We start from the raw sequence: 233,557 nt of genomic DNA on the forward strand, positions 1-233,557 counted from the left end.
AGTTGTGATGTTGGCTTGTTACTGTTCTTTCAATGTGCAAATGGTAACAGTGTGCTTAAAACTTTTTTGTGATTCCAATAAAAGCTTTTATTTTATTAAGAAAGTTTATTGCCATCACTGCTTCCCATCTTATAATGTGAATGTTGAATAATAAAGATAAACACATGCTAAAGCATAAATGGGAAGTTACACTCAAACCCAATTTCTCAATACATGACCGTCATTGCATTGTGTGTTGTGACAGTTCTGCACTTACTGTAAACATTGCTGTACATACTAAAACATACTATTCTCCCTTTTCCATTGGTTCATGCAGGTCTGTAATGTGGGAGCATAGAGCACCTACTGAGAGTGTAATTTAACCTTCTTCTGCCTGGCAGTCTGAGATCAGGATATGGTTTCATAAAGCAAGGCAAAAGGTGGTATGTGGGGTCCTTCAGGATAACATAGGGACAGTAATTCTATTTATGGCAATGTCATTTGGTGGGAATAGTGTCCTAGCTTGTCCATGAATGTAGACTCTGCATCAGCGGACAACCCTGGCATCATGAACATTTTCAGTGCAGTCCATGTTGGCATCCATAAATCAACCTTTATGGTCCACAAGGGCCTGCATAACAATGGAGTAGTATCCTTTGAGGTTTATGTACTCATGCCCCTTAAGACGGGCAAACTATCCTATTATTGGCCCCCACACAGTTTGGAAACCCCATTCTCTCAAAACCAGCAATTACTTCAGGGGTATTTTTTATGTTCACTACCTTGCAGTAAACCACATGCCTGATTGCCTCAGAAACCTCTGCCACCACTTTCCCCCAGTCAGTGTGGATGCTCAAGCCCTGGGCTTGCAAACCCAGTGTCCGCAGACCCAAGTTCCACTAACCCTTGGTCTTGCATTGCAGTGTAGACCTATTCTAAGACTTCAGCTGAATTCTCAGATAAGCCGCAGGGTTGCCTTTGGAGAATACTTGACAGTTGCTTTATTTCTTAATATTTTTGCTAGAATCCCCTAGGACAAGCGTCCAGGGCATAGAGGATTCCTAATTCATATCTTCAAAGTTCTGCCTCTGTAATATGTTCATACCAAGTGAAGATTCCCCATAACCAAGAGGCTGCAATTATCAGATTAAAGGCGCATATAAATTCTTATGCCAGAAATTAGTGCTGACAGTTTTAAAGGGGGGATGTTTGAATATCATAGATTTACATAACTGATAGACTAAAATTGAGCAATGAGAGTATTACTCTATCTCTATAGAAGTGTATACGTCATCCTGATATTAGTAATAATCAAACCAGACTACTGCAGTGGGCAATACTTCTACTCAGAAGCTGTCCTAGCTGTGTAAGCAAATAATTGTGCTTATATCTTTGCTCTGTGTACATTTCATGTTAATGAAATCTTAAAGCTCGTATTTGGCCTGGGGATCAGCTATCAGTGAAAATCTTTCCCTCTACCGCTATATGACCAGCTCAGCAGAGATGCTCTTGCTATTGGTTCACAGAGCAAAATTCTCCAGTGCTAATGGTAGGGATTTGTCAGTCGAGGAACCTTGCCTTTGGAATATACTTATTTTTACAATTTTCAAGAGCACAAGTTTCAGGCTACAGTTCAAGATATATTTATTTGGTTTAGCAGTTGTATTTTTACTTTAATTTTATATAATTAATTTTTAGGTAAGTGCCTTATTTTTATAGAAATAAGATGTATCTAAAATTTTGTGGCCCTCTTAGATCCATATTCATTCCCCCTTAAATGACCAGATTCAGCCTTAGGGTAACACCAAGGATGAATTTGGCCTAACATGCTCATCTACTTGTGAGCACAGTCCTGGGTCAAATGGAAAACTCAACCTCCATAGGCAGCAACGTCACTGCCTAAACCAACCGTGAACCTTTCTTAGGCAAACAAGTAGAAATTGTGTTACATTTGACTTGGCTGGAAGTAACTTTGCCTGTTTAATACAATTGACATTTTAAATGAGGAACCCATCAGGAATCTCTTGTTTTCAGAATCTACATATAACACAGTGTCAATGACAGAGTCAGGAGTGGTCTGGACTCTGTCAGCCAGTGCAGTCAATCTAGGGGCCATGGGACCTGGTTTTGTTGGGTATTTCTAATGGGAGGTATGTATGAGTTCTGCAGCATAGATGTTTTCTCCTGGCTTGCACAATCACTCTTCCAGTCCATAGCCCTCCCAATCCACCAGATAATAGTTTGCCAAACTCACTTGGAGTCTAGGATTTCCCAGACCTCATACTTCTCTTGACCCTGGAGATGGTGGTGGAGCAGAGTGGCTGGGAAAGGAATTCTCCACATAAGGTTTGAGAAGGGACACCTGGAAAACCAGATGGCAAAGTGACTTAAAGAATTCCAGTAACTGGAGTGTAAATGCTACAGGGTCAATTTGTTTTGTGATCTTAAATGGGCCTAGCTACTGGCAGTCAAATTTGTCTGAGGGACGGGTGGAATTTAGGTGGCTGGAGGACAATCCAACCTTATCTCCTATAGACATGGTCATTGTGGCTTGGCATTTTCAGTCCGCATGATGTTTGCCTGCCTGCTTGGAGAATTCCAGGTGTTCGGTAAGCTCTCAGTGGACCCGGTGAAGGTGTGGTCGAATGAAGTTGAGGGTGGAAACAACTGTTTGTGTAGAATGGGCTGTATTGGGTAGATGTGGGGCTGAAGTTGTACAGAAACTCTGTTTAAGGCAGTAGGATGACCAAGTTATCTTGATGATAACTGAGAAAGCAACAGAGAGGTATTGCTCAAGGACCTGGTTCTGTCATTCGGTTTGCCTGTTGATCTGTGGGTGATAGGTCAAGGAGATAAGCAGTTCCATTCCTAAGAGTTTGCAGAGTTTGCACCAAAAATGGGAAGTGAACTGCAAACCTCGATCTAAGACTATTCTGGTCAGCAGCCCATGGAACCCAAGAACATGGTCTAGAAAAAGGTGAGCCATTTTCTGGGCAGTTGGGGGGAGTGAACAGAAATAAAATGTGCCATCTTAGTGAGGAGAAGGGTGGTGCAGCCCTGGGAGTGGGGTAGTTCTACAATGGAGTCCAAGAATACCAAGGACCAGGGTTGAAATGGTGTACTCAAAGGCTGGAGAAGACTGAGTGGTTTGACACAGGCACACTCATCAAAACTGAACCTTGGATACAAGAAATTCTGTAACACTAGGTCTTGGGTTTTGAAGCAGCCAAAGGAACCAGCAATTGGTGTATCATAATGTATCTTTAACACCTCAAATATGGGCTGGCTGGCTGGAATATAAAGGATGCCTTCCATGATAAAGCAGACCATCCTTTAAATGAAAACCTGAGCTGGGCAAAAAGTTAGGCGCATCTAGGGTGTAACAGATCTTAGCAGCTTGGAGGTCATGGAGAAGCAGGGACAGGATAAGGGACATCCGCTCCCTATTTGTTGTCCCTTGAATAAAATTTGATAGTAGCCAAGGGAGCGGTGTCTGACTCAGCATATTCATCATTGTGGCACAGGGAAGCTGCCTTTCCATTCCATGATCTATGCTGGTAGGTAATAACAAAATTGAATCTGGCAAGGAAAAGTGACCGGCAGAACTGTCGCTAGTTAAGGTTACGAGCAGTTGGAAGATAGTCCAGATTGTTGTGATCAGTGAGAACCTAGACTGGGAACCAAGCTCCCTCTAAGATATCTCCAGTCTTCAAATGCCACCTTTTATTACAAGTAACTTCTTGTCCCAGATATCATAGTTCTTCTCAGCATGGGTTATTTTTCATAAATAAAAGGCACAAGGATTTAGTTTATTACAAGAGCTAGTATGTTGTGATAGAAATACTCTGTCAGACTTCAAAGCATCTGCCTTGATGATGAAGGGCTTGGGGGGATCCAAATGCACAAAAAGAGGAGCGGAGTTAAAGATCTCTTTAGAAGATCAAACATTAATCTGCCTCTGGTGGCCAGATGAAGGGGACTCCCTTTCAAAGGAGCGCAGTTTTCGGGGCAACTAGGTGAGAGAATTTTTTGATAAAACATCTGTAGAAATTGGCAAGCCCAAGATGCCATTGAATGCCTGTCATGTCCTTTGGGGCATTCCACTGGGAGATGGCAGATAGAGCCATTGTTAGCCCTTCAGGGGAAACAATATACCTGTGGAACTTGATTGTGTCTTTATCAAACTCTCATTTCTCCATTTTGGTGTAAAGATGGTTTTAGTGGCATCTGTTGAGAACATGGCATATGTGTTGCTCATGTAGTTCCTGGTTTTTGGGGGAAAAACAAGAATAGTCCAAATAAGTGGCCACAAACTGGTTCAATATGTCCTGGAAGATATCACTGATGAAATGCTGGAATGTTGCCAGAGCATTACATAACTCTAAAGGCATAACTAAATTCTTAAAATGTCCATATCGGATGCAGACTGCAGTCTTCCATTCATCATCTTCCATGATTCAGACCAGGCTGTAGGCCCCACAAAGATCTAACTTTGTAAAAATCTTGGTCGAATGGAATCTCTCAAAGATCTTGTTAATAAGTGGCAGGGGGTAATGGTTTTGGACTGTCACTTTGCTCAGAGCTTAATAGTCAACACGAGGATATAAGGAGCCACTTTCTTTGCCACAAAGAATATTGGACCCCTGCCAGGGGTGGAGAGGTGAATAAACACCTTCTCCAGTTTCTCGCAGAAGTAATCTCAGAGCACCTGGAGTTAGGGTTCTGAGAGAAAATATATGTGGCTAAAGGGGAACTCAGCTCTAGGTTGCAGGTCAATTTGCAGATCATAACTGTGAAGGGGTGGCAAAGTATCAGCCCTCTTTTTATCAAAAACATTGGCCATAATCCCAATATTTCACTGTGATTCTGAAGCGATCAAGGGGGTTGCAGGGATGGTGATAGTCATCTTTAATGTACCTTCTTTGGTCACTAAACCTCAGATAGGTAGTGAAGATTCACAAGGGGTTTCTGGTTCTGGCTCATTTTGAAAGGCAAAGTTGACAGCAGTCTGCACGTGAAGCATACCGTGCCTGTCCCTCAGTGGATACACGACTCATGATTGTTTGAGCTAGGGAATGAAGAGGATGAAAGGGGAGAGAGGTGCATGGATCAGACCAAACTGTAGAATGTCCCAGTGACGCTGGAGTGTCATAAGCACTACAGGTGCCTTTTGTTGAGTAACTGGGCCACAGGAGAGGAGGGGGTACATCAATAGACTCCAGAAAACTGGCAGTGCTCTATCTCTGAGTTGGAATGTTGTGAACTTGGGCAAAGTGTGTTTCTCTAGATAAAGCTAAAGATCGTAAAGTATGCAAAATGCATCCAGAGAATACCCATTAAATGATCTCTGCTAGGCTTTATTAATGAATTCCTCATATCATTAAAATGAAAAATTACTTGTTTTACAAGGCAGTAAAAAAAATGCAAAGGGCCTTTTACATCCAGTCTAATTTTCTTTTTGTAACTGACGGCTTCTGTGGAATATGCATATGCAAATTAGAAAAATAAGCACGGAAAAATATTCATTATCTTCTGCTTCAGTTTGTCAGGAGACAGAGCTATTAGGTGAAGCGAAGGAATAATAAGAAGGAGCAAAATTCACCTTTTTTCAGGGAATGGGGTTCCAAGCAATGCAGCAAATCACAATGCTGAATGTGACCTCCAAATGTTTTTTAAAAAACAGAATATCTTATTTTTTTTCTTTCTCTGTGAAGGGTAAAGAAGGCCTGCAAAGTGGGCTTTGGGAAGGAAACAAATCCTTATTTTGTTATTTACTTTAACAGTTGTCATGAATTTCAAATCTGGCCTTCCTTGGTTTTCTTGGAGGGTTTCTTGCAAGTGTGTCATGAGTTTCCCTCATCTTAATGGAAAGAGCAGGAGGCATTGAATCTTTAGCATCTTTCAGCCTAGACAGAACCTGAATTTCTAATGTAAAAAACAAGGAGAAAAAACACTTCTTGTTTTTAGAAAATTATCTTTAAGGCTCTTTTTTATACATCGTAAAAAGACAGTAACCCATTTTTCCCTTCCCTTTTCATTTTTAAAAAAAAAATCATAAACAGAACTAATGAGGGATACAGTTCCACCTGGGGAATGAATTGATATTTGATATTAATGTGCTTGCTGGAGAAGTTTATACTTCGTGGACAGTACACTGAGATTATTGATAATATTGTACAATGTTCACTTCAGAAGAAGGATAAGCTACAGAGCAGTAATATACACATATTAGTGGCTAGCACATTCAATACTCTCAATTTAAGATTGCAGCCTCTCTGGGTATGTATTTCCTTACTTTCTTTTAGCCTTTTTTGCTTTTCTTACGGGGGACTTGCTAAGACTGTCCCCCAAACATGAAGTGTGATAAATGAAGGGGGAGGGTGTAGCTTTCTTTTATGGACACCCAGCCAACCAGTAGCTATAAAATCCCATGAAGTAGCTGTTCTCTAATTTCTCTACCTGTAAAGGGTTACAGAGTAGCAGCCGTGTTAGACTGTATCCGCAAAAAGAACAGGAGTACTTGTGGCACCTTAGAGACTAACACATTTATTTGCGCATAAGCTTTCATGGGCTTCAGCCCACTTCATCAGATGCATAGAATGGAACATATAGTAAGAAGATATATATACATAAAGAGAACATGAAATGGTGGAAGTTGCCATACCAACTCTAAGAGGCTAATTAATTAAGATGAGTATTATCAGCAGGAGAAAAAAAAACTTTTGTAATGATAATCAAGATGGCCCATTCCAGACAGTTGACAAGAAGGTGTGAGGATAGTTAACATGGGGGAAATAGATTCAATTTGTGTAATGACCCAGCCACTCAGAGTCTCTATTCAAGCCCAAGTTAATGGCATCTAGTTTGAAAATTAATTCTAGTTCAGCAGTTTCTTGTTGGCGTCTGTGTTTGAAGCTGAAGCCCATGAAAGCTTATGCTGAAATAAAATTGTTAGTCTCTAAGGTGCCACAAGTACTCCTGTTCTTTTTGTAAAGGATTAAAAAGTCTCACTGCTATGCATAGGTAAAAGGAAGTGAGTGGGCACCTGGCCAAAAGAGCCAATGGGAAGGCTAGAACTTTTAAAAATTGAACGAAGACTCCCCTTTGGTCGGTCTGTCTGTCTATTCTCCCGGGGAGAGGCAGACAGAGCAACAGCTATGCTGTAAGAAGCTTGGGGCTGGGTATGAAAAACCATCAGTATCATACCTGAAACTACTCATTTGAAACCCAGATATGTAAGTAGCTCAGGAAATGTCTAGGAAGACGCAATTAGGTTTATCTCTTTTTATTTCTTTATGGCTTGTGGGCTCCTCTGTGCTAACTCTAGGTGCTTTTGTTTTGCTTGTAACCTTTAAATTGGACCTCAAGAAAGCTATTCTTCGTGCTTAATTCTTATAGTTGCTCTTTTAAAACCTAGCAATAGCCTGAGTTCCCAGATGTATTTTCTTTTTTTAATTAATAAAATTTACCTTTTTAAGAACAGAATGCGATTTTTGTGTTTTAAGACGTTTGTGCACTTTGTTTAATTAGCAGGTGGCAACAGCTGATTTCTTTTTTTTCTCAGCTCTTCCCTGGAGGGGGGATGAAAGGGCTTCAGGGTACCCCAAAGGAAGGAATTCCCAAGTGCGCCTTCCTGGGCTCTCAAAGGGGTTCTGCACTTGTGTGGTGGCAGCATCTACCAATCCAAGGTCAGAGAAAAGCCGTAACCTTGGGAGTTTAATACAAGCCTGGAGTGGCCAGTATTAATATTTAGAATCCTTGTGGGCCCCCACCTTCTGCACTCAAATCCTTGATGTGAAGCATTTAAAAATGTTTCTTAAAGGGAAAGATTATTAAGAATCAGATATACATCTCCTGTTTTGTCTGTTTTTTGTGATCATGATTCTCACATTAAATGTCCTTAAATTAACAAAAAAACAACATTCTTCAAATGAAGAGACACGGAAATAGCAACCATTGACAGATATTCATAAAATACTGGTTTACAGGAACTTGACTCAGTAAAACTCATGGATTATATGCCTTAGTTGTCTCACCAATAGCAATATTCTCCCTCTCCCTGCCACCCCCAAATTTCAGTTCTCTTAAAGAAGAACCAAGAAAGAGTTAACTTAAAGAGGGTTAAAAGCCCTACAGAGATGGGACCAGTTATGAGCATTATACAGACAGACTTAGGATTCTTTAAAGTAGCTTTTGCTTATGTATTTATTACAGGCAAAAATGATAAATCTCTTTACAATCCCACCTGTTTACTACTAGAGGACAGATGCACATCCTAGGGGAAAAGAAAGCCCCATCTGTACAGCTGGCTGTTGCCTGAGCAATGACGCATCAACACAGGAGAGGTGGATGTGAATCACAATGTGAGGACAAACAAAAGCATCCATCAGGATGAGGTTACTGAGCTGCCAGTCATCATCAATCAGGCTTTTCAGGGTGCTGCCTGAATTAACACACATTAACATACAGGTAAACGGCTATAAAAGAAACAGGCTAAACAAAAGTTATCTGAGTTTGCTTTGACTGGCTAGGAAAGAAAAGACTGACATTTTAAAATCTTTAGCAAAGAAGGCATCTTAGAATATATTTACATGACGTTTAAATCACTGCTGTGCTGAAGATGGTGTGATGCTGGGTTCTGAGTTTCTCCCCCCTTCTGCCATTGTTGAAGGGGTAGAGGGAATCTGCCAGTGAATTGTTCCCTCTCACTTTTCTGCCAGGGAAGACAAGACAGGTCTGTAAATTGCAGATCTTACATGAAGCTTTTGGCCCTCAAAAGAACAGCCCTGCAAGTGTCCACTTTCTCTGCTTGCTTTGTCTCTTATCATGGCGTCCTTTATGCTCCACCAATGAAGCCTGCCTTGCAAACCCCCTCCCCTCTGCTTTTTTCCACAAATGTGTCTGCGTTTTCTTCCATGCTATCCCTTATGCATGGAACACTCTCTCCAAAACAACCTATACGGCCACTCCCCTTTCCTCTTTTAATTTCTCCCTCAGGTACTGCTAATGTTACAATGCCTACAAGAAATCAGCTAATCAATTATTGTTAGTTTGTGTGACAGTCTAGAGTAGCTGGTTTTATTATAGACCATGCAGGTAGTGATGCCTATATCAACACTTTGTCTTGAATATTTACCAGCCTGGACATAAGGTCTGGTCATCCACTCTGATGATGATTGATGATGATGATGATGTTGATGTCAAATGCATATTTTACACCTAAATCCAGAAGAATTATTTAAAACCAGCTCTGTGTGAAGATCAGAGATCTAATTGTTGTCCTAGGTGCTAGTTTGTACTCGGGGAATTTTTGTTTTTCACCACAACAGAGGGATTTAGCAGCCCTTCATCACTGTGAATCCATGGCTGATGAGATAAAAACTAGAAGCTTGTCAAAAAGAATTTTCTACCCACTGAATCATAAGGATGGATGCCTGTGCTCTTGTCTGACCACTGGTGCATACACTGCTGACTGGCTTTTCATCTGTAGAGCATATTGCTTTTATGCTTCTTTAGTTATGAAAGGAACGAGGTTGCTTGTTAATGATTTATGTTTTTATAACACCTTTTGTCCAGAAGGCTCCCAAGGCACCTTACAAATTTATTCCTGTACAATATAATATGAGACGCATTGTTCGTCACTTTGGCACAGATGTGGATTGTGGGAATAAAGAAGCACAAGGAATCTTCTGTCATGCTTGTCCCCCCACTGCATATGGGGCTAGAGATAGCTAGTCCATGTGATTTTCCCAAGTGCAAGGATTGCTCCTACCTACTGCTTCTAAGGGTTCAAGTTCCCTCAGAGGTGGTGGAAAGGAGGAGCCCCAAACTTCCTCCTCCCCCCCCACCTCTTTGAAGCTTTGAAAATCACAGCCAAAAGGCCTAATTCTGTCACCTTTACTTGCATTGAGTGAAATCCTACTGCACATGTAACCTCATTGACTTCAGTGGGGCTACTTAGAGTAAGAGTCTACTCAGTTTGAAAAAGAATATTGAGAATGATTATTTGCCTAGCTGTGCGTTGCCGGAAGATATTAGAAATGGCAATGGTATATATCTGTGAAATGTAAATGCTGAAAGAACCCTGAAACTATCAGCACCAGAATTTTTTTATTTAGCTTTAAATGGAAAAAATTAACGTTAGCTCTTGTTAAGGAATTTTACCTCATAGACTTTAAGGTCAGAAGGGACCATTATGATCATCTGGTCTGACCCCCTGCATGATGCAGGCCGCAAGACCCTTCCCTGGACTCTGCCGTTGAAGTCCCCAATCCTGTGTTTTAGTGACTTCAATCGGCTGAGACCCTCCTGCTAGTGATCCCTGCCCCATGCTGCGGAGGAAGGCGAAAAACCTCCAGAGGCTCAGCCAATCTACCCTGGAGGAAAATTCCTTCCCGACCCCAAATATGGCGATCAGTAATACCCCGAGCATATAGGCAAGAGTCTCTAGCCTGACCCTTGTTGGCCATTATGCTATTCATGTACCATTGCTTGGTCTTCCTTGGCTACTATGTTTACCATTAAACCATTCCCTCCATAAACTTATCCAACTTAATCTTAAAACCAGACAGGTCCGTCGCCCCCACCGTTTCCCTCGGAAGGCCGTTCCAATATTTCACCCCTCTGACGGTCAGAAACCTTCGTCCTATCCTGTGTTAAGGGGATCCTGCAAAAGCTGATGACCTGTCAACTAAAGCAGTGTAAGGACTTCAGTCACCTACTTTGTTTTAGGTGTTCAGGGTACAATCAGCAGGAACAACAGAAAATCATAACACACAGGTCTTGGCAGGTAGGTAAATTCATGGTATTAATATTTAGCACTTCTCGTCTTCAAAGTACTTTACAAACATTAATTATTAAGACAAGACATTTCTAATCTTCTGTAAGGAATACAAATAAAAATAGAACCCCTTTAGAAGGAGCTAAGTATTCAGTCTCAATTATAAGAACAGGAGTACTTGTGGCACCTTAGAGACTAACAAATTTAGTCTCTAAGGTGCCACAAGTACTCCTGTTCTTCTTTTTGCGGATACAGACTAACACGGCTGTTACTCTGAAACTAGTCTCAATTATGCAGATGAAGAAACTAAGGCAAAGAAGCTAAGGACGTGCAAATAGTGAAGTGGTTCTCAGTTCACATTTGCTAGATGCTATGCAATTACTCCTGCATCAAAGTGAAATGCAAATGTGGGGAAAGTGGTCCTACACTCACTCTTTAGATGAGACTTCTAGCCCCACCTCTGTTGAAAACAACTTGGCAGTTGGACATTGTAATGGATATATGCAATCATTTGAAGAAGAAAGAACAGTTAATCACCTTCTAGTAACTGTTGATCTTTGATGTATGTTGCATGCAGGGGTGCTGGAACAATTTGTATAGTGGCAATGCTGAGAGCCATTGAACCAAACTGTAAACCCTGTATATGATGGAAACCACTTCAAGCCAGGGGGTGAGACAGTACCCCCAGCACCACTAGTTCAAACATCTATGGTTGCATGTATTTATTACTCAACCCACCCTCCTTTCCCAATGAATTAGTCTAGATTACGGGAATATGGAACTGAGGGATGGGCGGGGCAGCTCCACACTTTATACCCTGATCTTGGAGCATGAGAGAAGTCAGGGCACGTGCCTGGTTGCCCGTACACGTATTGCTAGGGAAAGCTCTCTGGCACTGGTGCATGAGACATACACACATCTACAGTGTAATGGACATACAGAGCACATCTCAAAGAATAGCTGTTATGAGAAGATGAGTAACCATATTTCCTCTCTCTGAGACGAAATGAAAGAGGTAAGAGGGAAGTGAAGGGTAAGATAGTACAGAAGATTAACAAAGTTGCATGGATCAACGGGATGGCTTCATCCTGAAACAATAAGATTATACAAGTGTAAATAAGAACATTTATTTGACCTGCAGAATCTTTATTACTGATGATTCATGAGAAGAAAAGAACTCAGCTTGACTCTTCAGGCTGTTTATTCCAGATTCCAAGCTGTCTATGCTTTTTTTGGGTAGAAAAGAGGTAAGACCGTGACATATAAACATTTCACATAAATTTGAGTTTCACCTTTGGAGACTAATCTTTTGGTTTCATAGTCATAAGGCACTGAAAATGGTGTATGTGGGTTTTTGTGTGTGTGTCACCATGTTCCAAAATATGGTGGTGTAACTAATAGTCTATCTTAATGTCTGCATGGGCTAATTAATTTTTTTTAATTCCTAATTTGATTAGAACATAGTATATGTAATTGCAAGACTTAAAAAATAAGAATGGCCGTATTGGGTTAGATCAATGGTCCAGCTAGTGGCCAGCCAGTACCAGATGCTTCAGAGGGAATGAACAGAACAGGGCAATTTATCGAGTAATCCAGTCCCAGTTTCTGGCAATCAGAGGTGTAAGGAAATCCAGTGCATGGGGTTGCCCTGACCATCTTGGCTAATAGCCATTGATCGATCTATCCTCCAGCTGATGTGCTGGTGGGAAATGACATAATGACAAAGCTGTTAACATTGTGACCTGTAGCAAGAGGGAATATCCTGAGTTCCCCAAGGTAAGCTCTGAGGAGAAAGACAGCTGAGACGGGAGCTATCCATTGTCATCCAGTCCCAGCTTCTGGCAGTTGGAGGTTTGAGGACACCCAGAGCATGGGGTTGCATCCATAGGTGCCAACTTTTTCTGGCGCTGGTGGGTGCTCACGCCCCCCCCCCCCCGCATCTGGCCCAGCCCTGACACCACCCTGGCCCCACCCCCATGCCAACCCCTTCCCCAAATTCCCCGCCCCCTCCCTGCCCCTATTGGATCCCTTCCACAAATTCCTGCCCTGCCCCAGCCCCGCTTCTTCCCCCAGCACGCCGCGGTCCACCTCCTCCCCCTTCCTCCCTGCCCTGCAAAACAGCTGTTTTGCGGTGCAAGTGCTGGGGAGGAGAAGCAGGATGCGGCGGCGCGCTCGCAGAGGAGGCAGAGGTGAGCTGGAGGGAGGGGGCAAGGCGGGGAGCTGCCGGTGGGTGCTCGGCACCCACCAATTTTTCTCCGTGGATGCTCCAGCCCCGGAGCACCCACAAAGTTGGTGCCTATGGTTGCATCCCTCACCATCTTTACTATAGTTTCAACCAATTTTCCTTCTACTGAAGTTAGGCTCATCAGCTTGTAATTTCCAGGATCGCCTCTGGAATCTTTTTTAAAAATCGACATCACATAGCTCTCTGCCAGACATCTGGTGCAGAGGCTGATTTAAGTAACAGGTCACATACCACGGTTAGTACTTCTGCAATTTCATATGTAAGCACATTCAGAACTCTTGGCTGAATACCATCTGGTTCTGGTGTTTTATTTCTGTTTAATTTATCAGTTTGTTCCCAAAAAAACCCTCTGACACCTCAGTCTGGAACAGTTCCTCAGATTTCTCCTGATGTGGTAAGCAGAGGTGATTTAAAAAAAAAAATAGTATCTTGTCACCTGCTCCCTGTCTGGCATAGGGGTTTGCTGCAGGAGGAAGTATTCCAGAGTGGCCTGTGTCATTGCAGGTTACATAAAGCAGGTGATGTTGGTAGAGGAGATCTAGTGATAGGTTCAAATGCTGTGTGTGTGTAATTGTTAATCAGGAGAAGGAACTCTCAGTGGTTTGAGCATTGGCCTCTAAACCGCGGGTTGTGAGTTCAATCCTTGAGGGGGGCCATCCGGGGCAAAAATCTGTCTGGGGATTGGTCCTGCTTTGAGCAGGGGGTTGGACTAGATGATATCCTGAGGTCCCTTCCAACCCTGATATTCTAACTCAAAGGGGGTATGGGGGTCATGAGATCCAAGAAGGGTCCCCACTCCCATAATCAGCATTTCTGAAAATCATCCCTGTAAACTTGTGCTATTACATTTCCAAACACACAAACATTATTGCTAGGGCCCTACCAAATTCAGTCCGTTTTGGTCAATTTTATGGTCACAGGATTTTAAAAGTAGTAAATGTCATGATTTCAGCAATTTAAATCTGAAATTTCACAGCGTTCTAATTGTAGGGGTCTTGATCCAAAAAGGAGTTGTGGGGAGTCGGCAGGTTATTGTGCGGGGGGTTGTGGTATTGCTACCCTTATTTCTGTGCTGCTGCTGCTGGCAGTGGCGCTTCCTTCAGAGCTGGGCAGCTGGTGAGCAGCAGCTGCTGGCTGGGAGCAGTAGCGTAGCTAGTGGGGTGCAGGGGAAGCAGCTGCTTCCCCTCATCACATTTTTCAAAAGCAGCGCCTGAGCAGAGCCGGCCATGGCTAAAAGGGCCCCGCAGCTGTCCACCCCTCCCCTAGCTCACTTCCCCTTCTCCCCTCCCCTGCTCCTCCCCGCCCCCTGCTCCTCCCCCTCCCCTGCTTCCCGCAAAACAGATGTTCGCAGGAAGTCTGAAAACAAGCAGGGGCAGGCTGGCAGCAGCAGGTAAGCTGGGGCGGGAGGGGGAGGGACACGAGGAGGAGGGCTCCAGGGAGGCGCGGTGTGGCTCCCTCTGGCCCCAGCCGAGTGGCTCCCTCCGGCCCCAGCCAACCCCAGTGGCTCCGGCCCGGCTCGGCTCGGGCCCCAGTGGCTTTGGCCCGGTCCCAGCCCTGGCCGAGCGGCACCAGCCAAGCACCCCCGGCCCAGCGGCTCGGGCCCCAGGGTGGCGGCCTCGGTTCCCAGAACGGGGACGGAGCTGGAGCCGTGCGGCTCTCCCCCCACCTCCACCATGAGGAGCCCTCCGGCCTCCCCGAAGGCTGTGCCTGCTGCTCCGCTGTGGGGAGCCACCAGCCCCAGCTAGCCGTCACCGCCAGCCCGCTCTGCCTGAGCCCCTGCTGGGGAGGAGGGACGGCGAGCCCAGCACTTTCTCCCAGCCCAGGAGGAGACGAGCTGGAAGGAAGCTCCCCGTCTGAGCCACGGGGACAGACTCCGTTCCCTGTGGGGAGCCAGCTCCTATGTCGCACTGTTCTTATAGAAGGTTATGCTAAATTACCTAATATTGGTACTAAAATTAGTATCAAAAAGATTTTATTAAAACCAGTAAAAACTTTAATTTTATAATCTAAATATTGAGATTTGCATATCCATACAACAAATATATATATAAATAATATATAAAAATAAAAAATCTATTGTATATTATAATGCATGTCTAAAACCTGTGTTGTTTTACCAGGATATTTCTGTGAAAGTTAGTGCTATTTTGTCTATGTTCTCACAGGAAAACCAGAGAGGATACATAATTTTTTTTCACCATGAATCAGGAAAATTTATCCTCCTTTTTATACAAATAAAGGACAAAATGTTTGATTAATTTTGTTAGGGAAATACAAAGTTTATCCAGACTATATATAAAATATATTTACAAATATTTATTCAGATTTAATTTTCACTACAAAACAATGAATTGTTGGGATTTTTCTTTTGCCATACTATAAAAATACATTGTATTATGCATATGATATGTAATTTATTAGTCTCTATAAGCATTTTTACATAGCATACTACCTATAATAATGTATTGTCTTGCGCACTCCAAACACGCTCCAGAAAATCCCAGTCTTCTTTCTAGGCAGACATCTCTCTTTGCATTTGCTTCTCTATCCTGTCTCCCCTAGGATCACTAATTAATCTTAAGTAAACGCCTCAGACACACAGAGTGACTACAAGCTATATGCATGAAAGAGAGAGAAGTTACCAGAAAAAAGTCTGGCATTGAGAAAGTGAGGAAAAACTAGCCTATGTTCAAGAAAATATAATGAATATTATAGGCTTTAATATTTTTTTTATATGCACATAGTTTGAAATAACTTGCTCACCAAGTACTCAGAAGATATACATATATATCAAAATATTCTTTCACTTCTCTCAAAACCCTCTATTTATCCTTTCATCAGCACTCTCTAATATTTACTGTGAAGGTTCCCGAAACTGATGGAGGGAAGCCAACACAAATTTATCCTCCTTAAGATCCACTCGACCCATGTCCATAAGATGATCACCTGCAAACTCAATCATGTGAAGCATGGATAGTGCATGAAGCGAAAAGCGGCGTGGGCACTAATATACACAACTGTACATATGTGCAGATTGAAAGAACACACTAACATACGAGTATGCGTTTGGCAGGATTGCTTCACGACAGTGCCGTTTCTGACCTCACATTTTTCCTGATTTTATCGGCAGTGAGATTTATTTATTTTTTAATTTAATTTAATTTTTTTATTTAAATAAGTTATGAAGGCACGGTCAGAATTTTACCAGTAGCAGCTGGCCAACAAAACATTGCCTTAGGAGACAGATAGCAGACTTACTCATAGAAATACTAATTTTACAAGTGCAATTATCACTTTTTTTTCTCAGCCCTGGCCTCCCACCTGTCAATAATGAACAATTAGTGAAGGATAAGCATAGGGTAGGGGTATTTGTGTAGCCAGATGTGTATATTTGTCATATTTGAACAAAAACATCTATATGTAGAGAGAATCTTCTTTTTCCCATATCTCCTTTTTCAACCGATTTTGATAACATTTGAAATTGAGTCAGTTTTTTCTTTTTTAGAGGCTTCTCATATTGTGAGGCCCTAAACTGTAGCTTAGTTATTTTATACCTTAATCCGGCACAGAGTCAAGGAGAATTTTGCCATTTACTTGAGTGGGAACAGGATTGGGCCCTAAATGAGCAGGAACATGCCAAGAACTATACAACTGTTTGAGACATTTTAGTGAGGCCATATGTTCCTCTAATGAGATAATTGAACCTGTTGGCTTTTAAGAACTGTGGCTACTATAAATTATATCTGCTAACAAAGATAATCCATGTTATTTAAACTGTGTGCTATATGATATGATGGGAGTTTAAGATCTGGTAGCTTAATGTTTAAAATTGGCAGCTTTCTGAATATGAGAGAGAGCATTTTTTCTTAAAAACGACAGCAACAAAACCCAGCATTGCTTTTCATTGAAATGGCTAGGCCTTTAACACTGGCTTGCTCCCCAAACCAACCCCTGTCAGAAGCACTCTGAATTTCACCGCCAACAAACCAGTTCTGAATGTTCAAACTGATGAATGCTTTGAAAAAAGGACACACTGATTCATGGCTATTAGGTTTTCCTTCTTGATATCTTATTGATATTCATTTCTGTATACCTTTCATAGACTTTCAATTGTAACTAGTGACAACTATGAATAAAACACATACATAAAAACAACTGAAAATATCCATGTAAAGAAAAAAATCGACATAAATTTATCTTTTCATCCTGAAGCGGTTTCTGTGGTTTTGTATGGATTTTTTAAAAATAAGATTATAGCATTTTTATTGATTCTATGAAAAATAATTTTAAAACTAGATGAGGTGATTGTCGCACCTTTTTACATCACTTGTAAGTGTTCATTACAGCACTGTTGGTGACATTATTCACTGCATTACGTAACTCTCTGGTGGCTTGGTAGGTTATATCATACAATGTGAGCCCATGGGACTTTTTTGCCCGAGTAATATGCTACTTGCAGTTTTCATATCCAATGGAAATGTATTTTAAATAAAATCTACACTTAGCTGGAGTTCTTAGCAGACACAGAAAAATGATTAGAAACTGTGACACATTAATAACGGCACACTACAGCTTTTCAATCTCCAGAAATGCAAGGTTTTTCTCCTGATGTTGTAGAGCAAGATTATGAAATTAAAATATGCACACTTTCTGAGGTGAATGTTATAGGGTTTTAAACTCTTTTATAATAAATAAGCTGTAATAGTATTCCTGATAGAGATATTCAGAAACTACAGTGAGCTCATGGATGGATACACATGGATGTCCTTAAAAGCTGGGACTCCATGTTCCGTTGGAAAAAAGGATTGGAGACCCCTTAAATATTTTGAGTCGCCTTATAGAAAAGGAGAGAAATTGTAGTAATATCTATTATAGCTGTTCTGTCTCTTATTCCAATTTCCACATTTTCTTCAGAAGGTTCTACCTCTGATGTGATATAAAATTCTCCATTTATGTTGGAACTGTTAGCTACAGTTGAAGCTAGAGATGTGTTTTCTTCCAGGTTACTGGTTGCAGTGTAAATTAGTGTATATAGAGACAGCAGAGAAAGTGGTAAACATGCCTAACAAAATTCAGAACAATGATATTTTCATGTGTGATTTCGGAAGCCAAATTTCTGGCCATGATAACACTATTTCTGCCTTGCTTAGAGAGAGTATAATATTTCATTGGCCAGAGAGAACATAATATCTCCATAAAGTATGTGTTTTGGAACCTAAGGGGCGTGTGGAAAATCAAAGGATTCTTGGAGCACCTGAGAGAACTGAATATAATATATTGTTCAATTAAACAAATAAACAGAAAAGCTAGCTATATGACTCCAGCTCAAGGCCTCTCTCAGCTTGCTTTCTGCAAGAAATTTCTAGAAGCCAATATTACTACTACTCCTAATCCAGTATGACTCCGCTGTGAAACTTAAAATCAAGTTCCCCTCAATTAAAGGGCAGATTGCCAGAGAATTAACCTACATACTTTTAGCACTTTTGATCCGCGGATGTCAAAATTCTTTCCTAATATTTCTGGGAGGAATGAGTTGTCTGTTTATATGGAAAGCATTACTATAAATGATTCAGAATGAGACCTTCCCCTTGTTCATATTACAAAACTATAATGAGACACACTCACTCTATCCTTTCAATCTGAGCCACAATCAACACCCTAATGCTTTCTCCACTGAGTCATCAGTATTATCTGTGTTTGAGGGAAGCATATACATCTTACTGAGTCAATGCCATCCTCTCCATGGAGAGAAAGTGTTTGATGAATAATGTTTGTAGCATCCACTCTCGGGATGCAAGTCATTTTCGCTTGTCCTGAAGTTTTTACCCTAGCTCAGGCATTCTGCAAAGAAGAACACTGGAATATTTTCCCAAGAAAACAGAATGTGTCAGTTGTTTCCCCTGAAAAGTAATCAGGTTTCACCTTTCTATTAAACATCTATTAATAAAATGTGAAGTATTTTGCAAACTATAAATGTTTGCTGGTTTGCTGTGTTTACCTACCTCCCTGTCTCATGTTGCATGTCTGAGTGACAACCCTGTGGAGTATGTACAAGAACAATTGTCCTTGAGAAGTTTGAAAATAGAGTACTAGATCAATTTACCTGCTTGTAACTCTAGTACTAAGAGGGCTATATTTAGGGAGCTGCTTTTATAACAGGCTTCTTTTGCTGCAAAACTTTGTACTAGTGTAGTTCTGGAGGCAGGATGCAAAGAAGCATATCTGTACTCATATGTTTAATTTGTTTGAACTGTAAAAAGCGCCACTATATAGCGTCTTTCTCCACTTCTCTCACCCCAATACAAACATGATAAATTCACACAGCTTTTCCTTTCCTGAATTTCATTCCAATTAGGTTTTTTTATGCATTCTGGGTGTCTTCCCAGTTGCTTCTGGGTGTTAATTATTATGTGGGATGTGATAATTGCTCCGAAGTGTATACAGAATATGCATCTGCTTATTTTTTTCTGCTGGAACTGTACATTGTAATGCTGCATTGAATCTCAGGGCTGCTTTGGAAGAGCGAATTTAGGATGGTATCCTGAAAGAAATTTCCAAGGACCTCTTCCTTCCCAGAAATCTGTGGGAGTAATAGTGGCAGCAGAACACTTCTTATCTGGGGAGGAAGCTGAGAGCTACTAGATGTGGGAAGAGTATTTGTTCCATCACATTTCTGGATGTGTTCCCAGTGCTGGTATACAGTGATTAATCTAAGTGTTTCTCTTCCTCACAGCTCTGACAGTGCAGGCTTGTGCTATGCTCCAGGGGTCTGTTTCTTTGGCTTTTCCTTCTGTTTTTTATGTTTTGTTAGGCACAAGCTCAGTGAAAAGTCACACCATTGTATATGCGCCTCAGAACCTTAAGGGGGTAGAAGGAAACATGATACTATATAGTAACAGCCACCAATAGGCTAGCTATTCCCAGAGGGATGCAGTCAAAGTAATTGAACTGTGGTCTCTCAGTTACAGCAGGTTCTTTATTGCCAATGCACTGAACCCTTGACATCTGCTCTGCCAGGACAAGTAAAATAACTGAAGTAAAGGAGGGAAATGTGTTAAATGAACTAGGGAGCAGTCCCACTGAGGGAGATATGGGTTTGACTTCCCCTGCTTGCCATTTAGCACTGCCATTTCAGCAGGACAGGGAGTGCTGTAGAGATTGCATGCTTGTTATGACTTATGGTCTCTCATACGGTTTACAGATATCAACTAACATACAGAACTGTGACTAGAATTCACAGCTTTTAGCTCTAAAAGCACAGGCCTCATCTTTGTGAGCTACCAGAGCAACTCCACTGTCTTATCTTGGGGAAGGTATTGTGGTCTGACAGCCTTCAGCTGGACTGAATGTGTGTGATAAACATAATCTCAACGCAGTTTGATTCTCCTTGCTGGGATAGCTCGGTAGTTTGAGTATTGGCCTAGTAAACCCAGGGTTGTGAGTTCAGTCCTTAAGGGGGATCTGGGACAAATATCAGGAGAGAATTTGCTTAGAGTGCACAGTCTTATGTTTTTGCAGAGGGCAATTTTCTCAGGGTATGTCTACACTGGCAGAGTTACAGCACCGGCAGTTCCAGCGCTGCTCAGAGAGCGCTGAAGGGAAACTGCTGTGGTGTGTTCACACTGCCAGCTGCCTGTGCAATAGCATGTTCACACTTGCTGCACTTACAGCAGTATTCGGAGTGGTGCACTTTGGGCAGCTATCCCACAGAGCATCTCTTTCTCTTCTGCCACTAAGAGTTGTGGGAAGGTGGAGGGGGTTGTGGGGCATCCTGGGTCCAGTCCCAATGCCCCGTGATGCATTGCTTTGCATCTCAGGAATTTCTGTGCTTCTGTCCGCATTTGGCGCCATCTTTCAAGGGTTTGTGTACTGCGCGCCCTGCCTCTTCAGTCTGCAGGAATGAATCCCGAACTGCTGACCAGTATGCTGCTTGCTCTGACTAACACTTTGAGTTAGTCAGTGGAGTTGCAGTGGAATTATTCCTTAAACTACAAAGGCAAGAGGAGTGCAACATTGATCTCGCCATGCGTAGTAGCTATGACACGAGATTGCCTGTGGCATTCAGGGAGGTGCTGACCACAGTTGAACGCCACTTTTGGGCTCAGGAAACAAGCACTAAGTGGTAGGATCACATCGTGATGCGTGTCTGGGATGATGAGCAGTGGCTGCAGAACTTTCGGAGGAGGAAAGCCATATTCATGGGACTGTGTGATGAGCTCACCCCAGCCCTGCAGCGCAAGGACACGAGAATGAGAGCTGCCCTACTACTGGAGAAGTGTTTGGCGATTGCACTGTGGAAGCTGACTACTGCAGACTGCTACCAATCAGTCGCTAACCAGTTCGGAGTGGGAAAGTTGACTGTTGGACTCCTGTTGACGGAAGTGTGCAGGGCCATTAATCGCATTCTGCTCCAAAAGTCCGTGACTCTGCGCAACGTGCGTGATATTGTGGATGGCTTTGCACAAATGGGCTTCCCTAACTGTGGAGGGGCGATAGATGGCATGCACATTCCAATTCTGGTGCCAGACCACCTAGCCACAGAGTACATTAATCACAAGGGGTATTTCTCAATGGTTCTCCAGGCGCTTGTGGATCACCGTGGGTGTTTCACAGACATTAACACAGGCTGGTCTGGAAAGGTGCATGACATGCATCTTTCAGAACACTGGCCTGTTCAGACTTTCTTCCCGGACCAGAAGAGCACCGTAGGGGACGTCAAAATGCCCATTGTGATCCTGGGAGACCCCGCCTACCCCTTAATGCTGTGGCTTATGAAGCCATACACTGGGCAACTTAGCAGCAAAGAGCGGTTCAACAACAGGCTGAGCAAGTGCAGAATGACTATTGAGTGTGCTTTTGGCCGTTTAAAGTCCTGCTGGCACTGCCTATATGGGATACTGGGACCAGGCTAATGACAATATTCCAATTCTTATAGGTGCGTGCTGTATGCTCCATAATATTTGTGACGGGAAGGGGGAGCTTCACTCAGGGCTGGACCACTGAGGCTCAGCGCCTGGAGGCTGAGTTTGAATAGCCAGAGACCAGGGTTATTAGAGGGGCGCAGCACAGGGCTATAAGGATCAGGGATGCCTTGAGGCATCAATTTGAAGCTGAAAGCCACTAATTTGTTGCTGCGCTTGGGGGTGCAGTGCTTGTAATGCTAGGAGGTGGTTGTGATTGGTGCAGACTATGCAATATGAAGGTTTAAGAAAATTGTCTGTTGCTTTGCAGGGCTCTATTTGCTTTCAGTTAATGGAATAAAGATTGCTTTCAAACTAACACAATTCTTTTATTAAAAAACAACAACTAGAGGAGAGAGTCAAACAAAAAAACACATCAGCACTGAGGGGATGCGGGAAGGGAAGGGAAGGTCCCAGGAGGAGGTGGGATCCCGGGACGGTTAAAGATTTGTGTATGTCCAGGGATCATATCCAACATTTTCCTTTGGAGTACAGTTCAGCGGGTATTGTACTTCAGCAGGGCCAAACTGCAGAGGGGCAGGTGTTGACTGCAGTGGGTACTGGGAGTCCGCAAAGCTGGACTGTGACGGGGCAGGAGTGGAATGCAGCAGGTACAGACTGGAGCCAGGAGGTTGATAAGGGTGTGTTGGCAATGTCTGGGGGGTGCATGGGAAAGAGTTTTGTGACAGTGGCTGCAGGGGAGGGTGGACGTGGAACTGCTCGATTTGAAGAGCTAGTATCCCCTGGAGCATGTCTGTTTGGCGCTCCATAATGTTTAAGAGCCGTTCCGTGGCTTCTTTCTGGTGTACCGCGGTCGTCTTTTGGTCCCTCTTCTCACTGTCCTGCCACTTCTTCAATTCCTATTTTTCGGCAGCAGAGTGCATCATGACCTCACACAGAAAGTCCTCTTTAGTTCTTCATGGACGCTTTCTAATTCTGTGCAGCCGTTCAGCTACCGATTTTAAAAAAAAGAGGGAGGCTGGGCTCCCAAGGTCGTCTCTGTGAAGTTTAAACACATTTTACAGAAGCAGTATTATTTGCAACACAGACAACACTGATTCAGTGCTTTAAAACACAGCCAGTACTCTCACACCTGTCGCTAACTGGCTGAACCCAGGCAAGCACACATGAGCAACAAGACACCCAAAATGGTGAGTAGTCGCAGGGGCAGGGTAAATCACTCTTCCCGGACCCTGCTGTACACTGGGCATATGGCTCTTGGGAGAGCCAGCACTGGGGGGGGGGCGATAATCATTCCTGTCCCCACACTTTCCACAGGATGTGATCATTATGGAAGATCTCTCGCTGCTGAGGGTGAGCAGGGAATCAAGGGAGAGCTTTCTCCAAGACTGCAGCTTCTGCCCTGGCTCTTATGTGGCTCGCCTTATGTGAGGCAATGGTCCCCCCGCTTCCCCTGTGACAGCAGAGTGGCACAGGAAAGTTACTGTTAATGGGGCAAGAAACAAAGCAGCTCTGCCAAAGAACCTGCAACAGCGGGTTGCCCAGTATCTCCATGAGAGTTTCCTGGAGAGCTCTGAGGCAGATTCCCATGAAGTGAGGAAACAATTAGCCGTCTGTTTTGCCGCTCAGACTAGGCATGTGGTGGTACACGCATCATACAGACACAAGCCTGCTTTCTGCAACCCTCCTGCACCCAACGACTCACTTCAGTGAGTCCCAAAATCAAATCCACTTACCAAGGGCCTCCTCTCCTGTTTGCGCTTCACCAAGATCCGACAGCTCTGACTGGCTAGTGTCTTCCAGGATAAAAAAGAGCTCCTGGCTGCATGCATCTCTGACCTCTGAGTCATCCTCTGCCTCTGGGTCCTCTCCCCCTCCACATCCTTGTCCACAATTTCCTTCTCCTGGTTCAGTCCACTCTCAACTGGCATGTGAGCCACCGAAGTATCCAGAGTAGTCTTCGCAGTGGAGGTGAGGTTGCAAGCAGTGGCGTAGCCAGGTTCTAAGTGTAGGGGGAGCAAACATAAAAAAGGCGCGCCCCCGCCTTAGCTGCTCCTCTGGCCATGCCCCCTTGGTTCCTCCCGTTTCCCCCCCCCCCCAGGATTAACCCGGGAGCCCAGCTCAAGACTCCTGCGGGCTTCCCGGGGGTGCAGATACCCCCATCCCCCCCGCGGTCCCGGGAGAGTCTCTTCTGCCCAGCTTGCTCTGCAGGTGTCCCCCACCGAGCTGCGCTACCCGGCCCCACCCATGGGGTCCCATCCCCCCCACCCCAGGCTCCTGCGCCATGCCAGAGCCCCCCGTCCAGACAGTGCAGCCTGCGCCCCTGCCCTGCGGGCCCAGGCCTGGCCCCGGCTCCCGGACCACCGCCGCTCACCTTCCGTCATGTGCCGCCACCTGTCCCCAGCCGATCCCGGCCCCGTGCCGCAGATGGATCCTAGCTCCGGCTCGTGAGTCGCTTGCCGAGCCTTGCTCCATGGCATTGCTGGGCTGGGTCAGGCTGGGCCCTGACTGTCCCGTCATTGTCCGGGGTAACCGCCACCCCGGATCCACAAGCTTGCCCCGCTCCACACGGGGCTCGCCAGCCAAGTGGCCTTAAAGGCGCAGAGGCCCTTTCGCCTCCCCCCCACCCGCCGCAATGGGATGCGGGGGCTGCAGAATATTTCACTGGGCCACGAGCCGCTGCTGGGAGATGCTGCTGCCACCTTAGCAAGGGGCGGGGAGCGCTTGGCCGCTGAGCCCTGAGCCGCCGCAGGAGGTGGCTGCAGTGATGTTGGGGCCGCGCTGAGCGTGGGGCGTGATGGCCGAGGAGCTGGCCCCCTCGCTTCTCCGGCCGTGCCTGCTGCCCCCCCCCCATGGCTCCTCTGGCTCTGCTGCCCTCAGCGCCGGCCCGGTAGGCACCGCTTTTGGAAAATGTGCTGAGGGGAAGCAGCTGCTTCCCCTGCACCCCACTAGCTACGCTACTGGTTGCAACCGAGTATCGCGTCCAGCTTTTTGTAGAACTGGCAGCTCATGGGCGCAGCACCAAAGCGGCGGTTTGCCTCCCATGCTTTGTGGTAGGCATTCCGTAGCTCCTTCACTTTGACCCTGCAGTGTGTCCCGGTCATGTCCCCTTTCAGTTATGCATCGTGAAATCTGTCTGTAGGTATCCTAATTCTTACAGCTGGAGCGCAGCTGGGACTGGACAGCCTCCTCTCACCAAATGCCAATGAGGTCCAGCAGCCTGGCATTGCTCCAAGGGGGAGATTGTCTTGTGTGTGAAGCAGGTATGGCCATCTGGAAAGATGCGCTGAGACCACTGCACATATCACCAAGCAAACAGGAAGGGGACTTTTAAAATTCCAAAGCAATTTATGGTGTGGGGATGACGGTTGGTCACCTGAGGGCAGGGCAGTAGAGTTCAAACTGATGACCAGAGAGGCAAGAACAGGTATTGTGGGACACCTCCGGGAGGCCAATTGCAGCGCTGTAATCGACCAGGGTGTCTACACTGGCACCACGGTGCAGTACCCCCGGTGCAGAAAACTGTATACCTCTCATCGGTGTGGGGTTTTTTTGTTTGTTTTACAGCGTTGCAACTGCACAATTTCTGCACACTAAGTGGCTTGGCAGTGTGTACGTCTCGGGAGTTAAAACGCAGAAAGCTGCTTTACAGGTAGAAACTTGCCAGTATAGACAGGGCCTTAGGGATAGTATATTAAATTAGTGTGAAATTCTGACAGGTTTGGGTCAGCCCTTCATCCTTCAAAGGTCACCAATGGGTGAGGATTTCAGATGAAATCTAAAAAATAGATGAGATCCTACCTGTTCTACATGGATAGATAGTAAGAACCAAATTTTCAAAGCAACCTCAACCTGTCTTCCAATTGCAGGAAACAAACAGAAAATGGTCAAATCACTGCATGTGCTATTTTTGAACACTATTGCTTATGCCCAGAGAAAATTTACATATATGAAGCCCAATTTCTGTTTCACTTGCACACACAAATGGGATTTTTCACATTTAAAGTTTACCATTTGGATGCATAAGTGCCGGTGCTCCAAAAATTCTGCACTGAAAGTGCACACACATACAGACTGTTTTTTTTAAAAATTGGCCCTAAAGTTCCCATGATTTTTCATATTGTGATGCATTCTCCATGAGCCTATCCTTGAAGACCACTTGAAAGCTGTGGGTGGTGCAGAATGCAACTGCATGCCTGCAACCTATAGCTGCAGAAAATATGACTGCAGTTTCTGACAAGTGGGCAGGCTTTCTGTTGGCTTCCAGATGCATTTCCTAGGGTTGACATTGAGCTAAAAGTCTTGTGTGTGTGTGTGTCCTGACTATCTGAGAGACCACCTCACCCCCATTAGCTATAGCAGCAGAGTACTTGAGCTAACAGTCCCACAGTTAAACGTCTGCAAGCTGGTGGCATGGTGTTCTCTGTAGATTAGATTGCCTTCAACTATTCATTTATCCCCACTTTATCCAGCAGAGCGTGATTCTGATGATATGTAGGGCACATTGTTTGTTCTTAACTCTTCTATTTCTGCTTGTTGCCTCAGGATGATGAGGGTGATTGGATGGACTGGTGTATAGCAGACCCTACCCGATAGCTGCTATAATGTGGGTATAAGTTACAGTTTCTGTGGAAAACCTATATTTGAATTTTCTAGAATTTTATGTGATTAAATTGTGAAGCAAAACATTGTCTTAAGAGGGGGTTTTCACCCCTTCACATAACACAAGAACCAGGGATCACTCGATGATATAAATAAGCAGCAGGTTTAAAACAAACATAAAGAAGCACTTTTTACACAACACACAGTCAACCCATGGAACTCGTTGCCAGGGGTATTCTGAAGGCCAAAGGTATAACTGGGCTCAAAAAAGCCAAGATGGTCAGGGACAAACCACCATTCTTTGGGTGTCCATAAACCTCTGACTGCCACAAGCTGGCACTGGATGACAGGGGATGGATCACTCAAAATTACCCTGTTCATTCTCTCTGAAGCATCTGGCACTGTTGGAAGACAGGTTACTGAGCTGGGTGGACCATTTTTCTGATTCAGTATGGACATCCTTGTGTTCTTAAATCTTGTTTCTTTTTAAGAAGACCAGAAGGGAATGGCACAGCATGCATTTATTTGAATTTGCAAATTTTTACAATGTAAAATTGGTAAATGAATCTTTTTGCTCAAACAGTAAATAACTCATTAAATGCGCTTAGATGCGTCTGTGTAATTTTTTCCCTCGGATTTTACTTGTTAGTTTTCTTCTGTTTAGCACTTTCCTACTTATTCATCCATTTTATTAAGTACTTTGAATAGAGCTGGTTGAAACATTTTTGACACAGATGGCTTTTTGACTAAATAGAAATTTTCACAAGTATATGTTTGGTTTTCATTTCAATTTTTTCTTGTTTAGGTTGTCAAAAACTGGAGAAGCTTTTGGTTTCAGGTTTTTATTTTTTTTTCAGTGAACCCCCCTAAAATTCCATGAAATATTACAACAAAAGCAAAAATATATATCTTGAACTTTTTAAAGCAAATAACATACATTTTTGACCAACTTGTGTTTTGAAGAAAGCACTTGCTTTTAGTAAAGCTATGATGAAAAATCTAATTTTAAAAATTTAATTTTTTTATCTTGAGAAATTTGGGGCCAACTACTGCCATCATTACTCTGACAAAACTCCCATTGAAACCAGTGAAATGTTTTTCTTAAATGAGTATGGATTTAGAACTGCAGGATTTGGTTCTTTTGAAGGAAAAGTAAGAAAGTATTGCTGTTTTGCCAGTCAGTGAGGGGAGAAAAGAGACTATTTTGTATGACAGTCTGCCTCAAATGAAAGTAAGAAGTTCATACAAATCTCCCTTGTGTAATATTTTTCTAGCCAAGAGATGTGACAGACAGGAAGTATTCTATTCATAAAGCACCTGCTTCATATGGGAAGATGTAAAATATCCTAAGGGTATTCCAGTAAAAATTGAAGTAAAGATCTCTCTTTCTCTTTTTCTCTCAATAGTTGGGAAGAACATCACTGGCAATGCACCTTACTTTCTGATATTTGTTACTAAAGAAAGCTCCCAGTTCCAGAAGAGACTCTAATAGGAGTATATAACAACAATACTCGGCTTAAGAAAGGTAAGGAAATAATTGGTCTCTAGGTTTTGAAGTAATACTGTAAGGAATATCTTGGTTTTAACAGTTCAAGATGTTGGGTGGAGAGGGAGATGTGAGAGAAAGTAGATAACTGATAAGAAAAGGATGTGTCTTAGATATAATGCCTTGAGTTGTAAACATATAAAACAAGAAACTCTAACTTCATGCTCAAGGTAGAAAAGCGTCCAAATGTGTGTGTTACTGTACTTCCAACCACCACTATGTATAGAATCAGACATTTTACTTTCTTCTCAGCCAAAAGGGTCAACATGGGCTATCCAAAGGTTCAGGAATGTCTCAGGTCTCCTGTGCAACTGTTTTGCTGAGATAGACATTTTTCATGTTTGCAGAATGTGTCACCATTGGCAAATTATTGACAAGAAGTGATCCATCCTTTTAAAATCTAAAGTACTGATCTGCACTTCATTTCTTAATGGAGGATTTTAAATTGTCTAGTGGCACATAAAATATTCTTAACTCTCCTGTCCCAATGCCATCAGCACCTACAAGAAGAAGTTGGAAACAGATAAAACTTATTATAAATGTTTCTAATTAAGGTGGAATGACAATAACAGAGGATAAATACTTTGCACACCTCATTTCATATACTTTCCAGTATGGACAGATCATATGAATTGTACATGGTCCTTTTTAATATCTCTATAGTGTATATTTGGCTAAGCTTGCAAAGACTTCACACTCATCTTGATGTCATTTCTATGTTAGTCTGTGTACCTGTATGTAATGCGATAACTTTTGAATGACGCATTAAATCAATTCCAAAATTTCAAGTAATATTCTAGGCATTAATGGCGAGAACCCCATTGATTTGGGGGGAAATTGAAAAACTAAAAGGAGGAAAAATGGGGACCCATGTAACCCTGCCATCTGTTTAGCACAGCTAACAGCTTCAATCACTTCTACAATTGTGTATCGTTCAAACCACTGGCTGATGGCACTTAGGTGAGCGGCAGACACCACCAATCTGATTGACTTAATGTACCCTCTCTCCACACATGCACATCATATGTTATTTGAAAGCTCACGTCTACTTTAAGATTGAGGTATTATGTGGAACAGTCATGTGGTGCCATTCCTATATAAAGGGGAATAAACAATGACACCATCAACATGTTAAAGTGACCACTTTGAAGGATCTGCATTCATTTTTGTTAGTTTAATGACTCCATGTATTATTTCAGGACATAAAATTGGATTATTTTTTGATCCTCAAAGGATCCCAACAACAATCTAAAAGGTAAAACAAAATCTAATAATAAATGTGTATATGTATCATTGAAATGCAATAGCGTTGGTGACACTTCTAGTCCACATCATTATCAGCTTGTTCATCATTATGATCTCTGTCAAAAGTGTATGGTTTACCACAGTCTTCATTGCCTTGGCATGCACACAGTTCTTTGCAGGGAAGCTTGTTCTGACTACGGACACAGTTGACTGTGCAGCAACCTGTACCAGTACAGGCACAAATAAGGTCCTGTAGAAGCTCAGGTGCCATTGGGTCCTTGAAGAATATGAGTAGTAGTTCATTGTCCACTTTTTTCCATTCTTGTTGCAATGGTGATCCAATACTTTGTCTGTCTATGTGTGAAGCCATCCAAATTTTAAAAACAAAACAAAAAAACAGGAGTACTTGTGGCACCTTAGAGCTAACAAATTTATTTGAGCATAAGCTTTTGTGGGCTTCATTGGATGCATAGAATGGAACATATAATAAGAGTGTGTATATATATACATACAGAGAAGATGCCATACCAGCTCTAAGAGGCTAATTAATTAAGATGGTCAATTACAGACAGTTGACAAGAGGTGTAAGGATAGTTACCATAAGGAAATAGATTCAAGTAGTGTAATGACTCAGCCACTCCCAGTCTCTATTCAAGCCAGAGGTAATCGTATCTAATTTGCAAATCAATTCAAGCTCAGCAGTTTCTCGTTGGAGTCTTTTTTTTGAAGTCTTTCTATTGCAAAATTGCTACCTTCAGGTCTGTTACTGAGTGGCCAGAGAGGTTGAAGTGTTCTCCTACTGGTCTTTGTATGCCAAGATGTTCTTTTGACCTGCTCTTCAAAGCTATCTTCACATGGTGGGAGTTTGGCCAGTGACTGTCCTTTTGGATGGCTAGATTGAGGCACAAGGAATTCAGGTCTCTGGGCCTATTCTGTTTCTCTTTGATCATACAGCATTGCCACCAACTTCCTTGCTACAGAAATTGTAGATTACTTTTTGATGGTGAGTCGGTTTTGGATGTGATCTAGGTTTTTCAAATTCTGCATACTGCATAAGAGACTCTGATTGCCTGGGGAGCGTAAGTGACTTTTCTTTCCAGTGCTTCAGTGATATTTCTTGTGATGCTGGACTGTCTGCAGACTTTTCTTGATATAGCACTCTAGCCATTGAATGGAAGGTATTCTTTCTATCAGCAGTCTCTGTGCGGATGTCTGTATTATCATCATCTTTATGGATGAGATTTCTACCAGCATGCAGTGGCACAATTCCATTTGGAATGAACATACTTCCCTGGAATATTTCTACTTCAATTTTGCAGCACTAATGATGAACCACCTCAGCTCATCATAATTCATGCAGAATCCATGAAAGTGTAATATTTCAATTACATTGAGAATTCATGGTGTAGCTGTGCAGCAAGTCTTCTATGGAGTTGTGTTATAATTTTGGTGTTACATGATATACACTTCACATTTGAGAGGCACCTTCTTTGAACATCTTCTGAAGGATGCTGCTCACTGCAGGCTGAATTATATGGCTTTTTTATTTATCAACCAAAGGACAAACTTCTGCACCACTTGGGGCACAAAAGTAGCTGACCTCTGTAAACAATCACTTGGCTTTGGATGATATTCTGAGGTTTTCATTTTGGCTATTTCAGACCAAAGCACTGAGGTGGGCACTATAAAAAGAACACTTGTTCATTGGCAAGTTGTTCATCAGGCTCCTTTGCCAGAAGAACATCCACAAAACATTTGGATGATGCAAGTTTCTGCATTACATTACTAGCAGATTGAATAGCATCAGCTAATGTTATTGTTGTTTCACTACATAGGACAATGGTAAATTTGCCTTGTCCATGCTGTGCATAGAATGAAATTGCAGAACCATAGTATTTTTTCTAATCTTGCCTGTAATTTTACTACTGGAATAGCTTGCAGTTTCTACAGCTGAGGGAAGTAGGGCTTTATATCTTTGTAGCTGCATAGACAGGAGAAGAGCCGCCTTGTTGTACACAAGATCATTGTCTATCTCTTCAATCAGCTGATAAAATGCAATGTCTTATGTTGCCCATATTGCTGCAGTGTAGGTAGCTGGTTTTGCTTTAAGATTCGTTTTACTCACATAGGAAGAAAGGCATGTTGAGTGATAAACTACATCCTTAGTAATCAAGTCTTCTGCAGATATTCTGCACACTATGTCATCATCTCCTCTTTGATGTGCTCTCTCAAATGTTTCTGTTTTATGAGGGAACGGCGAACCGCGGCCACTGGGAGCTGCGGGCGGCCGTGCAAATGTAAACAAACTGTCTGGTGGCCCACGAGTGGATTACCCTGATGGACCGCAAGTTGCCCACCACTGGACTAGATGCTACACTGTATGTACAAAAGCTTGCAGATGGAGAACATTACATTAGGAATTCACATTAATTTATATCTACCCACTATACAGTACAAATTATGGGCACGTATTCTCAACCTGCAGCATGAGACTGATCGGGTCAGGAAATTTCAACTAAAAATATAGAAAACTATTATAATCACTTGTGAGATACTTTGACAATTCAGAATATATTATGTGAAAATGTTTCATGTAATATTTTGCAAAATATTGATATTTGCCGTTTTTGACATGTGCTAAACAGGTTCATCGTTTCTGAAAAGAAAATACTTGCCTATGCCAAACCAATAATGCTTTTAAAATACGTTGTTGTTTGCTAGCTTTTATGAATAAATATCATATTAAGGAGTGAAAATTAACTTTACCACATGATTAGGACTACAGTTTGTGTTTCTGGAACTGCAAAAAATGACACTTTCTCATTCTGGGTACCATTGTTTCACCTCACCTGTAGGCTTACAGCACCACTTGAAAGCTCCACATCATACCTCACCTAAATGTACATAAAATAAGCATTCAAATGATATGTGATGTGGGTGTGGCCACTTTTGGAGAATGGCCACATGCCAATTAACACCGTCCAGCCAAACAATGTCCCTGCTCATCCTCCCAATAGAGTTTAACATGTTGACATCCTGAATAACTTGTCTCCTAGACAAATAATAATGATGGGGGAAGGGGAATGGGGTTGTGCACAGACTCTGGCACGGGGTAGAGAATGGGGGACCCAAGTATGGAGGAAGCGAATAATGGGAGGCACACAGAATGGGGTGTGGGGGAAGACTGGGGAAACCTGGTATGGGGATGGGAAGCATGCGGAGCCTCTCCTGTGGAGGTAAGGGAATACTGGAGGGCATGGGGGAAGTGGGAATGTGAACATACAGAGCTGCTGGCGGCATTGGGGGGAAATGGGTGACCCTCAGATGGGAGGAGAAGGGAATAGTAGGCACACAAAACCCCTGGCAGGAGGAAGTTTGGATGGAGTCCTTAAAATAGAGGGGAATGAGAAGGTGGCATGTAGGGAGGTTGTGGGGTGGAATGGAGGAATGCAAAGAGCTGCTGGTGCAGTGTTCTTAGCCTACAGAAGCAATGAAGTATGTGACTCCCCAGTATAAACGTATAATAGTACATCTGTATAAATTTAGGTCCAGTTTTTTACTTAATGGAGGGATTTAACCTCTTTGTTTTGTATGAAGAATATAGTGTGTCTTCCTACATTTATTACACATAATCTGGGGATTAAAGATGAATTTTCAGCTAATTCTGTTAGTTAATTTATGGGGGTGGCATTAATTTTAAAAAAAGGTAAGTAATGTTTGCTGCCTGATCTTATTTTAACTCTTTTGCTAACAAATGACTAGTTTGTTACCATTCAGTTTCCACATAGTTAAAACTCATTGCCAACATTCCTCAAAAGTACATTTAAATAAATTATGCTGTTATCAAGCAAAGTTTATAATCTTCCCCCCAATTTTTCCTGTTATAAGGTCATATCATTTCCCTCCATAAAACTTAATGCAGAGCACACTTAACCTGTGCATCTAAATTGCTGAGGTTGTAATTAAGGTTTAGTGTTATTCTGTGAGGGAGATTAATGTGTTCTGTGTAGTGTTTTCTTATTAGTGGAAGGCAGAAGGAAGTTCCTTGTGAAGATGTGGAGTCTGTCTCCATCAGTGGAAAGATGCTGTATGAAAGCTAGGGTATAAGAGGCGTCCCCTAACTTTGTGTTTCCATGCTTTTTAGGAGTTGTGTAAGGGTAATATTCCCCTTAGCCAATTTTTATTCCTTTTTAAATGAAGCTTTTGTTTATACATAAACAATATGGTAGTTTGCAAGTGGCACATATTTTACTGTACTCTAGCCTATATAATACCACACAATTAAAATAAAATACTTATATGAAAGAGGCCACTTTCATATTAGTTTGTGTAGAACACTGTATCTCATAAGTACTATATGTAAAACATACACTACTTGTTCCGGATTTGCATATATGTTTAATAGGTTTTTGTTCCATCAGTTAATAAGAGTTTTCTAATACAAAATGTGCCCCATAGTCTTTCCATAAAAAATTCTGTGACAAGAACACACTGCTTTATACTGTAGAAAATAAGAGGCAGAAATGTAATACTGAATAATTTATACATTTTTGAATCTCCACATCGTTGTTAATGCTCTTTTTTATTTGTATATTCAAATGCATCCTCTTATTTTATTTATTGTATTATGTTTCTGTTGTCTTTGATGTAGTTGTAAATTAATTCTTTATTTTAGTATGAATTTTTTTGATGGTTTATTTAGCTCTAGTTCCATCTCCTCTCCTTTATTTATACATATGTTTTCTTGATTCTCAGTCTACTATTTCATTTTCTTTCTCAGTGTAACAGCTGATGACTTCAGGCTTGTTTTTGCTTCTAGCACCTGTCCTGGTGTTCCAAAAGCTTAAAATTTCCTTTTAGGCATTCTTTCTGCTCTTCCATTCCTTGAGCAGGTGGGGGAATAGAAAAGCCTTCATTTTCTTCAACTCTAACATTTACTATCCCCAACATTATTTATTGCGTCACCCTGCCTTTTTAGTTTGTGTTATCCTATCTCTAACCACTATAACCCACTCTTCTCTCCCAGAGCCAGGGATAGAATTCAGGGTTCTTGATCACCAGTATTATACAGCTGATTAATAAATAGCTGTGTAACCCACTATGAAAATGCATGTCAAATCTTCCACCAGTGAGTGGTCTATGCAGGGGCTAACAATTATTCTGCATAGGCTGCAGAGAAGGGCAGTGGGGTTGGGGGACCATCCAGTCCACAGCCTGACCACTTTTTGACTGGGCCAAACCTGAATGGTGCTGCAACCCTGTGTGCCAGGTCACAAAACAACTTGCTCAGATTTGGAGAGGATGGATGAGATGCCCATGGGGTGGAGGGTGGGAAGGGAAGGGTGTCAGGCTGCTGATAGGGGAGGGGCACCTGAGATGGGAAGAGGGGGGTCAGTGAAGGGAAATCTGTGCCCCCCACTTTAATGGCATCCTGCAGCCCTTGTTCTGGTAGCTAAACAGAGAGTAGCTAAGTTAGAGATCTGAAGGTGAAGGGGTTCAAAACCCTGCTTCTGATCTATGTGGGAGGATGCTATAGTTGCATGCAAGTCACACAGTGCAAAGATTATTTTAAAACACATTTGTATTTAAAAACTATGATAGTCTGTAAATTATGGTTTGAATCACCAAAATTCACATTTTACATTTAGCTCATTTGTTACACGGTTTGCATGAGGAACCCACTGGTCGGTGTGGTGTATGTGTTGCAGTGCCTGCTTCCGGCCCCTCCACAAACGCAGTCAGAGACCATCTGAAGCGCAGCACCTGTGTCCTTTTATTGTTTGTGTCACTTCCCACCAACTACTATTTACAAGTATTTACAGAGACCAACACTCCTGGAGACTACTAGCTTCCCAGCCAGCAGGGATCTAGAGCCCACACTCCTCCCTTTCCTGTCTCCCCCTGCTTCCTGTCTCTTAGCCAGCTTTATAGGGCAGGCTGGCTACCCAGGCCTGCAGGTGGATCCACTCTGGTAATTAGGGCGTGGCCCCTCAGCCAGCCCAACTAATACGCTTCTTCCTCTGGAACAGGGCTAACAGGGGCCTGGCTTGTTTCTCCTAGCCAGCACCCTGTTACAGTATGTTGTATATCTCCTGCTGTGCCCAATCCACAAAGGATTTGAGCCTGTGATAGCTCTCATCTTGAGAAGTGGCTTTTTAGCACAAGCTGTAAAGGGTCATGCTTTTATCTCTAGGGATCATAAATTCAATCCCTGGTATTTGCCAAGTTGTTGACTGTCACACTTGCAGTGTAGCAAGTTGGCATGTTTGACGATGAGAGGAATGCTTCATGGTGGCCCTAAAGGGGAGAGAAATAGGCAGATCTGCTGGTGTAATGTAGGAGAAAACAGCCTACAGCTCCCTCTGGCTGTATCAAATTTCCAGAGATCTATGAGGCTACAAAATGTTTGAGAAGTGAGTGATGACAAAGCCTCCTTCACCGAAGTTCCCTCTAGCTGACAGGTTATATTGTCACTGCTAAACATGGAGGGCTGCTCTTGCTGAACTTACTTTCAGTAATTTCTAAATAGGGATAAAATATCATGAACAAAGAAATTACCAACACTGTCAGAGCCTCTCTCATAGAATCATAGAATATCAGGGTTGGAAGGGACCTCATCTAGTCCAACCCCCTACTCAAAGCAGGACCAATCCCCAACTAAATCATCCCACCAGGGCTTTGTCAAGCCTGACCTTAAAAACTTCTAAGGAAGGAGATTCCAGCACCTCCCTAGGTAACCCATTCCAGTGCTTCACCACCCTCCTAGTGAAATTTTTTTTCTAATATCCAACCTAAACCTCCTCCACTGCAACTTGAGATCATTACTCCTTGTTCTGTCATCTGCTACCACTGAGAACAGTCTAAATCCATCCTCTTTAGAACCCCCATTCAAGTAGTTGAAAACAGTTATCAAACCCCCCCCCCCTTCTTCTCTTCTACAGATTAAATAATCCCAGTTCCCTTAGCCTCTCCTCATAAGTCATGTGCTCCAGCCCCCTAATCATTTTTGTTGCCCTCCGCTGGACTCTTTCCAATTTTTCCACATCCTTCTTGTAGTGTGGGGCCCAAAACTGGACACAGTATTCCAGATGAGGCCTCACCAATGTCGAATAGAGGGCAATGATCACGTCCCTCGATCTGCTGGCAATGCCCCTACTTATACAGCCCAAAATGCCATTAGTCCTCTTGGCAACAAGAGCACACTGTTAACTCATATCCAGCTTCTTGTCCACTGTAACTCCTAGGTCCTTTTCTGAAGAACTGCTGCCTAGCCACTCGGTCTGTAGCAGTGCATGGGATTCTTCCATCCTAAGTGCAGGACTCTGCATTTGTCCTTGTTGAACCTCATCAGATTTCTTTTGGCACAATCCTCTAATTTGTCTAGGTCCCTCTGTATCCTATCCCTACTCTCCAGCATATCTACCACTCCTCCCAGTTGAGTGTCATCTGCAAACTTGCTGGGAGTGCAATCCACGCCATCCTCCAGATCATTAATGAAGATATTGAACAAAACTGGCCCCAGGATCAACCCTGAGGCACTCTGCTTGATACCGGCTACCAACTAGACATGGAGCCATTGATGACTACCCATTGAGCCCGATGATCTAGCCAGCTTTCTATCCACCTTACAGTCCATTCATCCAGCCTATACTTCTTTAACTTGCCAGCAAGAATTCTGTGGGAGACCATATCAAAAGCTTTGCTAAAGTCAAGGAATAACCTGCCCACTGCTTTCCTCTCATCCACAGAGCTAGTTATCTCATCATAGAAGGCAATTAGGTTAGTCAGTCATGACTTGCCCTTGGTGAATCCATGCTGACTGTTCCTGATCACTTTCATCTCCTCTAAGTGCTTCAAAATTGATTCCTTGAGGACCTGCTCCATGATTTTTCCAGGGACTGAGATGAGACTGACTGGCCTGTAGTTTCCCGGATCCTCCTTATTCCCTTTTTTAAAGATGGGCACTACATTAGCCTTTTTCCAGTCATCTGCGACCTCCCCCGATCGCTGTGAGTTTTCAAAGATAATGGCCAATGGCTCTGCAATCACATCACATCTTCAAGAGTTCTAACACAGGAGCAACTTCAGCAGACAGTTTCTCCCTCTGATTCCTAAACAGTGTAGCTCCTCTTCTCCATGGCTTTAGGGAGCTAACCACTGAGGTACACAAGATATGTAAAAAAAACACTCGGAATTTAGCACAAAAACTACATTTAGTGGCAGTTAAAATTGTGTCAGGAATAGAGCTGTATGAATAACTGATCTTTTGGTTTGGTGGCTAACCTGAAAAATTGGGGGGGAAATCATTTTGGTTGAACAAAAGTGTGGGGTTTTATTTTGTTTTTCAGAGTTTTTATCTTAATTTTTTTTAATATAATTGAAGTAAAATTCAAAATGAAAAGTCATTTTGAATTGAAAAGTTGAAATGCTTCATTTAGAAAATGTCATAATGAAACATTTTGACTTTTTAAGTTTTTTTCAACTGAAACAATTTGATAAATTTGACATAAATTCACAAAATGTTTCAGTCAAACTGAATCTGCATTTTTTCAGTGAAAAAAAGTTTTATCTGAAAAATTCCACCCAGGCATCCAAAACCTGGAAAAAAAATCGGAAGTGGTAGTTAAGGAAAGAGTCTCTTCTCTATAGTTAATTTACTGTGGGAATTTTAGACATTTTAATATAACAGCTTCTAATCAGACAAAAGCCAATTTTGGAACATACCTTTTCTGCCATTTTAATAAGAGGAACTGTTGTATCTGATTTTTTTTAACATCGCTTTTGATAGTATTTCTTGGTTCTAATCAGGCCTTCATTTCTTTTACATTCTATCCTGTTAATAATTAGAACTAAACATTTTGTTCCTACTTTAATGCCATAGTACCAAGCACAGTGCCCATGCTCACTAGAAGCAGTGAGCGGGAAGCCCCTTGCCACAGTATCTGGTATCCTCTCTTAATCCTTTATTTCACTGGCTTTTGTGCCCACTTTATTCCTGGTGTAACTATATTGTAGTTTCATTGGAGTTACACTAGGGATAAGTTTGGCACATTATCTCTTGTGCTGGGCCCAAGTTGCTAAGTCTGGCTCTGGATCTTAGTTTTCCTCAATATGTGAGGCTGTTCACAGATGGTCCGTTATAGACAGAGGCTGTAGTCACAATGTTCAGATTGGATCTGAATTCCAATATTCAGGGGTCTTCTGATGCTGTTGATCCAGTTTGGGTTCATCTCTCTAGTATGTCCTTTTGATTTCGCCTCAGTGTTGAATTCTGATGTATAACCAGCATGAAATACAGTAGGCAAGAGGAATCCCAAGATAAGAGGCGATTATACATCTACATACTCCAGGGGTAGGGCCAGTGAGAGACTCCCCTTTTTAGCCCAACTGGTAGTGTTGCTGTCTACACCTCAGACCCATCTCTAGTCTATAAAGTTCAGATTTGGATCTTAACTGTACTCAGGAGTTTTGGGTTCGGGGTTTTGGTTCGTGCCATCTCTGCCCTACATCATGAGTCCTGGGGTTTGCCTCTGCTAAGGAGGTGGGTATGTTTGCACACACCAAATCCTGCTGTAAATGTTGTAGTGGCAGTGCATTAATTGGCTAAATGTTCTTAGAGGCCCCAGTTCAGGAGAACATCCCTATTCAGGAAAGCACAGAAGCATATGCTGAACTTTAACCACATAGATAAGAGTGTTCCTGAATCAGGTACTAAGTGACTGGCAAGATATCAACAGATGCAACTTTTCTGGGAATTCTAGAAGAAAAAGAACCAATATTTAGATTGGACCTCATGATATAACACTATTCTCTGTGGTGACCTCCCTCTCTGCAGCTTTTCATCTTGTGTCTGTATTGGTAATGCATTTCTGTTTATCTCTGCAAGTAGTCACAGGACACTGTGGGGTACATTTCAAAGCAGTGCAGAGGGCATTATACAAGTCTCATGAATCTACTTCAGTATCAAAGGGGTAGCCGTGTTAGTCTGGATCTGTAAAAGCAGCAAAGAGTCCTGTGGCACCTTATAGACTAACAGACGTATTGGAGCATGAGCTTTCGTGGGTGAATATCCACTTCACACACGAAAGCTCATGCTCCAATATGTCTGTTAGTCTATAAGGTGCCACAGGACTCTTTGCTGCTTTTATAAATCTACTTGGTAACCATATGTAAAATGCCTTCTCTGTCTCTATTTCACAAACCTTCTAAAACCATATATTCTGTGAAGCCTTTTTTTTTTTTTTTTTTCTTCCTTGAATGACCATGTTCAGCTCTTCATTGTACTGTATTGCTTTTACCATTAGGCTACAAGTTCTTAGGGATAAGAATCTGTTAATTGCTGAGCAGGTCACTTACTGTACAGTGCTAGCCTATGTATGCTTATGTTGCTATAGTAATTAGAAACCTTTATAAAATTATGCTGCAGTATTCTACGGTAATGATGCAAAACAGTATTTCTTACAGTAGTGTTATTACAGTGCTGAAGGCCATAATTGTACAATACTGCAACATTTTTAAAATAAAGCCTGAGAGAGTTAAACTCTAGGACATTGCTTCCAAAATGAACCTCAGAAATATTGCTACATTTTCAAACATGTATTTTATACACTGCACCTGCAGACTATATGCACACACTTGCAGCAAATAAAAGTACATGGAACACACACATGTGCAAAAATTATAGTTACATGCAAATGGTTCACTCCGTTCATTTTCCATGTGCCTATTTTGTAGGTGCAACTTAAAGCACGTATACTATGTTTGAAAATTTGGCCCATAATGTCTTGTATATCTCTACCTAATATTCACTGCTGTCTATAGTTACCTTGAAGTTCTGTGATTCTCTGTATTTACAATAGAGAGACAAGGTGGGTGAGGTAATATCTTTTATTGGACCAACTTCTGTTGGTGAGAGAGACAGGCTTTCAAGCTTATGCAGAGCTCTTCTTCAGGTCAGCGTAAAGCTCTGTGTAAGAGTGAAAGTTTTTCTCTCTCGCTAACAAAAGTCGGTCCAATAAAAGATATTGCCTCACCCATCTTGTCTCTCTAATATCCTGAGACCAACATGGCTACAACATCCCACTGCATACAACAATGTACCTATAATGGGCAGAGATGTCTCCAAATCTGTATCCTGGCTAGTAGCAAGAGCTGAATTTTCCCTTCAGAGTGACAACCGGTTAATTTTGTTTCCCATAATCAGGTCTTGAAAAGGTGTACTTTGTGTTAATGCAGTATCCAGTAGAAATAATATCTTATAGTATTGCCTTATCTGTGCCCGTACTGTGTATATGTATCATCGTGTCAAGCAACGCACCCCCACCATATCATCCTTCTCTCCCCTTTCCTCCACCCTGAAAAAAGAGAGGAAAAAGTATTTCTAGGAGATTGAGATTTAGTTTGATAGCAGGTACACAGCATACAAGCAGTTCTCTCTACAATAGCTTTTCAAGACCTTTTAAACTGTTATCTGAATTTGAACCTATGTTTACAAAAGATAAACCCCATAATTATATAATGAATATCCTGCTGGCTCTGGAAGGTATAGTCTACTGGTATGAATAGCATTCTTAATATAGGCAACAAAATGTCTCTTCCTCTAGTGAACCTGTAACATTAGTTCTTTATCACCTGGTGGAACTTAAAATCTGAAAAACATACAGTCTTCTGTAAGTGAAAGCTCCGGGAACAACTGAACTTCCAAAGAGACGTATTCACACTGTAGTTTGGTTAATAAACTAGACTCTGAAATTAAATCCAAACACATTCAATACCATACAGCCTTCTCATTACAGGGCTCCATAATTTGATGGAGGTATAATTTACTGGAGTGCAGTTGGTCATAGCTTATTAAATGCAATTATAATTCTTATATTTTACTGAAGATTTAATAGTCAAACTGGATAATGCATTTTATTGCATATTTTAGCATATGTATCTAAATAATGTTAAAACATAAGAAATTTCATTGTAAAGAGGACAGAGAAAAAATGAGTGGAGCTGAGTTATGCATTCCTGTCTTCCTAAATTCATTGGTTATGTAAATCTGCTGTGTTGTACTTTTTGTTTCAGTAACATTTGACAAAGCCATGGCTACAGATGAAAGGGACACTAAACAGAATGTTCAGGCTGAGGTACTGGGTACTGATGCTTCAGGTACTGTAAAAACTAAATTGGTGCTTTTGATTGCAACTTAAAGAGGCAGAATCCATTTTCTTTTTCATTTTGTTTATGTATGAAGCTTCTTTCTTCCTCATGAACTGGGCAAAAGAAATGTAAAGCTGCCTATATAATCTGTGCACTTGCTGTGACTGAGAGATTCTAGTGGTGACCAGTCTTCCAGGTTTTATCACAGACTGGTCTCCTGACATTTTCCATTTTAAATAAAAGTGATATATCATAGTTTGGGCTAGCAAATACTTAGTGATTGTAAACCGCTGTTTTGAAAAAAAAACAGCTCTTTCTTATTTTTAATGGGCCAAATCCTATAGCCCTTTCTCAGGCAAAACTCATGGGACTTTTCTCTGCGTAAAGACTAGGTAATGACAGCAAGCATTTGCTCCAATATTTCTTTCCTTTCTTATAAAGTTGCAGTTATATCTTATTATTATTTCACATGGGCTTCTATGTTGAGCTTATATAATATTCAGCTCAGATTTAGCCTCACATGAATCAAAGAATTCTAGAAATTAGAGATGGAGAGGCAGTACTGTATTAGATTATCTTGTTACCCTTATTTCAATGCGGGTTTGTTCCATTTAGTATATTCCTGTGTAACACACTGTTTGTGGCACCCAGAACTGTCAGCCACTGTGTTACCCCTCTATGTTAGCAACAGTGAGAGCTCTGTTGCTGCTAAACCATGTGTCAGCTCTCTGACACACCATCCTGATCTGCCTTGCCAGCAAACTCTTCAAGACTCTGACAGTCTAAACCTTGCCTTGCTCATAACAATCAGTGAACCCCAGTTCCCCAGAGCATCCGCCGGTGTTGTCCAGTCCCTCTCACTGTACACTCACAGAAATTATTGAGTTTGCTGCCTCCAAAAAGATGGAGCACATATCAGCCAGTTAGGCTAGCTGAAGAGTCGCTCTAATACATAGCACTCAAGATGCTTTGTAATAAAACAAGAATAAATTTATTCATAAAGATCAGAGATTTAAGTGATACTGAGCAAGAGAAAAAAGAGACAGGTCTGGTTACAAACAAACCAAAATAAAACACGTTTTCTATTAAAGCTTAATCTTAGCAAGTTACATTCTTTGCCTAAGCAGTTTTCTTACTCATATCAAGTTACCAGCATCTCCAGCCCACTAGGCCAGGGGAACCAACATTCACAGAATACTGTTCACATGGTTCCCTAAGTGATGGATCCCTAAAATGCCTTTTTGTTCCCCTTATATTATCCAAAGTCCATTTTCTCTGCCTCAAGAGCCAGGAAAGATTCCTAGGGTGCAGACTCTGTCCCCCGGTGTGCTCAATAAACTGCCACTTGATTGTTTGTTTATCATATATGTAAATGTGCTTTCATTGCCCTCTGCCAATAATCAAGCTGGTCAGACAGGTAAATACACATTCCTTTTATCTAGGGCAGGCTGGGTTTATGCACTGCTTCCCAAACACATTTTAAGAACATATTTCCTGCAGGCATATATAACTCTTTGTACACTAGCCATACATACTTCTCACAGTGATGATTTTTTTTTTTCAGGGCCAGCGTGTCACCAGTTTACATATGATACCTTACATGACACCTTTTAGATCCATATTATGACAACAGTATGTTGGGGGTAATGAGTATCAGGCTTGATCTGAGTTACAGTATGCTGGGCCCTCTGCCAGTTGGCATTGTGGGGGGCTCCCAGGGACACATCCTGACAGCTTTGTCAAGATGAACTTTCCCTTCTTCGCATAGAAATCTGTTCTACTGTTCTAACACATTTGTTGGGAAACTCTTCCCCATATTATAAGTCTAAATTTTTTCTTGGCATAATTTCACTCCACTATACCTAGTTATGTGCTCCTGGGCAGCTGTAAACTATTCCTCTTCAATCTTGGTGTTTGCATGTTTCAAATACTGTACTTGTATCCCTTCTTAATTACCATTTGGCCAAGCTACACACATTTTCATTCTTCATGTCTGTCTGTCTAATATAGTTATATGGCCCTGTTACCTTAGTATATGAGCAGCTGTGTTTCTTCACAAGGCACTTCATCAAACCTCTTAATACATTTTTGCCCTTTATCTAGTTTATTAACAGATGTAACACATGCTTCCTAAATATTATTTACACTAAATTGTACAAGGTGTTATATCTTGAATTATTAACTAGACAATGTAGTTACCAAATTCTTAACTGTTAGAAAGCATGTTTAGCATCACAGATGTGCATCAAATGCTCGGTTGCAGAAAAATGATCCCCCATTACGAGAGATGGGCTTGAACCTATATTTCAAATGCTAATCTAGGATTGGATCAGAGTTTGCAATTTGTGCCACTCTCTGTGATGAGCCAAACTGGATCACTATGGACTTTGGGAATGTTTGAAATCAGATCCAAATGTCCAACATCCACATTTGGAAAAGTTTAGAATTTGATTCAGCCAAACATAGAGTTAAACAGTTTGGGTATGGCGCTGCTCAGGCCTATCTCTACTAATCACAAAGATTAATTTCATTTCTGACTGTCATGAGCTGCCCCTTTCTGGATGCACACCTTGTTCAAAACTTGTGTGTTTGTGTTGCTAGTACACTCCCTTTTACCCCTCTAAGGATACATCTGTGCTTTGAGCTGGAGATGTAATTTCCAGCTCAGGTAGAACTAGGCACCGACTTCTCCTCTGCCCGGTGGGTACTCGACCCCCCCTCACCCCTGCCCCACCCCTTCTCACCCCTGCACTGCCCTCACCCCACCCCCTTTCTGCCCATCCCCTTCCCGCCCCCACTCCACCCCCTTCCACCAAGTCCTCGCCCCTGCCCTGCCTCTTCTCCGCCTCCTCTCCTGAGCGCGCCGCATCCCCACTGCTCCCCCTCCCTCCCGGAAAGTCCTAAGCACAGCCAAACAGCTGTTAGGCAGTGGGCGGGAAGTGCTGGGAGGCAGCGGGAGGAGCGGAGCCGCGGCACGCTCGGGGGGGGGAGGGAGAAGGTGAGGAGGGGGGAGCTTGGCTGCCGGTGGGTGCAGAGCACCCACAAATTTTTCCCTGTGGATGCTCCAGCCCTGGAGCACCCATGGAGTTGGCGCCTTCTGCGAGTAGATATATGCGTGCTAGCTTTGACAGAGTTTGTGCGCTAAAAATAGAAGCGTAGCGATGGCAGCATGAGTATCAGGATGGAATAGCTGCCCGAATAAGTACAGGAGCTCCCCGACTTATGCAAGCGTTCCGTTCCGGAACGCCTTGCATAAGTCGAGTTTTGCGTAAGTCGGGAATGTATCTCCGACAATTACATGCCAAAAAAAAAAAAGGTGCTTACGGAACTTTTTCCGTATGTCTGGATTTCTGTAAATTGGGTTTGCGCCACCTGGGGAGTGTCTGTACCTGAGATTCCAGGCAGGATTGTACTTGGGGAGTCTAGCCCATCCCACCACTCATGCCATGGCAGCTTCACTTCTATATTTAGTGTGCCAGCTCGATCAAAGCTAGTGTGCCTGCTGAAGCTGGAAATTATGCCTCCAGCTTGAAGTGTAGGCATAGCTTAAGCTTCCTTTCAGGACAAACCTGTGAATACTAGGCAATCTTGGCTGCTTTTCCTAACTCTATTTCAGCTTCAGATAGGTATTTTGGAAAAATCATGTTGCCTTCATAATGCCTGTATGAGGCTGGTAACCAACGATATGGTAAAGGGTGGGTGAAATTTGCACAAATGAAAGAGAAACCAGATTTATAAATGAAAAACATAAAACATTTTCTAAACCTGCAGATAGTTCTAATCTGTATAACCGCACTAATGCTGTGTACAAGCTGCAGATAACTCCTTTTTGCAACTTTTGAAGGGTAGTATTTTTCATTGGTTTGGCTTCCATAGACATTACTAGTCCCATGCAGACTTGCACCTTTGAAACTCTCAGGCCCCTCAATTTTCTCTTCTTGCTTCCTTGTGTTCTCTTTCCTTCCCTTTCTGTTCTGCTCTCAGTCAGCTCTTCATCCTTCATCAGTTCTCTTTAAACTTACTTAACGTTTTACTTTTTTTGTTCTTAGCTCCCAGCATTTTTTCTCCTCCATCATCTGAATGCTCCTCCCAATTAGAGCCATTGCCATAAGGCTGTAGCACTGAATTGCAGCCCTCTTTTGCATGTCTTAGTCATTCAGTCGGGAGCTAACGTTGTTTCTGCACCTTGCTAAATAGAGAAGAGGCTACAGATACATGGAAGGCCAGAGGATTGGAAGAGCAAATCTGCCTGATGACAGGAAGCACTTTATATGCTTTCAGCACTGCAACACAATAAATGCCAAGAAACAAGTTATCCGCTGTCCCAAAAGATGTATACGAACCAGGATAAAACCATGGAACTTTCCAAGACCCAGGGGCTATGTACTAAAATAGGGGTGTCTGGTCTTTATACTTGGGGAAATATGGAAGGTCACCCTTGCTGTAGTTTCTCTTAACTTTTGTTTGGCTACCGAGCCAGTGGAAGGCTAGAAGGAAACAATTAACTCTGGTATTTTTATTCACCAAAGAATTAGAAATGGTTCTGTCTCTTTAAAATTGCGAACAGTGTGGTATTTTGTGCTGTGATTATTACTGCCATGTATGATTATTACTGCCATGAAATTGTTCAAGTGAAGAGAATAACTTCATGGTATACTGAGATGTGACGTGGCCTTATCCTACTCAATTCCTTTGTCTTTCCGCAGGGCTGTCTCAGCTTTGCACTTTCAATGCTGGCAATGGTTAGATTTCTATTACTTTGATTTAAAAAATTTAGAATTGAAAAAAGTGTTAAAGTCATGGCAATGTAAGTTGGTGAATAGAACCTATCTGGTGGAAATTTATCTGATCAGATCTGAGATGAGCAGTAATGGACTAGGGTGTCTGTGGTTTAATGAGATAAGAAAGGATAGGTGCCCCGGTCGTCTTTGTGTAAAGTGCCCATAATAAGAAGTCGATTGGTGGTGAATTACAAGAATGATCATTAAAAGAAGAGACTGTTCTCTCCACTGGCAAGCTTAGGGGCACACCTTCAAAGATCACTTCGTGTGTGTCTCTCTTTGTCTGTGTGAATTTAATTTGTTTGAAAGGTGTTGGACTGACAGCCCTGGCAAACGAAGACTTCTGTTTACCCTCAGAACAGGTATAGCACAGACAGCAGCAGTGTAAGTTTTTCCACTTTTCCTTACCCACAACCCTAATCCTTGGGAGGAACAAATCTGGAGGTGAGAGAAAGTGCAGTTTATTCTCTATGCCCATTCAGTTCTGAGCCTCTCTGCTGATGTGCCAAGGAGAATGTCATTTAGTTCCATGTATGACTATCATTTTTGTGATGTGGACACCTACCCACTAGGAACTGGACCAAGACCACCAAATTCATTTCACATAAGTGACTGAACAGGCATAGGATGGTGTAACTCCTGGTCACTACCAATAAGCGCTGGATTCAAACCAGTGTCCTAGAAGTGGATGTCTTTATATCCCATTGCTAATCCCTTATACAATCCCTTGGATCACCCATTTTCTTACATTTACCTGATTAGTTTGCTATGTGTACCCATCTCAACTGGTAAATATTAAATTATAAAGGAGAGGAGAGACAGAATTATGCTGTTTGAGGAAGTGTGAATCCTTTTGTGTTGCCTCATTGCCATTCCCTTATGCCACACCCTGTTTAATTAACATGTCCTGTCTTTTGCATCAGTAGTACCTGACCTGACACTTCCTGGCTTCTAATGGAGTAATTTAGACTGGTCTACAGCAGCTCTGTTTTTGATTTGGTTTGTTTTACTGACTTAAATATTTTCACTGACTGTATATAGGTTGTGGCCTCTATCTGAATTGGTGAGCTGTTTGCTTTTTTTGTTAAACAGGCAAGTTTGCTGACCAGTCATGTTTCCTGAGTTCAAGGTTTAATGATCATGTCAAATCAAATTGCATTAGCAGCGTTCAGTGCCTTACACCTAAGGTAATGCACATTGAAAAGAAAAAAACCTCATGTGGTCTGTTTTGTTATGATGAAGCAAAAATTAAAGATCTATGTCTAGAATTAGCTAGAATTATATCTCACTCTTAATGGTCCCAGTGGCTTCACCTCACCTTGTATCCAAAATAAGACAAGATGAAAATGTGAGGTAAGCCATGCTGTCAAGAGAGCACAAATTTCAGGATGTCATCAATATTATTAATACAGCTAATGGAGCTTCTCAAGGGTGAATTTATTGTTACATTAGGGAACTTCTCACTGCTGCTTCCTCTGAAACCAGGCCTGAATGATTTATTAAATGCATTCCTGATTTTTAGAAACTTATCTCAGGGTTTCCCAACTAAGGCTCCAGTGCACATGCTTAACTTTATTACCATTAGCAGTCCCACCAAAAGCCCACCCTGAATACATTTTTGCCCTGAAACCTTGAAGATCCCCAGGGCTCTCATGGTTCTGCAGGGGTCTCCACATCTACATTGACCTCTAGCAGTGTCCTTTGTCCAGTTCCTGGCAGCATGTTCCATTGGCAACAGTCTACTCATGGCCGCCCACTGGGTGTGAGGCGGAGACATGCACAAGCTGCGGCTGCGGAGGACGCATAGAGCTCTGTCTGGATTAATTTTTCCAGGAAATCTCTGCAGGGCTGGGGAGGTGGATGTCTTCTTTCCATTTTAGCCTCCCTAGTCCTGACGCTAAACTGCACAGTCTCCATCTGCTTCCTTTAGCATTGACCACAGACCCATAAACTACCCTCTGAAGATAGGGAAACAGTGTTGTGAGAGTGGTTAAATCTAACCATGTAATTGCATGGGAAGGGAAAAATCTGTGTGGTGCATTTCCTCTGCACATGGATCTAGTGGTTGGCATGGGCTGGTGTGATCCATATCCAGTATCCTTCCAGACCATGTTCAGGGACTGTTTCAGGAGAGTTCAGTAATACGTTTTTTTGTAGCTCTGAATATTTCAGGTAAAATGTCAATGTGGCTTAGCCAGTAGAGCTTTGGCAGCTGTTCAAGCTATAGATATTGTGTATATAAGATATAATGTGTATGCACTACCCATACACACATACAATTCCTCTTCAAATTCTTACAAAAATAGTTCTGTTTTTATCTACAAACTTAATAGCAGTCAGGTTTTGATATCAGTCAGTTCCCACTTACATGGGCAGCGGGTATCGCAGGCCAGGAGAGGCTGCGCCTCTCCAAATAGCCAGGCATGGCCCTGCCCATGCTCTTCCCCGAGGCCCCCTCCTGCTTCCCGCTGCTTGCCCCATGGCCCCAGCCCAAGCAGGCTGCTCCTCTTCCCCTAAGCGGGCTGGGGCTAGGATGGGCTGGCCTGCGGCCTGGGAGTTGGGGCGGCTGGGGGCTCTGGGACCGTACCACCCGGTGCTCCGGGGCTGGGGGCCTGGGGTGTGGGGCACCCCATGACTGGGGTGGGGTGCGGCTTGAGAGACTGCTTCTCTCCTTGTGCAATTTTGCCACAGTTGTCAGTGTAGGCACTCGAGCTGGTGGTAGTGTTCTCTGTGATGGGTTCACGGTTCTGTGTAAATTCCTTGTGGTCTGAAATAGTCTTGGTTTTCTGACTGTTAGGGCATGCTGCAAGGCACATCTATTTGTGGTGCAGGGTACTATGGAGGGACGGTTTTGATGGGGGTTGGACCTGCATGGAAAAAGGAGTTTGTACTGTAAGGGTTCAGGTTCTGTTGATGAGGAAAAAGCTGCTGTTTAAAATTATTTGTGTTCTGCTCATGTAATTTGTCAGAGACACTTGGGGAGTTGGATAGTCGCTTTTTAAATTAGAAATAAAAGTAAACTCAGACCAGACTAGTCCCCTTATGTCATAAGAATCTATCCGTTTCACTAACAGAATGAGTCTTACAAGAAACATACTGATTATAAAACTTACCCCTTTGATAAATATACTGTAAAACTCTTGGTAATGCCCTGAGAGGCAGAGGGTGGGGGGGAGCAAATAGGTATGTTATTCCAAGTTCTCCTTTTACCTGTTCCTCCTCCTCTCCTATCACCTCCATCTCATTTGTCTGTCCATCTGTATTTTGGGATATAACTGTCCTTATGTTTGTGTGGTATTGAGGTACCTGAGCAGTGATTGGGATTCTGAGACGCTGCCATAATAATAGTTTGGTTATTTGAACTGTGTTAACTTGGCCAGAGAGAGAAATTGTGATCCAAGAAATGAGAGCTTGTTTTGAATGTGCCATGGGTTTAATGAAGGTGCTTTTAAGAAACATTTGTTTATCCCTTTCAAGAACCACCTTCACTGGTACGCAGGAGCCAGGATCTCTGTCACCCTAACCAGAAGATAGCCATTAGCTATTTGGGTTTCTTATAAATCCATTCTCATCAGGATATATATGACACCAAAAATTCCAAGTGCAGAGTTGTGAACAATTTTGCCACTAACCAAAATGTGTTCTGGGCAGAGAGATCAACTATAGGATCTAAAGTCTTTGAGGTCAAGATTTTCAAAAATGTGTGCCTAAGTCTAGGCTTGAAAATCTATATTTGAAAATCTAAATAAGTGGATTTAAAAGGCTAACTTTAGTCACCAATTTTTAAAAGAATCTTTTCCAAAACTTCTAAGACATCAGTTTATGAATCACAGTATAACAAGAAATGGAGAAAGAATTTAATTCAGGATTGTCTAGCACAAGGCTACTATGCTCCGCACTTTGAAAACCTGGCCACTTATTTAGGTGCTAAATATGGACCTAGGAGCCTAACTTTTGACTACTATTTTTTAAAGTCTTGCCCTCAAAGACTGGAGGTCATAGATGTTTGAAACTTCTGTAAAGTAGTAGCCAGTGGAGTAATACATTAAGGGCCCAATACAAAGCCTATGGAAGTAAATGGAAGGAGTTCCACTGATTTCAGTGAGCTTTTGCTGGTGACCAAAATGTGGGACTAGAACTGATTAGTAAAGCCTTCTTTCGATATTTGAGCTTTTCTCACTTCCAGAGAGGAAATCTCATTATTTTCACTTCCTCTGTGAAGATGGTGTGGTCTTGCTAAGGCCTGGTCTACACTAGAAAATTAGGTTGGTTTAACTACGTTGGTCAGAGGTGTGAAAAATTCACACCCCTCAGCAGCGTTGTTAAACCAACCTAAGTCCCCGTGTAGTCAGCACTAGGTCAACGAAAGAATTCTTCTGTCAACCTAGCTATCACCTCTCAGCGAGGTAAAGGTAGTGTCTAAACTGAAGTGCTACAGCGGCACTGCTGCAGCGGCACGCTGTGCCACTGTAGCGTTTTAAGTGTAGACATGCCCTAACTCACTTCTCATCTCCATTTCGTACCACGTAAGCCTTTCTCAAAGTATTAGTACCTAACTACAGTGTTTCTCACTAAGCTTAGGGAGTGGATTGCATGGTGATGACTTGATGTATAACAGTTTCTATAGATGTTGGAAATGTTAATTGTAAAATAATTTAATTTTTAATCTGTTGCCTTTTAAAATGACTCTTTTATATAGCAGTTGTTATATTTTCAAAGTACCATGCCAGCTGTTTACTTTGTTTACTTCTATAAAAAGGTAAGTTGTCATTTTTCAATTTTATAGAGGGGGAAACTGGGAGCAGAGAGGTTGAGCAACTTACCTCATTTCATATAGCAAGTGAGAGGCAAGTAAAGGGTTTGAATTTAGGAGTTCTTGGCTCCTAATCCCATTATTGGTTCACTAAATCACACTGATTTACCAGCTAAGAATTACCTTTTGCATTTTCTTTTAGAGGCTCCTTTACTTTATGAGGACTTTAGTGCAGTTGAGGGAGTGTTAAATAAAAGCTAAATATAGGAGTGCATGCACAACTTGATCCATAGGTCTGCATCCACAAAGTTTCCTTTCACTTTACGATATGTTCTTAAGAGCTCTCTAAAAACTAAAAACATGTTTTCTTGGTGATTTCATGCTTCTGTTATTTCCTCCTCAGAGAAGATCAAGTCTGGAGGTTTTCTGACTACATCTGAAATTGTAGGGATGATCAATTTGTTTAAGAAACCTTGTAAGTACACAAACTGGTTTTGTGGATTCTGAAGCATACAATGTTCTGTAAGTCAAACGTGCGTTGTTAATTTTTTGTGGTTTAGCTGTGAGTACTCCCAGTAAATGGCTGATTGAAGGCATAGTGTGCTGTGCTTCATGTTTGTAAATTTGAGCTGCTGCTAATTTATGTGTTGCTTTCCTTCATTTTCATCGGGTCTTTAATAAAAAAAGAAAAGTGTGTGTGTGTATGAACTAGAGTCAAATCCAAATGCAAGAGTAATAGAGGGCATGTTCTTCCATTATTCTATTTGCATTTTTGTAGGCAACTAGCATCAGGGGGAGCTATCTTCACCTTGATGGGAGATCTTAATCCTCATTATTTCTGTTTCATAGCTGCAATCTATACCTGTCTATAATCTATATTTTTCTGTTGTCTTTTGAATTGGCTCTTTTGACCTATGAAGGTACAGAATTCATGTATTTGCGGGCTAGAAGATAACTTTGGTGAGGAATGTGAAAGTAAGTGTGTGTGTGTGTGTGTGTGTGTGTGTGTGTGTGTATTTCGGATCATCCTGGTTATTTTTCAGCATCAGCAAAGATTATTTTTAAAAGCTTTCCTCTGAAATTAAATTGCTACTGGATTTTTCTGTATTGTCAAATGGTACCATCTCCTAACTGCGCTTGATATTCAATGATAAAAATGGAATGATACTAACTATAGTTTTTATCTGCTACATGGGATTTGCAGGGATTATTTGACAAATGTAATATTAACTTGATTTATATGAACTGAAGAGGCACCAATGGTATTAGATTTGTGTCTGTGTAATTATTAGGCATTATATGATTCACTAATGCTGCGTTAAATGTGTTATCTTTTTTCCTAATATTTTTTTCTGACCAAACTGCTGTTTAAATGAACAAGATTTGTTTTCAATAAAAGCCAATGGATAATGTTTTTATATTATAAAGGACACGGCATAACATTTCAGGCTTTCCTGATGTACGTGAACAATGATTCACAAGCAAGTAAAACAATAGCACTCTGTTTTCATTAGATTAGATGAAGCTTCACCTGAGCCTGCATGCTTGAAAATCCACCAGAGGGAAAAAGAATTTTTATTTAACTCACATTTTACCATATGGAATAATGAAGTAAATCCCACTGTAACTAGCTGTCAGGTCAAACCTTTCATCAGGGAAATAAAGAACAAATGAGTGAGTGCATTGAGAGCTTGAGCACTGAACATGTTATATAACCAGGTCTAATTATACATTCAAAGGATAGCAGAAAGAGAGAGAGACAGACATACAACATTAGGAGGGAAATCATTTAGGAAGAAGACACAAATGATTTGACATCTGAATTATTTGAAATACCTGGCCAGCTCTGTATTGTAATATATTAATAGATCATATGCTCATTTGATTAGCAATTCACTGAGAAAAACAGAACAGACTTATTCACAAAGGAAAAACTTCTTTATACTATATGTGTGGGAGTACAGTATGTTCGTTCAGTACAAAGGAAAGGATTTACTCATGTCAAATTTTCAGACTTGTTTAGGTTTCCTCTTGTTCCGTAGTCAAGACAACTTTGCCATTAGCATTGTTGGGAAGGAAACTGCCTTCCTTTTGTTGTGTGACTTTACATTACAGTGTTAGCTATTACTAGTTATGGGACGTATTGAGATTTCCTCTGAGACCTCTTTCCACTTGGATTCCCAAGAACTCAGCTCAGACCTAACCTTCAAATTCCAGATCCAAGCTTTCTCAGACTTAGGAATGTTTGAATCCAGGGTTTGGTTTGTGATTACGCACTTGCTACAAACTTACCACTGAAATAATGATTGTCTTATCTTATATCACACGTTTGGCATAGATTATTGGATCACATCTCCTATAAAAACTGCCAGATACCTGGCAGCCAGCCATGAGCCACATTCCAGGATAGATTAATTATCCTGAGAGTCACCATCTCTTTTTCTGATATAGGAAATGTATATCCTGAGGTACCTCCTACTTTAATAGAGAGAGAGACATAAATTGGGTTTGCATCCCTCATCTGACCCATACACTTTGAGTCCTGTGAGTGGTATAAGGGTAGAAGTTCTTGTGGAAAGGTAGATAGAACTACCACATAGAGCAATCTTCTGTTGTTGAAATATAACCCAGGTAACTGGCATGAAGCATCCTTTGAATGCCTCAGGCTTGCGTCTCTTTCATTAGTCCAGAATGGGTGTTGGTGTTAGAACCTGACTGTTACCATTCCCCAGACCTTCCTTGATCCAGTGTCTGGTCGCTCCAGACCTTCCCATCTTGCATCTATTTAGCACACATAGAATATATATATGAAATAGCACTTGAGTTGACCATAACACCAAATAAATGATAAATGGATGATAAAATGAACCAATTGGCTACAGTTTTGAACTGCTGTATGTGATACTGCCACTTGCTAACCAAGTTCTTACGCAAATAACATGCTGACCATGACTTGTCCTTGTCTACACTTTAAGGTCATGGTCATCATTGCATTGGCAAACGTGATTGTTTAAAATGGTGTTTAAAAACCTATTGAATTCCCAAGTGCGGATGGTCACAAGGGACATGAGCAGTCTCGGTCCCTAAACTCGGAGTAGCACAGAGACTGCTCCCTTTTGTCACCACTATAGCTGCACATCCTTCCAAAGAGAGTGGGAAGAGATGGATGGAGGTGGGAGCTGTGCCTCTTCCTTCAGCTTTGCAACAGCCCACACATCAGGCCAGGCACACCCAAGGGATCAGACTGCACACCAAGGAGCTTCTGGGGTGTTTGTGCCTCTTTTTAAGGCAAAATTCCTTACACACACACACCCTCCCCCCCACACACACACATCTAGTGTGATTCAAAAGGGGGAGGAAGTTTGGTTTAAATCAAAAGTGAGGAAAGCCCCTTGTAGTGAGAAACATTAGAGATGATGCTTCTCTCCCACCCGGTGCTGCAGACCAGCAACTGAAGATGACTGCCATCATTTATTCTTTCATATAATCACAGAGCCTGTTTTTAAAGAAAAAGAGGGAGGGGTGAGGGAAGCAAGAGCTTAACTTACATTACAGATAAATATTCCATTACCTTACTCATACCGTAACCATCTTTGCACTGTTACCTCAGATAACTGACACTGCAGACATTTTCTCACAGTATCAGGACTAATGCAGTTATGCAGAGCATCAAGGGGTCTTCCCCAAAATGCAGTAGGAAATCTGATGAGCTCTGGCATAGTAATCTGATGTTAATAACTGGGAAAACAAGAGCATTGAAATGATCATTCTCTTTGGAAATAATTTTCTTTAAAGTAAAATGTTAATTTCCCCCCTCTACAAGTCATGATTGAGATGAATGCCTACAATGCAAGGTGACTACAGCTGTTGTTTTGATGTTCAAACTTGACAAATCTTTCCGAAGTGGTGGTGTGAGGAAGACCTCCTCCGTATCAAACAGCTGCAAACTGGATTTGCTGCTTGATGTACCTCAGCTTTAAAATGCACGAAAAAGAGAGGTGTGTTCATCTGTCCAGAGTAGCCAGTCACACAGCTGAGAAGGATTCCTTTGCTATTGTTCATTTCTTTTTAGTAGCTTGTTCATTTCCACCCATCTCACTTTTTGTATTGAACGTCAATTTTTAGCATTTGCATGCAGTGTTGTTGTAACCCACATACCTCCTGGATGTGGTGTTCTGTCCCATCTAGTGGCACCAAGACCACATAGAGAGAGTAAAATTAATCTGCTCTACAGCTTTAGCTAACAGCCAGTTGGCTCTTAGCTCATGAAGTTGAGGCTCATGCACTAAGCTCCAGAGGTCCCCAGTTCAATCCCGCCTGCTGATGACCGGTGTCTGTTGGCGTTACAAGTGGGGGCTCGTATCCACAATTTTATTGTACTAGTTTCATTCAATCCAAAAAATATTGAAACAAAATCTGATATCCAATTATAACCCTGTTGAAACACAAACCAGTGTTCTCATTGGTTGACTAGTGTTTCTCTTGTAGGAACTGATCCTATCATATGCTGAACATCTCCTGCGAGGTACTGAATCCCCTCAACTCTCATTGAAGTCCATTGGAGTTGAGGGCACTGGGCACCTCATACTATCATGTCCATAGAGAGTCAGGATAGAGGCTGCTGGTGTAATCACCTGGGAACACCAGGAGTAATGATGGTGTCTGTCCTAGGAAGCAAAGAGCCTAGCAATGTAGAACTCGTAATTTGCACCTCCAGTTGTCTGTCTAATGTCCATATCTAAGATACATGTTACTGTGGTGTCTTAGAACCTGTAGTGCATTAATTTCCCTTGACAATAGATACATTTAACTGTCCCTACTGATCATTATAGGACCTGCATGGAAAATTGTATCCTTTTATTAGTGTACTGAGTCCTTCCTACATCCTCTCTTAAGCTATCATGATTTCTGTGTTATACAATTGTAGGTTCACAAAAACATAGGGCTGGAAGGGACCTAGTGAGGTCATCAAGTCCAGTCCCCTATGCTGAGGCAAGTAAACCTAGATCATCCCTGACAGGTGTTTGTCCAGCCTGTTCTTAAAATCCTCCAATGAGATGGGGATTCTACAACCTCCCTTGGAAGCCTATTCCAGAATTTAACTAGCATTATATTTAGAAAGTTTTTTCTAATACTAACCTAGATCTCCATTGCTGCAGATTTAGCCCATGACATCTTGTCCTACCTTCAGTGGACATGGAGAATAATTCATCACTATCCTCTTTATAACAGTGCTTAACACATTTGAAGACTGTTATATCAAATAAAATAAATTACAATGAATGTTGGTGATGCTGAAGAGAAAGCACTGGCTGTCTCCTTTGGCATTCAGATGTAATTGGGTCCAACTTTTATTCCTAAATGTAAGGCATTTTACTAGTGTAATGGTATTAACGATTTGTAACCCACACAACAAAGAAACTCTGCATAATTAGCATGATTTATCACAATGGCAAACTTTGCCTAGAACTAAGCTGGCATGGAAATGGAACAGTGTCCCGTTCTGCTCCCGCCTCCCAAAAATTGTCTGGTTGTAGTAGCTCAGGGATAAGGACATTTTGCTCCTTAGTTAAAGGCCCTTTCATTATTCATTTACTTTATGTACTTTTCTAAAGTTTATGCTTTTATGTTCATGAGCTTCATTTTTATGGCTACTGCTCTTTTCTCTTGAAAGTTATAAATAGCCCCCCCGCTATAAAGTAGAACAGACAAAACTGGAATGAAGATTTCATCATTCTGAAACATCTACAACTTGTTTTTTCATTTTGCCAGCACAGATCTTGTAAAGGGGCCTTTTTTGATACCTTATATTTATTTTTCTAGTAGATGTACAGCTTTCTCTTTTGACATTAAAATATCAATTTTATGTTTTTTATTTTTATAGACTATTAAAAAGATACTTAACGCTATACAGAAAAATATGAGAACAAAGTACTTTTGTATATTTCATGCAGCAGAAGTCAGTGGTTTTGCAAAGATCAAACTAACAGATATCCAAAAGAACTTTTTTTAGATGTAAATGTGAAAAGACTAAGCCCAGGAAATATGCTTTTAAAAATTTAATCTGATCTGAACTCTGACTTCAAGTAATGAATATTTATTGTGTGCTATATACTGTTTTACTACTGCTGAATAAAGCCAATTATAATCACAAAAAAATGTTCAATTGCCTTCAAGTGGCAAGCACTCCATGGAAATTTATATAAATCATATATTGCTTTCAGTTTGTCATCTCAAATCTTTGATTCATTTCTTTGTTAATAAATATGTGGGTGTATAATACTACAAATTGTCATGATAATAAAATGTAGAGAATGAAAGACAACACTGAGCCAACTTTTGAGCACTTTTTTCTAAAGTGGACTTGGTACTTATGAAAATAGAGATTTACTGCCTTAAAAACTGTAATCCTTTGTCCACAGCATAGACAGTTACAGTGCAAGCTTCACCACACCATACCATGCCTCAGTGCTGACTTAGAGCAGTGGTTCCCAAACTTTAACAGCCTGCGAATCCCTTTCACTAAATTGTGAAATCTCGTGAACCCCCTCCTAAACATGAATATTTTCAGGGATTTAAGTTTAAATTTCCTCAGAGTGATGGATGCCCCAACTGCCGGCCTCGCTCTTCCTGGGGCTCAAGCTGGGGTTCGGGCTGCCGGCTCCCCTGCTGATGGGGGCAGGGCTCGGGCTGCTAGCCCTGCGTGGGGAGCACTGGGATCCGGGCTGCCGGCTCCCCTGCTGACGAGGGCAGGGCTCGGGCTGCCAGCCCCAACTGCCCTGCCCCACTCTCCCTGGGGTTCAAGCTGCCAGCCCCGTGCAGAGCTCTGGGGTTTGGGCTGCCGGCTCCCCCACTGACCGCCGGGACTCGGGCTGCCAGCCCCAATTGCCCGGCCCCGCTCTCCCTGGGGCTCAGGGTGTCTGCCCTGCAACCAGGTCCCATCTGCTGTCTCCAATGCCTGGGGTCCTCTGTCCGCCATTAGTGAAATTTTTCTAGTGAATCCCCTGTAACATTCTGCGAACCCCCAGGGGTTTGCGAACCCCTGTTTGGGAGCCACTAACCTAGAGGAAAGGCAGGCTGGTGTAGTGGGCTAAGCATGGATATGGGAGCCCAGAGCTCCTGTGTTCTGATAACCTCGGTCTCAGTGTCCCCATCCTTAAAATGGGGGTATTTACTCATCTCACAGGGACATGTCATGTGAAGATCAAGCAATCAGTTAATATTTGTAAAGTGCTTTGAATATAGAAGAGTAACACATAAGTAGGGTGGTGAAGCGCTGGAATGGGTTACCTAGGGAGATGGTGGAATCTCCATCCTTAGAGGTTTTTAAGGCCCGGCTTGACAAAGCCCTTGCTGGGATGATTTAGTTAGTGTTGGTGCTGCTTTGAGCAGGGGATTGGACTAGATGACCTCCTGAAGTCTCTCCCAACCCTAATATTCTATGATTCTAAGTATTTTACTGATTAATTCTGTCTCCATGGTCCATTCAATTCTTGGCCTTTCTGCTCAAGTTGCCAATCAGGATGCCAGTTTTCCAATTCTACTACAGCTCTTTTGTGATTTGAGCCCAAAGAACCGTATTGAGACCACAAATTCATTTTTAAAAGTCCACTCCTTACTTGACAAGAGTCCACATCACAATTGGCACAACTTTGGCAATTTCAGAACTGTGGCCATCCTGTGACATCCAGTGAGGTGGGCATGCTAGGTCAGGGTTTGCAATAAATTTTCAGAGTAATGTAAGGTAACCTCCCACTGTTACTGCACATGTTGAACCTATTCTGTGAGTAGAGACCTTTATGCATTAAAGGTGTCAGTCTCATCACTTTCACAAGCACTAAATCTAAAACTAAATGTAACCACTCTGTGAAATCTAGTGAAATCAATTACCAGTTATGTCAACTGGTTAGTTTTTCTGATGTAAGAAATATTTAGTAATAGCACCAGACTCTTACCTGAGTGCATGTTACTATCAGGCCAAAAGAATGCATAATGCATTAAAATCAACATACATTTGAAATTAACCTCATTACATGCTTCAATCATTGTCTCAACCTTATTTGGAGAAATCTTTCCCTGTTGGCAATCTGAAGGAATACTCAGAATAACAATTATTCAGTACAGTAGAACTGTTGTTTGCCAGCAGCATCCGGAAACAGAAAGGACCTTGGGACACACCTTGGAAATTTGGAAATTAATATATTGAATACTAGAGTATTATTTTATTTTTAGACTTGAACTACAAAGCCAAACGTTACTTTTTGTCTCCTCTCCTGCTTCTGTGTGTGGTATAAAGTAGAGCCATGCTGCCAAGGAGTGAAGACAGAGCCATAGGGGCAAGACTGCCACAGAAGCACAGGGTAGGTCTAGGCTACCACTTAAGTCGATTTAACTTGTCACTCGGGGGTGTGAAAAAGACACCCCTCCCCCCGAGTGACACAAGTTACAGTGACCTAAGTGCTGTCCACTCAGGCGCTAGGCATAGAGTGTCTTCACCAGATGCTTCTGCAAGGGGAGGTGTGGTGAAGGGGACTGTTTCTGTGTCACAGCATATCTTTGGTATCCCTGCAGATCTGATGGATCCTTAGGGTTTGTGGGCCAGACTCTTAATTTCATATGCAGGGAGCAAACCATGCTCCTTCAGCAGAAGAATTGGGTGGAACCTCAGGGTTTACGGCAGTATATGCTTGTATGACTGTCGGGGGATAATCAGGCCTTGTATTATTAAATGTGTGTGATCAAGTGCAGTTAAAAATAGTTAAAATAAATATTGGGGGAAACTATCTAGTACGCTTTCATTAATTGTTAATTTAAATTGGCATTGATTTTTGTCCCTAAATCTGTGCACAGAAGGTATGTCTACACTGTAGTTAGACACCTGCGGCTGGCTTGTGCCAGTTGACTCGGGCTTGCAGGGCTTGGGCTGTGGGGCTGTTCAGTAGTGGTGTAGATGTTCAGTAGTGGTCTAGATGAATGAATGCTAGTTCGGGTATGTCTACATGTGCTGCAATCACACCTCCCAGTTAGAGTATAGAATATCCATGCATCCCTGGTGATCTGCCAGGTTTGGGAGTGGCCCCACTGTTCCTTTCTGTAGGGTGGACAAACCTCACCTGTCCAACAAAAGGAGCGGGACCTGTACAATGGAATCCTCAGCTATTGCTTCTCCCAGACCTCCCAAGGGTTTTACCACTGCAGGGGCATCCAGGCATTTGCTGTTATTATTTAGATAGCCGTGTTGCATAGAATGTGACTGGTGCTTTCCAAATGCTGAGGATGACACAGTCTCTGCCCCCAAAAGTGTATGATCTATATACTTTACTACTCAGAGCTCCTTTGCATAACTTTCTGATCTTAACCTCCATTTTATCAATGCAAGGAAATAACAGCCAGTCAGCACATTCTACTTGTTTTACTTAGGCTTTGCAGAATTCAATTTTTTAAATAATTTTGACAGATAATATATTTATTTTTAAGCATTTTCCCTTTTTTATTGATTTAAATTTTCACAATTGTAGGAAATTATGGGGGGGAGTGTCAGACAATGTGGGGATCAGGCAATAATTATTTAATGACAATAGGTGCTGAGATTCAAAATGTTAAGGCTATATAAGAGTTAAACACAAACAGTCAACATCACATGTCAAAACAGACAATGTAAATATCCTTAAATCAAACTCCTATAAGTTCTTAAGCATCATTTTGCTTACTTTGCCTATTTGTAAATTTTGATGATCATCAGTGGAAATATTTTTGTCAGTTTGTGTGTGTACAGTGAAATCCATGTTTATCAACATTTACCAATAAAAACCTAATCCTTCCAATTCTAGTTTTACTATACATGCAGAGTCTGAATTCAGATTCCCATCCATCCCCCAGGTTAGGGTAATTTGGAATCTGGAATTTTGTTTAGGTCATTGCAAAATAGAAGACTGTTGTGAGCTGGGGGTGCGTGGTTTGAGTCAGAACCACTTTACAACGTAGAATCGTAGAACTGGAAGGGACCTAGAAAGGTCCTCTAGTCCATTCCCCTGCAGTCATGGCAGGACATGCCATGAGAAGATTAGACGTATAGTATTTCCCAGCCTCATATTGTTCAGGCAGCAAGCAACGGTGCAATTGGTAATTTGCTTGGAACCTGAGTCTTCATGTTCTGTTTCCTCACATCAGACTAACTTTCACAACTATGAAAAACAGCATACAACTGTGAACTCAACATATTTATCTTGTCTGTGTCTGGCATTTTGTATGTGCTACAGTGCTGTGTATGTGGTAATGCTGGCTGCATTGTTCTCATTTGGTATTTCTGCTTCATAGAACAAGTAGTGTAAGAGTGACTTAATGGATGCTAAGTAAACCAAATCAAAAGGAGTGCTGATGGGGGCAAAAAAATACTATCCATCTGTAATGACCTTCAAGTAGGAAACATCTTATAAAGAGAATCTTACTCTTTTTACTCCATCTGACCTCCTTTTCGCCTGCTAGTAAAAATGTCATGTCAATGCATCTGTGTTATGGGGGTGAGATTCATGTATTTGCGCCTGCCCCACGAAAACATATCTAAATGCATTCCCTGTGATGAAAATCTCCAGCTAGGTTTTTCTGATCCTTGCCAGTCACAGTGAATCAAAATATATTTTATCTACTGCTTTGCTTCATTAATAAGGTCCTGTCGTTCTGAGTAATGACACTCTGCTATGGAAGTGCTTCATAAATTGCCAGTTTTAGTGATTCCAGCTGCTTTATGTCACAGTATGTAATTACTGATCCCATTTTGGGTTATGCAGTAAGAGAAGAAAAACTGTATCTAGATGCTCACCATGTCAAAAATCCATCTAGAATTTAATTAAATAATAGAAACCTTATGTGACATTCATAAAAGAACATTTCTTCTTTGTCAGAAAGTCTTAGGGCTGGTCCACACTAACCCCCCAGTTCGAACTAAGATACGCAACTTCAGCTACGTGAATAACGTAGCTGAAGTCGAAGTATCTTAGTTCGAACTACAAGGTACTTACCGCGGGTCCACATGCGGCAGGCAGGCTCCCCCGTTGACTCCACATACACCTCTCGCGGAGCAGGAGTACCGATGTCGACGGTGAGCACTTCCGGGATCGATTTATCGCGTCTAGACAAGACACGATAAATCCATCCCAGAAGATCGATTGCTTACCGCCGAACCCGGAGGTAAGTATAGATGTACCCTTAGCAATGTGTTTGCTCCTTTGTGTATCACCTTGCACAAGGAGAGAAAAATGAAACAATTGGCACTATCCAATCTCAAGTTTTTAAAATGGAAATCTTGATTGTGCGTCTTCTGAATTGACTATAGGAACAGAAAATGTGCAAAACTGTGCTGTGAGATAATTTTATTGGCCTGAATTTTGGTTGGCCTCATTACTTGTAACTGCTGAAACCATGTCTGTGATCCCATGTAACTCATGGTAATCAAGACCTATGTTTTCAAAAGTGACTTGTGATATTTGGGGTGATTTCTTGAGACAGCTTAAGAGGACCTGAGTTTCAGAAAGAGCTGAACATTCAGTCTCTGAATGTTGGGCCTCTTTTAAGGTGTTTTGAATTGGGCACCCAAAACTTGAGCCACTCAAAATCACTAGTTTGTTTTTGAAGATTTACAAATGTTTGTAACTCCCAAACCATATATTTTGTTTGTTACATTGTACTGAAAAATGTTTTTAGAAATAAGATAACATTCAATGTGCAAGAAAATCGTGTTTATTTAAAAAAAAACCTGAGGGAGTAAACACCACATGGTGTATATATTAATGGTAAAACTCTTTACTTTATGAAAAGCATGATTGGGCACAGTTCCTCTTTTTGCTAGCATAAGCCTCAGATTTTACTGGAGCTACAGTTATACTTGGGCATATCATGTTAATGTGAACATGGTATTTTTTGTTTTGTGCTTGGTCAAATCAGGTTACAAATATCTGGACATTGGTGGTTGGACTGTTACACCTTTTAGGCTGTTAGTTCCAGATAGCTTTAATTAGCTATATGATAGTGGTTAGAGCAGGAGAGCAGGCAATCCGCTTTAGCCAAAATTTTCTGGATTCCACTAACATTATGCATTTCCAGTTTTGAATGCTCAATTTGAGACACACGGGGCCAGAATTTCACAGATGCTGAATTATTTTGAAGAGCTAGCCCCACAGGTCACAGTGAAAATCTTGTGCCTAGAGCCTGATCTTCAAGACATGCTAAGCACACGTAACTCCATTTGAGTTCAGTGGCAATGCTGGGTGCTTAGTGCCTCTTAAACCCAGCCTTCAGTGTCTCAGGTTGGATGATAAAAATAAGTAAACACTTCAGAATATTTTGGCCTTTACCTCTCTGTTGCTCAGTTTATCCATGTGTCAAATGGAGATGGTGATACTTATAGTACATGGGCCTGCTACTGCTCCTATTGAAGTCAGTGGCATAGAATCAGGCTCTAAGACTGTAAATACTGATTCTGGCTTTATGCTGCAACACAAAGATTCTCAATGTCAATTCCTATTGCAAAGTCTCAAGTGTTAATATTCTTGTTCAGTCAGAGATCAGTTTCTGTTGCTGTTCTTCACAAAATTCATTTGCCCTAGAGAAAGTATTGAATTCCACTGATAACATTTCAGATAAAATCTTCCATGCTTAGCTATGTGAAGGGTCTTGTTGATAGTTGGGCCCAGCCTCTTCTTTTTTTATTGTATTTAATATAGCTTCATGCATGTAGTTAGATGCTAGCATTACAGTTAATAGCAGGGGGAACCTAGCAGCAGATTGAACTGAGTGAAGAATGTAGTCAGAAAAGAAATAGCCATCTCTGATGTGAGACCAGACTTAGACCAAAAAAGTTATGCATATGACTTCAAGGCAAGCTAGTGTCTGTTTCTGCTTTCCATCTATACTGTTGGTTTTGTTTCCTTTGATATTGAGGGGCTATGAGGATCTCCTTCACAGGACTAATTACTTGTATAGGTCTTCAGTTAAAAGGTCATATCAATGCAGAGTATTGTTAAATTGACAGAAATAGACCAATGAACATCTTGAATTTATTGCCTGTGCTATTGCCAATCTATTCCATTCCAGCAGCATGCCCTACTGGGGTGAGGAATGTGTTGTGATTTGTCATTTCACACAAATCCAGCATCATAATACAGTTGGGGGTGTTTGGGTATGTTTCTTCATTTACATTTATAAAATGTCTCCTCAAAACTTGAGACGTGCAAACCTTGTAAAAATACATAAAAAATATCTAAGTTGAGCCAATACTACATTAAAAGTCCTTCTAATTCAATGTCTTGCCCTCACCATTCCCTCAGAAATAACCAAGGGAAATAGATTAGCCTAGTCACACACTCTGAAAGTCAACACACTCAGATTCTACTGGTCCGGTGGAGGGCAGGAGAGAAATGAATACCAGAGTTTAGGGTTTTTGACTGAGAGCCTCCTGGCTATAGCCTCCTCCTGCTTAAATCTGGGACTATTAGCTTGAGTACCCCACCTGATTCAACTGCAGCTGGAAAACATTAGGAGAGTAGTAGTTTCTAAGGCAACAGGATATATATTATAAAGGGCTTTGTGATTGGTTAAAACCAGCATGGAACACAGGTGTATGCAGCATGCTGCCTGCAAGAGACTCCATCATGTAAACAGGCAGCTGTGTTTTGTACCACCTAAAGATTCTGAGTAGTTTTCAGGTGAATCCCTACAGAGCACATCAAAGTAATCCACTCTGGGAATGAAATAGGCATGGCTAACTAAAAGAAAAGACCAGTCTCCAGGGCTGGCTCTAACTTTTTGGCCACTCCAAGCAAAAAAAAAAAAAAAGTGCCGCCCTCCATAGCGCAGCCATAACACACACCCTCAGCACCACGACGCCACCCCCCTACTGCGCCACCGAACACCCCTGCCAAACCCCCCAACCCCCCGCGGAGCGCCGCCGAACCACACCCCCCCACAAAGCGCCGCCGAACCCCCCAGCCCCCCGCGGAACGCCGCACCACTGAACCCCTCAGCCCTCCGTGGAGCACCGCTGAACGCGGTGCTGCCGAACCCCCCCACCGAGTGCTGCCGAACACACACACACACACACACACACACACACGCGCAGCCGAACACCCCCCAACCCCCAGCGGAGTGCAGCGCTGCGGAACCCCCCTGCTGAGCGCCGCACTGCCGAACCCCCCGCCGCCCCACACACTTCCCGCCGAGCCACCAAACACCTCCAAGCTGCACTGCCGAACACCCGCCCCCCACTGCAGAGCCCCCCGCCACTGCCAAATCCCGCCCCCCAGTCCCCCCGCGCACCCAGCCGCCGAAACAAAAACAACCCACCCCACCCCCAGCGCCGCCCGATTGAACCCCCTGAAAAAAACGCTTAGCGCCCCCCGCCACCCCAAGATTGGCCGCCCCTTACCAGGTGCCGCCCAAAGCATGTGCTTGGTCGGCTGGTGCCGGGAGCCGGCCCTGCCAGTCTCCTAGCCAATATCCCACCAGGATTAAAAATACACCTCTACCCTGATATAACATGAATTAGGATATAACGTGGTAAAGCAGTGCTCTGGGGAGGCGGGGCTGCGCACTCTGGTGAATCAAAGCAAGTTCGATATAACGTGGTTTCACCTATAATACAGTAAGATTTTTTGCCTCCCGAGGACAGTGTTCTATCGGGGTAGAGGTGTATAACTACAAAGGCAAAATTTAAAATAGAGGGAAAGAAACATTATAGAGTTGGAGGAAGAAGAGAGATTATTTTCAGATACGATTTGAAAATGGCTGGAGAGCTAAAGAACTAGAGTGGGTTGGAAAATGGGGGGGGGGAGGGCATCCAGGGGGAAATATGGATTTTTTTTTTTAAGCAAAAATATTTAAACTGAATTTTTCAACCAAAATCTGAAGAATTTTGATTCAGAAATGCTGCCTAGATGCCTCCTGGGAGTTAGTTGTACTTTGGGTTCATCGTGCCCCCATTCTCCTCCATGGGCCAGGCTTCCTGGCTGGACTACATCTTCCCATGATGCACGATGGTCTCCTCTCTTATTGAGCCACTACAGTCCATGATGGGAGCCCATTTCAGCCCACAGAGGAGAAAGGGGGCATGAGAAACCTAAACTACTAGTCCCACGTGGAACTGTAATGACATTTCCAAATTGAATTTTTTTTGGTATTTTGGGCGTTTGGTTATTTGATCGAAAGGTAAACATTTCCCACAGGAAGCAAACACTTTTTACCAAAAATTTCATTTTGTCAAAAACTTAATTTTCTATTGAAAAACAATTTTGACAGAAAAATTTTGATTGGCCCTGAAACTGCAGGTGCCATATGCAAACAATGGTCCTGATAAAATGTTACCACCAGTATAAATTAAGGAATCTGATTTGATAGCATTTATACTACCCTGAACAGGTGGAAATAATTACACAGAGCCCAGTGTATACTGGTGGTTAAGGCACTGGACAGGAGATCTGGGTTCTAGTCTTGGCTCTGCCACTGACCTGTTGTATGACCTTGGGCAAGTCACTTCACCTCTCTAAGTCTCTTTCCCCTCCAACCTGTATTCTATCTTGTCTATTTAGCCTGTAAATTCTTCAGGGTAGGGACTGTCTCTTACTATGGATTATAAGTTTTTGTGGTCCTGTTTTAACTCAAGTTAGCTGATTGCAAACTAATTCAAGTTAACTAAAACAATTGTAAATGTTGTCTACACACTTATCATAGGTTTGTCTGAAGACTCAGCCTAAGGTAAACCAAAACTGCTTGTGCTCTGGAACAAATGTTTGTTAATCAATTACCTGGAGTTAAAACAGGACCACAAACTCAAGTTTAGACAAACCTTATATGATTGTGCAGCACCTAGCACAATGGAACCCCAGTCTCGGTGCCTCTAGGAACTGCCATAATACAAATAAAAATAAGTGTAAATGACTACATGTATGGCAAGGCTGTGCGAATGTTTTCACTGAGAGGAGAATATTCAGCAAAGCCTTGTGCAGGTCAGAAGATAGTTAGTGCATATAAATAAAACTACTATATTTAAAAGGGTCCTTGAAGACCAGCTTTAGCTGATCAGCCTTGACGCAGTAAAATACCATTTTTTTTATATATATATGATGGATGAATGCTTCATTGGTGAGTGGAAAGCTATAGCAATCTTTCCCTCTCTAAAAGCATCCAAACAGCAGTAAGTGCTTTAAGAGCACAAAGTAATCACAAACAACTTTTATTTTTATCCTTCTGTTCTACAGTGCCTGTAGTTACAACTCAGAATCTCTCAATAGCATCCACTGTACTTCATGAAGCCTGTAAACAAATGTTCTTGTATCTGTCTGTGTCTACACAGCCAAAAAAAGACCTGCAGCAGCGAGTTTCAGAGCCTGGGTCAATCGACTTGTGCTGCAGGGATAACAATAGCATTGGATTTGAGCTGGAGCCTGGGCTCTAAAACCCAGTTGAAGCATGGGCTCTAGCCCAAGCCCAAATGTCTACAGTGCCATTAGCCCCATGAGCCTGAGTCAGTTGACCCAGGCTCTGAGACTTGCTGACATTTTTTGCAGTGTAGACATACTTTTGGACTACTTTTAGCTGCTGTCACTATACTCACAACATTCCTAGGTGTTTAACCCCTTGAGGACTGGCCATTTTCCATGGGTTTGGATGAGCACTATGCTGTGGGGGAGGGAAGATTCCTGGCTGTGGTAACATGGGACAGTTTTGGACTCTTGGAAGGATGCAATGCTGACCTGCCGCTCCCCTTATGGGAATCCCCATTATCTCTGGTCCAAGCTCCCAGTTTGACCTGTCCCCTCCATCCTTAACTATTTCTTGAACCCTTCTTTGGCCAGGAAGTGGAAGGGGGTGGCACGGCAAGGAAGACACAGCATGGAGCTGGCAACCTGATGGATTAGGGAGGCAGAGCCACCCTCTAAATGGAGGGGAGTCAGGGGAATGTGAGTTTTTCTGACCACTTAGTTAAGGGGGTGCTTATTGCACTTCTCTTTGGAAGTTATAGGATGGAGAATAGAGAGGTGGGTGGAAAGGATTTCATTTATAGGTGGAGGAAGAAGGAGGGAGTGAGGTGGGTGCCTTCTGGGTGGGAGGGAGAACAGAGGAGAGGGACTGGAGAAGTGCTTACTTGGGTCCAGTCAATGCCGGATTAAGGTATAAACTAACTGTAAGGGCTTCACAATATGAGGGGCTTCTACAAAAGAAAAAACTGACTCCATTTCAAATTTTATCAAAATTGGTTGATAAAGGAGATATGGGAAAAAGAAGACAGACCTAAATATAGACATTTTTGTTCAAATATGACAAAAATATACACATCTGTCTACACAAATACCCTTCCCCTTCAGTAATTGTTCATTATTGACAGGCAGGAGGCCTGGGCTGAGGAAAAAGAATGATAATTGCACTTGTAAAATTAATATTTCTATGAGTAAGCCTGCTATCAGTCTCCTAAGGCAGCATTTTGTTGGCCAGCTGCTACTGGTAAAATTCTGGCCGTGCCTTCATAACTTATTTAAATAAATAAATCAATCTCACTGCCGATAAAATCGGGAAAAATGTGAGGTCGGAGACGGCAGTGTCACGAAGCAATCCTGCCAAGCTCATACTCATATGTCAGTGTGTTCTTTCTTCTTTTGATCTGTACACACATACAATTGTGTATTTTAGTGTGCACACTGTTTTCTGCTTCATGTGCTAACCATGCTTCACATGATTGAGTTTGCAGGTGATCATCTTATGGACTTGGGTCGAGTGGATCTTGAGGAGGATAAATTTGTGTTGGCTTCCCTCCATCAGTTTCGGGAACCTTCACAGTAAATATTAGAGAGTGCTGATGAAAGGATAAATAGAGGGTTTTGAGAGAAGTGAAGGAAGATATATATATATCAAAATATTCTAAGTACTTGGTGAGCAAGTTATTTCAAACTATGTGCATATATGATTTATAGGCTATTAAAGCCTATAATATTCATTATATTTGCTTGAACATAGGCTAGTTTTTCTCACTTTCTCAATGCCTGTCTAGAGATTACAAGACTCTTTTCTGGTAAATTCTTTCTCTCTCTTTCACGCATATAGCTTGTTGTTACTCTGTGTGTCCGAGATGTTTACTTCAGATTAATTAGTGGCCCTAGGGGAGACAGGATAGAGAAGCGAATGTGAAGAGAGATGTCTGCCTAGAAAGAAGACTGGGATTTTCTGCTCAGCAGTTTTGGAGCACACAAGATATTTTACTATAGGTAGTATGCTATGTAAAAATTCTTATAGAGACTTATAAATCACATATCATGTGCATAATACATTGTATTTTTATAGTATGGCAAAAGAAAAATCCCAACAATTCATTGTTTCATTGTGAAAATTAAATCTGAATAAACATTTATAAATATATTTTATATATAGTCTGGATAAACTTTGTATTTCCCTAACAAAATTAATCAAACATTTTTTCCTTTATTCATATGAAAAGAAGGATAATTTTCGTTATTCATGGTGTAAAAAAATTATGTATCCTCTCTTGTTTTTCTGTGAGAACATAGACAAAATAGCACGAATTTTCACAGAAATATCCTGGTAAAATAACACAGGTTTTCGGGGTGGGTGTGTGTGTGTGTGTGTGTGTGTGTGTGTGTGTGAGAGAGAGATATATGCCGGAAATCTTTGTTTGTTTACATAATATGTTGTTGTTTAGCTATACAAATCTCAATATTTATAATATAACATTAAAGTTTTTACTGGTTTCAATAAACCTTTTTGCTACTAATTTTAGTACCAATATTAGGTAATTCAGTATAACCTTCTATAAAAACAAAACAAATCAACTTATGTTCTTTTCCAATAAGAACGGCCATACTGGGTCAGACCAAAGGTCCATCTAGCCCAGTATCCTGTCTACCGACAGTGGCCAATACCAGGTGCCCCAGAAGGCGTCAACCTAACAGGTAATGATCAAGTGATCTCTCTCCTGCCATCCATCTCCATCCTCTGACAAACAGAGGCTAGGGACACCATTCCTTACCCATTGTGGCTAACGGGCATTAATGGACTTAACCTCCATGAATTTATCCAGTTCTCTTTTAAATGCTGTTATAGTCTTAGCCTTCACAACCTCCTCAGGCAAGGAGTTCTACAAGTTGACTGTGCGCTGTGTGAAGAAGAATTTCCTTTTATTTGTTTTAAACCTGCTGCCCATTAATTTCATTTGGTGGCCCCTAGTTCTTGTATATAATATAACCCACATACAATATTCTGATGGTTTGCTTATTACCAGGATGTAATTCATATCAATATAACTAATAACCCACAAGCTTAAAGCTCACCTATCTGCATCCTATATCCTCTATTGTCATTTTATATCCTCTAAGAACCTCAGTACTTATTCAGACAAGGAATTCCACAATTTAGATGCCCCAACAGAGAAGAGAAATTTCCTGAGAACTCTTCTAGTAAATTGTATTATTTACTGTAATTTTGTTTGATTTTGTATTTTTTATATTGTTTACTTCTACTTTACTTACATACACAATTAGTTCAAAGAATTTGTCTAAAATTTATTTCTGTCATGATGTCATAATTACAGAGGACTGCTGAAAATGAAGATTATTCTATTTTTGCAACTTTGCCTTTGTCTGTATGCGAACATAAAGCTTTAGTGTTTACATATTCAATGTCCTTTCTGTGAAATTAATACATTCATTTTTTTTAATGGTATGGGGCCTCTTTCACTTGGCATAGGGCCTCAGAATGTCATAATCCGGACCTGGCTCCAGTCCCTCAGTAAATATAGCTAAGGTTGACTATATCTTCCCTGAGCATTCTAAGGGTTAAAACACATTCTGACTCAGAGTAACAGGTCCACATGCAAACAAGTTTTACTTTCTTAATAACTTCCTGCTTCTGTAAACAGAAGTGTTGAAATAGCATCTCATTTGATCCTGATAGTAAAGGACTTTACATAGTATTTGAACTCTGATACCTTTAACAGAAGTCTTAAGTTTATTATACTGATTCATATATTTTATCCTAACAAGTGACTATATCAGCCATATGTGGAGTACCAGGCAGGAAATAAAAATCACATAGGTAGGGCCCTACCAAATTCACGGCCATGAAAAGCACGTCATGGACTGTCAAATCTGGTCATGTGTCTTCCCCCTTTCTCCCCTCTTCCCTCCTCCCCTCCCCCCACCATGAATTCTGGTGCTTTGTATGCTTTTACCCTATACTATACAGATTTCACAGGGGAGATCAAATTGGGCATCCTGACCCAAAAAGGAGTTGCGGGGGAGGGGGGTCACAATGTTATTTTAGGGGGGTAGTTGTATTGCCACCCTTCCTTCTGCACTGCCTTCAGAGCTGGGCGGCGAGAGAGCAGTAGCTGTTAGCCAGGCACCCAACTCCGAAGGTGGCGCCCCGCCATCAGCAGCGCAGAAGTAAGGGTGGGAATACCATATCATGCCACTCTTACTTCTGCACTACTGACTTCAGAGCTGGGCGGTCAGAGAGTGGCAGCTGCTGACTGAGGGCCCAGCTCTGCAGGCAGCAGCGCAGAAGTAAGCGTGGCAATACCATACCATGACATCCTTACTTCTGTGCTGCTGCTGGTGGTGGCACTGCCTTCAGAGCTGGGCTCCCGGCTAGCAGCTGCCCAGCTCTGAAGGCAGCACCACCGCCTGCAGCAGTGCAGAAGTAAGGGTAGCAGTACCACAACCCCCCCTACAATAAACTTGTGACCACCCCCCACAACTTCTTTTTGAGTCAGGCCCCCTACAGTTACAACACTGACATTATAGATTTAAATAGCTGAAATCATGAAATTTACAATTTTTAAAATCCTATGACTGTGAAATTGACCAAAATGGATGGGGAATTTGGTAGGGCCCTACACATAGGGCAATGTCATCTGTGGAGACATCTGTTTCCTTGCAAGTAGTGTAGAATCTACAAGAGATAGATTTGTCTTGACTGTGTTATTGACACTTAAGTCAATATCACCAGTTCGTATCAATCCCATGTGAAAACCAAAAATGATTTATTTTCTCTCAACACCTCTGGACCTACATAAGCTCTTTCATTTGAACGTTTCTCAGTTTCATCATAGAGGTTAGACATGTAAAAGACCATTTATATAACCTAGTTAAGCTCCTTGCCAATAGAGAATTGTTCCCTATACTTGTCAGCATTTTGTCCAGTCTAGTTTTAAATTTCTCAAACTGAGGTCTGAACTTGCTGTCTAGAAGTTATTCATGATTTCTGATCTAAATGTTCCATTTTTTAATTTCATCTCATTTTTCTTGTACTAACTTCAATAATTCCTCACTCTCCTTGGTATTTACATCTTCTTCTGCATTTGGACTGTTTCCCTCCCCACATTCCCCTAGTTCTTGTTTAGCCAATATATGGAGAAGCTAGGTGAGTTGAGGGTCATGAGAGAAGTAGGCCAGAAAGTGGATCCACTGTGATGTCTGATGAATGAAAAGAGGCACAAGAGCTCCAGTCTGTTTAAACCCTAGGAGATTCAGCAGAACAAACCTCCACTCCACTCTACTTCTTTGCCCGTCCATGTCACCCCCATCCTTCCCCACAGAGAGCACTGTTCCCCTACCGTATTCAGCTTGTAAGTGTTGACATGTATCCACATTTAGATCTATCAACAATAATCAGCAAAGTTTGGGATATTCAGGGGAGGGCATGTTGAGGAGGCGGCCAAGGTGGATTATGGAGGCAGTCCAGGTTGTGAATGGAGGAAACTTGGGGAAAGGTCTGGGCCCTATGGGGGAAGATTGTGGGAGAAGGGAGGACAGCTCTTCAGAGGACCAGGAAGGGAAACAAGTCAATGGGGGCACATGGGTTTCTGCAGGAGGTGCATGTAGAGGGTAATACATATCAGTGTTACTAGTTAGTAATATAGACAGCTATCAATATTGATACATACTATTTTTAAAAAGTGGAAATTCTCACACAAAAATTCATTAATTTAGAGCTGAGGTTGCTAGACTTTATCACCAATGCAAGTTAAAAAACAAACAAAAAGGCAAGGAAATAAGCATTTAAGTTCTTCAACATTCCATCTCTGTTCCACTGTTTGCTTCCATTTTACATTTGCTTCGCTCCACTCCGCCACCGGCAGCCCAAATTTCTTAATCTTCATCCTAAACATCAAATTGCTACCTTGATTCTGACACTACATGTAGTACAGCAGTGTCATGTACAAGCAGATTTCAATTCAGTAATTTCCACATAAAAGTTCATACCACATTTATTGTGACCTCTAATCCTGATCACCCATTCATAGACGTGTTCCTAAACATTAGAGAAAAACATGTATTGCAGCCACCATTTGTAATTGGATACTGTAGTTCTCTTACACCAATATGTAACTGAGTACATTTTTATGAAAGCCACACCAGCTCTATGTACGTAATCATCCACCCACATGATCAATAAACATAATCTAGTTAGGGCTGCTGCCTCCAGGTCAAGGCCTAACTCCAAAGGCTAAGAAGTCGGGTACTGGACTAGGAGTCAGAAGACCTATATTCTGTTCCCTTCTCTGCCACTGACCACTTGTGTGATCTTGGGAAAGTCACTTTATCTCTCAGTACCTCTGTTTCCCCTCCCATCCACTGTCTGTTCTATTTAGACTAAGCTCTTTGGGGAAGAGCCTGTCTCTCATGTTTTTGTACAGTACCTGACCCAATGGACTTCAATCTTGGAGTCTTTAGTCATTACTGAAGCATAAATAATCATAAATGTTGGTGGACAGTGTAAAGAAGCTTGCGTTGCTGCTGCCTGTGATCTGTCTATTTTGTCAATAGAGCTGCAGTTTTAGGGGTTGCCTGTCGAGTATATTTTGTGAGTATTAAATTCACTGACAAGGAACAAAGATAGTTTAACCTCCAAGGACAATGTCAGAAGTCACTTTATGCCCCTGTCTAGCTAATATCTTGTACTGTACCAATGTATAAAAGGTAAATGAACAGAGTACAAAATTTAAAATGGAATATAATGCTGCTTCTGAGAGTCTGTATACCTACTGTATGAATGCAGCTGTTAATGGGCAAGCTACCACAATTTGGACAGTGAATGGACAATTGATGAGTGTTGTGTGATCTTCACAAACTAGCACCTACCTAGCTGAATATCAGGGTTGAAATCCTGGCCCTATTGAAGTCAATGGGAGTTTTACCACTGACTTCAAATGGTTCAGGATTTCATTCTATCTATGCTTTCAACAGTCCCCTTTTGACTAATGTAATTCCTTCTCATAGTTTCTCTGTATCCCTTCTCTTTAATCACAACCTGCAGTGTCTGTCACCTTCGTTTGCTTCCTGCCTATTTTGAATCCTATTCTGTGTTATTCTGTATAGATTCTTATACCACCTTAATCACCATGGTAACTGAGGGCCTGCCATTGATGGATTATGGGATGTGACTAACATCTGTCACGTGACATTTGTTCTTTTGATTGAAAAGTGCCTATCTGGTTTAACAACACCAATTTTGGCATCTCCTTCACCCTGCCTCAGAGTCTTTTACCTGTTTCTTATCTATTGCTTGGGAACACTCTCCCATTCTCTGTCCAAACAACTGAGTCTCTTCTACTCTTTAAATGTCACATCTAAATTTATATGACCCATAATTGAGTTGAATGGTTTATGCTATTGGTTGAAAGGACACTATAGAAAATATATTGCAATGGAGTCCATTGACATTTGAGTCCCTATATTACAATCTTACTGTGAGTTTCCCCTGGGCAGGGGATTTGTCAGTTGCCACAGTTGCTGGAGCAAGGTGTCCATACTTTGACAGACTGAAAGGGTGCTTTGGGCTTTTGCCAGGAGTCCAAGGGCCAGATCCAATTTGCATAAAATACAACAGATTGCAGCTGCCTTCAGCTTTATTAGGGAGGTGTCACTGATAGAGATTACAAGTTTCAAGTGCAGTGAACTAAGATGAAAGATGGATTGTCTGTGGAACCCGTTTTTCTAGTAAAGATGAGTATGATCATGTGCGACAATGTAGCATGCCAAAGGTTGCGTTAGGCTTCACTTTAGCTCTCTGTGCTCAGGGCCGACTCCAGGCACCAGCTGAGCAAGCAGGTGCTTGGGGTGGCCAAGGGGAAGGGGCGGCACGTCGGGCTCTTCCGGGGCAATTCGGCGGAGAGTCCCTGTCTGTCTCAGAGGGAAGAACCTGCCGCCGAAGAAGAAAGCAGCGCGGTGGAGCTGCCGCCGATCGCGATTGTGATTGCAGCTTTTTTTTTTTCCCCCCCCCGCACCATTTGGGGCGGCAAAACCTTGGAGCCGGCCCTGTCTGTCCTGCAGTTGTTGCATCTGTTGATGGAAGTGCAACTGAGGAATTATATCACAGGTTAAAGATTGTTTTTAATGTGTTCTTGCTACTCCACTGGCATCAGATACAAAGAGAGCATTTACTGTATATGATGTGGTATTCTTCTTCCTGCATTCATTTCTGTTTAGCTGTTGCCTTCACACCATAGTTTTCCATGATTTAGACTCTGAAGTACAACATTCCTCAATTTGCTATTAACTATTCATAGTGATTTTCTGAAAGAAATAAAGAAAAAGGTGTGTAAACTAAGCAAGGACAAGGTTCGATTTGCTTATTTCATTTGCTGTCTTGGAGTTGAATTTGCATAATTCCAGACCTGGTGGTTAATAAAACACTAGGAAATTGCACATATGACTAGAGTTGTTTTCAGGCTATTTCAGCAATTGTCTTTGAAACATGCCTGTAGCATCTAGGGGCTCCACCACCATCATCACCCTCCATAACATTTAATATGACAAGGAATAAGTCAGCTTTCATCTTAGAGCACCAGACACATTATGGTTTTGGGAGATCTGTGTCCACCACATTTTCAACTTCTTGATTCCTCTTAGTGTCATATCAGCATAGAAATGAAGACTTGTCCCACTTTCTAGACCTTGGGAATCATCAAATATCTTGCTTTATAAAATAACATTTATGAAACAACCAAAAGCTTGTTACAAAGACCTTGCCCAAGTGGTAGTGAACTTGCACTGTCCTGTGGAAGACGTGGGATTGACTACTACTTGTGTCAATGCTGGAAGGGTCTGGGGATGTTGCAAGCACAGCTTGCTCAGCCCTGGGGGTCAATGGCTGTCTCAGATTACCCATCCGTTTAACAGTGAGCCATCCAGCTTGATTTAAAGGATTGACATTTATTGGCTCTGAAGAAAAACTTGTCCTCGTGAAAGAATGGCAGCTATGATGTGCAGATATAAAGTGTTGCATCACTTGGGAAGAATAGAGAGAGTGAAATGGTGCCATAATAATATATATTGATATTTCTTCCTTATTAGGGCACTGATAGTAAGTTAATTAAGCATATGTCTGTGTGTTTGTGTATGTTACTGACTTCAGTTTATGGTTTGTGTCAACCTATTCTACACTGGGAACTTTGGTTGTATGCATATGTCATAATTTTCCTCCTGGGCCTGATCTTACAATTGTCCTCTCAAAACTTTCATTAACTTCACTGGGAGTTAAATATATGCAAGGGATGCAGGGTTGAGCCCATTTAGTGTTGTAGTTCTAAAATGGTGAAAATATTTTGTTCTCTGCTGGGATTATCAGACTGAAGCTCCAATATCTGCTCATTTAAAGCAAATGGTCCGTCAGTATCTCTGTATAAAGCTAAACACATATTATTTGCTATGTGCTTGTGTCATAACTATAAAGGGAAGGGTAATAGCTGTCCTGTGTACAGTACTATAAATCCCTCCTGGCCAGAGACTCCAAAATCCTTTTCCCTGTAAAGGGTTAAGAAGCTCAGGTAACCTGGCTGGCATCTGACCTAAAGGACCAATAAGGGGACAAGATACTTTCAAATCTTGGGGGGGGGAAGGCTTTTGTTTGTGTTCTTTGTTTGGGAGTGTGTTCGTTCTCCGGGAATGAGAGGGACCAGACATCAATCCAGGTTCTCCACATCTTTCTAAACAAGCCTCTCCTATTTCAAACTTGTAAGTAAATAGCCAGGCAAGGCGTGTTAGTTTTCCTTTGTTTTTCTCAACTTGTAAATGTACCTTTTACTAGAGTGTTTATCTTTGTTTGCTGTACTTTGAACCTGAGACTAGAGGGGAGTCCTCTGAGCTCTTTAAGTTTGATTACCCTGTAAGGTTAATTTCCATACTGATTTTACAGAGATGATTTTTACCTTTTTCTTTAATTAAAAACCTTCTTTTTAAGAACCTGATTGATTTTTCCTTGTTTTAGATCCAAAGGGGTTTTGGATCTTGATTCACCAGGAGTTGGTGGGAGGAAGGAGGGGGGATGGTTAATTTCTCCCTGTTGTAGATCCCGGGGGGGGTTGGAACTGATTCACCAGGAGTTGGTGGGAGGAAGGAGGGGAATGGTTAATTTCCCCTTGTTTTAAGATCCAAGGGGTTTTGGATTTGTTTTCACCAGGGATTTGGTGAAGGTTTTTCAAGGCTTCCCAGGGAGGGAATCCATTGAAATGGTGGCAGCCGAACCAGAGCTAAGCTGGTAGTTAAGCTTAGAAGTTTTTCACGCAGGCCCCTACATTTGTACCCTAAAGTTCAAAGTGGGGATCTCACTCCTGACAGGGTGGCAGCGGTGGGATCACTTTAAACCCAAAAGCCAGTGAGATTTTTTTTTCCTTCTAGCTGCTTGGAAAGCCGAGCTGGAAGTAGATAGATGCATATCTTATCTCTCCTTGCCTGAAGGCAGAGGTGTTAAGTTTTTTTTACAGGTCCTTTGTTAAGAGAAGGGTTCAATTAGCAAATGACTGGTAAAAGGTATTTACAAGCTGAATTGTTTTTTTTTTTCTTTTTACATCCTCGGGAGTAGCTAGTTAGAAAGTTACTGTTAACTCTGCAGCAGCCAGAGCTGAGAGCTTCCCAGTTTGTCAACTGCAAAGGGGGTTACCCAGCACAAGAAAACAGGAAAATGACTACCAAAGAAGTAGCTAACAAAATAGAACTGGCCAAACTAGAAGCAGAAGAAAATGAAAGAAAACATCAGAGACTGCTTCAATTAAAAAAACTCGAGACAGAGCAGAGAGAAAGAGAAGAAAAAGCCAAAGAGGAGGCCCACAAGAGAGAGATGGAGCTGAAAGAAAAAGAGATGGAGGAGAGAGAAAAAGAAAGGAAGCATGAACTGGAAGTAGCAAAGGCTAAGCAGGATGCACCAGCCAATGCTAACAACCCCCCTCCAGGTACCACTTCCCATCCCAGAAAATTCCCCATCTACAAGGCAGGCGATGATACTGAGGCCTTCTTAGAAAATTTTGAAAGGGCCTGCCTTGGATACAGCATCACTGCAGACCAGTACATGGTAGAGCTGAGGCCGCAGCTCAGTGGACCCTTAGCAGAGGTGGCGGCTGAAATGCCTAAGGAACACATGAACAGTTATGAACTTTTTAAAAACAAGGCCAGACTCAGAATGGGGCTAACACCCGAGCATGCCCGTCGGCGGTTCAGAGCCCTAAAGTGGAAACCGGATGTGTCATTTACCCGTCATGCCTACCACATTGACAAAAATTGTGATGCCTGGGTATCAGGAGCAAATCTTAAATCTCTGGAAGATCTGCTTTCCCTAGTAAAAATGGAGCAGTTTTTAGAGGGTGTTCCTGAGGAAATAGAAAGGTACATCCTAGATAGGAAGCCCAAAACTGTAACTGAGGCGGGGGAGATTGGAGCCCAATGGGTGGAGGTGGCAGAAAAGAAAAAAACTAGTAGCAGTTGGAGCGAATATCAGAAGGGGCAAGCCGAAACAAAACCTTACCACCGGGGACAACCCAAGGCCCCACCCACATCCCAAGGGAAACCCCAGACGCCTTCTCACCCCACCACACCAGTCTCCACCAACCAACCTCGTCCCGGTGATACCTTAGCAGGGCGATGTTTTAAATGTAATGGACTGGGACATATAAAGGCTCACTGCCCCAAGAACCCCAACCGATTACAGTTCATTACACCCCAATCACACCAAAGATCCCCAAACCCAGATGCCTCTCTCATACCCTCGGAGCGAAGGGAAACGTTGAGAGTGGGCGGAAGGAAGGTTACCGCTTGGAGGGACACTGGGGCTCAAGTGTCAACTATCCACCAATCCCTAGTGGACCCCAAACTCATCAACCCAGAGGCTACAGTGACAATTCAACCCTTCGTGTCACAATCTGTAACCTTGCCTACAGCCACGTTGCATGTCCAGTACAAGGGCTGGTCAGGAATGTGGACTTTTGCAGTCTATGACAATTATCCCATTCCCATGCTGCTGGGGGAAGATTTGGCCAACCATGTGAAGGTAGCCAAGAGGGTGGGAATAGTCACCCGCAGCCAGGCTAAGCAAGCTTTCACCCCCATCCCTGTTCCTGAGCCGTCCACCAGGGCCCCGTCTGTGTTACCGGAGACCCAGACAAAGGTGGTGGAACTGGATCCTCTGCCAACGACTGCAACAGCCGTAGTGGATCCAATCCCAGAGACCCAGCCAAAGCCAGTCCCAGAACCGGAACTGGCAACGCAACCAGCACCAGAACCATTGCCAGCCCTGAGTCCAGCGCTTGCAAACCCGTCTACAACTCCAATGCCAGAGGGCACCAGCGAGCCTGAACTGGCAGAAGCAGCAGATAACCCTACCCAAGAGGCTCAGCCAGAGCCTGAGTTACCACATAGTGCACCAGCGGACAGCGGTTCACAGTCAATGGAAACAGCCCCAGCACCTGCATCACTTCCAGAGGGACCAAGCCCCAGTCCACAGTCCAAGGAGGAACTGATGTCTCCAGCATCAAGGGAACAGTTCCAGGCCGAGCAGGAAGCAGATGACAGCCTTCAGAAAGCTTGGGCAGCGGCGCGGAGCACCCCACCGCCTCTCAGCTCTTCTAACCGATCCCGGTTTGTTGTAAAACAAGGACTTTTATACAAGGAGACTCTTTCTGGTGGGCACCAGGAAGACTGGCATCCTCAAAGGCAGTTGGTAGTTCCCACTAAGTATCGGGTAAAGCTCTTGAGCTTAGCCCATGATCATCCCTGTGGCCATTCTGGGGTGAACAGAACCAAAGACCGGTTGGGGAAGTCCTTCCACTGGGAGGGAATGGGCAAGGACGTTGCTAATTATGTCCGGTCTTGTGAGGTGTGCCAACGAGTGGGAAAACCCCAAGACCAGGTTAAAGCCCCTCTCCAGCCACTACCCATAATTGAGGTCCCATTTCAGCGCGTAGCTGTGGATATTCTGGGTCCTTTCCCAAAGAAGACACCCAGAGGAAAGCAGTACGTACTGACTTTCATGGATTTTGCTACCCGATGGCCGGAAGCAGTACCCTTAAGCAACACCAGGGCTAAAAGTGTGTGCCAGGCATTAACAGACATTTTTGCCAGGGTAGGTTGGCCCTCCGACATCCTTACAGATTCGGGAACTAACTTCCTGGCAGGAACCATGGAAAACCTGTGGGAAGCTCATGGGGTGAATCACTTGGTTGCCACCCCTTACCACCATGAAACCAATGGCCTGGTGGAGAGGTTTAATGGAACTTTGGGGGCCATGATACGTAAATTTGTAAATGAACACTCCAATGATTGGGACCTAGTGTTGCAGCAGTTGCTTTTTGCCTACAGGGCTGTACCACATCCCAGTTTAGGGTTTTCACCATTTGAACTTGTGTATGGCCGTGAGGTTAAGGGGCCATTACAGTTGGTGAAGCAGCAATGGGAGGGGTTTACGCCTTCTCCAGGAACAAACATTCTAGACTTTGTAAGCAACCTACAAAACACCCTCCGACATTCTTTGGCCCTTGCTAAAGAAAACCTAAAGGATGCTCAGGAAGAGCAAAAGGCCTGGTATGATAAACATTCCAGAGAACGGTCCTTCAAAGTAGGAGACCAAGTCATGGTCTTAAAGGCAATCCAGGCCCATAAAATGGAAGTGTCGTGGGAAGGACCATTCACGGTCCAGGAGCGCCTAGGAGCTGTTAACTATCTCATAGCCTCCCCCACCTCCAACATAAAGCCTAAAGTATACCATGTTAATTCTCTTAAGCCCTTTTATTCCAGAGAATTAAACGTTTGCCAGTTTACAGCCCAGGAAACAGATGACGCGGAGTGGCCTGAAGGTGTCTACTACGAAGGAAAAAAGGATGGTGGCGTGGAAGAGGTGAACCTCTCCATGACCCTTGGACGTCTGCAGCGACAGCAGATCAAGGAGCTGTGCACAAGCTTTGCACCAATTTTCTCAGCCACTCCAGGATGGACCGAACGGGCATACCACTCCATTGACACAGGTAATGCTCACCCTATTAGAACCCCACCCTACCGGGAGTCACCTCATGCCAAAACTGCTATACAAAGGGAGATCCAGGACATGCTACAGATGGGTATAATCCGCCCCTCTAAGAGTGCATGGGCATCTCCAGTGGTTCTAGTTCCCAAACCAGATGGGGAAATACGCTTTTGCGTGGACTACCGTAAGCTAAATGCTGTAACTCGTCCTGACAACTATCCAATGCCACGCACAGATGAGCTATTGGAGAAATTGGGACATGCCCAATTAATCTCTACTTTAGACTTAACCAAGGGGTACTGGCAAGTACCACTAGATGAACCCGCTAAGGAAAGGTCAGCCTTCGTCACCCAGGCAGGGGTGTATGAATTCAATGTACTCCCTTTCGGGTTGCGAAATGCACCCGCCACCTTCCAAAGACTTGTAGATGGTCTCCTAGCGGGATTGGGAGAATCTGCAGTTGCCTACCTCGATGATGTGGCCATTTTTTCTGATTCATGGGCAGAGCACATGGAGCACCTGGAAAAAGTTTTCGAGCGCATCCAGCAGGCAGGACTAACTGTTAAGGCTAAAAAGTGTCAAATAGGCCAAAACAGAGTGACTTACCTGGGGCACCAGGTGGGTCAAGGAACTATAAATCCCATACAGGCCAAAGTGGATGCTATCCAAAAGTGGCCGGTTCCAAAGTCTAAGAAACAGGTCCAATCCTTCTTAGGCTTGGCTGGATATTATAGGCGATTTGTACCCCACTACAGCCAAATCGCCGCCCCGCTGACAGACCTAACCAGAAAGAAACAGCCAAATGCAGTTCAGTGGACTAATGAATGTCAAAAGGCCTTTAACCAGCTTAAGGCAACACTCATGTCTGACCCTGTGCTAAGGGCCCCAGACTTTGACAAACCGTTCCAAGTAACCACAGATGCGTCCGAGCGAGGCGTGGGAGCAGTTTTAATGCAGGAAGGACCGGATCAAGAATTCCATCCTGTCGTATTTCTCAGTAAGAAACTGTCTGAGAGGGAAAGCCATTGGTCAATCAGCGAAAAGGAATGCTATGCCATTGTGTATGCGCTGGAAAAGCTACGCCCATATGTTTGGGGACGGCGTTTCCAACTACAAACAGACCATGCTGCGCTACAGTGGCTTCATACCGCCAAGGGAAATAACAAAAAACTTCTTCGGTGGAGTTTAGCTCTCCAAGATTTTGATTTTGAAATACAACACATTTCGGGAGCTTCTAACAAAGTGGCTGATGCACTCTCCCGGGAAAGTTTCCCAGAGTTAACTGGTTAACAATTGTTTTTGGAATAAAACATATTGTTAGTTTTTATATAATCAGTAGTATGTCTAAAGGTACATGTGTCTTATTAACTCTGTTTTCTCCTAGAACTCCAGGGAAAAATCACAGCCAGTGTGGAACCGAACATCCAACACTATCTGTGATTTGGGGGGCGTGTCATAACTATAAAGGGAAGGGTAATAGCTGTCCTGTGTACAGTACTATAAATCCCTCCTGGCCAGAGACTCCAAAATCCTTTTCCCTGTAAAGGGTTAAGAAGCTCAGGTAACCTGGCTGGCATCTGACCTAAAGGACCAATAAGGGGACAAGATACTTTCAAATCTTGGGGGGGGGAAGGCTTTTGTTTGTGTTCTTTGTTTGGGAGTGTGTTCGTTCTCCGGGAATGAGAGGGACCAGACATCAATCCAGGTTCTCCACATCTTTCTAAATAGCCAGGCAAGGCGTGTTAGTTTTCCTTTGTTTTTCTCAACTTGTAAATGTACCTTTTACTAGAGTGTTTATCTTTGTTTGCTGTACTTTGAACCTGAGACTAGAGGGGAGTCCTCTGAGCTCTTTAAGTTTGATTACCCTGTAAGGTTAATTTCCATACTGATTTTACAGAGATGATTTTTACCTTTTTCTTTAATTAAAAACCTTCTTTTTAAGAACCTGATTGATTTTTCCTTGTTTTAGATCCAAAGGGGTTTTGGATCTTGATTCACCAGGAGTTGGTGGGAGGAAGGAGGGGGGATGGTTAATTTCCCCTTGTTTTAAGATCCAAGGGGTTTTGGATTTGTTTTCACCAGGGATTTGGTGAAGGTTTTTCAAGGCTTCCCAGGGAGGGAATCCATTGAAATGGTGGCAGCCGAACCAGAGCTAAGCTGGTAGTTAAGCTTAGAAGTTTTTCACGCAGGCCCCTACATTTGTACCCTAAAGTTCAAAGTGGGGATCTCAGTCCTGACAGCTTGGAAACAGCTTATGCACAATTTCAAACTTTGGGGTATTTTGAATAAAAATATGGTGCATATTAAAAACTACAGTTGTTTGTGGTTTCCCAAATGCTGTATGATGATCTTCAAACTACATGCTGATATGTGGAAGCAATACCTAAAACTGCTTCCTTTAATGAACATGAGACCGTTTGAAAACCCTAGGCTACAAATATACAAAGATATTTTAATTATAAGTTTTCTATTCACAGCTGTTAGTTTAATGAAAAGTCTATGGCTTGAATTTATCTCCGGACCCATGTCCAGTGCGGGTTTAGACTTGATGTTCTGTTACCAGCCTACAGTGGGGATAGGACAGCAGCAAGTGGGCTGAAAATACAAGGGCCCTTTCAAAAAGTCATTGTGACTGTACTGGCTTATGCTATATGCTGAATGAGCTAGCTGTGCTGTTGGAATGGTATGGACTGAAATCCTTATTGAAAAAGAGGGGAGAGATCTGTCCCTGTTATAGTAGCAGACATATGGAAACTTTGGCAATCCAGTTCCTTCCACAAGTCTTGTCTCTGGTAGTGCACAATTTGTTCTGTGCTCTACCAGCCTACAAGAGCCATTTTCATGAATAGGGCCTATGATGTTATAAATGTTATATGTATCTTTATGTGCTTGCTAGTTTTTGCATTTCTTGGCTAAATAAGTAAGATAAGGAATGCTTCCTGCAGGAGCTAAAGATAATGGAGGTAATTGAGGCAAATCTTCAATTCTGAAATAATCCATGTAACAAATATTTTAAAGTTTTACCTCCTACCCCTGCCCCCAAGGAGGAAGCTTTATAGACTGGTTTGATCTAGTTTAAGAGGCCTAAGAACACAAAGGACTTGAAACGGTATAAAATAGTGACCTGGGAGGGGGAAAACTCTGTCCAAGAACTGACAAGCATGAGACTGACCAACAGAACCAAACCCTTTGGAAGGACCTGAAGTATTTTACCAAAGTCCCCAAGGGAAAGACGGCTGACCACTTTGTAAGCTAGTCGTGCATATAAGTTGTTTATTGTTTTTAAGATATGTTTTCTCTTAAATGCTTTTGTTCTGAATAAATAGTACTTCACTTGATGAAAGTGATTGGTCACTGGATAGCCCTGTCATTGCCCCTGTGGGAATGCAGGTCCTGAACTGAAGACAGACCTGCTGAGGTAACCACAATAATTTGGAAGGGTCTATAGAAAAGACTCTGGACTGAAGGGAAGAAATCATAGGATTCTGTCATGAGAAAAGTGATGGCTGGAGGCCTGAGACCTAAGTGGGGTGCCCTTGAGGAGCACATGAGGAACTCAAAGGTGCAGCCGACTCAGGAACTTTGACAGTGCCTTTACCAAATGAGGAAAAATCTCAAATGCTTGAAGATTTGGGCCAACTGTAGCCTAATGCAATGGTTCTCAGTCTTTTTTTAACCTGAGACCCAAAATCTCCTTGTAGTTTCATGCCAGGATGTTCTTGCAAAGATTGTGAGTTGGTAGGGTACCAGGCCTGGCTAGAGGGTGAATGGTGGAAGAGTTTCTCCTATCTCCCCCACAATCCCTGCAACCTGAGGACTGTGCAGGCTGGAAGTAGGAGAAGCTGTGAGATGGGGTTAATTGAAGGTGAGCAGGGGCTGAGCGGGAGGACATAAAGGGCTGAGCTATTCCATCCCTCCCCTTCCTTTTCTCCTGGGTCCTAGCGCTCATGACATTATGCTGATTTAAACATTTTTCCCCCCACTGTGGGTCAGGCTGGGCTGAATTTGACTCTGGAAATTAGGCAACTAGGGATCTATTCCTGGCCCTGCCACTGACACACTTTGCGACCGGGACAAGTCACATAAACTCTCTCTGTTTCCATTGCCCCATCTGCAAAATGAGAAGAATGATACCCATCTTTATAAACTTCACTCTCAATGTACATTGATGTAACTCTGAGAATTTAACCCATTATCTTTGTTTGTCTTCAAAGTGCCTTGTTCACCTATGGCACAATATAAATAATATATACTAAGTTATTTTCAGTTTCTTCCATTCAGACCAGTGCATGTAGCACCTGCTGCAATATGGTAATGAATGCAGAGCTTTTCTTTAGTGACCAGGACAAAAGAAAAGTACTACACAAAATCTAAAAATGAATCTCCTTCTATTGGTTTTTCATTCTGTCTCTTGTAAATGATCTTTTTCCCCCCCATCCAAATGTTTGACCGCACTGACACCTCAGCATGAATCTTTAATCCAGAGAGCAGGTGTTTTAATGCTCTTCATTTTGCTCTGTCGATATTGTGCCTTGACAGTGAGTTGCAGCCGTGCATTTAAATTCCAAGCACAGGGTTTGCTTAGGCTGGTGATTGCTCTTTGACCTCATTTTTCCTTTGCAAGTTCTAGCCGCTGTGATTTTCTAGCACACACCAAAGTGCAGCCTTGATAAGTTACCGTATGTGTTTGTCTTGTGATCTGCAGACAAGAAAAGGGCAGGCAAATTCCAGCCTTTCAAGAAGTTTTTTGGTAAAAGGAAAAAGAGAGACGCAACATCAGACTGTGAGGAAGCCAAATTGAAACCCAGCCACTCTTTCGGGAATGTATGCAATGGCCTCTCTTCAGATGAAGAAACAAACAATGGTTTGAGGTAAAAGCATACATATATTTGTTTTGTTTTAAACTGAAGCCATAAGACTCATTGTAGATGTAATGAATGTTGTTCCTGTTTAAATAAAACAATTTCATTGCACTGAATGATAGTAAGTGGTACACCGAATATTAGAGTGTCTGTGTGCCTTTCTAGTCATATTCTTATACTGTACAATCTAAGTGTTTAATTCTTGCACATGTAAATTATTGGTTCCATGTGTAGCTGTGTAGAAAAGAAACTCCAGGGTTAAACCAAACAAATTCAAACCTACTTTTGTGGGTTAGTAAAATTTAAGAATGAACAGACAGACAGACATCAAATCACTAGCACAATGGGTACCCTAGTTAGTACCTCAACTGACTGGGCATGGAGACTCTGCTGTACTCTCTTTCCCCTTGAGGTGGTACCTCCGGGTCAGGAATGAAGCCTACAGGTAGGAAGTGTGGGGGGGAAGCTTGCCGCATTGCTGTGCATGATCTGCCTGTTCTGTTGATAGAACTGCAGTCTTTAGGATTGTCGACCCAGCAACTTTTTTTAGTTATAAATTCAATAATAAGGAAAAAAGTTATTAATATAAAATCCATTGGCAATGTGTCAGAAGCTGCTTTGTGTCCATGTGTAGCAGAAGTGATGGGGAGGAGAAAAAATAATGAAATTACCAAAGAAGCTGCACAAAGTGCCAGGCTCAGGCCAGGGATAGAAATGTCAAAAGTAGAGGCAGAGGCGTGTGCAGAAATGATAGCAGGGTCAATAGAGCCTACATTCTCTACTAGCCCAGAACCTTATGTACCTGTGCTCATTTCTGGTCAAAGCCTATCACCATGGGGTGCTATTTTCTCATACCTTCTGTTTGCAAGATGGGGAATATAAATGCGCTTTGTGGAAAGTGTTCATGCACAGGTGATATGCTGTTTTTGTCTTTTAGCATTTTCCTGAGAGAGTTCATGGTGATTGTCTGGTTTCACCCGCACAGTTGTGGTTGCGGCATTTAGTACACTGGATGAGGTACAGCACATGTTGTGATAGGCATGCGTAGGACCCATGGATCTTGAAAGGTGTGTTGGGGGGGGGGGTGTTGCTCATTGTAGCAGTGCAGATGTGTTCTGCAGGTTTTGCATCTGTTGTTCTGGCAGGGTCTGGTACCACTTTGAGTTTTGACCTCCTGGTCTGTGAGGAGCTTGGTTCTGATGATGAGCTTGGAAAGGGTAGGGGGTTGTTTGAAGGCCAGAAGACTGGGTTCAGGAAAGATTTTTTTCAGGATGGGGTCTCCATTAATATGGTTGTAGGTGTTTGATGATACCCTATATAGGTTCCAATGTGAGTGGTAGGTGACAGGTAGGGGTGTGCGGTTGGAGGGGGTTTATTTCTATACTGAAGCAGGTTCTCTCAAGGTATTTGGATGGCCTGTTCCATTATGTGACCTACTTCTCTGGTAGAATGTCCTTGTTTGGTGAAGGTAGTTTTGAGTGTGTCAAGTTTTATATCCTAGACTTTTTCCTCTGAGGATATTATGTGGAATTTGAGTGCTTGGGTGTAGGTAAAGATTTCTTGGGGTGCTTTGGATCTCTCGTATATAGCTGTCTGTTGGATTCCACTGTTGAAGTTGATGCTAGTGTGGCAGTGGTCCAGAGAGAGTTTAATGGACAGGTGGTGGTGGTTCAAGTTTTGTGGAAATCTATGAGGGAGTTTGTCATTTGTCCAGAGGGTGAAAATACCATTGATGTGTCTCAGGCATATCATTTGTTTTATGGTGCATTTGTCCAGAAATTCTTCTTCAAGGTGGCCCATGAAAAGATTGGCATATTGGAGTCATCCTAGTACCCATGCCTGTTCCCATGGTTTGGACAAAGTGTTTGGTGTTGAATGTAAAATTGTTATGGATGAGTTTGGCAATATGTTTGGAGTGGATATCTGAGGGTTGTCCATTGTCTTGTAAATATTTGAGGCAGGCATTTATGCTGTCATTGTGAGGGATGTTGGTGTATAGTGAAGTGACATCCATAGTGGCAAGAATGGTGCTCTGAGAGAGGTTGTTACTGTTGCAAAGTTTTTGGAGGAAGTCAGTTGCCTCCTGGAGGAAGCTGGCCCTTTGTATGGTGAGTGGTTTGAGGATAGTTTCTGTGAGTCCTGATATTTCTTCAGTATGAGTACTGTGGCCAGATATGATGGTTTACCTGCGTTCCCTTGTTTATCTTGGAAAACATGCAGAAGGACTGTGGATTTGTGTGGGATAAGTTTGTAGAGTTCCTCTTGGAGTTATTTGGGGAAGGATTTGATGGTATCCTTAAATTCCTGCATAAATTGTGGTGTGGTGACTTCTTGCAGTTCTTTATAGCAGGTGATGTCAGTGAGTTGTCAGTTGGCCTCATTAACATAGTCATCATGGTTGAGGACTACAGTGGCGACACCCACCCCTTTGTCTGCTGGTTTGATCACTATCTGGTGGTTAGATTTCAGGGACTGTATAGCTGTCCTCTTGGCAGTAGAGAGATTGCGGTGGGTGTGATGTTTAAGGATTTCACAGCCGGTTTTTTTCCTGAAGCAACCAATGGAATGATCAAGAGTGTGGTTTCATCCACTCTCTTAAATTACAAAACTACAGTATTAAAACAGATTGCAAAATTAAAATCAGAGATGGTCAGCAAATGGGAAGGGGCCTGATTCTGATCTTACTTGCGACAGTTTTTGCCTGTGTAAGTCCTTTTCCATCAGTGGAGTTGTGTCAGATTTATGCTGATGGAAATGCAGTCAAAATCAGGCTTAATATTCCAGCAGAAAGCTTCATTGTACAAATCTGGGTTTTTATCATTATTATTGTATTGTATTGCTGCTAGTTAAATTGTATTGCTAGTTAAATATATATCTTTATACATACTGTACCTGTTGTAAGGTATGTACTATAAACCAGTGGCTCTCAACCTTTCCAGACTACTATAACCCTTTCAAGAGTATGATTTGTCTTGTGTACCCCCAAGTTTCACCTCACTGAAAACCTTACAAAATCAGACATAAAAATACAAAAGTGTCACAGCACACTATTACTGAAAAATTGCTTACTTTCTCATTGTTACCACATAATTATAAAATCAACTGGAATAGAAATATTATACTTGCATTTCAGTGTATAGTATACAGAGCAGTATAAACAAATCATTGTCTATGAATACGGCTGTCAAGTACTTTAAAAAATTAATTACAATTAATTGCACTGTTAATAATAGAATGCCATTTATTTAAATATTTTTGGACGTTTTCTATATTTACAAATATATTGATTTTAATTACAACACAGAATACAAAATGTACAGTGCTCACTTTATATTTCTTTATTACAAATATTTGCACTGCAAAAAAACAAAAGAAATAGTATTACAAGTACTGTAGTGCAATCTCTTTATCATGAAAGTTGAACTTACAAATGTAGAATTATGTACAAAGAAACCTGCATTCAAAATAAAACAATGTAAAACTTAGAGCCTACAAGCCAGTTCAGTCAATTGCTCAGACCAACAAGTTTGTTTCCATTTGCAGGAGATAATGCTGCCCACTTCTTGTTTACAGTGTCACCTGAAAGTCAGAACAGGCGTTGGCATGGCACTGTCATAGCCGGTGTCGCATGATATTTACATGCCAGATGCGCTAAAGATTCATATGTCCCTTCATGCTTCAAACACCATTCCAGAGGACATGCGTCCATGCTGTTGACAGGTTCTGCTCGATAACGACTCAAAACAGTGCAGACCAATGCAAGTTTATTTTCATCATCTGAGTCAGATGCCACCAGCAGAAGATTGATTTTCTTTTTTGGTGGTTCAGGTTCTGTAGTTTCCATAAGAATGGCCATACTGGGTCAGAACAAAGGTCCATCTAGCCCAGTATCCTGTCTTCCAACAGTGGCCAATGCCAGGTGCCCCAGAAGGAATGAACAGAAAAGGTAATCATCAAGTGATCCATTCCCTGTTGCCCATTCCCAACTTCTGGCAAACAGAGGCTAGGGACACCATCCCTACCCATCCTGGCTAATAGCCGATGAGGGACCTATCTTCCATGAATTTATCTAGTTCTTTTTTGAATGCTGTTATAGTCTTGGCCTTCACAACATCCTCTGGCAAGGAGTTCCACAGGTTGACTGTGTGTTGTGTGAAAACATACTTCATTTTCTTTGTTTTAAACCTGCTGCCTATTAATTTCATTTGGTGGCCCATAGTTCTTGTGTTATGAGAAAGAGTAAATAACACTTCCTTATTTACTTTCTCCACACTCGTCATGAATTTATAGACCTCTATCATATCCCCCCTTAGTCATCTTTTTCCAAGCTGAAAAGTCCCAGTCTTATTAATCCCTTCTCATACAGCAGCCTTTCCATATCCCTAATCATTTTTGTTGCCCTTTTCTGAACCTTTTCCAATTCCAAGATATCTTTTTTGAGGTGGGGCGACCACATCTGCACGCAGTATTCAAGATGTGGGCATACCATGGATTTATATAGAGGCAATATGATATTTTCTGTCTTATTATCTATCCCTTTCTTAATGATTCCCAACATTCTGTTCGCTTTTTTGACTGCTGCTGCACATTGAGTGGATGTTTTCAGAGAACTATCCACAATGACTCCAAGATCTCTTTCTTGAGTGGTAACAGCTAATTTACAGCCCATCAATTTATATGTATAGTTGGGATTCTGTTTTCCAATGTGCATTACTTTGCATTAGTCAACATTGAATTTCATGTGCCATTTTGTTGCCCAGTCACCCAGTTTTGAGAGATCCTTTCATAGCGCTTCGCAGTCTGCCTGGGACTTAACTATTTTGTATTATCTGCAAATTTTGCCACCCCACTATTTACCCCTTTTTCTAGATCATTTATGAATATGTTGAATAGGACTGGGCCTAGTACAGTCCTGGGGGACACCACTATTTCCCTCTCTCCATTCTGAAAACTGTTTATTCCTACCCTTTGTTTCCTATCTTTTAACCAGTTACCAATCCATGAAAGAATCTTCCCTCTTATCCCATGACTGCTTATTTTGCTTAAGAGCCTTTGGAGAGGGACCTTGTCAAAGGCTTTCTGAAAATCTAAATACGCTATATCCACTGGATCTCCTTTGTCCGCATGCATGTTGACCCCCTCAAAGAGTTCAAGTAGATTGGTGAAGCATGATTTCCCTTTGCAAAAATCATGTTGACTCTTCCCCAACAAATGATGTTTATCTATGTGTCTGACAATTTTATTGTTTACTATAGTTTCAACCAGTTTGCCCGGTACTGAAGTCAGGCTTACCAGCCTGTAATTGCCAGGGTCACCTCTGGAGCCTTTTTAAAAATTGGCATCACATTAGCTATCCTCCAGTCATTTGGTTCAGAAGCTGATTTAAATGATAGGTTACAGACGACAGTTAGTAGTCCTGCAATTTCACATTTGAATTCCTTCAGAACTCTTGGGTGAATACGATCTGGTCCTGGTGAGTTATTACTGTTTAGTTTATCAATTTGTTCCAAAACCTCCTTGAATGACACCTCAGTCTGGGACAGTTCCTCAGATTTGAAATCTAAAAAGAATGGCTCAGGTTTGGGAATCTCCCTCAGCTGTGAAGACCAATGCAAAGAATTCATTTAGTTTTTCACCAATGGCCTTATCATCCTTGAGTGCTCCTTTAGCATCTCAATCATCCACTGGTTGTTAACAGGCTTCCTGCTTCTGATGTACTTAAAAAATATTTGCTATTACTTTTTGAGTCTTTGCTAGCAGTTCTTCACATTCTTTTTTTGGCCTTCCTAATTATATTTTTACACTTCATTTGCCAGAGTTTATGGTCCTTTTTATTTTCCTCACTAGGATTTAACTTCCACTTTTTAAAGGATGCCTTTTTGCCTCTCACTGCTTCTCTTACTTTGTTTAGCCACGGTTGTTCTTTTTTGGTTCTCCTCCTATGTTTTTTAATTTGGAGTATACATTTAAGTTGAGCCTCTATTATGGTGTCTTTTAAAAGCTTCCATTCAGCTTGCGGGGATTTTACTTTTGGTGGTGAAACTTTTAATTTCTGTTTAACTAACAGTCTCATTTTTGTGTAGTTCCCCGTTCGGAACTACTTCCACATTGGAGTGTTGCTCTTCTAAGACATCTGAAAGCAAGCTTCATACTTTGTCCCTCTCAGATTTTGGAAGGTACTTCAGATTCTTAAACCTTGGATTGAGAGCTGTGGCTATCTTTAGAAATCTCACATTAGTACCTTCTTTGCATTTTTTCAAATCTGCAGTGAAAGTGTTCTTAAAATGAACAACATGTACTGGGTCATCATCTGAGACTGCTATAACATGAAATATATGTCAGAATGCAGGTAAAACAGAGCAGGAGGCACACAATTCTCCCCCAGGAGTTCAGTAATAAATTTAATTAACGCATTATTTTTTAACAAGCGTCATCAGCATGGAAGCATGTCCTCTGGACGAAGCATGAAGGGGCATACGAATGTTTAGCATATCTGGCACGTAAATACCTTGCAATAGTGCCATGTGAACTCCTGTTCTCACTTTCAGGTGACATTGAAATAAGAAGCGGGTAGCATTATCTCCCGTAAATGTAAGCAAACTTGTTTGTTTTCAATGGTTGGCTGAACAAGAAGTAGGACTGAGTGGACTTATAGGCTCTAAAGTTTTACATTGTTTTGTTTTTGAGTGCAGTTATGTAACCAAAAAAAAATCGACATTTGTAAGTTGCACTTTCACGATAAAGAGATTGCACTACAGTACTTGTATGAGGTGAATTGAAAAATACAATTCATTTTGTTATTTTTACAGTGCAAATATGTGTAATAAAAATAATATAAAGTGAGCACTGTACACTTTGTATTCTGTTTTGTAATTGAAGTCAATATATTTGAAAATGTAGAAAAACATCCAAAAATATTTAATAAATGTCAATTGGGATTCTATTGTTTAACCATGCAATTAAAACTGTGATTAATCACGATTAATTTTTTTAATTGCAATTAATTTTTTTGAGTTAATCGCCTGAGTTAACTAAGATTAATCGACAACCCTGTGAAATTACAGTTTGTAATTTCTTTGCGACTGCTCTTTATGTAGCCTGTTGTAAGACTAGGATACAGCTCTATGCCTGGTTCAGAAGGAATAAGAACCTACAAAGATCAAATACATTAAAATTTTTAATTAAAGTTTCAGTTTTCCCACAAAATTGGGCAGTGTTGCCCATCACCACTAACACTGTCATGTTTCCTCAGTTATTCTGGAATAAACCCCACAGCTTTTAGTTGTTTATACTAGCTTTATTTGTTGTTAGTCTTTTCAGAAGAAAAGAAAGCAAAGAAGTCACTTTGGGAAGGTGTAGACAAGAAAAGAAGTGGTAATAGATCGGTTTCTTTTTATTGCTGTGTCTGTTTTCACAAAAGAATTGAAACTACCTTCCAGTACCTAGCATCGCAGGCTCTACAGCAATCCTTCTCTCTCGACAAACGTTGACTAGCTCCTGCTCTAGGCATAGGGAACCTCTTTCATATCCTGAACCATCTCTGGCTGGCCCTGCACATGATGGACCACCCAAACTGGCTCCCACTGTCCTCAGTAACTGTCAGGCAGAGAGGGGAGAACACTGGGGAAAATACTTTTAAACATGTTTTGATCACGTTTAAAACAATCACTCGTCTCTGGTAGGAAATAACACAGGTGCTATTCCCTGAGAGAGACAGAGAGGTTGTGTCTAAATTCATTAAAGTTTGTAAAGTGCTTTGAGGTCCTCGGATGAGAAAACACTGTAAAAATGCAAAATATTAATTATATTTGTTTTTTTAATTGTTATTTAATCCTTACAAACACACATGAACTTTCCATTCAAGTGCTAACAAACCATCTTCAAACCTTTAAAAGACCTATTTGGGATTAGTTAACCTTTTATCATTAGCTCTGTATTAATTTTGCTTACAATATGAGTATTGCCCCCTGCCTCCATGATTTATATAAATGTTTTTTATCCCTGTTTTACTCATAGGTGAGCTAAGACACAGAGATCTTAAATTACTTTTTATGATTTCATGTTGAGTAGCAGAACAGAAACAGAATCTGGGAATCCTGCCTGCAAGTTCTCTGTTCTAAACAGGCATTGGAATCATCAAGTACACATCACTCACTAAGCATCCTGGCCTGTGCATGTTAATATGTTCTACCATCTCATTTTACAATTCCCTGGTAGGAGGAGAAGCTCACCCTTCCTGGCTTCCTTGAGGGGAGAGAAGAACCTTTTATCCACCTCCATCTTACCTTTCCCAAGTTTACAAACCTCAGCCAATACTTGTTAACCTATGTCCTTAACTGCTGCATGCAAACTGTAAAGGCAAACTGTAACAGCACTTATTAGAAAGCAAGTAATAGTAAAGTTGATTTGTGTTTGAAAGGCTTTACACAAATCTCTGGAAATCATCCACCACGGAACTTCTATTCTAGAACTGTGATTTGCCACTTATTCTTAAATTCATTTTATTATTTATTGAACTTGGTGCTGTGCAAACATCATAAACAAAGACATGATCTCTGCCCCATGGAAAGTTCAGCTCCCTCTTCTCTGTTTTCTGATGTACTGAGGCAATCTTAGGGATTATACACTATAAATACATTACAGTGGAAAGTCTTTGCTAAAACTCTGTGGACATTGCAGACAGAGGTTTGTAAGCTTGAATGCTGTAGTTTGGTTCACAGGAGCTGGAAGTGAACCTGCCTCTGCACAGTCAAGTCGGACCGGCTTAATTTTCCAAGCAGAACCTTCACAGTCAACAGTTTTCCATCCCCCAAAGAAATCTGTCTGTTACCCACCTAAGGAGTCCCCTTCCCTTCTTTAACTCAACAGGAATCTCTGGACAATCCGCACAAGTATTCTCAGGACCCCTCGATAAAATCAACTTCATTTAGAAGGAAGGATCCAAAGTCTGGGCCCAAGAGTCTCCGGGGTGGGGAAGACCAACTGGGAGGAGGGAGGCTCACGTTGGCTGAACTGTTGTAAGCATGGTCTGAGATTTGCAAGCGTGTCAACCACACCCAATGGACCTGTGCAAGTAATTCACAGCAAGTAGTTTTAATAAGATGAACTTAGCCTCCTTTTTGCTTGTGGAATGTCTAGGAACAGACGCTGATTTCTCTGAACACATTATTTATTTGAATTTTTTTTTTAATTCTTTATACACTCTCTTTGGCTAGTGAAGAGTTTTGTGGATATTTGATATTTACTATTTGGGCTGTGTTTCTTGGTTGCAGTTTGTCAGATAAGTCACATGGTGTTGGTTCATTTCCCTGACTGAATGAGTGTGCAAGCCAAATACTTTCCTATACTAATCAAAATTTGGTTTCTGTGAATATTCACAAAGGAGACTTTTTGAAATTCTCTTTTCTTGATCATTTGCCCAGAAAATATCAATTGAACAATTATCCATGAAAAGTGAACACAAAGCTGAAGCAAATTTAATGTAGAAATTATTAGCAAGCGTTATTACTTTGAGCAGTACTGTATTTGCCCGAAACCACACCCAAATATCATTGCAAGTGGATTTGAGGTTTAAGGCAAATATTTTTCCCAATTTGAATCACTTGGTACATAGATGAGCAAAGTAAGTAATAAACATTTTATGGACTAAAGCTAGAGCAGTGGGTCTCCTCTGTAGCTCAACTATATCAGAACTTTTGTTTACCCCTAGAGCCTTCCATCAGTCAGAAGCAGCATGGTGATAGTACTAGACACACAATTTTAACACAGCAGTACATACACTACACTTCTCTATGTAGAGCTGTATGTTGTATATGTGACGGTCTCTTGACTGGAGAAGCATACTCCTGAATTTCTCCTGAGAAACCTGCCTCCCACCATCACCCAATCTGAGAAAAGCTAAAGAGACAGGCAGGGTAGAGGGAGAGGAAAGGAAAAGCTATTACATAAGTGAATCTGTCTTAGAGGAGCCCACTCTTGAATTTTTAATTCTATTGAAGATTTATTAAAAGTCATTGTGTATTAGGAGATTCAGTGGGCTAGTTTACTAGCCTTTTACATCTGGATGCCTGAGTCCAAATCCTGTAGAGGTATGTCTACACTGCAGTGTGGGGTGGCATTCCCATGCAAGCTTGAATCTAGCTAGAATGGCTAAAAATAGCAGTGAAGACATGGTGGCATGGGCTTCAGTGGGGACTCTGGTTGCTAGTTCATGCCACCACATCCTTACAGCTATTTTTAGCTGTGCTAGCTAGATTAAAGCTAGTACGTGGATATGCCCATCCATGCTGCAATCATGCCTCTGATTGCAATGCAGACTGCCCACCGTGGCCGGGAGCTCGGGAGTTCCCCCACCACCTATGGCAGCCAGGAGTTCCCCTTCCGTGATGGCTGGGAGCTGCAGGGTTCCCCCACTGTCTGCAGCTAGGGGGCCCCCGCAGCTCCCGACCATTGCAGGCTGAAGTCACAGAGGTTGCTGGAAGTCACGGATTCCGTGACTTCGGCGACGTCCGTGACTAAATCGTAGCCTTATTGATAAGTGTAAAGTAATACACATTGGAAAAAATCCCAACTATACATACAAAATGACAGGATGTAAATTAGCCGTTACCATGATCCTGGCGGCGTCGTGGATAGTTCCCTGAAAACATCCACAGTGCGCAGTGGCAGTCAAACAAGCTCACAGTGTTAGGAACATTAGGAAAGGGATACATAGTAAAACAGATAATATCATAATGCCACTATATAAATCCATGGTATGCCAACATCTGGAATACTTCATGCAGTTCTGGTCATCCCATCTCAAAAAAGATACATAAAAATTGGAAAAGGTACAGATAAGATCAATAAAAATGTTTAGGCATGTGGATTAAAAAGACTGGGATGGTTCGTCTTATAAAAGAGATGACTAAGGGGGGGGGGGTTATGATAGAGGTCTATAAAATCATGAAGTGTATGGAGAAAGCGAATAGGGAAGTATTATTTACACCTTCAGATAAAAAGAACTAGGAGTCACCTAATGAAATTAATAGGCAGCCAATTTAAAACAAACACAAGGAAGTATTACTTCACGCAAGGCTAAAAGTATAGCTGTGGTCAAAAAAGAATTAGGTAAATTCATGGCGGATAGGTTCATCAATGGCTGTTAGCCAAGAATGGTCAGGGACACCATCCCATGCTCTGGGTGTCACTATACTTCCAATTGCCAGAAGCTGGGACTGCATGACAGGGGATGGCTCACTTGAAATTGCCCTGTTCTGTTCATTCCCTCTGAAGCATCTGGCATGAGCCACTGTCGGAAGACAGGATACTGGGCTAGATGAACCATTGGTCTGACCCAGTTTGGCCGTTCTTATGTTCTTATATTGTGTACCCTCCCAGTTCCCTCAGTACACTGAATTCTATAAGTCAAGAATAGGATATGATACGATATATACACTATGGTTATATAATACCACTCTTCTGCATCTCCAGTGTAGTTTATGTGAATATTTAATTGTCTATTTAGCATTTTGTGAGACTAAAAATAACTAATCTGTTCAAGACATGGCACTAGATAGAAACTGTTGATCAATGATATTCACTCTCGTTGTCATAGAAACTGACTTAAAATGTGAATGTTTTCCTAATTTCTAAAGTGATTTTCATCATTACCAAAGTAATTAATCAATATTTACCTTAAAGTATTTCATAATGTTTAACGAAGTAAGCAAGAGATAATGAATAGAAGAAACTCCTTTGCATTCCTGCTTCTGAACACTGCATCATTGCCTCCTTATTTAAATTTGCTTTTGTATTTTTTAAAGCATCTATTCTGGTGATATGTTCACCACATGGCTCAGATTTCCATGTAATGTAAAGGAGTACAATGCAGCCGGGAGTCTGTATTTCTCTCCCATCAAATTTTTTGGGACCATCACAAAAATATTGCTGTTTATGTGGGGGAGAGGGAGAGAACAGTGTAGGGTAGATGTATTATTTGATTCATAGATAGATTCATAGATTCTAGGACTGGAAGGGACCTCGAGAGGTCATAGAGTCCAGTCCCCTGCCCGCATGGCAGGACCAAATACTGTCTAGACCATCCCTGATAGACATTTATCTAACCTACTCTTAAATATCTCCAGAGATGGAGATTCCACAACCTCCCTAGGCAATTTATTCCAGTGTTTAACCACCCTGACAGTTAGGAACTTTTTCCTAATGTCCAACCTAGACCTCCCTTGCTGCAGTTTAAACCCATTGCTTCTTGTTCTATCCTTAGAGGCTAAGGTGAACACGTTTTCTCCGTCCTCCTTATGACACCCTTTTAAATACCTGAAAACTGCTATCATGTCCCCTCTCAGTCTTCTCTTTTCCAAACTAAACAAACCCAATTCTTTCAGCCTTCCTTCATAGGTCATGTTCTCAAGACCTTTAATCATTCTTGTTGCTCTTCTCTGGACCCTTTCCAATTTCTCCACATCTTTTTTGAAATGTGGTGCCCAGAACTGGACACGATACTCCAGCTGAGGCCTAACCAGAGCAGAGTAGAGCAGAAGAATGACTTCTGTGTCTTGCTCACAACACACCTGTTAATACATCCCAGAATCATGTTTGCTTTTTTTGCAACCGCATCACACTGTTGACTCATATTTAGCTTGTGGTCCACTATAACCCCTAGATTCCTTTCTGCCGTACTCCTTCCTAGACAGTCTCTTCCCATTCTGTATGTGTGAAACTGATTTTTTCTTCCTAAGTGGAGCACTTTGCATTTGTCTTTGTTAAACTTCATCCTGTTTAACTCAGACCATTTCTCCAATTTGTCCAGATCATTTTGAATTATGACCTGTCTTCCAAAGCAGTTGCAATCCCTCCCAGTTTGGTATCATCCGCAAACTTAATAAGCATACTTTCTATGCCAATATCTAAGTCGTTGATGAAGATATTGAACAGAGCCGGTCCCAAAACAGACCCCTGCGGTACCCCACTCGTTACGCCTTTCCAGCAGGATTGGGAACCATTAATAACAACTCTCTGAGTACAGTTATGCAGCCAGTTATGCATCCACCTTATAGTAGCCCCATCTAAATTGTATTTGCCTAGTTTATCGATAAGAATATTATGCGAGACCGTATCAAATGCCTTACTAAAGTCCAGGTATACCACATCCACAGCTTCACCCTTATCCACAAGGCTCGTTATCCTATCAAAGAAAGCTATCAGATTGGTTTGACATGATTTGTTCTTCACAAATCCATGCTGGCTGTTCCCTATCACCTTACCACCTTCCAAGTGTTTGCAGATGATTTCCTTAATTACTTGCTCCATTATCTTCCCTGGCACAGAAGTTAAACTAACTGGTCTGTAGTTTCCTGGGTTGTTTTTATTTCCCTTTTTATAGATGGGCACTATATTTGCCCTTTTCCAGTCTCCTGGAATCTCTCCCGTCTCCCATGATTTTCCAAAGATAATAGCTAGAGGCTCCGATACCTCCTCTATTAGCTCCTTGAGTATTCTAGGATGCATTTCATCAAGCCCTGGTGACTTGCAGGCATCTAACTTTTCTAAGTGATTTTTAACTTGTTCTTTTTTTATTTTATCTGCTAAACTACCCCCTTCCCATTAGCATTCACTATGTTAGGCATTCCTTCAGACTTCTCGGTGAAGACCGAAACAAAGAAGTCATTAAGCATCTCTGCCATTTCCAAGTTTCCTGTTACTGTTTCTCCCTCTTCACTAAGCAGTGGGCCTACCCTGTCTTTGGTCTTCCTCTTGCTTCTAATGTATTGATAAAAAGTCTTCTTGTTTCCCTTTATTCCCGTAGCTAGTTTGAGCTCATTTTGTGCCTTTGCCTTTCTAATCTTGCCCCTGCATTCCTGTGTTGTTTGCCTATATGCATCCTTTGTAATCTGTCCTAGTTTCCATTTTTTATATGACTCCTTTTTATTTTTTAGATCATGCAAGATCTCGTGGTTAAGCCAAGGTGGTCTTTTGCCACATTTTCTATCTTTCCTAACCAGCGGAACAGCTTGCTTTTGGGCCCTTAATAGTGCCTCTTTGAAAAACTGCCAACTCTCCTCAGTTGTTTTTCCCCTCAGTCTTGATTCCCATGGGACCTTACCTATCCGCTCTCTGAGCTTACCAAAATCCGCCTTCCTGAAATCCATTGTCTCTATTTTGCTGTTCTCCCTTCTACCCTTCCTTAGAATTGCAAACTCTATGATTTCATGATCACTTTCACCCAGGCTGCCTTCTACTTTCAAATTCTCAACGAGTTCCTCCCTATTTGTTAAAATCAAGTCTAGAACAGCTTCCCCCCTAGTAGCTTTTTCAACCTTCTGAAATAAAAAGTTGTCTGCAATGCAGTCCAAGAATTTGTTGGATAGTCTGTGCCCCACTGTGTTATTTTCCCAACATATATCCGGATAGTTGAAGTCCCCCATCACCACCAAATCTTGGGCTTTGGATGATTTTGTTAGTTGCTTAAAAAAAGCCTCATCCACCTCTTCCACCTGGTTAGGTGGCCTGTAGTAGACTCCTAGCATGACATCTCCCTTGTTTTTTACCCCTTTTAGCCTAACCCAGAGACTCTCAACACTTCCATCTCCTATGTCCATCTCTACCTCAGTCCAAGTGTGTACATTTTTAATATATAAGGTAACACCTCCTCCCTTTTTCCCCTGTCTATCCTTCCTGAGCAAGCTGTACCCATCCACACCAACATTCCAATCATGTGTATTATCCCACCAAGTTTCAGTGATGCCAACAATGTCATAGTTGTATTTATTTATTAGCACTTCCAGTTCTTCCTGCTTATTCCCCATACTTCTCGCATTTATATATAGGCATCTAAGATACTGGTTTGATCTTTCCTCACAGTTTTGTCCTGACCCTCCTTTCTCTCTGCCAATATAGCCCACGCTCCCTCTCATTTCCGACCCATCTCCCAGGTCTCCGTGTTCCCCACTTACCTGTGGACTTTGCTCACCTGTTCCCGTCGAACCTAGTTTAAAGCCCTCCTCATTAGGTTAGCCAGTCTGTGTCCAAATAAGGTCTTTCCCCTCCTCGAAAGGTGAACGCCATCTCTGCCTAGCAGTCCTTCCTCGAATAGCATTCCGTGGTCTAGGAAGCCAAAGCCCTCCTGGCAACATCATCTTCACAGCCAGGCATTCACCTCCATGATGCATCTGTCTCTGCCCGGGCCCCTACCTTTGACAGGAAGACTCAAAGAGAATACCACCTGCGCTCCAAACTCCTTCACCCGTACTCCCAGAGTAGTCACTCTTGATCTGCTCAGTGTCACACCGCGCAGTATCATTTGTGCCCACATGGATGAGTAGCATGGGGTAGTAGTCAGAGGGCTGGATAATCCTCGACAATGCCTCCATAACGTCTTGGATACGGGCTCCCGGCAGGCAGCATACCTCCCGAGATGAAATGTCAGGGCGACAGATGGGCGCCTCCATCCCCCTCAGCAGAGAGTCTCCGACCACCACTACCCTACGTTTCCTATTCGCAGTGGTGGCAGCAGACCTCCCAGCCTTAGGGCTACGAGGCTTCTCCTCCTTTACTGTAGGGGGTGATTCCTTCTTTCCTGTATCAAGAAGAGCATAACTGTTACTTATTACCACGTCGGGAGGGTTCGGAGCAGGGGTGGAGCACTGCCCACTGCCAGAAGTAACCAGCTGCCAGTAAAAAAGAACAGGAGTACTGTGGCACCTTAGAGACTAACAAATTTACTAGAGCATGAGCTTTCGTGGACTACAGCCCACTTCTTCGGATGCATACACAGCTGCCAGTGTCCATCCTGAGCCATCTCCTCCTCCACCAGCAGTGTATCAGCAGTCCTGTGTACTGGGACAGCTACCTCTGCTGTCTCCACATGGACACTGTCCAGGAATTGCTCGTGGATTCGGATGCTCCTCAACCTAGCCACCTCCTCCTGTAGCTCTCCCAACTGCTGCCTGAGAGATTCCACCAGCAGGCACCTTTCACATTGGATGGTCCCCCCAGCATGGATATCAGTCAGTGGAAATTGCAAGTTACAGTCTCTGCAAAACCACACCGGGATCTGGGTAGAAGCATCCATGCTCAGGCGCTCTGTCTGGCTACAGGCACAGGTGGAGGAGACAGAAGCAGTGCTGGCACAGGTGTTGCGGGTCTTCCTAACCATCGTAAGCCTTCCCCTGTCAAACTCCCATCTACAGCCCCCTGTCCGCTGAAAGGGTTGTTTAAGCAAGAAGTTTTGAATGTAGTTGGTTTATAGGTTTTAAGGGGAATAAAGGGAAAACAGATAGAACCGGCAAGGGACCCTCGCCCCCTTCCCAACTCCCTTGCAAAACTCCCTGTTAGCAGCCCCTGGTTGCAAAAGCTCCCTGGTTGCTTGTGCGCTGCTTTATAAAGCCCTGGCCTGTATGAATGCCCTGCCCACTGATTAAGGCTCACCCACTTACCAGAGGCTTCTAGCTTTCAAACCTTCCTTGGAAGTCACAGCTTCCAACTGACAGCCACAGCACACGGTCCTTCAAACAACCAAACAAACAAACAGACAAACACAAGCTCAGCACACAGCAAGTAACCCCCAAACACAAACAAACACACACTACAGACAGTCACTTACCCCAAGAGGGTACAGTATTGCTCCTCCTTCACCTGGAGAACTCCCTTGCGAAACTCCCTGTTTGGTTACTTATGAGCGCCATCCAGTGTTTCCTAAAGATATCATTGACTTTGTGCTTATGCACTATAGATGGGCCTAGTCCAGAATCTCAAATATGACTCCATCCCCCTAGATTAAAGAGGGCTAAAATCAGGGGTGAAAGTAACTCCAGACACTTACCGCTCCAGAAGGGGCAGGGCCTTGAGTGGAAGGGGCAGGGCTGGGAGTCAGTATCCCCCAGCCAGCCCTTCCAGGACGCCTGGCCCACACCACCTGGGGCTCCAGTGGCGTTTAAAGGCGTTTGGAGCCCCAGACCCTTTTAAATCGCTGGGGTTACTTAAGGACCTTATTCCAGTGGTATAAATTAGAGCGGCTCCTCAACTGCTCTAACTGACACTGGGGCTGGGCACTGCAAGATTAGGGAGGTACAGCCATCTCCTTAATGGCTTTCCCTGTCCCACGTACTGAGTGGCATTCAGCTGCAAGGGAAAATCTATCCCATACTGTCAAGTATCAGAGGGGTAGCCGTGTTAGTCTGAATCTGTAAAAAGCAACAGAGGGTCCTGTGGCACCTTTGAGACTAACAGAAGTATTGGGAGCATAAGCTTTTGTGGGTAAGAACCTCACTTCTTCAGATGCAAGAAGTGAGGTTCTTACCCACGAAAGCTTATGCTCCCAATACTTCTGTTAGTCTCAAAGGTGCCACAGGACCCTCTGTTGCTCTATCCCATACTGTTTGTAATATCTTAAGAGTCAGAGATCTCTTTATGTTACTAAGCTCAGCATTTGCATTGTTCTCTCATTCACAAAACACCTTCCACAGGCCATCTGTCTATCTTATTTATATTCTCCCATTATTTAACAAACCTAGTTTAGTGGCAGTCCTACAGAGGCTTTATTCTCAGATACATTCACTGTAGCTTTTTACCACTTACTATCCCCAAATTACATCTAATGCTCTCAATCTGGTACTTTTAACAGCAAATACTTGATTCCAACAGGTGGCTCATTCTGTAGCACCATAGCCTGTCTGTATGTCTGTCTCTGCCTCTGATCCTGCCCTCTCCTGTAATGGACTCTGCCATTTCCCCCACCCGTCCCCATACACCAGGTGTCGCCTTTCCGGTCATTCTCAAAGCCTCCCTTTCACATCTTCTCCTCTTCTAATATTGAGTCTACCTGATATTTCTCTTCTTACACCAAGGTGCTGGGATCTACTAGACCTGGTTGAAATGTTCCACATTTCACATTTTTGACCAAAAAAAGTTAAATTTGATTTTGATGAAAATTTGCATTGAAAATGGTGGGGTTTGGAGGGTTGTTGACCTGCTGTATGATCTGCCATTCACCTGATACCCCTTTCTATGTCCCTTATGCGGGCAGAATTCCAATTGACACCAAATAAGAGCTTTGCCTGAGCAAGGACTGAAGGAATTCATCCAAAATGAAAGAAATATCAACTTAGATATTGCAAAGTAATCCACTGACATCAGTAGGTCTCTACAGGTATAAGGACTTGTCCGTGCAGATTGCTTTGCAGGGTTAGCATCTCTGGGATTAGTTCTGCCCTCAGATACACAGGTACAAACTAGGCTTGAAGGCAGAGGCAGATGCATCCATGGAACTGAGAGCAGAACTGGGCCCGAAGTTTACATTATTAAACGTGATTGATGCAAATAACATATTAAACATTTCCCCTCTGCCTGTTCAGCTTGTAAGGACATATTTATGGGTCTGTGAGTGCAATGAAATAACATGCTATGGAAACACTGTTCTGACAGGCAACTATTGCAATGTGTGTAATATTCCCTATTTGACCATAATTTAGAACTAAAGCTCATATACCTGCACTGCATAAGATGATGGGGAAAAGGCTATAAAGGTATAACTCAGAATCAGAATACCTTTTCTTCCCTTACAGTATTGATACATGTCTAGAATTACTAGAAAATACATTTTATCTCTTTTTCATCTCTGCCATCTTGGGGACATTTCTGGGGAAAAGTAGTTGGAGTCAGCCTTCTTACAAAACATTCAGTAATGGGAAACTATCTCACATGCACATGTAACTCTCCTGGGGCATGTTATCATGCAAATGCACTCCAATAGTATGGTGATGGTCACAATATAAGTGGAGGAATAGCTAACTAAATAGGACCCTACTGCAAACTTACACTTGCTTTGTGAATGTAGAGCGTTAAAAATAATCTGATAATACTAATAAATAAGCTGTTGTTCTGTAATGATACTTGTTCATTTCTACTAGCATTTCTAAAAAGAGTAGCAGTCATAAGATTGGCTCAAAAAAAAATCCCACAACACCCCAAACCAACCCCCACATCCACAAAACTCCAAGCAGAGAAGAGCAAAACATTTCCTTTTTTTATCTGTATTTTTTTTTCGCTTCTATCTCTGAACTCCTCAGTGTGGGAATGGGAGATACATTTATAAAACACTAAATAGGCATAATTGGTGGTGTGAGCTTTCTGTACTGTACTATAACAATGCATGGAACTGGAATTTTGTAAGATTGGGGACACAGTATTTCCTTTTGATAAAACTTTTCGTTTTTAAGCACCAAACATTTTTTCCTCCACAAAATAAAACTGAAGATAAGAAAAAAGTGAGAAAGGGTCTGTAAATGATCCAAGATATAGATAATCAAACGTATCAGTCTATTATTACATTAGGTATACACAACTAGTGTAGGACAGCATTAATCATAGGGATACAGAGCAAAACACCTCTCAAAATCTTCTGACTTTTATCTTGAACAGAATATTATATTTCCTTGGTTAGTAAGTTCATGTCATGGTGCCATTCTGCAATGAACAACTTGTTAAGTGATTTCCAGTTTCTTGGCCACTGCAAAGTTCCTCAACAAAAACCGAATTTGAGACTTGCTTCAGCTCTTCACAAGTTTGAAACCATGCAGCACAAAGCTCTTTTGGTCTACAGGAATATTCCTTCTTAATATTAATGATGGGCTTGTACCAAAATCCTGAATCTGAAAAAGTCCAAAGTTCAGATGTGTTTAAAATCCAAATTGTGATTGCAGTTTCACAGCTGGTCACTCTTCCTCTCTATGGGACCAAATCAAAATCCTGCATCTGAACACCTTTGAACTTTGGGGTGTTCAAAAATCCAGATCCACATTCTGTGGCTTAGGTCCATCTCATAGAATCATAGACTTTAAGGTCAGAAGGGACCATTATGATTATCTAGTCTGACCTCCTGCACAACGCAGGCCACAGAATCTCACCCACCCACTCCTGTATCAAACCTATGTCTGAGCCATTGAGGTTCTCAAATCATGGTTTAAAGACTTCAAGGTGCAGAGAATCTTCCAGCAAGTGACCCAGGCCCCAAGCTGCAGAGGAAAGCGAAAACCCTCCAGGGCCTCTGCCAATCTGCACTGGAGGAAAATTCTTTCCCGACCCCAAATATGGAGATTAGCTAAACCCTGAGCATGTGGGAGAGACTCACCAGCCAGACACCCAGGAAAGAATTCTCTGTAGTAACTCAGATCCCACCCCATCTAACATCCCATCACAGGCCATTGGGCATATTTACCACTAATAGTCAAACACCAATTAATTGCCAAAAGTTAGGCTATCCCATTATACCACCCCCTCCATAAACTTATCAAGCTTAGTCTTGAAGCCAGATATGTCTTTTGCCCCCACTGCTCCCCTGGGAAGGCTGTTCCAGAACTTCACTCCTCTGATGGTTAGAAATCTTCATCTAATTTCAAGTCTAAACTTCCTGATGGCCAGTTTATATCCATTTTTTCTTGTGTCCACATTGGTACTGAACTTAAATAATTCCTCTCTCTCCTTGGCATTTATCCCTCTGATATATTTATAGAGCGCAATCATATCTCCCCTCAGCCTTCTTTTGGTTAGGCTAAACAAGCCAAGCCAAGCTTCCAACCTTTACCCAGAACCCAAGGGTATTAAGACAATTCTACAAGAATCATAACATTCCTTTCTTCTCCATTGCTCCAGCAAAAGTCCAGCAATTGTATCTTTACATTTGCTAAATTGTATCCTCAGTTGCATGTGTATGTGCGCCCCATTGAAGAATTTGCCCCCAAGTGTTTAATGCTGCACATTCAAGATGTGAAGGTTCTTTCATATTTGTGTTTCTAGCAACATGAGACTAGTCAGCATAATGCCTACTTTAGTGGAAGGGTCTCCAAAGTTTTAATATAGATGTCCAGTGTTTCTTTAGTAGGCTCTGCTTAGTAAAATACATTTTTAACAGAACCACATAAAAACGTAAAGATGTAAAATAGCTATCAAGTCCATCCCTGCTTAATACAATAACAAATAAAATAAAATAAAAGTTTAATTAGAAATATCTATGTGATTCTAGTTTGAATCTGCCTTTCTGGGAGCTGCCTTTCTGTTTAACTGCTGGATGATTCAAACTATGTACAGTTGAAACAAGTAACTCTAAGATTTTCTCTTAACAAAAGGATTCTCTAATTTGCAGAGGCAGGAGCTATTGATGATATAGTTGTCATTGAATGTAAACTAGTCTTTCTTAATATATTTGTGTTGTACACGTCAACTGATCGTCTTTCCCTTTTGATCAGGCCACATACATCATTCACCAAATGTCACAGCCCAACCTGGACACGGTGTATCAAAAATGGAGAAAAATCAGTTTCCTGGGGTGGGTGTGGGTTGGTTTTTTTACTATTGTAACAAATTTAGGGTTGTGCTTTTTCCTCCCAACTATCACTTATGTTCGTTTTCTCTAAATGTGGGTACTGAAGAGCTAAACTTTAAGTTCATTAGTGCTTCTGAAAATGATGCAATAAATAGCTCAGGGGCTCACCAGACACTGCTGAGGGGCAGACTTCTTGAGAGGTGATCACAGCACAGACATTTGTCCTGTAACTGGCCCATTAGTTTTGAGGGCTTAAGTGAGACCTACCGGATGGATAGGTCTTGTGCTGGCCCTCTGGAGGGGAGTGAATTTCATCCCTTAATCCTGATTTCTCTTGCAACACACTTGAATTTCTAGTAATGGGCCTCTATCCAGAAAAGACTGCTTGCAAACATCCCATATTATGATATGTACACATGGGAGACTAGCTGTTAGAGAATTTGAATTCAGATTTCCTGAAGTGAAAGTCTAGTACAGTAATTTACTGTTCTACCTTACTCCATGGCCCTTTTCTACTTTTAGGGAACATAATGACAAAAGACCTTTGTTGAAGCCACTGCTTTATGTTAACTGAATTATTTTCTGTTTTCCCATCAGATCTCTAACAGAACTAGCAGCCTTATTTCTGTAGATTTGGGTGGCGGTGACTTCCAAATCTAAGTCAAATGCAGCTAAATATTGCAGAAATCTCATTATAACATGTGATCCTACATTCTTTCCACTATTCAAGATGGCCAAGATTTCTGCACTATTGAACCCAAACCTTGGTGTCAGTTTGGACTCTAACATCAAAATCCTAGTTTAAACCTAATCCGGATTCAAGCACCACCCACCTGATCCATCGCTAGTTACATTATACCAAATATGTTTCACCTTATTTTACCTTTCATTTTGATACCACTATGTGTTTTCTAAAAATAATTTTGTAAAGTATTAGACTAATTGGATGTTTTTAAATTCCATCCAGCTCTCTCAACAGTTGAGAGCTCAAAATGAGCTGTTTCAGCAACCACTAAAAATCTCTTCTTTTTACTTTCAAGTTTTTCTTTCTTGTGAAAATTATATTTTAACAACCATAAGAAATAGAAGCTGAAATGTGTGTTTTTAGTTTTACAAAAAACCTCAACATTCCTCTTAGTCACCAAAGGAAAATAATTGCATTGTATTTTCAGAGATCTGAGGACACTGGGTGTGTGGCAATGAGAACCCAAACAAAAGAGAGAGTGAAAGTTAACTTTGTTTTGATCACTAGAAAACTGACTTTGAAAAGCTACGTACTGGAAGTGAAAGTGAAACAATATTCCATGCCACTACTGATCTTTGAAGATAACTTGTTTTAAGAATTCTCTAAAAGTGCTTTGTATTTTACTACAGCACATCCATAATTCAGTTAATCCAGTCAGTTTTCCACAAATGAGTTAGATCATGAGTCAATTATTTTCAGTACGAACAGGCTCTGAAGTGTCATCAACTCAATATTACCAACTGAAGTGTTAATAAATTGCTGCTATAGCTGACCCAAGTTTTCTGGAGGCAGTATTAGAGTATGGAACAGACTGATGCCTCTAAATGTGGTCAGGATTGTCAAGGTCACAGATTCAACTATAGAAAGCTATTCTGGCATGCCTTTTAGTTGAGGGGAAGGAGGGTTTCTGAAAAGTAGTCTATAGACAGGGCCGGCTCCAGGCACCAGCTTACCAAGCAGGTGCTTGGGGCGGCCACTTTGGAGAGGGGCGGCACGTCCATCTGTTTGGCGGCAATTTGGCGGACGGTCCCTCAGTCCTGCTCGGAGCGAAGGACCTCCCGCCGAATTGCCGCCGCAGATCGCGATCGCAGCTTTTTTGTTTGTTTGTTTGTTTGACTGCTCGGGGAGGCCAAAACCCTGGAGCCAGCCCTGTCTATAGAAGCATGTTGAGAGGAGGGTTTGGGTGGTGGTGGTTGTTTGTTTGTTTTTTTTTGGTACAATGACTGTTGAGCAAATCTTCATGGACAAGACTAGTAGTGATAGTGAATGAAACACAATTATACCTCTTATACCACATCTTAAAAAATCTAGTCTTTCTGAAGAAAGAACATCATAGGAATAAGGCATGAAAGAAGAACTTTTATAATATGATCTATTGAACATGCAGTTGGAAGGCTTTGGAAAGAACTGCAAGCTGAAAGTGAGTAAAACATAGGCCCTTTCTGTACAGTTTACGTTCACTTATAGAAAATACAGGTTATACTAATATATAAAGGTGTTCTACCCAAGTAGAAATTTAGGCCAGAACACAGTTTTTAACCTGATTATAACATGGTTGGTCCCCCATGGTTAAATACGGGGCCAGACAAACCGTATTTAAACCATGCTTAAACTGCAGTTCAGGCATGAAAAGTGGCTTTATAGAAATGGCATTTTGGGGCTCCATGTTGTATTGTGTTCCAGTAATTTGGAGCTAATTCAGCTTACAAATTAAAAAATAAAATAAAATCTAAGCAACAGCCCTTCAAATTCAACCTGCACTCTGAGAATCAGATTGGGCTCTTCCCTTCTCATGTGTCTGCATCTGTAATTGATGATTTTGCAGGCTCCCAAAAAGATCAATGCAAATCATTGTCTTCAAGGAAAGCCTTAAATTAAACTTGTACAAATGTATGGAAGGCTGATGGATTTGCACAGCTGTAACTGACAGATCAATATTGCTTAATTGTTATCTGATTCGCAGGTAAAGCAAGGACGTATACAAATCCTGATTCTGAAAACAATTCATCACACCCTTTTAGTGCTTGAAATGTTACCATTATCTTTTAATTTGCTGTGTGAATATCCTTAAAATTAACAGGGATGGATTGGGGATAAACGTGACCTGGTTTAATTAAAAATGTGGAGTCTAAAAACTTCTCTCTGGGGAAAAAATGGTGATGGAAAAAAAATGGAGGAGACAGTGCATGTCCCCAGTGGGTGGCTGAGAAACAAAGTCAATGGTCACTGAATGATGCTGCTACTAGAAAAACGTGGGCGGGGGCGGGCCCTTAAAGCACAGTATATGGACTGGGTGATGTGTCCTTAATCCAGCACTCATCTCAATTGACACAAGTAAATACTAAATGAAAATGCCCATTAGCTCTGCTTTGAGCAATACTGTCCACGTTCCCCTTAGCTGCTTCATGTTCGATTTGTGAAAAGGATGGTGGTTTCTGTTTGTAATGTTTCATGTGCACAGTTTTTTTGGTTATGGATTGTGTGAGCCCATAAACTGCCTCCCTGTGTTTCCAGTTCAAACAAGTCCAAATTAGTCATAGGGGAAATTCAGTCAACACTACCAAATTTCTCTGGGTTTCATATCAAAAACATTTTGCATCACGTGGCTTCAGAAGTTGGCCCAACTGGGTCCAGACTTTTTCTAGAGCAGAGGTTCTCAAATTGTGGTCCATGGGACCATTTGGTGGTGGTCTGCAGAAAGACACCAGGTGCTAGTTTCCTGAGGCTCTCTAGGGAAGTGTGGTTCTGCAGCACTCTCTTGTTCCTTAATGATGCAATATCAGACATTCAAAGAAGGGTTGGATTTGTTTTTAAAAAAGATTTTTTTAATAGAATCTCTGCTACAGATTCCTAAACAGGGATGCATGTAACTTTATTAGGTAAACAGGGAAAGGCCATGGAATTATTTTATCTATAATAGGTGAATGGCATAAATGAACTGTTGTATTTGTTTTCTTGGTAAAAGTGTTATGAAATATTGAACTGCTCTACATTTGATTGATTATTTCAAATGCAGTGTGCTGTTCAAATATTAATTTTTAATAAAAATATGAGTTGCTTCAGTTTTGATTTGTCTACATGGGGGGAGACAGTTTAATGAGTTGGGCTCCCCTGCCCCCCAAAAAAGTTTTATTAAGGATTTATTGGGTTTTAAAATAATCTGTATATATATATATATTTTTAAGCCCCTTTGCACTTTGCCTGTAAGAAATTTTAATATAACATCTGATATGAACAGAAAATGTAGTGGTAGTTGGTTATTAGTAAATCTTTATTTTAATTTTTAAAATATAAGGATTGTGCCCATGGAGTTAAGCAATGATATTAGGCTACTTTAAATACATTCCCAGCAAACTTTCTCAACAGCTGAATATGACTATTTTGAAAACTTAAAAACCATTACAAAGCATGGGGGGAGGGAGGTGGGAGCAACTCATTTAATATTTTATATTGTACAATGTAAAGGGTTTTGTATTTGTGTTTTACTCTAGAAACACCAGGACTGTCAATTCTGGTTTTCCCTGGTTTTCCTGGAAGACTTGTTGAAGTTTTCAGAATATGCATATTTTTTTGCCTTCACATCTTAATTCGAAGGAACAGGATGATTGAATATTTTAACAAAAACATCTTTTCTCCAAAATGTCAATTCCTTTTTGAAGTTTTAAAAAGTCAGGCTATTTTTCCACACTTAGTTCTTATGATATCTTTATTTTACTAGTTCTCCATCTGCTATAAAATATTCCAAACTAGTCATGGTATGAATTTCTAATATAAAAAAATTCTTTAAAAACTCACGTTTTCTTTATGCATTGTAAAGAAGCAAATAAGGACACTTTTGTTAATCCCCTTTCTTGTGGATTGAGGAGACATAGAATTAACTTGTTAGCAGCATGATGTTCCCTTGGATACCATCTCTATGTAAATCCACATGTTTCTGTGGTATTTAGCAGTGACATAAGAGAGTCTTCCAGTATATATTATTAATCCAAGTGGCATGGAATTGTATAGAAGCTGCTACCCTCTAGAACAGGCATTTGGTGACTTAGCAAGTGATGGTATCATCTTTTGTATCAAAGCAATCCTACATTCATGCTGATATGTAAGAGGCTTCTGGCCATTCAGACAATTGACTTCAGCAGTGCAGTTCTTTAGAAGTAGGCAAGTAAGAGTGCATTGGCTTCCTCTCTCTGTGTTACAGTAAGTGATGTCTTCATGTGAGGCTAACTTTTCTCATTGTATACAGTTACCAAGTTGCTACATGAAGGCAGGCTTTTTAAATATGCTGTTTGCTCTGTGGCTGCAGTGTACCAGTCAGAGGGAAATAAGAAATTGGCATAATGTTCTCTATCACAGTTCACATCCATCATCATCATAAAACTTAGAGTGTACCCTTATAGCAATGTTCACATTCAGTGTTTTTCATGAACATTAATTTAACTTCTCAACATTCCTGTATTATCCCAAGTGTATAGATGGAAAAAACAGAAGTAAAGAGGCTAAGTGATTTTCCCAAGAACACAGAAGCAATCCTCATCAGAGCCAGGATTAGAATTAAGGACCACCTAATTTCTAGTTCCCTGTTGAAATCACTAGACCTCTCTCTCTCTTCATCGTGTAATAATCCACCTTACTCCTCCATTCCTGGATCCTGCCTTGAGATAGAATTTGGAGTTTGCAATGTCCATGAAACATTCGTAACTGGTCAATGAGATCGCTCAGTTAGATGAATGATCCAGCAGCCAGAGGTTGGGGACAAGTTGGCAGTTTTGCATGAAGATTGGCTTTGGTTATGCTATGGGTGGGTTCACTTCCCCTGAATTTTGCTTCAAGTTTCTGGTTCAGGCAAATGAAAAACTCACAGTAAAACTCAATTGATACCACCATGGTTCACCTGGTTTTGCATTTAACCTCACTCTTGCCCAACAAAACAAAACAAAAAAACAAACAAAACTCCTGCAGGTTTTGTGTAGTTTTATGTGAAATTCTAAATTAATACTATGCCCAGACTTCCTTGAGAACCTGGAAACTTTTTGATAAATGTAACAAAGCCAGGTGAGTTTCATAAGGTTAGAGTTTTCATTATGAGCATGTGGCCTGTCTCCAATTTCAACAGGTCTCTTTGGAAACGAAAGCTACTTGTGTGCAAAAATCTATCTTATGGACCACCCCCCATTTCAGACTAGGGCAGGAAGAATGTTCAAGTATGAATTATTTTTCCTTTCAATTAAAACTGCTTGTGCTTTACAAAATATTACTAATCACTTCTGATAAAGTTAATTTCTTTCTTTTAGGGTCAGTGTGTATACATGAGGAAAAAAGTCCCAGTTTTATTTCTTGGTCTTTTCCTCTTGACCAAATGGTTCATGTGACAATGTTCAATACACAAAGAAATATCATTAAGTAGCATTTAATATATAGTATAGAATGTGTGTATTTAAAAAAATCAAATCAATAAAATCCTACCAAAACAACCACTCTACTCTGCACACAGTTCTCCTTCTGGGCAGTGGGTGAGAGAGAATGAACCATATGTGACAGATGTCAGACCTGTTGCTTAAGGCACTACTGCGGGGCACTCAGATACTACAGTGATGAGGACAGTATAAATATCTAGGTAGAAGAGAACAGAGAAAAGGATATAGGCCAGGGGAGTTACTGTAAGAATAAACTGCAGGAATCATTTGGGGTATCTTTATAAAATTAAGTACTGTGTATATGAATTGCATTTCAGGTCCTCCAACTATACTATGGGCACTCGAGCCTTTTCCCATGACAGTATTTTTATACCTGATGGGCAAGCAGAGTGTGAGCAGGCAGTCCAAGCAATGTCACAGGACAAAATCCTAGGCAAAGTCAAAACCCTTCAGGTAAGAAGGAAGAAGCATGTGACTATGCAGGTGTAAATGTTTTTTTAAAAAAATGTTCTTTTCATCATGTGCCATAGCATGCTAAGCTTGTAAGAAGACTGGTCGCTTCCCTGAAGAACTTAGGGGCAGATCCTCAGCTGCTGTAAATTGGCATAGCTGCAGTGGAGCTATGATAATTTACACCATCTGAGGATCTGCCTTTACAACCTCTGGCCCCAATGCTGTAAGTAAATACGTGCACCCTGCATCCATGTGGTGCAGCATTAAAGTGTACAGGGCGGGACGGGACTCCATGTGGATGTATGCGTTCACACACACACACACACACACACACACCCTGGACCAGCCTGCGGAGTCAGGGCCTAAGTAAACAAGAGGAGGATAACGGAATACAACTCAAAGATTTCCTTTGTGTTTTTTGTTTTCCTCTTTTGCCCTTACATATTTCCCCATTAATTTTTGTTAGTCCTTGCCTTTTAGTCACTTAACTCATGTCCATCGGTTTCTTGATTCAGTTTGTTTGTATACTTTCCCATTGTTTTTCAAATGCATTCGACTTTTTGCAGGATATAGAAATAGTCAATCCCCAAAGGTCTTACTTTTCATTTGCCTTCCATTTTTGTCCATGGGGTTCTAAATGCATACAAAACAAGGCTCTTGAGGAACCTTGCTACTGCTCTTTCGCCAGTCCACCTGCATTTCAGATGCATTCAGTTCTTCAAAATAGATGAATACGTAAATGGCTTCCTTCTTAAATAAAACCATACCCTGCTGTTAAGAAATTACTTACCAGCCCCCCTTTCATGCCTGTCTTCCGTGATTCCCATCTCATTAATGCACTAATTAATTTTGTGCTCTGAAATATACTTGAAAGATTCTCTCCGTATTCCTAATTGGACTTTGGAAGAGCTGAAGTAGAGCTACCTTTCAAAAATTCATCTGTTTTTACAGTGGGCACAGGACATGCTGGGGCAGGACTTTGAGAGCTTGTCAATGCTGTGTAACTGCCCACTCACAGGGGCTGAATTGGAGGTTGGGGGGAAATTAATTGTATTCCTCTAACCTCTGCTCACAAACCACACTGTGCCCACTTGAGATGCCAAAATGAGATACCAGACAAGATAGTAGCTGGAAAGTTCTTCAGGGTCAAGTAACTGGCTTCTTTTGGACTTTTTCATGTTTCAAGGAGTTGATAGGTGTGCTTCAGGAAGCATTAACAATTCCCATTAATAGTGGGTATACTTTTTCTTCACTGGCTTTCACCAGCCAGGAGAGGCATGGATCTCTTATTGTTAATTCAAAATACATTGTTGCATTGAGAAAAGAATAGACATAAAAAGCAATGCATGATGATACTTACAAATGGCAGGTAGCGTTTAGAATTAGGTGACCAGAAAACATAGCGATACAGGAAATTTGGAATCATTCTAAACATATCTCAGGGGACTATTATATATACAGCCTTTCAGATTCTGCCTTTGGTTCAACAGGAAAATACCATAAACTAGTAAAGAGAACATAATCTTTTCCTTGTCTGCATCTCACTTTCAGATGACAAAGTAATAATGAGCTGTTTGTGATTTTGACATTTAGTGCTCAACATTGGAGATTAAAACGTTGAAAGAAAATTGGCCAGGGGAAAGTTATTAATGGAGTTTATTTGGTTAAAATAAATGTATTTAAAAATGCTAGGAGTAACTACAGAAAAGTTCTGTGCCCTGAGGAAGCCAACTCCATGCAGAAATGTGGGCATTTGTAGATTTTCAGCCTTCAAACTAATTTTTGTAAATCTGAGTGAATAAATCTTTGATCTTGGGAGTAATTTTGAAAACTGCATATGAACCACAAAGCACAAATGTTCTACCTCCTGGGAATCTCAATAAAATAATTTTTAAAACCTCATACATATGGATAGGCATTTTCTTACAGCACAGTTCTCAAACATTTCAGATTACAATACAATTCTTTAATCTGAACAAATAAGATACAGTTTCTCTTTTATTGCACATACCATTCTCTACAATAGCTCTATTCATAGGCATCCACCAATGTTCATAGCAGTTTGTACATGTGAAATGTCATAATATGTGCAGAACAAGGCACCCCATCCATCTGTCTATTCCTCAACACTGGAATTTGTATATAAACAGGCACATTTTGTAAGCAATAGATCCAGAGAGACAGCCGACACATTTTCTCACTGAGAGCCAGATTCTGATACCCTTACTCACATTGAATACCTCACTCTGAGAGTCGTCCCACTGGCTCCAATGGGGCTACTCAGAGCAAGACAACTATCTATTGTATAAGGGTATTGGAGTCTGGCCCTAAATTAAGGGTTCATTTTTAATTTAAGAAAGAAATTGCTAAATTAATATTTAGGTTCTGATTCAGTTTCCGCTAAAATCAGCGATAGTTGAGGGCACTCAGCAATTTACTGGATCATACCCTCACAGGGCCATTGTTTTGTTCTGCATGTGGAATTCCTGTTTAATCTCCAGTGAGGGTATGTAAATCCAAGGTAGAATGCAGACCTAGAGAAGGAAAAGTCTGAAAAGACTGGCATCAACTGACTCCTCTTAAAAGGAGTTTTTCTATTGACTTCAGTGGGACCAAATTTCCTTCTGGGTATCTAAGCAGGTGTGACTTTCTGCCATTAACTTGGTCCATTTAACCACACAAGTTATGTTTGATCATCCACTATCTGGATGCAGGTGGGCAGCAATACCTGTGCATACCTGAGTGAGGAGGTGGAGGAACATCAATCCTAGTTCATCAACTTGGTGATAGAGAAATTCTCTTTCACATGCCCTCCCCCCCCACCAATTGGTTTGGCACTATGGGACATTAATGGCTTCAGTTAATTTGGCTAAGATTTAGACAAGAATGCAAACTTCTGGATGGTTATGTGAATTGAGATTGACCTGAAATCCTTTGAGGTTTACCAATCCTCTCAAAAACTGTGTTTCCGTGCCAAGTTCTCACCTTACCATTCTATTGATTCAGAGTTGAAATCATGTCTTTGCTTTACATAATTGCTACTATAACCTACATTGTGTCTATCTTAAATTCAGAGAGGTAAATTCAGGGCAGAGGTCTGTGCTTGTAATTGACATTCACATGAAGGGAAGTTACATACTTGAATCCCTGCTATAAGCATTCCTTTGTGGAGATTTTCACAGTGATAGGGCGGTCCTCTTTGGAGAATTTCCTGTCCTTGAAAGAGAGTAAGAAAATTACCACATAGTCTTATCTCTCTTCACTGGATGTGGTTCCTGTAAATATTCAGAAAGAAAATCAAATACTAAAGTGTCCTCTTTCCTATTCATTACTTCTTCTAAATCTCATGCTAAAAATATGTTCTCTTTCAAACATTTGATTCTTTTAGGCATACATAACAGAAATTAATTTCTGTACATTAAAGGGGGATCTCATTCTGTGATCTCTGTGTAAGCCGAAGTCATTACTACTGAAAAGCACCAGGCAGAGGCTCTGTCTCTAGACAGCCATAAAATGCTCCTTGTTTTGTTAACTTTATCCTTGGTGCAATTCAAGATTACTTTATTTATAGTATCAGGGAGTAGCCATGTTAGTCTGTATCCAGAAAAACAACAAGGAGTCCAGTGGCACCTTTAAAGACTAACCGATTTATTTGGGCATAAGCTTTCGTGGGTAAAAAACCACTTCTTCAGATGCATGGAGTGAAAATTACAGATGCAGGCATTATATACTGACACATGAAGAGAAGGGAGTTACTTCGCAAGTGGAGAACCAGTACTGACTGGGCCAGTTCAATCAGGGTGGATGTAGTCCACTCCCAATAATTGATGAGGAGGTGTCAATTCCAGGAGAGACAAAGAGGAGATTTTGGAATTAATTGATAAGCTTAACAGTAACAAGTCACTGGGACCAGATGGATTTCACCCAATGTGAAGTTGCAGAACTATTAACTATGGTTTGTAACCTGTCCTTTAAATCGGCTTCTGCACACAGTGACTGGAAGATAGCTAATGTAATGCCAATAATTTAAAAGGGCTCTAGAGGTGATCCCGGCAATTACAGACTGGTAAGTCTAACGTCAGTACCGGGCACATTAGTTGAAACAATAGTACAGAATAAAATTGTCAGACACATAGAAGAACATAAATTGTTGGACAAAAGTCAACATGGTTTCTCTAAAGGGAAATCGTGTCTTACTAATCTATTAGAGTTCTTTGAAGGAGTCAACAAACATGTGGACAAGGGGGATCCAGTGGACATAGTGTACTTAGATTTCCAGAAAGCCTTTTACAAGGTCCCTCACCAAAGGCTTTTACGTAAATTAAGTTGTCATGGGATAAAAGGGAAGGTCCTTTCATGGATTGAGAACTGGTTAAAGGACAGGGAACAAAGGGTAGGAATAAATGGTAAATTCTCCGAATGAAGAGGGGTAACTAGTGGTGTTCCCCAAGGGTCAGTCCTAGGACCAATCCTATTCAACTTATTCATAAATTATCTGGAGAAAGGGGTAAAAAGTGAGGTGGCAAAGTTCGCAGACGATACTAAACTGCTCAAGATAGTTAAGACCAAAGAAGACTGTAAAGAACTTCAAAAAGATCTCACAAAACTAAGTGATTGGGCAACAAAATGGCAAATGAAATTTAATGTGGATAAATGTAAAGTAATGCACATTGGAAGAAATAACCCCAACTATACATACAATATGATGGGGGCTAATTTAGCTACAACGAATCAGGAAAAAGATCTTGGAGTCATCGTGGATAGTTCTCTGAAGACGTCCACGCAGTGTGTAGAGGCGGTCAAAAAGCAAACAGGATGTTAGGAATCATTAAAAAGGGGATAGAGAATAAGACGGAGAATATATTATTGCCCTTATATAAATCGATGGTACGCCCACATCTCGAATACTGTGTACAGATGTGGTCTCCTCATCTCAAAAAAGATATACTGGCACTAGAAAAGGTTCAGAGAAGGGCAACTAAAAAGATTAGGGGTTTGGAACGGGACCGATATGAGGAGAGAGTAAAGAGGCTAGGACTTTTCAGCTTGGAAAAGAGGAGACTAAGGTGGGATATGATAGAGGTATATAAAATCATGAGTGATGTGGAGAAAGTGGATAAGGAAAAGTTATTTACTTATTCCCGAAATACAAGAACTATAAAGGAATAAATGGACACAAATCGGACATCAGGAATGGTAACATACAAAAGCCAGTAGGAGAACACTTCAATCTTCCTGCACCTGTAATTTTCATTCCATGCATCTGAAGAAGTAGTATTTTACCCAGAAAAGCTTATGCCCAAATAAATCTGTTATTCTCTAAGGTGCCACCAGACTCCTCATTGTTTTTATTTATAGTATTTCAGAGAGAAGATTTTAAATCATCCCTGGAAAAGAAACAGGATTCAATGAAAGAAAAACGGGAAATGGAAAAGTTGAATGATGGAAAAGCTACAAAACTCACATTTTCTGTTGACCTACCAGTATGTGTTATAGTTCTGCTTCAGCAGAGCCTCACTGTGGGATTTCTGTGCTCTCTTGTACACCAATAGCCTTGTGGCATGGCAGAAGGGGATCTGCAGTGGGAATACATCTGGTCAAGATTTGCAGAAGTGACTAATGACTTTGGTAATTTAATTTTTGGGAGCTCAACCTGAGATACCTTAAAGGGGCCTGATTTTTTCAGAGGCTAGATGCCCTGCATTCTCTAAAAATCAGGTTCCTTTAATGTGCAGTATTGCTAATCCTCAAACATTTAAAAATCATGTCTGGTCCCCATAATTGTGAGGGTTTTTTTAAATAATAAATGTAGGGTTCTTTTTATGGCCTTCTGGGTTGTTACCTTTGAGGATGCAGTGGGTCATGAATTCAAGATTCTCTGCAACCATAAAGCCTAGAAATATACCTTTTTGTTTTTGTTTTAATGAAAGCTTGATTTTGATGTGTCCACATGACTCCAGAAAACACCAGTATTATGAAAGTCATAATAAAACAGCAAGAGTCTTTGTTAACTCTTGTCCTCCTCAATCAAGAGTTACTGCTGATAATTATGCTTCCTTTTCTCTGCCTTGTTGCAGTAGATATTGAATCTGGAGTTAGTTCGCTTCTTAGCCCTGGTAATCAGCCTGTGTATTTCAAATTGTTTGCAGACTATGCAGATTCCATGGGGAGAGATGGCATGTGCAGTAGAGTCGACTTATTTCATTTGTGATATAAATACATTTTTTCTTGTTTTTCAGCAACAGTTGTCCAAGACTATTAAATTTGGACAACCACCACAAATGACAATTTCTGAGAGGACAATGGAGGAGGCAAATGCTAGTTTAGAAGAGGACTTATTACTCAGTAGCCCAATGGAGATTGAGACTCAACAGGACACAGTGCTCTCGGACAGTGATAATAAAGTAAGCATTTTAAATGGACATATTCACTACATCACACTGTTATTGAAAGCACAGAACTCACTGGGGCATAGATGCCATGTCCAGTAAGCCAGAGCAGCAGGCTTTTTATGCGTGGACACACAGATTTAGTAGGACCTTTCAAATTCTGCGCCCTAGACTAATGACAAGTATATGCACTGGGAGTGATGTACTTGGAGTCCTGGAAGGGAGGCCGTGATATTAACTGTTCTAAAGGCCCACAGCTGACTTCCCACAGAGCAGGTGTCAAACATAGCATCTTTCTAAAGGTCAGGAAAAGGCTAGTGAGAGACAAAGAATACTGGATTTCACAGCGTGGGGGAGTTGTGTACAGGTGATGCATAGCAGCCTACAGGGAAAATTCTGTGTGAGAGGGATTGGAGCCTAAACCAGTTTGCCTATGGCAGACTGAGACTAGAACCCAGGCATACTGGCTGTCTAATGCTCAAACCACTGTACCTCCCAAGCCTCTGACATACCGGGCATATTGGGTAGTCTACGGGTACGTTGACACAGCAGCTAGGCATGTGCTTCCCAGCACAGGTAGACTGACGCACACTAGGGGCTTGTCTACATTTAAAACATCATTGCAGCTTTTCCACTGTAGTGCTTCAGCGTAGACTTTACCTATGCTGACAGGAGGGGTTCTCCCATCGGTATCGGCCAGTGGTCACCAACTGGTAGATCGTGATCGACTGGTCGATCCTGGAGCCTCTGACAGTCGATCACGATCTCCGGCCGCTAAAAGTCCGGCAGTGCCGCAGGGCTAAGGCAGACTCCCTGCCTGCCCTGACCCTGCACTGCTCCTGGAAGTGATCAGCACGTCCCTGTAACCCCTGGGGGGGGTGTCTGCACGTGCTGCTCCTGCTTGCAGGCACTGCCCCTCGGCTTCCATTGGCCGGGAACAGGAGCTGCGTGGGCGATGCCTGCAGGGAGGGGCAGTGCACAGAGCCACGGGCCCACTCCCGGGGCCACAGAGACGTACTGGCCTGCTTCCAGGAGTGGCGTAGGCCCAGGGCAGGCAGGGAACTGGGAGTCACCCGAGGTAAGCACCGCCCAGCAGGAGCCCGCACCCAAACCCCCTTCCTCAGTCCCCTCCCGGAGACAGCACCCTGAACTCCCTCCCGCACCCCAGCCCTGATCCCCTCCTGCACTCCAATGCCCTGCCCCAGCCCCTTCCCAGAGCCTGCACCCCAAACCCCATCCTGCACCCAAACCTCCTGCCCCAGCCCTGAGCCCCCTCATGGAGCCAGCACCCCGTACCCTCTCCCGCACTCCAACCCCCTGACCCAGCCCTGAGCATCCCCTCCTGCATCCCAACACTCTGCCCCAGCCTGGAGCCCCCTCCTGCACCCAAACTCCCTCCCAGAGCTTGCATCCCTCATCCCCTCCTGCATCCCAACCTCCTGCCCCAGGCTCAGCCCAGAACCCCCTCCCACACTCTGAACCTCTCGGCCGCATCCCAACTCCCTGCCCCAGCCCGGTGAAAGTGAGTGCGGGTGGGGAGAGTGAGCGACGGAGGGAGGCGGGATGGAGTGAGTCGGGCGGGGCCTCGGGGAAGGGGTGGGGTAGATCCTGGGTTGCACTTAAATTCAAAAAGTGATCTTGTGTGTAAAAAGGTTGGAGACCACTGTTATAAGTTACCACCTCCCTGAGGAGCGGTAGATATTCCATGGCAGAATTCTTCCATCAACCTAGCACTGTCTAGACAGGGATTTAGGTCAACTTAATGACAGTGTGGATTTTTCATACCCCAGAGCGACACTGCTATGCTGATCTAATTTTCTAGTGTAGACCAGGCCAAGTTCTGCTGAGCTAACACGCTGAAAATAGCAGCGTGGCTGCAGCCACGCAGGCAGTAGCTTGGGCTAGCCACTTGCATACAAACCTGCCTGAGCCCCAGGTACGTATTCGGGGAGCTATCCCGAGCTACCACTTGTGTTTCTGCAGCCATGCCACTATTTTTAGCATACTAGCTCAAGCAGACAATATCTACGCTGGGAAACAGGCTCCCAGCTGCTGTGTAGACATACCCTCTGGGCAGAAGGAAAGCATCTGTTCCCACCTGAGCATTTATCAATTGTGTTTTTTCTGTATATTTAAAACTGTAAATTCCTGAGAGCAGGGACATAATTTCCCTGTGTATTTGGAAAGCACTGTATCTATCCATTTAAAAAAATTATGATGCTATTAATGGAGAAAATGGCAAATACTGCAGCCCTCCTTCACTACACAAATCCTCAACAAACAGTAGCACTTCCAAATGAACTAGCACCTTTCTCTGTCAACTTCGAGCACACTGAGTGACATTTGGATCCCTTGCACAATGCCCTAGCAAAGGAGCTTTGTGCAGTGGGTGGCTGAGGAACATGGAATCTCTTCCCACTAATTCACAGTGGGATGTAGAGTCCCAATCTGTCCACAAAGCCCTCCCCTCACCCCGCCGCACTATTGTGGAGTTAAGCTCTGCACTCTGAAGTGCGTTCTGGAGTCCCCTTAATTGAGTTCTCAGATTCTTGGCTCTCCTGTGCAGCAGAAATGTATTGTTTCCACTGTATTTGTACCCTCCAGGGCTGCACAGGAAGTAGGGTTTGTGTGTCTCTCAATATTTTCCTATCTGACCCATGGGTTCCCTGCAAGAAGATTTGGCTGTCCATCTCCCATCCTACATCCCTACCCTTGCAGTAGGATGTTTGAATAAAGTTTGAGGGCCAGATTGTGTTTTTAAGTCACAGCCCTTGCTGGAGGGAGGTTCAGAGGAACTATGTTGCAGCCTGAGGAGGGATTTGGGTTGGCTCAACCAGAATTCTTCCCAAGGCTTCTCAGGGAGAGCATGCCAGAGCTGCAGTGGGTACACATACTCTACCACTGGTTGGCTTGGTACCACATTTCACCAGCTTTCAGTTGTTGCCATGCCCCTACACAGAGCCATTTGGAGGAGAAGCTATACTACACTCCCCCAAATGTGCACATGCCCAGAGCCAGGTTCCACCAAATTCCTCAACATTTGCTGATTTTCCTTTTCTCCTTCATTCGGCACTCCCTGTTCACCTTCAGTACAGTTACTGAATCATATAGAGCAAACTCTGCCTGGGAAAGGATTTCCAAAGAACTCACATCTTTTTATGTGTTTGTTTGTGTGTGTGTGCACGCACTATTTAAAAAGTACATCTACTCACTTGAAGCTTTATAGCGCTTGATATAAAAATATTTTGGATTTTTCACACCTTGTGTGGTGTAGTTATGCCGACCTAATTTTCTAGTGTAGTTCAAGCCTTTGTATCTTCTCTGTGCTTCCATTTGTACACAGGGAATAAGAAGGCATATGCATCTTTTGTACAGCACTTGGAAAGCTACAGATTAGAAATGCTAAGTATTGTTGGTGCTGTATTTCTTATATTCCATGTAGTTTTTCATTATTATTGTATAGGTAAATGGATTAATGGCTTCAGTTCTCAATTTGATTTGGCATGGGTTTGAAATGCTAATTTTGAGGATATATACTAATATCTGCTAATGAGTCATAAAAGGAGAATCACAAAGTATACATAAAATATGTCAGAATTGAAAAACATGGGATTAAAAATCAAGCCAGTCATTTTATATCAAAGATACAAATAGGCTATAGTTCGTATCACAGAAAGCTTCACAAGCTCTTAGCTAAAAGGAATCACTTAAATGTGCTCTATAATGCATAAACATTTGAGCAATTATAAAAAGACTGTTAAGTTAATGCCCTTAAATGATACAGTAATACCAAATTTAGGGTCCCAGTACTTTCCCATGCAGAGAACACCCTGCACCCAGGGTTTGCTTTTGGGGGGCAGGGCATAGGGGAGTGTTGCCTCCATGACATGGTGTCCAATTAATTCCCTCTTGGCCCCACTGAGGGCACAAGGAGGGGGATTGGGAAGGGGATGAAGGTCAAGTTGCACTGAATAATTTTCCCCACCAAAGCAAAGCAAGCTGGTCTGTGGATAAGGCATTGGACTAGAATGTAGCAGACCTGGGTTCTGTTCCTGCCTTAGCTACTGACCTTGGGGAAAGTATTTTGCCTCAGTTTTCTCTTACCCTTTGTGTGCCTTGTCTAGTTAGATGGTAAACTCTTTGGGACAGGGACTGTCTCTTACCGCATGTGTGTACAGCACAATCTTGGTTAGGGCCTCTAGGTGCTATACTAGTACAAATGGTTAATAATGAAGTTCCTGCAGTCTTCAGGAATTAATGCAGTTCCTCCTCCAGGGCTTAGAATCCACTCCCATAAGATGGGTTCTGATGGCAGATAGCGTTTAGGAGAGCCATGGACAGCACTACTCTTGCAGCACTAATGAACCCTTACGGATGGAACTAAAAAGTCAAAGGGGCCTGCCTTTCTGTGGATCCCATTTGGCTCCAGAGGAAAGGAGTTCACAGGAAGCATTGGGTGAAATGCAATATTTCCACTCCCCTATGTAGATAATTTCTGCCTAAGAGAGGATGGGACTTTTAATTCCATTTTATCTGGTCCATGCTTCAATCAAACTAATACACTGATTCTAAATATGACAAAATGTATTCAAAACTGCTAGAAATCTTGGTAGGTCGCATTTTGCTTTGGTGTTTAGCACTAGATAATTAGGTTTAAGAATAAGTGTGAACTCTTATCATTTAGCCTGTGTAGCCTGTTGGCTCTGATATCTACAGACTCTTCTTTATAGAGAGCTACAAGATTATAAAAGTGTAGAAGAGAAAACAGTGTTACATCAGGAAGCAGAACTGTGCATCTGTCAGGCCTATAGTGCTAGTGGGGATGGAGGAAAAGTCCTAATAGGCCTTTTCACTCTCACTTTGTGATTGCACTAGATCTTTTAATCATGTTTATTAAATCCTTTACATTCTAATATCTAGGTGTGCTAATCTTATTTTCTAGTTAAGTGACACGCCGGATTCATTAAGCCCTATGCATGTGCCTGGGACAGGACATGAAGTAGAGAAGAAGGTAACAAAACATGAATAGTTAATTGAAGTTGTATCAAATCCTTTTCTGTTTTAATTACTTTTTCCTCCTTTGTTTTAATTTATTTTTTTAGAAAACCACCAGTTATTTTATTGCTGTATTCAGGTTTATTGTCCCAAATTCATCCAAAACTGCAGTGACACTGTACAATTCTCATGTACTGCCTTTGAGGAGACACTGGTAAATGAGTAGTGACTGAAGCTGGGAAGTCTGTTTCTATGGTAATAGATGATGACAGAAAACTGAACATAGCTCCATTCATCTGCTCTTCAAACATTCGAATTATTGCAGAGCCATCATTTTCATAAGTACTTTTACTACTTTATTATGCCTACATATCATTTAATAAGGCTATGCAAAACATTTCAAGATCTTTAAACAACTGATTCTCTGATAAACCTGTGTTTAACCTTTGTGGATTTCAGAGCTGTCTTGAAAAAAAGATACTAATTTTTCCTCTGTAGAAGACTTCCCCTCCCTTTCTGAGTTCACACCAATTGCAAATCTAACAGTGGTAGCTAAATGGACCATGTGGAGAGACTTTTGATTTTTGTCACCTCTTAAAGGTTAGTTTCTTGTGTACTCACTTGTAATTTTCCCACTATAACAGCATTTGCTGTTGCAAGACCTATAGTAGATACAATAAGATTCATCTGCCAGGGCTTCAGCCAAGCATTGTAAGGTTTTTTTCTTTTTGCAGGGTGCAAAGTGTTTTCAGTATGGCTGGAAATAGTCCCAGTCCTGCAAACGCTTACTCATATGTACAACCTTATTCATGAAAATAACCCTGTTGTGTTTAATGACAGCTGCCTACATGAGTGAAGTTACACTCATGCATAAGTATTTGCAGTATCTGGGCCCAAGTATTTTCAGTATCTGGGCCCAAATATTTGCAATCCAAAAGACACAGCATGGGCTCTGATTTGATTCTCTGATTTCAACAGGAGATTTTCATATACAATGAGAAATTTTACTTGTCACTTTATGCTTAAAACTCAACACCAGTTTTGAGGAATGTATACTTTAGTGTCGCCTTATACCAATTAAATATAGCTTTGGAAACTCATGTAATAGTAAGTCCAACCCAACTGATTCAGGCCTAAAGGCTGAACATAATAACTAAAATACCTGAAATACAACACTCCATATGTAAGCAAACCTGAGATTTTAAAAAATAATAAATGTTGGGTTCTTGTTATTTCTCTACTGATTTCTGAGGTTTTAGCATGTCCTCACATAATATTTTCAAGCTTTTCTCCACAACCATGAAATCAAGAAACTTAATTTTGTTTTAAATAAAAGCTGAGAGTCTCTCCAGGTTGGGCTTAAAGAAAAACATCAAAATATTGTGAAAGTCATGATAAAATCATGAGAGTTGGCAACACTAAAAAATGTGACCCTGCTGAAACTTTAGCTGCTAATCTGTCTTCACAGCTGATTAATAGGAGTTGATAAAAATTTGTAATGTTAGTTATGCCCCAGTTGGGGTATCCAATTAGTATGAATGAAAATTATTTCCTTAGTCATTGAGTGTTTCTCTAAAACAAAATACCAAGTTATTTCTTGAAAGTTGTTAATAAATTAACACATCTGAAGATAAACATTTTTTTTTTTTTACTGCTTAAACTGACCAGCTGTCCTCATTTGGTTCACTGTGTGCGACCCAGGAACCTCTTGGTGCCAATTGGTGGAGGGCACAGGGAATGCATAGGATTTTACAGGGATCCTGGGGTCAGATACATCCATATCAAGTTAACCAATGGGTGGTATGTAAGGTCTCTATCAAGAGTCAGTAGCCCAGTGATCATCATAATCATTCTGAAATGTTATGTACAGATAATATTTAAGAACTTATGTATCCACACTGGAAATTCTTCTTTGAGTGCTGGTCCCTATGTGTATTCCACTCTGGGTAGACCTATGCTCCATGACCCCGGAGCTGGAGAGTTTTGAAAGCAGTGTCCATTGGTCCACACATACGTCCTGTCTCACCTCATGCCTCTGACCGAGAAGATAAAGGGTGGGGTGGACCAACCATTCCCCAGTTCCTTCTCACCACTGCATGGTCTTGGTCCAGTGTCCAAAGCTTTGGTTTTATTCCTTTATTTGTGAACATTTATATAGATATCTGTAAATAGTTTTTATAAGTTTAGAGTTTAAAGTTTTATCTGATAGTTTTTAGTGTTTTATAGTTAGTCTCCCTGACCTTGAGAGGCCCCGTCCCTCCATTACCCTGCTTTGGGTATTGGACTATGCCCAGGACTTGGGGCTTCAAAATTTGTGCATCCTGCCCATGCTCCTTCTCGATCAGCAACGAGCACCAGTGCTGTCTGTACTGCCTCGAGGAAGCCCACAGCGTAGCAAGGTGCACTATCTGTCGTTCATTCCTCAGTTGGACCTGGGAAGGATGGGAACTTCGCCTTAGGAAGCACCTAATGGAAAAGACCTTAAGGCCACTGTCGGACCCAGGCTGGACCCACCCCGTACATCAGCCAAGCTCAGCAAGGAGTGCGGGTCCTGCCACAATGTTCAACTCATGAGTGAGGAAGTGCACACCCACAGATTCCTCAGCAGGGTCTTGTTGGTGGCAGAGCAGGGAGCATGCCCAAATCAAGCAAGTCTCTGAGCTCAGCCCTTGGAGCTTGAACCTTGTTCTGTCAGTACTCACTAAGCCTTCCCTTGAACCATTAGCTTCTTGTTCCATGTCTCTCCTAGGGTTGCACTCCTGGCAACCATCACCTCAGTTAAGTGGAGTGATGAGCTAAGGTGCAGCTAATAATCTGGCTGCACTGCTTCTCTGGGAGCAGCAAATCTGTGAATACTGCAAGTGTCCAGGGTGGAGCAGGAGTTGGATGGTCCAGGGGGGACATGCGGGGGATTGGGGTGTGCCTATCACTAACCTGTAGAGAGACAGTGGGAGTGCTTGCGTTGTCTCTGGCTGATGGAGTTGGGAGCTGACCCTTGGCAAGCACAGACAAAGCTTCCTCACACTAAGGTCAGGTGGTAGCGAAGTGCCTCTCAATCCTGGGTATTACCTGGGAAGTGTCACGGTAGCACAGTTGGCAAGATCTACACCCCATTTTCCGGTTAGCCAAGGGTCACACTCCAAACACTTATATACTAAACTCAAAAGTCAGAAAATTGGAAACGGTTAAAGTAAAAGATTACAATTTGTTATTTTCCATTTGTATATTTTGGGTAAGAGAAATAGAACAAAGGAAAGGATGGGATGAATAAATCAGAGACATATGCTAAACATACCAAGCGTCAGCTGGCAAAACTGTGCAGAATGTGTCTTAAATGCTACAGATCAAATATGGAGGGATGAAAGCTTTGTTCCTGGAAGATAACAAGTACCAGGAGGAACTTATTAATCTATTAAAAGTGCCCGAGCCCAAAAGAGGGGCAGATTTAAGGAACCAATCTGGCACAATTCCCAGTGAAACAGCAATGCAGTTAGTGCTGGTCAAGATAAAGATCAGAAAACTGGAAATAAAAGAGAGAGCCCAGGAAAGGGAGATGGTAACAGAGAAGCAAAAATGGGAGGCATATGAACAGCAGCAGGAAGCAGAGAAAGCAGGACAAGAGGAGGCCCACCAGAGAATACTGGAGCTGGAACACCAAAAGCGTGAAGATCAAGAGAAGGAAAGGGAGCAGAGCTTAAAAAGCTGGAAATGCAAGGACAGAATCCTCACCCATAGGTACTCCGCACCAGGGATCACCCAGCTGGGACAAACTGTGCCCAAGTCACTAGGAGACTGATAGCATTGAAGAATATTTGACCACCTTTGAAAGGATATGCAAGGTACATAAAATCCATGGTGACCAGAGAATGACTGTGTTAGTCCCCAAATTGACTGGTAAAGCTTTACATGTGTTCAATTATATGGCTGTAAATGATGTTATGTTGTATGGTCTGTTTAAAGGGTCAGTGTTTAAAAAGGTTTCAAATTACACCAGGGGCATACCACCTAAAGTGTAGAAATTTCAAAAAAGTTAATACAAAAAAGTCCCGAGCAGCTGTGGAAGCTGCAGCTGATACTGCTGATTTATACCTACAAGTGAGACCATTCATAGAGTGCACGTGCTCAAGAAAAGGTCAAAAGCTTGCTGTAATAGGGGTCCCTGGTTTATTCCTGGGGAAAAGGAGGGTGAGGAGAGAACTAAGCTCATACCATCCCAGTACCAGTCATCTGCTGGTAACCCTAATTATCAGACTCCAACCCCAGGGGACGGCTGAAGAAAGTGCTACTTGAGTAGTCTCTTGAACCCATGAAGAAACAGTGCCTCAGTAATGGGGAGTCCAACTACAGTGCCAGATCTTCCCAGGTTAATGCAGCTACCCTTGAGTTGGAGACTTCAGTGGTGACAGAGGGGATTCCAGTTAATTTTGTCAGGTCTGATCTCCTTGAGGTAGACAAAGAGTTTAAGGAGGTTCAGCAAGGACAAGTGCAGAGTCCTGCACTTAGGATAGAAGAATCCCATGCACTGCTACAGACTAGGGACTGAATGGCTAGGCAGCAGTTCTGCAGAAAAGGACCTAGGGGTTACAGTGGATGAGAAGCTGGATATGAGTCAACAGCGTGCCCTTGTTGCCAAGAAGGCTAATGGAATTTTGGGCTGTATAAGTAGGAATATTGCCAGCAGATCGAGGGACGTGATCATTCCCCTCTATTTGGCATTGGTGAGGCCTCATCTGGACTACTGTGTCCAGTTTTGGGCCCCACACTACAAGAAGGATGTGGAAAAATTGGAAGGAGTCCAGCGGAGGGCAACAAAAATGGTTAGGGGGCTGGAGCACATGATTTATGAGGAGTGGCTGAGGGAACTGGGATTATTTAGTCTGCAGAAGAATGAGAGGGGATTTGATATCTGCTTTCAACTACCTGAAACGGGGTTCCAAAGAGGATGGATCTAGACTATTCTCAGTGGTAGCAGATGACAGAACAAGAAGCAATGGTCTCAAGTTGCAGTCAGGGAGGTTTAGGTTGGATTTTCGGGAAAAACTTTTTCACTAGGAGGGTGGTGAAGCACTGGAATGGGTTACCTCAGGAGGTGGTGGAATCTCCTTCCTTAGAGGTTTTTAAGATCAGGCTTGACAAAGCCTTGGCTGGGATGATTTAGTTGTGGATTGGTCTTGCTTTGAGCAGGGGGTTGGACTTGATGTCCTCCTGAGGTCCCTTCCAACCCTGATATTCTATGAACAGGGGGAGGCTTTTTGTAGAAGAGGGGAGGATGTACACAGAAGCCCCATTTAGTAAAAAAACAAAAGTCCTGGGGAGCCCTATAAACAATTGATTGTGTGAAGCTCATGCTACTAGCCCACGATTGCCCTTTTGCTGATCGCTTGGGAACAGAGTTATGAAAGCTTAAAGAAAAAATTCTTTTGGCCTAATATTCAAAATGATGTAAAGGAAAAATCTTGTGACTTATGTCAAAAGCAGAAAAAGCCTCTAGGGCACTGCAAGACTCCTGTGCATCCTTTACCAAAGAAGAATTTTTCAGGATTGCCACAGATATCACCCCAGCCAACCCGGGGTGGGAGGGGATGCGGAAGGTTTCTATTAGTAATGGTGGATTTTGCCACCAGATAACCAGGGGCAACTGACTTGTCTAATGTGGAAGCTGAAACAGTTGCTAAGGCACCTTTCTCAATATTCAGCAGGGTGGGTTTTCCAATAGACATCTGATTTTGCCGGGGGGGGGGGGGGGGGCAATTTTATGTCCCAGCTATTGGGCGAGTTGTGGAGGATGTGTTGGGTAGAGCAATTGAAATATGCCCCATATCATCTAGAGACAAATGGGTTACTTGAGAGGTTCAGTGGGACCCTGAAATCTATGCTGACAAAGTATGTAAACAAGAGGGCAAGTGACTGGGATGTAATCTTGCACTGTCTTTTTGTTTGCTTACCACACAGTGCCACAAGAATCCACATGGTTTGCCCCATTTGACCTCGGTATGGGAGAAAGGTCAGAGGTCCCGGATCTCAGTAGAGGGAGGGTGGCACTGAAGCAGAGGGGAACTGGTGGCTGAATAAGTGCAAAGGTTTTAAGGAGGATTTAAAGCAGGGGTGGGCAAACTATGGATTGCATCCAGCCTGTCAAACCTTTTAATCTTGCCCTCGAGCTCCATTGCCCCACTCCAGCCGGGGAGCGGGACTGGGGGCTTCCCCTGCTCCGCCCACCCAGTGCTCCAGTCGGGGAGCAAGGCTGGGGGCTTCCTCTTCTCTGCCTGCCCAGTGCTCCAGTTGGGGAGTGGGGTCGGGGGCTTGTCCTGCTGCTCCCGCCCAGCGCTCCTGCGTGTTCATGACCGGCATGGGGGCATGCATGTTATTCCAGCTGCACAACCCAAACACGCCTCACATGCCATCAGAGCCTGGAACATGCAAGCCCACATGCCTGCTACTTGTTGGCTTAGGTGACTCTGATGTTTTAGTAGTGTTAATTTTCCATTGTTGAAGATAAAACAAAGAGTAGTTGGCCAGGGAGTGCTCAGTGATGGTTTTCAAAGTTGTGGGGTGTTGGGACCTACATGGGAGGAGATTTCTGAAAGCAGGGGGCTGGTGAATCTCGATCAGTTCCAATGACTGGAGTCTGATGCCCGACAAATCCAGGCTAGAGAGAAAGGGCATGGAAGGGGGTAAGTTGGTTTAATTATTGTAATGTGTTGTTATGATGGTGTATTTATAATAGTAAGTAAGGTTTTATGTTTATTTCCACTAAAATGTATCTTTTTAAAATAAAGTTTATTTGAAAATCTCTGAATTGTTAATTTCGTGAGCATTCATGGCCCGTCATACAATTTCCGTAGCCACATCTGGCCCTCAGGCCAAAAAGTTTTCACACCCCCGATTTAAAGTCTGTGCTGGAGATGGTGCAGCAAAACCTCCCAAAGAGCCACGCAGCTCAGAATCTTTTTTTGTTTGTTTGTTTGGATGAATTTTAAATCTCTGTCTAGTTTTCTTGAATCTGTTTAACATTCATTGTTGAAAACAACTTGACGTATTTTTCACCAACATTTGTTGTAACAGGTTATTGTAACAGCATATGAACTTTCATATCCTTTTTACAATTAAGCTCACTATTAGGGTAAATTTTTAGACCCAATTATCACAACATAATATAAGGTTTTGTGCTGATTACAGAAAGTTTAATGCTGTCAAGGTTCCTGGTACAATACCCAGAATTGATTACATGCTAGACACACTATGCATGGCAAAGTTCCTGAGCACCCGGGTTTAACAAATGGGGTTTGGCAAATTCCCATAGACATTGAAGTGCAGACAAAAATCTGCCTTCATTACTGATTTGGGACTTTTTGAGTTGAAAGTGTTACCATTTTGTTTAATCAGTGCAGGAACCACACTTCAGAGGCTCATTAACCAAGTGCTAGCTGGGTCATAGGATTTTGTTTGAGCCGACATAGATGATATTGCCCTCTTCATCTGTTGTATGCAGAGTAGTGTTGTAGTCATGTTGGTCCCAGGATATTAGAGAGTAATATAGTATCTTTTGTAGGACCAACTTCTATTGATGAGAGAGAGAGAGAGAGAGAGAGAGAGAGAAAGCTTCCGAACTGTGAAGAGCTCTGTGTTAGCTTGAAAGCTTGTTTCTCACTAACGAAGTTGATCTAGTAAAAGATATTACCCACCTTGTCTCTCTAATTACCATCTTCAGCAGTTCCTGGTCAGATCATAAAAGCCACTTAGGAATTGTGCTGAAGAAATCCAAAGATGCATGTCTCACAGTAAAGGTGTCAAAGTGTTAAATAGGGGCAGCTGAAATCCCTTATTCGGGTCACTAGACAGAAGGGGGCCAAAAAACAAATTAAGTCTTTCATAGGCTTGGCGAACTATTGTCGCAGGTTTGGGGAAGATTTCAGCAATAGTGTGTCTACAAAAAAGACACAGCCAGACAAGGCAATTTGGACTGCAGCGTGTCAAGAAAGCTTTGACACAGCAAAAAAAATTCTGTCAAAAATCCTGGTTCCGGCCAGTCCAGACTTTGACAAGATATTTGGCGCCTGTGTTCTAATGCATCTAACACTGGCTTGGGAACAGTCCAAATGCAAGCAGGCAAAGTCAACAAAAACCATCCTATTACTTTCTTAAGTAAAAAACTGACTTCTCCTGCCCCCCCAAATAAAACTACTCTGTCATAGAATGACAATTTTTTGCGATTTGTGTGGGTGGTAAGGCAACTGAGGTCATACCAATGTAACAGAAACTTCAGAGTCCTAACAGTCCATTCTTCGTAAATATGGCTTCACAGATGAAAGGTACAAACTCCAGACTGCTACATTGGAATATAGTGCTCCAAGAATATGATATGGAACTTGTACATATTACAGGCAAAGAAAATATAGTTGCAGATGCACTGTCCAGGCAAGAGTGTTTCCAGCTGATGCCTATAGGTTAACCAGTGGCTAACTTTACTGCATCAAAATAAAGGGTGAGCTGTAAGCCAGGAACTTCTTAGTGCCAACTGTTAGCGGGCACAGGGAATGCATAGAGTTTTTATAGGGATTCCTTGGGTCAGATATGCATATTAAGTTCACCAAAGGGTGCATGTAAGGTCTGTATCAAGAGGCAGTAGCCCACTTGTCATCATAATCATTTCAAAATGTATGTACAGATAATATTGAATGGGTTATGTTTCTATACTAGAAAATGTGTTCTCAAAGCTTTGGGGTTAAGGCAGGTAACCAAGCGGTGACATGTCTTAAACAGGTTCCTTTCAAACAGCAGGTACAGATGCTTATCTCTCTGTCTGGTCTTGGGGTAGTGAGCATTGTAAGTCTTACAATGGAGGCCTATCTGCATACTGAGCCTGAGACCAGTCAAAATCTACAAGAGAAGAAATTTATAGAAAAAAATAAACCGCAGGAGAGGATCCTGTTTACTGGTAAAGATAATAGATTGTGGGGGGATATATCTGAGAACTGAGAGGATGCTCTCGTTCCTTCACCTAGGAGACAAGCTAAGAGTATGGCTTGCCTAATGAAAAAGGGATCACAGCCTGCCTGGCTGGAAAATGCTGATGATCAACACTTTATTAGACATGAGAACATCTTGTTAATTAAGTCTAGGTTCTAGAATGCCTATTACAATTTTATTTTATATGTAACTAATTGTTTCCAATACTACTACTTGCTGTCACTTGAATCTCTATAGTTTGTTAAATAAACTTACTTATCGAAGTGTTGTGTGATAAATGAGCAGTGAACTAAGATGTAATTAGTAAGCTGGGGTGTTCTGCTTATTTGGGAGCAGCAAATCTGTGAATACTGTGTATGTCCAGGGAACCCAGGGACTGGACATGCCAGGGGAATGCTCAGACACACTCCAACCCCCCAAGCCCTCTATTGCCAATCTGCAGAGAGAGAGCAGGGCCTGTGTGAGCCTAGAGAGGGGAGTGCTTGTGTTGCCTGTGGCATCAGAGAACTGACCCATGGTCAGGCACAGACAAGGCTTCCTTATGATAAGGGCAGGTGGTAATGAGGTGCCTAACAACCCTCAGTACCCCAAGGAAGTGTCACACTATGATCACCAGCTCCAAGAGTTATTCATATTTTTGCCTATAAACTATACTGATGCAGTGTTAAGATTGCACAGTTCAAAAAAGATGGGAATGCAAAAGTCCCAGTTCCTACAGTAACATACACTTGTCCGTGTGGCACAGCCTATGTGTTCTGTGACATATAGAGATATGACCTAAATTACATATGCATTTAGGGCTCAGTTGTGCCCAGCCCTGCACAGGAGGAGGGTGGGGGAGAGGTTGCAAGGAACGTCTCTTGCCCTTGCATCCCCTGGTAGAGCTAAGTAGAACAGCAATCCCTGTGCTCCCAGCAGTGCAGGGATTGCTCCAAGCTAGTTCCACTACTACTGCTAACCTCCCCAAATGAGACCGAGAGAGGCAAAAATGGGGGGCCATCCTGTTGCCCTGCTTCTGCATCTGTCAGCAGAGCTGGCCACACATGAGGGAGTACACCAAGCATGATGCAGTGGCCATGGTCCCACTGTACTCCAGGAAGCATTGTACCTGCCTGAGGCATAAGGTTTCTAGCTTTTCCCACTGGGGTGGGGTGGCTTGGCTCTGCAGCACTCCCTATTGTAGGCTCTGTTGTAATGCTTAGATTGATTTATCTTTCAGCCATTTTTGATGTAGCCTCACTCAAAAGAGCATGGTGGGAATTACTTACAGAAGAATTCATGTCCTTTTTTTTTTTTTTTTTTTAACCTTTGGCAAACTTTCCTCGTTTTGCATGTTTTCTACTATTTTTTTGTTTGCATACGTACAGAAATATTTTTTGTTTTAAATCTCTTTGTATGGTTTTAATGAGGGTTACTTTGTATATATGGTACAAAACAGGTCACTCCAGTCAAATCGTCTCGGTCAAAAAGACACATTTCCTCTGGTGGCACAATTGAATCGATCAATCTTGATGCGGTCCCCCGGGCAGTCGCTCGTCTGGACAACAGTGCGGCTAAGCATAAGCTCTCCATAAAGCCAAAAAAACAGAGGCTGTCAAGAAAACACAGAAGTTTAACAAAGGTATTGAACTGATTTGGGTGGTCAAATGGTGAGATGAGATGGTCTGCTTTAGAAACTGTAGTCAGTACTCACAAAACAGTCACAATTGAAAATAATGAGATTAATGGTAGGTAGGATGCAGGTACGGACAAGGCTGGGTAACACCAGGGAGATCTTTGGGAGTGCTTTCACAATATAGGCTTTGTCTTCACTGCAAAACAAGGCATGTGGTTTTTATATTGAGAGAACTCAAGATAGCTGTCTAAACATAAAGTCCTAGTGGAGACAAGGGACAGGTAGTGTTTACCTCCATGTAGCTATCTGGGGCTGATGATGTGCTGCACCCATCCAGGAGAGTTCCAGGAGGCACTGTGAGGGCGCAACGTGCTCTCTACCCCACAATCAGCCAGCTCCATTGACCCGTGTGGAAGGAGGCTGACCCATGGTCCTTTCTCTTTTCCCTTTCTCACTCCCTATGCTAGCTGGGAAAGGGCCCTGTGTACCCTTCCCCTCCTGATGTGCCCCTGCCATAATCTGGACATTGGGCTTTCAAAAGAAATACTTCACAATCTAAACAACGATAGGAAAGGAATGAGGGAAGGAGCCCCTACGTCTCTCCCCCACTGCCCTCCCTCCTCTCCAGGAAACCGAAAGAGGCCGGTGGGCAGCTTCCCTGGAGTTTCAAGATTGGGGGGGGGGGGTTAGATAGGTGGGGAGGGAGCTGCCAGGCTGAGACATTTATTCAGAGGAGGACAGCAGGATAGAGAAAAGTGCACAGCCACCCCTTTGCTTTGCTTTGCCTGTTCCCTCATCCTCCTTCCCCTCTGGTGAGAAACATCTTGGCCCAGCATCTGTTCCCCCTCAACTAACAGAAGGCATTTTAATGACAATGGTGTTGTCTGAGGAGCTGCAGAGTGGTGGTGAGCCTGTTATGTTCTAGGGAAGGTCCATGGAGCTTGAGCAGAGCTAGCACGTCTGTCCACCCAAGCTGGAAAGTACACTCCCAGCTGCAGGGCAGACATACTCTCAAACAAACAAAATACCTCTTGTACCACTAATCCACCTCATGGTATCCCATTTAATCACAATGGCTATCTTCGTTAAGCAGCAGTTATCACACCTATCCACTAGCATAGAAAAGCTGGGGATCTCCAGATTTTCCATGATTTTTAGGTTTCAGAGGGGTAGCCGTGTTAGTCTGAATCTGTAAAAAGCAACAGAGGGTCCTGTGGCACCTTTAAGACTAACAGAAGTATTGGGAGCATAAGCTTTCGTGGGTAAGAACCTCACTTCAGATGTTGCTTTTTACATGATTTTTAGGTAGCTCCCAGATTTCTGCATTGGAACCATCAGCTTGGGGAGCCCTGACTAATTGGGGGTCAGCCGAGGCAGGCAGAGAGTAGCAGCCAAGCAGCATTTCCTTTACCATTGTTCCTCCTGTCCTTGCCATCACTGCACAGCTGCTCTCTATGGGGCTGCGTGCTTTGTGTGGAAACAGCCAGCCTTGCAGAGAGAACAGACAATGCTTTTGAACAGATGCTTAATGTTTCTGAACCTTAACAGAACAAACTCTGGAGCTTACAAAGTGGTTAAATGTGGGACAGTGCTGGAAACGTGAATGTTACATTCTAAAATATGTTCACATTATGGGTGGCCAAAGTGAGGCCTGTGGGCCGGGTGAAGCCCTGTGTGATTGTGGCCACCCTCATGTGGCCTGTGGGTGACTACAGATCCCAGCATACAACACTCCTCAATGAGCCCAGTGGCCTCCTTAGCTTTTGGCTTTGGTGGTGTGTATCAGTATGCTCTGTGCTTCAGACCCAGTTTTATGGTAAGGGTGGCTGCTGCCTACTTCATTTTACACAAATCAACTGTGGCCCTTAGACTTCCCTGAAGGTGCTGCTTGGTTAGTCAGAATTTGGGCACCATTGATTTACATGCATTAGTGTGTAAACCGTGATTTATTATCTGCTGCTTAACGAAGATAGCCATTTAGTATTACCATGTTGTTGGTGCCAGGATGTATCCTTTCTTTTACAGAATATCACTCCTGTAAAATGGTGAAACAGATAAACCAACATGTTGTTCAGTTACTCCAATATGTCATGGGTTGTGATACTGTAACTCATGAGTTAATGTGTGTAGACTCTGTACTCAAATATAGTAAAAATATGACTTTCTAACAAAGGACAAAAGTAAAATGATCTATATCTCAAGCCAATTGTTAAAAAATAGACTAGTTAGTTTGCAACTGATCAGTTTACCATTCTGTACAGTGAAGAAAGGGAACGATAACCAATATTAAGTAAATCTGATTTTGTTTCCTAACATTAGGAGTCACAAAGCATAACAGTGACAGAGTTTGAGCAAGAAAACCCAGAAACCCACCAGTACAGAGAGACATACCCAGATGACAATGAACTAATTGGCACAGCTAAGCCAACCCAGAACAAAGTGGGGCAAAAGCAGCTTGAGTTAGCAGATGAGAAAAGAAAGCAAGAAAATCACTGGAGAATGCTTGAGACAAAAGAGAAAAGACAAATGGCAGAAGCAGAGGAAAAAAAACATCTGGAAGAACAAAGATGCCAGGAAGTTGAAGAGATGCAAAGTGAACAGGAGAGAAGGCATTGTGAGGAAGAGAAAAGGCAGCATCTCCTTGAGGAGGAGAAACATTTGAAAAGAAAAGAGCAGAGGCACCAGGAGGAGCAGAAAAGACAACAAGAAGAAATGAGACGACAGGAACTGGAGGAGCAGAAAAGACAACAAGAAGAAATGAGACGACAGGAACTGGAGGAGCAGAAAAGACGACAGGAACTGGAGGAGCAGAAAAGACGACAGGAACTGGAGGAGCAGAAAAGACGACAGGAACTGGAGGAGCAGAAAAGACTGGAAGAACTGAGACGACAGGAACTGGAGGAGCAGAAAAGACTGGAAGAACTGGAAGAACAAAGACAAGAATTTGAGAAAAGGCATCTTCAGGCTGAACAGAAGCTGCGGCAGGAGGAAGAAGCTAAGAGACTGGAAGAACAAAGCCAGCATCAGAAGGAAAAAAAGGAGAGACGAGAAGAACAAACTCTACTAAAACTGGAGAAGCAAAAGAGACAAGAAGAACAAAGAAGACATGAACCAGCAGAACAAACGTACCTGGAGAGTGAAGAGAGAGAACAACAGGGGAAATTTAAAATAAGGCAAGAGGAATTAAATGAACAAGGACTGAAAGAACAGACAGAAATACATGTGGATGGACAACAGCATCTGGAAAAGCAAAAAGAACAAGAGCAAGCCATAAGACAGCAACATGTCAAAGAAGAAGTGAGTTCTGTGGATGCTGGTAGGGAATCCATGGAGAAGCAGCTTCAAGAAGAATCAAACCAACAAAAAACAAAACAATCACAGAAAGGGAAAGAAACAGTGCAAGAAAAGCTAACACCAAAGCAGAAGAGAGAAGTCGAAGCTCAGGAGCAGAAGATAGGTGAAGAACTAAGATGGCAGGAAGTAGATGAAAGGCAGGCTATGCACAGACCATTCACATTTCAAGTGTCATCGGGAGAGAAACAGATCATATTTCAGAAAGTGAATTTGAGCCCTGTTACTCCTGTCAAAGAGGCAGCACACCATTCTGCCCTCAAAGAATCCAAGACCCACAAATTTAGCAAAGGTTCTACTGTACTCCCCTACTCTTTGAGTGTCCCACACACAGCTATTTTGGTTACTGGAGCACAGCTTTGTGGCACTGCCGTAAACCTGAATCAGATCAAAGATACAGCTTGTAAATCTTTACTTGGTTTGACAGAAGAAAGAAAAAACCTGGATATTCCCACACCAGAAAACACCCAGAAAACTACTCTTGATCCCAAATCTAGCTGCAGTAAAATGAAGTATACACAGGAGACATTGAACAACCAGGACATATTAGCTGAATGGGCTTCTATTAGATCTAGAATGCTAAAGAGTGCAGAAAACAGCAAGCTAAATGAAAAAGACCGAGTAAGTGTCTGTAGATACAGTGATGACTGGACACCCAAAGGACGTGGTGCTTCCCATGGCAATTTAAGGAAAACCCTTTCTGCAAACGCAAAATTTTCCATAACACCAGCATGGCAGAAATTTTCAGAAACCTCAAAAGCCAATGCAGACGCTGAGAGTGCAAGTGGTGCAGAAGGTACTGAACCAGAGAACACAAGAAAAAAGACAGATTCATCCAATGATGCAAATGATGATGTGGCTGCTCACAATGAGACTCCAGCTTGTAAAGATAATGCAACTGAAATGGCTACAAAGAGGGAAACACGCCTTGAAATGGCAAACAACACAGAAGGCTATAAGTTTGCCAAAGATCTTCCATCTTTCCTTGTTCCAAGCCTCTCTCATTCTCCAGGAAAAGAACTGCCCCAATCAGAATCTCCAGCTACTTTGGAAAGTCAGCAGAACACTGGTACAAGAAAACTGGATAAAACAGCACCACATGAAGAAGAAAATGTTTCTCCATTTGGGATAAAGTTAAGAAGGACAAATTACTCCTTGCGTTTCCACTACGATCAACAGGAGGAGCAAAAGAAAAAGAAAAGATACAGTGCAGGAGATAGTTTTGATGGTGTACCTGCCCCACTAGTTACAACAGAAAGTGGAAAAGAAACCATTAATACCGCTCTAAAAGACAGTATATCCTCTAGCCTAGAGAGAAGGGATGCCACTGTTAATGTTTTAAAAGACTCTTCAAATAATGTTTCGGAGAACTCAGACACAACAGTTACACTGTTATTCCCATCGATCAACAGCCAGATTCCGTTACCTAGTCATGAGAAACCTGTGTGTAAATCATCACTCCAACAGAAACCTGCATTAGCTCCAAAGCCCACAAACCAGACCCCGCCATCCTCTCCTCTCTCTAAAATGAAGAGATCAAACTTAGCTGACACGTTAGGTCAAAGGGCGGCTAAACCTGAGTTAGACACCACCTGGAAAAAAGAAGACAGTAAAGTGAACATGGTGCACTCGCCAGCACAGAATGAGAACAAAAATGAAGAGGAAGAAACCAGAGAAAAGAAGTCATTTTTCCCATCTATCACCATGCCATGGAGAGAGAAAGCTGACAAAAAGCCTGAGCCACTGAAAAAAGGTATGCAACGTGAAAGTGTCACATGTAACTATGGGTCATGTTTCCAGAATGAGAGGCTGGAGGTTTGTGTGCAGAATTTTGGCCTTAAATGTAGATTATTATTAATCCTTATTTGGTTTGGTAACAACTTAGTGCCAGTGGTGTACAAATAAATCAGGAGACTAATTCCAGTTTCAACAAGTTTACAGTCTGTTTACAGACAAAACAGATCAGACATAAATAATAAATGATACACTAGTGTCTGGTAGTGGCAATTTAGGCATTTAATTGTGGTCTCTCAAGGAAGTGTGTTTTAAAGAAGCAATTGAAGTCTCTTGTTCAGTCAGAAGATATGGATAGAGATCTCCTTAATGTTTTTAATTAAATAAATACTAGTGTGAATTGTGTGATTATGAGAGAGTTTAACTTCCCAGATATTATAATAGTAGGGTCCAGATTTTCCTGGATGTGCTAGCCAACAGATTTCTTCACCAAATAGTTGCTGAACCAACAAGAGGGAATGCCATTTTTTATTTGGTATTGGTGAGCAGTGAGGACGTCATAGAAGAACTGTTTCAGAGTAGCAGCCGTGTTAGTCTGTATCCGCAAAAAGAACAGCTTATGCTCTAATAAATTTGTTAGTCTCTAAGGTGCCACAAGTACTCCTGTTCTTTTTATAGAAGAACTGGTTGTAGAGGACAACCTTGGTTTGAGTGATCATGAGCTAATTCAGTTTAAACTAAATGGAAGGATAAACAAAAATAGATCTGCAATTCAGGCCCTTGATTTCAAAAGGGAAAACTTTAAAAAATTAAGGGAATTAGGGAGTGGACTGGACTGAAGAACTCAAGGATCTCAATGTGAAGGAAGTTTGGAATTAGTTTCTGCAACTTTGACTTAAAGTATCTGAAGTCTGCATCCCAAGCAAGGGGAAAAAATTCATACGGAAGGGTTGCAGACCAAGCTGGATGAACAAGCATCTCAAACAAGTGATTAAGAGAAAGCAGAAAGCCTACAACGAATGGAAGAGGGGATGAATCAGCAAAGAAAGCTACCTCTTGGAGGTCAGAAAGTGTAGGATTAAAGTGAGAACAGCCAAAAGCCAAGCAGAGTTGGACCTTGCAAAGGGAATTAAAATAATTAGTAAAAGGTTCTATAGCCATATAAATAAGAAGAAAACAAGGAAAGAAGTGGAATTGCTAAACACTGAGGATGGGGTGGAGATTAAAGATAAACTAGGCATGTCCCAACATCTAAACAAATACTTAACCTCATTAAAAACTGAGGTAAATGAAGAACTTAGGGGTAGTTGCAGGGTGGTTAATGGGAATGAGAACATTGAGGTAGAAAGTACCACATCCAAGGTGGAAGTCAAAGTCAAACTCAAACAGTTTAAAATGACTAAATTGGGGGGTCCAGATAATCTCCATCCAAAAATATTAAAGGAACTGGCACATGAAATTGCAAGCCCAATAGCAAGGATTTTTAATGAATCTGTAAACTCAGACATTGTACTCTATGACTGGACAATTGCTAATATCGTTCCTATTTTTTTAAGAAAGGGAGAAAAAGTGATCTGGGAAACTACAGACTTGTTAGTTTGACCTCAGTTGTATGCAAGGTCTTGGAATAAATTTTGAAAGAGAAAGTAGTTAAGGGCATAGAGGTTAACAGTAATTGGGATAAAATACAACATGGTTTTACAAAAGGTTGATCGTGCCAGACAACCTGATCTCCTTCTCTAAGAAGATAACTGATTTTTTTTTTTTTTTTTTTTTTTTTTTTAGACAAAGGCAATGCACTAGAGCTCATCTACCTGGATTTCAGTAAGACATTTGATACACATGAGAAATTATTAGTGAAATTGGAGAGGATGGGGATTAGTATGAGAATTGAAAGGTGGATAAGGAACTGGCTCAAGGGAAGACTACAACAGATCATACTGAAAGGTGAACTGTCAGGCTGGAGGGAGGTTACTATGGAGTTCCTCAGGGATTGCTCTTGGGACCAATCTTATTTAACGTTTTTACTGACATTGGCATAAAAAGTGAGTGTGCTAATAAAATTTGACACGAAGTTGGGAAGTATTGCCAATATGGAGGAGGACTTGAATATCATAACAGAAGATCTCAATGATGTTGAATAATAGAAACAGGATGAAATTTAATATTGCAGAATGAAAAGTCACACATTTAGGGACTAACAAAAAATGTTGCTATAAGCTGGGGACATATCAGTTGAAGTGATAGTGGAGCGTGTATTGGTTCATCACAAGATGACGAAGCTGCCAGTGTGATGTGAAAAAAAGGTTAATGCAGTCCAAGGAGAGGTTTTTCCAGTAGAGACAGGGAAGTGTTAGTATCATTATACAAGGCACTGGTCAGACCTCATCTGGAATAGTGTGCAATTCTGGTCTCCCCTGTTTAAGAAAGATGAATTCAAACTTAAACAGGTGCAGAGAAGAGCTACTAGGATGATGCGAGGAATAGAAAGCCTATCTTATGAGAGGAAATTTGTTTAGACTAACCAAAAGAAGGCTGAGGGGAGATATGATTACTCTCTCTAAATGCATCAAAGGGATGAATACTAGGGAGGGAGAGGAGTTATTTAAGTTAAGCGCCAATGTAGACACAAGAACAAATGGATATAAACTGGCCAACAAGTTTAGACTTGAAATTAGGAGAAGGTTTCTAACCATCAGATGAGTGAAGTTCTGGGAACAGACGTCCAAGGGGAACAATGGAGGGCAAAAAACCTTCTGGCTTCAAGACTGAGCTTGATAAGTTTATGGAGGGGATGGTATGGTGAGGCTGCCTACAACGGCATGTAGCTGATCTGTGATTGCTAGCAGCAAATATCTCCAATGGCCAGTGATGGGATACTAGATGGGGAGGGCTCTGAGTTACTACAGGGAATTATTTCCCAGGTGTCTGGCTGGTGAGCCTTGCCCACATGTTCAGGGTCTAACTGATCATCATATTTGGGATCGGGAAGGAATTTCCCCCCGTGTCAGATTGGTAGAGACCCTGGGGGTTTTTTGCCTTCCTCTGCAGCATGGGACATGGGTCACTTGCAAGTTTAAACAAGTGCAAATGGTGGATTCTCTGTAACTTGAAGTCTTTAAAGTGGGGCTATCAATTAATTGCAGTTAACCCAAGTAATTAGTGCAAAACTGATTAACTAGATTAAAAAATTATTTGCGATTAATCGCTATTTAATTGCACTATTAAACAATAATATAATACCAATTTAAATTTTCAAATATATTAATTTCTATTACAACACATAATACAAAGTGTACAATGCTCACTTTATAGTATTTTGATTATCTTTTTACAGTGCAAATATTTGTAAACAAAACAAATAGTATTTTCAGTTTACCTCATACAAGTACGGTAGTGCAATCTCTTTAGCATGGAAATGCAACTTACAAATGTAGAATTAATTTTTTTTACATGACTGCACTCAAAAACAAAACAATATAAAACTTGAGAACCTACAAGTCCACTCAGTCCTACTTCTTGTTCAGCCAATAGCTAAGACAGACAAGTTTGTTTACATCTACGGGAGATATTGCTGTCCGCTTCTTATTAACAGTATCACCTGAAAGTGAGAACAGGTGCTCGCATGGCACTATTGTAGCCCACGTTACGAAGTATTTATGTGCCAGATATGCTAAACGTTTGTATGCCCCTACCACTATTCCAGAGGACATGCTTCCATGCTGATGATCCTTGTTTAAAAAAAAAAAAAAAAAAAGTGTTAATTAAATTTGTGACTGAACACTGTGGGGGAGAATTGTATGTCTCCTGCTCCATGGTTTTACCCGGATTCTGCCATATATTTTGTGTTATGGCAGTCTCAGATGATGACCCAGCATATGTTATTCTATTTAAGAATACTTTCGCTGCAGATTTGACAAAATGCAAAGAAAGTACCAATATGAGATTTCTAAAGATAGCTACAGCACTTGACCCAAGGTTTAAGAATCTGAAATGCCTTTCAAAATCTGAGGGACGAGGTGTGGAACAAGCTGTCAGAAGTCTGAAAAGAGCAACACTCTGATGCGGAAACTACAAAACCTGAACCACCAAAAAAGAAAATCAAGCTTCTGTTGGTGGCATCTGACTCAGATGATGAAAATGAATGTGCATCAGTCCGCACTGCTGTGGATCGTTATCAGACAGAACCAGTCATCAGCATGGAAGCATGTCCTCTGGAATGGTGGTCAAAGCATGAAACAGCATACAAATGTTTAGTATATCTGGCACATAAATCCTTGCAGTGCTAGCTACAACAGTGCCATGTGAATGCCTGATCTCACTTTCAGGTTACATTGTAAATAAGAAGCGGGCAGCATTATCTCCTGTAAGAGTAAACAAACTTATTTGTCTTAACAATTGGCTGAACAAGAAGTAGGACTGAGTAGACTTATAAGTGCTAAAGTTTTACATTCTTAAATTTTTTATTGCAGTTACGTAAAAAAAAATCTACACGTGTAAGTTACACTTTCATGATAAAGAGATTGCACTACGGTACTTGTATGAGGTGAACTGAAAAATATTTATTTTGTTATTTTTACAGTGCAAATATCTGTAATAAAAAATAACAAAGTGAGCACTGTACACTTTGTATTCTGTGTTGTAATTGAAATCAATATATTTGAAAATATGGAAAACATCTAAAAATATTTAAATGGTATTCTATTATTAACAGTGCAATTAAAACTGCAATAAATCATGACTATTTTTTTTTAATCTCACCATTAATCACAATTAATTTTTTAATTGTTTGGCAGCCCTACTTTAAGCAATGATTTGAGAACTGCAATTAGGGGTTAGGGGTTATTACGGGAGTGGGTAGGTGATGTTCTGTGCTCTGCAGTGTGCAGGTCAGACTAAATCAGTGTTTCCCAACTGGTGTGCCATTAGGCCCGAACGGTTGTGCTGCAGAATTTTTTAAAAAACTGTATGTGGAGTGGGGATGGGACAGGGAAAGAAAGTGGGGAAAGCTGCCTTCTGATTGGCTGCCTGCCTCATTGCCCCACCTCCTCCAGAGGTAGAGCAACCAATTGGAGCTCAATCTCCCTCTCCTCCCCACTCCCCTCTTGTGAGCAACTGATCAGCTCCACTCTCTCCCCATCCCTCCTGCAGCCCTCCTCCTCAGGATTGGGAGGGGGGAAAAGCTCAGGAGAGGAAGGGGGCTGAACTTGGGGGTCGGGTGTGGGGGGGGGCAGAATTGGGGTGAGGTGGGGGCTGGACTGGTGGAGGGTGAGGGCAGAACTGATGGGGGCTGGGGCACCATTTAGGGAGGATGGGGGGCACCTGCCCCCCTGCCTGGGCAGAGATGGGGGCGTTAACCCCCAAAATGGATAAGTTGCCGAGGCAACGCATGCATGGGGGGGGACGGACAGATTTCTTACTTCCATTTGGCCTTGCTCTCACTCTAAGGCCCAGGCTCCTCTAGAGGCGTGGGCTGACCAGAGCCCCCTACAGGGGCACAGAGGAACATTTGAGGGTGGGGAGAGGAGCGGCTACACTAGCTGCTCTGTGTATCCAGATCAGTTTCTCCACCTGGGCTGGGTAACAACCATAAGCTCAGAAATATAGTCCTCTGTGCTGCAAACCACTGGGTGCCCGTGGCCATGGGGACTGTAGGACGGCATGGCCCTGCCTAGTTCAGTGTGCACATGGCCACAAGGAATGGAGCAGCCTCCACTGTGCCAACTAAGGACTGATCACATGGCTAGGACCTGTAGCAGCAGCACCCCCTCAGACACAGCCCCTGCCTGCACCCTCAGTGACACCCCTCTCTGCACACAGCCACTAGCTATCCCCTTCCTGCACCTGAGCTACACCCCTCCCAGCACACAGCCCCTACAGACTGTGAATGGCAAGGGTGGTAAACAGCTTAAACCGAGGTGATAAGGAGGCCAGTTCATTTGCAGACAATATCATGGTGTGCCTCAAAATAATTAAAATTCTGAAGGTGTGCCGCAGCAGAGAAGTGGTTGGGAACCATTGGTATGTTACACTACCCTTCATGTATCGTTTTTCAGACAGCTTGTACATATCTTAATAAACTGCTATGGTCTAGATCCTGTTGTAATGCAGTGGCTTTGTGCCCTACCACTGGCAGATTGCCATAAAACACATCCCATCATAGAGGGACCCTGCAGTGGCAGAGAGACAGTATAATGGCTCCTCAGCCATCTTTCTTACCTGTTGCCAGCAAAGGGGATATGGTCAGAGCTTCCCTCTGTCCCATTGCTCTTCAGTTGCTGCACTGTGGAGGGAGACCTGTAGCTCCAGCATAGTGAGAGTGTAATTTGTACATTATTATGTTCAGCTGAGGATGGGGTTTAATGGATAGTAGCAATGTAGAATGAGGTGCTGTGTCACTGTAAGGACAGATCAGAGGCACAGGGTAGGACAGTCAGAATCCAAGTTGTCTCTGGAAACTTAACTCCGAATTCCAAGGCTTTCAATTGTTTGCTTTTTGAAAGTTCTACATGATTTTATAATGCACTGAATGAATCTTTTTCCTGAAATAGCTACTCTGTTCTTACAATCTTCAAAACAACCATTTGGGGGATTTTCCTTAGATTTTTGTTTTCCCCTAAGCTTTTTGATGTACAGATGATGTGTGAAAACTAGTTGGAGATGTGCTGCTAAAATGAAGAGCAGAGAGGGAGCTAAATTCAGGACTCCCCGAGTTTGTGCTCCAATCCAGAATTTCAAAGGCATGTAGTATCTGGTGGTAGACTTCCTAAACTCTATGCTGTCCAACCTGAGAAGCACAACAGTTTGCTCAAAGGTTCCAAAGCAACATATCAAATAACTCCTCAGTTAAATGGCATACTTTCCAGAAATAGCCAAAGGCACCAGTGCTCTACAAGTCCAAAAGAATAAAACAAGTTTTGACATTTCTAGACTGGGCCATTTTAAGATATCAGATTGTAAACAAATGAAGTTTTTGAAAAAGTGAACACCTACCATGCTCTAAACTCTCATCCCAGCTGCTTTCTATGGGGGGAATCAAACTGATGCTTTAAATGGAAACCTAGTGAAAAACCTGACCATTATGGGTAGGATTTTGGATGTTTTTGTTTAGTCACTCTCACTTTTAAGCTCTTGAAGGAAAGCCATTTATATCAACTTTATATATGTAGTGATTCTTCTTCTGTCTAAACAATTATGATTATGTGTTATAAGAAAATGATGGCATTTAAGCATCAGCAGTTAATTATTAAAAAAACAACCACCACCACCATCACCAACCCTCCACAAACCTGTAAAATTTCAGAAAGCTGTTACCATGGTAGGGGCTCTAAATCAGTCTCTAGAAATATGAGACCGTGCAGAACTGTGTCCCGTTGTCAAAAGTGGGCCTACATTATGATGCCCAAATGTGGCCCAGTGTGTTCTTACATGAGATCAACAGTTACCATTTTCTTTGAAATACAAGTTGGAGCTGAAAACACTACAGTTTCCAGCATGTGACCTCCATTGTGATATTGTTCAGATTAAGATGAAGCATTGCATACTGGGACAACCAGTCTCTGTGCACTACCCAGCTAGCCTCCATTTTATACAAATAGCATTTATGGCAAGGTGTCACTTGAGCCCACACTTAGGCAAAGCTGGGCACATTTGGTCTAAAGGGATTAAGAATCAAAATAGGTAGAATTAGGGTACAAGGCTGAATTCCTGCCTGGAGTAAGATCAGTGAAGTTACACCAAGGATGACTTTGGCCTGCTAAGTATAAGGCTGGACTATTGTAATGTCTCTTCTTGATAAGTAACAAATCTGCTTCAGAATGTGATAAATGCTTGAAAGGCTGACACTGAGTTCAATGTGTTTAAACAATGTTTGTTGTCTATATTGCTGTATTTTATTTTTTAGGACTAAGGGACTAAGGAAAAATGAACACCTTTTGTATTGCACACAACCAATCTTATCCTTTCCTTTTTCTTATAGAAAAGCCAGTTCTCCAGAGCAGGCATTCTTTAGATGGCTCCAAATTGATGGAAAAAGTTGAATCTGCACAACCGCTGTGGATTACATTAGCACTACAAAAGCAAAAGGGATTTCGTGAGCAGCAAGCTACCAGAGAGGAGAGGAGACAAGCCAGAGAGGCAAAGCAGGCTGAGAAGCTCGCTAAAGATAATGTAAAATAATAAACAAAGAATCTCCAGAAAACTTTTTTTTAAATACAGATTTCTTGATTTAGTTATGTTTGAATTCCTGTTCAGTTTTTGAAATTTTATAAAAAGCTAAAGTGACAGTCAGTAAAATCAGGTGGTAAGTCTGGGGTTTAACTTTGCACAAATGAAGAACATTGCAAATCAATTTTCAGTACAAAATGTTGTATACTGTTACTGAATTTCAGTCTGATCTCCAGCACTTCATGAATTTCACTGACTTTTGCATGTTTTTATCATCAATTATGTATGAAAGATGTGCACGTAAAAGCATCATTGTTAATTTGGGGATGCTGTCACTATAGGCCATCATTTGGGATATCATCAATTATGAGATCTCTTATTTGTATATAGTAGACCAGGGGGTTCTCAACCTTTTTCTTTTCAAGGTCCCCCCAACATGCTATAAAAAATCCACAGCCCACCTGTGCAACAACTGGTTTTCTGCATATAAAAAGCCAGGGGCTGGCATTAGGGGTAGCAAGCAGGGCAATTGCCCGGGGCCCCAAGCCACAGGGGCCCCCTTGAAACTAAGTTGCTCAGGCTTTGGCTTCAGCCCCAAGTGGCCGGGCTCAGAGACCCAGGCTTCAGCCCCATGCGGTGTGGCTTCACCTTTCTGACCTGGGCCCCAGCGAGTCTAACGCTAGTCCTGTTTGGTGGCCCCCTGAAACCTGCTTGAGAACCACTGTAGTAGACCATACATAGTGGACTGTTTCTGATCTAACACTTTTCCTTCTCCATCCTAGGCCGCCGTAAGCAATCAGTCAGATAATAAAGGCAGCAATATCAGCAAAACAAGTGTATTGCAGAAACCTATACCTCAGGAAGACGAGAAGAAAATTGAGATGGCTGTGTCAAGACTAGAACGCAGAGAGCAGCTCAAAAAGTCCAATACTCTTCCTACTTCTGTGACAGGTACAGTGATAGATTTAGGTTTTCAATAGTGATCACTTTTTTTTTTTAGTGGTAGCATTGCAGAGCTCTCAGGAGGGAACTAGATTCTTTTTTTGGCTCACATATCATCATCAGAATTATAAACTAAGTTCCAGCTGCAACATCTTTATTATTTCAGCATGAAGGAACCCAGCTTGTCTGTCAGATTGCTGGTTAAGTCTGATGGGCCGGCAATTAAGTAAGATCCATTTTCTACTTTTAAAATGACCAGATTTAATCTGGAAGTCCCCTGAGAGACTATAAGCATGGAATTCGCAATGTAATTGTGACAGTTGCTTCCAGATTAGCACTTCTGTTTCAAGATTTGATTTACAGGGCTGAGACTAGGGTTTTCAACGGGAATGCCCCATTGAAAAGGGATCCTGATGGTTCCGGTCAGCCACCGGCAGCGGGGCTAAGGCAGGCTCCCTTAGCTAAGACCTGAAGCCCCCTCCTGCAGCCCAAAGCCCCAGTGCCACCCCAGAGCCTGCACCCCCAGCCAGAGCCCTCCCGCCTTCCAACCCCCTGCCCCAGCCTGGTGAAAATGAGTGCATGAGCGAGGGTGAGCAAGTGATGGAGGGAGGGAGCAGGGGTGGGGCAGGGCGTTTTGTTTTCCGCAAATAAAGTTGGCAACCCTAGCTGAGACTGATACTGTATGTATGTCCATAAAGCAAAGAGACCATAATCCATGGTTTTGTTTAGTTATGAACTTTGCCAGATCCAGGCACAGGGCCAGCCTTAGGGAAAATGACACCCTAGGCGAACTTGCATTTTGGTGCCTCTAGTCCCTGTGGGTGTGGTGAACCCCTCATTTCCCCATGTCCCCTATAGGCTCCCTAACCCCTGCACTGTGCCCTTTGCCCCTAATGCCTGCTCCCCCTCCTACACCCCTAATCCTTACATCCCCTTCACTCTCAACCTCTGCCCCCCCGCTGTGCCATCTTCACCCCAACCCCTGCCCTCCTCCTGCACCCCAACACCACCCCCTCCTGTGTCCCTAACCTCTGCACTGTGCCCCCTTCACCCCAATCCCTGCACCCCCTTCATTTCTACCCCCTGCACCTCCCTCCTGAACCCCTAACCCCTACTTCTGTTGAAGTAAGTGGCAAAACATTACAGGGAAAGCACTTTCTAAATTCACAGAATAGTGAATTAGACATCTGTATTTTAATAATGTGCTTCTCCAGGTATGTTAGGGCTATAATCAATAGGGCTCGTCAAATATTTCTCCACAAAACATACTTGTACCCTGGCCTGTTTCTCTGTTAAATCCTGCCAATTAGCTGATACAAAACAAGTGTGCTGTGCTCATCAGGGCAATGGTGCAGTGACCAGGATTTATTTTACTGATTGAGATCAGGCAGGACCCATTTATGTAGAGCATAATATTCTATAATACACTGATATAAATTAAAGCTAAATTGAAATAGGATTCCTTATTCACATATACATGAAAAGCATTATTACTACTACAAATAATAGCTAATGTGCAAAATTTAAGGTACTATAATATAATTTTTAATAAAAGGATTAGTATGAAGTATTGCTAATGATCTTTGGTTAGACTTCCTTTGACATAGCCTTCCTACGACTTACTGTTTGGAGAAAAATGTGCTGAGGGAATATTGCTAAAAGTCACGTAGTAGCTGATTTATGTATTCTCAGTAGAAGTAAATCTGAGTCTGTATATTCTGTACTATTACATGCCAAGGATTATGGTTTATAATTGGCTGCAAAGTGATGAAATAATTCAGTTAGTGTTGTCTAATTCCTCATAGATCAATAATAATGAATACTGTAACATTATTAACCAGTCAGCCACTGCATACCAAGGACTATATCTTGACTGATAGCAGAAGAATTCAGTGACATATTTACCTCTGAACCATCAACCAACTATATGCTAGACTTTTTCCTAATTAGATCATTGGAAGCTAGTTATATTTTTTCTGGACCTCTAACTTAGGTCCCCCCTTAAAATCTGAGTTTCACAGGAAAAATTACTTTTACAATTCATAATGTAGAGATTTTCAAATAGGGTCTGAATGTCTTCAGAAATATGTAACAATGCCTGTGCTGACACCTCTTGTTTTGATCAAAATTCATTGTGTCTCAAGCATATATTGAATTGATTTCACCTTGGTCACTATTTGCCTCTGAGGTCAAATAGTGATATTAGAACAACAAATATAACAGGCATCATATCTTCTTATTACAAATAGACATGTTTGGCTGATGCAGGTTATGACGGTGCAGTCATTTAATATAAAGGCCTACACTGGAATTTGGCAAATCTACCCTCCCTTACGACAATATGTATGTTAAAAGAGATCTTTAAGAACTGAAAAATATTTGAAAATCAAGATACTTCAGACTTGCACTGAAAGTAGCTAAAACGGGCTGTTTGGAAAGCGATATTTCAAATTCTCTGCTTCTCTTTGCAGAGCCTTTGAAGTAACCATCTTTCCAAATTCTCTGCTAACAGCTGCTGTGCAGGCTTATAGAATTCCTACTGACTAAAAATGGGTCAGATAGTTTTTAATCAGTGTTTCTCTAAAAAGCAGATGATCTCCCACAGGATTTTAAAGTTTTGATTTTTTTCCCCACCCCCCAGTTATAGATTTTTTAAAAATCTGTTACACAAGTTGGACAGACTCAGTCCAGTTCATAGTGGACAGCTGCCCACACAAAGTGCCTCCACATCTAATGCTTATTCCAGTGGTGCCAATCTAGAGGTGGTTCCTTTAGGTCAGGGTTGAACAGGGACAGAATAGGGTTGCTTGCACTGTACCTGAGCCATGAAAATAGAGACAGGGATTATATAGTTAATTTTTTGTGTAGGATCATAATGTAGTAAAATCTCATTTTGTGGGCAAGTTAGCAACAGAAAGATAAGGGAGGTGTCAGCTGGTTTGTAAAAATCTACAGAATCATAATTCCAATGGTGTCATACTTTGCAGCAGGACGGAGGGAGAGAGATGACCTGCTGCTTCCAAGCTCCTCTGGTTGGTGGAAATTTTAATACAATGTTGCTGGAAATGGGTTGAGTTTGGGTATCTTTCAAAAGTCCTTTCTCCTGCAAACACAAGGGTACCAAACATGACAAACCTAGAACAATTAACTAAATATTATATTCAAGAAAATGTTAAAGTATAATTAAAAAAACATCGATTTTTAAACAGCTATGCATTGCTTACATAAAGAGACACTGATCCTAATGAAGTTAGCCTTGACATGCAAGACTCAAACGATTTGTTAATCAGTGTCATCTCAGTCTAGGGCTTCACTGCTAGACACATCACACTGATCCTCATCATCTGGCCAAACATTTGCAGGGTGTTGAGCATCTGGTTTTTGACACACAGCATTTAATTAGCGGAAAGACTGGTTGTGGACCACGTGGTATTTCACACATAACTGGCATGATCAATCCAAGACCCATTCATGCCCCCTGGGGAAAAGGTAGTTTCTGGATGTCCTAGAATCATTCTACTGCATGGAATTTTCCCTCTTGACCCTTGTCAATGGCAGTTTTTCACCATCTGCTTCTTGGAAAACATCCAGCTACAGAGCTGTTCGTGTGCTGTAATGTTGGCTTTCAAATGGTAAACTCAACATATGAACCTCTCCAGTGCATCTATGACCTCATCAGTGACTGTCTCAGCCGTTTCGAGCAAGGAGAGTCTTTGGAGGATGAATCAAATGCCTTTGAGTACGTTAATTTGGTCTTTTCTGCCAACCTTCCAGTATTGTCACATCCTGAAAGGGCATGGAAACTTGGCAGTGTGCAGTTTTTAATGGTCCAAGGGATAGGAACACATTTCTGAGGGATATACAACAATTCTGTTCCCCAGCAGCAGCCACAAACAATCTTGCAGAAATCTTGGATAGCATTTCACAGAGAGCACTAAAACATCTGTGTCTTGTGCAAAAATCCAGCATTTAGTAGTATCGCTGGGGTACTGATTCCATTCAAGATAATTTTAGTGTCAGCCTCCTCCCAGGAACTATGAAGAAACGGCATTGAATGGTGAGAGGTAGCAGCTTCGTTATGCCATGCAACAATGAAATTCTTCAAGCAATTCTTCAACATCAATGGTGGTACCACGGAGAACTTGGAGTAGTTTGTTGTAATCAGTGGAGGAGCCAATGCAGTGCCTACGCTGCTCAAGGAATGGGTTTTGGAATGAATTGCTAAAGCAACAGCCACTTGTAGTGGTAGATTATGCATATACCACATAGTTGTCGTGTGTATATTGTAAACCTGCCTTTCACTCAAACTCTCATCCATGAGGCTTTGTGATAAAATGGCAGCTTTGTGCTCCACTTGCTTACCTTCATGCTTGCTGGTGCTGAAGTCACTGCAACCATCAATGCACTACTTAAAAATGAAGTACAGGTCATGTGATATTTTTTCAGGTTTGGCATCAGCTATGGATCCTTGAAACGCCTATGTACTGCAGGACAAAATGCTTTTCTGTTTAAAAAAAATAATAGTAGCTGCACCTAGAATCTTCATACTATTGTTGACATCAGTGCTTTCACTTCTCACACCACACTTTTTGTTGCTTTTAAGGACATACGCAGTGATTCATTTCTGCAGATTGGATTGCTTAAAAACTATGTCCATATTCCACAGTTCAATAACTGCTTTATAAGTCTTTCTGCTAAGCATTTGTTTCTCTTCACTTTCAAAGTACATATTTCTCTGTACTTAGCTTCTGCATTGACCATCTCTACCACTTTCCCATCCATTAGAGCCTCTGAGGCAATACAAACAAATACTGATTTTACTACTGCAAAGTGTGTGACTCAGTTGGAGTTCATAAATTGCTTTTTTTCTTTTGAGACAACACATTAGATACATTCTTGGTGCAGCACTCTGTGGGATACACAGTGGTGTATGCATGGGTATCTTTTGGGTCAATGCACCAACACCTTTCCATGCAACATTCTCACAAAGGGTGACTGCTTCATTCAGTCTCTCTCATGTTGAAACTGTACTTCATGGATGCCTTTGTGCTTTCAGTTTAGGTCAGAAGAAGGTGGTGTTCTTCTCAATATAAGGCAATTCTTGCCCACACCCAGCACTTATCCCAGCAGCTTCAGCTTTTTTCTGATGGTTGATGTACCTCCATTTCAGCCTTGCCAAATTCAGTTTATTGGGTGCACTTCTTATAGCAGGTAAAGTGCCACTGAGTGTGGTGTTTTAACCAGGTCCTCTTCAGTGGTATTCTCCAAAGATTCAGCTACTAGTTGGTACTCTTCACCTCTCCATTGATACCTAAAAATGATCAAGTCTTTTGTAATACATAACATGCATTACATTACATAATTAATCAAAGTAATTTAAGTATGTGCATACTGTTTTCAGATGGATTCCAGTGTTTTCTGGCTGGATGCTGATATCTTAACCAGTGCCTCATTACAAGTCTTTTGGCCTAATGAACAAAAGTGGTATTGATTATTGCCAATGATGACAAATCAACTTGAAGCATTCCTTCTACTTTTACACAGCTGCTACTCTGAAACCTTCCAATATTAGTAATCTGTAACATTAAAAAAATTAATCAGGTAATTTTCTCAGCATTAACTGATAATAGAACACTGTCAGTTGAGGGCCACAATTTAATTTTGTGAAGGCTGCATGTTTGACATGCCTCTGTTTAAAGTATAATTTAAAAAAAAAGTTGATTTTTAAACATTTTCTCAAACATATATTTACATAATTGTTCTAGGTTTGTCATGTCTGATACCATTGCATTCATGGGTATCATTCAAAAGCCCTGTCTCCCATTTCAATGATGCTGGATTATAAACATTTCCACCATCCAGAGTACCGGGAACTGGAGCAGGCAGCAAGTCCCCTCTGCCACACCACAGAGGGTGGCGTAATTGAAATTATGATTCTGTAGATTTTTTTTTGACTCAAATGACACCTCCCTTACCTTTCTATCATTAACTTGCCCATGGAATTACACATACTCCCAAGCTATTAAGGCCTTAGCCAAAGCCCATTGAATTCAACAGGCTTTGGGTTAATCCCTTGATCAAGGAAATTTATTCTAAAATTTCTAGTCATAAAATAATTGGGGGGTAAATCAGAGATTGTCCCTCTTTCAGAGAATAATAGACTTGCAAAAGGCCTGTCTATTTAAGGGTTTTTTCATAGCATCCATCACTATAGTATTTAATAATGCTGTCAGCTGATCCCTGCATTATACTTCATGCGGTTCTGCTCTGAAAAGTGACTGTAAAAGGCAATTTTACACCACTTGTATATATTCAGAGAGATCTGCTTATTTTAGTAATAAATGGTTTTGGTACTTGTGAAGCTTGCAAACAAGCAGCTATGGGAAGGGAAGCTGGATTCTATTCCTACTTAAACAGTAACATCAGAATTGATAACTAAGTAGAAACTGCAGAGCTACATTATTCTGTGTAAATGTACTGACCTTGATTTGCCCAGGTGTCACTGAGGGCATAATTTGGAGACAGTGGGGTGGCATATGTATAAGAGAGCAGACCTGTGCCTGTAGAAACTTGGTTACTGCTTATACATAAGGAGGAAAGAATTCAGCTTGATTGTCAGGTTTTGGGTGGGAGGTTCCAGGATTGACAACAAGATTAAAAACAGCATTTGTACTTGTAAACTGAGAAAATTTGCTCTGAGACTGTAAAAATAGTGTCCTAACATTCCATGTTCGCTGAGTTACTTTTCGGCGTAGAACCACATTGAAATGTGTGGGTTAGTCCAATTTTAAATGACTAATTTTTTTCATCTATAAATCTGAGCCAAATTAATTTGGTTTTCAACATATACAGAAGACTGAACTATAGTTTTAAAGATATATTACCTATACATTTTGTGAACAGATTCACAGCAAAGTTCATAGTTCTCCCTTATTCTACAATGTAGCATGTTTCATCTGTTATTTTTTTTTCCCCTCTCCCAAATCAATAAACAGTGGAGATTTCAGATTCTGTTCCATCAACTCCTTTAGCAAAAGAGGTTACGAAGAGATTCTCTACTCCTGATGCTAACCCTGTGTCAACAGAACCAGCCTGGCTGGCCCTAGCCAAGAGGAAAGCAAAAGCCTGGAGTGACTGTCCGCAGATCATTAAGTAAACTGTAACCTTTTTGCTCTTTACATTTGTTTCTTAGTTGTTTTCTCCTTTTTATTGATTCAACTTTTTACACATGACAAAATAAACTGAACAAAATTTAAATGCATTTCCTGAAGGATTAAAAACCTAACTGATCACCATTTCGCTCTAGCTCACTATAGTGTGTGCTCACATCATAGATCCTTTTGCTTTGAAAAACTAGGTAGAGAGTGGGCCCAGGCATACAGTTCAGATCCAATTTCTCAAAATTCAGGGCTGCTCAAATGTGAGATTTTGGTTTTGCCCAGTATAAAAAAAGAGAGGCCAAAACTTCAGATCAAAAGCTCTTTAAAATTTTGTTAGCATTTGAGTCTGAGGTTTTGGATCTCTAGTCTCCATGCAGACAACGAAAAGATTCTAGCCACTCTAATACAAAAAATGAATGTGCCCTTGTCTTAGCCCCAATGGTCGCTTTTGAACTCAAGGTTTGATGCAGTTTATTTGCAATTTGAAAACCTCTCTAAGGCATTTTGGGAGACTTCTTCCCACCTGCAAATGAAGTGGTAGCATCCAATTACTAAGGCATTATTGTCTTTCATGCTGGGGGACTCAACACAATCGCTGTACCTCCCTCCTCAAAAAGAGGGAATGATCTGCCCATCATTCTAGTTAACATATTCATAGGGCAACCAAACAAAAAGTCATGGAGCAGGGATCCAAAGGGTTTCTCCTGTTCACTCAGAGGCAATGTCAATTATTAGATTGCAAGTGTGCTCTGAGCACATGGATGCCTAGGATCCTATTCCTACAAATATCTGTGTCCATGAGTACCTTTACATACCTAAGGAGTCTCCGTGAGTTCAAAGGGACTGCTGACACGTTTAAAGTTATTCATGTGTAAATATTTGCAGGTTTGGGGCCTAAAAGCTTAAAATCAGAAAACCAAGACCCTGGGATCCTCATGACAAGGTGGTAACTTAAAAACTTATTTAAAATTCAGTTTCCTGAACAAAGAATAAAATGGGTTCTGACTTCTAATTCTTGCTAAGGTTGTTCCCTGAGTGACTTTAGTATAAGGAAGGTAAACAATTTGTCTGGACAACCCAGCTGTAAAATTGAGTAAAAAATTTACTTCCTTGGGGGGGTGGGAGGAAGCAGTTGTTGCAGCTGAACTTTATTAAAAAAAAAAAAATGTTCTCCATGCAGTTAAAGATTAAAAAACATTTCCACTTTTTTTTTTTTAAAGTAGTCTTTAAAATGTAATAAAAAAATATTAGCATCCTTAAGTTTTCTACCCAGGAAGTTATGCTTTTTTTTTAAAAATGGCTTTTTACACATAGTAAGTACATCAACAAAAAGCAAGCTTCATCTTCCTAAAAAAAATTCCTGTGTTTTCAATGAACTTTGCATATTGCTGCAAATCCTCCCCTGTTTAAACATGTGTTTTCTTGTGAGTCATAAGCTAAGTCTACAGCATTTTAAGAGGAGGCATTTCAATAAGAAGCGAGGAGAAATTGCATTACTACAGCATAATGTATCTGATAACTTCATATTATTACTTTTCTTTAGCCAAATTGCTGTACATCACACAAGGAGGGGAACACAGTGTAAATAAAGCAGAAAACAATGAACCCTGTACTGTCCTCCTTGTTCTAAGAACTGAAAAAAAGCTAGTCAGCAAAAGTTATTGAATAGACTGCATCCTATGTAGGAAACAAAGGTTAAGCAGCACAGTTAAAATAGCACAAACACAAAAGACACATGAGCTTCACTAGAGGTGCAGCTCAAAATAGGTTTGTTCTTGTGGCTCTTGCACAATCAGTGTTCCACTCTGTTTCATATTTAAACTAGAACATTTAAAATCTTGACCCTTGTTCCTAACACATTAAGTATTTAAAAATTTTATACACAGAGGGACAAGTGAGCTCTCTGGTACCTGCACACAACTCCTATGGACTTCAATGGGAGCGCTGTGAGATTATCTGAAGGGGGGATTTGGCCCATAATATTTGTGTGTTTAATTAGTCCATAAAGTAGCACTTCTTAATGTACATTTATACCATATCTGGGTTTTGAAGTGTGCAAAAGAGTTGTTCTTGTAATTATAACTCTAACCTATAATCCATCACCAGGATTTTGGATGCAGGTGGGGGGGGGGGGTCGGGAAGGAGATGCAGGAGGTTGGTGGGAGCAGGAGAACAGGCCAACCACAAAGGTAGAGAAAAAAATAGTCAGGATCAAAGAAATGAAAAGCATGTTTAATGATTTATAGAGCAAAAAGTAGGTGCTATTGTGCATGACAAAATGAACTGACCTACCAAAACAACACTAGACACATTTATAGCACACAAACAGTTTGAATTGATTAAGGATGGTTGTAATCTAAAGTTTCAAAGCAGAGTCTTTACAAGTGTAGGGTATCTAGTATACTAAAAACTGCACTCAGTATGTACAGTACTTGCTTGGAAATACTTCTAAAGTCTACATGTTCAACACTGACATTTCATGTAACATCAATACAGAAATTTGCACTAAACACCTGTGAATTGTTACTTTGCTTTAGCTTTGTTGTGTCTTCTGAACAAATTGTCAGAATTCTGTAAAGTAAAAAATTGTTACTACTGAATTTATTCAAAGCAGCAAAAATGTTTTAAAAACTGAATAAACCACTATGTAGAAGGTCTCAATTTTTTTGTAATTTATAAACACAAAATACCATTTCTTCTGCACAGGTTATATATGATTAACCTCAATGTTCAATGTACAAAATTAATAATTGTGAGGTTTTTGTTTTCTGTACTTTTTTAATTTTTCAAATGTTTTAAAGTGCAATTGTTTCTTATACTAATGTCATTTTAATTCCTATAAAATTATAATCCAGTCAAAATGATCAGATGATGTATGCATTCACGGTCTCCTTCTGTTAGTGGTATAGGTCAGATTTATTTATAAATAGAATTTTTAGTGCTACAGGTGTCATGCTATGTGTTTTTATCAACAATAAAATTGTGTAACAAAACCTATGATGAAGAGATACATTAGTTAATTTCTATTTTATTTTCATATTTTGGTGGTCAGATTTTAATGTAAATGGTCCCATTATTGGAAAAAGTTGTTCTATTTCAATAAAAAAATCTACAACTGTTGTTTTTGTAACAAAAAAAATGGTTCCTGAGTTTAAAATGAAGCTTTTGTCATTGATAGACATTGCAAATTTAGATTCAACAAATTCACATCACTGCTGTGTGTTACTGAACTGGGAAAAAATGACAATACAAAATTCATTTCAACAGCACCATTTTAATTGTTCACGCAGGAGCTTCAAAAGTCACCAAGCTAAATGTCTTCACATCTGGACATGTGTGAACTGAGTCTTGAGTTTTACTCAATAATCCAAGGCAATTAGTAAATACTTAGTACAAAAATGGCTGTCTAACTTTTTTAAATGGGTTATTGCCCCATGCATTACAATACCATTGCTAAGTAGTATTAATGTTTCAAATCTTTGTCAAGCTACAAAAGCAAGCTTACCTACTCTCCTTGTAGCTTGTCAGGAAATTGAATGTGTTAGATGTATTCAAGTTGGCAGTCCCTGATGAAATTCATCCCATGGTACTTAAGGAACTAGCTGAAGCAATCTCAGAACAATTAATCTTCAAGAACACATGGAGGATGAGTGAAATCCCAGAGGACTGGAGAAGGGTAAACAAAGTAAATATCTTTAAAAAGAACAAAGATGACCCAGGAAATTATAGACCAGTCAGCCTAACTTCAATACCTGGAAAGATACTGGAACAGATTATCAATCAATTTGTAAGCCCCTAAAGGCTAATAGGCTTATAAGGAATAGCCAACATGGACTTGTCAAGAACCAGTCATCCCAAACCAATCTAATTTCCTTCTTTGACAGGGTCACTGGCCTAGTGGATGGAGGGGTGGGGGAGGTGAAGCAGTAGCAGTGACATATCTTGATTTTAGCAAGGCTTTTGATAGTCCCATATGACATTCTCATAAGCAAATGAGAAATGTGGTCTAGATTAAACTACTACAAAGTGGGTGCACAACAACTGGTTGAAAGATTGATAATTATGCTTTTGACTACAATGGTTTACTGAACCAACAAGGAGTCCAGTGGCACCTTAAAGACTAAACAGATTTATTTGGGCATAAGCTTTCGTGGGTAAAAAAAAACACTTCTTCAAATGCATGGAGTGAAAATTACAGATGCAGGCATAAATATACTGACATGTGAATAGAAGGGAGTTACCTTACAAGTCAAGAACCAGTGTTAACAAGGCCAATTCAGTCAGGATAGATGTGGTCCACTCTCAATAACTGATGAGGAAGTGTCAATACCAAGAGAGGGAAAATTGCTTTTGTAGTGAGCTAGCCATTCCCAGACCCTATTCAAGCCCAAATTAATGGTGTTAATTGTTCACTGTCCCACTGGGAGGGTGAATCTAGTGTGATCAGTCGGGGGTCAGTCCTGGGTCTGTTACTATTCAATATTTTCATTAATGACTTGGACAATGCAGTGGAGAGTACTTATAAAATAACACCAGGCTGGAAGGGGTTGCAAACACATTGGAGAACAGGCTTAGAATTAGAAACAACCTGAGCACCCTTAGCTACAGAAAAATATATTGGGAATATGGGAGTTGAAGCATCTTAAGGGATCAGTCATAGCATAAGGTAAATTCCAGCACAGTGTCTGTAGACTTAAGGTGGGATCTACAAAGAAATTTGGGCATGTAACTCCCACTGATTTCATTTCAGCTAAACAGCAGAGTTCCACCCTTAATTTATAAGATTCCTGAGAACATTAATGGAAGTTGCCAGTTAGTCAAAGGAAGGTGTTTGGGGATGAATAACTCCTATCGCTTAGATTGGGATGGCCAAACTTACTGACCCTCTGAGCCACATACGATAATCTTCAGAAGTTTGAGAGCCATAAGACATGCACAACCTTTACACATGCAATATTAGCATCCTACTTACTGTATCATGGCTAATTACTGCGAGAGCTAGAAGCCTTGTGGGTTTCCATCCTGGACGCAAGTCTTTGGAAATCCAGCTGATATGCTGTCAAGGCAGTACGGAGGAGGTCGGTCATATGCTACGTTGTAAGAACTGCACGTTTCGATTTTATGAACTTCATCATAGAGTACAGCGATTCACAGCAGTATGTAGTGCCGAAAATTGAAATGAGGTGCACACTAATCTTCTTGAGTTGAGGATACGTCATTCCTGGCACTTGCTTCCAGAACTCAATTGTAGACTGGTGTATGCATCATCTTTAGAGCCTAGTCCTCCTAGAGTTCCAACAGTTCTATTTCTAGAGTAGATGTTTCTATGTCCATGGTTTTGAGAATCAGACAGCCATTGGTGATCACATCAAACATGAATGAGTTTACAAAAAAGGCAAAGCAGGATCTCAGCTTCTGCACATCTTTAAACCTAGCCTGAAAGTCATCAAGCAGTCCTTGTAATTTACCTCTGTATTCCTCAAGTTTGTGATCTTCTACTTCCATTTCAGGGAATGTGTTTACCCTACTCTTGAGATGGGGAAAGTGGTTGAAGTCTCTTGACATCATGTCTCTTTGCAGAAGCTTCAACTTATTTTGGAAGCTGAAGACTGTCTGAATAAGGTCAGAAATAATCTTATCCTTCCTTTGGAGTGCCAAGTCGAGAGTTTGTAGATGCTGCATAATATCAATGAAAAACATCAGATCCTGCATCCATTGCCCATCTTTCAGTTGTAGACAGGACTTTTCTTCAAGGAAAGCACTGATAGGCTCCAACAGTTCCACAAACCTATTTAAGACATTGCTGGTTGATAACCACCTCACAATGCAGTAGAAAGATACATTGTTAGGTTTGTCTTGAAGAGCTGGCTCTTCAATTAAATCTTTGAACTCTTGATGAGTCTTCCTAGTTGAGCAGATGAAATTGACAATTTCTAGGCCCATTTTCGTAACATTTTCGTACTTCAAGTATCTGCTTGTGAGATGTTCATGATGTTCATGCAATGAACAGGGAGAAACTCCGGAAATTTGGGATCGCTTTTCAAGAGTCCAATAAGGCCTACTTTCCCGCCCTTCCCCCCCACATAGTTTCAGGTGCTCAATCCATTGAAACACTCACTAGTTTATCCAGCGATACAGCAGCATTTGTCAATGCTGCGTCAAGTGCGTTCTTTATGCCAATCCCACAGGTTGTTTCTTTTAGCGCCACTAAGTCCAACATTTCTTCTCTCACAATTATATCCGCGGAAATACAGCAAACAAATACAGCTAGATGTGGTTTATCTTGTATATCTGTGGATTTGTCCACAGCTAGCCTGAATGCTAGAGAATTCTTTAGATCATTTTGCATCTTGCTTGCAACATCAGCACTGATCTGGGAGATCTCTCTCTCCATAATGTGGCACAAAATTGGAATTTCCTTTATTAGTCGTTGAAGTCTTGTGTTATTCGGATCTAAAATTGCAACCACTTCTGCAATATTCTTCTTAAATTATCCATCACAATATGGACAGTTGGCATGAGCGATATTCCATGACATAACAAAACTAGCTTCAGTCATTATGTCAGCTTCCTTACTGAATGCCGAAAGTAGTGTCTGTTGAGGTGTAATTTTAATGGGGTTAACTTGTTTTTCCTTAATTCTTTTTCAGGTGTATATTTAGATGAAAAGTTATTGTGATTCGTTTAGTAGTGAAGTTTCAAGTTGCTCACTTTGTAGTGAGCAATGCATTGCGGATAAGGCACAGGGGCTTGCCACCTTTAACAGTGAATGCAAAATCTTCCTCCTATTCTGGCTTAAAACTTCGGTTTTCTTCCTCATGCAATTCTTACAATTTGAACATGTCACTGTCATCCACAAAATTAACATAGGGTTAACTCTTACGTATAAAACTTCCAGCAGAGTGCCATGTTTGGATTTATGCTCTCAACGAGGCTTCTTTGGAGTGGGTGCCTCTGAGTCGATGCACGACTTGGCACGACTCAGGGAGGCAATGTTGCGTTCAGGGGTGGTCCCCATTGGTGAGCTGCCCTTTGCCCACGACTGTGCTTCTTGCGCACACGGTGGGATTTGGGCAGAGGCAGCAGTGCCGCTAACGCCAGGCAGGAAGTACTGGGAGAAGTGCTCGGCCCTCCGACAGATCCCCTCAGTGCTGGATCCAAAGGTGCACGTGGCTGCATCACCTCTTCCATGAGGAGCTTACAGAGGCGAAGCTCCCAAGCTTACAGAGTCCGAGGTGGGAGCAAGCTGCAAATGGAGCAGTGATATGAGCTTTACCCAAGCAGGAGGCAAGGTTGGTGCTCGTCGCTCACAGAGAAGGTGCAAGGGCGCGAAGCACAGTACTTAAACCCAGCTTGCTGGGGCATAGACCCTGCACTGGGGAAGAGTCCTGTGAAGGGAAGAAAAGTCCAAAATGGCAACAACTAACAAATTATCTGAAAGGACAACTAACTTTACAACTAAGACTATGATTATGTCACGGAGGTCACAGAATCTGTGACTACCAGAGATCTCTGTGACATTTTCTGCTTCAGCCCTAGGGGCTGCAGGGTTGGAGCTGTCAGCTAGTGGGGGGCACCAGTGATCTCAGGTGCAGGGGTCCTGCAACTCGCAGATGTGGCATGGGGATGGGGCGTCTCCCACAGCGCCCAGTCCCCACGGGCAGTGGGGGGCCCTGCAGCACCCAGATGCCTGCCCGAATCGCCAAGCCACTGGAGTGCTGAGCCACAGCAGGCGGCCCCCGGAGCGCCAAGCCACCATGGGCAGCAGGTAGCTCCTGGAGCGCCAAGCAACTCCCTGCAGTCCTGGAGCTCCGAGCCTCCACGGGCAGTGGGGACCCGCAGCTCCCAACTGCTGTGAGCTTGTCTCCTCCTCCCCCCCATCACCATTTTTAATAAAAGTCACAGACAGGTCACAGGCTTCCTTGAATTTTTGGTTATTGCCCGTGACCTGTCTGACTTTTACTAAAAATTACCATGACAAAATCTGAGTTTTAACTACAACTAAAGGGCGGGGAAAAAACCAACAAAAAACTAAGTACAAGGAAAAAGAGGTGCAAGCTAAGAGCACCAAGAAACAGAGGTTCTGTCTCTGGCCATGTGGCAGTAAGAGGGAACTGGACCTGCATGGCCTCTTAAAGCCTCGGATGTGTCACAGTTGATGTACGACTCACATGCAGGTCAACACACACTACTATGAACAGTTCTGGCTCCAGCGCATGGGGTGCACGTGCATCCGACGGTTGGAATCCAGTGAGATCATCACTCAGAACTATTGAAATCCGACTTAACAGTAAACACAGACTTTGTGCAGAAAGCAGGGATATCCCAAGCATACAAGGTCCGCACAGCCCTGCGTGATGCAATTTCCTGTTATAATGTGCATGTGTAGCTGAAGCCCTGAGTCTGGGCACCTCCTGCAGGGCTAAAAGCCCGAGCCCCAGCACGCCATACTAATGCTAAAAAAGCCACGTGGCTCGCGAGTTGCTGTTTGGCCATGCCTGGCTTAGATCAAAAATGTCTACACAGCTATTTTTAGAGTGTTACTGCAAGCCCCTCTAGGCACAGTCTGTTGACCCAGGCTAGGGCTTGCTCCAAAATGCTATGTAGACATACCCACTGATATCTATAAGACTATTCCTGTCTTTAAACTCAAACATGGGCTTAAAAGGGCTTATAACAATCATATAATTTTGGAATGGGTTCCAGTGTAAACTTCACAATGTTCAGATCAACTATTTTTGGGCTAAGCATTTACTAATGGACATAGATCACTGTGTAAAAATGAAGATTCAGTTTATTCTTGCAAGTTAGGTCAGCTTCCCTAGATATCGTAAAAAGATTAAGTTGTAAGGCAGTGGTCCCCAAACTTCCCACTTCTTGTCCCCCCCTTACCTGTCTGCCACCTTTCCCCTCCGAGTCAGAGCTGAGAGCGGGGCCAGAGGCCAGGAGCGGAGCTGCGGCCCGAGGCTGGGGACAGAGCAGAACTGGGTGGCACTCCCTCCCTGCCCCCCCGCGGGGCTAGCCCAGGCACTGCTGCATCCCCCGAACGCATTTTAAAATCCTATATAGAATAGAATAATCAGCACTGAAGGATTCCCCACAACAGATAGCAACCTCAAGGCAAAGGTGCTTGGAGGGGCAGAGCACCTCAGTCTATGCATGTGCAGTAGGCACACTGAGACACAGTTATCTATTTACAAAATATGTTAATACATTCAATAAAAAGACTAAATTGCCAAACCAAATACTGGAAAACTTGAGACCAAACAGACAAGCAAATTTCCATGCTAGACATGACATATGGCACAAAATTCAATATGAATTGCCAGAAACAGTTATGTCAGAGTGAACACATTTATTTTTCACCAAAATTCAGCTTAAATCAGACACATGATGCTGAGCAATCATTAAGTCAAGTGCCCTCTCTTGATTAGGAAAATAGCTTGACTTTGAAAACATGTTAGTGTCTACACTAGGTGAATATTGGTGCTAGCTAACACCTTAAAAATGTGTCCAGAGGTCATGATTGGGGGGAGTTTACTGTTGTCCATGACCACGTATCATTTTTAAAAAGTATTACACACTTTTGCCACTAAGCACTATCATGTTTTAAACAGCACATAGGCAAAATTTTAAAAGAAAACCACACATTTTTCCTAGTCCAGACAAGACAATGGGTACATTGACTCTGCAACAAACCATCAGCGGCAGCGAGTCTCAGAGCCCAGGGTCAACTGACTCGAGCTCCCGCTACGGGACTAAAAAGAGCTCTTTTTAGCCCCACAGCACAAGTCCAAGTCAGTTGATCCAAGCTCTGAGACTCGCTGCCACACATCTTTTATTGCAGCATAGACATGCCTGTTGGTGCAAAATTGTTAACTAACGAAGTTTGCAAAGCAAACATGATACATTTTACAAAAGTAGAATGGGCCAAGAGCAGCACCTACAGGCCGGGGTGCTTTAAAGTACAATTTAAGGATGTTCTTAATGTCCAAGTGTAAACACTAGAGATAAAGCAGATTAACACATCCTAGTAGCTGTTTCTTCAGCGATACACAAATCTAGGCAATAAACATAATCATTTCTACAGCCAACAACGAGCCTTGATCCACATACTACAGGGGAAGAGAATACTTCTCCTGGAAGTTTATTGACACCTGTTACCAATCCAGTCTTAGCATTCAGGACCCACACTGTGCCATCTGTGGATGTTGCTGCCAGCAGCGTTTCACTCTCCAAGTCATGACTATGGAAAATAAAGGAAGTTGCATATACACTTGAAGTGGTTTTAAATTTCCACAGTAAATTACCTTCCATATTACAGCAGTAGATAAAGCGGTCATGGGAACCAAAATATATTTCTTGCTTAGTTAAACTTGAGATACATGGGGATGAAAAGACTGGTCCACTGGTGGAAAACTGCCAAACCTACAGAACAGTATTAAAAAAATAATCCATTATTACGGGTTGTTCAGGTTACCAATGACACATCTATTTAATCTTTAGGGACAAGTTGTTGACAGAGAGGACAAATATACTGCATCATCTGGATTCTGGCATATGGTGTACAGTATATAATACATGGCTAGAAAATACTTGCAACATTCATGAGCTAAGCTCCACACATAGATTCAGTAGGCAGGCACTCACATGATAGTTTCCTGTAATGCAGTGTTGTTGTAGCCATGTTGGTCCCAGGATATTCCAGAGAAAAGGTGGGTGAGGTAATATCTTTTATTGGACCAACTTCTGTTGGTAAGAGACAAACTTTCAAGCTTACACAGAGCTGAACTGAAGAAGAGCTCTGAGTAAGCTTGAAAGCTTGTCTCTCTCACCAACAAAAGATATTATCTCAACCACCTTTTCCCTCTCGTTTCCTGTAAATTATTTCACCTATGTGGAGGCTCTACTAAAAAGAGGCTAAACAGGCAACACAGTAAGTACCTCAAGGCCATTACAGTAGAGGTGTCCCCCCACATCCCCTTTCCTCATTGTATTGGTGTAGTGTAACAAATCCAATCTTGTGGGAGTTCCAAGAATCACCTACATAAAGATCCCTGCAAGCCAATGAAGTAGGGGGGAGGAGTCCTAGCATCACTGTTTTAGAACATCAGACATCCAAGGCTGGGAAAGCTATCCAGTTAGAGAGGGCTGCTGTCATGCCACCAGGAGAGGAGGATATGGCTTTTTCAAAGGGAGGACACTGGCTGCTGGTTACTTGTTGCAGCAGGCAGTGCTCCCCCACTACTCCCACCAGTGACGAAGAACCATTATGCTGCCCTGGCAATGAGGAATCACCTGCAAAGGTGGAGAAGGAGAAGCCATGTACCCCCCAAGCTGTGAAGATCACAGCCACCACTCCCAGGAGGAAACGTCGGGTAGTGGTGGTTGGTGACCCTCTTCTGAGAGGGACGGAGGCACCCATCTGTCAGCCTGACATGGCATCACGGGAGGTATGCTGCCTGCCAGGGGCCCATATCCGAGATGTTATGGAAGGGACTGTCAAGGATCATCCAGCCTTCTGACTACTACCCCATGCTAGTCATCCATGTGGGTACCAATGATACTGCAAGGTATGACCCTGAGAAGATGAGAAGTGACTACAAGGCTCTGGCAGTAAGGGTGAAGGAGTTGGTGGCACAGTTGGTGTTCTCTCTGATCCTTCCGGTCAAGGGTAGGGGCTCAGGCAGAGACAGTTGCATCCTGGAGATGAATGCCTGGCTGTGAGGATGGTGTCGCCAGGAGGGCTTTAGATTCCTTGACTACGGGATGCTGTTCTGGGAAGAAGGACTGCTAAGCAGAGACAGGAGGAAGGAGAAGAGCATATTTGGATACAGATTGGCTAATCTAGTGAGGAGGGATTTAAACTTGGTTCGATGGGGGCAGGTGACAAAAGCCCACTGTTAAGTCCAAAACATGGAGACCTGAGAGAAGGGTCAGAATCTGAGAGGGAACATGGACCATTATAGCAGAAGTCATGGTGATCCCAGAAAGTCACGGAATCCATAACAAACTCGCAGCTTTAGTAATAAATAACAGTCAGCATGGATGTGACAAGAACAAATTGTGTGAAACCAACCTAATAGCATAACGGGAAAGCAGTAGATGTGATATATCTTGTTCTCAGAGAGTAGTTATCAGTGGTTCACAGACAAGCTGGAAAGGCATATTGAGTGGGGTTCCACAGGGATCAGTTCCTGATCCGGTTCTGTTCAATATCTTCATCAATTATTTAGATAAATGGCACAGAGTACACTTATAAAGTTTACTGATGATACCAAACTGGGAGGGGTTGCAAGTCCTTTGGAGGACAGGATTAAAATTCAAAATGATCTGGACAAACTGGAGAAATGGTCTGAAGTAAATAGAATGACATGCAGGAAGGACAAATGCAAAGTACTCCACTTAGGAAGGAACAATCAGTTGCACACATACAAAATGGGAAATGTCTACCTACAAAGGAATACTGCGGAAAGGGATCTGGGGGTCATAGTGGATCACAAGCTAAATATGAGTCAACAGTAAAGCAAACATCATTCTGGGATGTATTAGCAGGCATGATGTAAGCAAGACACAAGAAGTAATTCTTCCATTCTACTCAGTGCTGATTAGGCCTCAACTGAAGCAGTGTCCAGTTCTGGGTGCCACATTTCAGGAAAGATGTGGACAAATTGGAGAAAGTCCGGAGAAGAGCAACAAGAATGATTAAAGGTCTAGAAAACATGACCTATGAGGGAAGATTGAAAAAATTGGGTTTGTGTAGTCTGGAGAAGAAAAGACTGAGAGGGGACATGATAACAGTTTTCAACTACATAAAAGATTGTTACAAGGAGGAGGGAGAAAAATTGTTCTTCTCAACCTCTGAGGATAGAACAAGAAGCAATTGCAGCAAGGGTGGTTTAGGTTGGACATTAGGAAAAACTTCCTGATTGTCAGGGTGGTTAAGCACTGGAATAAGTTGCCTAGGGAGGTTGTGGAATCTCCATCATTGGAGTTTTTTTAAGAGCAGGTTAGACAAATACCTCTCAGGCATGGTCTAGATAATATTTAGTCCTGCCATGAGTGCAAGGGACTGAACTAAATGACCTCTCGAGGTCCCTTCCAGTCCTATGATTTTATCAGTGACAATTTTTACTATGGACAACATTTGTGAGTTAAGTACCCTATGACTGTGCCCAGGCAAACAAACGACAGTTTCAACAACAAAACTTAAAACCAGAGATGCAAAATCTTGCACATCTCTGAGAAAATAAACCTTACCATCACATCCAAGATTCTAAGAATGAGACCAAGACACACACACACACACACACACACACACACACACTTACACAGGTATCTCTGCCATGACACCAGCATTTTGTTTGACACCTTGATAAGCATGTCAGTGAAACCTTAATTCCAGTCAGTACCTTTATAAAACAAATCTGAAAGATAGGGATGGGACTTGAAAGCAACTCTTGCTTTCAACTCTGCTGTGTGTATCCCTGGCATCTGCTAACAAAAGTGTCAAACCAAAAATGTCACCACCTGACATCCCTCTCATCCTCCCCTCCCAAATTAAATGGTTAGAATTCAACTGAGATGCTCAGGATTTTTACCTCTGCATTAGGAATGGAGGGATGGCTGGGGAGAGACTGGGATTCTGGGTTTTATTTCCAACCCTGCCACTGATTTGCTGGATAGCCTTTGGCAAACTGCTTTACCTCTCTCTGTTAGAATTTACCTTTCTGTAAAATGGGTACCTACTGATACGTATTTTACCTGGCTGGTGTAAGTGTTAATATATGTTAACCACTGAAATCCTCAGAACAATTTTATAAAACTGCGATTTATTACTAAAAGATAAATCAAAGCAAGAGTTTGTGATGTAAGAAAGTCGAATAATCTAATAGTGATAGTTTTTCACCTTTTCTCCTGAGTGGCTAAAACAGTACACATTCCCATCCACACATCCAATGCACACATACTGCTCATTGCAGTGAGGAGAGGAGAAGAGGGGTTTTCCACAGGAATTTTTCCAGATCTTATTACCCGTATCCTGTGAATGATAAAGCACAAGACATGGCATTTAATGTGATTGTAGAAAGCTGCACAAAACTACTGGGCAAATCATCTTCCTAGTAACTGGGCTGGGCCCTGGGAATAGCCACAAGAAAAGAGAATTCAGTTCCCCAAGCGGCAGAGCAATAGCAGACCTACTCTGCAGAGATTACTCCAACTTAATACCTAGAACAGCTTTTAGCAACACGGCTGTGCAGCTACAGCCATGCTGCTAAAAAGTGCGCAGTGTAGCCGCTGTTTGTCAGCATGAGAGAGCTTTCCTGCCGACAAAAAACTCCCACCCATAATGAGCAGCATTAGTGTTGTCAACAGGAGAGCACTCCCGCCAACAAAGTGCTATTCACATCAGTGCTTGTCGTAGACAAAACATTTGTCTTTTGGGGTGTGTGTGAGGGTGTGTGGTTGTTGTTTTTTTAAAACACCTGTGAACGACAAAAGTTTTGCCAATGTAGACAAAGCCTTAGACACAGAAATACCTTTGAAAGGCAGTGCTCAGGCCACATGCCTCTCCTCAGCATCTCCTACTGGTTAAGTTAAGCAGCCCCCGCTAGCTTCCATGAATCTCTTTCTTAGGCACCTGACTCTCCCCACACATTGTGTAGGGAACCTGGGCAACTAACTTGGGACTGAGAATCCCACTGGGAGGTAGAGCACCTCCAAGTTAGGAGGTTCACAGAGTCCTTGTGTGAATTTAAGTCTTCGTCTCTCTGCACCTCAGATTCCCCATCTGTAAAATCAAGATAATACTGCTCTCTTTTGAAATGCAGTGAGATCCCTGGATGAAAAAGATTGTTATTAGAAAGTATGACCTTGCAGTGCTTACTGAAGCAAAACTTCTACTGACTTCAGAGCATGTTTTGGCTGAATAAGGATTCAAGATCTGGCCCAGAGATAGCAAGGAAGGTACATACTGGATTTACAGCCAATAAAAGTCCTCTTAGTGTAGCAATATACAGGTGATCTGGCAAGATACTTAGATATGGAGATGAAAACACAGCTCCACCTTCACAGTGCAGCTTCCAGACACGTTCCTCCTTCTGTCAATCCAAGAAAAAGTATATAAAAAGCTATACAATCTGATAACTGAGAGTTAAAGTTCATTATGTTATTTGCAAGGACTCGGACGTCAAAGTTTTATCAACAGCAAGTTTACTTGGAAAATACTACTTAAGTGAAGATTATAATTTGCCAGCAATCAAAGAAACCCATATTGCTCAGGGCAGTTTCTTCTTTCACAGAGCTAAATATTGGAAACTCAGCTAAGAAATACGTAATACACACCCACATCACTTTCCTTCTCTCAACCCATTGTGGGTTGCCTTCACTGGGAGTACAGGTTTTAGATTTGCCCTAACCACACAGTTCCGTACTAGTGATAGAGGGTAATTTGCCATATAGTTCGGAATTGGCATTGGCAGTGCTGGGAGTGTAATGTAGGGAGACCACAGACTGCCAACAGTACTTTTAATCACGGTAATTTAACCCTACTCCAAGCAGGCCTAATTAACTCAAGGCTTAAATGAAAGCAGTTGGCAGTCTGTTTACATTAGGGCTCCCAAAATTGCCAACACTGATGGAGCTTAAGCTGGTGTTACCATAGATATGGTTCAAGAGGGTCAGATGTTTTACTTTTGATGTACATAAAGTTAGTCAGGGTGACTTCTTACATAAATATCCAAAGCATATATATGCTGGTCATGCGATCCAACGTAGACTAGTCCAGTGGAAGGATGCACAACTGCAGAGCTTTTCACAGCATCTTCTGCGGTAAAGATACAGTGTATTTCCCCATTATCGCTTCTGAGTACATACACAAAACCATTATAGCAGCCTGGATAAAATAAAGTGCAATAGAAAAAACAAACAAACAGGTAATGATATTTGGATTAGCGTTTTAACTGCGTCATTGCTGATCAAAAGATTGGAGGTGATAGATTGACTCACGAGCTAACATATTTCCCAGCACTTTCTGCATTCAAGCTTCTTGCTGAAAATAAAACCTCACAAGTGCATTTGACATTAAGCGCTCAATGCTCTTCTTCTGAGTCATTTTAAAGCTATGCCTATTTTTACTGTGCTATTACTGTGAAGTTTGTTGGAGGATGGGTGAGCTACTGAATATGGACAAGGGAAGTGAAAAGTTTGTGCATATTAATGAAATTACTTTTATTCTCATTTATGTTTCTGGCAATAAACATAAAGCTTGCCTCTCTCACCAACAGAAGTTGGTCCAATAAAAGATATTACCTCACCCACCTTGTCTCTCTAATATCCTGGGACCAACATGGCAACAACAACAGTGCATCTGGCAATAAAGAGACTGAGGGGTATAATAAAGAGCCTCCATTTTGTTTAATAAAATCCAGACTCTAGTTCAAGAGACGTTAGGGCATAATAAAACATCAGCCCAATTTTGTTACCTGCAGGCTCAACAGCAATCAAAATATCAGCCAAAACTTTGGTCACCACCGTCTTATGTCAAGTCAAAAGGCAAAGGATCCAAGCTTTGTACTATTTAACACGTTAGACATATCAGGTGTGCATGCACCACACAGATAACATTAGTGAATATTTAATTACTCTCTTTTCATCTGAGCAGATGACAAAAACCCTCCTCTTTTTCATGGGGAGGTCAGTTACAGGTGACACATTAATCCTTTATGAGGCAATTATGGCCATTTTGACATGCCAACAACAAACTGCTTTAAAATTCAGACAGCATACACCAATGCAGCGGAAAGTGCATTTGCCAATATCTTGTATAAGTGACTTTTGCTCAGAGTACCCAAAAAAGCTTTTTAAAATAAAAAAAAAAAAAAGGAAGATTATTTTGCACTAGATTTAACTTTCTGAAGTATCATACACTAAGTTCTACGGCAACACCGACAGACCACAGTCGTCGGCAGGCAGGATTGAACCTGGGACCTCTGGAGCTTACAGATGGCTCTTAACTAAGGCTATAGAGCAGACTCATTAATCTCTCTTTAAGTGGTCTTAGTGCCAGAACATCACACCCAGGGGGTGGGTGGGTTGCACTACCTCTTATTTTTTTAAAATGTCTTTAAGGTAAGCTTTAAAAATTATCATCCCATGCTTTTCTAAGCAGTTCAATTATTATGTTCTAACTAAATTCTTCAAAGGAACGTTTACCTATTGATTATCAATGTACTAGTACAGTACAGTTAAGAAAAGAAGAATAAATCCATTAATACATAATACTCCTACTTGATTGCAATACTTTAAATAAGTTGCCCTTCTAATATTTTTTATGGTTGTGATAGGGTTACTGCCTCCTGAACACCTGCTCAGGATCTGGCATGGCTGCTGAGGGGCCCTTAAAAAGTCCATACTGTTTAGATATTCCCTTCCCATGGTCCAGTGTATTAAGTCCTGCACAGAGTCATTCAAAATAGAACTCAAACTTACAGAATCTTCACCCCAGTTTCAAGATGGGACCAGCCCCTCCTCCCTGAGTGTCCGTCCTCTCTTTAAAATTCCTTTCAGAGTTCAAACACAAAACAGGCTCCTCTACCCAGTTTCTAGCTGAGCCCAGTTCCTCCCACCTGCGGATCTGTCTCTCTAGGTTTCCAAAGTTTTCCTCTCCTAACAGAGGGGCCTCACAGTTCCCCTCCTTGGAGCTGTGCTTATTCCTATCAGCTGTGACCTTGGATCAGCTCCCCTCAAATGGTTGCTCCTTTTCTCAATATTATTCCTTTCTAGATTGGAAGAGACCAACAGACAGACCTCCTCCCCCTCTGCTGACTCAGGGCCCTACAGGAGCCTTCTTTCTGCCTGAGGAATCTGCAAACACCCACTTTCTCTCTCTAGGTCTCTTGCTTTATCTACCTTAGGCCTGATTCAGCCACCTGACCCATCTGTTACATGACTTCACTCATTATTACTCATCCTCCTCCCCTGAGGAGATGAGCTACACTTGTCACAAGTGAATTGGAATCCACTTCGCTTTAAAGGGCCCAGCCACCCTCAATAGTGGCATTGAGACTGCTTTTCTCTTTTGTTCCCATTTACTGCAGTTTAATTTTAGACAGACACAGAACACGGGTTAGTGGAAGTAGAGATGCCAGCTACATATTGCTTGACATTGAATAAGCTGCTGTGTAATCTGGTTACAATTTAAGAAAAAGGAAAACCATTTAAAATACATACCAACAATAATGAAGTTTCCACACTTAGACGCACATGCAGAGGACTCAATACGATCTCCAAGGATTCTCTCCCACTTGATTTTTCCTGAGTGTAAATCAATTGCCTGCATTGTGTGAGAATGAGACCCAACGTATACAGTTGCTGATAAATCATCCGTGGCTGGTATTATAACTAATGGGGAGGCATCTACACATTTGCCCATATTTGACTTCCATCTTACATGTAATATCAGCTTCTCAGGCATTTCTGAAGGAGCTTGTTCTACAGAATGAGTACCTGTTTCATTTGTCTTGCTTGAATTTTTTGGACGGCTTCTGCTCTTTTCAGATTTATTCTCTGTCACTTCATATTTCATTGAATTAGAAGTTACACCAGATGAACAAGATGCTTGTTGTCTTAACTCTGTTCCTGCCTGTCCTGCATTATATGGTCTCATAAGAGACTCAGGGGAAGTCATCGACGACATCCGATTTCCTCGGTTTAGTGCAATAAATGCAATCAATCCTGCAGCAGCATTAAAGTACCTTCTAGATTTTGGTTGTGTGTGTTCTCCATGGAATTCCCCTCCACTGCTTTCATTCAGTTTTCTTTTCACAGTGTTATGATTCATTATTTGGTCCTCACTTGGGAATACAGCTTTAAGAACATGTCGGTAAACCTCAGCAATGGAGCTGCTGAGAATAACTTCCAGGAGTCCAGGAATGGCCTTGCCTGCCAAATTCTCAATCTCATCATGAAACCGTAGTGACTTCAAGGAATCTCCACCACTGTACAGAAACAGTGAATCTTTGGAAATGCTTGGTGAATCATCTGGAAGACTCAGGAGAGACTAGAGAAGAAGCGAAGAACAGAGTTTGTGAGGTGAACAATGTCCCAGTGCCACAGGGAAGTAGGGTCTGAGCCTGTCAGTGCCTCAGACCCCCACTGAAATCAACAGGGATTGAAAGAATTCAGCACCTTGCAAGATTGTATTTGCTCTTTTTGGTGCTCTTTGAGAAATGCTGGCTGATCAAGTCGTGGGGGAAAGTGTCAATTTCAGCAGTGCTAATTTTATGCTTGATTCTGATTCTGCAGTTACTGGCCTCCCTTATGGCTTTCTTGCTTGGCATGGGAAGAAGTATTCTGAAACTGATGACAGATTATGTGGCTGTAATTCACCCTACATACACTAACAGCTTAGCCCATTACAGTTTGCAACTTCAGCTTATGGGGGGTGGGGGGGAAAGGCTCCCTCCTGGCTGTTACAGAGAAACTGTATTTAAGTACTAAATGAACGGCTGGACATGCAGCAAAATTTAAGTACTAAATGAACATAATGTACACGCAGCAAAAATATTCTGGTTGCATTAGTCACACTTATTAAAACCGTTTAATTCCTGACACATGTATAATGATCCACTGGCAATGATAAAAAGGCAGCTTAAAATACTACCTTCCATAAATACTGCAATCTTTCCCACAATTCCTCTGCTCCGCTCAGCTTACTGTCATGCCTTCTGGAATTTAGATGGTTACTGTAAATCTTGCACAGCTCAGAAACATCAATTTTGCCTTCAAACAAAATAAAAAGCACAAGCTTTTTTTCACTGCATTTTAGACTTTGTATTTTCAAATTCTTGTTATAGGCTACATGTTCATCTAGGTCTCAGTCTAGATTTCTTTGTGGGCAAAATTGCACTCATTTTTTTTACACCAGCAATCAACTGCACCCACATAAAAGGGAGCAGGACTTTGAAAATGTATCATACGACACCCACCCACATATAGTGCCTCATCCTGTCCCAACTGAAAGCAATTGCCACTGACTTCAATGGAAGCAAAAGCAGGTCAAACAAATACATGTGTGTGTATTTTCAAACTTAAAATGCTTTTAACTACTATTATTCAATTCCAGAGAGTCTAAGGATGTCAAATAAACACTACAGAGGAATGCAATGGAAAACAAATGAGAGCCAGACAGATTTGCTGCAGAACATAGCTCTAGCTTATGGTGATGGCTTAATACCATGGGTCACATCAGAGCACAATGCAATAAAATAAGTAATAGTGCATGAACCAGCTACTACTGTTTTGGGGTCTAGTTTCAGCAAAGAAGAAGAGACAACAAATTTAGCTTCTAAACAAAACAGAAAAGGCACACAGCAGCATCTGCACTGAAGAGCACTTGTCAAACATTACTTCATTTACCATGCAATGTGAAAGGCAAAGTTTCTATCAGCACAAGTTCATCAGGGATTGCGTAGGTTGGGAGATGTTTCTGGAGTTCCTTAAGAGTGTCTCTTGCTAAGTTGTCTTTAGGTACAACAAACAAGATTAACTTTTCCTGTCGATACCATGTCACTGCACAAGCTTCCACATGACAAAGACCTTCAGCAGCCTGCAATACAAGAACATTAGCCTTATTTGTGCTGACGTGCAGGGTAAAAAAAACACAACCAATAAATTAGGAATTATTGTGAAGATTATTTTTTGACACTGGCAGCTACTGAATTTGTTGCTTCACAAACATCATGAAATCCCCCTTGCCCGTCCCCTTGTTTTTATTTTTGTTTAATTTAAATAAGGATTTAGCTCTCATGAAAAGTGTCAGAATGACAGCACTGAAGAATGAATGTATCTAATCCCACAGTGCAACCACAGCATAGGCAGCAGCAGTACAAACTTCTCAGTGACCCACACCACTGAACTTGAGGAACGACCTGGAAGAGGCACATACAGGAGTGGGAACAAAATTCACTCTCCATATTCATTCTATGGTTGGCATTTCTGCTGAGACTGCTGACAAAGGGGCCAAATGTAATCCCAGTTTTATCATGGGAACACCTCCCCTCTAGGAACAGGGCTGACACCACCAATTCATCACTGTACACCAATCAAATCTGAACAACTTTTGTTACCCTACCTGGTTTGGATTTTATCCATCACTTGAGTCATCCAAATCCCCTTAAGAATTTCAAAGTTAAAGCTTAGCCCATTTAACAGTAAGTGACCTTACATAAACTATTCAGTATATATTGATTTAGCTAGACCCAAAGGTTTAGACCAGGGTAGTCTATTTTTTGTCAAGGTCCAAATTTCTTGGTCAACATATAGTCAAGGTCCAGACCCCAACCCAGCTTCCCTCCCCTAATTCCCAATTGCCCCCTCTTTGCCCCCAAAGCTGCCTGATTGCCTGCCAGCTCCCTGCCCAGAGAGTTAGGTGACCTTATTTCCCTTAATTGAAAATGGGACACATGGAGCTAGACTGAGGCACCTGGCATTGCTCCTTGCACCCTTCCCCCCCCCCCCAACATTCCTTCATGCCCTCAATCGAGCCAAGTGGCAGGGGAGAGGAGTAGGTATGGGCTAGGATTTAGGCAGCAAAGCAGGGTGTGAATGTGTGAGAGTACTTTTGAGCTTAGACCCAGCAGGTGAAGTTGCTGAACTATGATCCAGTTAGCGGTGTGATGCGCCTTTGGGGGCTGGGATAGCAGAGGGGCAGGAAAGAGGCTCCAGATAGTGGGAAGGACCAAGGAGACTCCAAATAGTAGCCCTGGGAACGTGGGGGGAGCCTGGGATGTGGCAGAGGTGGGTGACTGGAGGTGGACTGGGGAGGGAGAGGACGATTGGGACAGCGGGTAGGAGGGAAGGGCTGGAGAGGGCTCCGGGGACTGGCCCCAAAGAACTGGGCCTGGAAAGGACCTTAAGCCAGGGTGGGGGGCTCTGAGAAATGCTCTGGGGCAGGGGGCACGAGACCGGGGTGGGTGGGCTCTGGGGATATGAGGTGGGAGTGGGTGGGCAGGCTCCGGGATCGAGGCACGAAGCTGGGGGCACAAGGTCAGCTTTGGGGGCGGGGAACATGGGGGTGGAGCAGTGGGCTCCAGGGACCGCTTGGAGCACAAGCTCCGCATGGCTCCAACCCCAGCTCAGCTTCAGCCTGCACGCAGAGGCGACATATAGCTATGGCGGGGGGCGGGAGGGAGGAGAGACATATGAAGATTCTGGGGGTTACACCCCCCGCCCCATTTATTGGGACGCCCAGAAGCGAGGAGGTAGCACTTCCCCTACCAGCATCACTCTCCGTGTGTCCATGCGCCACACGGAGGAAGCAGGGTGGCTGGCTGAGCTCCTCCTCTCCCCCAAACATGGGACTGTTTCACCTTCCCTGCTGTTGGAGTCCCACGCGTTGCCTCTACTTTCTACCCCTGACTCACCTCAGTGAATAGTCTGCAAAGCAGGCAGCAACGCTGGGACTCCATCAGCAAGGAAGGTGAAGCAGCCCCATTGGGGGTGGGAGGAGCTCAGCCAGCTGCTTTGCTCCCTCCATGCGAAATACAGACACACGGAGAGCACCACTGCCAGGGGGAGCACTGTACCCATCAGAGGCATCAGGAGAAATGGGGGGGGCATGTGACCCCACATGCCCCACCCACGCATCGCCTCTGTCCCCACAGTCCACTGAAAAGTGTCTTGTGGTCCAGATTTGGACTATGGTCCGTCTATTGACTATCCCTGGATTAGACTAAAGATAAAATGTCATCCTTGAATATGAATGTCATTGTATGTGTTCAAGTCAGATACCTAACATCAGATGCACTGATGTGATGATGTGAACTGGGCACAGTTTGGAACATCCTTGAGGATGAGCATTCTGGGTTAGACAGAAATGGCTCCTACTGAAAAGATTAAGAAATGGACTCAGTGGGCCAAATTTTGCCTTCACTTACATTTGTATCATCCAACTGAATGCAATGAAATTGCACCAGTGGTAACTAAGGGAAGACTTTGGTCCAATCATTTCATTTTTCTATGCTTCACCTTATTAGACCAAGTCTAAACAAATTTTAAAACATTTTCTGTAGACACATACCTCCGATCACCTTATGAAAAACAAGAGTAACTAAAGCATACCTTCATTCAACCACAAACATCCTCTTGTCCCCAGAGATACAACATTAATTTTGACAGAAATACAATGCCCTATGGGACAGTAAGGAGCTATTTGTGCATTCAGTGCAGTTACAATCCTAGTTCTACAGAAGGATGTTTCCAGAGTCATTTCCACTGGTCACAGTAGGGAGAAGAACCTGGATCATTGCTATCAAGCATTAGTATTAATTAACAATACTGTACATCTCTCTGCCTCATTGACTTTCCTAGCCAAACACAGCCCTGATGCAATAACACTGATTGCAACTGAGTTGTGCCTGCTAACAAGACAGCTTGGATTTGATCCTCCTCCTTTTTCCATACCTCATATCCCTTCTTCTCCTTTGTCAACATCTGTTAATCTCTCTCTGCTGATATTTGACTCATTACAGATCTAATTGTAATCAACATTTGGTACTCATATAGTCTTTTTTGCCCAAGGGTCTCAGTGCTTTAGAAATATTAATCAATCCTCAGAGCACTTGCCTGAGGTAGGGATTTATTGTACCCATTTACAGATGGGCAAACTGAGATAAAGAAGGGTTACATGACTTTCGCAAGCCACTTAAACTAGGAACAGAATCTAAGAGTCTTGATGCCACCCTTGTGCTCTAAACTACTACACTACACTTTTCAATGACACACGTTAGTATTCTTCAGTTGTCAAATTCTCTACACAGTTTTGAGATTTAGTTTGCATAAAATAAACTATAAACAATTTAGGCCAGATTTTCAAAAGAGCTCAGCATCTGGCAGCATGCTTAAGAACAATGGGAGCTGTTGGGATGCTGAGCACTTTGAAAAATCTACACCCAAAGTTTGATTCAATTACATTAACTCTTGCACTTTTTTGCTGATGAACAAGTCACTGTAGCTATCTGTCCATAATGTTCCACATTGCATAAGCTCCGAGCATTACACATCATATTACCTGCTGTACATATTCAATATTAAGACGTTTGCCATGACGTTTAATCTGATTGTCCTTCCGTCCTAAGAAAAACATCTCTGCATCCTTCACTCTTACAAAGTCCCCTGTTTCTCTCATTGTGTTCAAAGGGACAGTTACTTCATCATCAAGGAAGCAGATTCGTTCTTTACCACCTGTGCAAAAGGATGTAATATTATAGCTTAGAATTACAAAATTATGAAGGGCCTACCTCATACTTCAGAATGTTACAAGTATTAAAATAACTTGGCAAAGAGCTGTTAACATTTGGCACATATAAGACACTAATGTTTGGAACTAAACTTCTGAAAGCAGAAGTATCAGTGGGACTGTATCCTACAATTAATTTAACTGATGCAGTTAAATAACTTCTATTTATACTGAGCCAAATGGAAGCAGAAAACAAGTCATTAAAATAAACTGGTTTTGTGTATAAAATAATGATAATTTCTTGCCCGTTAAGCTGATTTCTCAAAGTCAGCCTATATTGCTAGATATGTGGCCCCCATCAAGGTGGTATCGGCTAATCTACATGTCCCATCCTGTTTCAGGTTGTAATGACAGAGCCTGAACCATTTCTCTGAATGTTGTGATGCAGTCTTCTTAGGGTTTATGGAATTTTTATTCCCTGGGCAGTTTCTAATTGAGAAGGATCAGCCACCCACGTCTTGCTCGGAAGGTTTACATCCACCAACTGTGCTGGCACAGATGGCCTATGGAGAATAGATTGATTCTTTCGCCACTGAAGAGCATATGACACTACTGAAGGTAGTTTTAAATTGAAAAGATACAAGCAGTGGCTTTTAGATTTTAATATCTAAATGTATGAAACAATAATTCTGACAGCCCTTAAAGAACTTTGACAGGGTTTTATCACAAAAATCAGTATCCAGCCCAGTAAACTGTTTAAATACTGTATACAATTTAAAAAGTACATTGCTAGAGAAAACACCAGAATTCACTTCTGTATTTCAGAGTGTTTTGTTATACAGGCAATGGCACTTTAGAAAACAAAATGCACAGAGATTAAAACATGAAGATTTTTTTGAAACTAATCAATTAAGAGAAATAAATATAAGATAACCTATGAAAACTTGTCCCTCTCCGTCTAGAACTGCAGAACCAGTGGCATCTCTGACTTCAACTGTTGTTCCAAGCAGTGGTGATCCCAGTGGTACAGGGGAATCAAATCTAAACATTTAAAAAAAATTAAAAGTAAAAATCTTTTCCTTCAGATAGCAGTTCCTCCACCAACTCCCACTATTTGGGCTGTGGCAACTCATTACAATTTCCGATCTGCAAGTCTGGTCCACCAATGAATTCCCTACCTCTTGCTGATTAACTGGAAAAGAAACACTCTGAAGTGCACCTTTGCCCCCAATAATAACCTCCCCCTTCTTTCCTATTCCACTCTATTGCAGCAATTTGCAAATCGCTGGGTGGGTTCAAAGTTGACACGTGTTACAAGCAGATGGGAAAAAGACCTCTTTAACAAAGAGCCAACTCTCCCACGCTTGGAACTGAAAGACCACCAGCAAAAACAAAGATGACAAGATTTTATATCCTAAAGTAAAAACAAGAAAAATAATCTTATTAAAAAAAATCCAAGTCTTCTATATACACTACAAACCAACAACAAAGGACACTTCCCCCACACCCATAGTATTTGCTTCAGGTTGGGGGGTGCTGTCTGTAAGCGAGGACTGGCACCCTATACCGGAAACCTACTGACCGCTACACTTACCTACATGCCTCCAGCTTTCATCCAGACCACATCACACGATCCATTGTCTACAGCCAAGGTCTAAGATACAACTGCATTTGCTCCAATCCCTCAGACAGAGACAAACACCTACAGGATCTCTATCAAGCATTCTTAAATACCCACCTGCTGAAGTGAAGAAACAGATTGACAGAGCTAGAAGGGTACCCAGAAGTCACCTACTACAGGCCAGGAGCAACAAAGAACAAAGTAACAGAACGCCACTAGCCGTCACCTACAGCCCCCAACTAAAACCTCTTCAGCGCATCATCAAGGATCTACAACCTATCCTGAAGGACGATCCCTCACTCTCAGAGACCTTGGGAGACAGGCCAGTCTTTGCTTATGGCCAGCCCCCCAACCTGAAGCAAATACTCACCAACAACTACACACCACACAACAAAAACACTAACCCAGGAACCAAACCCTGGTGCCAACTCTGTCCACATATCTATTCAAGGGACACCATCATAGGACCTAACCACATCAGCCACACCATCAGGGGTTCGTTCACCTGCAATGTGATATATGCCATCATGTGCCAGCACTGCCCCTCTGCCATGTACACTGGCTAAACTGGACAGTCTCTAAGCAAAAGAATAAATAGACACAACTCTTGACATCAAGAATTATAACATTCAAAAACCAGTAGGAGAACAAATACTTGAATATCCCTGGACACTCAATAACAGACTTAAAAGTGGAAATTCTTCAACAACAACAAAGTTCGGAAACAGACTCCAATGAGAAACTGCAGAACTGGAATTAATTTGCAAACTGGACACCATCAAATTAGGCCTGAATACAGACCGCGAGTGGATGGGTCACTAAAAAAAAAAACAAAAAACTAATTTTCCCATGCTGATACTCTCACCTGTTTGTAATGGGCCACCTTGATTACATTGAACTCATTAACACTACAAAAGTGATTTTTCTTCCCTTCTTATCAACTGTTGAGAAGCGCACTTCCACCTTAATTGAATTGGCTCGTTAGCATTGATCCCCCACTTGGTAAGGCAGCTCCCATCTTTCATATGCTATGTATTTATACCTTACTGTATTTTCCACTCCATGCATCTGATGAAGTGGGTTTTAGCCCACGAAAGCTTATGCCCAAATAATTTGTTAGTCTCTAAGGTGCCATAAGGACACCACATAGAAAGGAGGAAGCCTAGGGAGTCAGCTGCAGCTCTCTGATCTTAGGGCAGGTATTCTGCTGGTACCTAGCATTAATTTACATTGGTTGACTATCTGCCCAGGGAGCCATTCATCACTCAGAGCACAGTGTGCTCCAACCATGCCCCCAACAATGGGGGCTGCTGGCGATGGTGCAGGAGAAAAGTCTATACCAGCTCTGTTGCAGCTTAGAATTCTCCATGCCAGGGGAATCACCAGCAAAGGAGATAGATTTTTCATTCCTTTTGCACCACCAGTGGCACATAGTGAACATAGTGAGGCCCAAGAACCCGAAGAAGTTATAAATATTACCAGTTTACTGGCACCTTTGTAAGTAGAAATTAAAAGCAGCACAGCTACCTCTGGAGCGCAGCAGCCAAGCTGAAAGAAAAAACAGCATTTCACTTGGAAGTTCAGCCATTGGGGAAATGTTGGCAGCCGGACTTCCAAGAGAAACCACCAGATGATTGCTGCTGCAAATTTTTTACAGAAGTTCTGATTTCCTTTTCACAAATGAGACAATTTATTTTTATATAAATAACTGCCTAATAAAAAGCCATATTGCAACAGCAGATTTTGAAGACAGCTCTTTACTGATTTCACTGGGAGTATTGGCACTTTATGACCAATCATCATGTGTTATTGGGGATCCACTTACATCAATATCAGATTAACAAGAGATATCATTTGTGCAAAAGAAGATGCTCGTTTGTATTCAGCAAACTTCATAAAATACATCTAGCACAGGTTACACATGTAACTAAGGATGCCAGGCAATGGGTGTGCTACCCCATTTTGGGGGGCCATTATATTAAATTTATGAATTTAATATGTCTGATTGTGTTCTATTCCAGGGAGGAGGATTACCACCACTCCTATAGGAATTAAAAACAGTGGGGGGTAATTAAGGTGTGCCACTTAAGATTAAACACCAAAAGCTAGTTACCAACCCTTGCAGTGGGTTTGCTTATACTGGTTTAAGATGGGTTTTCCAGGCACTAGAAGACAAAGAAAGGGCTTTTGGTATAAATGGATGAGCTTGAACTGACACAGGGCCTTCTTTCTGATCCAACAAATAGACAGGACCTTGCAGAAAGCATAGAAAGACTTGCGCCGACTAAGGCCCCATGAGACTGACATGTTTTCTGATATGTTTAGTGTGTGTTTAAATCTGTTGATTGTTTTTATTATGTTTTCTCTGTAATACTTTTACCTTAATGTGCTTATTAAGACAAAGCTGTGTGGTAATTTGTAACTGCTGGCAGCACACTGTTCAGAGCCCTCAGAAAGAGAGGAATGCACAGGCACTTGTCTTTAGGCAGACTGGCTTGCTGGAGATATAGTGTAAGGCATGGATCTGTGCAGACTTAAAATCCCAATCACAAAGGAAAGACTCAGGGCTGCATCCAAGGGTATGTCTACACTACGGGATTAATCCGAATTTATATAATTCGGATTTGAAAAACAGGTTGTATAAAGTCGAAATGTACGCGGCCACACTAAGCACATTAATTCGGTGGTGTGCGTCCAAGTACCGGGGCTAGCGTTGATTTCTGCACCGTTGCACTGTGGGTAGCTATCCCATAGCTATCCCATAGTTACCGCAGTCTCCCGCGCCCATTGGGATTGTGGGTTAAGATCCCAGTGCCTGATGGGACAAAAAACATCGTCGCAGGTGGTTCTGGGTACAGCCTCACCTCCTCCCTCCCTCCTCCCTGCATGAAAGCAACGGACGGCAGACAACCATTTTCGCGCCTTTTTTCCTGGGTGGGTGAACACTGCAGACTCCATACCACGGCAAGCATGGAGCCCGCTGAGCTCAAGACAGCAGTCATGAACATTGTAAACACCTCGCGCATTCTCGGGGAGTTTATGCTCAGCCAGGACCAGAAAAACGAGGCGAGGAGGCAGCGGCGGCGGCAGCGCAGCGACAAGCATGATGAGGACATTGACATGGACATGGACACGGATACAGAATTCTGTGAAACCACGGGCCCCGGTGCTTTGGAGATCATGTTGTTAATGGGGCAGATTCTATCCATGGAACGCCGATTCTGGGCAAGGGAAACAAGCACAGACTGGTGGGACCGCATAGTGTTGCAGGTCTGGGACGATTCCCAGTGGCTGCGGAACTTTCGCATGCGTAAGGGCACTTTCATGGAACTTTGTGACTTGCTGTCCCCTGCCCTGAAACGCCAGAATACCAAGATGAGAGCAGCCCTCACAGTTGAGAAGCGCGTGGCGATAGCCCTGTGGAAGCTTGCAACGCCAGACAGCTACCGGTCAGTCGGGAATCAATTTGGAGTGGGCAAATCTACTGTGGGGGCTGCTGTGATGCAAGTAGCCAAAGCAATCACTCAGGTGCTGCTACGAAAGTTAGTGACTCTGGGAAATGTGCAGGCTATAGTGGATGGTTTTGCTGCAATGGGATTCCCTAACTGTGGTGGGGCGATAGACGGAACCCATATCCCTATCTTGGCACGACAGGTAATAGCTGAGAGCTGGAAACCTCAAGGGACCACGGAGGGGAAATACAGGGTAGTTAATTTGAAAGTGTGACCCTGGCTACATATTTCAGAAAGCAAAATGAAAACTTCTGAGGGTCAGGAGCATCATGCAGTGCCTACACATTTCCACAGCTCCTATGAGAATTTCTAAACCCTCTATAATTAATAAGTTCCCTGACCACAAACACCAGGAATTATACGAAATTAGTAGAAAGCATTGACAGAATGGTTAAAGTATCATGCCAAAGAGACCAAGAAAGCCATTAGCAATGCATCATATGTCATGTGCTGAGGAGAGGATGGAAGCTAATTATAGTATTTACTTAATTTTACTGCTAGGTTCTGTACTGTAACAATATTAACTAGACTCACCTGTTCCTATATATATATGAAGTTAACATAATCTCTGTTAAATTTCTTCCAGCATCAACAGCCTTCTCATTACTGAGGAAACCATGTGACTCAGTGTATAGTGCACTAGCATGTGAAACAGGAGACCAGGTTCTATTCTCAGCTCTTCTTCAGTGAGCTGGCACAGGCCTGCTGCAGGTTTTTAACTGCAGTGTAGACATACCCTGAGTTACTTCAGAAAATCACTTAGGATCAATTTCTGCTGCCCTTACTCATAGAATAATTTCAAAGGAACTATCTGCTGAACAGTAAGGTATGCCATAATGTGAGGATGGGTGAAATAATAGAACCCTTAACTCCTATGCGCCTCAGTTTCCCCATCTATAAAATGGAGATAATGCTTCTCTGCTTAGCAGGGCACTTTGAAGTGAATGAAAAAGCATATGTGCGCTAAGTATCGTTACTACATCTATTATTGGATTTTCAGGTCAACTTTTTACAATAATCTTGCAAGAAACCACTGTGAAAACATAACATTTTGAAATGGATAAAGCCAAGCACCACTACTATTTCTAAACCTATGTTCATCAGCAGTTATCCTTCCACATATGCAACTTCCAGCCAAGTGAATAGGGATTCTGCCTGCGAAGGGCTTGCAATGTTGGGCCCTTGATACTTGATCACTAACAACTGCAAACTTTGTGTGTGCCAAAGCAGCTAGCAAAACAGTGAAATTTCTCACCGAATATCAGAGCTAAGAACTTCTTCAGGAATCCTGTAGCATGTGGCCCAGCTGGATACTTCTGTAATGCCATAGAGATTAAAAACATGTGTTTTGTTTTCCCTGCCCTTCCAGCTTCTCAAGACATTCAGTGCAGGAAATGCTTCTCCACCGAGGGCTAAGACACGGAGTGAAGAACTGGCAGACAACACAGTTGACTTAATAAGTTGAGCTCCAAATCGTCTGAGAAATGTTGGTGTTGCCTGAGCAATGTTTAATAAAAAAAAAATTAAAAAAAAAAAAACATGTGTCACACACAAAAAGATATTTATGCTCTTACAGGTTATGGAAAACTGCAGGCCTACAAACACACAGTAAGCTGTAATATCTCAGGCGATTCTCAAATACAGCAAAAAGCCAAACAGATTCATGATACAATAATATCCATCATCAAAGTGCTGAACAGAACTGCTAACGATCTGAGTGGTGAGAAAGGATGTTTGTAAGAAAAGGAAGATTATCTCGGATGGAATTTTACAGGTGTAGATTCTAATCCATTCAAAGGAGTTCTTCGAACTGTCTTATCTGCAGGTCAAACAGCAGCTGACTGTTGATCCATGTGATACAGGCCCTGATTCTGCTTTGGGATCCATTAATACAAACCACTTCATCCATGTGGAGTCCACTGCATTAACATGGAATTCTGTGTAAGAGCAAGGGTCACACTAATTTATTCTAATGTAGGATCATGGCCATATAGTGCAACTTACATCTAAAAGAAGAAATTACTCACTTTGTAACGGTGGTTCTTTGAGATGTATGTCCTTATGGGTGCTCCACTGTATGTGTGTCCGTGTCCCTCCACTGCTGATCTGAGAATTTTGGTAGCAGTGTCCGTTTTGCACATACATGCACTGCCTCTCCCATCATGCTCTGCCACAAGGCTAACGAGTGCTATGCAGGCAAACCCTCCTCAGTTACTTCTCTACCACAGAGTTTATGATGAGAACTCCAAAGTAGAGGGGAGGTGGGCGGGTCATCTGTCTGGGCCACGTGGGAGCAATCAGTATGATGTTTGCTTTCTCTCATTTTATTTTCAAACGGGACTTTTAGCAATAGAGGGAATGGGGAAGACATAAAGAAGGCCCTTGTCCCATGAGAGGAGGAGAGCGTCCTCTATGGAGTCCTGGCCAATGCCCGCTCTGGAGCAGTACCGTGGACATTTCTTGCTCTGGTAAATAGCGAACAAGTCTATTATCGGCATCCCCCATCATCGGAATATGTCTCAGAGTACTACTGAGTCTATCTCCCATTTGTGGCTGTGTGGGAATTTGTGGCTGAGACGGTCCACTGTCGTGTTGTGCATTCCCAGTAGGTAGGCCACTGATATTGTGGGAAGTGTACCAGTTCCATAGCTTTAGTGCTTCCCTACAAAGGTAAGGCGATCTGGCACCTCCTTGATGGTTTATGTAATACATGCACGCTATATTGTCTGTCATGACCTTTGTGCGTGTACCTCTGATCAGTGGAAGGAAGCATAGGTGCCGACTCAGTGGGTGCTCCGGGAATGGAACACCCCTGGAAAAAAATAGGGGGTGCTCAGCACCCACCGGGATGACCAGCTGTTGGCAGCCAGGGATCAGCTGTTTCGTGGGTGCCTTGGCAGATGAGCTGTTTCTTTGTCAGGCAGGTTCAACTGTTTTGTGCCTCCCTGCTCCAGCAGGGGCTGAGTGAGTTACATGCACACACAAAAAAAGCCTTAGGGTTAGAGGTGGGCGGGAGTGCTGGGCTATCAGCAGCAGTGCAAACAGCCCCTGCTCACCTGGTGCCGCCCCACACCTCTTGGGCTGGTGGTCATGGCGTTCACCTGTATGGCAGCTCCCTGCCAGCCAGGCTCGACTCCGGCCACAGGAGGCATCAGGTGACCCAAGGGAGCCCAGCTAGGCTAGGGCTGGGGGTAGGTACAGTGTCAGATTAGGGGGAGGCGAAGCCCGGATCCTGGCAGAAGCTGCGCTGGGCGGGGGAGGGGAGGAGAGGTGGAGGAGGAGAAGCCCCGGACCCAGGCAGGAGCGATGCTGGGTGGGGGAGGGAGAGGGGAAGAGGAGTAGAAGTGCTGGACCCCAGCAGGAACTGCGCTACGCGGGGAGGAGAAGACACAGGCCTGAAGCCCCCAGCTCAGGAACCCCAGCCACCCTAATGGCAGAAGCTGCAGGGCTGAAACACCGACCCCCCTCTGTGCAGAGCTGGCTTGACCCCCTCTCTCTCCCATCCCCGCACTCAGAGTTGGCTCTTACTCTCAGACTGTGGAGAAATTCAGTCCAAATCTACCCACCTTGGTATCTCCATTTCCCACATCATCACACAGCCATGAATGGATTTAGCCTAGGAGGCAGAGTCAGCATTAGCCCCATTTGGCAGGTGGGATCTAGGGCACATAGAGATGAAGTCACTTTCCCAAGGCTAAGCAGGGAGTCTGTGGCAGAGCAGAGAATCAAACCCAGAACACCTGAGCCCCAGGCCTCTGCCTTAACCACTAGACAACCCTTCTACCTGGTTTGGCTGACAACTGAGCCCTGGGAGGGCTGCCAAGGAGGACCCACCAACTAAGGGTACCGCGATGGGCCCGTTAGAGTGTTAGGTAATGCAGTGTCTCTGGGGAGGAAGCCTTGGTGCTATGCCATATCAGGGCCATGAGAAAGAACTAGACACTGTATACCCCTGAAGGGGGCACAGAGTGTGTGACTCAACCAGAGGGCTGAGTCACTGAAGACTCGCCGAAAGAACCACTGGCCAGGGGATTAGGGGGGTGGTGTGGGTGTGAAGGAAATGGGAGGAGGCGCGCTTGCGAGAGGTTGGTGCCACCACCTTGCAAGAACTGAAAGAAAAGCAGACTCAGACCCAGAAAAGGGGAACCCATGAGAGGTGGGTACTGCCTCATTCAAAACTGAGTGATTGTAGGGACTATCTGCCAGAGAGGGAGGCGCTTGAGAGAGGTGGCTTTATTATACCAGAAGTGAGATCTTCGTACCAACCCTGATCTACAAGGATGCCGCCCCACTACAGGGGCTTCCAGTCCCGGTCATAGAGGGTGGATTTCAGGTGATGTTGATGGCCCCTTGAGTTCACCACGTCCACAATGATCAAACTAGGGGGCGGGTGGAAGAAGAAAAATCCCGTGTCTTTTGCTGGCATGTAATTTTTTTAAATCAGGCCACTTGCACATTGGCGGGACCGATCCAGGGATCTGCCATATGAGTTTGGCGGAGTCCAAGAGAGCCTCGTTAATAGGGAGGGCTACACCGGATGAAGCAGAGGAGTGTAAAATGTCTAATATTTTATGGTGTGACTCGGTCATCTTTTGTAATGGTAGTTTTAATGCATCTGTCACGCTCTGAGCTGGCTCCTGGAAAAGCTTGAAGTCATCTGCCAACGGGGGCATAACTGTCTCATCTGGTGATGACTAGGAGAAGTTAGTCTGGGACATAGCTACTCCTTCAGCTGCTGCATCGAGGGCATCCGAACTGTTAAGAAAGGAACAAGAGGCTGAAGTCGAGGAGGAGGCTCTCTCATTGTCTCCTGATAGGCCCAAGCTAGAGCCACGGGAGGCATGGTGTCTATGTGCTTGCCAAGGGTCCAAGTAAGGCCACAGAGGGTGGGAAGGGTCCTCAAGGTGGGTACCATGGCTGCCCATACCCAGGGGCCTGAGGAGCGGTCTGGTTGAGGTCCATACTGGAAAGGGGTACTGTAGGGTGGATGAGAGAAGCAACAGGAGACTCTGTCTTCTTGGTCACAGTCTTACTCAGCACTTGAAAACGGGGGTGCATGGCATGTCATCTCTGGCGAGCCTGGAGCTCTGGGTGGATTCAGTACTGTGACCCCTGTAGCAAGCATAGGTGAGTCCAGTACATCAGACACTGAAAGGTTTGTCGTGTACCAGAAGTCCAGCAGTGTCATCGGCATTGGTACCGGTAGTGATTGGAGGTGCCAAGATGTCTGCACCAAGGAAGTTGGCGATTCAGTCATGAGTGAGCAGTCCGCTGGTGTCTAGCATGCGGAAGACATACCGATGTATATGTCCGCACTGAAGGAGCCTTCCCCAGGGAAGTTATCTAGTTTTCTCACGCCCCGTTGGTACCAATGATTCCTGGCCTGTGCCCATCAGGTCCTTAGGCAACCCAACACGTTCTGGTGGGGTTGTGTTGTGCGAGCTCTGGGTACCGGATTTAGACAGCTTCAATGCCGTCGGTACTGATGGTACTGAATGAGTGATTTTCGTCTCAGTCAGGGCTCACTGTGGGGACTTACAGCTCTTTCATTAGAAGCCTTGTCTGAGTGGCTCATGGTTGTTTTCTTAGGCTCACCTCAGAGGGTTGCAGTGAGGATTCCGGCCGGCCAGCGTCTTAGCGCAGCAAGGATGGTGGTTGGAGGGCCACTTCCATTCTATTCTCTATCCTTCCTGGATCTGGGTTTCAATTGTTGGCATAAAACATACTTCTTGGGGATGTGGTTCTCTCCCAAGCAGTGGACACACTGAGAATGACCATCACTCACTGGGATAGATTCTTTGCAACTGAGACACTTCTTGAAGCCCAGTGAACTGGGCATACCCTGTATCCGGGGAGGTCCCTAGATGAGGTGAGGGTGGGGTTGATGAAAAACAAAGGGTTTTTTTTTTTATTATTATTAAATAAAAGATAAATGAGCGAAAAAGGGAGCTCTAAAAAGGTAGCTAAAGTAGAGAACGAATTAGCAATTCTATAGAAGGTGGCGGAGCATGGGGGGAGGGGAGGTGCATGCGTGGACTGAACGGACAATGCTATTAAATTCTCTGATCAGCAGCCCAGGCAAGGCAAGGCAAGGAATGAGTTATAACTGGCAAGAAATGTTAGAGACGAGAAGAGGTTCTGCAAATATGTCAGACAAAAAAGAAAATCAGGGATGGCGTGGGCCCGCTGCTCAATGGAGAAGGTGAGTTGGTTAACAGGAAAGGATAAGAAAGTGGAGTTGCTCAATGTCTACTTTGCTGCAGTCTTCTTACAAAAAAATAACGTGACCAACCTATTAGCGAAGTGACAGACAAAAAGGGGAAGAGATGCGGATCGGGATAAGTAAAGAACACGTCAGAGGTCTTCTGACTAATTTGAATGAATTTAAGTCAACGGGGCCTGATGCTATTCACCCGAAAGTGCTCAAGGAATTAGCTCAAGAAAGCTCGGTGCCACCGACGATAATATATGCAAGCTCATGAATGACAGGAGAGTTCCCAGAAGACTGGAGAAGGGGTAGCATAGTGCCCATCTTTAAAAAGGGGGAAAAGGAGGATCCGGGGAACTATAGACCAGTCAGCCTGGCCTTGATACATGGGATGCTACTAGAGCAATGTATAAAATATTCCATTTGCAAATACCTGGAGGATGAAGAGGTGATCGCTAGCAGCCAGCATAGATTTACCAAGAACAAATCATGCCAAACCAGCTTGATTTCCTTCTTTGACAAGGTAACTGGTTTGGTGGATAGGGGAAATGCAGTGGACATAATACACCTGGAATTTAGTAAGGCTTTTGACATAGTCCCACATGACAGTCTCATAAGTAAGCTGGAGAAATGTGGATTTGGTAGTTCTACCGTTAAGTGGATACATAATTGGTTAAACAACTGCAAACAGAGTAACTATTAATGGAATGATGTCAGACTGGAAGGAGGTCTCAAGTGGGGTTCCACAGGGATCTATTTTGGGTCTGGTGTTATTTAACATCTTTATTAATGACCTGGATGTAGGACTAGAGAGCAAACTGATCAAATTTGGAGAGGACACAAGAGAGGTTGCAAACACTTTGGAGGACAGAACTCAAATTCAAAGGGATCTGGATAAGTTGGAGAACTGGACAATAGACAACAAAATGAAATTCAATAAAGGCAAATATAAGAGCTACACTTAGGGGGATAAAACAAACATATACAAATACAGAATGGGGGATAACTGGCTTGGCAGCAGCACTGCTGAGAAGGATCTGGGAGTTGTGGTGGATCACAACCTCAACAAGAATCAACAATGCGATGCAGTTGAAAAAAGCAAATGCAATTCTGGGTTGCATTAAAAGAGGTATAGCATGCAAGTCACTGGAGGTGATGGTACCACTCTACTCAGCGCTGGTTAGGCCTCAGCTGCAGTACTGTGTCCAATTCTTGTCGCTATTGTATAGAAAGGGTGTAGTGACAAAGATGATCAAATGGATGGGATGCAAGCCATATGAACCAAGGCTGAAGGAACTGGATATGTTTAGTTTGGAAAAGAGGAGATTGGGGGACTGGGGGCAGGGGGGACAAATCCTGCATCTTGGAAGGGGGTTAGACTAGATGAGCCTTGCAAGTCCCATTTAACCCAATGGGTCTACAAAAATCACAGCCTTCTATTTAATAGTCGGCACTCAACAGTCCATTAAAAACTTTGATGGTTCCTAAATGGACATGATTAAGAAAAGGACAAGCATTAATTTTTCCACGAGTTTTTTCATGGCTTTGCTCAAGTCTGTCCAGAAACATCAGAATCCTCACAGGAACGGCAGCCTTGAAGTTTGAGAAACACTATCACAGAAATTATTCATCAACTAAACCCTAAAGAGAACTTGTATCATTTATTTCACTAAGGGCCCTTCCCTTTACTGATCAAGATAGTGATCAAACTCAAGGAAATGCAAATTAAAAACGTTACCAAAGTTTCCCAACCACCATCAACCCTAAAAACAGTTCAGCTGCTTAAGAAACATCTGACTTGCTAATTATGGCTACAACTTAAGAGAAATAGGCCAGGGAAAAAAACCCTCTACAAACATCAGGCAACACAGTGGTCAAGATGTTTTAGTGTGCCAGGAAAAAGTCTGTGTAGAAGTACCCTGTAGTACCAGGATTTTACTTACTCCCTCCATTGTAAACCGAGCAGAAGTAAGAGGACCTGACAATTAATATTTTTTAACAGCTGGATTATTTTTGCTGTGGTATCTTCACTTAATTGTTAAGTAAACCTGAATTTACACCCTCAATCACCTACTTCCTCCTTTTCTCCAAGAGAGAAGGAAATCTTTAAAAAAGAGTGTGTGCATGCAGGATGGAAGGCTATACAAATGACTTGGGAGTTGGAGGGAAGATATAGAGGGCTGGAGGCAGAACTGAAGAAAATACCCTTTCCTATGCTGGCTGGGTGTCTTCCTGGTAAAAGTATTGCAGTCACAATGTTAATTAAAACCCTGTCGCTTTAAGAGGTTGTGTGGTTTCAATAATGGATATGCCTCACTAACCAGACTATTAACATATTACTGCCTATACATAAAACAGATATCCTGCTTAAAGTTTTAGATTTATGAGAAACAACTTACATAGATCCACCTCTCCGCCAAGAGCAGAGATTTTTAATTTTTTTACTCAAGTATTAGCTGTTGCATAGTACCATATCATACCCCAGAATATGCAGTTGGACTTATTCAGTTAATAAGGATTACAAAGGACTATTATTTCTAGTATACTCTATAGGCAAATTAGATTTTAGTCTGTTAAAATTCAGTTCACACCGGAGGAGATCTCTCTCTACCACAGGAAATGAAGCCAGTGCAATCTTGAGTGAGCTAACAGCTTATAAACAGGCAAATTTACTGGGGAAATAATCATTCTGATTCTTATTACTAGCACTTTATCATGTTATAAATGGCACTATTGATGCGTACTTTAGTTTATCGTGTTTCTGGCAATGGGACTATTTCCAGGATTAAGAATTACTTAGGGCTGCAAGATCAAGCCCATTATTTGGTGCCAGAGTGAATGTCAGCGGAAATTAAAAAGCTACATAATTAGCAGGAGCCTTCAGCTGAATGTCAGCCCTGTCTTCAGTCAAATCTCATCTGTCATACATCACTGAGAACAATCCTTTCAAATGGTAATTTCTTAACTTTATGAAGCTCTAGTGCTCTGTAGCACAGAGGATAACAGATGCATAAAAACTAAAGGGAGCTGATGCCGCAGTAAAAACTTCTTTATCATTACTGTCTGGTATCTTGCAAAATCTGCACACACAGGCAAACAGAAAGAATAAGACACAAAATACATCCCTTGTATCTCAAGAGGACCCCATTGCGAATGGCTTACCTGCAATACTGTCACCCTGTGACGGTGAAAAAGAGCAGCAGACAACTTTAGAGGCATCATTTTTATGGGGTTTGGTACTATAAGCAGAGAGGCTCCACTTGTCAGAGCAACGAACAACTCAACTACAGATGGATCAAATGTCAGAGGTGAGGCCATGAACAGCATATCATGTGGTGAGATCTTAAATAGGGATCTAAAATAAAAAAAAAGGCCAGAGTTATTAAGCCTGGTGCATATAAATGCTGGTAACTGGTTGGCACTATTTAAAAACAGAAGGGGAGTACTTGTATGGCATAGCATCTGTACCTAGATTAATAAAAATTTAATGCCAGAAGGGACCATTAAGATAATCTAGTATAACTGCCTGCATACACAGGAAAATTTCACCAAGTGGTTCTTGCATCTTCAAACCCATTACTCCTGGTTGTGCTAGAGCATATCCTTCAGAAAGGCATCTGCATCTATGTTCTGTATGCTGGGGAGGAAGCTCTGTGCAGATTTTGAATGGTCTGTGCTCATTCATCAGTGCCGCTCTGTATCTACACTCCATATTGGGCTAGCAGCGTTTCCATTACTAGTATTTTTGAGCAGGTATTTACCAGAACAAAGAAAAGCCAAGAAAACTAGAACAGGAATTAGGATTTAAAGAGGAAAATAATTCCTATATGAGAGCTGGAAGGAGGTATCGGAGAGTCACAAGTTCAAGTTTCTGTATCTATTTCATTTAGAGTACCAGCAATACAATGTCTATATTATGATCAACATGATATCTGGGACTAATAAAATCAGGTCAAGCATGTTAAGAATAATGTATAACCAAGCAAAGTAATAAATATTATTCTATTTAGAAAACGACAAAGAAAGTTTGGAGGGAGAGGGGGAGCCACAAACACATAACAATGGCAACTCATAGAATTTAAGACCAGAAGGCACCATTATGATCATCTAGTCTGACCTCCTGCACATTGCAAGCCACAGAACCTCACCCACCCACTCCTGTAATAGACCCATATCTTCAGGCTGAGTTACTGAAGTCTCAAACCATGATTTAACAACTTCAAGTTACAGAGAATCCACCATTTACACTAGTTTAAACCAGCATGTGACCTGTGCCCCATGCTGCAGAGGAAGGCGAAAACTCTCCAGGGTCTCTGCCAATCTGACCCAGGGAAAATTCCTTCCCAGCCCCAAATATGGCGATCAGTTAGATCCAGAGCATGTGGGTCTTCAACTCCAGTTGGCTTCAACTGTTTGCAGAATGAATTTGTGAAGATTACTTCTATTGTACTAAAATTATTCTTGCCTCAGTCATTCCTGGTAGTTCAATACCATACCTGATACTAGACTTTGGCACAGTCCCCCCCTTAACCACAATTTTGTAATCACCTTATTTTGCAATGTACTTTGTGAATGTAAAATATGATTACTTGCAAGTTAATAAAGCTTTCCAAAGGGCACCAATTCCTGGCTTTATATACTTACTCTTGCAAAAGCTAGTTTTTGCAATTTTTTCCTTTCCTTTACAGACCAGTGAAGATCACCTCCAGTGAGGTGATTCACAAAATATAGCATGACTATAGCAATCAGTAACAAGCAAATACAAGCACTGTTATTTTGAAAAATCTCGCCTCTAATTGTCAGCCATTTGAAAATATAAAAAGGATAATTTGGAAAGTAAACTTACTGAAGATGAAGAATATTTGGCACAATACATTTATGAGGTACTCTGACTATTTTGGGGATCCCTGTAGTTCCGGATGTATGCAAGATGTATGCCAAAGAATGTTGCTGCCTGACATCCGTGTACCCCCTTTGTGATGTCTTTGATTTAAGTTGGTCCAGGTCAGCTACATAATCTGTCTCCAAATTACTTGCAACTTTGGAGAGTCCATTTTTGTCTTCTGCGCCATCTAACAGCAGATTTACATCAACATCATCCCAATTAATTTGAAAAAGAGTTAAACCAACATCATCTATTGCAAAAGAACTCTGGTAAAACCAGCCAGCGTGGGATATTTTGAATTTCTGTAAGAGAATAAAATAGTTTACAGGCAAGTTAAAGGCAAAACTCAGTGCACAGTTTTACGGTCTCTATTCCCATATTGTACTACTAACAATAAAAATAAAAATTCTCAAAAGTGACTAGTGATTTTGAGTGCCTCCACTTTTGGGAGCCCAACCTGAGACAGTTTTAAGAAGTCTGGTTTTCAGAGAGCAGCTGTTTGCTCCTTTTTATAAAAATTGTGGATGAATTTAATACTCATAAAAATGATGATCTAATAATCAGTAGTAAATTAGATGTTGTACAGGTTTTCTCCAAGAATTCTGCATTCTATCTTGACAGGAAACACCTACTGGGGAGGAAAACTGGAAGGGTTCCTGAATACCAATGCCCACCATTGTGGAATGTGTTACAAAATCATGGAAGTGAATAAGTGAACCAGAAAATAAGGTGATGTTTAGAGAAAAAGCATCCAAGTACTTCACATTATCTGAAAGTGTCTGTGACAAACTAAGGTAGATCACCCTTGTCATGCTGGCAAACCAGTTGCCAGTTCATGTCAAGGCCTCTGGGTCTCAACTGAACACTGACAAACACATATCTGGAACTTCCTGTCCCCCAAGAGGTAGTAGGTAGGTTAAGAGGAGAATTCTCCTGTCGATCTAGTGCTGTCTACACTGGGGTTGTTGGTTTAACTAGGTCACTCAGGGTGTGTATTTTTCACAACCCTGAGTGAGGTAGTTATACCAACCTAATTTCCTAGTGTATACCAGGCCCTAGTCTCCAACAGGAGGTGTTATCGCCTGTCCAATAAAGAAGGCCCAGCTTCAGAGGAACTACTGCGGAATATCATCGATTATTATAGGATTGGTTACAAGCATTGTCTTCGGTGTGAGATTTAAAGTGCAACTGACCTTGGGTAAGTGACATCCTTTGGGATTGGGAGAAACCAGTAATACTGTTGTGATTTTGGGCATAAGAGACCATCTATCACAAAGGCAAGCTTAAATAGTTGGTACCCAAGGAGATCGGAGTACCCAAGGAGACTGACGGTCACTCCACATTAAGACTGTAATAGTGCCTGAGGAGTTTATACTTGATAATTGGTTGGTGAAATCTAAGTATAGAACTCCAAGCTAATTTGGGGTTTGTTCCCTGCATCTTAACAGTCTCCCCTAAGGTTGAGAACTCGTTTTTGACCCACTACAGAACAGCTTGAAAACCATTCACTGTCAAAATGAAGAAAATTACATCAGAGCTCTTGGTAAATAAAAGGCAACTAACTCAACTGCTTCAATTTTCTAAATCCCATTTTAATGTTCCTTTTAGGATCCTTAACACTTACATTTATTTTGTCATTCTCAACAAGGATATACCGGAGGTTACATTTCTTCATAAAATAGTTAGATAACACTGGTGGTGCATCTGGATCAAGAGGAGAATATGCAGCTGGAACTTGGAGGATTCTAACAAGGCAAAAATTCTAGTCAATTAATAGCATTGTAAAAGACAAAGAGTTAAACTAGATCTTCATTTTTACATAAATTCCACAGATGCTTCTTTTATGCTATGAGGTTCCTTAGTCTCCAGACATAGGCAGCATATGAGCCTTTCGTTTGGGGAGGCTTAAACGTGAGTGCCGGAAGCTCCCTAGAAGTGGGGGGGGGGGGCGGAGGGCGGGGGGTCCCCGCCGGAGCCTGGATTGTGGCCCAGCCCCTGCTCGCACCTCTTCCCCTGAGGCTTTCCTCCCCCCCACCACTGCTCGCTCCTCTTCCTCCAAGGCCTGGGTACAATATGTAGCAAGTGTGTACATGGAGCAGATGCACAATACATGCTAGGAACATCATCGTTTTATTCTCGCAAGTTCATGAGATCTGGCTTGTGAAGATTTGAATTATATAATCTCTTCCCTAACAAAGACAGATAAGTATCATCCCACTGTCATCAGTTATGCTTCTTTCATACTGCTGTGTTTCTTCAGTGCTTACTATTATCACTACTGTGCATATGAACCACCTAGTGGCTTAATTTACCAAATAAGAATTCTTGGCTTTTTGTCATTATCAAAAAACCCTGAGCATCCAGATTAATAAATGATGGTATATTAATCAGGTTTTTAAAATTCTGCTGAGGTTTCATTTCTGAAAAAAAAAAATCTATTACTATTTGGCTTTCCCTTACAAATTAATTCTCATCAAACTAAGTATTTTGCTAAACAGAACAAGGGATAACTGATTCTAAAACACTACATGAACAAAACAAGCCAAATTTGGGAGAAAGAGCAAATAAAGGGATCAGCAGTTGGTATAAGGGCATGAGCAAAAACAGGTTCAGTACATAAAGCTTGTTTTAACTCACTGTTTTTTTTGCTTTCATCAGTGAAGTTGAGCACGTGCAGGAGAAAATGCCATTAAATCTAAAGGTGCATTACACATGCATGAACAGTTATTAAGTACACACTCATGGGTCAAGGAACTTACAAGTTATACTGGTGAAGTCAGTGGAACCTTTAAGCACTTGTAATTCAGTACACATGTGGGGCATAATGCCTCCCAAAGCACCAAGAATTGTGGCCACTGCTGCACACATTGGTCACATGTTAAAAAAATGTTATGGTTGTGACACAGTTAAAATAAAGAATTAGGAAATGCAAAAGTTAGGATTCCAGCAGTAACATGAATTTAGCCATGATGCACATCCCGTGTTTGATATATTTTATGATTAGGCCTGGAAGAATATAATTTTTATTTTGTTATGATTTTGATAGATGTCTGTTTATTTGTATACATTTTTAGATTATCAATTAAATTTTCACAATTACACAAAATTATGGGTTTTAAGCATTTTTAAAAATCTATTTATAATTTTCCCAGTTGCAGGAAATTATGGAGCAATGGTAAGATAATAACTGAATGACTGATATTGAGATTCAAAAAGTTAAAGCTTTATAAACTGTTAGCACACAAATTGCCAACACCACATGTCAAAATATACAAAGTATACTTAAATTAACAAATCATACCTGTTTTTAAGATTCATTCACTAGTCCATTTGTGAACAAGCCTAATTCATAAGTCTAAATTACTGTTTTTTTCCCTCTAATATGTTCTCAAGCAGTATTTTTCTTACTTTGCCTATCTGTAAATTTTGATTGTGATCTATGGAAATACTGCATCATCTTTTAATATGTAGAGTGAAATCAAGGTTTACTGACATTTACTGATAAAAATCAGATTCTTTCAAACCTATTTCTGATGTATATGGTAACATTTTAAACTAGTTAACCAGAAAACAAGGGAACAGAAAATAGTGCTCATGTGCAATATTGTTGAACTGACAGTAGTGTTGAAGCCTCAACTTTTACATTTCCTCATTACTTGTTATTTTAATCATGCATCCTTATTGTTGCAACTTAATTCTGCATTTCATTTTCTAGATTTTCTTTTAGAGAAAAAATCCAAAGCAAGTTGTTAAAATTTTAAGCATATTATCTTGAATCAGGTTACAGCCAAATTAGATGGATTTAAAGCCTGAAACTTGAACTTAGCCCTAATTGTGAATTAGTACCTTTGTTTGGCTGGGGAGAGTGGGAGAAAAGGAGAGGGGAGTTAACTGAACAGAGGTATGACGGTCTGGAAAAAAAAATCACTATTTAAATTAGACTACATGTTTATGTCTAAAGATATACATTTAAACAAAGATGTGCTGCATATTCATGGACAGTTATGTAAGCCTTGGCTACACTTGCAAGTTACAGCGCTGTAAAGCCGCCCACAGCGCTGTAATTCACTGACCGGCTACACTGGCAAAGCACGTACAGCGCTGTATCTCCCTGGGTACACCACTGCAGTTACTCCACCTCCCCGAGAGGCATAAGAGATACAGCGGAGTGGCTACGACTCTCCCCTGTGAGTGTGTACCAGGAATCAACCTGGAGCGCTTTACTGATCACCTTGTCAAGTGGCCAATCCTCTCCATTGTTGTGACCGGCTGCAGGAATGCGGAAATGCCGGTTTCAAAGCTCGTACCACAGAGAAAAAGCAAACAGTTTGCTGTTTGCTTTGAGTGAGTGAAACGAATGAGCAGGGGGCCGGGAGTTCGGAACTTGCAAAATGGAGTGCTGACACGATCCAAAAAGCACTCTCTCTCCCCACACTCCCTGTCGCACTCCACCCAACCCACATGAATGCTGGGATAGCTGCCCATAATGCACCGCTCCCAACACAGCTGCAAATGTTGCAAGTGTGACCATGCCACTTCGCTGTCAGCTGTCAGTGTGGACAGACTGCAGCGCCTTCCCTACTCAGCTGTACGAAGACAGGTTTACCTCACAGCGCTGTACAGCTGCAAGTGTAGCCAAGGTCATAGATATACACTGGTAAAGGAAACGTAAGCGTTTTAATTGCTTTGCAAGTGAATGTAAGAGCCACAAGCCAAAGTGCTCTGGAATTTTTTCTTTACCAAAACAAAACAAAAACAAACAAAAAAAACCACATCCCCCCTGGATTTACCAATACTGCAATAAGGATGCATAACATTCCAAACAGTTCAGCTACAGCAGTTTATAAAATCAGTTAAAATGGGTCTAGCTACTAGTGCTCCACTGGTTTTAAAGTTTGTTGATTTAAAATAAATAAATAAATAAATGTCTTTAGTGTAGCCTGACTATAGAGAAGACAAAAGGTAAAATAGAAGTATTCAAAGTATTACCCTAAAATCCAAGATGGTAAATTTATTCCAGGATAGCAGTAAAGGCCTATTTCAAACCTTCCTCTGTGATCACAGTAGTTTTGCAGGAAAACTGTTAATTCTGTGGCGAGACTAACAACCTCCTTGTAAGTGTAGAAAACTGGAGGTTTATCATCATATTCATCAAAACATACTGCTTTTCTATCAGAATACAGGCTGGCTGCCTGATGCACCATCTCCTGAAGAGTCATTTTAAGTACATAATCTTCAGTCCCCTAAACAGATAAAAATAATAATTAGAATTCATTGTAATCCTTTATTAATATTATGAATATAAAAGGCAGCTTAGTCTAGTGAAAAATAAATCCAAGGAAACAGCATGAGACCTCTTCTAAAAGCAATTTAAAGAGACTGTGCCCAATTAAAGACTATATAATTTTAAAACAAGTTATTCATATTACAAACCTTAATCTGAATTTTAAAAGTATTTTTTTATTTTACTATTTGCTATTTTTTTTGTTTGCTTACTTTTAAAATTAGAACAATTAAAAAAGTCTATTCAATTTCCACTTTCAGGTTCTTATACTCTAATGTAATGCTTAGATTGCAAACACTGGAGGAAACTATTTTGCCTTTGAGGGCGGAAGGGAAAGAAGTATTTTCGACTAAAAAGGAAATACTTCTACTGGTGTTCAGTTTTGTAAAAGCTTGTGTTTATAAAATGTATATTTTGAATCTTTAGAGATAAACTGAAACACTTGTTTTAAAGAAATAACATTTAAAGATCCCAGTCTTGCCACTGACTTCAATGGAGCCAGGATTTTTTCAACAGAGTATGTCTACACATAAACATTACAAACACACACACACAATATAATTAGAAATTAACTTCTCCTTTATTTACCTGGCAAGAGTTCAATGCTCTGTTTTTCTCTAATAAGGACTGTAGACATCACTATTTCAGTAATCCTTCTTCCCCACATTCCTCGAGTACATAATTATCATATTTGTATGGCAAGTCCATATTTACAGTGTGAGATCTTATGGGTAGGGCCCTACTAAATTCATGGCCATGAAAAACACGTCACGGACTGTGAAATCTGGTCTCCCCTTCCGTGAAATCTTGTCTTGTGTGTGCTTTTACTGTATATTATACAGATTTCATGGGGGATGACCAACATTTCTCAAATTGGGGGGCCTGACCCAAAAGGGAATTGCAGAGGGTCACAAGGTTATTTTAGAGGGATTGCAGTATTGCCACCTTTACTTCTGCGCTGACTTCAGAGCTGGGTAGCCAGAGAGCAGCGGCTGTTGACTGAGGGCCCAGATCTGCAGGCAGCAGCGCAGAAGTAAGGGTGGCAATACCATACCATCCTTACTTCTGCACTGCTGATGGAGACAGTTCTGCCTTCAGAACTAGGCTCCCATCCAGCAGATGCCGCTCTCCAGCTGCCCAGCTCTGAAGGCAGCATCGCCACCAGCAGCAGCACAGAAGTAAGGGTAGCAGTACCGCAACCCCCCTGACACAATAACCTGCAACCCCCCACCCCACCCTCCACAACTCCTTTTTGGGTCAGGACCCCTACAATTACACCATGAAATTTCAGATTTAAATAGCTGAAATCATGAAGTTGACAATTTAAAAAATCCTGTGGCTGTGAAATTGACCAAAATGGACCGTGAATTGGGTAGAGGCCTTGCTTCTGTGTGTTCTCTGTGCAGAACTTATTACACATGTGGACACTATAAAACAAAATAATGAAAGACAGTTAAAGAACTGCAAGGAACCCAGCTGTCTGTATTGATTAGGGACTAAGTTTGGTTTGCCATACTTGTGAAAGTAGTCCTATTGATTTTAATATGACTTTGCATATAAGTAAGGTGAGCAGAATTTGACCTTAAGTATTAGTGATGTATGCTGCTGCAGAAGAAACATGTACAATTCTCAAAAACAAAGCAATCCCATGCATCAAGGGGTGAAGAGATCATAAAGTTTTTAAAGAGGTAATTTAAGGCCATTTAAATAAGTGAAGACTGGTAATAATAAAAACAGAAAAGCACTTTCAAAGCCAAATCTCCTTGGTTTTCCTCATATATATCATTTACTTACTGTTATGAAGGTTACATAGATCCTACTTCTAAACATTTGACGACAAACTCTTCTACATGTTTATAATTGCACAAGTTCAGTTATTTTTGAATCACAATTGTCCACATATGTTGAATGTCATCAAGCTGAAATTCTGCATGAGCTTGAAGGAAACAAACAAGAAAATTTAAGAGTTGATACAATTATTGTTAAATAACTGCTGGAGTTTTCCTGTAGATTATAATTCTACTCCCAGGCAATTTATATTAACTGTAAACAAATATCCACCACAAAACATTACATAAAAATATAAAATAAGTGGCATATTCTCACTGATTTCAAGGCTGCAGAAACAGACCCAATGTTAGAGAAGAGGTTAACTAAAATTTACTAAAGGAAGGATAACCAAACTTTCTCTGTCATGCCTAGGCATTGATTTATATAGTGATATAAATATTATGAGGCATATCCTCAATCCCGTGCACAGGCTTTTGCCTGCTATCACTACTGAAGTGTCTTTTCACCTAACACCACATTTTTATGAACATGGTAGAGGAACACTTCCATATTTTTTTAAACTTACTGTTACAAATAATACTTATGATCACTAAAACAAAAAGCTTTCTGTTAAGGTTAATGAAAAAAATGTTTCTAGTTCTTCAGTTTGTTTTATTTGTGAATTTGCCAGCATTTAGTGTATATGGATCTTTCACACAGTAACATTTTTGAAAAACCAGGAAAAACGTGAATTTAAAACCACAAAAATTGACAGGGGACCAGGAGGAAATTATTGTTTATGGAATTGTTAGCAATATTGAGTTGGCATTGTCCTTTAAAATACAAAGGGAAGATATTTTTGTAACCAAAGCCACAAACTTCCAGTGCTAATAGTGATCACTCCATTTTATGCATTACAATACCTTTATATAAACCATTGTTTTCCAAAATAAAATACATCACCAGATTACTTTTGTGCACGCACACACATCTTAAACTAGGAAAAAATGTTTTTGCAACCTGGTTGGACAAAAGTAACCATGACCTATAGAAACCAACACAAGAATATGCTTCAAAATGACATTTAACTACCTAAATGTATGACACAATCAGTGTTGCTCATTACATCAGAAATACACTGTAGAAATTAGAAATTTACTTAGATTTAATTGAAGCTGATTCATTTATTGAAGCAAAGACTGTTGATAGATTGTTATTTATTCAATTTATTGACAGACCTCAAAACAACTGGTAAGATAGTTAAACACATCTGTTCTCTCCAGGACAGGGCACACAACCCAGCACATCTGGATCCAAGCGCAGACCATCTATTATCTGGCCAGAAACAGAGTAGGACATGCTGGGAACTCTCGTCTCCCTCGGACGCACCTCACATCAGCCCAGACTCTGCAGGTTATTGTAGGCCCAGCAGACGAGAGCGACAAGGTGGGGGAGGTAGTACCTCCTACCGGGCCACGGCCTGTCGGGGACACGCTTCCCAGCGCCACGGCTGGTGTCCCCTCCCCGACCTGAGGGGCGGGTACGCAGGGCCAGCCTCTCTCCCTAGAGCTGTTTAAATCTCCCGCCGGCCGCGGTGGGACCCAGCGCCTTGGCTGCCGTCCTTCGTCCACGGCTCCTCTGACCCACGCGGGGTACCGCCGGGCGCGTGAGGGGAGACGCTGCGGGGCTGCGCTCGTACAAGGGCGGCTGCAACGTGGCTGTTTCATCCCTCAGCCCCAGCAGGGATCTAGCCGCGTGGCCCGGTCCGTTTCCGCCACCCCCACTGGCCCAGGCCTGGGCTGCTCCCCCCGGCGACACCTGCCCGAGAGCAGCCGTCGAAGCTCGCACCCACCTGCGCTCTCCGCCCTCCAGGGCCGCCGCGACGCCATCGAGCGCCCCAGGCTCGCCCCGACAACAGCAATGCGCCACCTTTGATTGGCCGAATGTTCTTTTTCCGATTGACTCCTTCTAGGCAGCTTCGGATTGGCCGTGCTCTGTCCTAGCCCCGCTGTTCCCATTGGGTACTAGCTACAGCATTTTGATTGGATGCTAGGGTCAGGCTGTTCCATGCTCCCAGCAGCTGCGGGGAGACGGGTCTTAGAGCGAACAGCTCAACACCAACCTACTGAATGAGGCACCTGGTATGTGTGGGGGAAACCACAAAGCAGGGTAGGTGTAACTCAGAGGCTCCCAAACTGGGGTTCATGAACCCCTGGGGGTTCACGAAATGTTACAGGGGGTTCTCGGGGGGAAAACATTCCCTAATGGTGGACAGAGCTGTCCCTAGGAACCCCGGACAGCACAGGGCCAGCAGCCTGGAGCCCCTGGACTTCCAAGAGCTAAGCAGATCAAAGGAAGCATATCTATCATACTGAGGCGATTTAAACTTCAGGACTCCTTATAAGAAATGGAAAAGGGAGGTGGATATTTTTTGCTGTTTTTAAAATTAAATAGGCAGCTAGTATTGTTTTTAAAATTATTTTAAAGAACAAGTTTAAGCTGTGTTGTAACTTGCGTTGTTTGCCTCACTACTCAAGACCTGAATGCTTATGTAGGAGGAACTCTTTGAGTTGGCTTCTTAAATACCTTCCTGCTGTTTCAAATATGATACTCCTTGATGAAACATAGGAGCCTGGTCTTAGAACAGGCTTATTCAAAGTGATACAAGCTATGGAAGTGAGATCTTGGAAGAGTGTTGCCATTTTCATAATGTAATAAAAATAATGTAATTATAATAATTAATAGTGTGTAATAAGCATGTCATAAAAACAAATTTTATATTTCCAAGATCACTGCTTTTATAATTTATACTCAGGTAAAGGAGAAAATCCCTGGAAATATTCATTTTTAGGAGGGGGTTCATAAGACTTGACATTTTAGTGAAAGGGGTTCACAGGTTGTTAAGGTTTGGGAACCACTGGTGTAACTCCATCTCCCTCCCCCCCCCCCCCCCCACGGCGGAGATAAGACAGTCCGCTGCTCTCAGCTCGTTTAGAGGGGAGGTGGGGTTTAGTTGAGTGAGTGCCTACCAGGAGCATGTGCCTGGCTGGCTCCAGGTGCACTAGGAGCCCCTCATCACAGGGCATCAGCAGCCAACAAGAACCCTGGTCCCCAGCTGCTGGCAGGGCCCACTCCAGGCACCAGCCTGACAAGCAGGTGCTTGGGGCATCCGCTCCGGAGAGGGGCGGCAGGTCCAGCTATTTGGCGGCGGCAAGTCCCTCACTCCTGCTCCGCGTGAAGGACCTCCTACTGACTTGCCGCTGCAGATTGCGATCACGCTTGTTTTTTGTTTTGTTTTGTTTTGTTTTTGGCTGCTTGGGGCAGCCAAAACCCTGGAACCAGCCCTGGCTGCTGGCACACAAGTCTTTCACTGCCACGGAGCCATTCTTCCAGCCTAAGCTCTGTGTAAACTTAACAGTTTGTCTCTTTCACTAACAGCACTTGGGTTCACTAACAGCTACTACCTCACCCACCCTGTGTCTGCATTCAACAGTCACTCTTGTAAAAAGTGTAATAAAATGACTATGGGGAATATGGTCTTTTATGTCTGATATTTACAGTTCTAGCTCTTAAAATACACGCAGCCCAAGATATCATAGGCAATGACTAGCTGAAACTTCAAGCTGCAGAAATTAGTTTTAGTTGATTACATACATGAAGTGGGTTTTAGCCCACAAAAGCTTATGCCCAAATAAATTTGTCACTCTCTAAGGTAGTACAAGTACTCCTTCTTTCTGCCGATACAGACTAACACGGCTACCACTCTGAAACCATACACTGTCACCAGTATTCAAACTGAAAAAGTTTCAGAAGTGTAATATAACCAATGTTTTTAAAAAAAATTGAAGCAATGTTGGCTATATATAAGTAACTGTGCTGGGAAATAAATCAGGACGTTGATGCAAATTCTTGGTATGTTTGAAAAGAAGGAACACCATAAACAAATACTTACTGACTGGGCCACAGAATCCACTGCAAAGGAGTCTCCTTTATTTTGATAGATGAACAGTGTCAAAGGAAAATGTGGATGGGGAAGGAAACCAATGAGAAACTAGGAAGGGAAAAGTTTAGGAAGCAATTTTAACTGCTTACAAGTAAGCTATCATACAATGCACTGAACAAGAAACATTGTGGACCTGATTTTTCTGAGGCTGGTGTAAACCACAAGTGGAAGTCAAAACCTCTGCCTCCAAATGCAGAGTGATACTATTATAGCCCTTTATAGTCAGATTTTTATATTTTAAAAATGCACAGTTGTGACATTCTGTACCTCAGGGGAAAACCCAGCACCCCCATATTCATCCTTATGATTGTGTGGTATCTAATGCAAAGTTTGTCATGTCATCAGGTGTCTTATAGTAATCATTGTTATAATCATCATAGAATATCAGGATTGGAAAGGATCTCAGGAGGTCTAGTCCAACCCCCTACTCAAAGCAGGCCCAATCCCCAGCCAGATTTTTGCCCCAGATCTCTAAATGCCCCCTCAAGGATTGATCTCACAACCCTGGGTTTAGCAAGCCAATGCTCAAACCACTGAGCTACCTCCCGCCCCCGCCAATGTTATAGGTTGTAATTTTATGTATATAGTTATGAGGCTGAAAATGTGTCCTCATGGCTTAAAGCAAGCCCATGCAAAAACTCTGCAGGAGCAGAGGGGCAGTTCACACCCCCTCATGGCATGTATGGGACAAACCCAGCCCAGCCTCACAGGAACAAAGGACACTGGTCTAGGCAACAACAAAAGGATCTGTTTAGACTCTTAAGTGAGTCACTCCCCTTCCTTTGGTCAGTTTGGACTGTGATGAAGTAATGCTCAACTGACGCAGAAGTGGTGGTGGGTGCAAAGCTAAGAGAGAAGAACATGAAAAAAAGGGAGAGATGTTTGCCACGCTCTTCCTCTCTTTTCCACCTCCATTTACAGACACCAACACCAAGCAACTGAAGTGCTGATCAAAAGGGAGAGCATCTAAGTTTCTAAGGGCATTGGAAGTGTTAAGAGCAGCTTAGAATGTGTTGTGCTTTTATTTCATTTGACCAAATCCGACTTGTTATGCTTTGATTTATAATCACTTAAAAAAAAAAATCTATCTTTGTAGTTAATAAATCTATTTATTCTACCTGAAGCAGTGCATTTGGTTTGAAGAATGTCACTCCCCCTGGGATAACAAGCCTGGTACATATCAATTTCTTCATTAAATTGACGAACTCATATAAACTTGCAGCGTCCAGCGGGCATAACTGGACACTGCAAGACTGAGGTTCCTAGGGTTGCATCTGGGACTGGACATATTGGCTAGTGTCATTTGGTTGCACAATCCAAGGAGGAGCTTACATGCCAGGGGCTGTGCATTAATAGCCCAGGAGTGGGGGTTCTTACACCAGAGCAGGGTAAGGCTGGCTCCCAGAGAGTCAAGGATTGGGGTGACCTACCAGATCACCGGTCCAGACAACACCAGGGGAATGTGACAACAGAATATGGGGAAAAGGAGAATATTTGATCTTTAAGTGTTAAGGCACTAGAGAATCTGTCCTGAATGAAATCAGAACCATGCTAAAATGTACAAACTGTGTTTAAACAAAAAAAGAACAGGAGTACTTGTGGCACCTTAGAGACTAACAAATTTATTAGAGCTTAAGCTTTCGTGGACTACAGCCCACTTCTTCGGATGCATCCAAAGAAGTGGGCTGTAGTCCACGAAAGCTTATGCTCTAATAAATTTGTTAGTCTCTAAGGTGCCACAAGTACTCCTGTTCTTCTTTTTGCGGATACAGACTAACACGGCTGTTACTCTGAAACCTGTGTTTAAACAGTTATCAGAGTTAAAAGTAACAATGGTAGTCAAAACATTCTAGGGTACATGCACAAATTCTATATAATTTTGTTTGCCTAAAAGCAGTAGACTAATAGTTGGAAATGCAACTTAGTGTATTTCTCATGAAAACTCATTCCTCCACTCTTCTGCAGTTTTTACAGTACTCTATTGACTTAACATATCATGCCGCTTACAAGCTAAGCAAAATGTTATTTTACTTTTGATTCTACCTGGAAGGCCCATGTATAAAAAACACATTAGCTTAGACCACAGAATTTTTAAGGATTTATATTGAAATAAAATAATGAAATGATGGAGAAAGTTAGCAACTTTGCAATGCAGGTCTAATCGTACTTTCTAGGTTTGTAAATATCACAACTAGTTTTCCCTGTCATATCCCAATGACATCTACTAAAAGCAATTATGCTGGGCCTCAATATCCTTGAAGAAGATATCAAATTGGAGAGGTTTTTCATGAGATATCAAATTAGAGAGGTTTAATATTTCCCTGAGTCTTCTGTTTTTAAATGTCACATGCTATAAAGATAGTGTTCACTGAATGTGGACACATTAGATGTAGCAGCAAAGAGTCCTGTGGCACCTTATAGACTAACAGACGTATAGGAGCATGAGCTTTTGTGGGTGAATACCCCCTTCTTCGGATGCCAATAGATGTAGATACATAGCTTGAATATAAAGGCCTTTTAGCAACATAAGCAAAAAAACCAAAAAACAAAAAAACCCCAAACACTTAGGGACATCTCCTGTTCTTTACAATAGAATATTCCACAAAGTACTAGATAACAATTCCTTGGAAAGCCATTTAACTCTTCAAAAAAAAAAAGAAAAAAAAAAAAAAAAAAGCAAACGTCACATTTTTCTTTTGCACTAATACTGTTTGATAATTAGAAATTATTTTGTATGATCCATGATCTGTATCCTAAATTGGTTTTTAAATAATTTACCAATTTTGTGAATAAGCCTAAAAAGAACATCAAACTTCCTTGACAAGGTTAAAACAAAAAATAGTTTAGCTGGGACAGCTAAGGGCTGGTCCACACTAACCCCCCAATTTGAACTAAGATACACAACTTTAGCTACGTGAATAACGTAGCTGAAGTCGAAGTATCTTAGTTCGAACTACAAGGTACTTACCGCTGGTCCACACGCAGCAGGCAGGCTCCCCCGTTGACTCCACGTTCTCCTCTCGCAGAGCAGGAGTACTGGTGTCGATGGTGAGCACTTCCGGGATCGATTTATCGCGTCTAGACAAGACGCGATAAATCGATCCCAGAAGATTAATTGCTTACCGCTGAACCTGGAGGTAAGTATAGACGTACCCTAAGTAATCCAAAAGACTAGGTGGTTTTTACATTACACATCCACGAGGGAAAAAAAACCCAAATAATAAAAGGCACTATTGTCCATGATTTTTATTTTATTTATCCAGGTACTTACATTATATGGTTTTCATCATCATAAACTTTATAGAAAGTCTGCAAAGACATTTCTGGAACAGCAATTAGACATCACTAGCTTTAAGTGGCTTGCTAAATACAAGAAGATGCTATGCGCCGTTAGGTACAACATACTTCTCAATTCAAAAAACTACATTCAGCAATGTTACTTGGGCATTAAAGTCACCAGTCGAGCTCTACTGGGTATTCCCCAGTAAGACATGCTGTACAGTGGCCAATCTTTCTAACACGAGACTTATTGGTTTTAAGGCTGTTTTGATTTTCTTGCCTTGCTTTGATACTTTCTTGTACAGATGATACCAACCCTTCCACAGAAAGATAAACCACACTGTCCGCTCCTAGGGGAAAAAAAATAAGACAATGAAACATTAAAAGCTACACTAGTATTAAACAAAACAAAAGGATCTTGAACATGTAGTCATGTTAGATGGGTTCTCTCCCTGTGGGTCACCTCCCTCACAAGGAAAAGACCATAAAACAGGGTGTTAGGGGGTCACCATCACCTTTTCCTTTCCATATTACTAAACTGGAGTGGGGACCCTTGTTGGCTAGATAGGAGGCGGGGGTTCGGTATGGAAAAGACCGAGAACCATAATGTTACTCATTTTGTCAAAATGGAAACTAAATCCAAGCTGTTCATTAAGACTCTCTGAGCTCATTGCTATTTCAGGGAGGCAATGTGCTATTATTCCAAGTTCTTCTGGAAGCAGCCACACACACAGCTGTTTCAAGTGGTCTTTGTCCCATAAGCAGAGCATCGTGACTTTTGTTCTTTTTGCTGTACATGGCTATTGGGCCTTTGAGATAACGCAGACAGTGGTTCACATGAATGCTCTAGCAGGAGGAGAGTTTCACCCTCTCATTTTATCACTTTTGTGAATTACATTGTGAATGGATATTAAAATATGATCCTCCAGCAAATTCATAATGCTTTATTTGTGCCATCACAATTAATGCCATGGGGGAAAAGACGCTTATTAAAAGACTGACTTCTTGGCTTCTTCTGTCTAATCTTAAAAACACTAAAAAAAAAAATCTGCATGTTTAAAGGCTTTTAACTGCAGCTGTGTTTTCAAACTGGGAAGTTTTTAAAATCATTGCTACAGCACAATATTATATACAATAGATACGCCCATTCACAAGCCATTACTGAGCACTATTGCTACATCATGATAATGCACATCTGTTATTTGCAATGGTGCAAATAATAATTTAGGCATTTGGGGTTTTTTTGTTCTGTAGCAAATCTTGCTTACTGTAAAGATTCTAAAATACATTGCATTTATTTTATTTGTTTAAACCTTACGTAGTTTTTAAATGAGATGCCTTCAGATCAAGAAAAATATTTACACAAAATTCTACAATTTGAGTGTCAAGCAAAACCAGCAAACATTTATAAATTTAGTAAGAATATTTTATTGTGCTTAAATTTTCATCACTACTTTGTATTCAACTTATCTTCCTGAAATTTTGCATGCCACAGCTCAATCCAGGTAGACTTTTTCTGGGAAGTTTGGCAAGAATCAAAACAACTAGAACTTTGAAGATATAGTATTTTGAAAGTGTATATGGAGTTTACTTTTTAAAGTTATTTGAGTGTTCTATATATTGTAAAAGGAAGAACTATAAACTGCATCAGACAAAAACATACAGCTGGTATCCATGTGAGCAGCTCAATGAAAAATTCAGTAGCTCTGGGGTTTTTTAGGGAGTAGGGGGAGGGGTGTCAGTTTTCCCCACTGAAAATTTGTGATCATGTCTATTCCTTATGACTAAAAAAATTAAAGTGGGGGGTGGGGAGGAGGAAAGGAATTATAGCATTTACCTATGTATTTTGCAAGGTCATGAAATTCAGGTTTGTTGGCAATTAGTTCTTCTTTTGTTGGAATATTTATTCCCATGTAACAAGGAAATTTTATGGGAGGTGAAGCCACACGGATGTGCACCTGAAAGAAAATGCATTTTCCATATTACATTACCAGTAAAAACTTGCATCTTGATATAACATTAACTAACAGCAGACATGAAAGCCCAAATCCCTGTAAAGTGATCAGCAAAGGCAAAGTCCTGCACCTACTTAGAACCTCACTGACTTGGGGCTCTGCATGCATATAAGGATCCACTGTACGCATTACACTTCAGGATCAGAGTCTTCAGTCTCTCCAGACTCCAAAATATCAATACAGGTAAAGAGATTTAAGAAGTAATATTATTAAAAGCCTTCAAAACAGCTTTTTAATCTTCAAATAAAACTATTTTGTCTTCGCAACTTTTCTTTTCTATTAAAAATAGATTTTATTTAAAGTGTGAGCAATCCAATTTAAATTAACAGAGCTATTCATGGTAATAAAAATAAGCACACATGTAAATGTTCCCAGGCTTTGTGCCTAGGTTGTATCTACTCACTTACAGCTTTGGTTATACAAAGCACATTTGCTTCTGTGACACAGACTAGCACATTGATTTATATATGAAATAGAAAGACATTAAATTGCTTGAGATTTAGGACAAATGCCTATTTACCTAAGAAGTAGGGTTAAAAATCAATACCAAAGCAGTGATATAAGTAGTAGAAAGATATAGCCTCCACACTGATTGATTTTTAGATAAAACTGTTTTCCATTCATTCTTGATTTGTCAGTTACATCTTAGGCCATGTCTACACTACCACTTTTATCAGTATAACTTATTTTCACTCAGGGGTGCAGAAAAAAACAAAAACAAAAACAAACAAAAAAATTCTACTCCTGAGCAACACAAGTTACACCGACAGAAGCATCGGTGTCAGCTTCTCCCGCTGACATAGGAGGTGGTTTTATTATGTCAACAGGAGAGCTCTCTCCTGCCAGCATAGAATGGCCACACGAGTGATCTGACAACAGCGCAGCTCCACCAGTACAGCTATGCCGCTGTAAGCTCACTAGTATAGAGGCACACTTAGTTTAAAATAGAGCAGTACTCCCTTTTACTCCCCCTGCATTTAAGTTTTTCTGATGCAGATTTTCCTAAGATCAAGGAATCACACAAGAAACTTTTCACCCAATTACCTTTGATACATCTTGTTGTGCATTTGCTTTCTTTGTTTTTACTGGCTCTCTTTCTACCTTGTAAGTGCACTAAGGGAAATATTCTGAGGTGCAACTGAAACACTCCAACTTGTGTCTCCATCAAATGTCCCTTTACATCTGCATTACGACTGCTGAAAGTGAACTTACCTCCTTAGCACCAGATTCCCTGAGCAGCTTTATTATGGGAGAGATGGTATTACCCCGCACAATAGAATCATCGATTAGCACAATTCTTTTGCCTTTAAAGTTGTCAGATAGGACTCCAAATTTTTTTGCCACTCCTAGTTGTCTTAACCGCATGTTTGGCTGAATAAAAGTTCTTCCTACATATCGATTTTTACAAAGTACTTCAACGTATGGCAGCCCACACTACAAGCAAGAGACAATTATACACAGTTAAATAAAATAAAGATTAGGAATAGTAAAGATTTTAAAGATGACCTACAGATTAGGGCTAATCAAAGGCCTTTAGCTTGACCAATGTAGTGGCAACAGGGAACTGGTGCAGCATACCACAGTATGAAACCCAGTTCACAGAAGATCCACATTCACTATCTGATAGTAGGAGAATACCAAAACTATCTTTACGGTAAAGGAGAGTCTAGAGTATTTCACAGAAAGTTAGACACACTGGCAGGGAGGGGAAGAAATCAATATTAAAAAGAATCCATCCATGATACCTTTTGTGCATAACCTAGTGCTGCTGGTGTTGCAGATTCTGGTACCGTGCTAACCAAGTCTGCTTCCACTGGTGCTTCAACAGCAAGCTGCTGACCGCATCTTCTCCTGACTGAATACACCATTTGACCTATGGACATTGAGGGGATAATTATTTTTCTTTATGTAATTATGATTTAGCTTTCAGTTTGCACAGTACAGGAAATTCTACAGTAATTTTTAGGTATAGTTATTGGATAGGAAAATTGGAAGCCCCTGTACAGTAATGAGAAATATTCACCACCACAAGTCACCTTACACCTTTCATCACCTCCCATAATATCCATGTTGCTTTCCATCTTTCAGGCCACCGTGAGGACCAAATCCTTCTTGCCTTATTCAGGTGATTAGTCCCACTGACATCAACAGAACTATTCACTTCAGCAAGACGAGCAGGATTTGAACTTGAATTTTTATTCTCTCCACATACTGTTTTTGTTCTTCCATCAAATGGTTCTGCTAAGTAGCTTGATATTAGCACAGAATAGAGGCCTGTCCTATGAGAGCTTTACCAAGGTAGTGATCATAGGACAAAGTTGATAGCTCCATATACACTAATAATATACAGAACTAAAAATTTAATTAGAAAGAAGCATCCATAGGAATGGTTGCTTCTTGTAAGGAAAGATGGTAAGATAAGCCACACTGCAAATGCTTTAATAAGTCCTAAATATTTTTTTTAAATGTAGTCTAAAATGATAAAATAGTATCTTATCTATTCATAGATTTTAAGGCCAGAAGGGACCACTAGATTATCTAGTTAGACCTTCTGAATAACGCAGGCAACAGAGTTTCATCCAGTCACCCTGGTACTGAGTCCAATAACTTGTGTTTGACTACAGCATATCTTCCAGAAAGGCATCCAGTGCTATTTCAAAGACATCAAGAGATATAGAATCCACCACTCTCCTTAGTAGTTTGTTCCACTGCTTAATCACTCTCGCTTTTAAAAAAACTGCACCTTATTTCTACATTGAATTTGTTTGGCTTTAACTTCCAGCCATTGGATCTTGTTATGCCATTCTCTACTAGATTACAATGATCTTTAGTTCCTGGTTTTCTCCCAGAAAGGTACTTATAACACAGTAACTAAGTGTGAACACTTTTCAATCTTCATTTGAGACGTTAAACAGATTTCACTCACTGCAAGACCTTTATTTCCAGTCACGGAATCATTTTTGTGGCTTTTCTTCTCTGTACCCTCTCCAATTCAACATCCTTTTTAAAATGTTCTCACCAGATCTGGATGCAGTATTCTAGTAGTGGACTCATCAATAATGTATACAGAGAAAAATCTCTTCCTTCCTCCCTCCTACTCACTACTCCTGTTTATACATCCAAGGTTGCATTAACCCCTTTTTGACACAGCATCACAAGGTGAGCTCCATGTTAAGTTTCTTGTGCACTGTGACCCCTCAATTGTTTTCAGAGTCACTACTTTCCAGGATACAGTCCCCCATTTCAATAATGCCTGCATTCCTTGTTTACTATAGTTTATCTTCATACCTTCAAAAATGCTGTCGGGCCTTGCAAAATAAACATATTCAAAGATACAAAATGCTGATGGATCTCCTTCAGGTCTTGGTACAACATCCAGTGTTTGGACATCATATCTGGATATCTTCACAATCTCCCCGGGGAGGACTTCACGATAATACCTTGAAGAGATATTTGCAATATTTAGAAATTTCCATACACCTGCATGTTAGTTTTAGAACATAAACAAAACCATGTTCTGCTAAACCAGTCAACTTTCGGATATTCAGCAGTCGCAAAATATTAATTATTTTAAAGTTGACCCTTTGGCTCCTAGCACTAGACTTTGCCAGCACTAATGCAAGACTAGTGCAGCCTGCTTTAGTACCCCAAAATGGTAAATTTCCAGTTTTAGCACTAAATTGTTGAGAACATTCTCCCATCACATGAAACAGTCTAGAAGACACTTAAATGATTTATGTATATTAGTTTCAGTTACAAGTGTAAGATAGAGTCAAGTCCTGGCCATCATGAGATGAATAAACTGGCTCTTAATTTAGTCTTGACTATGAATTTAGACACTTTTCTATGAAAGCTGAGTAACACAAATCCCAGAAAATCAAATGGCATTGAATGAGGAATGTAGCCATAAGAGCTGTCACAACAGTCAGTAACTAGGGTCATGTCAGTATCAAAACAGAAGGTGGAAGGCAGCTACAACTGAATAAGGCGGGATTATTGGAATATAGGTCTGCTGTCCATATACTTAGATTATATCTTTTCATAATTAGAACAAAAATTGAAGCTGGAGACTTAATAAAAATATAATAAGCTTGGAGATTGCATTATTAAACATATTCCTAGATCTTCTATGAGTTGATCTTCTAACTACTGTTGTCTAAATATTCTGCTTCAATTGACACTCCTAGAGGAATTCTGCGCCACTGCGCATGCACTAGAATTCATGTACAGCGCAGAATTTTTTCCTCTTTTCCTGCAAAAATTAACTTTCTGCCTGAGAACTGCTGCAGTTCCACCTTTCACCCATCAGAGGTCGCTGTGGCACCAGACCAGCCAGCAGACAGCTGTGTTCATCCTGCCAGCAGAGCTATGTTAGTGACTGCTGGAGGGAGGGGGGGACGACTGGGGTTCAGAAGGGCTAGTGGGGGGACTGGGATGTGGGCTCAGGAGCTAGTGGGGTGACAGCTTTGAGCCAGGGACTGAATGGGAGAGGTGCTGCAGGGCCCCCATGGGGATGGGCGCAGATGTGCCTGACTGAATAGGAAAGGCATGGGTGAGACTCCCCAACTCCCTAACAATCCTTCCCTCCCCCGAAAATCACGTTCCATACTTCTCCCACCCACACCCAACAACCTTCCAGATTCACTCCCAGGCTCCTTTCCTCTTCCTCAGCTCCTTCATTCCCCTGGAATCCCCCAAGCCTATGCTTCTGAGGGATGCAGGAAATAAGTTTCTGGATTGTACTTTAAATGGATTGCTCAAAGTTCTGTATTAATATGCTAGTAAGGAATATATTTGTCAAAAAAAAAAAAGAAAAGAAAAGAAAAACCCACACATTACCTGAATCTCTCCTTTTTGGGGGGTCTGTATTGTTACAGACATACTTACTGACAGGTATTTTGAAATAAAATTACAAAAAATAATTGAAACCAGCATGATTATATTGTGTTGTTTTGACAAATAAAATAAATATGCAGAATTTTAAAATATTGTGCATAGAATTTTTAGGCGCAGAATTCCCCAGGAGTAAATTCAGCTTAGTTATCCAATTAATTGCATCCTAACACTAGAGGTTAAATGGCAAAAAGAACCAGGAGTTCATTTCCAAAATACTTAGATTTTCAATTTTACTAAACATGAGTCAAGATATGCATATCTGAGTAATGTTGAAAAATATTCACTGCACATATCACACACCAGCACGTCTTAAAACAAAGATTAAGTGATTCGGATGGGAGATGTAATTTAGCCAGAATATGGATGCATATTCATTAGCCAGATACTAGAATTAGTGGGCTAGCTGATAACATTGAGAAAGCCTGGGATTTATAAATAATGCAAAAGTCCCCCGTTGATGATTCTTAGCAGAAGTATCTCAGTCTCAGAAGGTGGGTCCAGAGCAAAGCAACTTTTGTTAAGGAAACAAAGATGGTACCATCAGTTAATTATTGGTACACAGATATGACAGAAGTCAACACAGAGGAACATATGGTGTAGCTTGTTTCTATAACATCTCACAATGTAATAGATTGCTGAAGTTCAGACACATGTCATTAGTTTCCAGTTTTTGCTCTGAATTTATTTTTACTTCTTGTAGTTTTCACCTTGTTTTTCCACTTTAAGCGGACACAATTTTACTTACCAACATAACACTCAATTAGTGGCAGATTTGTTAAATGTCAGATTTGCAAATTAACTGTACATTCCTCATTATAGGAATGAATGTTATTTTGTTGACTTCACTGTAGTTTTTATTTTCACTGAAAATTAAATGTTTTTGCACAGAGAACATTTCTCCTGTTTCTTTTTGAATTATATACAGGGCTTGTCTTCACTACAGTTAACTCCAGTATTGTCCCAACTTGAATCCTGCCTGCACATAAAAACCCATAATTTGAGTGTGGTGGAGCTTTCAACTGAAGTGGCTAGCCTATCAGGAGGTATAGGCTGTAGTTTGAGTCAACACAACCCATCAGCTGCTAATACAACCATTCTGTAGTTGGAATATTATTTTACATTGTGGCTGCACTCACTTAGTTAAGCTAACTGAAAAGGAGTTAACTTTACAGTGAAGAGATACCCATAAAGTCTTCTTTGCAGAGGACTTCTGAATACACTATTGCCATATTTATTTAAATCCATAAACTGAAGATATAATCTTACACACTGTATGTATCTCTATTCACGATTTAAAGTGTTTACAGATCATCTTGTATGTGAAGGAACTTACTGTGCACCAATAGATAAAAAGCTACAGGATTCAGAGGAGACCACCCATCCTTCTGTTTCACTGTTTTTCTTCCCTGTAATAAAGTTTTCAATTATAGCTACATTATCTTCACAGTCCTTGGAACTATCATCACTAAACGTGTTAAATTCCTGCAGCACTTCTGCCCTGTTATACTTTGTAATGATGTACTTGGGCAAGTCAAATAGTCATGATTTCTGAATAGAAAGTTTGGAATCGAAAGTTGCTGTAACATTTCTTGAAAAACTATTCTTTGGAAACGTTATATAAAACTTGTCCTTGAGAGATTAGAAGAGCCAGTTCCACACAGTCACTGGACAATTCAGAGAAATAAATTCCTTATCTCCGCATGACTTTCCCCCCCTAATTCCATCTCAATAGATTTTGAGGCCCTGGTGTATACACATGCTTTTTGTTTAGATAAGACATTCCTTCCTCTCCGTATATCAAGTGGCTGCTTCAATGCCACTGAAGTCAATAAAAGGGTGCCCTTGGACTTCAATGGGCATTCACTGGGCCCAAAGTGAGGAAAATTCTCAAAGACAGGCAAATGAAAGGGAACAAATGGGCAGATCAATAACATAACAGGATACAAACACTAATATATTTGGACATTGTGAATATTTTCTAAGAGATTCCTCTTTAGAAAATTCTCTCACACACTCCCCCATGCCATATCGATTCCTTTGGACAAAGAATGGATTTACACATTTTTTGCCTGCAGTTAAAAATGTCAAGTTCCCCCATCTTACAGCACAGTAGGTCTGTAAGGCTTTTCCTTGAAAATCACTGGTATCACTCAGGGCACTGAGATGGGAAGGCATGTACAATTCTCCTTTGGGATTATCTTCCACGAATGACCAGATTTTATCCAACTCAGAACATTTGGTTAGCAAGAACATGAAGAGCCTTTATTCAAATTCCCATATTTGGGTTTTTACTATGTGGGCAAGTGGGTTTTCCCAGCTCCTCCCAGAAGAATCCCCCCCAAAATCTTTTTTTTTCCCCTTCAATAAAACAAATAAGCACCAGTAGCCCAACTCTTATAAGCGACCCTACAACAAAAGGAGAAGAAATAGGCCCTGTATCCAGCCATCCCCACTTTTCTCCCAGGCCAGAGGGAAGAACTCTCTCTCCAATTATCTCTGTTGCAACTGAGCTGCCTCTCTCTCCTGCTGCCATGGGGGAAGGGGGATTTATTAGGAGGTGAATGCCTGGCTGCGAAGATGGTGTCGCCAGGAGGGCTTTGGCTTCCTAGACCACGGGATGCTAGTCGAGGAAGGACTGCTAGGCAGAGATGGCGTTCACCTTTCGAGGAGGGGAAAGACCTTATTTGGACACAGACTAGCTAACCTAGTGAGGAGGGCTTTAAACTAGATTCGATGGGAACAGGTGAGCAAAGCCCACAGGTAAGTGGGGAACATGGAGACCTGGGAGATGGGTCAGAAACGAGAGGGAGTGTGGGCTATATTGGCAGAGAGAAAGGAGGGTCAGGACAAAACTGGGAGGAAAGATCAAACCAGTATCTTAGATGCCTATATACAAATGCGAGAAGTATGGGGAATAAGCAAGAAGAACTGGAAGTGCTAATAAATAAATACAACTATGACATTGTTGGCATCACTGAAACTTGGTGGGATAATACACATGATTGGAATGTTGGTGTGGATGGGTACAGCTTGCTCAGGAAGGATAGACAGGGGGAAAAGGGAGGAGGTGTTGCCTTATATATTAAAAATGTACACACTTGGACTGAGGTAGAGATGGACATAGGAGACAGAAGTGTTGAGAGTCTCTGGGTTAGGCTAAAAGGGGTAAAAAACAAGGGAGATGTCATGCTAGGAGTCTACTACAGGCCACCTAACCAGGTGGAAGAGGTGGATGAGGCTTTTTTTAAGCAACTAACAAAATCATCCAAAGCCCAAGATTTGGTGGTGATGGGGGACTTCAACTATCCGGATATATGTTGGGAAAATAACACAGCGGGGCACAGACTATCCAACAAATTCTTGGACTGCATTGCAGACAACCTTTTATTTCAGAAGGTTGAAAAAGCTACTAGGGGGAAAAGCTGTTCTAGACTTGATTTTTAGCAAATAGGGAGGAACTCGTTGAGAATTTGAAAGTAGAAGGCAGCCTGGGTGAAAGTGATCATGAAATCATAGAGTTTGCAATTCTAAGGAAGGGTAGAAGGGAGAACAGCAAAATAGAGACAATGGATTTCAGGAAGGCAGATTTTGGTAAGCTCAGAGAGCTGATAGGTAAGGTCCCATGGGAATCAAGACTGAGGGGAAAAACAACTGAGGAGAGTTGGCAGTTTTTCAAAGGGACACTATTAAGGGCCCAAAATCAAGCTATTCCGCTGGTTAGGGAAGATAGAAAATGTGGCAAAAGACCACCTTGGCTTAACCACGAGATCTTGCATAATCTAAAAAATAAAAAGGAGTCATATAAAAAATGGAAACTAGGACAGATTACAAAGGATGCATATAGGCAAACAACACAGGAATGCAGGGGCAAGATTAGAAAGGCAAAGGCACAAAATGAGCTCAAACTAGCTACAGGAATAAAGGGAAACAAGAAGACTTTTTATCAATACGTTAGAAGCAAGAGGAAGACCAAAGACAGGGTAGGCCCACTGCTTAGTGAAGAGGGAGAAAAAGTATCAGGAAACTTGGAAATGGCAGAGATGCTTAATGATTTCTTTGTTTCGGTCTTCACCGAGAAGTCTGAAGGAATGCCTAAGATAGTGAATGCTAATGGGAAGGGGGTAGGTTTAGCAGATAAAATAAAAAAAGAACAAGTTAAAAATCACTTAGAAAAGTTAGATGCCTGCAAGTCACCAGGGCCTGATGAAATGCATCCTAGAATACTCAAGGAGTTAATAGAGGAGGTATCTGAGCCTCTAGCTATTATCTTAGGAAAATCATGGGAGACGGGAGAGATTCCAGAAGACTGAAAGAGGGCAAATATAGTGCCCATCTATAAAAAGGGAAATAAAAACAACCCAGGAAACTACAGACCAGTTAGTTTAACTTCTGTGCCAGGGAAGATAATGGCGCAAGTAATTAAGGAAATCATCTGCAAACACTTGGAAGGTGGTAAGGTGATAGGGAACAGCCAGCATGGATTTGTGAAGAACAAATCATGTCAAACCAATCTGATAGCTTTCTTTGATAGGATAACGAGCCTTGTGGATAAGGGTGAAGCTGTGGATGTGGTATACCTAGACTTTAGTAAGGCATTTGATACGGTCTCGCATGATATTCTTATCGATAAACTAGGCAAATACAATTTAGATGGGGCTACTATAAGGTGGGTGCATAACTGGCTGGATAACCGTACTCAGAGAGTTGTTATTAATGGTTCCCAATCCTGCTGGAAAGGCGTAACGAGTGGGGTACCGCAGGGGTCTGTTTTGGGACCGGCTCTGTTCAATATCTTCATCAACGACTTAGATATTGGCATAGAAAGTACGCTTATTAAGTTTGCGGATGATACCAAACGGAGAGGGATTGCAACTGGTTTGGAGGACAGGGTCATAATTCAAAATAATCTGTACAAATTGGAGAAATGGTCTGAGTTAAACAGGATGAAGTTTAACAAAGACAAATGCAAAGTGCTCCACTTAGGAAGAAAAAAAATCAGTTTCACACATACAGAATGGGAAGAGACTGTCTAGGAAGGAGTACGGCAGAAAGGGATCTAGGGGTTATAGTGGACCACAAGCTAAATATGAGTCAACAGTGTGATGCTGTTGCAAAAAAAGCAAACATGATTCTGGGATGTATTAACAGGTGTGTTGTGAGCAAGACACGAGAAGTCATTCTTCCGCTCTACTCTGCTCTGGTTAGGCCTCAGCTGGAGTATTGTGTCCAGTTCTGGGCACCGCATTTTAAAAAAGATGTGGAGAAATTGGAAAGGGTCCAGAGAAGAGCAACCAGAATGATTAAAGGTCTTGAGAACATGACCTATGAAGGAAGGCTGAAAGAATTGGGTTTGTTTAGTTTGGAAAAGAGAAGACTGAGATGGGACATGATAGCAGTTTTCAGGTATTTAAAAGGGTGTCATAAGGAGGAGGGAGAAAACTTGTTCACCTTAGCCTCTAAGGATAGAACAAGAAGCCCTGGGTTTAAACTGCAGCAAGGGAGGTCTAGGTTGGACATTAGGAAAAAGTTCCTAACTGTCAGGGTGGTTAAACACTGGAATAAATTGCCTAGGGAGGTTGTGGAATCTCCATCTCTGGAGATATTTAAGAGTAGGTTAGATAAATGTCTATCAGGGATGGTCTAGACAGTATTTGGTCCTGTCATGTGGGCAGGGGACTGGCCTCGATGACCTCTCGAGGTCCCTTCCAGTCCTAGAATCTATGAATTATTGTCAAGAGAGAAGAGGTGCTTCTGATTTCCTTTAAAATTTGTTCCTACCATCAAACTGTATTTTGTGTTTTATAACTCAACCAATATTGGGATATTACTGCATCCGATGTTCAGAGTGAGCAACATTTTAAAGAAAAGTCTTTCAACTGCATGAATGTGGATATGATTTCCCCATTAAGTGCAAATGTATTATTTACATAGCTTTGAAAATGTAAACATACTTATGGCTGGTTACCCAGTCTTTACATAGGATTTACCTTTTCCACTCATACTGCCTACTGAAATGAGACGACCAATGCAGAGTGGACGATTCCCATAGGGATCACGTACTGCATAGATTATGTCTTTATGCATCATTAGTAGTGAATATGAAGTAGGGGTTTCATTCATTAAATTTTTGATTCTGAAATGAGATTAAGTAAACACAATGGTATGTTATAGATGGCTGTATTCTGTAAGTACTACTGCTGTATTTTACACTCAGACAATACTCTTGTTTCCAGCTCCTAACCCCTTACCTTGCCACCCAGTCTGGGGTATCATCATTCTCTAGTGGAGGTGTAAATGCCAGCAGCTGGGTGATCAATTCGCTGTCAGAACTGGTCGATAGTCCCACACCATGTCTCATCAGCTTTTTTTTTTTTTTTTTTTTTTTTTAAAAGACAAAATATAGTGTTATCAGTCGATGAAACCATTGCACCATTTTTAGTTTAGCAAGAGTTACATGCCCTGAAAAGTTGTTTTAATGTAGCAGTCACTAAGACCCCAAAGCACTTGGTAAATACTTTTGTCCAAGGAGCTGGTGCACAACATTGGCTCATATAAAATGACACTCTGAACTGCATCCCTCACCCGTCTTTTCATTGCTTTGCTTTACTGGTGACTAAAGCATAAAGCAAAGTTGGCATTCCCTAATATCCACTGTGCTACTCAGAGTCTGGGGATTTCGTCACTTTCTCACTGCTGCTTACGCATGGTGAGCTGAAGCAGAGCACAGAGAACAGGTGACCAGACGAAGCACAAGTAAACAGTGAAAGAAGAAATGACTGAAGAGGGAGGGGTGTGGGGGAAAACCAACAACCCAAGATGTGAGAGACTGAATCTGACTTATGGTCCTTCTATTCTGTTGTGCTCAACATACACGGCATTTAAGGAAGAGGAGAACCTGCAAAGTATCTAGCCTACTATTCATGCCTGTTTAATGCTTCACACTGGAGGGTTCCTAGTTAACCTTTATAGATCTTGCAGAATAAGCCTAGATATCATTTTTACCATTATCACATTTACAGCTATGCTTGAACATAAAATTAATGCATCATTTTGAAACCAGTCACAATATTTGTCTTGATACATTCTTGCAGCAGTGGTGGCATCCACAGATTGACTACATTCTGCATGAAGTACCATTATCTTTTCCAAGTCATAAATTTACAATTCTTTGATGTAGTAGTATGTTCCCTTGTTCTTTGAACAGAGTTAAAAGAGAAGCATCTGTGAGGTTTTAATTCTGCTCTGCAACATGTCCCCTTCTTTACGGGCTATGATATATACATTTTTGATGGTCTCCTTATGTGTTCACATCACCATAAATTACTATTTTCCACTACTATTTTCAATATCCATTATAGCTTTCTCAAGGGGATGACAAAAATAGATTATATTGCAGATGAGGACATGTCAATGTATTGAGTGATATTTTCTAAGCACTCTTTGCTTTTTCTAATGACTGCCGTGCAACGGGCAGATTCAAACTGAACTATTCATAACTGTATCTGGATTAGTTTTCCTATTGGATCAACATTAACACAGAACATAAAAGAAAAGTAGATTATACCCCTGCCACAGGAGTTACAAATTAAAAACTTTGTTTCTCAGTGCCAGGGCCGGCTCCAGGCACCAGCTTAACAAGCAGGTGCCTGGGGCGGCCAAGGGAGAGGGGCGACACCTGTGGCAATTCGGGGGCGGCAGGTCCCTCACTCCCTCTAGGAGAGAAGGACCTGCTGCTGAGCTGCCGCCACCGATCGCAGCTTTTTTTTTTTTTTGCTCAGAAATGCTGGAGCCGGCCCTGCTCAGTGCACTGCCCATTAGTTTGGATTGGAGTTCCTCACCATTTTCTTTAGTTTTCAATGACCTAAGGGATTGTGTGTCAGCTATGAGATGTGACCAATTTTTTGCCCATTTCTACCTCCTACTCATTAATAAATGATACTGGAAAAACCAGGACTGATTCCTACCTTTCTTCTGAGTTGTTTAGCATTTATTAATTCACCATTGTGTGCCACAGCAATCTTCCCATGAAGAGTTTCTACAACGAAAGGTTGGCAGTTCTCTAATTCAGAGATTCCCGACGTGGAGTACCTAGTGTGGCCAATTCCGAGATTTGAAACATACAGCTTCTTCAGATTGTCTTCACTGAACACATGATTAATAAGACCCATTCCCTTGCGGAACAAAAAACAAAACAAAACAAAAAAATATGTATTATTGTTTCCAGCAACACACTCATTATGCCAGCATTTTGCAAGCAAAAACCAACAGCAACAAGAGAAGAAGAAGGGAAAAAAAAAAAAAAAAAAAAAAAAAAAGCTTACCTCTAGAGAGACAAGACAGACAGGCAGATCACAGGACAGGGGAACACCACAAGAAGTGGTCATGCGGGCAAAGGGTTACATCAGGATAATGCACAACATAAGGGGGGATTTTGTTTGGAGCATATTTTGTTTTCAGATAGACTGTCCCCGGTTACCATTCAATAAGAAAATATCCTTTGAAAAACCACTAGCAGAAGAAAATTTGGGAATACTGTATGTATTTATATTCAAATGTAATTTTAAAAGCTCAACTGGCTTTGTTTTTTAATGCTATTTTAAAGTTTAAAAGCTCAACTACATTTATTCTTTAATGCTATTTAGAGAACACTATAAAACAAAAATATTTCAACACAATATATTCTGTGTTTTTCTTACTGAAAAATGGGATAATACATTTAATCACCAGCACCATAATGAATCTGTTTTTATACCAGCTTCAGGTAAGTGTTTAGAAGTCCCCATTATTTGTAATTCTGGCCACTGCTGTGATTGGTGTTCTTAACCTGAAAGAACCAGAAAACTCTGTTGAAAAGTCTTCAGGTATCCAAGTTGACTTAAGGCAGAAATGAATCAGAACTTTTATAGATAGGCCCCAGGAGATCCTAGCATATTCAATAGCCAAGGCAGTGCTCCTGTTGGCAACAAGCATTTTGAGAGAGGAATTTAAAAGCATGTAGGGTTTAAGTAATTAAGGTACAGGACTGGGAAATCAAGTACTCTAATTTCTATTCTGAACTCTCTGAAGGTCACAAAAAGTCTGCCAAAGTCTCTTCATATGTCTAAATCTCTCTCTCGAAAATGGGGATGATATTTACTTCCCTGGAGTGTTATGAAGATTAATTCATTAAAAAGCTTTGAATGCCTTGGAGGCTCAGAAATTATGTTTGAATCTGATCATTAGAGGAAGGAGAAGAGATGTTAGCACAAACAGAATTTCAATGTAAAAAGTAAAATTCTACTGTAGCAACAGATAAATACAAGGCAAGGCAAAAAGAGCAAGCTCTGGCCTACACACCAAGCTCCACTGGTTTAACTAAGGCCATGTCTACATTACAGCTGCTACAGCACCACAGCTATGGCACTGCTGTAGCCCCAGAGCGTAGATGTTTCCTTCATCAATGAAAGGGATTTTTCAGTCGATAGAGTTACTCCCCGTCACCATCACCTTGGCTACGTTTACACTGGGGGTTAGGTTGACCTAACTATGATGATCAGGGCACAACATTTTTTACAGCCCTGAGCACTGTAGCTCGGTTGACCTAATTTAATTGTAGACCAGACCGAACAGTGTGGCTTTAGACCAATTTAGTTACATCACTGCAGAACCCTGCATAGACTCTTAATTTAAAATGGTCTGGGGGTCAGGTCAGTAAATTCATAAGTGCAAGCTAAGCAGAAGTAATCAATTTTAAACTAATAAAAAGTATGTCCTACAGAAATTTGCACCAGTTTAATTAACTCAATTTTTAAACAGAACAACTTCAAGGACAAGACCATATTCACTGGTTTGTGCCCTTCAAGTTTTCGTTTTTAAATAATAGTGACTGTAGAATTTAAATACTGCAGCCAAGACATATCCCAAAGATAAGAGAAATCATATTATGCAACTGCTGTAATATTAAACCTTTCTGAGATGATGCAGTCATCATATTTAATTCTTAATATGGATATGCTCAAATGTCATTCTCCACAGCTCTTATGGAATCAATATAAAGTATTATAGTGTCTGCTAAAGGAAGTGCTAACGGTAGAAGTGGAAATCTCCCATAACCTAAAAAGAAGTGGAAGCTCAAAAACAAGAACAGGGTCCTAAGCAAGAGTATGAATTAAAAGTGCTAAAGGATAGGAAGAAAAGTAGCATTAAAAACAAAAGGCTATGAGATACCGCCCCCTCTCATCTGTTATTGGATTAAGCAACTGAGCCAGTTTATCAGCTGAGAGAGTCTGCATCAGTGCAGGATCCTCACTCCTGGATTTTGTTTCTCCAGTGTGAGAAAAGTAGGAAACTCTCATGCTCTGCTTTAAGGACTTGTTAGTGTGAGAGCTCTGTCCTGCTGGGCACGCTCCCACCTCCTGGGACTCGGACCCTTCTAGCACTGAGGTCAGTGAAGGACCTCTGGGCAGAAGATACCGTTTTAACTGACACAGCTCCAATCCCTATGTTTCTTGCAGGAGGGTAGTTGGTTATCTTGTATTTCATTTCCTGACGTCAGCGCAGTGGAAATATAGGAAGTAAATTCTCTAGAGCACTTTAAGTGCTTTGGCCTAAGACCTTTTTGGGCTTTGGCCATTTTAGGCCTGTTGGCACCCTCCGAGTTTCTATCAGGTTGATAGAAATGGATGGAGGATTTTTCAGATTTCCTTCCAGTCTCTGGATCTATTAATTTGTGTGTGCAGCGTTCAACTCTTCAAAGCATCTGCCATAACACTTACTGAAGCCCGAGTCAGTCATAGGTGCATCTGCTTCCAGGCATTAATCTGTAGCTAATTTCATGGAGTATGTTCTTTTTTGTCTCACTCTTTTCCCTCCATTCCACTAGAACGCTGCTGGTTTCACACATCAGTATGTAGAACTGCCAGCATCAAACCCTTTCAACTCACCAGAGCGAACACATTAGCACAAAAGGGCTCTGGTGCTGACAGCTGAACAGACTTCTTTTTACTGGAGTGAAAAATTAATTGCAGTGTTGTTGGAGCTGTGTTGGTGATGCAATATCTTTTATTGGACCAACTTCTGTTAGTGAAAGAGACAAGATATTGCCTCACCCACCTTGTTTCTTCGAAAGCTTGAAGTGGACTTGAAGGATAACCTGGTCTGAGTTTTGTGGTTGATTTTTTTTTAAACAAGTTTAAAATTGGTCTATAGAACAGTAACTTAAGGAACCGAACCTGGTACTCTTAGGAAATAACAAGAATTTGTCATGTCTCTTGCTTATTATTCCTATTTCCTGGAACAAGCAGAGACTCTCCTTGTGCACCCCAGGTGGAAGTGTGTTATTTTTTCCCGACTTTTCCTTTGAGCACTCCTTATTTCTCTCTATTTTAAAGACTGAATTTTTATGTAAAGACTAGACTTTTACTTCTTAAAAATGGCAACAAAATAGTAAAAAAAGGTCCTTAAAATTTTACCTTGTGCACTTTAAATGTTTGGGCTGAGTCTCCATCACTTGTCACAATTCCACCACTTTCTTGGCCCCTGTGGACAAAATAGCATAAATACTGAAGGGTTCACGGAACACAACAACCAAACAAAATATTAACTTGTAAAGCATAAAACATAACAATTTGTATTAAAAATGTCTTAAGTGCTCTATTTTTACCGACTTATCAAAATATGGTTTTTGTATGTTCGTGTTGCACTTGATTATACATCCGGTTTTTCCCGGACGGGGGTTTGATTGCCGAAAAGCCAGACATGTCCGGGAAAAAACGGATGTATGGTAACCCTAGCCCACAGCATCTTTTTTCTTTTGTTTTAAATATAAAGAGATGCAGGCTGCAGCACCTCAGCTCCTCTACCTTCATCTAAAGTTTACTTGGACAAGATTGAGTGTTACATACTAGGACCATAATTAAGGCTCAGTGTCTGTCATGGAGGTCACTGAAATCACGAATTCCGTGACTTTCCACAACCTCCGTGACCTCTGCAGCAGCCACTGTGGCTGGCCCTGGGGCCAGCTACTCAGGCAGCCCAAGGGCCAGTCACACCAGCCGCTGCTGGAGTGGCCCTGCAGCCAGCTGCACCGGCCACTGCCGGAGCTGCCCCAGGGCTAGCTGCACTGGCTGCTGCTAAGGTGGCCGGTGCAGGCAGCTGGCCCCGGGGGAGGGGCTCCCAGAGCAGCAGCCCCCCAGCTAAGATTTAGTCAGGGGTATTCACAGGACAAGTCATGGACAGGTCACAGGCTGTGAATTTTTGTTTATTGCCTGTGACCTGTCCATGACTTTTATTAAAAATACCTATGACTAAATTGTAGCCTTAACCATAATCGATGCATATGTGGTCTTTGGGCTACTGGTAAATTCCCAATGAATCCTTTAATTGCTCAAAGATCGAATACCCCAAAATAAAAATGTCTGAAGAATGCACCTACAAACTGTAGCCAAGAAAAACAAACAAACTGTAACGTATATACTAAATGAAGTAGCTTAATGCTGATGAAAGGGAAAATCGGTTAGATTACTTAAATATAAAACTGCTACATGTCTTGTATAATACGATGGGAGTCTGCTCTAACATTAAACTACTACAACTCAATTGGCATCATTGGAATCATTCTCGAGGTTATACTACTGTAACAGCTTGTCTACTTGAAAAGTTAATTCTGATGAAGGCAGGGCATGCATTTAAAGTGCAGTAACTATTCATGAATAATTACATATATAGAAAAGACCTTATAAAAAACAGGAGAATCAGGTGCAAATGTTCAGTGTGCTTGATCCCAACAATAACTGTAATTTTCTACCGTTGATTATGTCCAAGTCTCAAAGTTATAAGTCATTAATACCACCTGTGTGTAAAGTGAAGTGCTAAAGGGCATTCAACTTTAAAAATAAATAAACAAACAAACAAACTAGGGCTATCAATTAATTGCAGTTAATGCATGCAATTAATGCAAAACAAATTAATTAGATTAAAAAACAAACAGTCATGAATAATTGCAGTTTTAATCGCACTGTTAAACAATAACAGAATGCCAATTTAAATTTCTTATAAGTATTTTTGGATTTTTTATACATTTTCAAATATATTGATTTCAATTAAAACACAGAATACAAAGTGTACAGTGCTCACTTTATATTATTTTTGGTTACAAATATCTGAACTGTAATAAAGATAAAAGAAACAGCATTTTTCAATTCACCTCATATAAGTCCACTCAGTCCTATTTCTTGTTCCACCAAATCGGTAAGACAAAACAAGTTCATGCTTTGACTTGTAGACTCTAAAGTTTCACATTGTTTTGTTTTTGAGTATAGCTATGTTAAAAAATTAACAACTGTAAGTTGCACGTTTACGATAAAGAGATTTCAATACATCTCATACAAGTACTGTAGTGCAAAGTACTATTTCTTTAATCTTTTTTACAGTACAAATATTTGAAATAATATAAAACTGAGCATTACATTTTGTATTGTTTGTTTTAACCTCATGATTTATTGTGATTTTTTAAAAATCGTTGATATCCCTAAAAAGACCACTTTTGTCCAAAAAAATTCTCTTTGCTATTGTTTCTTGGAATACCAAAATTTATTATAACAAAAGTTACAGAAAAATTTCTTTCCCACCTTCACCAGTTTACTTTGCTTAGAAAAATGCATCTGTAGGCACAAAAATTGACAGGAAAACTTAAAGGTGGGTGTAGTACATTCATCGACTTTAAACAGAGTTTTTAAAATTTAGGCCATTTCTAGATTGATCATGGCCATCCAAATATCATAGCAAAATCAAATAAAGACAGATCGTTGCAGTTAATCTTCGGTGTAATGCCTCTGATTTTCACAGATTCAAACTCTGAATCCAACCCTCATCACCTCCCGCCCCCCCCCCCCAAAAAACACCACTCCTTGCCCCCTGTAGCAACCCCTGCCTCCCCAACACACACAAATCCTAATAGGTAATGAACCCTCTGAAATAGGAAGTGCAGAGCTTGGCAGGAGCTCTGTACCCCCATCAACATAGCTTCCGCTTCTCGCTGAAGTGGAGTAATTATGCCAATGGGAGAGCACTCTTCTGTCAGCATAGTGCATCCTCACCAGACGCAATACAGCTGCGCTGATATAGTGCAGACCTGCCCTTAGTTTTCAACTTTTTTGTTTAAATCAGTTGTACTCATGAGCAATCTTAGAATAAAATAGGAGTTTTATAAAATACAGACACACAATTTAAAAACGTGGATGATTCCAATGTGTATTTTTAATGCTAATACAATATCAAATACAATCATAATTTGTAACTTAATGAGAACTCTTACCAACATCTTTTAGGTTCCAAAATGTAAAACTGGCTGCAAAAAAAACCCCTGCTACAATGTATAATTAATTCCTAACAAATTACAACACAAGAGATAATCTTTAAAAAAAAAAAAAAAAAAAAAAAAAAAACTCATTTACTTTCTTTCTTAAAAC

General features: G+C 41.7%; 3 protein-coding genes across 7 annotated transcripts; 1 reads left to right on the top strand and 2 right to left on the bottom strand.

Moving 5' to 3' along the window:
* Positions 1-27,990: 27,990 nt before the first annotated feature.
* On the top strand, positions 27,991-160,396 carry CRACD (capping protein inhibiting regulator of actin dynamics). Its single transcript, XM_054029589.1, has 12 exons — positions 27,991-28,052; positions 51,403-51,474; positions 85,993-86,158; positions 113,942-114,077; positions 120,317-120,481; positions 125,409-125,477; positions 135,870-136,052; positions 138,366-141,150; positions 142,917-143,078; positions 149,110-149,300; positions 150,080-150,248; positions 157,235-160,396. Exons 2-12 carry the CDS (start codon positions 51,450-51,452, stop codon positions 157,393-157,395), a joined length of 4,212 nt encoding a protein of 1,403 aa, XP_053885564.1. The 5' UTR covers positions 27,991-28,052; positions 51,403-51,449; the 3' UTR covers positions 157,396-160,396.
* Positions 160,397-163,485: 3,089 nt separating this feature from the next.
* On the bottom strand, positions 163,486-206,856 carry AASDH (aminoadipate-semialdehyde dehydrogenase). 5 transcript variants are annotated; one of them, XR_008445068.1, is made up of 17 exons: positions 206,770-206,856; positions 204,942-205,083; positions 202,853-203,106; positions 199,488-199,608; positions 197,825-198,165; positions 196,141-196,333; positions 188,026-188,267; positions 182,572-182,678; positions 181,470-181,642; positions 177,818-178,007; positions 177,063-177,181; positions 175,631-176,459; positions 173,131-173,294; positions 172,375-172,500; positions 171,309-171,440; positions 166,292-167,827; positions 163,486-164,787 (listed from the first exon to the last, which is right to left on the bottom strand). XR_008445068.1 is itself a non-coding variant. In XM_054029593.1 (17 exons), exons 2-17 carry the CDS (start codon positions 204,975-204,977, stop codon positions 167,420-167,422), a joined length of 3,510 nt encoding a protein of 1,169 aa, XP_053885568.1. In that variant the 5' UTR covers positions 204,978-205,083; positions 206,770-206,856; the 3' UTR covers positions 163,486-167,419. The 5 variants fall into 5 exon arrangements, 4 of the variants coding, with proteins under 4 accessions (XP_053885568.1, XP_053885566.1, XP_053885565.1 ...); XM_054029593.1 differs by adding an exon at positions 200,501-200,558 and having other exon boundaries at positions 163,486-167,827; positions 199,488-199,625; XM_054029591.1 differs by having other exon boundaries at positions 163,486-167,827; positions 173,131-173,225.
* A 5,517-nt stretch (positions 206,857-212,373) lies between these two features.
* On the bottom strand, positions 212,374-225,468 carry PPAT (phosphoribosyl pyrophosphate amidotransferase). The gene is made up of 9 exons (XM_054029759.1): positions 225,359-225,468; positions 225,098-225,243; positions 220,444-220,516; positions 217,503-217,654; positions 215,960-216,087; positions 215,427-215,648; positions 215,259-215,327; positions 214,037-214,157; positions 212,374-212,549 (listed from the first exon to the last, which is right to left on the bottom strand). The coding sequence occupies exons 1-9, from the start codon at positions 225,466-225,468 to the stop codon at positions 212,374-212,376; spliced, it is 1,197 nt and encodes a 398-aa protein (XP_053885734.1).
* Between the last annotated feature and the right edge of the window lie 8,089 nt (positions 225,469-233,557).

Source organism: Malaclemys terrapin, chromosome 5 (assembly GCF_027887155.1).
Source record: "Malaclemys terrapin pileata isolate rMalTer1 chromosome 5, rMalTer1.hap1, whole genome shotgun sequence".
Classification (NCBI taxonomy): domain Eukaryota; kingdom Metazoa; phylum Chordata; order Testudines; family Emydidae; genus Malaclemys; species Malaclemys terrapin.

Bases quoted from the DNA above. Each gene is read 5' to 3' on its own strand.
- CRACD (XM_054029589.1), top strand. From the start codon at position 51,450: ATGATCAATTTGTTTAAGAAACCTT. The intron at 86,159-113,941 runs GTAAAAGCATAC...ATTGCATTTCAG, and splicing joins GAAACAAACAATGGTTTGAG to GTCCTCCAACTATACTATGG. The intron at 114,078-120,316 runs GTAAGAAGGAAG...CTTGTTTTTCAG, and splicing joins GCAAAGTCAAAACCCTTCAG to CAACAGTTGTCCAAGACTAT.
- AASDH (XM_054029593.1), bottom strand. From the start codon at position 204,977: ATGTTTAGAAGTAGGATCTATGTAACCTTCATAACA. The intron at 199,626-200,500 runs GTGAGTTAAAAC...TTAATTGACTAG, and splicing joins TGATGAAAGCAAAAAAAACA to AATTTTTGCCTTGTTAGAAT. The intron at 196,334-197,824 runs GTAAGTTTACTT...TTTTTATTTTAG, and splicing joins CCAAATATTCTTCATCTTCA to ATCCCTATTTAAGATCTCAC.
- PPAT (XM_054029759.1), bottom strand. From the start codon at position 225,468: ATGAGACATGGTGTGGGACTATCGACCAGTTCTGACAGCGAATTGATC. The intron at 214,158-215,258 runs GTAATTGGGTGA...ATTTTCTTTCAG, and splicing joins CACAACAAGATGTATCAAAG to GTGCACATCCGTGTGGCTTC. The intron at 212,550-214,036 runs GTAAATGCTATA...TTTTTCCCCTAG, and splicing joins TGACCTTGCAAAATACATAG to GAGCGGACAGTGTGGTTTAT.